Below are 246,178 nucleotides of genomic sequence, written 5' to 3'. Positions count from 1 at the left end.
ACAATAAACTTAACTTATTTAACAGGATTTTAAATGTTTAAATTAAATGAGAAAAATTATTATTTTGTGCTTTAAAAGTCAGTGGAAAGAATTTCAAGGGCATTCACTGGGCAGGAGTTGGGCAAGTAGCCCAACTCTCCACCAGCAGAGGTCCTTTACTTTCTGATGCGGTGAATCTGTCAGGATTCTTGAAAGGTTGCAAGTTCCGGGTTTAGGCGCATGTGCTTCGCATGCCTAAATCCGGAACTTGCGCGGCCTCGGCAGGCGCATACGCACCCCAGTAGGGTCCACAAATTCAGGGCTGATATGTATTGTATTATGGGCCTTTCTCAAAGAAAATGCTATATTGAAGGAAAAAAATATTTAACCTGTTGGTAGATCAATCTCAATGCTTTTAAGTATTTTTCTGACCTTGTATCACTGATGGAACAAATTTAAATTATGTATTTGTAGTACACAGTGTTACAACAGTAGATAAATGATGAGCATAAACTTCCTTCTGTAAATTGGTAATTGCAACAAATGAATGGTAATTTTTTTTTAAATTCCCAGAGCTCTTAGCGTGTAAACAAGTCACAGAAACCTGCTTCTTATTACTAAAAAAAACGAAGCATTGATACATGGCTGTCATAATGGGAGGAAAATTGCGGTCAGAGGCTTCCTTTGGACAAACGCCTCCAAGCCGAAATGTTTTTAACAAGAATACCTGGTGGTCACGGAGAAACCTACGATTGCAGTCAGAGGCCTTCATTTGCTGCGCAGCGTACGGGGAGATAACTTCCCCATACGTACGAAATGCTGGAATCATGTGGGCCTGGACCACCAATCATTAGGTAGTATTCTCATTGATAAAAATGGGAACTCCGTTTGTGCGAGTTCCCATTACTATCAATGGGAAAACCTTCCTAAAATAAGCACAGCGTAATTATAATTAAATATTTTGGAAAAAAAGTTGTTTTAATAGGGTTAAAAATAAACTTACCTTAATGGACAGGGTTTTTAACATATAAATGGATTAAATTTAATTTTTATGTTTTAAAACTCTTGTGCTGGCAAAAGTAAGCTATGAGCCTGCTTTTACCAGGCATAAAACTTTTGAAGGACATTCGCAGGGCAAAAGATGGGCAAATAGCCCGATCTCTCCCACGCGTATGTCATTCTCCCGGGGATGCAGAGGATCTGTCAAAAGAAATCTTGACAGATCGGAAAAGCTGGTTTTCGGCGCATGCACATCTTGCCCCAAAAACCGGCTTTTGCGAGGCCTCGCCGGGTCTGTGCGCATTTCGTACAGAGCCAGCAAGGCTGGAATTTTTGACCCACTCGATGGAGATTGCCACACAATACCTCTCGTAATTTTCTTTGTGCAACTTGTAGCTTTTACAAATATACAAACCAAGGTAAAGATTACAAAATTGATCTAGGGACCTAAAATAAAAACTGATAAGATCCCTGGGTATATTAGGAATATTAAGTATTTCTATAAATATATTCACGGGAAATTAGAAATGGTGGGATCATTCAAAGATTACAGCAGGGTTGTCCCAATATGTTGGCTACTCGCTACATAGGACTAATTAGGCTAAACAAAAAGTAATTGATACTCTTTAGGCATGTGACCTCGCTGCTTATTTGCATAGTATATGCATGTGTATTTGAATCTTTTTGTATGTTTTTTAAGATGAAAAGCAGAGCGCACAAGTGTTTAATTGTATGTGCTTTTGTCGAAATCTCGACCTCCGAAAAGAATGACTCCGACACTTACAGCTCCGGTAGAAGTTTCTTTAATTTACTTGCTCGCAAGGGGTAGGTTTCACTCAGTCAAGGGCTAAATGAACACCTCCGAAATGGTTCAGTTTAACAAGATATTTATACAGTAAAACCAAAGTTCTGGCCTCTGCCTGTGTATTGCTCTGTCTCACAGTCAGTGAATACAGATAAAGAGTTAATTACTATATCCTGGTCCTGACATGGTGTCCAGATATTTCCTTTTGTCAGGGTTATCAGAAAGCCAAACGGCCATTACTCCATGAGTCATAGGTAATGGGCTATCACCTGTCTTGTATTGTGTCAGGATTGTTTCAATTTCCTGGTCAGTTTATCTGTTTGCATCAAATGGATGAGGTCTCGGAAAGAGATAATGGCTAGAAGATAAGGGTGGGATGACATGGAACTCCTGTAGTGTAGACAATAGGAGAGCACCATGGGGGGTTACTTGTCTCAGCATGACTTGTCTCCTAGCTGTCTGATGGCCATCAGCCATCTCACAGCAGGTTTAGCTGTTTATGCAAGCTGACTGCTAAAATGCAGAAAGTTCTGGAAGGGCCAGGACTCCATTTTAATCAAAAGGCACACAAATACCGTATGGTATCAGCTTAGATAAAAATACTTTCCACATTCCCCCATTTTGTCCTTCACAAGGACAACTCAATCCATTCTGATCTTGTACAGTCTCTCCATTTCCATTTTCTTTAGTTTCATTACTCACTAGGCATATTATACCTTCAGGATTTCTTATTCTGGGAGTAATGCTTAGGAAGGGAGACTGATGGTTATTATCATAATTGGGCTGGTACCATCCCTGGAAGGCTGTGAGTTTATACCCTGCCGACCTCCATTCTGTTTGCTCCTTCGTTTCTGGCCCCTTAGTTAGTTTTGTCCTGTTTTGCACTGTCAACCATTCTACCATTTCTGATTCGTTAAAGGGGACAGATCTCAGGGGAATACCCCCCTGGAGTGGACAGGTACATGGGAACATATCCAACAACTCGACAAGTTTCTTTCTTGAGCATACCTATGACTCAGTGCCATAAATACGTTTACGTGCAATTCCCTTCGGTGGCGGGTCTGTACCCCTGGTGTAATCAATAATGTGAAGTAAAACCCTGTCAAGCCCAGCACCATCAGTCCCCATAGTCCATACAGTTCCTTATTCAGTCTTCCTTTTTCTGTTCCTCTGATTCCTTCGTCCCTTCCTCCTGGTCGGGTGCCCGTTTGCAATGGGATGCGTGGATCCATGTTGGTCTTTCCTTTACCTTGATTGCAGTATTGGTCGCCAGCAAGACCTGGTATGGTCCTTCGAATCTTGGCTGTAGACTGCTTTTCCTTTTAAAAATCTTGATGTAAACGAATTCCCCTGGCTCCAGGTTATGACACTTCCCTTCCGCTGGCTTGACTTGAGCTTCCTTTACCTGTGAATGAAAGCTGGAAATACATTTGGTTAGTGCAATACAATAATTCAACATATTTTCCTCCATTTTGTGGATGTCCATCTGTTTTGCAGTAAATGGTGCTGTAAAAGGTAGTCGTTGGGGACGTCCCATAACTATCTCATGCGGTGACAGGCCTGTTGTTCTGTTGGTTGCAGATCGCATTACCATCAAAGCTAAGGGCAGCAGTTCTGTCCATTTCAGTCCAGTATCATTGCATAGTTTTGCCAGCTTATTTTTAAGCATTCCACTATATCTTTCAACAAGTCCAGCTGATTGTGGATGATAACTGCAATTAAAACGTTGATTAATCTGTAAAGCTTTACACATTTCTCTTATAACAGTTCCCGTGAAATGTGACCCGTTAGCACTAGAAAGCTTAGCAGGGATTCCGAAGCGCGGTACAATTTCTTTTAACAAACATTTAGCAACAGTAGTGGCATCGGTCTTTTTACATGGAAAGGCTTCAATCCATCTAGAGAACACATCTACAATAACTAATACATACTTGAATCCCATACACATAGGTAATTCAATAAAATCCATTTGTAAATGTACAAAAGGCCCGACTGGATTTGGGTGGGAGGCAGATTCTACTTTTTCCGTCTTACCCGGATTCATTGTCTGACAGGTAACACAATTTTCACAGATTTGTTTTGCAATTGCCGAAATACCTGGTGCATACCAAGTTGCCAAAATATAATCTGCCAATCCCCCTTTGCCTGCATGTGTGAATGTATGAACACATCGGGCAATCCATGGAAGTAAGGATCTAGGGGCCACCACGCGGCCGTCATGGTGAACCCATATTCCTTCTGGATTTTTATAACATTGATCCTTCGTCCAGGTCACCACCTCCTCCGTACTGGCCTGTGTCTGAAAGGCCAGCACGTCATTAATAGTGGGTGGTGGGTCTGAGCAATTATTTTTCCTTAGTGGGAACAATGACACCTGCATCCCCCCTTTCGACAGAGCTGCTGACTTAGCTGCATTATCAGCTCTGGCATTCCCAAGTGCCACCTCATTCGACTGGCCTGTATGTGCTTGGCATTTGATAATGGCAAGTTTCAAAGGGCATTGAATGGCTCGCAGGAGATTTTCCACTTGTTCTGCATTTTTGATAGGGGTTCCTGAAGAAGTCAGGTACCCGCGAATCTTCCAAATTTGTCCATAGTCATGTGATACCCCAAAAGCATACCTGGAGTCAGTGTAGATATTAACTGTGTGTCCTTCAGCCAGAATACAGGCTCGAGTTAACGCAAACAATTCGGCTTATTGGGCTGAAAAGGAGTCTGGAAGAGAGGCTGTTTCGACAACATTAAACTGAGTTACAATTGCATAAGCCGCTCTAGGTTGGCCCCTATCATTTCGTAAGGCTGATCCGTCAACATAGTACACTAGCTCAGGGTTACACATTGGTACATCTGTTAGATTGATACGTGGTTTAGTCACTAATTCGGTTACCATTTCACATGAATGGGGTTCGCCGTCGTCTTCCGTGGGGAGTAGAGTGGCTGGATTTAAGGTAGTGCATCTTTTGATGATAAGATTCGGATTTGATAACAGTTCGACCTCGTATTTAGTGGTTCTTGCGGAGGTTAGGTGTTGGGTGGCACATTTAGTAAGTAAAATCTCGACAGAGTGTGGGATATACAAAATGGTCTGATGATTTAGAGTTATTGTCTGAGCCTGTTGCATAGCATAATAAGCTGCTGCCAACGAAGGAAGACATCCCGATAGTCCGCGTCCCACTGGGTCTAGTTGGGTACTGAAATATGCTACCGGTCGCTGCCTGTCCCCATGTAACTGAGTCAAAACAGATTGTGCAAAATCCGACTTGTGATGCACAAATAAGTTGAATAGCTTAGTGTAATCTGGTAATCCCAAGGCTGGTGCTGAAGTGAGGGACTGCTTAAGGTTCTGGAAAGCATTCCGGGATACTTCATTCCACAGCCTTTAAGCATTGTGAGAATATAGTAGATTCATTCACAGCTCGTAGGTCATGGACAAACCTCCATTTGTGTGGGCTTCTGAACTGGACAAATCTGTGTGTTACACGGACTTCTCATTTATGCTTATGGTGATTCACAGATCACAGAATGTAAAGTACTTGTTTTCTAATTTTATTAAAAGGCTTCCAAACCCAAGATTTTTCCAATACACCCAAAATGTTGATCAAGAGATCACCTGAAATATCTCAAAATCCCAATTCAACTATTGTACTGCCACTCTTTATCAAAAAAAATCCTCTTACTGAGCTAGAAGCTTTTGTACCAAGAATTTACACCAAGGACAATGAGAGTGCACTCCCCCAGCCTGCACCTCGAGAGACCCACAAAGGCTTTTTTAAAAAAAAAGGCATTACAACTTTTAACCACCGGGACCATGTCTCAACAAACCTATCCTTTGTGCATTTCCTAGCTCTGTAACCTCTCATCCGAATAAATCCACACCTGCGCTTCTAACTTAAAATGTCTTAAACTTCCCACATACAGGACAACACTATGAAGGGTTAAAAAAACTTCACTTTGTTTGAAAAAGTGGGTGGAGCTAAAACAAACAGGCAGTTCCACAACCTTTCCAAACAGGCTTCCAGACACAAGGAAAAAAGACAGAAGCACTCTCATTCAAAGACAAGACATTCACGCACTCTCATTGAAAGACAAGACATTCACAAGTCTCTCTCCATTCAATAAAGCTTTTTCTTTTGCTAGCTTCATTTTTTTTTGAATCCATAAGTCACTATCAGGTTCTCTTTTTTTTTTACATTTGATTTACTTCCTCTGTTAATTTTACATGGACTTGAAGAATCGGAACCCAGGCCTTTTCTATTACTTTCCTTTTTTTTTCTACCTGGATCTCTGTTTATAAGACACTCCTGGAGACAAGTTGTTCTCTCTAAATTAAATGAACCATCGGGTGGAAATGGCCTGTTTTCACCCTTAGTCCACTTTACCGTTTTTGTTTCGTTGGTCAATTGAAGACTGACCACAATTCTGGAGCATGACATAGGCTGGTGTGCCTTTTGTGGTGTTTTAACTTGCTCCGGCACCCATTCTGGATGATTAAGATTTTCCCACAGTTTCTGATCTCACAATCCTTTCGGCCAACCGAGTTCTCTACGCCCACTTCTCCTGGCCGTTACGTGGCCTGAAAAGGCTCTTAATTCGGGCTCAGTCTGGGTGTGTGAGATATGTTGGCACGAACCAATCGTAGTTGATCAATCAGTTACTGTTTCTTTTCCTAATCAATCCTTGTGTTTTTTTTTTTCGAATCACAACTTTCCCTAGTGACTCTTCCCGTTTCTCTAATGGCAATGACTCATAAAGGTATTGCACCCAACAGTAATACAAGGACAACAAACAATATTCCCGTGAGTACACAAATCATAACCTCTAAACAAATTCTCAGTCTGCGTTGTACGCCACTACAGACCGAGTCCTTAACTTATCCTAATAACAGCTGATAAAACTTAAGGTTCCGTACCCAAACTCTTTGATCGATTGCGCTCTTTTTTTTTTATTGTCTTATCACATAAGAACCCCTTCCGAATTAAAAACAATAAAAATCTTATCACATAAGAACCTTCGATCGATTAGCGCTTTCTTTTTTCTTTTTTTTTTAATAGTCTTATCACATAAGAACCCCTTCCGAATTAAAAACAATAAAAATCTTATCACATAAGAACCTGGAACCCTTTTCGATCGACTAGCGCTCCCTTACCTACTGAAACCTTCCCCGGGCTGTCTCGAGGTTTTTTCCAGAACCTGTTCTCTTCTGCTGGCGAGCTGAGAAAGAAATGGTTATAAAAAAAATACCTTTAACTTTTAAATGCCGAGTCTTGTAGATGCAGTACCTCAGCTGTGGACAACAGATTACATCTGCGATTCAACAGTGAAGAAACCTCTTGTGAGCAAAGGCTCACCTTGTTTGGCCACCGAAGCCTTTCACTGGAGAGGCACTATGCCTGTATCCGTTTTACTCACAGAACAGAGAGTATGCATCTCGGTGGAACCTCCAATCACTGTCGAAATCTCGACCTCCGAAAAGAATGACTCCGACACTTACAGCTCCGGTAGAAGTTTCTTTAATTTACTTGCTCGCAAGGGGTAGGTTTCACTCAGTCAAGGGCTAAATGAACACCTCCGAAATGGTTCAGTTTAACAAGATATTTATACAGTAAAACCAAAGTTCTGGCCTCTGCCTGTGTATTGCTCTGTCTCACAGTCAGTGAATACAGATAAAGAGTTAATTACTATATCCTGGTCCTGACATGGTGTCCAGATATTTCCTTTTGTCAGGGTTATCAGAAAGCCAAACGGCCATTACTCCATGAGTCATAGGTAATGGGCTATCACCTGTCTTGTATTGTGTCAGGATTGTTTCAATTTCCTGGTCAGTTTATCTGTTTGCATCAAATGGATGAGGTCTCGGAAAGAGATAATGGCTAGAAGATAAGGGTGGGGTGACATGGAACTCCTGTAGTGTAGACAATAGGAGAGCACCATGGGGGGTTACTTGTCTCAGCATGACTTGTCTCCTAGCTGTCTGATGGCCATCAGCCATCTCACAGCAGGTTTAGCTGTTTATGCAAGCTGACTGCTAAAATGCAGAAAGTTCTGGAAGGGCCAGGACTCCATTTTAATCAAAAGGCACACAAATACCGTATGGTATCACCTTAGATAAAAATACTTTCCACACTTTCCTCGATTACAGCTTATTGGTTATTTGTTAAGACATTTTAATGTGAAAATGTCAGACTTCAGCAATATTGTATGGAATCTGAATGATCACTCCAGGCCAACAGAAGAAAGCAAACCAAGCCAATAATGAGCAGCTCCAACAGGGCAAAAGGCAAGCAGCAATGTTCTGAATGGAGAGCAAAGGTGTGTCTGGCACATCTCATGAGAATTAACATTCGCAGCAATCACTCTGGAAGTCCAAAGTACCACTCCCAACTGCTGGACAAAAACTTGGAAGTTTCATTAAGATTTGCTGAGTCTGATAGCTTCAAGCCAGAATTCCAAACTTTGGTGAAAAAGACTGAAAGGTTTTTCACTGAATGGTGTTAGATGTTAAGTAAATATATACACACAAAGTATAATTACCTGTAATATATCATTATGTAAGATGCATTCGCACTAAATTTAGTGCATGTGGCTAAAACAGTATTGCTGTAGATTCCTGTGGTTTCTATTGGATAACACTGAATTACATTCAATTAAGTGACCAGGGCATAGCAAATATAGTACAGCTTTGTACCTCTCTGATCCGGCACCCTTGGGACTTGACCGGTGCCGGATCAGAGAATTTTCCGGACGATGGGGGGTCACGCCGACCTTAAACTTACCGGTTCCTGATGACAGCGCTCGGGCCCCTGAACACCTCCGCCACGCTCACGTCTCCCTCTCTTGTGGTGCTCGTTTGGCACTCCTTTTCTGGAGGCTGCTGCTGCCAATGACCCGGCCGCGTTCTGCGCATGCGCTGTGCAGAAGCCTACTGCGCAGCATTTTGTCGCTCAGAATCTTTACATTTTTTTTCAATCCTAGTGAACCGCACAGGATGTGACCACGACCGGGAATGATGCCGGACCAGGGATGTTTCTGGACTAGAGTCCCGGACGGGAGAGGTACAACCTGTACTATAAATACATTTTTCTCTGTGCTGCAGATGTAGATCATTGTTCATCTTCCCAGCATAGAAATTGAATTTCCAGAAATAGAAGTATCAGATAAGATGGTCACTGGTAGGCTGAGGATGATGAGGCACTTGATGGACTTTACACAAGCACTTAAAGAAATGGCTAGTAAAGTCGGTCACATCCTTGAGAAAATCATTATAGGTGGGAATTGTGCCTGAGAATTGGAAAGTAGCAAATATAACACCAATCCTTAAGGGGCATTGGGCAACTAGGGCAACCAGGCCTGTGAACCAAACATCTGCAGGAATTCTAAAAGGGGATAACAACCAGATAGTGGTTGTATGTTAAGAGGGGGCCAGCATAGATATATGGGAGAGAAGTCTTGATTAACAAATTGGGATTTCTTTGAAGAAATTTATAAACTTTGTTGGCAACTGTAACTGGATTTCTTGGCCTTCCTCATCTACATGATGCTGCTTGGAGATAGTATCCACAAACTTGGGGTCCATTTCCACATATACGTTGATGACATCCAGCTCTTGCTCTTCACCAGCTTTTTCAATCTGGTCCAACATCTAGTAATGGGTGAGACACAAATATCCTCTAGCGAACTATCAGGTGGACCAAAGTCATTGTCTTTAGTGCCCACCACATACTCTACCCTTGCCAATGACTCCAGCCAAAGTTTGAGGCTGAACAGACTTCACAACTTTGGTGTCCGATTTGACACTGAGCTGATCTTTTGACCTGCATATCTCGTCCATCACAATGATTGCGTATTTCCACAATTACTGTCATGGTCTCCCTCTACCCTACCTCAGCCCAGCTGCACTGAAACCATCAACCATACATTGTCATCTCCAGACTCGGTTAATCTAATACTCGACTGGCCAGGCTACCATCTTCTACGAACTTCATCTCATCCAAAACTACATATATCCTATCTCACAGTAAGTGCCATGTACCTATTACCCCTATTCTTGCTGATTGGCCCAAGTTTAAAATTCTCATCCTTGTGTTTAAATCTATTATTGGCCTTGCTTTTCTCTACCTCTGTAACTTCCTCCAGTTGTATAATCCTCGAACTCTCCCTGCCTGTGGCACATCTCTCATGAAGACCCTCCCTTTGCTTCACTATTGGTGGTTATGACTTTAGCTGCCTGGGCCCTAAGAGTTGGAGTTTCCTCACTAAAACCCACTCTTCTCCCCCTCTCCCACAAGCTCTCCATCTCCCTTGCCTCTCTTAAGACTAAAACCCCCCTCCTTGACCAAGCTTTTGCATTCTCATAATATCCCCTTGGATGGTATCCATTCTTGAAATACTTTGGAATATTTTTGCCTGTTAAAGGCTTTGTATAAATGCATGCTGTTGTTGAAGCATTGGCTATGAGAAGAAGTCAAAACCCTTCTGATTGTTTATTATGATGGTGAGATATTAGTAAGAAGTAAATAAATTGAACATATTCAAGATTATCACAAACACAAGAACCAGACGTCTCAAGCTTCAGCTCAGAAGAGGTAGTTTAGTCGAATCTACTTTCCACACAGGGTGATGATTGTGTGGAATTATCTGCTCGGGGAAGAGGTGGTGACAGGTAGTGTGGAACATTTAAGGGAGAATTGGATTGATATTTGAAGGAGTAGGTGATTGAAAGTCATCAATATTTGGAACAAGCCAGATGGATTGCATAGCCTTTTCAAGCCCTCGGCCTAAAGAACAGATGGTGGGTGGAGAAAGCACAAGAAATCCAGCAGATAGCCGACAACCATGATGTGCGAGGATTCTTTAGCACAATCTGCGGCCCAAGGCCCTACCCTACTGCTGGCCAAGAACAGTGACGTGCTCATCAAAGACAGAGGCAGTCAGTGGCCGTTGGAAGGAGCACTTCGAGGATCTCCTTAACCGAGACTCTGTCTTTGATGTGAGTGTCCTCAACTCCATCCCACAGCATGCCACCCGCCACCATCTCAGCGCAACCCCGGCACGAGGTTGAAAAGGCCATCTGACAACTGAAGAACAATGGCATCGGGAGCAGATGGAATCCCCGCCAAAGCACTAAAACATGGCGGAGAAGCACTACTGGCATGGATTCATGATCTCATCTCTCTTACCTGGAAGGAGGAGATCATGCCAGGAGATCTCAGAGGTGCTGTAATCATGACCGTCTTCAAGAAAGGTGACAAGTCTGACTGCGGTGACGACAGAGGAATCTCCCTGCTGTCGACCACTGGGAAAGTCATCGCAAGAATGCTCCTCAATCACCGCCTCTCTGTGGCTGAAGAGCTCCGCCCAGAGTCGCAATGCGGATTCCACCCACTAAGAGGCACAATGGACATGATCTTCACCATGCGGCAGATACAAGAGAAATGCAGGGAACAGCACCAATCCTTGTACATCGTCGCCTTTGACCTCACAAAAGCCTTCGACACTGTCAACCATAAGGGATTATGGAGTGTCCTCAGATTCAGCTGCCCCCAAAAGTTTGTCACCATACTCTGCCTGCTCCACGATAAGAACATAAGAAATAGGAGCAGGAGTAAGCCATTTGGCCCCTCGAGCCTGCTCTGCCATTTTATAAGATCATGGCTGATCTGATCATGGACTCAACTCCACTTCCCTGCCCGCTCCCCATAACCCGTTATTCCTGATTGCTCAAAAATCTGTATCTCCGCCTTAAATATATTTAATGACCCAGCCTTCACAGCTCTCTGGAGCAGAGAATTCCATAGATTTACAACCCTCTGAGAGAAGAAATTCCTCCTCATCTCAGTTTTAAATGGGCGGCCCCTTATTCTGAGACTATGTCCCCTAGTTTTAGTTTCCCCTATGAGTGGAAATATCCTCTCTGTATCCACTTTGTCGAGCCCTCCATTATCTTATATGTTTCGATAAGATCACACCTCATTCTTCTGAACTCCAATGAGTATAGGCCCAAGCTACTCAACAAATCTTCATAAGTCAAACCCCTCATCTCCTGAATCAACCTAGTGAACCTTCTCTGAACAGCCTCCAATGCAAGTATATCCTTCCTTAAATACAGAGACCAAAACTGTACGCAGCACTCTAGGTGTGGCCTCACCAATACCCTGTACAGTTGTAGCAGGATGTCGCTGCTTTTATACTCTATCCTGATGACATGCAAGCCGTGATCCTGACCAATAGATCCACCACAGACCCATTCCACGTTCAGACCCAGGTCAAGCAGGGCTGTATCATCGCACCAATGCTCTTCTCGATTTTCCTTGCTGCAATGCTCCATCTCACTCTCAGCAAGCTCCCCACTGAAGTGGAGCTAAATTACAAGAGAAGCGGGAATCTGTTAGACCTCCATCGCCTCCAGGCCAGATCCAAGGTCATCCCATCCTCCATCATCGAATTACAGTACGAAGACGACGCTTGCGTCTGCGCACACTTGGAGGCCGAACTCCAAGCCATTGTCAACACCTTCACCGAGGCGTACGAGAGCATAGGCCTTACACTAAACATCCGTAAGACAAAGGTCCTCTACCAACCTGCCCCCACCACACAGCACTGCCCCCTGGTTATCAAAATCCATGACGAGGCCTTGAACAACGTGGACCATTTTCAATACCTCACAAGCCTACTGTCAACAAGGGCAGACATCGACGACAAGGTTCAACATCGCCTTCAGTGTACCAGTGTTGCCTTCGGTCGTCTGAGGAAGAGAGTGTTTGAAGACCAGGACGTCAAACCCGGCACCAAGCTCATGGTCGATAGAGCAGTAGTGATAGCCGTCCACCTATATGGCTCAGAGACATGGACTATATACAGCAGGCACATCAAAACACTGGAGAAGTACCACCATCGCTGCCTCCACAAGGTCCTGCAAATCCACTGGCAGGAAAGGCGCACCAATGTCAGTGTTCTCGCTCAAGCCAATATTCCCAGCATCGAAGCAATGACCACGCTCAATCAACTCCGCTGGACGGGCCACAACACCCGCATGCCTGCCACGAGACTCCCAAAACAAGCACTCTACTCGGAGCTACGACATGGCAAGCGAGCCCCGGGTGGGCAGCGGAAACGCTTTAAGGACACCCTCAAAGCCTCCTTGAAAAAGTACAACATTCCCATCAACACCTGGGAATCCCTGGCCCAAGACCGCCCAAAATGGAGGAAAAGCATCCGAGAAGGCGCTGAACACCTCGAGTCTCTTCGCTGAGAGCAAGCTGAAGCCAAGCGTCAACAGCAGAAGGAGCCCACGGCAACCCAGGCACCACAACCTCCCATTCCTCCAAACATTGCCCTACCTGTGATAAAGACTGTAGGTCCCGCATTGGATTTTTCTGTCACCTGAGAGCTCATTTTTAGCGTAGAAGCAAGTCATCCTCGACTTGTATGGATAAGAGAGGAGCTGGGCCCTGATAGGATAAAGCAGACCCAATCACTGTACATGGAAAAAAAGTTCTAAACTTAAAATTACATTTCACACCAAGGCAACTGTCTTTCTCCTCATCCCCACACTCCAAACATCATATAAAAAATCTTTAATCTTGACCTAATGCACGCACATACATTTGACATGGCTTTTGTTACTTGATTTCACAAACTTCTGTCAACTCACCGCTACTTCCATAGCACAAAGCATCAGTGGTACTCCAACGTCGATTATTTTTTTTAAATCTTAATGGATTTAGAAAAAAATTTCATTGTTACTGGTAGAAGTGCTTCAAGTTTATTTTTATATTTTTCCCTCCAATTTCCTTGTCTCTTGAAGGCACCGAGTGCAGTTCCACATGCGCTACAAGGTCATTCAAGATGAGACAGAGGAGAAACTTATGGAAAGAGGGAGGAAAAAGTTGGAGACAGAGAGAAATGTATACATATGGAGAGAGGAGACAGTGGAAGGCCAACAGAAAACAGCTAACAGAAAGAAAATGGAATTGGAGAGAACCAGAGGCAGTTTCAGAAAAATGCATGGATTATCTTTTAGTTTGCCTGGGAATAATGCCAAGTGATATCATCTGGTAAGTAACTGCAAGTTTTGCTTTCAAGAATCTGACCTGCTGCTCTACTCAAAATAATGGCAAGTATCTTCAAGTGCCCATCTCCATGTGCATACTATATGGTGGTAAACCCCTGTAACTATTTTCCCAGATGCAGCCGAAATATTTTCATTCCCGCTTTCTGCTGGCTTTTTATTCTCTGGGGCTGGTACCGTTGCTCCTGGTATTTAACATTAAACAGAATAGCTCCAATTATTGTTATATCTGTGTTATTGATTATGTGTAACTCAGAACAATCTATTTTAAGTACAAGTTGTCTGAAGTTGTTTTCTAAATTGTTCTGCTCTGGTAATTTGTTTTACGGGAATTATAATTTATCCTTGGAATGCTATTATTTTTACTTTGACTCTAGAATTTGAAATGCCAGGTCTTTGCCAAGTTCGATGATCAGTCAGCCAGACCTGAATCTTATAAAACGATACTGATTGATGTCCAGCAGGGGATGATAGATTCTGCCGTTATCGGGGACAGCATTGCCTTTGGGAAACAACAGGCAAGTTCACTCTCCGCGAATGATGTGACGTTGTTGGGTGAACAGGCGAGCCTTGATCTGCACAGTGATTTAGCCACTTCTCTCTGCTGCTTTGAAAGACCGGTGTTCCACGTTACACTCTGGGGTACTGGAAAGATGTCCAGTAAGGTAGGGACTGATTGAGCTTTCTCACTCGAGCACCACTTAAAAGGAAAAATGTCACCATTTCCATTTCGCTACTCTGGAAGCGAGAGCCGCCCAGAACTGCAGTCCGTTTTGTATTTTGGGGAAATGTGTTTAAATCTGTTCATTGGTTGTGGCTTAAAACATAAATGTTATTTTTTTTAAAGCACCAGACAAATGAAGCTTTTGCTTTTAATGTAACGTAACCGCTTCTCTGTAAAGTTGATTTGCAATCTAATTAACTTGCATAGATTATTTTTTCTAAAACTAGGTGTGAGTTGGAGTAAATGACGAGGTGGAATAAGATACCTTCATTGGACTTGGGAAATGTTTGGGGATTTTACTTCTGCCAAGGTATCAATGTGAAATTAATTAGACCCTTGCTGTACATCCGAAGATCGAATGGTGACGTTTAAGTATTATAATTAAAACGAATAGATTTCCTTGTGTTTAGGAAATGACAGGGCTAAGCAAATATGACGGAGATTGATTTAATTTGTTAAAGTTCGAGGCGTTACACTAAGAATGACCTTTTGAGTGAGTTTCGGAAATGAACGAGCCCACATTCCGAGGCAGACAGCAGTGGCGGGCTATACTGGTGCCTCTAAGTTCTGGAAACAGCAACATAACTGGTGCAATTGGAAAGCAAAAAGCAAAACACTGCGGATGCTGGACATCTGAAATAAAAGCAGAAAATGCTGGAAACATTTCCTGTTTTCAGTAAATTTTAAATCAGGATTGGATCTGGAGTTTTTTCGTCCATCAGCGGTGGTATTTAAAAGCTAGCATGAAGTAAAAGCTAGCATGAAGTAAACTTTCCGCGGGAGGAGGACACTGGTCAGTATCGAGGAGTCAGTTCCCTCTGCACCGTGTTCGATGCTGAGGTTATTTAACCATTTCACCACCCGGGTGGCTGTGTCGCATGTGAAACCCAAGCATGTTTTTTTTTCCAAAACTGCATAGTTCTAAACTATATTCATTTTGGATCCTTTTCCCCAGGGTATGGGAATAAATGATTAATTGTGAATATCTCCCCATTTTCATTCAGTCAAGCGACTTTCTCCATATTCTCGTAAAAAATGGTAGAAATGTATTGACTGTGCTTCCCGCCCGCTCACGGCGTCTACTGGCCTGCAAACGTTTGGAATATAATATGCGATATATTCGGCTGGATTTTAACGCGAAGGAGCGCGGGTGTTTGTGACAACGCGTTGGGCTTGACTCCAAGCCACGTTAGGCTGCGTGCGAGCAATCCCCTCGGGAGAGGCGTGTTGCTGCTTAACGCCTGGAATTTGCTGTGGGGATTTTTTTTATTCGTTCAGGGATGTGGGCGTAGCAGGTAAGGCCAGCATTTATTACCCATCCCTAATTGCCCTTGAGAAGGTGGTGGTGAGCAGCCTTCTTGAACCGCTGCAGTTCGTGTGGTGAAGGTATTTGTTGTGTATCTGAAAAGCATGCACTCCCATGTTCTGCCACCAGGGAGCTCACCCTTGAAGTCCCAAGGGATCCCAGTATCCCTTGGGAGCACTGTATATAAGCTGGCCCCTAAGACCTGTTCCTCAATCTGGAGTGTCTTATTAAGGACAGGTCACTGTTACTTTAACCTCCCTGTGTGCAGCCTCATCTGTGTTAGGAACACAATAACTGCCGACGAGAATACGAATCCAACGCAAAAATGCAGCAAACTGTGGGCATTCTGGAGAAGTTCTCGGAGGGTGAGGACTGGGAAGCCTATGTGGAACGGCTAGACCAGTACTTTGTAGCCAACGAGCTGGACGGAGAAGGAAGCGCTGCAAAAAGGAGAGCGGTCCTCCTCACAGTCTGCGGGGCACCGACCTACAGCCTCATGAAGAATCTTCTGGCTCCAGTGAAACTCACAGATAAGTCGTATGAGGAGCTGTGTACACTGGTTCGGGAGCATCTTAACCTGAGGGAGAGTGTGCTGATGGCAAGGTATCGGTTCTACACATGCCAGCGATCTGAAGGCCAGGAAGTGGCAAGCTACGTCGCTGAGCTAAGGCGACTTGCAGGACAATGTGAGTTTGATGGCTACCTGGAGCAAATGCTCAGAGACTTTTTTGTACTGGGCATTGGCCACGAGACCATCCTACGAAAACTTTTGACTGTAAAGACACCGACCCTCAGTAAGGCCATTACGATAGCACAGGCGTTTCTGTCCACCAGTGATAACACCAAACAAATCTCTCAGCACACAAGTGCTAGCAATGTTCATAAATTAACTGGAACTGTGTTTGCGAGCAGAAATGTATAGGGCAGAACCCATGAGTCTGCAACTGCCAGCAGGCCTCAGGTGACCCAGATGACTCAGAGTCCCCAACAAAGGATGAATGCAAGGCAATTCACACCTTGTTGGCATTGTGGAGGCTTCCATTCAGCCTATTCATGCCGCTTCAAAGGATATGCTTGCAAGAGCTGTGGAACAATGGGGCACCTCCAACGAGTTAGCAAACAAGCTGCAAGCTCTGCAAAACCTGCTAACCACCGCGTGGCAGAGGAAGATCAGTCCATGGTGGATCAAAGCAATTTCGAGCCTCAGAGAGAGGAGGCAGATGCTGAAGTACATGGGGTGCACACATTTTCAACATAATGTCCACCTATAATGCTAAACATAAAATTGAATGGCTTACCCGTAGCCATGGAACTGGACACTGGCGCTAGCCAATCCATCATGAGTAAAAAGATGTTTGAGAGACTGTGGTGTAACAAGGCATTCAGACCAGCCCTGAGAGTCATTCACGCAAAACTGAGAACGTACACCAAAGAGCTTATCACTGTCCTAGGCAGCACCATGGTCAAGGTCACCTATGAGGGCACGGTGCACGAACTGCCACTCTGGATTGTCCTGGGCGATGGCCCCACACTGCTTGGAAGGAGCTGGCTGGGGAAAATCCATTGGAACTGGGATGACATCCGAGCGCGATCACATGTCGATGAGGCCTCATGTACCCAGGTTCTTAACAAATTTCCTTCCCTTTTTGAGCCAGGCATTGGAAACGTTTCCGGGACGAAGGTGCGGATCCACTTGGTCCCACGGGCACGACCCATTCACTACAAGGCGCGAGCGGTACCTCACATGATGAGGGAGAGAGTGGAAATCGAGCTGGACAGACTGCAGTGCGAGGGCATCATCTCCACAGTGGAATTCAGCGAGTGTGCCAGCCCGATTGTTCCAATACTCGAAAGTGATGGGCACGGTCAGGATTTGCGGCGATTATAAAGTAACTATTAATTGTTTCTCGCTACAGGACCAAGACCCGCTACCTAAGGCAGATGACCTATTTGCGACGCTGGCAGGAGTCAAGACGTTCACCAAGCTCGACCTGACTTCGGCCTACATGACGCAGGAGCTGGAGGAGTCTTCAAAGGGCCTCACCTGCATCAACACGCACAAGGGATTGTTCATCTACAACAGATGCCCATTTGAAATTCGGTCAGCTGCAGCGATCTTCCAGAGAAACATGGAGAGCCTACGCAAGTTGGTACCACACACGGTGGTCTTTCAGGACGACATATTGGTCACGGGTCGGGACACCGCTGAGCACCTACAAAACCTGGAGGAAGTCCTCCAGCGGCTGGATCATGTAGCGCTGCGGCTGATGAGGTCGAAATGCGTCTTCATGGCAACAGAAGTGGAGTTTTTGGGGAGAAAGATCGCGGCCGACGGCATTCGGCCCACAGACGCCAAGGCAGAGGCTATTAGGAATGTGCACAGGCCACAGAATGTCACGGAGCTGCGGTCATTCCTGGGAATCCTCAACTATTTTGGTAACTTCATACCAGGGTTAAGCACGCTTTTAGAGCCCCTACATGTGTTATTGCACAAAGGTGAGAATTGGGTATGGGGAAAAAAACCAAGAAATTGCTTTTGAGAAAGCAAGAAACATTTTATGCTCCAACAAGCTGCTTTTATTGTATAACCCCTGTAAAATTAACTTGTGCTAGCATGTGACGGGTCGTCGTACGGAGTCTGGTGCGTATTACAACAAACAAACGTTGTGGGGAAGTTGCAACCTGTTGCCTATGCTTCCAGGAGCTTGTCTAAGGCCGAGAGGGCATACAGCATGATTGAGAAAGAGGCATTAGCGTGTGTGTTCGGGTAAAGAAAATGCATCAGTACCTGTTTGGCCTCAAATTTGAACTGCAAACCGATCACAAGCCCCTCACATCCCTGTTCGCTGAAAACAAGGGGATAAATACTAATGTCTCAGCTCGCATACAAAGATGGGCACTCGCGCTATCAGCATATAACTATACCATCCGCCACAGACCATGCACCGAGAACTGTGCGGATGCTCTCAGTCAGGTACCATTGCCCATGGGGATGGAAATGGCGCATTCCGCAGACTTGTTGATGGTCATGGAAGCGTTGGAAAATGATAAATCACCTATCACGGCCCGCCAGATTAGGACTTGGACCAGCCAAGATCATCTGCTGTCCCAAGTAAAAAAACTGTGTACTGCATGGGAGCTGGGCCAGCATCCCCGTTGAAATGCAAGAGCCAATCAAGCGGTTTCAGCGGCGAAAGGACGAGCTGTCCATTCAGGCAGACTGCCTGTTGTGGGGTAACCGCATAGTGCTACCAAAAAAGAGCAGGGAGACGTTCATTCACCTGGAATTTTTTGAGGATGTTTCCAGTAGAGTGGACAAGGGAGAACCAGTTGATGTGGTATATTTGGACTTTCAGAAGGCTTTCGACAAGGTCCCACACAAGAGATTAATGTGCAAAGTTAAAGCACATGGGATTGGGGGTAGTGTGCTGACATGGATTGAGAACTGGTTGTCAGACAGGAAGCAAAGAGTAGGAGTAAATGGGGACTTTTCTGAATGGCAGGCAGTGACTAGTGGGGTACCGCAAGGTTCTGTGCTGGGGCCCCAGCTGTTTACACTGTACATTAATGATTTAGACGAGGGGATTAAATGTAGTATCTCCAAATTTGCGGATGACACTAAGTTGGGTGGCAGTGTGAGCTGCGAGGAGGATGCTATGAGGCTGCAGAGTGACTTGGATAGGTTAGGTGAGTGGGCAAATGCATGGCAGATGAAGTATAATGTGGATAAATGTGAGGTTATCCACTTTGGTGGTAAAAACAGAGAGACAGACTATTATCTGAATGGTGACAGATTAGGAAAAGGGGAGGTGCAACGAGACCTGGGTGTCATGGTACATCAGTCATTGAAGGTTGGCATGCAGGTACAGCAGGCGGTTAAGAAAGCAAATGTCATAGCGAGGGGATTTGAGTACAGGGGCAGGGAGGTGTTGCTAGAGTTGTACAGGGCTTTGGTGAGGCCACACCTGGAGTATTGTGTACAGTTTTGGTCTCCTAACTTGAGGAAGGACATTCTTGCTATTGAGGGAGTGCAGCGAAGGTTCACCAGACTGATTCCCGGGATGGCGGGACTGACCTATCAAGAAAGACTGGATCAACTGGGCTTGTATTCACTGGAGTTCAGAAGAATGAGAGGGGACCTCATAGAAACGTTTAAAATTCTGATGGGTTTAGACAGGTTAGATGCAGGAAGAATGTTCCCAATGTTGGGGAAGTCCAGAACCAGGGGTCACAGTCTAAGGATAAGGGGTAAGCCATTTAGGACCGAGATGAGGAGAAACTTCTTCACCCAGAGAGTGGTGAACCTGTGGAATTCTCTACCACAGAAAGTTGTTGAGGCCAATTCACTAAATATATTCAAAAAGGAGTTAGATGAAGTCCTTACTACTAGGGGGATCAAGGGGTATGGCGAGAAAGCAGGAATGGGGTACTGAAGTTGCATGTTCAGCCATGAACTCATTGAATGGTGGTGCAGGCTAGAAGGGCCGAATGGCCTACTCCTGCACCTATTTTCTATGTTTCTATGTTTCTATCTTGGATCTCCACAGCACACACCCGGGTATAGTAATGATGAAAGCGATAGCCAGATCCCACGTGTGGTGGCCCGGTATCGACTCTGACTTAGACTCCGGTGTACGGCAATGCAGCGTATGTGCTCAGTTGAGCAAGGTGCCCAGAGCAGCACCACTAAGTTCGTGGTCCTGGCCCTCCAGACCATGGTCGAGGATCCATGTCGACTATGTGGGCCCGTTTCTCGGTAAAATGATCCTGGTGGTGGTGGATGCTTTTTCAAAATGGATTGAATGTGAAATAATGTTGGGAAGCACCGCCACCGCCACCATTGAAAGCCTGAGGGCCATGTTTGCCACCCATGGTCTGCCTATCATACTGGTCAGTGACAACGGGCCATGTTTCACCAGTGCCGAATTTAAAGAATTCATGACCTGCAATGGGATCAAACATGTCACCTCGGCCCCATTTAAACCGGCCTCCAATGGGCAGGCAGAGCGGGCAGTACAAACAATCAAACAGAACTTTAAAAGAGTCACAGAAGGCTCACTCCAAACCCGCCTGTCCCGAGTACTGCTCAGCTACTGTACGAGACTCCACTCGCTCACAGGGGTGCCCCGGCTGAGCTACTCATGAAAAGGACACTTAAAACCAGACTCTCGCTGGTTCACCCCAACCTGCATGCTCAGGTAGAGAGCAGGCGGCAGCAACAAAATGTAAACGATGGTCACGCCACTGTGTCACGGGACTTTGTGGGGGGAGTGATGTTGTGTATCTGTAAAGCATGCATTCCCATGTTCCGCCACCAGGGAGCTCATCCCCTGAAGTTCCAAGGGATTCCAGCATCCCTTGGGCGTGCTGTATATAAGCCGGCCCCTTAGGCCTGTTCCTCACTCTGGAGTGTCTTATTAAAGACTGAGGTCACTGTTACTTTAACCTCCTTGTGTGCAGCCTCATCCGTGTTAGGAACACAATAGTACTCCCACAGTGCTGTTGAGGAATTTGACCCAGCCAGAATGAAGGAATAGCGATATATTTCCAATTCTGGATGATGTGTGACATGGAGGGGAACTTGGAGGTAATGGTGTTCCCATTGCGCCTGCTGCTCTTGACTTTCTAGGTGGTAGAGGTCGCGGGTTTGAGAGGTGCTGCTGAAGAAGCCATGGCGAGTTGCTGCAGTGCATCTTTTCGATGGTACACACTGCAGCCACGGTGCGCTGGTGGTGGAGGGAGTGAATGTTTAAGGTGGAGGATGGGGTGCCAATCAAGCGGGCTGCTTTGTCCTTAATGGTGTCGAGCTTCTTCAGTGTCGTTGGAGCTGCACTCATCCAGGCAAATGGAAAGTATTCCATCATACTCCTGACTTGTGCCTTGTAGATAGTGGGAAAGCTTTGTAAGGTCGGCAGGCGAGACACTTGTCACAGAATGCCCAGCCTCTGACCTTCTCTTGTAGCCACAGTATTTATGTGGCTGGTCCAGTTAAGTTTCTGGTCAATGGTGACCCCCAGGATGTTGATGGTAGGGGATTTGGCAATGGTAATGCCATTTGCCGTCATTCCACTTTTGAAAGTGATGGCAATTTCATGATTTGGCGCATGCAGAAATCCTGAAATTGCAGCCAGTCATTGACAGTTCTGAAATTTGTCCATTTTATTAAAAAATAAAACACTTTAAGAAACTTTACAAAAAAAAGTTTAAATTTTTTTTTTAAGTTTGTCCATCTTTATTTCAGGTATGCCTTTTCCTCACATGAGAGCCCCAATCTTATTTTTGTTCTCACTAACTATTTTAAAGAGTTAGAATTTTAAGAGCATACTCACTTCCTTGTTCACTGTCTGTGAGAATTCGGCCTTTTGATCAGCTGCTGAGACAGCAGTTCGCACAAGGGGATCCCCACTACAATCTGTTGATTTGAATTGAACGTTGTAAATTCCAAAGTTCTCGACACAGCGATTGCAAGATCCTTATGCAAAGCTTCCACTTCACTGCTGACCACAAATTCCCAGCCAATATATTAATTGTGCAATTAGAACGATATTGACATCGATTTTTCAGTTTGGTTCCATGGCTTTTCCAAGTTTCCTGGAACTTGCCAGTGAAAGCAAGGCGAGTAAATACTCTACTCACAGCTGCTTTCTTGCCTGCTAGCTCAAAGTACTTGTGCTGAGAGATTATTTACACACTTTGGAGGTGCCACCTACATGTTAGCGTTTTGGAGATCGGATCTGCACTTTGAAGCTCTGATCTATCAGATCAGCATGGGTGCCGCTTATGCTGTGTTACTTTGAACCTCAGATGAGGACTAAGGAGACCAGCATCAGCAGCATTAGCCGCAACATCATCATCATCATCATCACGGAATCGAGGAAGACTGAACAGTTCAATATGAGAACCACAGTCCCTGTCACAGGTGGGACAGATAGTCATTGAGGGAAGGGGTGGGTGGGACTGGTTTGCTGCAAGTTCTTTCCGCTGCCAGCACTTGATTTCTGCATGCTCTCGGCAACAAAACTCGAAGTGCTCAGCGCTCTCCCGGATGCACTTCCTCCACTTAGGGCGGTCTTTGGCCAGGGACTCCCAGGTGTCAGTGGGGATGTCGTCTTTTGTCAGGAAGGCTTTGAGGGTGTCCTTGTAACGTTTCCTCTGCCCATCTTTGGCTCGTTTGCTGTGAAGGAGTTCCACCTAAACACCAGCAACAGCCTATTGCTCCACAGGAGAGAGGGGATCAGCAGAGAGGTGCAGCTTGCAGGAGGCCATACCCGGATAATAGGGTCTACAGGCAGAGGATAAGCTTCCTCGCCGTGTTAGAACACCAGTGTCACAGGGTGCCCCATCAGGTGATGCCAGACATATGAAGGCTGTTGGAACAAAACCTGCTGCCCAGAGGATCTGATGGCCATGCTTTACCAATGGCTGTCAAAGTCACCACCGCCATCAATTTTTCTGCCTCTGGATCTTTGCAGGGCTCTGCCGGAGACATTAGTCGGTGGCACACAAACGCATAAGACAGGCAATACGGGAAAGTGGTGGAAAACGATAATATTTCTGTGCATCAAATAAAGAAAAGGCACTTAACAATACAAAATGTGTTTGACACCCATGAGCAACTGCAAATCTTTACTCTTCCTTTTCTGTGTTCTTCTACGTGGTGCAACTATGTGGCTTCAGCAGAGATAGAGGCAAGCTGCTCACGCCCCTGCTGTGACTGTTGAGATGCTCTTGGCTGATGACCTTTGGGTTTTGGAGCCCTTGAGGGCCCCATCAAAGGCTGCTCTACCTGCACCTGTGCAAGGGACGTGACGCAGCAAGTTGGGTACTGACTGAGGTGGGGTGGGTGGGGGCAACGGGTGAGATGTGGAAACGGTTTGAGCGGACCCCCCCACTTTCATGTCCCCTTTCGCTATCATCCCTCTCGTGGCCCAGCTGCACTTCCCTGCCACCACAGTGCTGGAGAACACCTTGCTGCAGTGCTGCAAGACCAATCCTATTTAAGGTGGCATCCAGAGTCTGCAAGCCTTTGTTGAAGGCCTACATGCACTCAAAGGATTACATACTACGTACAGCACAGAAAGGCCATTTGGCCCAACCAGTCCATGCCAGCGTTTATGCTCCACTCAAGCCTCCTCCAGTCTTTCCTCAGCTATCTCTATCAGCATAACCCTCTATTCCCTTCTCCCTCATATGGTTATCTAGCCTCCCCTTAAATGCATCTATACTATTCGCTTCAACCACTCCCTGTGGTAACAAGTTCCACATTCTCACCACTCTTTGGGTAAAGAAGTTTCTTCTGAATTCCCTATTTGATTACTTGGTGACTATCTTATATTAATGGCCTCTAGTTTTGCTCTTCCCCACAAGTTGAAATATTCTCTCTGTATTTACTCTATCAACACCTTTCATAATTGCAAAGACCTCTATTACGTCACTGCTCAGCCTCCATTTCTCACAAGAAAAGAGACCCAACCTATTAATCCTTCCTGATAGGCATACTCTCGCATTTCTATTATCCTTGATATCATTGCAAATGGCCTGTGACAGCATCCCACTTATACTTGAGGCCTACTCCTCAAATCGTTCTGCAATCATGTACAGTGTGCTTGGAATGCCTGTCAGTACATCGCACAATCTCTGCTGCTGCTCAATGATTATCCTCTTCATTGATGGCTCCCAGGATGCAGCATTTGTGTCCAGCTGAGCAGAGCTTGGAGAGTCCTGCGCCTTCCGATGTGGTCTCTCCACAGCTGTCCCTGACTCCACTATCTGCTTTTGTTCACTTGTGAAGTGCGAGTCACCAGATGTAACTGGTCCCACTGAAGTGCAAGTATCTGAACTGGTGCATGGTCTACATAAGTCCATCAGAGGGATTGAGCTCCTCTGAGGAGTCGGTGGCGGAGAACTTGACCGCCTCCTGTTGGATGTGTGAAGGCCCTGTGGGAGATAGAAGACATAAATGAGTACTATCAAGGGAAGAATGTTAGAAGTTATTATTATGGACATCATCATATTTCACTCGCTGTTGACATGAAGTCAACATGACTGAGTGCCATGTGGCTATCTGATATTGACTAGGTAGCTGGGACATTCCCATCTCGGACCAGGCATACCGAGACTCCGCTGATCTCAAGCGCCTCCTCCTCTGCAGTTATTAATTGTGGAAGACCAGCTCCAATTCTCTGCCTATCCCTGGTGTTCTCTGCCCACTTCTCCTGCAAGGAAGAAAGAAAAGACCTTTGCGTGAGAGTAATGGCATGTGTTCAGCTGATGGTTGGAGAGCACTTGTCGAGGATCACTATACGGGAGAGGCATGACATTGCATAATACTGAGGGCAAGTGTCAGTGGTGGATGGATAGGTGGGGATGTGAGGAAGTACATAGACAGAGAGGGATGGGTGCACCTGCAAGATAAGTATGTGTGAGGAGTGATGTGTAGGTTTGAGAAGGCAGAGTGAGTGGATTGGGGTGATACGCACATCTGGATATAGGTGAATGTGCCACTGCTCTTGCCTTTCCTGGTTAGGCTATTAACTCGCTTCCTGCATTTGACCAGGAATGTGGCATTAGCTAGGCAGAACCCTCAAATTCTCTGATGCTGGAATAGAGCTGCTACTATAGGAAATGGGGAAAGGTAAGTGATCCTATTTAGCATATTAAGGCATTCTTTCTACAGGAGAGCGGCAACCGTGGTAGCGGTACAACAATATGGTCAAAACTACTAGAGGCACCTGAAGAAATTAGTCCAGATAAAGCAATCCAGCAGTACCTTAGACCAAGTAGGTGGGTAAATTATGCATGTCTCAAAGTGTTTCTTTGCACACTGTTGCACTTGACTACTGCCCCATGCAAAGCATTGAGATTACACTACTGCCCTTTGAGTGCTTACTTCAGCATTCTCTACACTGAAACTGTCAGCACACTGACATCCTCATACACAAAAAAAAAACTTATTTTGATGAAATCCAGATGCATGTTCAGGTAATCACAAGCACAATGGGTTACAGCATCATCTCTTGAGTGTCACAGTTTGGGCTGACACTCTGCATTTCAACATTTCTATGTCTTGCAGGTCAAGGCACCACATAAGAAAAGAGAGCAGAGCACTGGAAAAGGACCACATAACATCAAATCCTTGAGTTTGTTCAAGAATTGCGCCGTAGAAATTCTTAGTGAATCAGGTAGACTGAAGTGGAAGGCCTTCTCGAAACTGAAGGCTAGTGCCATGGCTCCCATGTTTCATGCTGCTCGTTCACTTATATACTGAAAAACAGCACCATGGTACATGGTATATTGCCAAGTAGGTAAAATTTGAACGGGGGTCGTGCAACTCACTTCCTAATTTATGATCCTTTGCCTGTTTTTACCAGGCCTAAGGGTTTTGTGGGCTTTCGTTGGGCAGTAGTTGGGCAAATAGCCCAACTCTGCACTAGTGAAAGTGTTTTTGGTGCGCATGCGGAAGATCTGCCAAGGAGAAACTTGACAGATCGCAAGTTTTGGGTTTTCACGCATGCGCAGGGCATACGGAAACCCGGAACTTGCAGGGCCATTCTGAGGGCTAATGATGGCATAGACTGTGCATAAGCCATTATCGGCCCCACAAAATCCAGGTCATTAAATCAGAGAAAATGGTAAAACAATAAAATAATAGAAATTACAGAACAGGAGGCAGCCATTTGCACATTGTGCCTATGTTAGCAATAACACTTCAACTTGAACTTTGCACTCTTAATCCATTTTCAGTGCCAATTCTCATATCCTTTTCTACTCTTCCTTGTCAAATACATATCCAATTCCTTTTTAAATGACAATCTCTGCTTCAGTAGCTACTTGTGATAAAATATTCTGGGGGTGATCATCGACTTTCTGCTGAAACGGAGGTGAAGCCGTTGGAACGGCCACAGTGCCCGCCCATTGGTGTCGACATGAGGTCTGAGACACTTTGAGGCCAGGGCCTCACTCACTTGCCACCGTTGTGCATCTTGCCGGTTATGGGAAATGGGATATCATCTGGCTCGCACACTGAGCAGTCCGGCAGGTCAGGTGTGGGGGTAGGAGACAATCCCAGTGATATCGAAGGGGTTGGCAGTGGGCTAGATTTTTTGGGAGGGCCCAGGAGGTGCAACCCTCATGCTCCTGGGCTCACCAAAAAATATATATTTTCTGGGCCATTTGATAAGTGGCCTCCAGTGGCCCCCTAAAGGACCACTAGTTAGGCCAATCAATGTCTGGAGAAATAATCGGTGCATGCTTTGCCCATTTGGTCACCATAAGGTGGGATAAGGACGGGTTCAATTTGGCTCCATGGTGTAGGACCCTAATTTGAATATTTAAGCCGTATCTTGCCTGTTTCGTGTAGGCAGGCTGCTTGCTCATTTAAAGTCTCGACTAAAAATTGTATTGGGGGGAAGGGGGGGAAAGGGGGGGGTTGCTTCATCATCAATGGAGTAGCTGAGCTGCTCCTCCCTCCGAATATTCAATTGGTGGCGGCCCATTTTTCAGGCAAGAAACAGGCAACTAGCGGTTGAAAATTGCCCCCTCTGTGCTCTTAATATCTGCTTTCTGCTAATTTCTCCCTTCTTCATATTAATAGATTAAGCAATTGGGAAAAACTGTGGCAAATGGATTTCAGTGTAGGCAAATGAGAGGTCATCCACTTTGGACCTAAAAAGGATAGAACTTTCACCACTTTCTAAATGGTGAAAATCTAGAAATAGTGGAGGTCCAAAGAAACTTAGGTGTCTAGGTACATAGATCATTAAAATGTCATGGACAGGTACTGAAAATAATCCAAAAGGCTAATGGAATGCTGGCCTTTATATCTAGAGGACTAGAATACAAGGGGGTGGAAGTTATGCTGCAGCTATACAAAGCCCTGGTTAGGCCACACTTGAAATAGTGAGCACAGTTCTGGGCACCACACCTTAGGAAGGATATATTGGCCTCGGAGGGAGTGCAGCGTAGCTTTACCAGAATGATAACCGGACCTCAAGGGTTAAGGTACGAGGAGAGATTACACAAACTATATACCGTTATATTCCCTGGAATTTAGATGGTTAAGGGGTGATTAATCAAAGTTTAAAAGATATTAAGGGGAACTGATAGGGTATATAGAGAGAAACTATTTTCACTGGTTGGAGAGTCTAGGACTAGGGGGCATAGTCTAAAATTTAGAGCCAGGCCTTTCAGGAGCAAAGTTAGGAACCTGTACATGCAAAGGGTGGTAGAAGTTTGGAACTCTCTTTTGCAAACAGCAATTGATACTGGATCAGTTGTTAATTTTATATCTGATATTGATAGATTTTTGCAAACCAAAGGTGTTGAGGGATATGGGGCAGATGTGGGAAATGGAGTTAGGTCACAGAACCGCCATGATCTCATTGAATGACAGGCTCAAGGGGCTAAATGGCTTATTCTTGTTCCTCTGTTCCTTTATTCTAATGTTCTTGAATCTATGCCAAAAATAAAGAAATGTTACTTATAATCCGATGATTTTGCACAGGAAATTAAAGCAGAATTAATAAACATATTATAATTTTATATCTTCATACCGAGCCATTGTGAAACTGTGGAGGCCGTAGGAACAGGATACTTTGGACTTAACGTACTTTCTTTACTTAGGCAGTAGTTCGGTGTATCTTCAAACGTCGCAAAGAGGGTGAACTGACTCTAATACCAGGAGAGGTTATTACAGTTACCAATCAGGTAAATAATCTACAGCAATCAAAGAGCAAAATAATGTACATGATGAAATTATTATGATAAGTCAACATTTAGTTATGGACAATGGGTAACACCTATTTTACGTATTTTCTAGACATTTTTAAACATAGTTCCCAATTTTATTCCAAATGGTTACGGTCAGCTGGGGAAAAAAGAACTGTAACAATCCTCCGTGTGTACAATCACCACACGGCGATGTCTATGCCATTTTGCCTCAAGTGAGGCAAAGAGTCCTTTCACTGTATCTTTCCAGAGGGTCCGACCTCTTTGTTGTTATTTGCCATTTGCTGAGGTATGTAGCCTCATTGGTGACTGTTATTTTAACACTGTGAAACTAACTGATGTTGTCATATTAAGTTGATACTGAACTTGTCCAATGCTTGTGTTTATTCCATTGAACATGCACTGTAGAGTGTGCATGCTGTCAATCCTTGCTGCCCAGCAGCAATCTTCACAGTTCTTCCTTCCATGTGTTATCATGTGCTTGCTTGAGAGCTATGGAACAGTAGAAGACAGGTTTATTGAATTCCTGTGCTGATTTGAGTAGTTGGCATATAAGAAGTGATTCCATATTCCCAGCATGGAATCCATGCTCACAAGGAACATGGGCCAGATATAGGGCTACAGTATCGCAGCCCCAATGCTGCCTCTTGGAGTGCACAATTGCAGAATCATACCTATCATTTGTATTTGGCCTGTATTAGATTTGATGGGCCAAAACCCTGTTTGTTGTTCTGACATAACAGGGATAATTTTAACTTCACCCACCAGGAACGGCCAGATTTAGTTTGGCCATCTGTTTTACACCTCGCTTAAGCTTACTCTACATGGTCTTCAGTAGAGTGTGAAATCAGGTGGGGTGAAGAATGGGCAGCCGAACTGTGCCCATTTCCCGCCTGGCAGGTTAGATTAAAGTTGTCTCCAACATTTCTAGAGCTTGGTTGGTAAGATATCAGCAGTATGGATTGAACATCATGGATGCTGTGGACTTTGTTGTTTTTCTGCTATTTCAGTGACTGCTGCACTTCAGCCCCAATTGGTGGATAATCATGATCTGTTCCTTCTTAGTGCTTACAGTCGCATTTCTGACAGTTGTAGTTCTCTCTGGCTGATTGTTCCTGACTATATAAAAGCCCAATATTACAAGTTTTTGCAATCATCTAATCATTTTCTTCTTTTGAGTCAGAAATACTTATGAAATTCTTTAATTTGAAGGCTAGCTTGTCACCTCCATTTTAGCCTGTTTGCCTTCGCTGCCCTAGTGCTGTAGTACTGTGTAACTGTTTACAAGAATCATTTATTTGGCATGTTAGGCAATTAAAATGGACAATATCTCGTGTGTCTTCAAGTTGGTGCCTTTCAACATGGGCTCCACTTTACTTTTGACGAAAGCGCATCCTTCTCTATAACTCAAGACAACTCCACTCCTTTGAACCATATTGGTGTAAAAGCTTGCTTGTTTCCCTGATGTGCAATTTATGGATGCTGGTTCCTTTTAGCTGTTGCAAGTCTTTAAATGCTGCAACACCATATGATTTTCTGTCCTCCAACAGGTGAGATCCCAAAGAGAGATATTTCCCACCCATCATATTATAATTAGGCTGATTCCAAAAATTCACATGGGATCAATGCACTACAGGTCAGATAAGAAAGAAGAAAGACTTGCATTTATATAGCGCCATTCCTGACCATTGTAATTGGTGTAATTCACACATTGGGCAACTCCTGGTTGAACTTATGGTGAATTGGAAACTCTAGCTTCTAAAAATGAACTGTTGCCTAGTGTAGTAAATACTGACTACATTGTACTCAGAAAGCAATTAGATCAATGTACTCAATGAAGAGTAGAGACATATATGTTTGATTTAAAAAAATATATTTAAAAGATCAGATTAGACTTTTTAGCACCTAAAACATGAAGTGCATTGGAACAGCTACGTGACCATTGCCCAATCTTACATTCTTATGGTTTTAACCATTTAATAAGCACTTCCAGCTTAACCCACCAAAAATACACTGACAAGTTTCATCTTAACCACAACTTTCACAAGAGATATTTCATTTTAAAACACACTAATGTAGATGTATCATTTGCATACCTGGATTTTGCAGGGTTTTAGCTTTTGGTGATGAAATAAATTAAAAGAATGCAAATTGTCTATTTTCCAACAGTAGAAGCAGATTCAATTGGCCTAATGTCCTCCTTTCATGCCACATTTTCTTACATTTTCAGCTTAAGCTAATTCCCACCTTCAAGCCCACAATTAGCACTGTGCAGGCAACGCATGTCCAATCACCCGGACACAACTAGGAAGCAAATTTGGTCAGGTGCTATCCTTATTAAATGGGCAGGTTGTCAGCACTACTAGTGCTGTTGAGTTACAGGTAACCTAATGAGGGCAGAAATATCAGGCATCCCTGATGCTATTTAATGGCAGCCTGCACCTCTTAAAGTGGAGGTGCACTTTGGCTGCAGACAACTGTCACTGAAGGCAAAAGGGAAGCTGCAAGGGCCCCTGGTTCTCGGGCGCTGCCTTGGAGGTATTGGTGGAGGTGGTTGGCAGGACGAGGGATGTCCTCTTCCTGCCAGGCAGGAGGAAAGTCTCCAGGCAAGCTGCTTGGCTGCAGTGGGCTGAGCAGATCAGTAGCAGGAACATCGCTCTGGCTTCTGGCTGCAATTCCAGAAGAAGTTTAATGACCTGACCAGGCCATAGAATCATATAGCACAGAAGGAGGCAGTTCGGCCCATCATGCCGATGCAGGCTCTTTGAAAGAACTATCCAATTATTCCCACTCCCCTGCTCTTTCCCCATAGCCCTGCACATTTTTCCTTTTCCAAATCCCTTTTGAAAGTTACTATTCAATCTGCTTCCACCATCCTTTCAGGCTGTACATTCCAGATCACAGTCTGTTGCATAAAATAATTCTCATCTATCCTGAGTGTCCGGACCCTCAAGGGCCGGAGCTGTTCTAGGTCACCCACTACGGCCATCTCCAGTGCTCACAGTCAAATGATCCAGCATTCTTCCACCTCCAAGGCTGCAGCAACAGGGGAAGCACCTGATAATAGGAGCACTAGAATGAGCAGGCTAGACACTAAGGGATTGCACTAGAGTAATTTCATTTCAATATTAAAACAAATTGTTTAATGCAGAATGCACAAGATTTGAAGTAAAGAGGTTTTGTTTGCTTTGATGTTGGTCTTCATATTCTTACGGTATGCAAGAGGAACACCCATGAGGTAGTAGTGTTTGAGTGCATTCAAAGAGTGGGCGGAATGACTGGGTCAGATAGTCAGTGAGACTGTTGGTGTGCTGGGGTGAGGAAGGATTGTTCAAGAAAACCTCTCCCCAATAATTTGTTGCCTTACAGTACTGGCAGCTGGCAGCACTGCTCCACTTTGGTCTTCCTCATTATCCTCTGCATCCTTGTCCTCTTCTTCACCATCCTCTTCCACTTGTTCCTTCTGTTGCAGATCCAAGTTTTGGCCTGCATGGATGGCATAATTGTGGAGCATGCAGCAAACCACAACTAGCCTGGAGAATCACTCTGGGTCAGTGAGAGTTCTTGTTCTTGTGTGGCTGTTATTGCATTGGCAATCTGCATCCAAGCCAGGTCTCAGCCCGTGTCTCCAAGGAGCCAACCTGTAATCAATCTGGGTGGAAATGGGAGGGATTGAGGACTAGGGCAGTATGGATGCCTCACAACTATTGTTAGGAAACCAGGCACAGACCAGCATTATTTGCTGACTATGATCACACACCAGCGATACCTTCAAGGAATGGAACCCCTTCCAGTTATAAAACAGGACGCAATGGGTGCACGGTCAATTATGACCTATACCTGTGGAAATCCAACGAAGCGGGTAAATCCAAGAGCTCTCGTGTTCTGATCGGCAGCCTGTATGAGGCAGGTGATGTATTTATGTTTCCTTGTTGAGAGTATCTGTCACCTGCCTGATGGCAATGATGGAAGTTACCTGTTGCACCATTGAATGAGCCTGTGGTGTAGAATTTGAAGGCCATCGTAACTTCTCCAGCTGTGTGTGCCTTGGTGTTTAGGTCCAATTCCTGCTGCGATAGATGACATAGGTCAGTGACTGCTTGCCTACAGAAGTGCAGCCTCCTCATAAACTGCTCCTTTGTTATGTTCAGATATGACATTCAGTTCCAGAAGACTCACATCCTGTGAGGCCTTTTGTGCCCTTGGATACTTTGTGTGGCAGCCTCAATGGCAATTTCCAGCAACATTCCCATTTTCCCCAGTAGCTACTGTAGCCAATGAAGTAAAACAGAGCAGCTGCAGTCAAGAGTCAGTCTCCAACAGCTCTGTAGTATCAAACACTTCCCCAAACGCAACCAAAAGAGCCAAAAATTGGTTTCAAAACTCTCCAGAAGCCTAAAATGACTAATCAGAGACTTACCTTAATGGAGGTGAGGATCCCTTTAAGTTGCAGCCTGCTTCCTGAGTGTTTACACTATATTTTACTGGGCAGGCTTAAGAATGATCGAATCAAATGCTCGCAGGCATCACTTTCCAAAAGGATCCTAATACAAGCACAGGACCACCACCCTCCAGCATTCATTTCAGGCCACCGCCAGGGATACTTAAAGATCTCCTTAACCAATATGGCAGCTGCTGCATTTCATGCACAATTCTGGTGTGGGATGTCCCACAGTGAAATTGATAGTTTGAACAACCATTTAGTGGCTGAAAACTAGTGGCAAAATGCTGTCGAATTTCTACCCCAGAATCTTTATTTCAGGCATAGAATGTGGTTTAAAATAAATATCTACACTATTCAGATACAATTTGCACTTTAGAGGGTGGTGTTTCTTCAAAAGTATGCCCTCAATTTTAAAGAATAATACAAGGCACGACTACACATCTGATGCGATTGTTTCTTCAGGATAAAGACAATGGCTGGTACGAAGGTATCAACTCTAATGGAGAGCACGGACTGTTCCCAGGAAAATATGTTGAGGTAAGATGCAGGATAATTTAGCATCAATTATTATCGATTATAACTGAATGCAAAACTCAGTCAAGCAAGAAACCCCAATATACTTAATTGCTTCCAATTTGCCTTATCACCTGGAATTTCTGATCCAGGTTTTACATTTTCCCTAGTGAATCATGTTTCAATACTTTATAAATCTCATTGTCCATGTGTTGTTACAGTCCTGCAGAAGAGTAGCAAACATTGAAAGTTAAATCATTTGCACACATCATACCACAGGACTATTAGTTGTTTCATTATTAGCTAAGTTCTTTGGAAAAATTGGAAAACATATTTTTCAGCAGAAACAAGGTGCAGGTGAGAAAAATAATTATTGGAGGCATATCAATTTGTTAAGATGATTTTCCATAATTTTTAGCATAAGTTATTGTAAAAGAGACTTCATAAGTAATCTGTAGAACCACTTGACATTGCTTCACACACAGTATGATCTAAAATGAGGATAAAAGTGGGAACTGAGTCTCTGCTTGCCACTTCCCCCCAGCAATGAAGCTAAGACCAGTAACACAATGAGTAATTTCTGTTTCTGTAATTGTCTTTCAATTCATCTCTCTCTGTTTAATAATTGTAGCTTTCTTTCTCTGCAGGGCTTTGCCTCCCACATACTTTATCTCTGTCATCAGTATCTGTTTGCCACCAACTCTTTCTCATTCTCATCCTGTTTTCAAAACCCTCCATGACCTCACTCCTCCCTATCACTGTAATCTCCTCCAGCCCCACAATCCCCCGAGCTGTCTGCGCTCCTCTAGTTCTGGCCTCTTGAGCATCTCTGATTATAATCGCTCAACCATTGGTGGCGGTGCCTTCTGTTGCCTTGGCCCCAAGCTCTGGAACTTCCTGCCTAAACCTCTCTGTCTCGCTACCTCTCTTTCCTCCTTCAAGACACTCCTTAAAACATACCCCTTTGATCAAGCTTTTGGTCACCTGCACTAATTTCTACTTATGTAGCTCGGTGTCAAATTTTTTTATCTCATTATATTCCTATGAAGCGCCTTGGGACGTTTCACTACGTTAAAGGCGCTATATAAATACAAGTCATTGTTGTTGTCGTTGATGTCTCTCTCTTTCCTACTTAGTCTCACTGTCTCCTTTCTCTGCTGTTTATCTCCAACTTGTTCTCTCTTTCTCTTTCTCCAGCAGACATTCCTTTATTGGTTTATTCAAGTTCTATCCATTACCTTTTTTCTTAATGCCCAGGCACACACCCAGCTGGCAGCCAACCTATACTGAGTAAGATGTGGCTAAGCAAACTGGGCAGGAAGGTCTGCGGCTGGGAGGAAGTGGGGTGGCTGTTGAGTACAAGGCCCGAGGTTGGAGCCAGGAGGCAGCAGACTTGAAGCTGGAGCAGCAAAAAAGCAGAGGCTGAAGTTGGAGAATGGAGGAACCGGGGCCTGAGCTGCAGCTGGAAGGAGAAAACAGAATCGTTGAATCTGATTGGTCATTGGTAATCTTGTGACAAATAATACATTAACAATCACATAGGGCTGGATTTTACGAACCTCGGTGTATCTGTGGTGGGCGACGTCGGTGGCGGGTCCCAGCCCTACTGCTGGCTCCAGCCCACTGTGTAGAATGAATTGACCTTGATTGGGCTTGTTAATCCTGTTGTGTATTGCTCTGGTACATTAAATGTATGGTAAATACAATGGTGCACCACAGAGGACGCTGTGGTGGGAGACCTGAAAGTACCTGCACGAGGCAGTGTAAAAGGCTGCCCCCCACACCTGTGGAGCACTCTGCAGCTGTTCAATAAAGGACTAAGGTCACAGCAGTTAGATTAACACCAGACCGTGTGGAGTCAGTGATTTGTGTGCTACATACACCACATTGGCAACAAGGAAGCAGACGAATTCCACGCAACCATGGCTACTCTGGGCTCGCTAAAGGGTTTTACCGTGGGCAATGATTGGGAGGCCTTTACGGAAAGGCTCGAATACTACTTCACAGCAAACGTTCTGACGGAGGACACGAACACACTGAGAGAGAAGCGTAAGGCGATATTGCTTTCCAGTTGTGGCAATGAGGTTTACTGTCTTGTCAGGAATTTGCTGGCACCCGGGAGCGCCAGGGACAAGTCATATGAGGAGCTGATTGAACTCATTCGTGACCAGTTGAAACCGAAGAAGAGCATCCTCACGGCCAGATACAAATTTTACCATCACTGCAGACCCGAGGGCCAGGATATCACCAAATATGCTGTGGATCTCAGGAGACTCGCGCCGTCGTGTGATTTTGGGGCACACCTTGATGAGGCGCTGTGGGACGTTTTCATCATGGGGATCGGCGACGAGGGCCTCCTTCACGGAACCCACAGTCACCCTGACAAAGGCCATCACCATCAGCTGGGCATATATGACCTAGACGTGCAGCACCAAGCAAATGATCCACACAGTCTCGAACCCAGCAGGCACTGTCCACAGGATAGCGGCCACCATGGACAAAACTACAGAACGTGGCTCTGTCCAGGGCAGAGAGCACGGACCTCGGGGTCCTGGAACTCAGAGTCCGCTTAGGGGGGCCAATCAAGCAGCACCATGCTGGCGCTGCGGAGGAAGCCATGGGGCTCACCGGTGCAGGTTTGCGGAGTACACGTGCGATACCTGCCACAATAAAGGCCACCTTCAGCGCATGTGTAAAAGAAATTGGGCTCACCATGTGGCTGAGGAGATGGGGGATGATCCACTGTTCAGTGAGGAGCAGGCAGAAGAAGATGAGGTGTTGGGACTGTATACGTGCACCGACGATTCGCCCCCAGTGGTAATGGAAATAAAAATTGACGGAGTCCCAGTGAGTATGGCAGTGGATACGGGATCGGGTCTGTCGTTGATGAGTCAGAGAACTGTGGGGTAACCCGGCTGCACGACCCAAGCTGGTCCCGGTTAAGACAAAGCTGCGTACTTACACCAAGGAACTGATACCTGTTCTCGGCAGAGCGGATATACAGGTATCTCACGGGGGCGAGATGCATGGTTTACCTTTATGGGTCATTGCAGGCGATGGGCCAACGCTCCTCGGCAGAAGATGGATGGGAAAGGTCTGTGGGAGCTGGGAAGACTTCTTCACTCCCCCACAGACTGCTGCTCCCCAGGGGTCCAAAGGGCAGTGGCAACCGAGCTGGAGCTGCAGCAGCAGCCCAGAACTCCTGGCCCCAAGCAATCCTGCAGCCTCAGCCTCCACACAAGGCTACAGGCCCATTGCTGGGGTGCGGGCAGGCAGGGCGCTGCGGTCCATCGGTGGCCGGGGAACCCACGCAGCGGAACAAGCGGGTGGCGGTAGCGGCCACGATGGTGGCGGCCACGGAGGCAGCAGGAGAGGCAGCTACGGAGGTAGCGGGAGAGGCGGCCACGGCGGGGGCTGTAACGAAACGCCACGCCGAGTTTGAGAGCGCCAGCATTGAGTAAGTCCAGCATCAGCGCCAGAGGAAGTGGATCGTGGACAAATGCCTGAAACCTTTCCCCCAAAACACTGCAAAAATCCCTCTCCCTACCTTCTGTGTTTCCCTTTCCCTCCTTCCGTGTTTCTTCTTCTTCTTTCTAGGCCAGCTGAACACCTAAGATGGCGGCACCCTACGGAAGCTTTGTGGGAGCCACAAGATGGCGTCTTAAAAGGGAAATGCTCCCGGGCGTCTTAAAAGGGCTTCACACCACTGCGGTCCCCACATAAAGACTTTTGGACTTTCGTAAGGCTAGAGCAAGCCTAAGTGTGCCATGTGAATGTAGGATGATGGGTTTATGACAAGAAATAATATTTTAATGCTGGGTGGTCACTGTGTTTAAAATAATGGACATGAATTGCGAATTACAAGAAGAGTTAATATTTCAATGCTAAATGGTCACTGTGTTTAAATTCAGGGACGTGGATCCGCGACCAACATTACCAATGGGCTAATGTGTTTTTCGATTTAGGGGATTCTAGCAACGGCTTTTTGAACTGGGGGGGGCAGTGATGTGTATTGCTCTGGTACATTAAATGTATGATAAGTACAATGGTGCATCACAGAGGGCGCTGTGGTGGGAGACCTGGTAGTACCTGCACGAGGCAGTATAAAAGGCTGCCCACCACACCTGTGGAGGACTCTGGAGCTGTTCAATAAAGGACTACGGTCACAGCAGTTAGATCAACACCAGACCGTGTGGAGTCAGTGATTTGTGTGCTACATACATCACAAATCCCACCCAGCAAGGTTGCCAGCCCAATTAGAGGAAGTGGGTCTGGTGATGTCATTTCATCATCAGCCAGTTTCCTTAAAGGGACCATGGCCAACTTTAATTTGACATTGAGATGCTGCAAATACTGACAAGCGCTATACACAACTGCACCCAGGCTCTCCCATGACTCCCTCCATATGACCCCCTCCATAAGCATAAGAATCACGGCACACAGAGAGGTTCTCTTCCCTTCCAATGGGTGGAAGAGACCTCACTAGGAGACGAATGCAGCCTACTTGCACATTGCACAGGAGGGCACAGCAGGGATGTCGTCACGAGGACCAGGCTGCAGTGCCACAAATGTTTCAATGATCTCAGTAGATCACGAAATGTTAGTACAAAGTTATACTCAACCTCATCTTGCTGTGCCTCTCATCACATCCCCATCACTTTGCTTTCCCTATCCTACTCCTGCACAATTTTACTCACACCAACTTACCTTGCACCTCAACCCATTCCTTTCTGTGTCTACATTATCACATCCCCATCTCACTAGCCAACCCTCACACTTACCCTCATCCTAGTGCAATCATACCAACTAACCATACAAGGGTGGTAGGCACTTAGGTGTTTTATGCAATGTTAATGTAAAGTTTCTGTTAATGTGATGTCAAACATTGAAACTTTTATTCTCAACACTTTGCGTTCTTGGACAGATTTGAAAGTGACTAATACAATTGAAGTATATATAATGCGTCACAGCTTAAATTTTCAATTATACAACAGTGAACTGGATCTGCTAGTCTGGAAGGTTGCAGGCATTAGCTTTCAATTTCTCCTGTTGATACTGGTTTCATATGAGGAATTTAAGGCGGGTTTTGAAAGAGTGACACCAGACTCACCTCGGAGGTCCATCTCCCACACTTGTGCAATTTTAAAAATTTGTTCTGGGATGTGGACGTCGCTGGCAAGGCCAGCATTTATTTCCCATCCCTAACTACCCTATGAAAGGGATGTGTGCTGGTGAAGGAGGGAATTTATACTACCTTGTATTTATATAGTGAACTCCGGTCATCTCAAAGTGCTTTACAGCCAATTAAGGTTTTTTGAAGTGTAATCACTACTGTAATGTAGAATATGATGGCTCAGAGCTGTACTAATAACAGTATGGGTGTTGGTGCTCGCTGTTATTACAGGATAAATCTGACAGCAACTTCTGGCGTCCGCACATGCGCAGTTAAACATGGAAATCCTAAAGTTGCTGTCAGTGATACCTTGCTCCTCCACAGGGTGCGCTGCTGCAATCTTCGCAGATGGAATCTGAACAGAGATCACTGTAATGCTGTGAATTTAGACTAATTACCCACTATTCTCACTCTAAAGACTGCAGAAAAGGTTAGGGCGTGTACAATTGGAGTAGCTGAGTTTTAATAGCATAATAAGTGATAATTACTGCTGAACAACCTCTCTGGCCCTGAAAAACTAATTTTATAGGTGTGTAAAATTAATGTTGGAGATTAAAAAATTTTTAAACTGTTTTTCTGTTTTTCTCTTGTCTTTCCCTTAATCACATGTGTATGTTTCAATCTTTATTGCTGTTCCTGTACAATGGTTTAAATATAATATGTTTCCTGTTTTTTACTTCCTGCTTTGCAGTCTGCGTGTCTCAGTGAAAATTCCTCAATCTGATTGGTTGAAGAGCCTCCCTGCTGCTTGCTCTGCTCATAGATGCCTTGGATCCCCTGTAGAGGGCGCCATGTTGAATTAGATGCCCAAAAGCTCGAAATCTCCGCTGACAAGCTCACAAAAAGTCTTTTGGCAACTCGTCATCATCATCATAGGTGGTCCCTTGAACGAGGACGACTTGCTTCCACAAGAGTTCACAGATGTTTTAATGAAGGACACGATGTTCCAGTCCTGAACTCCAATTGAGGGGTTGGAAGATGCCTGTGCATGGATTTTTTTAATGTGTGGTGACCGTTGCACATCAGCCACCTCACGGGCTTGACAGAGCTAGGCCTTTATCCAGTAGCAGCGGCTAACCAGGATGACTGGAGACCTGCTCTGCTGCATGGACCTAGTGTGAGCACACATCAGTGTGAGCTGGCCCATGCTGCCCCTGGGCCCTTGGCTCCTCTGGGCCCCGTACCCTCAGTCGCCGCACCTTTGCCCATGATGTTCCAGGGCCCGGCGCTCCAGCTCTATTTATAGCACCGACCTGCGGTGGTGTCACACAGATCAGGTGGCCCACGATGTTTGGGCAACTATATGTTGGGCAACTATATGCGAGGTGAATGGCAAAAGCCGTTCCTTTGCTCCTCACAACAAAATCAAGGCCGTTATCATTTAATACTTTACATACCTCAATGAGGTCTCCTCTTTAACCTTCTTTCTGAACATAAGAACATAAGAATTAGGAACAGGAGTAGGCCATCTAGCCCCTCGAGCCTGCTCCGCCATTAAACAAATTTAAGATCTGGACTGTAGATCTTAAATTTTTCGAATTTGGTCTCATAGTTTATCAACTTTACAGATCCTTCTTATAGTTCTCCTCTTCAAGTTCTCCAGTGCATATATTACAAAGAATGTACAGCACCGAAACAGGCTATTTGGCCCAACTGGCCTATGGCAGTCTTTTTATGCTCCACACGAGCCTCCTCCCACCCCTCTTCACCTAACCCTAGCAGCATATCCTTCTATTCCTTTTTCCCTCATGTGCTTATCTAGGTTCCCCTTAAATGCATCTATACTGTTCAACTCAACTACTCTTTGTGGCAGTGAGTTCCACATTCTAACCACTCTCTGGGTAAAGAAGTTTCTCCTGAATTCCCGACTGGATTTATTGGTGACTGTCTTATATTTATGGCCTTGAGTTTTGGACTCCCACATAAGTGGAAGCGTCTTCTCTATGTATGTATTCCAAGCAAGATCTGACAATGGCATTATTAAGTCTCAGCATAAGCTCTTTGGACCTGTAACTCAATTATTCTGGCTGATTTTTAATTGCTTCTCCACATTGTCTTGACAATGAAAGTGACAAGTCTACTGTTACTCCCAGATCCTTGTCTTAGTCTTCCCATGCTAATTGTGTTCCCTTCATTATAAACCAACCTCTATCATTTTTTTCACTCGATACAGAATATTTTGTATTTGTCAATATTAAATTAAATTTGTCGTTGGTCTTCCCAATTGCATGACTGATCTAAATCCTTCTGCAAATTACTAACTATCCATAATGCTCTCCCTATTTTAGTGTTGTTTCCAAATGAAAGCTTACAATTGATTTCTTCATCCCAGTTAATTTATATAAACAATAGAGGCGCAAGCATGGATCCTTGTAGTATTCCACTTAACACCGCCATCCAGAATGACAAAACACCTCAAGACTACTCTCTGTTTCGTATTTCTATTCACTACCTTATCCAGTCCCGTGTTCTACCTGGATACAGATGGTTCCTAGTTTTGTTAATCATCTCACATGTGGGACCTTGTCAAAGGCTTTCTGAAAATTGAAATAAAGTATATTACAAGGAGTTCTGCTATCTACTTTTATTTTTAACATCCTCAAGTTGAGGAGATTTAGCAAGCATGATCGCCTCATCTCAATGTATGCTAGCTGTTTTTTTATTAAGCTATCGCTACAAAGTGCGTTCTCCAATCTTCATTATTTTACTTGCTATTGATGTTAGCCTAACGGGTCTATATTTGTCTTGATTTGTTTAATATACCTAAATTTATTATCTGTCTTATCTTATTTTCTTATTTCCTTTCAGCACCCTGCATGTTATCAATAGTTATGATTTGAATCTTTATCACTTTAATATTTAATTTAAAAGAGTGGCAATTCTACCTACTATATTATTCGCTAGTTGAATCTGCTTGTCAGGAATTTGGAGTGAATGAGGCCAGGATGTGGAATGAGGAGACTAGGGTGGGGCGGGGCGGAGAGGCAGCGGAGAAATCTGGAGCCGAGAGCCAATGGTGCAAAGTCTAGAACTGAGAGTTGGTGATGGCTTGGTCCAGGACCAGGAGCCAGTTGTGAATGGGGCCTAGAGAGTGGCAGCACTGAGGCCTGGAGCAGGGAGAGTGCTGTTGGGCAGAGGTCTGGCTGAAGAGGGAACAGAGTATTATCATGATGGCTGTATGCTATCGATTTTTGGAGTAAAATGTAATTGGTTCAGTCACAAAAAAGGACCAATCAGAAATGATAGTGTAGGAATGTTCTCGGATGTGATTTGATTTTGTTTCTGGGATCTGATTGGTTAAAAGGGCATAATGAAGGGACAATAATTCCCGGGACCTGTTTGATAGAAGTTCTGGAATCCGATTGTTCACAGGAGCACTACAATAATTTCAACAGTAATACATTCCTACATTTTTATGACCCAAAACATTTAAATGTACAGAGAGCTACATGCTCAATTATCAGAGGGTAGTTATGGTATTCAGTTTAAAAATGCTTGTTGTCACTTACATGGAACTGATTGGATTAGTTTTAGTATCCTCCAGTCATCTGAAAATTATAGTCATCCCAAACTAGAAATAAAAGCAAAATAATAATAAATAATCATTTGAAACCTTCTTTGATGTAATCTTCTAAAACTAGGACTGAAGAATCTGCAAAACATTGTATTGTTTATATTTTACACTGAAATGCTAACAACCATAACATTAACTGGAATTTCAATCCTATAATCATACCAATACAAAAGGAGGCCATTCGGCCCATCATGCCTCTGTTGGCTCTTTGAAAGGAAGAGGTCAATGCGCTATTATCACAAACCGCCTCAAGTCACTAGGCTGATGATGTTTACATTTGACAACCATTTTCTAAATATATTAATTTGGAGGTATTGTTCTTGTAGCTGTTTGTTCAATAATTAATATGATTAACATCTAAACGTCAGTGTTTTTAAAAACCATTCTATAGTTGCTGATGGACTCTGTGTCACATGCTGAGATTGAAGAAACTTGCGATGCTGACTCAAATTATGAAGAACCAGATGCAGTTGAGGTATGTGAGGTGCAAAAAACTAAATAAAGGGGGATGCTACTTAATTTCCAATTGCGATCAGGCAGATGTTAAATAGGCTTTCTTGCTGTATTACTGCAACACTTACAGGATTTACGTAGAGTAGGCACATCAACATAGTCTTTATGTACATATAGCTTTACTGCAGGTTACAAACCTTCCATGCCAGGTTGATGGCAACATTTTACAGGTATCTGTGATATTGCTTTGAACTGCTGCAGAATGATACCGTATATACAACAGGCATGCTCATACATACATGAGGCCGGGGCCATTAGAGGTACGGCGGCATATCACTGCAGGGAGCAGCGCGTGCTGTTGCAGGAAGGTGACGACTGATTGCAGTGTGGGCAGATACAGCAGGAGCGGCGAGGTCAGGGCGAAGGAGCAACAAGAGTACGTAGAGGGATGTGATTGGGGCCCAGAAGAGGCGAGGTCTCAGGGGCAGCACAGGCCAGCCCACACTGCGATATATGTGCGCACTAGGTCCATGCAGCAGAGCTGATCTCCAGTCGTCTTGGTTAATCCTTGCCACTCGACCAAGACCTGGCTCTGTCAAGCCCGTATGGTGGCTGGAGTGCAACGGCCCCCACACGTTAAAAAAAATCTACGCACAGGCCTCTTTCACCCTTCACGATGTAGTTTGGGATCCAGAATATTAGCCCTTCATTCAAACACCTGTGAACTCACCCCTTTTCGGCGTGGAAGCAAGTCATCCTCGTTTCGAGGGATTGCTTATGATGCTGATCATGCATACAACTGAAGCTGGTGTACCTGCTGTTTCTACTGGTTTACTTTAAAGTGAGCTGTGGAAAAATGTTGTGAACAGATTTTAATATTCATTGATTCGAAGTAAAGCAAATGAACCATTGCAGCCTTGGATTCATTTTGAACCAATCCAACTGCATTAAGAGGAAAGATTTGCTCTGACAATGAAACTGTAAGCCTTGCAGTGGTAAATACTGCCGTGGTGTCACAAACATTATCTTATCGGAGAATAAACTGAAATGTCAGCATAACTCCCTGAACATTTTATTTCTAGGTCTGAGTTACTTTGTTTCTTTCACGTTTTCTTTCCATATTATCAAACGATGTTTCTTTTTGTTTTTATTTCTCTAAATGATTCATGGCCCTTATGTTACTGTTGATCAGTGTCCTTGAACCCTGAACACATGCAGGTGCACAATGTGGTATTTTAACTCATTGTCTGAGGAGCTCCAAGGGTTATCAACTACGGGAATCTTTAACAAATGGAAACAAAAATTTCGCACCATTGACACATTAGCCATGAGATAGCCTTGCGTCTCTGTATAAGATGTTCACTGCTGCGAGAATCCTTTCATATTGTAAATAAAAACTGCCTGTTAAAGCAAATAAAATGAATTCCTGTCCCTCATCAGTCAGGATTTTTATTTATTCCTGGAACTCTCAAGGCCGGATTTTCGGTTGGAGGCTTCTTCATCATCATCACAGTTCCTCGGAATCGAGGAAGACTTGCTTCCACTCTAAAAGTGAGTCCTTAGGTGGCTGAACAGTCCAATATGAGAATCACAGTCCCTGTCACAGGCGGGACAGACAGTCGCTGAAGGAAAGAGAGGGCAGGACAGGTTTGCCGCACGCTCCTTCCGCTGCTTGTGCTTGATTTCTGAATGCTCTCAGCGATGAGACTCGAGGTGCTCAGCGCCCTCCCCAAAGCACTTCCTCCACTTAGAGCGGTCTTTGGCCAGGACGCTAATGGTGGCGGGGCATGTTGCGCCGGGAAATGGTTTTTATCGGTTCCCCCTTTAGCTGGTCTCTGAGCGTGGAGCGGAGCGCTAAGAGAGGCGTTCCACACCTCGCTTTGGGCGCTAGGCCAGGTGAGCAACTGAAAATCCGTTGCGAAAGAGCTGGTTTTGAAGCACCCTAAGAGAGGCCTCACTGCAAACAAAAAAATCGGGACACAAAACATAAGAATCAGAATGGCAGGCAGTGACTAGTGGGGTACAGCAAGGTTCAGTGCTGGGACCCCAGCTATTTACAATATACATTAATGATTTAGATGAAGGAATTGAATGTAATATCTCCAAGTTTGCAGATGACACTAAGCTGGGTGGCGGTGTGAGCTGTGAGTAGGATGCCAAGAGGCTGCAGGGTGACTTGGGCAGGTTAGGTGAGTGGGCAAATGCATGGCAGATGCAGCATAATATGGATAAATGTGAGGTTATCCACTTTGGTGGCAAAAACAAGAAGGCAGAATATTATCTGAATGGTGACAGATTAGGAAAAGGAGGTGCAATTTGACTTCGGTGTCATGGTACATCAGCCATTGAAAGTTGGCATGCAGGTACAGCAGGCGGTGAAGAAGGCAAATGGCATGTTGGCCTTCATAGCAAGAGGATTTGAGTATAGGAGCAGGGAGGTCTTACTGCAGTGGTACAGGGCCTTGGGGAGACCACACCTTGAACTCATTGAATGGCGGTGCAGGCTAGAAGGGCTGAATGGCCTGCTCCGACACCTATTTTCTATGTTTCTATGTTTCTATGAATATTGTGTACAGTTTTGGTCTCCTAATCTGAGGAAGAACATTCTTGCTATTGAGGGAGTGCAGCTAAGGTTCACCAGACTGATTCCCAGGATGGCAGGACTGACATATCAAGAAAGACTGGATTGACTAGGCTTATATTCACTGGAATTTAGAAGAATGAGAGGGGATCTCATAGAAGCATATAAAATTCTGACGGGATTGGACAGGTTAGATGCAGAAAGAATGTTCCCGATGTTGGGGAAGTCCAGAAGCAGGGATCACAGTCTAAGGATAAGGGGTAAGCCATTTAGGACTGAGATGAGGAGAAACTTCTTCACTCAGAGAATTCTGAACCCGTGAAATTCTGTACCACAGAAAGTTGTTGATACCAGTTCGTTAGATATATTCAAAAGGGAGTTAGATGTGGCCCTTACGGCTAAAGGGATCAAGGGATATGGAGAGAAAGCAGGAATGGGGTACTGAAGTTGCATGATCAGCCATGATCATATTGAATGGTGGTGCAGATTCAAAGGGCCGAATGGCCTACTCCTGCACCTATTTTCTATGTTTTTAAAACATTCCCACTATATTACTGATATAAAGATAAAATAAAACAAACAAAAAAACAATCACACTTACCTCATTCCTTCCCTCACCTCCACTGGGACCGCTCGGACCACCCGCTTTCACTGGCGGTCCCATTACGGGGGCGCTACGGGTGTCGCTCGAACCAGATTTCACAACACAGTTGAAACCGGGGGCGTTGCACACCGGCATGACGCTCCTGGGCGGTACTGCTCAGCGCCGCTGAAAAACCGGCACCAAATATCCCGGCGGGACACTGGAAGTTTGCCGCCCAGGTGGTAACCATTTCCAGAGCCATTACTGCCCCTCCCGGGGCGCTAACAAAGGTGGAATCACAATGAAAATCCAGCCCTCAATGTTTTAATGTAAGCATAGCCATTGTGATTAGTGTAAATCACTGCGGATTTCTTTGACCTTCGCTAAGTCAGTGATTTATGGCAATGCTTTTTTTCACTTAGTAACAGCCTTGTAAACATTCTTCTTTCAACAGCTCAGATCAAAGAAATCTAATAGCTATTCAGACACTTCTGGTATGTATCCCGCATTCTTATATTAATGACTTTCTTTTAATGCATTTTTATTTTCTCACTGGTGGAGTTATTTGTTGCTCAATCTATGCCCCCACGGAGACAAACTGTTTCTGATCCTCTACACTCAGCCTTTAGGAAAGTAATTTTGGGTAACTTGCAACAAATTACATTGTTATTGCATTCTTTTTTAAATTATTTGTTCCTGGGATGTGGGCATCGTTAGCAAGGCCTACATTTATTGCCCATCCCTATATCTTCATGTACAGAAACATATCTCGGAACACTTCACGGGGCAGTAGACAATTAGTTAACATTGAGCAGTAGGGAGAGTGAAAACACAATCAAAGGAAAGTCAATTGACGATGATTTTGAAGATAATGAGTGAAGTGATAACAGAGATGCTGAAGGACAGAATTTGCAAAGGGTAAGATGGCCGCTAGTGGTGGATTGGGGTGGGGGTTGGGGCTGCGGAGCAGGAAACAAGAGGTGGGCCAGTGTAAGATGAGTGGAGGGTGCATGCAGGAATATATTGATGGAGGAGCATTGAGAGTAAGACCATGGAGGGATCTGAAGGTGAGGATGAGAATCTTAAAAGTCAATTCTCTGGCTAATAGAACTTGACAAGATTGGAGGTGATAGGGCAATGTTTTCAATGCAGGTGAGAATGCAGTTTGTACTGCTATGAATGCCTTGCCATTTATGGACCATAGAATCGGGAAGGCTGGAAAGATGAGGACAGGAAAATTCCAGATGATAAAGGCATAGATTATAGTTTTGGTGGCAGAGTTGGACAAGTAGAAGCAGAGCTGAGAAAAACGGTCTTGGTTATGGATCAGATGTGGGGGAATAAGTTGAGCTTGAGGTTTAGCAAGACACCAAGGTCCAACACCACTAAGTCTTGATTTTGCTGATGTTTAGCTTCGGGAATTTTGGCTCATCCCGGTCTTAATATGGATAAGGAGCAGACAGAGTGGCAACAGTCCTAGGCCTGATGGAAGTGCAATAGAGCCGAGTGTTGTTAATATATCGTTCATTTCCATGATTGTAATCTCATTTTTGATGGTTCTCTTGCAAAATTTTAACTGCCAATTTTGTAATAAATATTAATCGATAGGTAACAGTTTTATTTCCCCATTAGTTTCTTCTTACCCCTCTTTTCATTCTGAAGAAGTTTATCTTTTACTGGGTAATAGTCCAAAGGGAGCTGGTTGCCTTCTCGTCCCTCACTCAAGTGGCCATTCTTCAGGTGTAAGTGTCAACAGGCTAATCAACATCATTCAGCCTGGTCCTGGCTTTACCTCGTGACCGCAAGCATGGACTTCGAATATGTGTCACAGAATAGCAATCCAGAGCAGGAATCCGAGCTGAGGAAATTGTAGCACCCCTACTGCTACCTTGGCCGATATCATCGAACTTCAACACAGACCATGAAGATCTATCTGAAGATCTTTCTGACCTGCTTCGCTCAGCTACTCACTGCCTTAACCAGCTGAACCACCACGAGCTGAAATACTGCTTTTGTGTGCAGATATTTGTATTGTGCAGCTATTTTGCAGGAACGAAGAATGATGTTCACTTCATTGAACCATAATTGATGAAAACAAAATTTTAATGTCACACTTTGAGTGTTGCACTATTTCACATGCAAATTTCTGGCCAGAGCTTTCTGTACCTGGGCGGGTCAGGTGCGGGCAGTCGCCTTGGTGGGTCACGACCCCGTTCTTCATTCAATCCCACTCTCGAGATCGACTTTCTATTAATGGTGCTTATTGAGGCAGCCCCACGTGTTAACCAGCCCTATTAAATAGTGTGGGTCTGATGACATAATCGGTGAGGTTTTCAGCCAGTTATTTAAAGGTACCATAGTCACATTGCATTTGAAGGTTCATTCAGCAGGTACTGCACTGCACTACACCATTGGTGTGTTGCAAAAAGTGGCAAACATGACAGGGGACTGTACCCAGGTTCTCAGATGACTCCCTCCATATGCTGGTGGAGGGTGTGAGAGCATGCAGGGAGGTTCTTTTCCCTTCCGATGGGCGGAAGTGAGCTCCTCAGCAGACCCATGGAGCCTGGCTGCAAATAGCAGAGGCGGTCAGCAGCAGGAATGCTGTCAGGAGGACCTGGGTGCAGTGCTGCAAACATTTCAATGATCTCATTAGATCAGGAAAGGTGAGAGCAAAGTTCATCCTGCTGTGCCTCTCATCACATCTCTATCACTCTGCCTTCCCAATCATGTTCCTGCACATCTTATTCACACCAACGTATCTTGCACATTGTCACATCACCATCTGTTTAACCACCCCTCACACTCACCTTCATCCTAATTGAAACAAGCCAACGAATAACCCACAAGAAGGCCTCTTGGCATTGCCACCCTATCAATCATAGTCTCCCTCTAAAGATGTAAGCCATCCATTCCTTATCCTCATTCCATCGCTCTTACTCAACCTTCACTTATTTCCCTCCCTGAAGGAGAAAAGAGTGCACAATAAGAGGAAGAGGGAGAGAACTGGAAGTGGCCCTTCATCATTGGCCTTAACAGCAGCAGAGGAGGTTGCCTTGGAAATCTCAGGAGTCGCAGAGCAGCTGGAGGTGGGAGATTGGGAGAGGAGGACATCTCAGCTCAGATGTGACAGAATTACATCTCATACAGGCACATGGCATACAGCAGGCACTCGTATGGGGACTGATGTCAACAGCCAGTGAATGGTCACCATCTGTGCAAATTCTTGATATGTCATATCTTACTCATCTCTTTACTGTCTCACGGGTCCGCCCTCCCACCCTACTGTCCAGGGGGAAGAGGAAGACGACTCCTCAGAGGAGCCTCCAGCCTCGCGACATAGAGTAGTGTTGTCGCCTGGTGTCTCACAACTCACAAGTGAGCAAGAGCAGATGGTGGAGACAAGGACAGCAGTGGAAACTCCTCACCAGAGGGCACAGGACTCTCCCAGCTCTGCTCAGCTGCATGTAGACGCTAAGCCTCGGGGGCCATCCAGAAAGCGAGCGATCCTGGAGGTGCAGGAAGCTTTGACAGGTTTTGTGACTGCGATGTCTGCAAATATGCAGAGAATGGAAGAATCCATCTCCAACATGAGCACCACTGTGTCACAGGCTATGCGACTTTAGCCTCTTCCATGGATAGGATGGAAGAGTTCAATGCATCACTCACAGGAGCACATGGTCTCTATGGACAATAGATGGCAGAGGCTCATAGACCTCCTGTCTAGGAGGGATTTCAACGTAGATGGGGGTCCTCCTGGCCCCACTGCTTTGCAGCAAGGTGCTCTCCAGCTCCCTCCTTGCAGGGAAGTGCATGTGTACCATGAGAGGGATGATGGCAACAGGAGACATGGAAGTGGGGGCTCCATTCAAAGCGTTCATACTTCTTCCTCATTGCCACCCGTCCACCGCCCCCCACCCCCCAGTCAGAGCCCTAGATGCCTCCACGGATTCTGCTGGCCCAGTCTGCCCCTATACAGATGCAGGAGGAGCAGACTTTGGTGGGGCCATCACAGATTCCAAAACCCAGAGGAAGTCCGCCAAAAGTGTCTAAGCAGTCACAGCAGGAAAGTGAGCCAGCTGCCTCTACCTCTGCTGAAGGCACAGGGGTAGCACTTCATAGAAACACACGTAAGAGAAAGATGAAGCACAAGTAGATGCACAAGGGTAGCCACTTGGTTGTTCCAATAAATGTTTGTGTAAAGTTTCTGCTCATGTGACGTCACAGATAAAAATATTTATTTTCACTTTCTGGTCTTGGACAAATTTGTGTGCAACTTTGGAAGTGGCTTAGTGAGTTGGGGTGCATGATGAGACATAACGTTACCTCCAGCAATGGTGGTCAGTGTGAAATGAATGGCTTTATGGTGTTGGCTGTGGGTTGGTGCGAACCTGGTGCAGCATGTGACAGCCATATGAATGTCGTGCCTGAAGTTAGGTTAAGAGATGGCCATGATGAGGCCATCCCTGGCCTCCCGGGCAGCAATGTGCTCGGGTGCTGGTGGGATCTGGACCACAGGTTCCTCCTGCTCCTCCTCTGCTGAAGCTACAGTCTTCCAGCTGATGCTCCTCCTCCGAAGAGGCTGTGCGCACTGTGCCTTGCTCCTCATGCAATGCTAATCCTTGCCGCTGCGCTATGTTGTGCAGGGCGCAGCAGACGACGACGATTCTGGAGACCCTGGCTAGTGCATACTTAAGGGCTCCTCCAGATCTGTCAAGCCATCTGAAGTGCATTTTCAACACTTCATGTTCTGTGGCACATCTGGTGAAAATGTGGCTTTCATCATATCTCTCCTCGGTACCATTGCTTGACCTCCTCAAGGATGTCATGAGCCATGTCTTCAGTGAATAGCCCTTGTCTCCAAGCAGCCAGCCAGAAAATCTATTTGGAAGAGCAAAGAGCTAAGGGAGGGTGGACTGGCGCAGCACGAAAGAGTCATGGTAGCTGCCAGGGAATTTGGTGCACACATGCATGATGATCTTTCTATGGTTGCAGACAAGCTGTACGTTGAGGGAGTGGAAGCTCTTGCGGTTGAAAAAGACTCCTGGATGATGATGTGGTGCCCTGATGGCCACACGTGTGCAGCCGATGACACCCTGCACCCGTGGGAAGCCAGCCAAAGTGGCAAAGCCCAGTGCCCGCTCTGTAACACTGGCTTCATCAGTGGCAAAGTTGATAGAATTGGCTGACTTGTCAAAGAAGGCATCGGTGACCTGTGTGATGCATCTGTGGGTGGCTGATTGCAAGATGCTGCAAATGTCTGCTGCAGATCCCTAGAAGGAGCCTGAGGTGAAGAAGTTGAGGGTGCTGGTGACTTTGACCACCGCTGGTAAGGCTTGTCCACCCGCTCCTCTGGGCTGCAGGTCTTGCTCCAGAAAGCTGCAAATGTCTGCGATGACCCAGCACGATAGCCTGAGCCTCCGTTGGCATTGCTGCTCAGTCATTCTCTGCCTGTATACCCTGTGTTGGGAGTGTCGCCTCTGGCCCGGTGCAACCCTGCGCTAATGTCCTCTGTCCTGTGCAGCATCATGTGGTTGAGGAGAAGGTTGGTGGTGCTGCTGGTGTGCCTGGTGCTGCTGGTGTTGGGGCTCATCGAGGTCAGATTCTGAGGACCATGGTGAGATAGTATAAACATCACCCATGCTTATGTAATAGATGGCAGGTCAAGCAGAGATGACAGAAACAATCTGTCGGTGTGATAGGTGATACCAATGAGCTGACATTGGATTCCTACTTGGCTGAAAAGACTTACAAGCTCCAGAAAGCTAAATCCGTGCTGACCATGCACTCAGCAACAGCATCTGCCTTAGGAAAGTGACCAGGTGGGAGTTTTTATTGTACTTTTCATGCTGCGCACTAATCAGCTGGATCATTAGCCACTCAACTTCCGCCTCAGTTTCACAGACGTGGTTCCCGGGCTGCATGATTCCCGTGCTCATCCAGGGAAATTTGAAGGGTAGGGTTAAAAAGAGGTTTAAGGATCTGGCAAGTAACTCATAATCTAAATTACCCAGGATGCCTCTGCCATTCAGGTCGCTGCCGCACTGGCAAATGCACGTGGGGGCAGTATGACGGCGGGTTCCCGACCCCCTCCAAGATTTTTCAAATTTCCCTCCCGACCCATCTCCAATCGTGCCTGCATGAACGCCAGAAAATTCCGGCCTCTGTCTCCCAATTAAAAAAGAACTCGGCCATTTCCAATCTATAAACCAAAAGAAAATACCCTTGATTAATCTCAGGATGCCACTAAAAGCAACATACCTCTAATTTATCTCAGGATGTTACAGCAATTGGACATTGTGGCCTTAAAGGAACAGATCACTTTGCACACAGCTAGCTGTCCCTGAGCATCAGAAGAATACATTGCGCACTCCAGTACATAGTCCTTGTAAAGCACGTATTTTCTGGCATGTAACAAATGCCATGGGAGATCTACTCATTTATACATACCTAATCCTGGATCATCTACCTTCACAGATTCCTTTGTGATTCATAATCTTGAGTCAGCTTTACACATTGTGGGTCATCTGAAATAAGGATAAAATGGTAACCAGATTCTCAGAAAGAAGTGTATACCAAACATGACCGTGTGAAACTCTATAGGCTAGCAGGGTTTGTAATGTTTCCTTTTGTGCCTGGTAAGTACTCAGGATTCCCACTAACTATAAGAATTCCAATGCTGGAAGGAAAATAGAATGCTCAGGTGCATAAGTCGATCTATAGAGTATGAGCCCTAAGAAGCAGTACATCATATTCTGAATAACACTGAGTATTATGCTCAATTCTTCTCATTATACATTAGTTTGTTTTGGTTGTGTACAAAATAGTGCACTTTGATTTAGTAATATACAGAGTAATACATAGTTACAATATGTCTGGCATATAATATACAAAACTTACATAAATAAAGTGGTATGGTGGCACACTGTGATGTCATAGGTGACATGAGACCTGGGTGTCATGGAACATCAGTCATTGAAAGTTGGCATGCAGGTACAGCAGGCGGTGAAGAAGGCAAATGGTATGTTGGCCTTCATAGCTAGGGAATTTGAGTATAGGAGCAGGGAGGTCTTACTGCAGTTGTACAGGGCCCTGGTGAGGCCTCACCTGGAATATTGTGTTCAGTTTTGGTCTCCTAATCTGAGGAAGGACGTTCTTGCTATTGAGGGAGTGCAGCGCAGGTTCACCAGACTGATTCCCGGGATGGCAGGACTGACATATGAGGAGAGACTGGATCGACTAGGCCTGTATTCACTGGAGCTTAGAAGGATGAGAGGAGATCTCATAGAAACATATAAAATTCTGACGGGACTGGACAGGTTAGATGCAGGAAGAATGTTCCCGATGTTGGGGAAGTCCAGAACCAGGGGTCACAGTCTAAGGATAAGGGATAAGCCATTTAGGACTGAGATGAGGCGAAACTTCTTCACTCAGAGAGTTGTTAACCTGTGGAATTCCCTACCGCAGAGAATTGTTGATGCCAGTTCATTGGATATATTCAAGCGGGAGTTAGATATGGCCCTTATGGCTCAGGGGATCAAGGGGTATGGAGAGAAAGCAGGAAAGGGGTACTGAGGTGAATGATCAGCCATGATCTTATTGAATGGTGGTGCAGGCTCAAAGGGCCGAATGGCCTACTCCTGCACCATTTTCTATGTTTCTATGTGTACTGCTGTGTTATTCTATGGAGTGGAAGTATGTAGGTTAGGGATAATAAATCCTGCCTGAAAAAATGTAAAGATTTCCTCAAAATGTTTTTTCATTGCTGTTCCTGGCGTATGATTGCATAAGCTCCTCTGTGACGAAACCTCTGCTGACCTTTGGTCCTGGCGATTAGCATTCTAACAAAAATCCCTGCTATCCAATGTTCAAATAGGGTACATTGCAGGAAGTGTGGCAGTGGCTGTATTTTCGACATTTTAAACTCTGCCTCTCTACCTCTCTCCTCCTTTAAGACACTCTTTAAAATGCTCTTTGACCGAGCTTTTGGTCACCTGTCATATCTCCTCTTGTGGCTCGGCGTCAAACTTTGTTTGACGGTTCTGCGATGTTTTACTATGTCCAGGGCGCTATATAAATGCTATTTTTGTTGGTGTTGTTTCACATGCGCCTGGTCACATTTGGCAGATATATTTTTATCTAGTCAGCCTGCTCTCCAGAAAAGCCAAGGAAGACCAAGAAATGGAGAGTGCTTCCTGAGCAATTTTCTGGCCTCGTCTGCCCCAGATATTCCAGAAAACCTAGCAGGAGGGATGCAGGAAAGTCTCGGCCAATAGGTTTTGAGACTGACCTGCGGTGATCTGTTTAGTTAGGTGGTGCACCATGACCGGTCCAAGTTTAAGTCATTTATACACGGCTGATAGTTTTCTTATTTATGTCCTGCCCGGGAACAATTTCGCAGAGAAGTCCTAAATCACTTTTTCTTTTTCACAATGAATGATTAAATCATGTGTAATTGAATAATTTCATATTGTCAAAGCAGGGACTAAAATAATGGTCTTGAACTTGGTATATAAATATACCTTCTACTATAATTTTCAAACTGCAGATTTCACAGCTCCTAAATGTATTCATTAGATTATCAGAGTTGCACCATATAATAGCATGAGTCATCCATGCCTTCAGAAGAGAAGATCTTGGAAAAGGACCGTATAAAGTTTGAGCCAAAGATATTTGAATATATCAATATGTACCTGAAAATATTTGCCATTCCCATACAGAATCAATTGACCAAGATTATGAGATGATATCCCCTGAGCCAGAGGACACACGAGGCAGTAACGAACAAACTTCTAAAAGGACATCCAGGTAAAAGGTCACTTCCAGCAGCTCATAACAGTCATGGCAAAATCAACTACTCAAACAGGCTGATGCTGGATTCATTTTGGTGATCAACTTGCAAGGGAGATTAAAAAAAAGGACAGAAAAGATCGTGTTTTTTTGCAGCAAGATATGTCACTCGTTCGATGCGGAGGGGCTGCCATTTTGTAAAATGCCCTCGTTTTTTTTGGAGCGGTGTACGGGACCGTCCCTCCCGTTTTCCCGCTTTCCGACTCCTGCAGGAAATTGCCCTGTGCAGAATTTCCCAGCAGGAGTGGCGCTGCCGGTCAGTGCCACTGACTGCTTTCCCCTGTGGGGAGCTGTCTGTGGCACCCTTAAAGGGGAGGTGGCACTGCCGGTGACTCCAATTTTATGTTTTATTGTCGGCCAACTGCCAGGTCGGGCCGACAATTATGCCCACGGGTTCGGCCGAGCCGCCAACAGGCAGCCTGGCACCAGCCGAAAGCCTCCCTGGTGGCCCGAACTTTAGTGGACCGAACTAAAAGAATTGCAGAGCTCACAGCGGCTCTCCCCTTTAACTGACGTTCAGTCATAATCCCACAGATGGTAGCTTCGCACCATTGGCTCCTCAGCCAAGCACATACACCAAATGTCTGAACCTGCGGTTCCTCTCGTACTGAGCAGGATTACTATTGCAACAACACATCATCAGTAGGGTAAACTAACCTGTCTCACGACGATCTAAACCCGTCACACTGATGTCATCAGTGACATGCTGACATCATCAGTGCGGCGCTGATGACTTGGAGTGACGGCTGCTCCGACTCGGCTCACATCCGCCCCGCTCTAAGAAAAAGAATAAAGAACTGAATTTCACCAGATTGTGGGCGGACAAAACACTTAAATAATGATAGGTGCACCCTGCTTGGGGTGGAGGGCAATTCTGGCCCCGTCATCTTTAATTGTTTTAAGAAAAACAGAATAACACACAATAGTATGAGAGATTTTCATGAAATTCTGAATAGGCCAAGTTTAAGCAGTTCATATCATTGGAAGTATTTTAGGATTGAGTGATAGATGTAAGTTACTCAGCGAGCTAGTACTAATGAATTTCCATTTGATTAACTTCTAGAGATAATGATCTTTGCAGTTACTGATACTCTGTCCTCTTCCTTGGCAAGTGATATAATGTAATCTTTAAATACCACAGGATGGGAAGTGATAGTTTTACAAGAATCTGCATTATTTATTGTTCGTGGAATACTGACAGTACCTTGAGTTTATTACAAAATGCCAGCCGAAGTTTGTTGCTCACTGGTTGTTACATTTACATGAATGTTATCTCCAAAAGTTGTTGATTATTCATATCCACAATCTTTCAAACTCTTCACTTTTTATGCCCCTTATCTCCGGCCTTGGCAAGACGTTCTTTTTTGTCACTGTGGTTTAGATGCATCATTGTATGTTATGATAAATACCTCATTGCCATTTGTGTCGAGGGCCTTTAAACTTACAAACACAACTTACTGCCCTGTTAAAATGTGTAGTCGGACATTCCATCAGCTTTGCAAACAGACAGCAGTAGCGAAATTAACCAATCAAGAGAGGATTTCATTGAATATAAATAGAAATAAATTTCAGTCTATGTTCATATAACTATAGTGGTTCTCATCCAGGGGGGAGAAATTGCGGCGTTAACCCGGGCGGGGCGGTAAATTTTGCGGCGGGAAATGGTTTGCGTCTCCAGCCACAAAATTCACCAGCTGGGCCCTGAGTGTGGAGCGGAGTGCTAAGGGAGGCGTTCTATGCCACTTATAGGGCGCTAGGCTGGCTGAGGAAATGAAAATCCCGAGGTAAATAGCTGGCCTCAGAGCGCCCTAAGGGAGACTGCCGTGAAAAATAAAATCTGAAAAGAAAACACCAAAAATATTCCCAATAAATTACTCACGCCACCACAACATAAATCGCAAAAGTAAAAAAATAAAACAACAATCATACTTGCCTCAGGTCGACATTACTTACCTCAGTGCGGCTGTTACAGCTTGGAACACCAGCTTCCACAGGCTTTCCCACTAGGGTGCTCAACGGGGCGCTACGGATCAGACGGCAACCAAATATCGAGCCAGTGTCACAACCAGGGGCATTGTACACCGGCTCGCCTCTTCCAGGTGTTAATGCTCCGCGCCTCCTTGAAACCGGCACCGAATGTCCCAGCGGGGCGCTGGAAGCTGTCCGCCTGCCCGGAAGAGCTTGTCGCCGCCATTGCCGCTCCTCCGGGGCGCTAACAGGGACGACAGAAGACCAAAAATCCAGCCCCTTGTGTTCAAACCCCACCATGGTCTCGCCCCTCCCTATCTCTGTAATCTCCTCCAGCCCTACAACCCTCTGAGATCTCTGCACTCCTCCAATTCTGGCCTCTTGTGCATCTCCGATTATAATTGCTCCACCATTGGCGGCCGTGCCTTCAGCTCTGGAATTCCCTCCCTAAACCTCTCCACCTCTCTCACTTCCTTTAAGTTGCTTCTTAAAACCGACCTGTTTGACCAAGCTTTTGACCACCTCTCCTAATATCTGTTTATGTGGCTCGGTGTCAAATTCTGTCTAATAATCCTCCTGTGAAGCGCCTTTGGACGTTTTTACTACATTAATGGTGCTTCTATAACTAAAAGGTGTTGTTGTTGTTGCTGTCCTGCAGTAACTGAGTAAACTTTAATCAGTCAATGTGCTGAAAGTGCCTTCCATTTGCAAACCTGCTAAAGTACTCCACTATGTATTTTACCATGGTTCCTAGGTACCTACTTGGCACAGGATGTAGCCACTTTTTTCTCAGACACCCTCAAGCATAGAGCACTCAGTAGTGAAAATTGTCACCTTAATTACACTCCGCACTGTGTCTGTGCCATGATAAAAAAATAGGAGTCAGAAACAACTTGTGGATCATTGTCCTCATTTTCTGTACTCGCCACTGTTATAATTAGTCAGCATTGTGCAGCGGTTTTCAGTTTGGTTCCTAATGAAAAATTCAGCATTTTTTCTGATATTTGTAGATTATATCATTTTACAAAAACAGAAGCAGAGCCCTTCATAGCAGGAAAGACTGCAAAGACAACCACAAAAATTCAACTAGCAGTAAGTAGAATTTAATCATTACATTTGTATTTTTAATTAGATACTAGATTCTGACATGCTTCAACTTTATTTGTCATACAAATCTTTCAGTTTGCGCAGACTAATGTTTGAGAAACAGTGCCAGATTATCCAACTGCTTGGGGACAGCGAGTACCAAGATGAGTTCAAAGGGGAAGTGCAGCTTATTTGTTCCTCGTTTGCCGATTCACAAAAAGGAGGATATCGTGGGCTGTAGCAAGAACTCGTATCCATCAAGAGTTCACATCAGTGAAAACTGGTTGCATTTTTGTTTCTTTTTTACGCTGTTACTTTTACTATTTTTAGTCACTTCTGGCTTTAGATAGTAGTCATCACCACCTAGCTTGTGGAAGTGTTGGTTAGCTATACCCCCCAAAAATATGAACCCCAAGCTCGCATATTCAAATGAACCCGCACCCGGAGATTAGGCCTCCTGACTGTGGCCTTGGCTGAGCACCTTGGGCACAATGCTGGCTCCCGCTCGTTTGGACCTAAGTTGAAATCTCCCTGTCCCATCGTTTTCAGTCCCTGCCATGAACTCCAAACCCTTAGCACTAATTCCATCATTTGTCACAGCCTCAGGCTGTGACAAACCTTGGCATCTTATTTGATTTGGACAGGGCTTCAAACCCTGACATCCTATCCAGCATCCAGATTGCTTTCTTACAGTTTATCCAGGCTTCTGTCACTTCTTGACCTCACTTCTCCAAATCCTCCGATTCACCACACTCCATCTGCCAGTTTGTTCAAAACGTTCACTCCTGTATCCTGTCCCACACTAAGTCCTGCTCACCCAACACTTCCATCCTCGCTAATCTGCACTGGCTCCCTGTCCCCCAAATGCATTGAATTTAAAATACTTTCAAAATCTCTCTATGGTCTTTCGCCAACCTACACCTGCAAGCTCTTTTTAAAAAATGTATTTATTCCTGGGATGTGGACATTGCTGGCAAGATCAGCATTTATTGCCCATCCCTAATTGCCCTTGAGAAGATGGTGGTGAGCCACCTTCTTGAACCGCTGCAGTCCGTGCGGTGAAGGTGCTCCCTCAGTGCTGTTGGGGAGGGAGTTCCAGGATTTTGATCCAGCGATGATGAAGGAACGGTGATATATTTCCAAGGCAGGATGGTGTGACTTGGAGGGGAACTTGGAGGTGATGGTGTTCTCATGTGGCAGCTGCCCTTGTCCTGCTAGGTGGTAGTGGTCTTGTGCTTGGGAGGTGCTGCCAAAGAAGTCTTGATGAGTTGCTGCAGTGCCTCTTATAGATGGTTTACACTGCAGACATGGTGCACCTGTGGTAGAGGGAGAGAATGCTTAAGGTGATGGATGGGGTGCCAATCAAGCAGGCTGCTCTGTCTTAGATAGTGCCGAGCTTCTTGAGTGTTGTTGGAGCTGCGCTCATCCAGGCAAGTAGAGATTATTCCATCAAACTCCTGACTTGTGCCTTGTTGATGGCAGAAAGGCTTTGGGGAGTCAGGAGGTAAGACATTCGCTGCCAAATACCCAGTCTTGGGTACCTGCTCTTGTAGCCACAGTTTTTATGCGGCTGGTTCAGTTAAATTTCTGGTCAGTGGTGACCCTCAGGATGTTGAAGTTGGGGGATTCAGCAGTGGTTATGCTGTTGAATGTCAGGGGGTGGTGGTTAGACTCTCGCTTGTTGGAGTTAGTCATTGCCTGGCACTTGTATGTTACTTGCCACTTATCAGCCCAAGCCTGAATGTTGTCCAGGTCTTGCTGCATGTGGGCATGAGCTGCTTCATTATCTGAGGAGTTGCGAATGGAACTGAACACTGTGCAATCATCAGTGAACATCCCCACTTCTGACCTTATGATGGATGGCAGGTCACTGATGAGCAGCTGAAGATGGTTGGGCCTAGGACACTGCCCTAAGGAAATCCTGCAATGATGTCCTGCAGCTGTGATGATTGACCTCCAACAACCACAATCACCCTCCTTTGTGCTAGGTATGACTCCATTAGTGGAGAGTTTCCCCCTGATTCCCATTGACTTGAATTTTACTAGGGCTCCTTGATGCCACACTCGGGCAAATGCTGCCTTGGTGTCAAGGGCAATCACTCTCACCTCACCTCTAGATTTCAGCTCTTTTGTTCAGGTTTGGACCAAGGCTGTAATGAGGTCTGGAGCTGAGTGGTCCTTCAGCCTAACATCCCCTCCTGTGCATTCCGACTACAGCCTTCTGTGCATCTCCCTCTTTACCGCAAGATTGATGGGAGAGCTTTCAGCTGTTTCACCCTTTGGATCGCTCTCCACTGTTCAAATCCTAATCAAAGCAGGAGGGAGTGATATGCAAAAGTGGGTGGGCAAGCGAGCCATGGCATCTTGCTGCCATGGGCATATGATAAATGTCAACTGTGGCTTGACACTTGGCTGCACCTTCTTGCAGACATGCTGCAACGCTGACCAAATGGGATGGCGCTATAGAATGGCACAGAGGAAACCCTCCTCACAAGCAGCTCAGGCAGCACCACCTCAACTTCCACAGCCATCAAAGAGGAGGCCTTTTGGTGAGCTGTACCTTCATTTGTCTGCAGACTAATGCCTGCGCCTACAGGTCCCTTTACCTCCATCCTGGCCTGCCACATCATAATCTCATGCTCCTTCATCCTTGGCAAAGGTTGCGGATGCATTGAGATGCCTTTTAGTGATCTCCAAATGCTTTCTAAATTTTTGTCCCCCCTCCTTGCGACACTCCCCTTTAAATGTCATCATCCTTTTAAATTTGACTTGCATGCAATTTTCCTCTCCTATCCGTGGTGTCATTCCTCGACCCATCTGAGTTTGAAGCTGAAGTGCTGAATAATGGTGCGAATTCGGTTAGACCAGAAATATGTAAATATATATATAATAACACCTTCTTCATCCTCGAGATGTTCCAAAGTGTTTCATAGCCAACTCATTGCTTTTGCCACTGTTATTTTGTAGGATCACGGACAGCAGTGAGCTGAATCACCAGTTAATTTGTTTTGATGGTGTTGGTTGAGAGATGAATGTTGACCATGACATTGGGAGAACTCCCTGCTTTTCTTTGGAAAAAATGCAGTGGGATTATTTTTTAATACTGCTGCAATCATGTTTGAAATTGACTCATGGGGTTGAAATCGATCTTTGGCGAAACTCGATACGGGGTCACAATGAACCAGCAGCCTGTTTTAAACCATGCCTGATTTTATTTACATGTTTTTGCTGAAGACCAATTGCACCAGTGGCTGGTGCAGGAAGAAGGAGGGGATTTCAATATGGCTTCATGCCAAGAAATCACCTTGGAGTGCTTCAGGTTCTCTCGAATTAAAGAGCACAGAGTTTATTTGATCAAGCGGCTGGCTACAGAGTAGGAGAATGTTGCTGTTTTATAATTTATAAATATCTATTTATTTAAACAAACAATGAGAATATCAGGAATAGGCACTTGGCCCCTCGAGTCTGCCCCCTCAATAAGATTATGGCTGATCTGATCATGAACTCCGCTCCACTTCCCTGCCCCCTCTCCGTAACCCTTTACTCTCTTATCGCTCAAAAATCTGTCTATCTCCACCTTAAATATATTCAATGACCCAGCCTCCACAGCTCTCTGGGCCAGAGAATTCCATAGATTTACAACCCTCTGAGAGAAGAAATTTCTCCTCATCTCAATTTTAAATGGCAGCCCGTTATTCTAAGACTATGTTCCCTAGATGATATTGCAATCAGGCAGTTCTAAAATTAAGGTAACTCCAGTATCAGAAGATTATGCTGAAGTATTCCTTTAAATTGCTAGCATTATGTAATGTTTCTAGCATGCTCATACAATAAATCATTCTGTTGCTTTGTAATTATATATATATATACATATTACATATATATATAGGTAATTTGTAATACAGTTGCAATAGTCTTAGCTCAGATATGCTGACTGTATGATTATTTTTATCTGAGATGAATTAAATTAACACTGTTTTATTTTATCTTAGTTCAATGAAAATGGCGCATCCTGGGTGTATCCAGTAGTACCACTGGAATGCACTGTAACTAATCCTCAGATGGAAACTAAATATTCAGGGATGAAGAAATACATTGCTTACCAAATTACACCTAATGTAAGTATCAGTGACATTTCATGCATTTGGATGGGTGTTAGGGCGCAAAATGAACTGGTAAAATCATTAGGCTAGAAATGTTTGTTGGTGGCAATAGTGGATGAATGCTTAGCATGTTTATTTTAAATGTTTACATCAGCATCAAAATAATGGACAGCAGAATATCATACAGACACCTTGAGTGTCCATCCATTATTATCACCCACAGTCATTCCTACACTATAATCTCACTCTCATCCTAAACACTATTCCCTATAACAGCGTTACAGAGCAGTGGAAAATGCTTCTAAATTCATGGCTATGTTTTGATATACCAATGACTAGATTAGGTTATTAATAATCTCCCCAAAAGTACTATAGCAGGCGAAGTAGGTGGTACAGTCTGTTAGAGTGTTAACATGTTATTGCAGACTGGTAGCAGACATGTTTGTGCCAAAGGTTCCTTAATTGCAGCTTTACCTTCAGGGTGGCCTGGTGGGGAGACAAAGACCACCTTGTAGCTCCTATAAAGACATTTGCAGAGGCCTGGAAAGAAATCTCAGCAAAGGTCTGGTATGTGACCCAGGAAGACAGAAGAAGAAGAAGGGAAAGGTTTTAAAAGAGAATAACAAAAATATAGGAATCTAGAATCATTGTCTCGACTACCCTTTAGACCTCTATGTAACTTAGTGACGAGCTACAGTCAGATATCTTTGATTTCTGGACAGTAGTTATAAATGTTTCATCCTCTTCAGATTTTTCCCAGATCAACAGATAGTGGAAAACTGCTTGGAACTTGCAGTCCATAGCACGAACTTACCATCAGATGGTCCTAAGTTCAAGTGCCAGGCTGGTGGAGGCAATGGGCTAGAATTTCCTAACAACCTGCCAGCGCCCGATTGCCGCCCAAAAGGCCGCTAAGATTCCCAAGAATATTGCCGGCGAAAACTTCCCCCCAAAAAAGAAAAAAATCCGTCCAGCAAAAAAATGGGCGTTGCACCCCGATTCTCGGCGAAAAAGTGGAATTTAGGGTCGATTGGGCAGTTCATAAAGAAAATGGTCGATAATTTAAAAATTCACTAAAAGTTTACCCGAGGCTGCGGGTTGGGCCTAGGAGGAGAAAAACACTAAAAATATATTTTTTTAAAACAGAACATTAAAAAATCATAATCATTCTCTGGACCCTTTTAACTTAAATCACCACAACAGAATTTTAAAATAAAGAGTAAAAAAGCAATTACTAACCTTTTTCTTGCAGAGCAACTCACCTACCGCCCAGCTCTGCTGATTCTCGTCGGCGGTTTTTTTATACTTACCTACGGGTTACCACTGAGCGAAATATCTCGCCAGGGCAATCTATGGACGATGCACGCCGGCAGTCTGCTCCCTAGCGGTACCTTGAAACTGCCGGTGTAACTCAGCTGGGCAATTTCTCGCCAACCCAGTTATCGCCAAAACAGTCAATACCGCCCAGAAACCAGGTGGTGAGCCACTGCAATTTCTAGTCCAATCTCTTTAATGTATAACCACAAAAATTCTGCTTTAATTCTGCTGAATTTGGTAATCAGGAAGAGGTCTTGCTGTACAAATGCCTAGGTTTGTTTTTCACATTTATTTCATATTTTGTCCTAAAATATTTTACTCTCGGACTGTTTTTAAAATTAAATTGTCTTTATTTTGTAGGACACATATGTATCAGTTTACCATCGATACAAACATTTCGACTGGCTGTTCTGTCGACTAATCGAGAAGTTTGGGTCAATAATCCCAATCCCTCTACTTCCAGAGAAAGACATTCCATGTAAGCATTGACTGAAATGCGTTGTGAGTGGATTATTTATCTTTTAATGTTGACTACCAACATCAACGTCCGTTGGTACTAAAACCAGAAAATGTTGTAGAAGTAGTAAGTTAACCAGGAAAAACATTATCACTCGGCAATTATGGCAATTTGTCAGTTGCTAGGTCTACTCGAACTCAGTATTCATATAGATTACATACACACCTAGAGACTGAAATTAACAAACCTGTGCCAATTTGATTGACTTTAGCTGGTTGAACTCTAATTGAGTGGAGGTAGTGCTTACTTAAGTTATTAGAATTTATAATCTTAAAGGGACGCAAATCCACCTTCGCAACAGAATTATACATTACGCATTAAATGAAATAATGCTCCTGTTATGAAACATATACTACCCAGCTTGTGATGAGCAACATCGTGGAAAATCCAATAGTGTGATTATAAAAAATGAATGTGTTGAATATTGCTTTTGAATAATGGACAATTTCTGAGCGCTGTAATTGAACTATGCGAACAATCGTCGTATAATTGATTTTAGGCGGCAGTGTGAAATGGATGATAGCTTATTGGCAGCCTATTCTATAATTCTATACCTTGCCCAATTTTCTATTCCACTGAAGTCAATGCAAAAGAAAATCGCGTGGGGTGTAAAACGGGCTGCCGGTTCACTCTCAACTGTTCAGCGAGACTAATTTCACCCCCAATACGACCACAAAGTCTCATCTGCCCCTGGTCGCTGGTAATCATGTGACCAATGCAAGAAATTTCATTACAATAACAACATTGCCTCAAACTGTCGTTTCTTTTGGCTACAAAAAAAAAACTCCCTTTAAAAACATGATATAGGTTAGACCTCTCTGGTCCGGGACGCTCTGGTCTGGAAACAACCGTAATTCAGCATTAGTTTGGCCTGAGGGAAAGGAGGGTTTATAAAAAAAAATACAGCACCAAACCAGCGCATTAATTAATAATTGTGTCTGGAAGATTTCTACATGGAGAAAGAGAGAGAGGCCCGAGTTTCGCAGCCTGTGAGTTTGAAATGCAATCTCTGAGTTTTGCAGTCTGAAGTTATCTGTGCCATCTCAGTGAGTGTTGCAATGTGTTATCTGTGCAATATGAGTGTGCAAGGCCCTGGCCGGGGGCAGTGCCATGTGTCTGTAACTTTAAATGGTGTTTCAGAAAACGGGCTTGGTTGCTGCTGTGGTGTACGTGTGGCGATTGGCTGGGAACAGCTGTCAATCAGTGAGTGTGTTCGGCAATTGCCGAGGGAGCCGCCGACAGACTGCCAGCACGCGTGCACACATAGGAGCCCGGGCGCTGTTGACAGCCTAACCTCCCGTGGTCTGGAAAATTCTCTGTTTCGGCATCGGTCAGGTCCAGAGAGTGCAGACCACAGAGGTCCAACCTATATTAGGGTGATAAACAGAAAATAAACTGAGATATATAAAACAAGCAAGTTTTTTTTTAAAAAGACCAGCATTTAATGCTCATTCCTAATTGCCCTTGAGAAGGTGGTGGTGAACCATCTTCTTGAATCGCTGCAGTCCTTGTGGTGAAGGTACTCCCACAGTGCTGACTTTGTCGTAGCGGTTTGGTACAATTGAGTGGCATGCTTGGCCATTTCAGAGAGCAATTAGGAGTCAACCACATTGCTGTGGGTCTGGAGTCACATGTAGGCCAGACCGGGTAAAGGACATTCGTGAACCAGTGGGTTTTTACAACAATCTGATAATTTCGTGGTCACCTAGCTTTTTAAAAAAACTTCCAGATTTGTTTAATTAACTGAATTTAAATTCCCCCAGCTGCTGTGGTGGGAGTTGAACTTACGTCTCTGGATCATTAGTCCAGGCCTCTGGATTACTAGTCTAGTAACATAACCACTATGCTACCATATTGTAATATAGTGTCAGCTGTGGCTCAGTGAGTAACACACTTGCCCCTGAGTTAGAAGGTTGGCTGACACTCCAGTGCAGTGCTGAGGGACACTGCACTGTTGGAGGTGTCGTCTTTCGGATGAAACATTTAACTGAGGCCCTGTCTGCTCTCTCAAGTGGATGTAAAAGATCCCTTGGCACTATTTCGAAGAAGAACAGGGAAGCTATCCCTGATGTCCTGGCCAATATTTATCCCTCAATCAACATAACAAAAATACAGATTAGCTGGTCATTATCACATTGCTGTTTCTGGGAGCTTGCTGGGTCTTCACATTGGAAGACACAAGAACCATGCCAAAAATTGCTGGTCGTGGGAATGTGGGAAGAGAGGACCTTGAGATAATCACTATCACTAGTGGGGTAGTCCCCTGGTCCTGATGAAATGCATCCCAGGGTATTAAAAGAGATGGCGGAAGTTATAGCAGATGCATTTGTTATAATCTACCAAATTTATCTGGACTCTGGGGAGGTACCAGCGGATTGGAAAGCAGCTAATGTAACGCCTCTGTTTAAAAAAGGGGGCAGACAAAAGGCAGGCAACTATAGGCCGGTTAGTTTAACATCTCTAGTGGGGAAAATGCTTGAAGCTATCATTAAGGAAGAAATAGCGGGACATCTAGATAGGAATAGTGCAATCAAGCAGACGCAACATGGATTCATGAAGGGGAAATCATGTTTAACTAATTTACTGGAATTCTTTGAGGATATAACGAGCATGGTGGATAGAGGTGTACCAACGGATGTGGTGTATTTAGATTTCCAAAAGGCATTCGATAAGGTGCCACACAAAAGGTTACTGCAGAAGATAAAGGTACGCGGAGTCAGAGGAAATGTATTAGCATGGATAGAGAATTGGCTGGCTAACAGAAAGCAGAGAGTCGGGATAAATAGGTCCTTTTCGGGTTGGAAATCGGTGGTTAGTGGTGTGCCACAGGGATCGGTGCTGAGACCACAACTGTTTACAATATACATAGATGACCTGGAAGAGAGTGTAGTGTAACAAAATTTGCAGATGACAGAAAGATTAGTGGGAAAGCGGGTTGTGTAGAGGACACAGAGAGGCTGCAAAGAGATTTAGATAGGTTAAGCGAATGGGCTAAGGTTTGGCAGATGGAATACAATGTCGAAAAATGTGAGGTCATCCACCTTGGGAAAAAAAACAGTAAAAGGGAATATTATTTGAATGGGGAGAAATTACAACATGCTGCGGTGCAGAGGGACCTGGGGGTCCTTGTGCATGAATCCCAAAAAGTTAGTTTGCAGGTGCAGCAGGTAATCAGGAAGGCGAATGGAATGTTGGCCTTCATTGTGAGAGGGATGGAGTACAAGAGCAGTGAGGTCCTGCTGCAACTGTACAGGGTATTGGTGAGGCCGCACCTGGAGTACTGCGTGCAGTTTTGGTCACCTTACTTAAGGAAGGATAAACTAGCTTTGGAGGGGGCACAGAGATGATTCACTGGGCTGATTCCGGAGATGAGGGGGTTATCTTATGATGATAGATTGAGTAGACTGGGTCTTTACTCGTTGGAGTTCAGAAGGATGAGGGGTGATCTTTTAGAAACATTTAAAATAATGAAAGGGATAGACAAGATAGAGGCAGAGAGGTTGTTTCCACTGGTCGGGGAGACTAGAACTAGGAAGCACAGCCTCAAAATACGGTAAGCCAATTTAAAACCGAGTTGAGAAGGAATTTCTTCTCCCAGAGGGTTGTGAATCTGTGGAATTCTCTGCCCAAGGAAGCAGTTGAGGCTAGTTCATTGAATGTATTCAAATCACAGATAGATAGATTTTTAACCAATAAGGGAATTAAGGGTTACGGGGAGCGGGCAGGTAAGTGGAGCTGAGTCCACGGCCAGATCAGCCATGATCTTGTTGAATGGCGGAGCAGGCTCGAGGGGTTAGATGGCCTACTCCTGTCCCTAATTCTTATGTTCTTATGTAAATTAGCTGCCGCATTTCCTACATTCATCATCATCATCATCACCATCATAGGCAGTCCCTCAGAATTGAGGAAGACTTGCGTCCACTCTTAAAATGAGTCCTTAGGTGGCTGAACAGTCCAATACGAGAGCCACAGTCCCTGTCACAGGTGGGACAGATAGTCATTGAAGGAAAAGGTGGGTGGGACTGGTTTGCCACACGCTCTTTTTGCTGCCTGCGCTTGATTTCTGTATGCCCTCGGCAATGAGACTCGAGGTGCTCAGCGTCCTCCCGGCTACACTTCCTCCACTTTGGCCAGGGACTCCCAGGTGTCGGTGGGGATGTTGCACTTTATCAGGGAGGCTTTGAGGGTGTCTTGTAACGTTTCCTCTGCCCACCTTTGGCTCATTTGCCGTAAAGGAGTTCCGAGTAGAGCACTTGCTTTGGGAGTCAGACAATGTGGCCTACGCAGCGGAGCTGATCAAGTGTGGTCAGAGCTTCAATGCTGGGGATGTTGGCTTGGTCAAGGATGCAAATGTTGGTACGTCTGTCCTCCCAGGGGATTTGTAGGATCTTGCGGAGACATCGTTGGTGGTATTTCTCCAGCTACTTGAGGTGTCTACTGTACATGGTCCATGTCTCTGAGCACAACAGTGACTACACTCCAAAAGTACCTAATTGACTAAAGTGCTTTGAGACGTTCGGTGGTCGTGAAAGGCGCTATATGAATCCAAGTCTTTCTTTCCTTTCTAAGTGAAAAATAGAATAACAGGAAATATATAAACATATATAATATAGTAAATACACTTTTAAAATATTTTTATCTATGAGCAACACCACAGTAAATCAATTAGTACTCTAAATCCTGTTACTAAATTTATAAGATACAGATTAAAGTTTAACATTTTAGAATTACAATTGAACTAGTTGGTCACTAGTGGCACTGCTCATAGGCAAAATAAAAAACATTTCTCTCTTCGCTTATCTCCTTCTCTATATCTTTATTTATTTTCCACCCTCTATCTATCTATCTTTCTCTCTCTTTTCCAGCTCTCACATTTTCTCTCATTGGCTCCTCTATATCTATCTGTTTCATTTCACCCTTTTTCTCATTCTTCTTACTTTTTATTTAAGAGAAATAAGTGGACGTCCCTGTTTAAATAAATCTCTTCCACCTTGCTGAGACCTGGTTAGTGTTGCTATGTCAGTGGTTGTGGGCAATTACTACAGAGGTTTTTGTGGCAAATGTGACACATATTCACATTTTACTTTATTTGATCTCACTTCTACATGCTTTCCAAATCAATCATGCTGGGGAAAGTCAAAATAGCAAAGGACAGCAGTCAAAGATAACCGTGCTGGACTGGATAAAGGCACATTTCAGTGAAATAATGAGAAATCTGGCCCAAATTAACTGGGCAGAGAAGTTTGCAAACAGATCGATGAATCAGCAGTGGGAAATCTTCAGATATGAGAAGGATAGAGTACAAAACTCCTATAAGGCAAGCATCAAAGAATTGAGTTCCATGTATAAATAGTTTAAATTAAACTGAAACTTAAAAGGAGGCACATGATTAAAAATAAAGGCTACTGATACCAAATCAAATCATGAGGAATATAGACAGTAGTGAGTGAGTCAGTGATGAGGGATCATCAATGTAAAATTGTCACTAAGAGGATGAGGAGAGAGATCAGGATAAATTTAATGCAGATGGTTGTTGGAGCATGGAGAGGGTGCCACAGGGAGCAGTTGTGGCTTTTAAAGGGAAAATTGGGTAAATAATTAAAGCAGAGGGCTTTATAGGGCTTATGGGTAGAGCATGGGGTTTGGGAATAGTTTTGGACTGCTCTAGCAAAGTACCAGTAAAAACACAAATGGCTGAATGGTCTCCTATGCTGTAAATGTCGATGTTGCTCTGGATCCTTATGTCATTAAGGAGGTCAGCACTTCCATCTGTCAAAAAGCCCTGCACTTGTATTTATCACAGTGCTTGTTTAATAATAGATGTTGTATATTATTAGCCTAAATGGTTCAATGGTGTAATGGTGAGCACTCTGGACTTTGAATCTAGCGATCCGAGTTCAAATCTTCAATTCACTAAATATATTCAAAAAGGAGTTAGATGTAGTCCTTACTACTAGGGGGATCATGGAGTATGGCGCGAAAGCAGGAATGGGGTACTGAAGTTGCATGTTCAGCCATGAACTCATTGAATGGCGGTGCAGGCTAGAAGGGCTGAATGGCCTACTCCTGCACCTATTTTCTATGTAAAGGTGAAAATATTGGCAGATATTAAAAACTTCCAAAAACCAAGGGGGTAAAATTCCGTCGATCCCCATTTGGGGGCGGTAACATCTACGAGGCGGGACGTTTTGCAGCAGGCGCGGAAGTCCCGCCCCATTTTCAAAATTGGGGGTACCTCCCCCGAGAGGAAGTGAAGCTCAAAAGAATGCGCTCCACCTCCTCTCTGGGGCGCAAACAGGCCGGACGGATTGGGAGCACAGCGCAGCGCTACGCACTGGGCCGTATAGCGCTGATATGTAGGAGGGGCTCTCCCCTTCATTAAAGGGGAGGACCCAAGCTGCCAACTCTGCGGGGTCCTACCTAGATCACCGGGGAGCGGTGGAATGCCGGGCTGTCCGATCGCGGCACGGACCTCATGTTCAAAGCGCTAACGGGGCATTTGGGAAAATGACAACATTTATTTAAAAGATGGCCGACACCTCCCCTTTGAGTAACACCCCACGAGTCTCCAGCCGCCCCTGGTCACGTCCCCTGAAGCTGTCGCTGTCATCATCTGGCACAACTTCAGGGAGCACGGGCCAATTTTTGTTCCGGGGAGAATACAGGGCGTTGCGCAGGGTGATGTCATCATCATTGCTGGCGGCGTGGGGTGTTACCGGTTACTGCCGCCATTAAACCCCCATGGAATTTAGTGGGAGTCATTAGCACCGCCGAGTCAGGGCAGAAAAGTTGTTTGTGCCCCCCGGGGGTGCTAACAGGAGGCACAAACGACCTCAATTTCTCCCCCCAAGTTTTAGTAATGCTACTCACTCTGCATGGGGTCGCCAAGCCCTGCCTGTTTTAATTCCCCCTGTTATCCAGTGTTGGTTTATTCAAGTAGAAAGCAGCAAACTATCTACATTGGGTTTCCAGAGACCAATTATAATCTGCCCGAGAATGGATTTTTTTTCCTCACTTATTTAAATCTGAGGGAAAGCTCTGCATAATTACTCTCTAACCCCAAACATGTTTCAACACAAATCCAGAATAATAATTGATTCCCTATTTTTTACCATCAACTACTGCCTGTTTCCCTGCTCAGACAAGTCTCACTCACAGCCTCAGCAATTTGGGGACCTTTGTTCTGCATAGCATTTATCATCTCAATGATTATCTACCTCAATAACCTCCCAAATCATCCCCAGCCAGATTATTTATCCAGCTTTTTTTGAAGGACAGAACACAGACACCTATCCACATAACCACAAACCTGTGCAATAATCAAATGACACTCATGAATTCAAATGAAACTCACCCCAAATATTTGGATGAATGTTATTTCTGTGATGATAATCCATGTCCACTGTGTGAAACCAGTGTTAGAAAATACAATGCAGCATTAATGCAGCTGAAGTTTTCTGCTCAGAAGTGAATGGTAGCATTCCTGCATTTGTAAAAATCCCCCCCAAACATTCCTAGAATACAAGAATAAATGAGATGAATAATGTAGTAAACAGTGAGGAGGATAGCAGCAAACCTCAGGAGGAAATAGGCAGACTCGTGAATTGGGCAGACAAACAGCAGATGAAATGTAATGCAGGGAAGTATGAAGTGATGCAGGAAGAATGAGGAGACGCAATATAAACTAAATGGTACAATTTTAACAAGGGTGCAGAGAGAGACCAGACAGACCTGGGGGATTATGTACACAAATCTTTGAAGGTGGCAGGTCGGCTTGATAAGGTTGTTTAAAAAAGCATACGGGATCCATGGCCTTTTGAATTGAGACATAGGGACCGAAATTGGCCATCGCCTGAAACGAGGTGCACCGACCATTTTCGATGCGTTCTGGCCACCACAATGCATGGGGCGGCCAAACCGTTGAAATTCAGCACTTTAGGGTTTTTTTGATCAGGGCGGAAGTGGCCTCATCATGGGGGCGGAAGTGAGAACGGGTCGGAGTGGCCGTCACTAGAGGGGCGGAAGTGGGACGTGGGCGGAGTGACCGACGCTGCAACGCATCAGCGCCAAGCTGATGATGTCATTGCTCTGGCGCGTCACAACGTTTCTCCCCTTCAGTTAATGGGGAGGGCCGCTTCTAACTTTGCAGCCACTTTAGTGGCAAACACTGGGCCACCAGGGAGGGTTTCGGACGTCCAAGAGGGGGTGCCAGGTTGCCTGTTGGCGGCCCGGCCAAACCTGCGGCCATAATTTTCGGCCCGACCTGGCAGTCAGCCGACAAAAAAAAATAACATGGCGTCACTGGCACTGCCACCTCCCCTTTAAGGATGGCCACGCCACCAAGCCACAGAGAATGCACCAACAAAAAGCTGCTATTGGCACCGACTGGCGGCGGGGCCACTCCCACGAGGCAATTCTGGGAAAGGGGCAGTTTCCTGAGGGTAGGGGTCCCCGCCAGTCAGTAAGGGGTCAGCGCATGTACGCTGCGGCGGGAAAATGGGCGGAGCGGTCCCCTACACCGCTCCAAAATGGAGCATGGGCAATTTTCAAAATGGCAGCCCCTCCAAGGCGACCTGGTGGCCATTCCACACTGACCTGTGGCAGCCACTTTCAGGCGGCCAGAGGCCTTATAGAAATGGGTAATTTTGGCCCCCTACAGTACAAAAGCAGGGAAATTATGCTAAACCTTTATAAATCATTAGTTAGGCCTCAGCTGGAATATGACCAATTTAAGAAGGATGTCCAATTCTTGGCACAACACTTTAGGAAGGATGTGAAGGAGATTTACAAGAATGGTACCAGGGATGTGGGACTTCAGTTATGTGGCAAGACTGGAAAGCTGGGTTTCTTCTCCTTAGACCGGAGAAGGTTAAGAGGAGAGGTCTTCAAAATTATGAGGGATTTTGATGGCGTAAACAGGGAGACACTGTTTCCACTGGCAGGAGGGTTGGTAACCAGAGGACACATATTTAAGGTGATTGGCAAAAGAAGCAGAGAGGAGATTATGAGAATTCTTTTCTTACACAGCGAGTTATGATGATCTGGAATGCACCATTTGAAAGATTGGTGGATGCAGACTCAATAGTAACTTTCAAAAGGGAACTGGATAAATACTTGAGGGGTAACATCTGCAGGGCTATGGGAAAAGATATAAAGAAGATACAAATTGGTTAGCTCTGTCAAAGGACTGGCACAGGCATGATGGGCTGAATGGCTTCCTCTTATGCTATATGCTGTATGATTCTCTGAGTCGATGAATAATTTATGACCTATCCATTGGCTCATTAAACTGTTAGTGCATGTTATACTTTTGAAAACTAAAAAAAAATTATTTTCAATCTGCAGGGCGGTTTGGTGATGAATTTGTGCAGAGTCGAATGAGTGGCTTGCAGGCCTGGATAAGCCGCATATCGCGTCACCCTATTATCTCCCAGAGTGAAATTTTTCAACACTTTATCAGAAGAAGGGACGAAAAGGTGAGCGAGTACTTAATACAAAATTTTAGAGGAAAAAAAATCACTGGTTAGGCCTCAGCTGGAGTATGTGTCCAAATCTTGTCACCACAATTTAGGAAAGATGTGAAGGCACAGAGGCGATTTACTAGAATGATACCAGGGATGCAGGACTTCAGTTATGTGGCAAGACTGGACAACAGAGTAAAAAAGCATCCTGAAGTAGCATGCTCTGCCTTGATTATTCAAAACAATGAAGGTCTGGACAGAGTAGATAGAGAGAAACTGTTCCCATTGGCAGAAGGTGGTTGGCTGAAGAACCAAAGGCGACATGAGGGAAAACTTTTTATGCAGCGAGTGGTTAGGATCTGGAATGCACTGCCTGAAAGGGTGGTGGAGGCAGATTCAATCGTGGCTTTCAAAAGGAAATAGATAAGTACCTAAAGGGAAAAAAATTGCAGGGCTACGGGGAAAGAGCGAAGGAGTGGGACTAGCTGAAATGCTCTTGCAGAGAGCCGGTACGGACTCGACGGGCCGAATGGCCTCCTTCTGTGCTGTAACCATTCTATGATTCTATGATATTTATCTTCATATTTACTCATTCCACAGGATTCACAGCTTTTCCAATTACTTTTCTGAAACTCCTGTGATAGTCTGAACTGGGATCACCAATGAAAGGTCAAACTAAAAGAGACTAACATACACATAAGTAGCGTAGGTGAAAGATGCTCAATTTTTAGAAGGTTAGAAAATGTGATTAGGAGGTGAACAAGGGCACTGTTGTGACCAATAGCATGTTAATGCTCAGTGCCATATTATGTTCTTATGTATGCGCACTCGGCCCGTGCAGCAGAGTTGGTCTCCAGTCGTCTTGGTTAACCCTTGCCACTGGACCAAGACCTGGCTCTGTCAAGCCCGTGTAGTGGTTGGTGTGTAACAGCCGCCCCACGTTAAAAAAATCCACGCACAGGCATCTTCCACCCTTCAACATGCAGTTCGGGATCTGGAATATTAGGTCCTTCATTGAAACATCTGTGAACTCATCCCTTTTTGGCGTGGAAGCAAATCATCCTCAATACGAGGGAATGCCTATGATGATGAGAGCTGGGACCCATAGAAGCTTCTGAATCCCACTCTGTGCTCAGTTCCCAATCCAAACTGTTTCAGCTCAGGGTTAGTGCAGTGATGACTGCAGTGTCTCCCAACAAAAAGGAGAGAAATTGGTTAAGTGGTCCATATTATTTCCACTCCCAATACTTGAATTTAAATGTGTGTGTGTGTGTGTAAGATCAGATGAGATCAGAAGATTACTCTGCATCTATCCTGTGCTGTATCTGACTGGCAAGTACTCGATTATGGCATTGGGTGCTAACAATGGGAAAGTATTCCACTCCCTTCATAAGCACAATTATTCACCACAAAGATATAAATGTGAGAGACCCAATAGCACCATTGAAACGTTTGCAGCAGCACGCTGTTTGGCATCATGCCCAGCTTGTGGCCACTGTATCTTCATTTGTATAGGTTTTTGCTTATTACTGCGCATTTTTCTGACTTTGAATGAATAAAGTTGTGACATGAATCTTTTCCAGGAATGGAAAACTGCTAAAAGAGCCGCAGAGAAAGACGAAGCTGTTGGAGGAATGATATTCTCTGAAATTATGCCATCATCGGAGTTTAGGCTGCTGGATGGGTACGTTTTTCTATACAGGTACAAACTATTGGGTCAGCAGTTAGTTACGACAACAATCAGTTCTAAAATTACCATTTTTCTGAAGGTTGAATAATAAGGATGAAAGCAAGCAGAGATTTTTTTTAAGTATGAATACATTGAACATCTCATGGTTTAGAACAGGGGTATGCAAAACATGTCTTCATGGGCGCCTCAGATGCATACCAGGGAGTCTCATGAGCCACGTATAGGGGGGAATTTTAACCCCATAAAATGGGAGCGTTGGGGTCAGGTGGGAGGTTAAAGTGTTCAAAATCTGAATCCCGACTCCATCCCGCCCACTTCCGGTTTAAACGGAGCCGTTGGGGGGTGGTTGGGGATGGGGGTGTGGGCAATCAACCCATTCCTAGGAAGTGGGTTGGTATTTTAAATATAATAATAAGGCTGGAAGCCTCAAATTTAACCTGCTTTGCAGGTTTTACTATGGCCGGCCAGAGAACCCAGGCCTCAAGAATACCAGCCTCAGGGAGCAATCCTTGTGGGCCATGAGGAGCAGAAGTGCTTCTTCCGACCTCCCCAAGCTCCCCCACCATCACCCCCACTCCAACAGCATCCACCCCCACCCCCCAATACAAAACACCCCCCACTTGAATTGGACCCTCTGAGGTCAGGGGTCGGAACTCCCAGGGTCAGGGATCAGACCCCCACCCCCGGGGTCAGGGCTAGTACCTACTTAGGATTGCGGCCTCTTGTCCAGCGTTTCCCCTCCCCCCACCCGACTGGAAGCCAGCCTGTCCATCAGACTGACGTCCGGGCGAGGAACCTATCGCTGATGTCACACGCATAGTGTGGAGTTTGTACGGGGAAACCCGACCTTTCCACGGTCTACCGGGTATACCCCTCCCCGACAGCCCCTCTCCCCCTCCCCCCCCCCGGCACCCGGCGCATTTCCAGGTAATAATTCTGGTCATAAAGTTTTAATAAATTACTGATTAAGTTGCATATAGCACAAGTTGCCGATTCTATCTCTGTCATGCGTGGAGGTCATTAATACTTTAGCACACAAATATGATGAGCTAAGAAAGTAAAGGTACCGTTAAGGTTTAAATATTGAATTTAAACAAAATTATAATTTGATATGTTGAAATGTTAAACGTGGTTGGTCAGCTCTTTATATTTCTTGATATATTTTCTTTCTTTCAATTGGCAGAGAAGGAACAGAAAAATATTTGACTTTTGCCAAATGCATGGGAGAAAGTATTAGAAATCTTCTAACAGTGACAGAGGAACACATGGCACGGTGCACTGGATGTACGTATATAGATGCTTGATAAAAGGGACTGTCTCATTTTGGAGATGGTCATTGCCTGGCACTTGAGTGGTGCCAATGTTACTTCCCACTTATCAACCCAAGCCTGAATATTGTCCTGGTCTTGCTTAATGCAGGCACGGACTGCTTCATTATCTGAGGAGTTGCGAATGGAACTGAACACTGTGCAGTCATCAGCGAACATCCCCACTTCTGACCCTAAGATGGAGGGTAGTATCCTCAATGCCGTTCACTACATCTGGCCAATCAGTAAAAATGACTTGGTTTTAAATTTCACCACAAGGATATTGGTGGTTAAACCTAATCTGTTCTCTTGCCAACATCTAATTCATGAACTCACTGTAGATTTAGATCAAATCACACTGCTATGAAATGAATACATATCCCTAAACCTTACGCCGTATCTTCTCCCTAACCCAGTACAAGTCTGGTCTCATCCAGAGTAGGATAGAAAATACGCTGTGGCAATTGAGAATCTATTAAATATTAAATACAGTGCGTGGAACACATTTTTCATTAAAAAATATTCATGTGAGTCTTACTCCAATGGGTAAATCCATTTATTGAATCTGTAATACCAGTTACACCTATAGATGGCACTGTAATGGCTTTCATTGTTGAGGCTCTCCATCACAGACTCACACATGCCTTGTGTCACACACTGTAGGTGGTATTTTATACTGAGAGTGTAACTATTTACTTTAATTTCTTATCAACTTCTTTGAGATGATATTGCAATGCTTTTCCCTGCTGCCAGACCAACTGATCCTGTTTTTTGTTATCTACCCACCTCCTTTCTGCGCTCTGGCCACCCTGCTCTGCTAAACAAAACTAAACTACTCCTCGCAATCTCTGACAGTAATTTTTCTCAAGCACATATATTTATTTTCTCTCCCAATTTATGGTTGTAATTCAGAGTTCAAGCTTTCTTTGCGTTCTATGCCATCGTTCTTCATCCACTTGCTAATCTCCCTCAGTGCCTGTAGCTGCCAGTAGAATTCCTCCATTGTTCAAACTGTTTACTTTTGTTTGCATTTTTTTTAGTCTCTGGTTTAACTTCACTTTCTTATGGCCGATGATTCTCGTCCTTCTGTGACGTTTGCCACTCCCCAGCCCTTGGTGTCTGTACGTGTCCTGTTCCACACTTCGGCTTGCTTCGGTACTCCCAGGATCTGCACTGCATAGCCCGTTGAATGCTATCAAATGGTTTTTCTGCCCCCCCCCTCCCCCTCCGCTACTCACTGCTGGCCAGCATTCTGTGCCACGACTAATTCCTCCATTGGCCATTTTGACCCATGGGGATCCAAGGCCAACTGCGAAAGTTCTCTACAGCTAAACTCACTGTCCCACACCTCGGTACAAGACTGGTGCCGGCCAAGCTTTAAGAACCATAGGACTCAAAATATCAACTGACTTGTGTTTTCTTGATGGATGCTATCTGACCTGTTGAGTGTTTCCAGCATTTTCTGATTTTATTTCAGATTTCCAGCATCTGTAGTATTTTGCTCTCTGGGCATCTTTTGCGACTGTCTTTTCCTCCTTTCAGTGACTCCCTAGTGTCCTCCACTATTCACCTTGCAACCTCACCACTGTCTGCCCACTATGTTCACTGGTTGCCTCCCGCTGCTCTACCCCACTGCTTCTGGCGACCACCCAGTCTTCCTCTGTCCATTCTTGGTGCTTTTTCCCGATACCATTGCCATCCCGAGTTTCAAGACAGTAGCAAAAGTAAGCGTTGGTCTCTTGGAGGCTGAGACAGGAGAAATTATAATGGGGAATAAGGAAATGGCAGAGACATTAAACAAATATTTTGTATCTGTCCTCAGAGTAGAAGACACAGAAAGCGTGCTAAAAATACTGAGGAACCAAGGGTCTAATGAGACCTAATGGAACTTAATGTAATTAATATCAATAGAGAACAAGTACTCGAGAAACAAATTGGACAAAAAGCCAACAAATCCTCTGGACCTGATGGTCAACATCCTCGGGTTCTAAAAGAGATTGCTGCAGAGATAGTGAATGCATTGGTTATGATCTTTCAAAATTCCCGAGATTCTAGAATGGTCCCTGCAGATTGGATTGTAGCAAATATAATCCCACTATTCAAGAAAGGAGGAAGAGAGAAAACAGGCAACTATAGACCAGTTAGCCTGACATCAGTCATCGGGAAAATGCTGGAATCCATTAATAAGGAGGTGTTAACAGGGTACTTAGAAAATCATGATTAGGCAGATTATGGTTTTATGATAGGGAAATCGTGTTTAACAAATTTATTCGTTTTTTTGAGGATGTAACTAATGGATAGATAAGGGGGTACCAGTAGTTGTAGAATATTTGGATTTCCAAAATGCATTCGATAAGATGCCACATAAGATGTTGTTACACAAGATAGGGGCTCATCTGGTTGGCGGTACTATAATAGCATGGATAGAGGATTGGTTAACAGACAGAAAACAGAGAGTAGGGATAAACGGGTCATTTTCCAGTTGGCAAACTGTAACTCGTGGATTGCTGGGGCCTCAGCTATTTACAATCTATTCATGTTAATGACTTAGATGAAGGGACCGAGTGTAATGTATCCAAGTCTCTTGACGATACAAAGCTAAATGGGACAGTAGCTATGAAGATGAAGAGGCTGCAAAGGGATATAGACAGGATAAGTGAGTGGGCAATAAGGTGGCAGATGGAGTATAATGGGGGAAATGTGAGGTTATTCACTTTGGTAGGAAGAATAGAAAAACAGAATATTTTAAATCTTTTAAGTGTTGGTGTTCAGAGAGATTTGGGTGCCTCATACAAGAATACAAAGTTAGCAAGCAGGTATAGCAAGCTATTAGGAAGGTAAATGGTATGTTGGCCTTTATTGCAAAGAAGTTGGAGTACAAAAGTAAGGAAGTCTTACTACAATTGTACAGGGCTTTGGTGAGACCACACCTGGAGTACTGTTCACAGTTTTGGCCTCCTTATCTAAGAAAGGATATACTTGCCTTAGAGGGTGTGCAACACAGGTACACTGGATTGATTCCTGGGATGAGAGGGTTGTCCTATGAGGCCTCAGTAAAAAAAACAGTAAAAGGGAATATTATTTGAATGGGGAGAAATTACAACATGCTGCGGTGCAGAGGGACCTGGGGGTCCTTGTGCATGAATCCCAAAAAGTTAGTTTGCAGGTGCAGCAGATAATCAGGAAGACGAATGGAATGTTGGCCTTCATTGCGAGAGGGATGGAGTACAAAAGCAGGGAGGTCCTGCTGCAACTGTATAGGGTATTGGTGAGGCCGCACCTGGAGTACTGCGTGCAGTTTTGGTCACCTTACTTAAGGAAGGATATACTGGCTTTGGAGGGGGTACAGAGACGATTCACTAGGTGATTCCGGAGATGAGGGGCTTACCTTATGATGATAGATTGAGTAAACTGGGTCTTTACTCCTTGGAGTTCAGAAGGATGAGGGGTGATCTTATAGAAACATTTAAAATAATGAAAGGGATAGACAAGATAGAGGCAGAGAGGTTGTTTCCACTGGTCGGAGAGACTAGAACTAGGGGGCACAGCCTCAAAATACGGGGGAGCCAATTTAAAACCGAGTTGAGAAGGAATTTCTTCTCCCAGAGGGTTGTGAATCTGTGGAATTCTCTGCCCAAGAAAGCAGTTGAGGCTAGCTCATTGAATGTATTCAAATCACAGATAGATAGATTTTTAACCAATAAGGGAATTAAGGATTACGGGGAGCGGGCGGGTAAGTGGAGCTGAGTCCACGGCCAGATCAGCCATGATCTTGTTGAATGGCGGAGCAGGCTCGAGGGGCTAGATGGCCTACTCCGTTCCTAATTCTTATGTTATGAGAGACTTGAGTAGAATGAGCCTATACTTTCTGGAGTTTAGAAGAATGAGAGAGGATCTCATTGAAACATATAAGATTCTGAGGGGCCTTGACAAGGTAGATGCTGAGAGATTGTTTCCCCTGGCTGGAGAGTCTAGAACTAGGAGGCACAGTCTCAGGATAAGGGGTTGGCTATTTAAGACTGAGATGAGGAGGAATTTCTTCATTCAGAGGGTTGTGAATCTTTAGAATTCTCTACCCCAAAAGGTGGCTGAGTCATTGAATATATTCAAGGTTGAGATAGATAGATTTTTGGACTCGAGGGGAATCATAGGATATGGGGATCGGGTGGGAAAGTGGAGTTGAGGTCGAAGATCAGCCATGATCTTATTGAATGGCGGAGCAGGCTCAAGGAACCGTATGGTCTTCTCATAGGAACATAGAAACATAGGAGCAGGAGTAGGTTATTGAGCCCCTCAAGCCTGTTCCACCATTCAATGAGATTATGGTTGATCAGTGACCTAGCTCCATATACCTGCCTTTGGCCCATATCCCTTAATAGCTTTAGTTAACAAAAAACCATCAATTTCCAATTTAAAATTAACAATTGATCTAGCAACATTTGCTGTTTGCGGAAGAGAGTTCCAAACTTCTACCACCCTTTGTGTGTGGAAGTGTTTGCTAACTTCACTCCTGAAAGGTCAGCTCTAATTTTTAGACCACGCCCCCCAGTCCTAGAATCCGAAAACAGCGGAAATAGTTTCTCTCTATCTACCCTATCTGTTCCCCTTAATATCCTGAAAACTTCGTTCAGATCACCCCTTACCCGTCTAAATTCGAGAGAATACAACCCTAATTTGTGTAATCTCTCCTCATAACTGGAGCCAGGGTATTATTCTGGTAAACCTATGCTGCACTCCCTCCAAAGCCAATATATATTTCCTAAGGTGTGGTGTCCAGAACTGCTCACAGTGCTCCAGTGGTCTAACCAGGGTTTTGTATAGCTGCAGCATAACTTCTGCCCCTTGTATTCTAGGCCTATTGATATAAAGGCCAGCATTCCATTAGCCTTTTAAATTATTTTTTTACCTGTTCATGACATTTTAATGATCTATGTACCTGGACCCCCAAATCTCTTTGGACCTCCACTGTTTTTAGCCTTTCACCATTTAGAAAGTACTCTGTTCTATCCTTATGGTCCAAAATGGATGACTTCATATTTCCCTACATTAAAATCCATTTGCCACAGTTTTGCCCATTCACTTAATCTGTCGATATCCCTTTGTAATGTTATGCTTTAATCGACACTGCCTACAATGTCGCCTATCATTGTGTCATCAGAACATTTGGATATGTGGCTTTCTATGCCATCATCTAGGTTGTTAATAAATATTGTGAATAGTTGAGGCCCCAACACAGATCCCTGCGGGACACCATAGTCACATCCTGCCAATTTGAGTACCTCCCCATTATCCTACTGCCTGTCTCCTGTCGCTGAGTTAATTTCCTAACCAGGGTCAGTAATTTGCCCTCAATTCTGTAGATGTCTCTTATGTGGAACTTTATCCAATGCTTCTGGAAGTCCATATAAATAACATCCATAAACATTTCCCTGTCCACTACATTAGTCACCTCCTCAAAAAATTTAATCAGGTTTGTCAGGTATGACCTACCTTTCAAAAATCCATACTCCTGCTCCTATTTCTTATGTTCTTATGTCCTGAGGTCATGATAGGCACTATAGAAATGCAAGTATTTCATATTTTCAACCACAATATATAATTATCAGACAGATGAACATGATGAAAAATTGGTTTCTTAGATATTGCCTTGCATTTTTGTCAGTTACTGTGCTTAGAATGACAGCCTTTACTAAGATGTATTTAGATTCCAATGTACATGTTCTGAATGTAATCACTTAGCAAAAAGATATATATTAAACGTTGGGAATTCCAATCATGCATATTTAATGACAGCTTTATATTAAGCATTGTTTAAATGTATTCGAATGTGGAAGAGTTGCCATAGGAGTTGTTAGTTCTACCGACTTTACAAGAAATCACTAGAACTATGCCAGATGTGTTGGAATTTTGTACTTATTGTTTGATTTTACTTTATCACTCCTGATAGATTGTCACTATCACCTCTTCTTGTGGCACTACTTCCAGTAACAGTTCAGGGATGGCATCATTTGGACAGGCTTGCTGTTAGTGTCCTTAAAACCAATACAAGTTTGATTCCAGAATTTCCAATATCAATACAGTAGGTCCCAGAGATCACAAATACAAACATAGACCATGCGCTGGAGAATGGGAGCCATGGAGTAGCATTGCATTAATCCCCTTCAATGAGAGACAAGGGTGCATTTTTTGTCTGCTTAACACCCTGTTCACATTGAGAAACCAGGTGGTAGGCAGACAATTTTTTTTTTTAATGCCTACCGCTCACTGGCCACCTAAGACCCACCCGGATTGATGTTTGAGCATGCCGTGAAATCGCTCGAAACAGGCTTGTTAAAATATTTATTCGACAGAAAGCATTCGACTACAGACCACTCCAAAACACTCAAAACAATTCCTTGCTTTCATGCTTTTCCTGGCCTCACAAGAATCTTTCCCATCCCTTGTCAATTGCTCAGTAGGTCTCCCGAGGTTGCCTCCCCCACCCTCATTAAAGGCTTGCTTCTGGCTCGGCTTTGTGGTGGAGCAGTCAGATTTTATCTCCACTCTACTCCACCCTGCTCCCCCTCCCCCCACAATCGGCAAGCTGCCTGTCGGTGCTCATTGAATGCTGGCAGCTCGCTGATTCTATTCTAATGAGGTCCAACCATAAAAATAGTTTGTTCCTTCTGGTTCCATCAGTCGAGACTCGGGGCCTTTTATATATGCAGACTATAGATAAACTCTCTGTGTAGTCATTGTATAGTTGCATAAGATGGAGACTTGTTACCTGATGTAATATCAATAAGGTTTACACTATGTTTATATACTATGCTGGCACCACTAGAGGGTGCAACTGGTGGAGACTGGAGTTTTCTGCCCTGTGGTAGAGGCTGTCCACCAGAGGGCACTGCGGTGGGAGACCTGAGGGTCACCGGCATAGGTGTGCAGGGCCCAGTATAAAAGCCTGCCCACTTTGCTTGTGCCTCACTCTGGAGTTTTGAATAAAGGACCAAGGTCACTACAGTTTGAGTACAACACCTTGCCTCGTGGAGTCATTCATAAGTGCATTACAGACATAACAACTGGCGACGAGAATACGGACTTTCACATGATTATGGCTACCTTTGGCACACTAAAAGACTCCACAGAGGGTGATGATTGGGACGCCTTCACAGAAAGGCTCGAGCAATATTTTGTGGCAAATGACCTGGCAGGGGAGACGGATACATTGGCGGAGAAGCGCAAGGCTGTACTGCTGACCAGTTGTGGACCCGAGGTCTACCGCCTCGTCAGGGACTTGCTGGCACTCACAAAGGCCAAGGATAAGACATACGATGAGCTGACTAAACTAATTCACGACCAACTAAAACCAAAACAAAGCATCCTTACGGCCAGGCACAAATTCTACACTCACCACAGACCTGAGAGCCAGGAGATTGCAAAATATGCTGCAACCTCAGGAGACTTGCGGCACCGTGTGATTTCGGCACGCACCTCAACAAAGCATTGCGAGACATCTTCATTATGGGAATTGGCCGTGAGCTATTATCTATTATCTGCCGACACCACAGTCAACCTGCAGAAGGCCATCAGCATCAGTCAGGCGTTCATGACCTCGACCTGCAGCGCCAAGCAAATTATTCATCCCGTGGACTCAAACCCGGCAAGTACTGTACACAGAATGGTGCCTTTCACAGGCAAGACTGTAGAACATGGCTCTGCCCAGGGCAGAGAGCACAGACCTCAGGGTTCCAGAACTCCGAGTCCATCGAGGGATGCTAACCGAGTAGCACCATGCTGGCGTGGCGGAAGAAACCATAGGGCTCACCAGTGTCAGTTTGCTGAGTACGTATGCTAAGCCTGTAACACGTAGGGCCACCTCCAGCATATGTGTAAAAGAAATACGACTCACCGTCTAGCAGAGGAGTTGGTAGATGACTTTGAATCCAGTATGATGATTTGGCCAGAGAGGCAGCTCAGCCCCAAGAAGAAGTATATAGCCTGTATACCTGCACCACCGATTGTCCTCCAGTGAAGATGGAAGTCGAGATAAACAGCGTTCCAGTCTTCATGGAAGTGGACACGGGAGCGAGCCAGTCAGTGATGAGCCAGGATGCCTTTGTGAGGCTATGGAACGAAAAACGACCCGATCTGGTTCCAGTACAGGAAAAGTTGCGCATCTACACCAAGGAGCTGATCCCAGTCCTTGGTCGTGCGGATGTAAGTTTAATCCATAATGGCGTGATGCACAAGTTACCTTTGTGGATTGTTGCAGGTGATGGTCCAACGCTACTTGGAAGAAGGTGGATTGGGAAGATCCAGTGGAAATGGGAAGACCTTTTCACTCCAGCAATTGATGTCCCCCGTGCTCAGAGGCAGAGCAAAACCTCACCTTCGCTTGGGCCAGGCACCAGAGAACAGACCAGCGCAGCACCTGAGGCACAGACCATCCATCACAACTGCGTGGCAATGATCCGACCGGAACGACCTAAAAGTACTTTCCCGGCTCCAGTGGCAGGACTCCTGGGGAGGAAGATCGAATTCACAGGCATCCTTCCAGCTTTTGAGGCAGAATCATGGGAGAAAGGATCAAGACAGTCGACCTCGAGGACAGAGGCAAGATGGCGTCCACGCTGCAGCGAGGTGCAGCATGGCTGAAAAAAAAGATGGCCGTGGCCATATCACGAGGTACAACGCTGAGGAACCAACACGTGGTGTCTAACAAAGGATTTGATTGGGGTAAAACCAGCAGGGTTCTCTTAAAGGAGACCTGCAACCAACTGAACGGAAAGAGATATTGTATGCATGGCAATCAATGTAACAAACCGATTAAGACTGTGAACAAAACATTGTTGCGAGATGTCGGTACCAATCCTAATGTAAAGAACAAAATGTTGTTGCGAGATGTCGGGAATAGAGTGTCCCCAAATGTAGCAAGCGAGTGAATTCGGGAGGGTAAAGGCGCTGATCCTGATGGCGTGCCCCAGGTGTCCCCACAAGTTATAGGCCAGCGACCTCAGGAGGGTGAAGGCACTGATCCTGATACTCCGCCCCAGGTCTATCCCATGCTGCAGGCACCCGATGGCGCGATTTGCCACGGACCTGGAAACGAAAACGGCGTCAATACGCGCAGTCGGCCGCCGTTGCCCACCACCCGGGTGGAGACGGTGCAGCCCCCAGACCCAGTCGCTACCTCGGCCATGTCCGGGAGCGAAAGGTTAGAACCAACGAATTCTCCAAACGGAACCTGGAACAGCCAGGTTCCCAACACCGTTAGAGAACAGGCAGAAAATTCTGCAGCCCAAAGGAGAACAAGGAGGCCACACACCTCTGTGGCTCTGCCCACCACTAGGCAACGGCAAAGGCCCTGAGTCCTGACTAGGTGAGTGAACCAAGCCCACCCCGCTAGCAGGGGGCACAGCGCCGCCATCAGACGACTAGGACCCCGTCCGGTTACTCTGGAACCTGTGTTCTCACATACCTGTACTGCTACCTCAGTACTTACCATGACTGAACCATGAATGCAATCTACCCAATCCTGATACATGACCGCAAAACGTAACGAATGTAAGTCACTGAACCAAGGTGTCACGATACAAACTGTAACTTCGCTTCTTTGTAATTGCACTGTGTCTGATCCTATATATTAATGTAACGGGCATGCTGCATGATCTTGCTGTGGGGGTGTGGGAGGAAATGGATGTGTGTAGCCATGGACACACACATGGATCACACCCAGAACCCACTGGAACCTCCACCGCATCATCGAACCATCCAAGCTGGTAACCACTACCCAACGTTGTGGCAAAAGGACTTGAGGGTTAACAGGGAGAGAGCCAAGCCAAAGCACAGCCAAGATGCAAGGGCTATTGGCACTTAAGTCTGGGGAGAGCTAAGCCAGAGCACATAATGCAAAGGTAATCGGCACAAAGGACTTGGGGGAGAGTGATGTTATATATGCAGACTATAGATATACTCTCTGTGTAGTCACTGTATAATTGCATAAGATGGAGACTTGTTACCTGATGTACTATCAATAAGATTTACACTGTGTATATACTATGCTGGCACCACTAGAGGGTGTAACTGGTGGAGACCAGGGTTTCCTGCCCCTGTAGCAGAGACTGTCTACCAGAGGGAACTGTGGTGGGAGGCCTGAGGGTCACTAGCATCGGTGTGCAGGGCGCAGTATAAAAGGCTGCTCACCATGCTTGTGCCTCACTCTGGAGTTATGAATGAAGGACCAAGGTCATTACAGTTTGAGTACAACACATTGCCTCGTGGATTACTGACATAACAGGGCCAATGAATACCATTTGCATCAGGCTGCTAAATCACTGGTAGTTTTAGTAAAGAATTTCCAATTGTTGTGCCAATTGCTAGATTCATAGGCAGTCCCTCGGAATCGAGGGCGACTTGCTTCCAGTCCTGAAGTGAGTTCTTTGGTGGCTGAACAGTCCAATATGAGAGCTATACACACTGTCACAGGTGGGACAGATAGTCGTTAAGGGAAGGGGTGGGTGGGACTGGTTTGCCGCACGCTCTTTCTGCTGCCTGTGCTTGATTTCTGCATGCTTTCAGCGTTGAGACTCGAGGTACTCACCGCCCTCTCGGATGCACTTCCTCTAATTACTATGGTCTTGGGCCAGGGACTCCCAGGTGTCAGTGGGGATGTCGCACTTTATCAGGGAGGCTTTGAGAGTGTCCTTGTAGCGTTTCTGCTGCCCACCTTTGGCCCATTTGCCGTGAAGGAGCTCCGAGTAGAGCATTTGCTTTGGGAGTCTCGTGTCTAGCATGCAAACTATGTGGTCTGCCCAGCGGAGCTGATCGAATGTGGTCAGTGCTTCAATGCTGTGGATGTTAACCTGGATGAGGACTCTGATGTTGGTGTGCCTGTCCTCCCAGGGGATTTGTACGATCTTGCGGAGAGATCGTTGGTGATATTTCTCCAGCAACTTGAGGTGTCTGCTGAATATGATCCATGTCTCTGATCTTTGTGGCAATTTTGAGGACCTGGTCTTCAAACACTCTTTTCCTCAAGCGGCCAAAGGTTGGACTGGCGTATTGGAGGCGGTGTTGGATCTCATCATCGATGCCTACTCTTGTTACATAAGAACATAAGAACATAAGAAATATGGCCCCTCGAGCCTGCTCTGCCATTCAATAAGATCATGGCTGCTCTGATCATGGACTCAGCTCCACTTCCTCACCCGCTGCCCATAACCCCTTATCTCCTTATCGTTTAAGAAACTGTCTATTTCTGTCTTAAATTTATTCAATGTCCCAGCTTCCACAGCTCTCTGAGGCAGTGTATTCCACAGATTTACAACCATCTGAGAGAAGAAATTCCCCCTCCTCTGTTTTCAGTGCGCGGCCCCTTATTCTAAGATCATGCCCTCTAGTTCTAGTCTCCCCTATCAGTGGATACATCCTCTCTGCATCCAACTTGTCAAGCCCCCTCAATCTTATACATTTCGATAAGATCACCTCTCATTCTTCTGAATTCCAATGAGTAGAGGCCCAACCTACTCAACCTTTCCACATAAGTCAACCCCCTCATCCCTGGAATCAACCTAGTGAACCTTCTCTGAACTGCCTCCAAAGCAAGTATATCCTTTCGTAAATATAGAAACCAAAACTGCATGCAGTATTCCAGGTGTGGCCTCACCAATACCCTGTATAGCTGTAGCAAGACTTCCCTGCTTTTATACTCCATCCACTTTGCAATAAAGGGCAAGATTTCATTGGCCTTCCTGATCACTTGCTGTACCTGCATATTATCCTTTTGTGTTTCATGCACAAATACCCCCAGGTCCCGCTATACTGCGTAACTTTGCAATCTCCCTCAATTTAAATAATAACTTGCTCTTTGATTTTTTTCTGCCACAGTGCATGACCTCACACTTTCCAACTTTATACTCCATCTGCCAAATTTTTGTCCACTCACGTAGCCTGTGTATGTCCTTTTGCAAATTTTTTGTGTCCTCCTCACACATTGCTTTTCCTCCCATCTTTGTATCGTCAGTAAACTTGGCTATGTTACACTCAGTCCCTTCTTCCAAGTCGTTAATGTTGATTGTAAATAGTTGGGATCCCAGCACTGATCCCTGCAGCACCCACTAGTTACTGGTTGCCAACCAGAGAATGAACCATTTATCCCGACTCTCTGTTCTCTGTTAGTTAGCCAATCCTCTATCCATGCTAATATATTACCCCCAACCCCATGAACTTTTATCTTGTGCAGTAACCTTTTATGTGGCACCTTGTCAAATGCCTTCTGGAAGTCCAAATACTCCACATCCCATGGTTCCCCTTTATCCACCCTGTTTGTTACATTCTCAAAGAACTCCAGCAAATTTGTCAAACATGACTTCCCCTTCATAAATCCATGCTGACTCTGCCTGACCGAATTTTGCTTATCCAAATGTCCTGCTACTGCTTCTTTAATAATGGACTCCAACATTTTCTCAACCACAGATGTTAGGCTAACTGGTCTATAGTTTCCTGCTTTTTGTCTGCCTTTTTAAAATGGGGGCATTACATTTGCAGTTTTCCAATCTGCTGGGACCTCCCCAGAATCCAGAGAATTTTGGTGAATTCCAACCAATGCATCCACAAGCCCTGCCGCTACTTCTCTTAAGACCCTAGGATGCAAGCCATCAGATCCAGGGGATTTATCTGCCTTTCGTCCCATTATCTTACTGAGTACCACCTCCTTAGTGATTGTGATTGTGTTACATTCCTCCCCCCCCTAAAATATTTGTTCAGAGTTTCTGCCACCTTCCTGTTCCCCATTACTAGTTCCCCGGTCTCATCCTGTAAGGGACCAACATTTACTTTAGCCACTCTTTTCCTTTTTATATACCTATAGAAACTCTTGCTATCTGCTTTTATATTTTGTGTTAGTTTACTTTCATAGTCTATCTTTCCTCACTTAATCATTTTTTTAGTTGTTCTTTGCTGGCCTTTAAAAGCTTCCCAGTCTTCTGTCCTCTCACTCATTTTGGCCACTTTGTATGCCCTTGTTTTTAATTGGATGCCTTCCTTTATTTCTTCATTTAGCCACAGATGGCTATCTTTTCTTTTACACCCTTTCCTCCTCACTGGGATATATTTTTCTTGAGGGTTGTGAAATATCTCCTTAAATGTACACCACTGTTCATCAACCATCCTACACTTTAATCTATTTTCCCAGTCTACTTTACCCAACTCTGCCCTCATACCTTCATAGTCTCTTTATTTAAGCTTAGTACGCTGGTTAGGGATCCAACTTTCTCACCCTCCATCTGAATTTGAAATTCAATCATGCTATGATCACTCATTCCGAGGGGATCCTTTACGAGGAGATTGTTTATTAATCCTGTCTCATTACATAGGACCAGATCTAAGATAGCTTGCCCCCTGGTTGGTTCCGTTACATACTGCTCAAGGAACCCGTCCCTTACGCATTCAATGAACTCCTCCTCAAGGCTACCCTGATTTGTCCAATCAATATGGAGGTTAAAATCACCCATGATTATTGTTGTTCCCTTTTTACAAGCTCCCACTATTTCCTGTTGATGGGAGGCTCCCGAGATATGGGAAGTGGTCCACGGTATCCAGAGCTGCACCGTGGATCTTGATGACTGTGGGGCAGTGCTGTGCGGTGAGGACAGGCTGGTGGAGGATCTTTGTCTTACGGATGTTTAGTGTAAGGCCCATGCTTTCGTACGGCTCAGTAAATACGTCAACTGTGTCCTGGAGTTCAGCCTCTGAATGTGCGCAGACGCAGGCATCGTCCGCGTACTGTAGCTCATCTCTCTCATCTGGAGGGAGGAGAGCGTGCCGGGGGATCTCAGAGATGCAGTAATCGTGAACTGTGGCAACTACAGAGGAATCTCCCTGCTATCAGCCACTGGGAAAGTCGTCGCTAGAGTCCTTCTCAACTGTCTTCTTCCCGTGGCCGAGGAGCTCCTCCCGGAGTCACAGTGCAGATTTCGTCCCCTACGGGACACAAGGGACATGATTGTTGCAGCGCGACAGCGACAGGAAAAATGCAGGGAACAGCGCCAGCCCTTATACATGGCCTTCTACGACCTTACAAAGGCCTTTGACACTGTCAACTGCGAGTGTCTATGGAACGTCCTCCTCCGTTTCGGATGCCCACAAAAGTTCATCACCATCCTCCGACTGTTCCACGACGACATGCAGATCATGATCCTTACCAACGGATCCATCACAGATCCAATCCATGTCTGGACCGGGGTCAAACAGGGCTGTGTCATCGCCCCAACCCTCTTCTCAATCTTTCTCGCCACCAAGCTCCACCTCACAGTCAACAAGCTCCCCGCTGGAGTGGAACTAAACTACAGAACCAGTGGGAACCTGTTCAACCTGCGCCGTCTCCAGGCCAGATCCAAGACCACCCCAACCTCTGTCGTCGAGCTACAGCACGCGGACGACGCCTGCGTCTGCGCACATACAGAGTTAGATTATAGTTCATGTAGCCACAGGTTCTAAAAGCTGCATACAGATATGGATACAATAGAAAAATACTGCAGATGCTAAAATCTGACATAAAAACAGAAAATGCTGGAAACACTCAGCAGGTCAGGCAGCCTTTGGAGAGAGAAACAGAGTTAACGTTTCAGGTTTGTGACCTTCGACGGAACTGGAAAAAGTTAGAGATGTAACAGATTTTAACCAGGTGCAGAGGCAGAGAAAGCAGGGAAGAAGGGTGGAGAGGAAAGAACAAAAGGGACGGTCTGGATAGGGTGGAGGCAGGAGTGATTCAATGCTGCAAATGGGAATGGCAGAATCATCAACAGCTGCCAAGTGAAAAAAATTGGGGCAGAGGTTATGGTCTGAAATTGTTGAACTCGATGTTGAGTCCAGAAGGCTGTAAAGTGTTTAATTGAAAGATGAACTGCTGTTCCTCGAGCTTACATTGAGCTTCATTGGAACAGTATAAGAGACCAAGGTCAGAGTGGGAGTGGAGCAGGGAATTAAAGTGACAGGTGACTGGAAGCTCAGGGTCACGCTTATGGACTGAACGGAGGTGTTCCACAGAGTGATCACCCAATCTGAGTTTGGTCTCCCCAATGTAGAGGAGATTGCATCGTGAGCAGTGAATACAGTATACTAAATTGTAAAAAATACAAGTAAATCACTGTTTCTCCTGCGAGGAGTGTTTGGGGTCCTGGGCAGTGGGAAGGGAGGAGGTAAAAGGGCAGGTGTTGCATCTCCTGCGCTTGCACGGGAAGGTGCCATGGGAAGGGGAGGGGGTGCTGGGGGTGACTGCGGAGTGGACCAGGGTGTCACGGAGGGAGCGGTCCCTTTGTAAAGCTGGAAGATGTGTTTGGTGGTGGCATCATGCTGGAGGTCAGAGTATAAACCAGGAAATAGTGGGGGCTTGTAAAAAAGGAACAGAAATAATCATGGATGATTTTAACCTCCATATTGATTTGACAAATCAAATTGGTCAGGGTAGCCTTGAGGAAGAGTTCATAGAGTGCATAAGGGATGGGTTCCTTGAGCAGTATGTAACGGAACCAACAAGGGGGCAGGCTACCTTAGATCTGGTCCTGTGTAATGAGACAGGATTACTAAACAATCTCCTAATAAAGGATCCCCTTGGAATGAGTGATCATAGCATGGTTGAATTTCAAATTCAGGTGAGGGCGAGAAAGTTGGATCTCAAACCAGCGTACTAAGCTTAAATAAAGGAGACTATGAATGTATGAGGGCAGAGTTGGCTAAAGTGGATTGGAAGAATAGATTAAAATATAGGATAGTTGATAAACAGTGGCGTACATTTAAGGAGATATTTCACAACTCTCAAGAAAAATATATTCCAGTGAGGAGGAAAGGGTGTAAAAGAAAAAATAGCCATCTGTGGCTAACTAAAGAAATAAAGGATGGTATCCAATTAATAACAAGGACATAGAAAGTGGCTAAAACTACTGGGAGGACAGAAGATTGGGAAGCTTTTAAGAGCTAGCAAAGAATGACTAAAAAAATGATTAAGAACAGGAAGATAGACTATGAAAGTAAACTAGCACAAAATATAAAAACAGATGGCAAAAGTTTCTATAGGTATATAAAAAGGTAAAGAGTGGCTAGAGTAAATGTTGGTCCCTTAGAAGACGAGACCAGGGAATTAGTAATGGGGAACATGGAGATGGCAAAAACTCTAAACAAATATTTTGTATCAGTCTTTACAGTAGAGGACACTTAAAAATATCCCAACAGTGGATAGTCAAGGAGTCAAGGGGCAGGGGCGGTGTGGGGGTGGGGCGGGGGAGGGAGGAACTTACCACAATCACTAAGGAGGTGGTACTCAGTAGGATAATGGGACTAAAGGTGGACAAATCCCCTGGACCTGATGGCTTGCATCCTAAGGTCTTATGAGAAGTAACGGCAGGGATAGTGGATGCATTAGTTGTAATTTACCAAAATTCCCTGGATTCTGGGGTGGTCCCAGCAGATTGGAAAACTACAAATGTAATGCCCCTATTTAAAAAAAGGAGGCAGACAAAAAGCAAGAAACTATAGACCAGTTAGCCTAACATCTATGGTTGGAGTGTGGGCAGATACAGCAGGAGCGGCGAGAGACTGTGGAGGGATGTGATCAGGACGCAGGAGAGGCGTGAGTTCGGGGCCAGGGGCCCAGGGGCAGCACGGGCCAGCCCACACTGCGATATGTGTGCGCACTAGGTCTATGCAGCAGAGCAGGTCCCCTGTCATCTTGGATACCCTTTGCCACTGGACCAAGACCTCGTTCTGTCAAGTCCATGTGGTGGCTGTTGTGCAACGACCACCACACGTTAAAAAAATCCACGCAAAGGCATCTTCCACCCTACAGGACCTGGCCTATTAGGTCCTTCATTGAAACACCTGTGAACTCATCCTTTTTTGGCATGGAAGCAAGTCATCCTCGTTTTGAGGGATGATGAGGTTGGGAAAATGTTGGAGTCCATTATTAAAGAAGCAGTAACAGGACATTTGGAAAAGCATGATTCAGTCAGGCAGAGTCAGCATGGATTTATGAAGGGGAAGTCATGTTTGACAAATTTGCTGGAATTCTTTGAGAATGTAACGAACAAGGTGGATAAAGAGGAACCAGTGGATGTGATGTATTTGGAATTCCAGAAGGCATTTGACAAGGTGCCACATAAAAGATTACTGCACAAGATAAAAGTTCATGGGGTTGGGGGTAATATATAAGCATGGATAAAGAATCAACTAACTAACAGAAAACAGAGAGTCAGGATAATGGTTCAATCTCGGGTTGGCAATCAGTAACTAGTGGGGTGCCGCAGGGATCAGTGCTTGGACCCCAACTATTTACAATCTATATTAACGACTTGGATGAAGGGACCGAATGTAACGTAGCCAAGTTTGCTGATAATACAAAGATGGAAGGAAAAGCAATGTGTGAGGAGGACACAAAAAACCTGCAAAAGGACATAGACAGGCTAAATGAGTGGGCAAAAATTTGGCAGATGGAGTGTGTTGTTGAAAAGTGTGAGGTCATGCACTTTGGCAGAAAAAAATCGAAGAGCAAGTTATTATTGAAATGGAGAAAAATTGCATAGTGCTGCAATATAGCGGGACCTGGGGGTCCTGGTGCATAAAACACAAAAGGTTAGTATGCAGGTACAGCAAGCGATCAGGAAGGCCAATGGAATCTTAGCCTTTATTGCAAAGGGGATGGAGTTTTAAAGCAGGGAAGTCTTGCTACAGTTATACAGGGTATTGGTGAGGCCACACCTGGAATACTGCGTACAGCTTTGGTTTCCATCTTTAAGAAAGGAAATACTTGCTTTGGAGGCAGTTCAGAGAAGGTTCACTAGGTTGATTCCAGGGATGAGGGGTTGACTTATGAGGAAAGTTGAGAAGATTGGGCCTCTACTCATTGGAATTCAGAAGAATGATATGTGATCTTATCATAGAAACATAGAAACATAGAAAATAGGTGCAGGAGCAGGCCATTCAGCCCTTCTAGCCTGCACCGCCATTCAATGAGTTCATGGCTGAACATGAAACTTCAGTACCCCCTTCCTGCTTTCTCGCCATACTCCTTGATCCCCCGAGTAGTAAGGACTTCATCTAACTCCCTTTTGAATATATTTAGTGAATTGGCCTCAACTACTTTCTGTGGTAGAGAATTCCACAGGTTCACCACTCTCTGGGTGAAGAAGTTTCTCCTCATCTCGGTCCGAAATGGCTTACCCCTTATCCTTAGACTGTGACCCCTGGTTCTGGACTTCCCCAACATTGGGAACATTCTTCCTGCATCCAACCTGTCCAAACCCGTCAGAATTTTAAACGTTTCTATGAGGTCCCCTCTCACTCTTCTGAACTCCAATGAATACAAGCCCAGTTGATCCAGTCTTTCTTGATAGGTCAGTCCCACTATCCCGGGAATCAGTCTGGTGAATTTTCGCTGCACTCCCTCAATAGCAAGAATGTCCTTCCTCAAGTTAGGAGACCAAAACTGTACACAATACTCCAGGTGTGGCCTCACCAAGGCCCTGTACAACTGTAGCAACACCTCCCTGCCCCTGTACTCAAATCCCCTCGCTATGAAGGCCAACATGCCATTTGCTTTCTTAACCGCCTGCTGTACTTGCATGCCAACCTTCAATGACTGATGTACCATGACACCCAGGTCTCATTGCACCTTCCCTTTTCCTAATCTGTCACCATTCAGATAATAGTCTGTCTCTCTGTTTTTACCACCAAAGTGGATAATCTCACATTTATCCACATTATACTTCATCTGCCACGCATTTGCCCACTCACCTAACCTATCCAAGTCACTCTGCAGCCTCATAGCATCCTCCTCGCAGCTCACACTGCCACCCAACTTAGTGTCATCCGCAAATTTAAGATACTACATTTAATCCCCTCGTCTAAATCATTAATGTACAATGTAAACAGCTGGGGCCCCAGCACAGAACCTTGTGGTACCCCACTAGTCACTGCCTGCCATTCTGAAAAGTACCCAATTACTCCTACTCTTTGCTTCCTGTCTGACAACCAGTTCTCAATCCACGTCAGCACACTACCCCCAATCCCATGTGCTTTAACTTTGCACATTAATCTCCTGTGTGGGACCTTGTCGAAAGCCTTCTGAAAGTCCAAATATACCACATCAACTGGTTCTCCTTTGTCCACTTTACTGGAAACATCCTCAAAAAATTCCAGAAGATTTGTCAAGCATGATTTCCCTTTCACAAATCCATGCTGACTTGGACCTATCATGTCACCATTTTCCAAATGTGATGCTATGACATCCTTAATAATTGATTCCATCATTTTACCCACTACTGAGGTCAGGCTGACCGGTCTATAATTCCCTGCTTTCTCTCTCCCTCCTTTTTTAATAAAGTGGGGTTACATTGGCTACCCTCCACTCCATAGGAACTGATCCAGAGTCAATGGAATGTTGGAAAATGACTGTCAATGCATCCGCTATTTTCAAGGCCACCTCCTTAAGTACTCTGGGATGCAGTCCATCAGGCCCTGGGGATTTATCGGCCTTCAATCCCATCAATTTCCCCAATACAATTTCCCGACTAATAAAGATTTCCCTCAGTTCCTCCTACTTACTAGACACTCTGACCCCTTTTATATCCGGAAGGTTGTTTGTGTCCTCCTTAGTGAATACTGAACCAAAGTACTTGTTCAATTGGTCTGCCATTTCTTTGTTCCCCGTTATGACTTCCCCTGATTCTGACTGCAGGGGACCTACGTTTGTCTTTACTAACCTTTTTCTCTTTACATACCTATAGAAACTTTTGCAATCCGCCTTAATATTCCCTGCAAGCTTCTTCTTGTACTCCATTTTCCCTGCTCTAATCAAACCCTTTGTCCTCCTCTGCTGAGTTCTAAATTTCTCCCAGTCCCCAGGTTCGCTGCTATTTCTGGCCAATTTGTATGCCACTTCCTTGGCTTTAATACTATCCCTGATTTCCCTAGATAGCCACGGTTGAGCCACCTTCCCTTTTTTATTTTTATGCCAGACAGGAATGTACAATTGTTGTAATTCATCCATGCGGTCTCTAAATGTCTGCCATTGCCCATCCACAGTCAATCCCTTAAGTATCATTCGCCAATCTATCTTAGCCAATTCACGCCTCATACCTTCAAAGTTACCCTTCTTTAAGTTCTGGATCATGGTCTCTGAATTAACTGTTTCATTCTCCATCCTAATGCAGAATTCCACCATATTATGGTCACTCTTCCCCAAGGGGCCTCGCACAATGAGATTGCTAATTAATCCTCTCTCATTACACAACACCCAGTCTAAGATGGCCTCCCCCCTAGTTGGTTCCTCGACATATTGGTCTAGAAAACCATCCCTTATGCACTCCAGGAAATCCTCCTCCACCGTATTGCTTCCAGTTTGGCTAGCCCAATCTATGTGCATATTAAAGTCACCCATTATAACTGCTGCACCTTTATTGCATGCACTCCTAATTTCCTATCGAAACGTATAAGATTATTATTGTGTCCTTAGATGCTCCAGTAGTGACTCCACGAGGCAATGTGTTGTACTTAGTCCTTTATTAGTTAACTCCAGAGTGAGGATCACACCTGGTGGCCTGCCTTTTATACTAGGCCAGGCACACCTGTACAGATAACCTACAAGTCTCCCACTGCTGTGCCCTCTGGTGGCGCACCTTGTGATGGTACCATGTAGGATACATGACATCACTCCCCCCTGAGCCTTTAGTGCAAATCATCTCTGCATTGACTGTGCTCTGGGCGTAGCTCTATGTGGGCTCTGTCTGGGTGACCCTTGGCAGGTCACTTTAATCTTGGGTGAGTGGTCGGTGCAGTAGCGTGCTGGTGATTGCTGTTTGTGTGTGTGTGTCCCTGACCACTCCATTCTCCCCCCCCCCCCCCCCCGCCCCCCCCACATTGATTATGGCAGGGGCTCCTAGCATTCATGTAAATTCAAGTTCAGATAAGTGGGTTTTGCATTATTTTTGTGGTTCCGTGGTACGACAAGTACATTCGATGCCTTATCGATGCAGTGACCGGTGCATGAGAATAAGCTAGTTTCGGAGCTGCTGGGTTGTGTCCCTGCAGTCTGGTGGCAGCTCAGTGCCCGATGCTGGCAGTGGGAACCTGGTTGGCTCGCGTAGCCTGCTCTTGGGGCTGTTGCCGTGGTCCCTAGCGTCGGGCCAGTTCACAGATGCCTGTGACCTCCCTGTCCTTTCTTTACGCCCTGGGTCGCTGCTGCTCCTTGAGGAGTTGTTGTCTAGCAGTGCAAAGGGAACTGCTGACTCGCTGGTCTGAGTATCGTTTGGTTTGGGATCCTGGTTGGTGCCTGTTTCCTTTGGGAGAACTGTGGCGGGTGACCCTACATCTACGGGTATGGCCTTGGTGATGATGGGGTCTGGTGACTGCGCCTTAATGCAGTCTGCTTCTTCAGGCTCATGGCAGTTGGTGCCATCGGATGCCTGAGAGGTGGAACCAATCAGGGGCAGGGTATCGATACCGGTGCCGTTACCCTGCTGAGGTCGCTTGCTCTGCAGCTCGTGTGTATTGGCTGCTTGTGGCCACACTCCATGGTGCACGACTCTGGTCCCCAGGACACTGCCTACAGCATTGGGTAGCTCGCTGGACCTGTGTGCTCCCGATGGGTGCCTGCCCGCTGCATTGGCTGCGTGCAGTTGAAATCATACATCGCACAACTTTTCATTACTTATGCTGGACACACTGTGGGTCCAAATGCGATCGCGTGACTTTTTCTCGCTGGTTGTATGAAACATAGAAACATAGAAAATAGGTGCAGGAGTAGGCCATTCGGCCCTTCGAGCCTGCACCGCCATTCAATGAGTTCATGGCTGAACATGCAACCTCAGTACCCCATTCCTGCTTTCTCGCCATACCCCTTGATCCCCATAGAACAGTTCAGATCATCAATTACACATTTTACATAATCGCCCGATTTTTCCTCGCTGGTTGCATATATATAATTCAGATTATCATTTGCACAAATTTACATGATCAATTACACTTTTTCCCTCTGACTTACAATTACTGTTACATTGCTTAAGTGTGTGGAACTGTTCCTTTAATTGTGGTGGGTTGCCAGCTTTCTTTAAGAGAGCCTTGCTTGCTTTACCCCAATCCGCTTCTCCATTTGGTGCCATGTGTTGCTCCATCAGCACTGCACCTCGTGCTCTGGCCACGGCCATCTTTGTCTTCAGCGCCTCACCTCGTGGTTTGGGCGCCATCTTTCCTCCATCCACGATGTCGACTGCGGTGATCCTCTTCTCCCTGAGTTCTGCCTCTGAAGCTGGGAAGTCACCTTTGGATCTGATTTTCTTCCTCCGGAGTCCTGCCACTGGAGCCTGGAAGGTGTGTTCGGGTCGTCTCAGCTGGATCAACTCCACGCAGTAGTGCTGAGCAGTCTGTGTCTCGGGTGCCGTGCTGGTCTGCTCTCCAGTGCCGGGTCCACCCTCAGGTGAGGGCATGCTTTGCCTCTGAGTGCAGGGGGCTTTGATCGCTGGAGGGGTGAAATCTTCCCATTTCCAATGGATCTTCTCCATCTACCTTCTGCTGAGCAGCGTTGGTCCATTATCTGCAACAATCCACAGAGGTAACTTCTGTACCGTGCCATCATGGAGTACCTTTACATTTACGCTACCAACAACTGGGATAATTTCATCAGTGTAGGGTGCGCAGCTTTGCCTGAACCGGGACCAACTTGGGTCGTTCAGCTTGATTGTCCCATAGCCTCTCAAAGGCACCTTGATTCATCACTGATTGGCTCACCCCCCGTGTCCACTTCCATGAAGACTAGAACGCCCTCTATCTCGACTTCTATCTTCAGCGGGGAACACTCGATGGTGCAGGTAAACATGCTATGTACCTCCCCGTGGGACTGGGCTGCCTCTCTACCTATTGATTCATAATCCGCGCTGGATTCCTGGCCACCTGCAGACTCTTCATCGACACAGTGAGTCATGTTTCTCTTACACATTCACTGGAGGTGGCCCTTTGTGCTGCAGTCTTTGCATACATAGTCTTTAAAATGGCACTGGTGATTCCCTCCACAATGCCAGCATGGAGCTACTCGATTAGCCCCCCTCGGCGGACTCTGAGTTAAGGGACTCGGTGGGCCTGTTCTCTCTTCCCTGAGAGGGATCATGCTCTACAGTCCAGCCTCTAAACGGCGCCACTCTGTGCACAGTACTTGCCGGGTTTGAGTCCTGAGTTCCAATGACGAAAATGTCCCGCAGCGCTTCCTTGAGTTGCCAGTCTCCTGAGATCTGCGGCGTACTTCGCGACTTCCTGGCCTTCGGGCCGTCGATGGGTGTAGAACCGGTGTCTGGCTGTGAGGATGCTCTCCTTGGGCGTGAGTTGCTCGTGGATCAGGGTTACGAGCTCCTTGTACAACTTGGTCATTGTCTTCGCTGATGCCAGCAAGTCCCTGACAAGGCCATAGACGGTGGGCCCACAACTGATTAGCAAGATAGCTCGGTGCTTATCAGCCAGTATGGCCGGGTCATCTCCTGCAGGTCGTTCGCTGTGAAGAAATATTCTAGCCTCTCCACAAAAGCGTCCCAATCATCACCATCGGCTAACTGCTGCAACGTACCAAGGGTCGCCATTTCCGTGTGAAAGTTCTAATCTCGTCGCCAATTGTTATGTCCTTGGATGCTCTCGTAATGACTCCACGAGACAATGTGTTGTACTTGAACTGTAGTGACCTTAGTCCTTTATTTGTTAACTTCAGAGTGAGGATCACACCTGGTGGTCTGCCTTTTATACTAGGCCAGGCACACCTGTACAGGTAACCTACAAGTCTCCCACTGCTGTGCCCTCTGGTGACACACCTTGTGATAGTACCAACAGTAGCCATGTAGGATACATGACAATTATGAGGGGGCTTGACAAGGTAGATACAGAGAGGATGTTTCCACTAATAGGGGAGACTAGAACTAGGGGGCATAATCTTAGAATAAGGGGCTGCCGCCCATTTAAAACTGAGCTGAAGAGGAATTTCTTCTCTCGTGGGTCGTAAATTTGTAGAATTCGCTGCCTCAGAGAGCTGTGGAAGCTGGGTCATTGAATAAATTTAAGACCGAGATAGACAGTTTCTTAACCGATAAGGGCATAAGGGGTTATGGGGAGCGGGCAGGGAAGTGGACCTGAGTCCATGATCGGATCAGCCATGATCGTATTAAATAGCGGAGCAGGCTCGAGGGACCGGATGGCCTTCTCTTGCTCCTATTTCTTATATTCTTAAATGGCGGAGGATGATCCGTTGAATGTGGAGGCTGGTGGGGTGAAAGGTGAGGACAAGGTATGAATACCTGGATTAACCAAGGAACAGATAAAATCAAATCCAAATATTTGAATTTATGAAAACTGGTAAAATGGTGATATTCCCTCGGCGTTCTTGCAGCATGGTTTGAATTGTGTTAAAATGTATTTTATCATGTCATTTTTAAACCTTTTTTTTCAGCAATGAAGTCAGAATATGTCAAAATAGGAAGAGCTTTCTCCGATTTCTCAGCATCATTTGATAAAAGCACCTACCATGGTAAAGTACATTGTTTGGTTTTGCTTTTAACTTATCTCATTAATAGGCCCAAGGATCTAATGTCAGCAATTTTAGTACTTTATTTAGAAATGTAAGATTTAGCCTCTGCCTTATCTTATATTGATACATCGATCATAGTAAAAAAGCAAGTGGTACGAGTCCATATAATTAAATGTAGACAACTTGCTGGACGAACCTTGGATGCCTTGACTTTGATCCCCGAGTCTTTCAAGCTGCCCGAAAGACTGTCGAATACATTACTACTTCTACTTTGGTCATGTAACCATAGCATCATGTGTTACTCTCTTTGAAGATGACTGAAACTTGTTTTATCCACTTTTGCAGTACAATCATTAGAGGCTAGAAAATGCCCCGCGCCCCCAAGGGCGCTAACCTTCCGGGGCCGGTAGTACTTCCTGCGCCCGGCACGGAAGTCCCGCCCCCAACACAGAATTGGGCCGTATGCCCATCAAAGGATGCGGAGCATTGTCTCTGGTGCTCGGTTTTCTATGAGGGACACTCCCGGGGCGGTGACGCCGTGCTGCATCCAGCGCCACGCAGAGCAGGCTTGTGCTACAACACCCCTCCGCTTCCATTAAAGGGGAGGGCTGCTGCGCACTCTGCAGGCCCTTTGGTGGCCGCCACTGGACCAATAGGGACACAATCGACCGGGCCGCCATTGTACAGCCCTGCACTCTGTCTTGGGTCGCCATCGTCGAGCTGATGCAAGAGTCGGCTGACAAAAAAAGATGGCGGCCTGGGGAGCTAAAGTTCTCCCTCGGTGGCGGATATCCACTCGCTTCACGACCCGCATTGCTGCCACTGACATCCACTCGTGCCAGCCTCTAAGCCCGCGGGGCAATTTCTCCCGTGGGGCGGAAGGGGTCGGTGTGAATGGCGATGAGATCACCACTGGGTTGCGCACCCCTCAAATCTCCGGTGCAATTTCCCGGGAGGCGGTAGCGACCCTCTCCCTGGGCAAAAACGTCATTGCGCCCGGTTAGTGCCCGCCAGAGGTGCTAACGGGGCTATAAAAAGGGGCAACTTCACCCCCTAGGTCTCATCCCTTATCTCTATAAGTTTTCTCTGTTCATCACTTTCCATTATGCTACAGCTGTAGCCTATCTATCCTGGGTAGCAATTGTTTGACTTTTACCCTTAGCTATAACTTGTTGGCTATGTTTTTGCTTTCTATCTTATTTCACCCAGCCTGGATTGCTCAAAGATGTAGCAATCCATGCTGAATGCAGCAAGCTCTGTGTATTCACTTTGGCGAATTTAATTTATCCATGATGGCCCTTTGTTTAGTATCCAAGTTTCAGAGTAGTTTATGTATGGAATAATGTAAACACTGAGTACTCTAGCCACCCCAAGCATGTTGTGTCGAGATACCAATGAATGAGGCCTCTTGATACAACCTGTTTTCATAGAACCAAGGTTTCTAGTGAGAAAGAGGAATTAAAGGAAATTATTATTAGTAACAAAATAGTGCTGGAGAAACTAATGGGACTGAAGGCAGATAAATTGCCAGGGCAAGATGATCTGCATTCTAGAGTACTAACAGAGGTAGCCATGGAAATAGATGCATTGGTTGTCATCTTCCAAAATTCTATAGATTATGGAACAGTTTCTGCAGATTGGAGGGTGGCGAATGTAACCCCACTATTTAAAAAAGGAGAAGGAGGGAGCGAGAAAACAGAGAACTACAGACTGGTTAGCCTGACATCAGTAGTAGGGAAAATGCTAAAGGATGTGATAACAGCACACTTGGATAATATCAATGGGATTAAACAAAGTCAACACGGATTTATGAAAGGAAAATCATGTTTGACAAACCTTCTGAAGTTTTTTGAGGATGTAACTTATAGAATAGATAAGGAAGAACCAGTGTGTTATGTCTGTGAACCTCACCTGTGTGTAAGACTTGCCACTAGAGGGCACACCTGTGGGAGACCTATGGGTCACCTATGTACCCAGGTGCAAGCAGGTCTAAAAGGCAGTCCACCACGCTGCTGCCTCACTTTGGAGTTCTATTAAAGAGACCAAGGTCATAATGGGGTTGAGCTTACAACACAGTCTCGTGGAGTTATTCGGAACTTAACAACTGGCGACGAGTTACAGATCACGAACTTTCACGCGGAAATGGCTGTCGTTGGTATTCTTGAGAGATTTGCTGAGGATGATGATTGGGAAGCCTTCGTTGAGCGCTTCAACCAGTACTTTGTGGCCAACGAATTAGACATGGCTGAAACAGAGATCAAGCGCAGGGCGATTCTCCTCACCGTATGTGGGTCATCGGTATGTGGCCTCCTTAAAAATTTGCTGGCACCAGTCAAACTAACGGACAAATCTTACGCAGAACTGTGTACGCTGGCTAAGCCAAAGGAGAGCATCCTGATGGCCAGGTACTGCTTTTACACGCACCGTCGCTCCGAAGGCCAGAACATGGTGAGTTTTGTCGCCGACCTAAGACGCCTTGCGGGGCAGTGCGTCTTTGCAGGATCCTTGGGGGAAATGTTGCGGGACTTTTTCGTGTTTGGAATTGGCCACGAGGTCATCCTTCATAAACTGCTATCTGCCGAATCCCTGGATCTGAGCAGGGCCATCACGATAGCCCAGGCCTTCACATCCACGACACGAAACAGATATCTTCACAGAATCAAAGCTCACCGGCAAGTACTGTGCTTAAAATAATGCCTTCAGCAGGCAGGACTGTACATGGTAGGGCCCACACGACCGCAGAGGCCAGACCCAGGGTGACTCAGTGGCTGCTGGGGAGTGCTAATGTGAATCCATTAACACCTGCTGGTGCTGCGGGGGCAGTCACAGAGCCCATCAGTGTCGATTCAAGCATTACGTGTGCAAGGGCTGTGGAACAATGGGGCACCTCCAGCGAATGTGCAAGTGACCTCGGACTCACCATGTGGCAAAGTCAGCAGAAAGCGACCGATGCAGCGTGGATCATGCTGAATGAGCAGGAGAGGCAACTCAACCGGAGGATGAGGAGGAAGAGTATGGGGTACACACTTTCACCACCAAAAGCCCTCCGATAATGTTAAAAGTCAAACTTAACGGCATTCCAGACTCCATGGAATTGGACACGGGGGCAAGTCACTCGATTATGAGCCAGAATATTTTTGAGAAACTGTGGAGTAACAAGGCACAGAGGCCAAAACTGAGCCCGATCCACACTACACTGCACACTTACACCAAAGAACTCATACTTGTTATCGGCCGTGCGGCAGTGAAAGTATCGTTTGACGGAAGGGTGCATGATTTACCACTATGGATTGTACCAGGCGCTGTTCGGCAGGAGCTGGCCAGGCAAGATCCGATGGAACTGGGACGACATCAAAGCACTATACTCAGTGGATGATGCCCCGTGCGCCCAGGTGCTAAACAAATTCCCGACGTTATTTGAGCCAGGCATCGGCTACTTCACAGGCGCCAAAGTGCAGATCCATCTTGTTCCTGGGGCATGGCCCGTTCATCACAAGGCCTAAGCAGTCCCATATATGATGCGAGAGACAGACTTCAACGAGAAGGAATCATATCGCCAGTCAAGTTCACCGAGTGGGCCAGTCGAATCGTGCCGGTACTAAAGAGCGATGGGACGGTCAGAATCTGTGGGAACTACAAGGTGACGATCAACCGAGTCTTGTTACAGGACCAGTACCCGCTACCCAAAGTGGAGGACTTATTCGAAACGCTAGCGGGGGAAAGTTGTTCACCAAGCTAGAACTAACCTCCGCTTACATGACACAGGAGCTGGCTGAACCGTCAAAGAAGTTGACGTGCATCAACACGCACAAAGGACTGGTCGTGTACCACAGATGCCCCTTTGGGATTCGCTCGGCAGCGGCCATCTTCCAGAGGAACATGGAGAGTTTGCTGAAATCGGTTCCATGCACAGAGGTGTTCCAAGACGACATCTTGATCACTGGCCGCAACACCAGCAAACAATTGCACAGCCTGGAATAGGTTCTAAAGTGACTGGACAGAGGGGACTCAGGCTGAAATGCTCCAAGTGTGTTTTCCTGGTGCCAGAGGTCAAATTTCTGGGGAGAAAGATTGCGGCGGACGGCATCAGACCTACGGACTCCAAAACGGAGGCCATCAAGAATGCACCCAGACCACAGAATGTGACGAAACTGCGTTCGTTCCTGGGACTCCTCAACTACTTTGGAAACTTTCTACCGGGGTTGAGCACTTTGCTGGAACCCTTGTATTTACTGCTACGCAAGGGTGATGACTAGGTTTGGGGTAAATCTCAAGAGACAGCCTTTAACAAGGCCAGAAACCTGCTATGCTCTAACAAGTTACTTCTATTGTATGACCCATGTAAATGTTTAGTAATATCATGTGATGCGTCGTCATACGGGGTCGGTTGTGTGTTACAGCAAGCAAATGTGTCCAGCAAACTGCAACCGGTTGCGTATGTGTCCAGAAGTTTATCCAAGGCTAAAAGAGCCTACAGTATGGTTGAGAAAGAAGCGTTGGCTTGTGCATACGGGGTTAAAAAAATGCACCAATATCTATTTGGTCTCCGGTTTGAGCTTGAAACCGACCACAAACCGCTTACTTCACTGCTCTCAGAAAGCAAAGGTATCAAACACCAATGTGTCGTCCCGCATCCAAAGATGGGCACTAACATTGTCTGCATACGACTATGTAATCCGCCACAGACCAGGCACAGAGAACTGCGCTGACGCCCTCAGTCGGTTGCCATTGCCTACCACCGGGGTGGAAATGGCGAAACCCGCAGACTTGCTTCTTATGGATGCTTTTGAGAGCGAGGGGTCACCCATCACTGCTTGCCAGATCAGGACCTGGACCAGCCAAGAAACATAGAAACATAGAAAATAGGTGCAGGAGTAGGCTATTCAGCCTTTCGAGCTTGCACCGCCATTCAATAAGATCATGGCTGATCATTCCTTCAGTACCCCTTTCCTGCTTTCTCTCCATACCCCTTGATCCCCTTAACCGTAAGGGCCATATCTAACTCCCTCTTGAATATATCCAGTGAACTGGCATCAACAACTCTCTGCGGCAGGGAATTCCACAGGTTAACAACACTCTTGAGTGAAGAAGTTTCTCTTCATCTCAGTCCTAAATGGCCTACCCCTTATCCTAAGACGATGTCCCCTGGTTCTGGACTTCCCCAACATCGGGAACATTCTTCCCACATCTATCCTGTCCAGTCCCATCAGAATCTTATGAGATCCCCTCTCATCCTTCTAAACTCCAGTGTATAAAGACCCAGTTGATCCAGTCTCTCCTCATATGACAGCCCAGCCATCCCTGGAATCAGTCTGGTGAACCTTCGCTGCACTCCCTCAATAGCAAGAACGTCCTTCCTCAGACTAAGAGACCAAAACTGAACACAATATTCCAGGTGAGACCTCACTAAGGCCCTGTACAGCTGCATTAAGACCTCCTTGCTTCTATATTCAAATCCCCTAGCTATGAAGGCCAACATGCCATTTGCCTTCTTTACTGCCTGCTGTACCTGCGTGCCCACTTTCAGTGACTGATGAACCATGACACCCAGGTCTCATTGCACCTCCCCTTTTCCTAGTCTGCCGTCATTCAGATAATATTCTGCCTTCGTGGTTTTGCCCCCAAAATGGATAACCTCACATTTATCCACATTATACTGCATCTGCCATGTCTTTGCCTACTCACCTAACCTGTCCAAGTCACCCTGCAGCCTCTTAGCATCCTCCTCACAGCTCACACCGCCACCCAGTTCGTGTCATCCACAAACTTGGAGATATTACACTCTATTCCTTCATCTAAATTGTTAATGTACATTGTAAAGAGCTGGGGTCCCAGCACTGTGCCCTGAGGCACCCCACTAGTCACTGCCTGCCATTCTGAAAAGGACCCGTTTATCCCCACTCTCTGCTTCCTGTCTGCCAACCAGTTCCCTATCCACGTCAGTATATTACCCCCAATACCATGTGCTTTGATTTTGCACACCAATCTCTTGTGTGGGACCTTGAAAAAAGCCTTTTGAAAGTCCAAACACACCAAGAACCCTTTTTATCACGAGTAAAAAAATGCATCCTCAATGGAGCTGGTCGGGGTTCCCAGGGAAATGCAAGATGAAATTAATCGACGCAAGGACGAATTGTCAGTCCAGTTGGATTGCCTCCTCTGGGGGAATCATGTGATTTTGCCCAAAAAGGGCAGGGAAACGTTTATATGCGACCTACACAGTACCCACCCAGGCATAGTCATGATGAAGGCTATCGCCAGGTCACACGTCTGGTGGCCCGGCATTGACTCTGAATTAGAGTCAATTAGTACACCAATGCAACACTTGCTCACAGCTGAGCAACGTGCCCAGAGAGGCCCCCCTGAGCCTGTGGTCATGGCCCTCCAAACCATGGTCCAGGGTCCACGTAGATTTCGCTGGCCCTTTTCTAGGAATGATGTTTCTAGTAGCAGTGGACGCTTACTCAAAATGGATTGAATGTATAATAATGTCATCATGTACGTCCACTGCCACCATTGAAAGCCTCAGGGCCATGTTCACCACCTATGGTTTGCCCGACGTCCTTGTCAGGGACAATGGACCATGTTTCACCAGCTCGGAATTCAACGAGTTCATGACCGACAATGGCATCAAGCATGTCTGGTCTGCCCCATTTAAGCCCGCATTCAATGGCCAAGTGGAACAGGCAGTCCAAACAATCAAGCAAAGCTTGAGACGCGTAACGGACGGCTCCTTGCAGACCCGGTTATCCAGGGTCCTGCTCAGTTACTGGACGCGCCCCCACTCGCTCACCGGGGATCCTCCTGCAGAGTTGTTAATGAAGAGAGCACTAAAAACCAGGCTCTCCTTAGTCCACCCGGATCTCAGTGATTCATAGAAACCCGGTGGCACAGGCATAATGTGTCCCATGATCGCGCGGCAGCCTCGCGTGACATTGAAGTCAATGATCCGGTGTTTGTTCTAAATTACGGTCACGGTCCCAAGTGGATTGCTGGCACTGTCTTAACCAAGGAGGGGAATAGAGTGTTTGTTGTGAAATTGTAGAATGGGCAAACGTGCAGAAAGCACCTGGATCAGACCAAACTGCGATTCACGGACTACCAAGAACAGTTTGAAGAAGACCCTACCATCTATAATCCACCAACACACACCCAACCAACAATTGACCTCGCTGTCAACCACGAGGATGAACCCACCTTGCCCGACGTTCCGATCGGACCAGCCAAGTTGCCGGGCAGCGATGATCCGACCAACCCACCCATGCCAGGATTTCAACTCAGGCGATCGACCCGGGAACGCAGACCGCCAGATCGCCTCAACCTGTAAATAACTTGTACTTAAGACTTTGGGGGAAATTGATGTTATGTATGTGAACCTCACCTGTGTGTAAGACTTGCCACTAGGGGGCACACCTGTGGGAGACGTATGGGTCACCTGTGTACCCTGGTGCAAGCAAGTATAAAAGGCACTCCACCACGCTGCTGCCTCACTTTGGAGTTATATTAAAGAAACCAAGCTTACAACACAGTCTCGTGGAGTTATTCTGAACTTAACACAGTGGGTGTAGTGTGTTTGGATTTTTAGAAGGCCTTTGATAAAGTCTCACAAAAGAGGTTAGTGTGCAAAATTAAAGCACATAGGATTGGGGGTAATGTATTGGCATGGATTGAAAATTGGTTAACTGACGGGAAATAGAGAGTAGGAATAAACAGGTCTTTTTTGGGGTAGCGGGCAGTGACTAATGGGGTACCACAGGGATCAGCGCTTGGGCCCCAGCTATTCACAATATATATATAAATGATTTGGATGAGGGAACCAAATGTAATATTTCCAAGTTTGCTGACGACACAAAACTAGGTGGGGTTGTGAGGAGGATGCAAAGATGCTGCAAGGCGATTTACGTAGGTTGAGTGAATAGGCAAAGACATGGCAGATGCAGTACAATGTGGATAAATGTGAAGTTATCCACGTTGGTAGGAAAACCATAAGGACAAAGTATTATTTAAATGGTGATGGCTTGGGAAGTGTCGATGTACAGAGGGACCTGGGTGTCCTTGTACACCAGTCATTGAAAGCAAATATGCAGGTGCAGCAAGCAGTTAGGAAGGCAAATGGTATGTTGACCTTCATTGCAAGACGATTTGAGTACAGGAGCAAGGATGTCTAACTACAGTTATACAGGGCCTTGGTGAGACTGCACCTGGAGTATTGTGTGCAGTTTTGGTCTCCTTACCTAAGAAAGGATACACTTGCCATAGAGGGAGTGCAGCGAAGGTTCACCAGACTGATTCCTGGGATGGCAGGACTGTCGTATGAGGAGAGATTGGTTCGACTCGGCCTGTATTCACTAGAGTTTAGAAGAATGAGAGGGGATCTCATTGAAATGTATAAAATTCTGACTGGGTTGCTTGGAATGGATATGGGGAGGATGTTTTCCTGGTTGGGAAGTCTAGAACAAGGGGTCACAGTTGCAGGATACGGGATAGGAAATTTAAGACCGAGATGAGGAGAAATTATTTCACCCAGAGGATGGTGAACCTGTGGAATTCTCTACCACAGAAGGCTGTGGAGGCCAAGTCACTGAATATATTTAAGAGGGAGATAGACAGATTTCTAGAAACAAAAGGCATCAAGGGGTATGGAGAAAAAACGGGAATATGGTGTTGAGATAGAGGATCAGCCATGATCATATTGAATGGCGGTGCAGACTCGAAGGGCCGAATGGCCTATTACTGCTCCTATTTTCTATGTTTCTATGTCTCTGTTTCTATTGGCACATACAGTAGATCATCCAGTGTAATTTTATTGATTGAAATAGATCCAGCTCAGTTGGAACTTTCACAACATAATAAAGGAAAATTAGTCATTGAGAAAATTACACTGAATAATGGGCCAAATTTTGCTGTAGAATTAATGGTAAGGCTAACAGTGCTCAACATTTTTTACATGGAAGTCTGACAGCAACTTCAGGCGACCACACATGCGCAATTAAACGTGGAAATCCGGAAGTTGCTGTCCGACATGCAACATTCCTCTAAAGGCTTTGCGAAAACAGCATCTTGCTGCCTAGCTCCCCATTCAGATACATTGAGCAGCATGAAGTTGCACTACTTACCTCATAGAAATGAACTAAACTCGCCAGAAAAAGTTAGAGCTGGTCCATTCCAGTGTAAGTACCCTTTTAACTATATGGTAAGTCTTAATTACTGCCAAATAACATGTGTGTAGTCCCATTTAAGAACATAAGAAATAGGAGCAGGAGTAGGCCATACGGCCCCTCGAGCCTGCTCCGCCATTTAATAAGATCATGGCTGATCATCAACCTCAACTCCACTTTCCCACCTGATCCCCATATCCCTTGATTCCCCTAGACTTCAAAAATCTATCTATCTCAGCCTTGTTGGCCTTCATAGCAAGGGGATTTGAGTACAGGGGCAGGGAGGTGTTGCTACAGTTGTACAGGGCATTGGTGAGGCCACACCTGGAGTATTGTGTACAGTTTTGGTCTCCTAACCTGAGGAAGGACATTCTTGCTATTGAGGGAGTGCAGCGAAGGTTCACCAGACTGATTCCCGGGATGGCGGGACTGACCTATCAAGAAAGACTGGATCAACTGGGCTTGTATTCACTGGAGTTCAGAAGAATGAGAGGGGACCTCATAGAAACATATAAAATTCTGACAGGGTTAGACAGGTTAGATGCAGGAAGAATGTTCCCAATGTTGGGGAAGTCCAGAACCAGGGGTCACAGTCTAAGGATAAGGGGTAAGCCATTTAGGACCGAGATGCGGAGGAACTTCTTCACCCAGAGAGTGGTGAACCTGTGGAATTCTCTACCACAGAAAGTTGTTGAGGCCAATTCACTAAATATATTCAAAAAGGAGTTAGATGAAGTCCTTACTGCTAGGGGGATCAAGGGGTATGGCGAGAAAGCAGGAATGGGGTACTGAAGTTGAATGTTCAGCCATGAACTCATTGAATGGCGGTGCAGGCTAGAAGGGCCGAATGGCCTACTCCTGCACCTATTTTCTATGTTTCTATGTTGAATATATTCAGAGACTCAGCATCCACAGCCCTCTAGGGCAGAGAATTCCAAAGATTCACAACCCTCTGAATGAAGAAATTCCTCCTCGTCTCTGTCTTAAATGGTCTCCCAGATCAAAATCCAGCCTCATAATTTTGCAACAGCCAATGTCTGATTTCAAAAGCATCCGCATGACCAGTACTGGGTGGTTTTAGGTTTATGGGCAGTTATGACACAGTGTCATGTAATAACATTGAGCTCAGCAACAATGGTAATTTATATCATTATTGACCTCTTTCTGCTGCTCACCTAGATGATTCCAATTTGAACACAGTCAGGTGGTTGTAAAGATGCTGGCTCAGGTGCAGATCTAGGAGGGCAACCTGAAAAGCACAAATATAAAGAGAGGAATCCTAAAACCTCTTTTTCTGGGTTGAATTCACATATCAGCTAGCAGTGAAAGAATCCTAGCATACATTTATGGTGCAACTTTGCTGCTGCAAAACAAAACAGTACAAATCCAGAGTTAGGAGAGAAGTGGTGCAGGAGCAGGTGATCTCATGTCACTTGGGATTGGTGCCACTTGGAGTGCAACTCCAACAGGGTGTCACATAAGGTTTATGAAATGTCCCAAGCAGATCCCTCAGACCTCGGTGTACGTTTTAAGCCGACCTGCAATTGATTGAAATGTTTACAGAGTGCGGACACAGCTATCCATGCTCTCTGTGCCGCATGTGAACTATACATGTATAGAGCTACCTCATAGCCTGGAGATTGAAGTTCTAGCCAGGTAAATGAGATCTTGCCTGACCGGAACCAATATTACAACTACAGGATTTTGTATACTTGCAGCACTAAAGAACAGTGCTGCCGAATGCTATATTACAGATGCCAAAGTGAGTTGTCATAGCAGCATAATAATCCAGATTAAACTTTTAATTATTTTTCAAAGGGAAAGGCTCAATTGGAAATGCATTATCATTTGTTGGAAAAACGTATGATGACATTGGGAATCTTTATTTTGATCAGGTAAAGTGGGATAATTAAATGCAATTATTTGAAAACATTTGATCGTGATTTTATTAATTCTTCATTCATATTTAACTTTGCTGTTTTGTAAAATTAATGATTTCATAAATATATAATAGCACTTTAAGAAATACCTGGTATGTTTCTTGTTTGTCTTGTAGCCAAAGAAAGATGTTCATTGCTTGATTGAGATCAGTAAAGAGTACAAAGGGCTGCTGACCTGTTTGCCTGACATTATAAACATCCTCAAGGTTAGTTACAGATTGAATTTGCTCTGAATTGCTAAACTAGTGCACTTACTGAGGACAACCACGGTGGCTAATAATTTATATAGTTACTAAGGTATAATTGCAGCGCAGTTTCCAGCAGGGATTGCCAGACAGCCATCGATTGCAGGAACCCTCACGAGGCAGAGATTCTCAAGGCCAATTGTAGTGCCACAAAATCTGTGTAAGAGTAAACTGGAGACTCAGTGAACCTATTTTTCTCATGAGAAGGGCAAAGAGTGCTTTGGTCTTGTCTTTCTTCAATGACAGCAATTTTACATTGAACCTTACTATTCGGGTTGCTACTTATGAAATGCTCTCCTACTAGTTCTCAATTCAGTTATTTGTCACACTTCGTTCCCCGAAACTAAATCAAGCAATGGTTCTTTCGTAGTTGGGCCATAAATAAGCACATGTTGAGGAATTTTCCAATTAAATAAGGAGTAGCGTATTCCTTTACTCTCAATAAATATACATTATAAAATCATACAGGATGCTTAAGGGCTTTTAAGTAAATCCTACATTATCAATTTTAAGAGAATGTTAACTCAGCAAATCTCGGAGAAAGTGGCCAATTCCACCTACCTTCATTTACAAGAAGCTGGGCGCTGGAACTGACAGACATTCTTTGGGGCGGGGTTTCGGCAGAAGGCCTCCCTGCCCCATTTTCCTTTACACACTTCCTGAAATCAGGCGGGTTTCGCCTGTAAAATCTAGGCCAGAGTGTTACAGCGAAGGTTTACTGTATCAATTAAATCTTAAATTGAATGAAGCCACTGAACTACAGAAGACTCACAAATTAGATTGTGAAAATAGAAATTAAAATTTATTTTTAAAATGAGTTTTGCTTTGCATTATATGTCAGTTATATTTTTCTTGATAGCTTCTTTTTAATAGCCTTGCTTTCTAAAGTAACTTTCTGAGTGCCATTTATTTTCACTCCCTCCCATGTGGTTGAAATTGTGCTAAATTGTGTGATATTATTACATTAATAAATTTGTTAGTAATATCACACAGCATCAAGTTAATCTATTAGTCCCATGATTCTCTGAATTTTTCATTCTACTGCTAATCATTGCTGTCTTGACAGTATACTTCTTCACCCTAATACTTTGAGCTCTGTACTACATCAGTAGGATACATTGTACAAATTAGTAAGCCGTTTACATTTGCTCACCAAAAATGTATTCAAATGGAATGCATTACACTGTTTCATTTTGGATACTATTATCCACATTCTTTTCATGAAAATTAAATAAAGATATTGAATCATAAATGAGCAATAGGAGATTAAAACTTGATAGTACTGTAAAGCTAACTCCTCCAGCGCAAAAGTTGTAAAAGGAAACCATACACGGTTTATCGGTCGCTTTCCCTGCACATAGTTTTGCGTATACCTCGTTACTACATTGCATCAAAACACGTTCGGGCCACAGTAACAGGGTTTGGCCATAAACAAAAGTCAGTGCCATGTTGGCGCAAAGGATTCCCAATCTGATCTTTAGTTCGGACACTTCTGAAGGAATCAAAAATGTAGCAGTCTTGAATACACAAATAATGTGAGCTATTAAGTAAAAGCACGTTGTTGAAAAGATTCCCTTTTCTTCAGAATGCCACAGCATACACAGCAAAATAAAAGAAAATGTTAGTTTCATTCCATATATGGATTTTGGCGTGATAATAACCAGTCCCTGTCGCATAATCCATTGTCTGGTGTGATGATGGTCCATCCAGTACAATAAAGAAGCCAAGCATATGCATACAGTTGAGGCTACTATAAAGTGAAAGTCAGACAGCCAAGTTGGAGTGGGTTTAAAATGATACTGGCCAGGTTGCAACAGCATACCCATCTCAATAATACCGATAATTTGGACAACAGCCCCTGTAGTGAATGCTACAGCAAGACTGAAAATGCCCATTTCTGTGAAATGAGACAGATGACGACATTGGTCCTTACTAACACCAGTCTCCAGGAAGAGAATAATGCTGTTCATTGTAATGCACAATACAGCACAGAAAAGACAGAACACTGTCCATTCAAAGTCAGCTGGACCTTTCAGGGTGATGAGGGAAAAACAGGCAAAACTGAACAGTAGTTCCAACCAACGCAGAACAAGAATCCTCTTCCTTGGAACATCCATACTCGAACCCGAATGGTTAAAAAAAAGAGTCAGGCTTTAAAATAAAATTTTAAGTGACTTTAAACTCACTCAGTTGTACTTCACTTTAAAGCTTGCAGAATCCGAAGCAAAATCCTCTTGCCCACACACAGCTGGAATTTCCTCGCCTACTGCTGGTGCTGACTGCTCGTAAACTGAATAAATATAAACCTGGCACCAAGTGATGCTGCTTTTATTGGCTTATTTGATAATGACCTTTCATTCAAGATAGCTGCATATGGATATCCTAGAAATGAAAGTGGGATAATTGTATTACGCTATCACTTTCATACCAACTGAACTGAATTCACCCTTGAATAATAATTAACACCCTCCCCAAGCTAATGTCCCTAAAGGTCACAAATGTGTGGCCATTTTGGTTGAAATATTAATATGTTTGGTTTAAAATGTAAGATCTAAAGAATATTCTAAATACAAAAGTTGAGATTTTTTGACAAAATAGCGATTGCTATTTCGCTACAGTAGACTTCCTTTACACTGTTGAAGTATGTGCTCAGCTGTTTAAAATCATGAAGGATTTAGGTGGAGTAAATAAAGAGAAAATGTTTCCAGTGGCTGAAGGTTTGATAACGAGAGGGCACAGATTTAAGATGATTGGCAAAAGAACCAGAGGCGACATGCAGAAAAACTTTTTTACGCAATGAGTGGTTAGGATTTGGAATGCACTGCCTGATAGGGTGGTGATACAGATTCAATAGTAGCCTTCAAAAGAGAATTGGATAAATACTTGAAGGAGAAAAAAATTACAGGGATATAGAGAAAGAGTGCAGTAGTGGGAATAACTGGATTGCTCTTCGAAAGAACCGGCACAGACTCGATAGGACGAATTGCCTCCGTCTGTGCTATACTATCCAAGATTCAGGGTGCTTGTGCATTTTTGAAGACATACTGGCCTACAAATTCAGGCATGCCCATTTTTGGGCAAGAAGAAGGCACAAAGAACGGTCCCTGCATCTGAATGGTAAGGTCACAGGTGCCCCTGATATTGGGCCCCATTTACATCGAGCTGGCGATTGAAGATCGGCTGCTGCCGGCATTGCAGCGGCTCTCCGGTAACCGAGGAAGGGAGGGCGACTGAGAAGAAGAGGCAACTGGATTGGGGGATTGGGAGATAGCAGGGACAATCAACGGCTGGGGAGTGCAGCGGCAGAGAGTGATGGGGGTAGCGCCAGTTGGCAGTGGCCCATGCTCTTTGAATGTGGGGTCCTGGCTCCACATTCAAGTAGGTATTTAAAAGGAAACTTACCTTGTTGGTTGCGGCCTTGTACACCATCCCTTTAAGGGCCATCTGTTAGGCTGCATGGAAATCTGGTTTGCCTGAGCATAGCTGGCACTGGCACTGGCACTGGCTGCCTCAGTGTAAACCAATCTTGCAGTGGGGGAACCAAACAGGCATTAGGTCCCCTTATTTGCATTGCAAAAGGCCTGTTTGTTTCAGTCATGCCGATATTTTGGCCTTTACCAATATGGTGATTTTCTGGATCTTAATTAACATGCGCCTCCAACCTGTCATATGGGAGGCTTATTGGAAAAATGGGGTCCTGCACAGTCAAACTTCTAGGCCACTAATATTGTCAGGCTTCAGATTTCAGTCAAAATTCATGCACACCTATTTTTTATTTTACTTGCTTTACATTTCACAATGGATTGTATTTTTAATAGCTCGATAATATTTAACACCTTTTTCAGATAGAAAAAGGTTCTAGTTCCATTTTCAGAATAAAGTTCTATTATGTTCGCCTTGAGGCAAAAAGACATCGAGTGACACTAGTATATTTTGCCATGCAACAAACGAGGTTCATATTGTGGACTGGATTTACCTCTGAGGCAGGTTCGCTGCTGAAGGAGCTTGCTGTGTGACCCCGACTTACTTTCCTGGGTTGGCTCCTGGCAGGATGTCTACTGCAGTGCAAGAGGAGGAGAAGCATCATTTATAGGGGGTAGAAGACCAGCCTGGAATATTTCCATTGGGTCTCAGACTTGGCCGATGTCTTTCTACAGTGAGCGGTTCAGATGTGAGGAGAGGAAGTGGTACCCACTACTGCCCCCTCTGCCTCTAAAAGAGGCATCAACGGGCCTTCTACAATCACCCCAGGGTCTACCACCATCCCTTTCGTGTCATCTTAAAAATCATTACTACCCGACTTTAATCCATACAATTATTGTTTTCTATTTGTAAGTACCGCAATTTTTAGCCTTTTGCCAACAATGCCAATTAAGGGATTTTTTTTTGACATCCTAAACAGATTCTACCACATGTTGTAGATTTGTTTTAATTGAAAAAAATATTTTGCAATTGTGTCTTTTCAGGGAGCAATAGAAAAGGCTCATGAATATGAAAAGCTAGCTCAAGCCAATAAAGTCACATTGAAAGAAAAAGAAGCTGTAGTTTTCAAAGCTGGAATCGTATCATCAGCTATACAGGGTATGAGCTCTTTCAAATCTTCTAGGTTTTCCTGACCTTTAACTTTTAAGGGGCAATTTTAATCCCCTCCTTAGCCTGGCAGAATGGAGTGGGCGGGGCGGGGGGTTAAAATGGTGGGGGGTTTGCGCTGAGTTCCCGTCCCTTACCATTTTTTACTTACCTGAATTGAGGCACAGGAAGGCTGCCCACCCTACAGGTGCGTGTCCAAATTTAAATTGATGTCATCGGGATGGGCACACCATTTTAACCACGGGCCCTACGATGAAAACTGGCGGCAGCAGGAATCTCAGGAGGCCTAGGTAAGTGACTTTTAAGTTATTTTTAAAATATTTCTTGTGGGCCAGGAGGAGCAGGAGTGCTTCTCCTCGCTCTACAAGGATACCTTGGGCCTCTCCTGCTTGCTGCACACCTCCTCAAATCCTTGCCTACCTTGCTGGGGGACCATTTCTGTGGGTCCCCAGCAGCGGCCTGACTCCCCACAAATTTTGACTGCCATCCGCCGGCAGTGACCTCAATCCCGCTGGCTTCGGGCGGGAGTCAGTTTCAGGTCAGGTCTGAGGTGCTCCAGGGAAATGGGCGGGCCAGATGGTTCACCACCTGCTTTGCCGAGTTTGCCCCCACCGCCCCCCCACCGACTTCCGCACATCCGATTCTCGCCCAGAGTTAAAATCGGTCCTGTAGAAGCAGCTGCGAAAGCACTCATGACATTGCAACAGAGTCCCCAGTCATCCTTAACTAATAATGCATTTCCATAAGACACCTCCAGACAATTGGATCCTTCCCGTCCTCTTCCAAAGGTTCACTTTTCTCGGGTCTTTAGACCTATTTTAACTCATTAACCGTAGTAGTGAGATTTGCCTTTGGCAGAATGCTCTGATTTTTCTCTGCTACATTGGGGATTCCACTGTTTTATTTTGAAATAGATGAGAATAGACCTAAAAGGAGTTATTGAGCCCAAAACCTTCTTGTGGCAATTGAATAAACACATACAGATAAAATTATAAAATGCCCCAGATTAATGAATATCTCTGCTAATGTTAATTCAAATCATTCCCACTGTCCACAGCAGGAATTTTCCCAGCAATCCCACTGATGAAGACAGCAATTATTACTATTCAACATATTCTGCTTGTAATTATAGCGATCAATAATCTCTTTTAAGGACCTAACCTTGTCCTTTAGCCTCCGTATACAAAAATACTGCACAACTAGAAAGAAGAGATTGTTTATATAAGCACTTGCATTTTCTAAGTGATGAACCCTGAGAGACTCGCATTTAGAAATGAAAAATTCTTACTAAATAGCTCTATTTGAGAATTTTCAGCTCAATAACTGCATTTGTTTGTTTTTGTGATTGCAGCTGAAATCAATCATTTTAACAATGAGCTGACTACTGACTACAAAGAAACAGTTCAACATTTTCTCTATGAACAGGTTCAGATGTATAACAAGGTAAATATTTCACAATCTTCACTGAGAGGGTTGTGAATTTTTGGAATTATCTACCCCAAAGGGCTGAGGATGCTGAATCATTATAGTCAAGTCTGAGATAGATAGATGTTTGGACTCTAGGGGAATCAAGCGATATGGGGATCGGACAGGAAAGTGGAGTTGAGGTTGAAGATCAGCCATGAGGGCCTGTCTGGCCTACTCCTGCTTCTAATTGTTATGTTCTTATTAATCCATATGGCTACCCTACAGTCCTAATGAACAATATTAATCTTTATTTATCTCCATTTAAACTGATTAAAATATTCTTCTGTCTTCATAAAAATAAATAACAGCCTTTATACACTGGAGTTTAGAAGGATGAGAGGGGATCTCATAGAAATATATCAGATTCTGACGGGACTGGACAGGTTAGATGCGGGAAGAATGTTCCCGATGTTGGGGAAGTCCAGAACCAGGGGACATAGTCTTAGGCTAACGGGCAGGCCATTTAGGACTGAGTTGAGGAGAAACTTCTTCACTCAGAGAGTTATTAACCTATGGAATTCCCTGCCGCAGAGAGTTGTTGATGCCAGTTCATTGGATATATTCAAGAGGGAGTTAGATATGGCCCTTGCGGCTAAAAGGATCAAGGGGTATGGAGAGAAAGCAGGAAAGGGGTACTGAAGGAATGATCAGCCATGATCTTATTGAATGGTGGTGCAGGCTCGAGGGGCCGGATGGCCTACTCCTGCACCTATTTTCTATGTTTCTATGTCTTTTTTTTTTACAAACCTAATTCTTGGAACAGAGCCATTCTGGATATTGCAAGTTGCAATGTAGTAGATTGTATATTTTTGCTTCAACAAAGATTTATACAACTCAGTTTTGAGATGCTACATAGTACAACTATGTCAAAAATGTTTTGCAATGACCATAGAAAAATCTTCAAGTTTGACATGAGCTTAGATTCAGAGACACCTTGGACCAGGAGCTAGGTATATAAAGTTAAAACGGGTTAACTTCAGAGAAACGGGGAAACAATTTAAGCAAAATTATTGGGGTGGTTGTTCAACAAAATTTCAGTTCAACTCAGCCACCATCTTGATTCTGTGAGTTGGAAGGACAATACCTACAGAATGATAAGTTGTCAACCTGAAGTTAGAGCAGTGCACCTTGAGGAAAAATTAGAAGGGCTACTGGTAGTTCATCTAGAGTAAACAACAGTAGAAAATAATAATGCATGTGAGGATAGCCTCAAAGGAAGCAAAATAATGTTCTTCAGTGTTAACTTAAAAAAAGGGGACTTCACCAAGAAAAATGAGGATCAAATAAGTCACGGACCATTTGCCATGAAAATAATGATGCTACTTTCATAAGTAACTAGGAATATGTTGAAAACAAAAATGACTGGTACAAAAGAGAGAAGTTGCACCTGAACAACGAAGGAACTCTGGGCTAGAAATTCAGTTTTTGTTGTTATTTGGTTTTTAACATTATTTTTGGGAAAAAAGTAAGAATAAAAATTTCGCCATTTTTTTAAGGAGGTAAAATTGGCATAAAAATATGCCTGTCGATAAAATTCGGCGGTGCACGAGGATTCGCGGTGGAAATCACGATCTCACCAACTTTCGTCCTAGGCTTATCAACGCCAAAAATACAGGCCCTGGGAGGGGAGAAAACACAAAAAAAATTTAGCAAAAATAGAAAAATAAAAAATCAGAAAACACGTAAGTAATGAATCGCTGAAAAAGAATTAAAAAATAAAAACTTCAACTTACCTTTTTTGTAGGTCTTCCTACTTACCAACGTTTCTGAGGCTGCAACGCCTGCTTTTCTTGTGTTGTTTTTTTCACCCGAGTATGGCTTCACCGAACGGCCAAAATTAAGCAGTGTGTTTTTTTTCTCGTTGCATCTTAGCGATCCGCTTTTTGGTGATATTTCGAAACCGCCATTCTTAAACTTTGGGGAATTTTGTGAGCAATTTTAACACGAAAAAATCGTGTTAAAACGTGCGTTCGGCTGGCGAATTTCTAGCCCTCTGAGACTTGCAAGGAACATTGAGGCAGCTATCAAGGATTGTTTGAACTAGATGGGTAAAGAAAGAAAGATAAGGGAGGATGGGGAGGAAATTGGATGCCAGAAGAAACTGCTTGCAGAGTGGAAGGTATTCAACATGTGTATGAATACATAAACTCACTCAATATCGCACTAAGCAATTTATTTCCCACAAGGGTTACTTTATTCATTGATTTACCTATTGTATAATTTATTCGTCACAGAACTGCCAACAATTTTGTGTCAGCTATGGCTCAGTGGGTAGCACTCTCGCCTCTGAGTCAGAAGGTTGTGTGTTCGAGTCCCACTCCAGGGACTTGAGCACAAAAATCTAGGCCAGCACTCCAGTGCAGTGCTGAGGGAACGTTGCATTGTCGGAGGTACCATCTTTCGGATGAGACGTTAAACCGAGGCCCCATCTGCTCTCTCAAGTGGACGTAAAAGATCCCTTGGCAATATTTTGAAGAAGAGCAGGGGAGTTATCCTTTGTCCTGGCCAATACTTATCTCTCAATCAACATAACAAAAGCAGATTATCTGGTCAACATCACATTGCTGTTTGTGGGAGCTTGCTTGTGCGCAAATTGGCTGGCACGTTTCCCACATTACAACAGTGACTACACTGCAATGCGGACAGGTACAGCAGGAAGGGCGAAGGAGTGGCAAGAGCTTGTTGATGGAAGTGACTGGGGCCCAGGAGAGGCGTGAGTTTGGGGCTCAGAAGAGACGAGGGCCCAGGGGCCCACACTGCGATATGTGTGCGGCACTAGGTCCGTGCAGCAGAGCTGGTCCCCAGTCGTTTTGGGTAATCTTTGCCAACCAAGACCTGGCTCTGTCAAGCCCGTGTGATGGCTGGTGTGCAACAGCCACCACACGTTAAAAAAATCCATGCACAGGCATCTTCCACCCTTCAAGATGTAGTTCAGGATCTGGAATATTAGGTACTTCATTGAAACACCTGTGAACTCATTCCTTTTTGGCGTGGAAGCAAGTCATCCTCGTTTCGAGGACTGCCTATGATGATGATGACACTCTAAAAGTAAGCCATGCTGTAAAGTGCTTTGAGACATCTGGTGGTTGTGAAAGGCGCTATATAAATCCAAGTCTTTTCTTTCTCTCTATCCTTTCTGTCTGTCTGTCTGTCTCTCTCCCTTTTTTCTTTTCTTTCCTTTTCTTTCCTTTCCACACAGTTGCTAGAACTCCCTCACACATGATACTTCAGAAGTAGTATAATTTGGGGTATGATAGGCTGGTGGTTATGGTTTTGAACTAGCAGTATAGAGGTTGCGAGCTCAAATCTCACCATGGCAAGTTGTGCAGTTGAACTTAAAAAAAAAACCTAGTCCTTTGTGGCCTGCAGCAGAAAAATACAATACAATATAAACTGCCAGATTGTCATAAAAACCCAACTGGTTCACTAATGTCCTTCAGGGAACCTACCTGCTGTCCCTACTGGTCTGGTATCCATGTGACTCCAGTCCCAAACTAAATGGTCAACCTTTGATGCCCTCAAGGCAACTAGGGATAGTCAATAAATATTACCTTGCCAGTCTCACTAAAGTCCTAAGGTCAAGTTCAAAAATAAAATAATGTGCAAGCCTAAAGTTTTGTGTATGTAACTTGTTGACACTAAAAATAATACAGTACTGATAAGCCAAAAAGGAACTAAATGAGAAATATATCCATTTATGGTGGCTAGAAGGAAAGCTTTCTGCCAACACTCATGAAATTAATCATCTTATTGTAACGAACTCAGTGACTACATTTCAAAAGTACTTCATTTGTTATGAAATGTTTGGCAATATCCTGCAGTCCATGTAAATACTATATAAATACAAATTCATTCTTTCTTTAATTCATAATGAGGTTTTTGCAGTATTAGGCAAAAAAACCTGACAAAAAGTGATGGAAGCTGTTTCACAAACACCTGGCCGGTACTGAAATGTCTTCTGCATTTAAAATAACCCACAGCGGAATGCAAATGTATTTTATGCAATAATAAAATAAAATAATATTCAGCATTCAGTCCCATGCAATAAAAAGGAAAAGCTGGCAATCGGAAGTAAATAACGAAAATGCTGGCAAGACACACATCTGTAAAGAGAAAGGACCAAGTTATGGCATTTTGTGTTGTGCATCCTTCAGCAGTCCCCATACTCATCAATTACATTCAGTACTCAGTGGCTTGTTACTGAGTATCATTTTGTGTGAGTGTGAGAGAGAGAGAGTGAGAAGGATTTTTCCCCCCAGTGTAAATAAACATGAAATATTTTAACATTTCAGAACATCCAACATTTTGAACAGTTAAATGAGCAAGGTTACCAGGGCCTTATTTTTTTTTGAAAAAGACAAATACTTAGAGAACAGCTCAATTTAAGTTTTGGTGAACAATGGGGGGCTGAGCCAAACCTCAGCTGCCTCACTCATCTCCATAGATATGCTGAAAATTAAATCATTTAAAAAAATCACAACAAACAAGTGTTAAACTGAACAATTGTGAATGCCTAAAATGGGACTAAATTGGTAGGAAAGGTATCCGTGAAGAACCAAACCAAAAAAAAGCAAACTATTAGCAAGTTGGAGAGAGGCAATCAATAAAATGAATTACAATGTTTTATCAAAATGCTTTCAATTGCCATTGTTTGCTAGTGACATGAGATGTGTGCTAAAACAACATTTCTAACATAATACTTAAACAAAATCAATAAACTTATCCACTGAGTTACCTTTTCTGTGATTCCAATCTCTGTAATAATTCTTCTCTCCAAATCTCTGGCTCTCTATGGGGCTTGGGGTTGAGTTCAGCATTTACATGATCTTCCTGACTAACAGAGGGTCATTCAGATAGTGTACCAGTCATCATAGGCAGTGCCTCAAAATCAAGGAAGACTTGCTTCCACTCTAAAAATGAGTTCTTGGGTGACTGAACAGTCCAATACGGGAATTACAGTCTCTGTCACAGGTGGGACACACAGTCGCTGAAGGAAAGGGTGGGTGGTGTTACATATGTGACTTGTATTTACTCTGTACAGCCACAAGAGGGCTCATTCCCCGGAGTCCCAAGGGATCCCATAATCCCTTGGGAGCACAGGTATTTAAGAAGGCTTCACAGATTAGAGAGGCACTCTGGAGACTTGCAATAAAAGACTAAGGTCACACTTTACTTTGCGCTCAGTGTTCAGTCTGACTCTCTCTCCATACAAAACAACTGGCGATGAGATACAGATAGCATACCCAAAAATGCAGAGAACAGTGGGCAACCTGGAGAAATTTTCAGAGGGAGATGATTGGGAAACATTTGTGGAGCGACTCGACCAATACTTCGTGACCAACGAGCTAGATGGGGAAGAGAGCGCTGCCAAACGTAGAGCGATCCTCCTCACCATCTGTGGGGCACCAACGTACGGCCTCGTGAAGAATCTGCTCACTCCAGCGAAACCCACGGAGAAATCATACGACGATTTTTGCACACTGGTCCGAGAGCATTTGAACCCGAAGGAAAGCGTTCTGATGGCGAGATACCGGTTCTACACCTACAAAAGGTCTAAAGGCCAGAAAGTGGCGAGTTATGTCACTGAGCTGAGACGCCTTGCAGGACATTGAGAATTTGAAGGACATTTGGAGCACGTGCTCAGAGACTTTTTCGTACTTGGCATTGGCCACGAAACCATACTTCACAAGCTTTTGACTGTAGAGACCCCAACCTTGGGAAAGGCCATAGCAATAGTCCAGGTGTTCATAAAAACATAGAAACATAGAAAATAGGTGCAGGAGTAGGCCATTCGGCCCTTCTAGCCTGCACCGCCATTCAATGAGTTCATGGCTGAACATGCAACTTCAGTACCCCATTCCTGCTTTCTCGCCATACCCCTTGATCCCCCTAGTAGTAAGGACTTCATCTAACTCCTTCTTGAATATATTTAGTGAATTGGCCTCAACAACTTTCTGTGGTAGAGAATTCCACAGGTTCACCACTCTCTGGGTGAAGACGTTTCTCCTCATCTCGGTCCTAAATGGCTTAGTCCTTATCCTTAGACTGTGACCCCTGGTTCTGGACTTCCCCATTGCCACCAGTGACAATACTAAGCAAATCTCTGAGAACACAAGTGCTGCTACACGTACTGTGAACAAAGTGATGTTTTTGAATCATAACGTACAGGGCAGGTCACACATACCTGCAGCAACACGTCCGCAGATGTCTCAGAGTCCACCATCAAGGGTGATGAATGCAATGCAAGATAGTAAGGGGAAAAAGTCACTGGTGGGCGTAGTTTATAGGCCCCCAAATAATAACTTCACAGTGGGGCGGACAATAATCAAGGGAATAATGGAGGCATGTGAAAAAGGAACGGCAGTAATCATGGGGGATTTTAACCTACATATCGATTGGTCAAATGAAATCGCACTGGGTAGCCTTGAGGAGGAATTCATAGAATGCATACGGGATTGTTTCTTAGAACAGTATGTTACAGAACCTACAAGGGAGCAAGCTATCTTAGATCTGGTCCTGTGTAATGAGACAGGAATAATAAACGATCTCCCAGTAAAAGATCCTCTCGGAATGAGTGATCACAGTATGGTTGAATTTGTAATACAGATTGAGGGTGAGGAAGTAGTGTCTCAAACGAGCGTACTATGCTGAAACAAAGGGGACTACAGTGGGATGACGGCAGAGTTGGCTAAAGTAGACTGGGAACACAGACTAAACGGTGGCACAATTGAAGAACAGTGGAGGACTTTTAAGGAGCTCTTTCATAGTGCTCAACAAAAATATATTCCAGTGAAAAAGAAAGGCGGTAAGAGAAGGGATAACCAGCTGTGGATAACCAAGGAAATAAAGGAGAGTATCAAATTACAAACCAATGCGTATAAGATGGCCAAGGTTAGTGGGAAACTAGAAGATTGGGAAAATTTTAAACGACAGCAAAGAATGACTAAGAAAGCAATAAAGAAAGGAAAGATAGATTACGAAAGTAAACTTGTGCAAAACATAAAAACAGATAGTAAAAGCTTTTACCGATATATAAAGCGGAAAAGAGTGACTAAAGTAAATGTTGGCCCCTTAGAAGATGAGAAGGGGGATTTAATAATGGGAAATGTGGAAATGGCTGAGACCTTAAACAATTATTTTGCTTCGGTCTTCACAGTGGAAGACACAAAAACCATGCCAAAAATTGCTGGTCAAGGGAATGTGGGAAGGGAGGACCTTGAGATAATCACTATCACTAGGTGGGTAGTGCTGGACAGGCTAATGGGACTCAAGGTAGACAAGTCCCCTGGTCCTGATGAAATGTATCCCAGCCTATTAAAAGTGATGGCGGAAGTTATAGCAGATGCTTTCGTTATAATCTACCAAAATTCTCTGGACTCTGGGGAGGTACCAGCGGATTGGAAAGCAGCTAATGTAACGCCTCTGTTTAAAAAAGGGGGCAGACAAAAGGCAGGTAACTATAGGCCGGTTAGTTTAACATCTGTAGTGGGGAAAATACTTGAAGCTATCATTAAGGAAGAAATAGCAGGACATCTAGATAGGAATAGTGCAATCAAGCAGACGCGACATGGATTCATGAAGGGGAAATCATGTTTAACTAATTTACTGGAATTCTTTGAGGATATAACGAGCGTGGTGGATAGAGGTGTACCAATGGATGTGGTGTATTTAGATTTCCAAAAGGCATTCGATAAGGTGCCACACAAAAGGTTACTGCAGAAGATAAAGGTACGCGGAGTCAGAGGAAATGTATTAGCATGGATTGAGAATTGGCTGGCTAACAGAAAGCAGAGAGTCGGGATAAATGGGTCATTTTCGGGTTGGAAATCGGTGGTTAGTGGTGTGCCACAGGGATCGGTGCTGGGACCACAACTGTTTACAATATATATATAGATGACCTGGAAGAGGGGACAGAGTGTAGTGTAACAAAATTTGCAGATGACACAAAGATTAGTGGGAAAGCGGGTTGTGTAGAGGACACAGAGAGGCTGCAAAGAGATTTAGATAGGTTAAGCGAATGGGCTAAGGATTGGCAGATGGAATACAATGTCGAAAAATGTGAGGTATTCTACCTTGGAAAAAAAAACAGTAAAAGGGAATATTATTTGAATGGGGAGAAATTACAACACGCTGCGGTGCAGAGGGACCTGGGGGTCCTTGTGCGTGAATCCCAAAAAGTTAGTTTGCAGGTGCAGCAGGTAATCAGGAAGGCGAATGGAATGTTGGCCTTCATTGCGAGAGGGATGGAGTACAAAAGCAGGGAGGTCCTGTTGCAACTGTACAGGGTAATGGTGAGGCCGCACCTGGAGTACTCTGTGCAGTTTTGGTCACATTACTTAAGGAAGGATATACTAGCTTTGGAGTGGGTATAGAGACGATTCACTAGGCTGATACCGGAGATGAGGGGGTTACCTTATGATGATAGATTGAGTAGACTGGGTCTTTACTCGTTGGAGTTCAGATGAGGGGTGATCTTATTGAAACAGTTAAAATAATGAAAGTGTTAGACAAGATGGAGGCAGAGAGATTGTTTCCACTGGTCGGGGAGACTAGAATGAGAGGGCACAGCCTTAAAATACCGGGGAGCCAATTTAAAACCGAGTTGAGAAGGAATTTCTTCTTCCAGAGGGTTGTGAATCTGTGGAATTCTCTGCCCAAGGAAGCAGTTGAGGCTAGCACAATGAATGTATTCAAATCACAGATAGATAGATTTTTAACCAATAAGGGAATTAAGGGTTATGAGGAGAGGGTGGGTAATTGGAGCTGAGTCCACGGCCAGATCAGCCATGATCTTGTTGAATGGCGGTGCAGGCTCCAGGGGCTAGATGGCCTACTCCTGTTCCTAATTCTTATGTTCTTATGTTCTTAACACCTTGTTGGCGCTGCGGGGGTGATCATCGTTTCCATTCATGCTAATTCAAAGGATACATTTGCAAGGGCTGTGGAACAATGGGACACCTCCAACAAGTGTGCAGGTGAACTGCTAAGCCTGTTAAACCTGCAAACCACCACGTTGCAGAGGAGGATAGATTCACGAAGGATGACTATGAACCAGAGCCTCAGATAGAGGAGGCAGAGGTACATGGGGTGTACACATTCACCACGAATTGTCCCCCGATAATACTGAATGTTGAACTAAATGGACTCCCGGTGTCACTGGAGCTGGACACGAGCACGAGCCAGCCCATCATGGGCAAAATGACTTTGGAAATGTTGTGGTGCAACAAGGCCTCAAGGCCAGTCTTAACTCCAGTTCGCACAAGACTAAAAACTTACACTAAAGAACTGATTCCTGTAATCGGCAGTGCTACCGTAAAGGACTCCTACAATGGAACGGTGCACAAGCTACCACTCTGGGTGATATCGGGCGATGGTCCCACGCTGCTCGGCAGGAGCTGGCTGGGAAAGATACGCTGGAACTGGGATGACGTCCGAGCTCTATCGCCCGCTGACGACACTTCGTGTGCCCAAGTCTTAAACAAATTTCTTTTCGCTGTTCGAACCAGGCATCGTGAAATTCCAAGGATTAAAAGTACAGATCCACCTAATTCCGGGGGCGCGACCCATCCATCACAAGGCGAGAGCAGTACCGTACATGATGAGAGAAAGGATAGAGATTGAGCTAGACCGGCTACAACGAGAGGGCATCATTTCACTGATTGAGATCAGCGAGTGGGCCAGTCCTATTGTCCCAGTCCTCAAGGAAGATGCCACCGTCAGAATCTATGGCGATTTAAAAAGTAACTATCAATCGTTTCTCCCTGCAGGACCAATACCCACTACCAAAAGCTGATGACCTCTTTGCAGTGCTGTTGGGAGGAAAGACATTCACGAAGCTGGATCTGACTTCAGCCTACATGACGCAGGAACTGGAGGAATCATCGAAGGCCCTCACCTGCATCAACACGCATAAAGGTCTTTCTGTTTATAACAGATGCCCGTTTGGAATCCGATCAGCGGCGGCGATATTCCAGAGAAACATGGAAAGTTTATTGATGTCGGTCCCGCACACCATGGTCTTCCAAGACGACATCTTGTTCACAGGTTGGAACACATTCGAGCATCTGCAGAACCTCGAGGAGGTTCATTGTTTACTCAACCGCATGGGGCTCAGGTTAAAATGCTCAAAGTGCGTTTTCCTGGTGCGTGAAGTGGAGTTCTTGGAAAGGAGAATTGCGGCTGATGGCATCAGGCCCACCAACGTGAAGACGGAGCCAATCGAGAATGCACTGAGGCCACAGAACGTGATGGAGCTGCGGTCGTTTCTGGGACTCGTGAACTTCTTACCGGGTCTCTACACCCTGCTAGAACCATTACATGTCTTACTATGAAAAGGGGGCGAATGGGTTTGGGGCTTTGGTTCGGTATTCACTAAGGAGAACACAAACAACCTTCCGGATATAAAAGGGGTCAGAGGGTCTAGTAAGGGGGAGGAACTGAGGGAAATCCTTATTAGTCGGGAAATTGTGTTGGGGAAATTGATGGGATTGAAGGCCGATAAATCCCCAGGGCCTGATGGTCTGCATTCCAGAGTACTTAAGGAGGTGGCCTTGGAAATAGCGGATGCATTGACAGTCATTTTCCAACATTCCATTGACTCTGGATCAGTTCCTATGGAGTGGAGGGTAGCCACTGTAACCCCACTTTTTAAAAAAAGGAGTGAGAGAGAAAACAGGGAATTATAGACCGGTCAGCCTGACATCGGTAGTGGGTAAAATGATGGAATCAATTATTAAGGATGTCATAGCAGCGCATTTGGAAAGAGATGACATGATAGGTCCAAGTCAGCATGGATTTGTGAAAGGGAAATCATGCTTGACAAATCTTATGGAATTTTTTGAGGATGTTTCCAGTAGAGTGGACAAGGGAGAACCAGTTGATGTGGTGTATTTGGACTTTCAGAAGGCTTTCGAAAAGGTCCCACACAAGAGATTAATGTGCAAAGGATTGGGGGTAGTGTGCTGATGTGGATTGAGAACTGGTTGGCAGACAGGAAGCATGGGAGTAGGAGTAAATGGGTACTTTTCAGAATGGCAGGCAGTGACTAGTGTGGTACTGCAAGGTTCTGTGCTGGGGCCCCAGCTGTTTACATTGTACATTAATGATTTAGACGAGGGGATTAAATGTAGTATCTCCAAATTTGCGGATGACACTAAGTTGGGTGGCAGTGTGAGCTGCGAGGAGGATGCTATGATGCTACAGAGTGACTTGGATAGGTTAGGTGAGTGGGCAAATGCATGGCAGATGAAGTATAATGTGGATAAATGTGAGGTTATCCACTTTGGTGGTAAAAACAGAGAGACAGACTATTATCTGAATGGTGACAGATTAGGAAAAGGGGAGGTGCAACGAGACCTGGGTGTCATGGTACATCAGTCATTGAAGGTTGGCATGCAGGTACTGCAGGCGGTTAAGAAAGCAAATGGCATGTTGGCCTTCATAGCGAGGGGATTTGAGTACAGGGGCAGGGAGGTGTTACTACAGTTGTACAGGGCCTTGGTGAGGCCACACCTGGAGTATTGTGTACAGTTTTGGTCTCCTAACTTGAGGAAGGACATTCTTGCTATTGAGGGAGCGCAGCGAAGATTCACCAGACTGATTCCCGGGATAGTGGGACTGACATATCAAGAAAGATTGGATCAACTGGGCTTGTATTCACTGGAGTTCAGAAGAAAGAGAGGGGATCTCATCGAAACATTTAAAATTCTGATGGGTTTAGACAGGTTGGATGCAGGAAGAATGTTCCCAATGTTGGGGAAGTCCAGAACCAGGGGTCACAGTCTAAGGATAAGGGGTAAGCCATTTAGAACCGAGATGAGGAGAAACTTCTTCACCCAGAGAGTGGTGAACCTGTGGAATTCTCTACCACAGAAAGTTGTTGAGGCCAATTCACTAAATATATTCAAAAAGGAGTTAGATGTAGTCCTTACTACTAGGGGGATCAAGGGTTATGGTGAGAAAGCAGGAATGGGGTACTGAAGTTGCATGTTCAGCCATGAACTCATTGAATGGCGGTGCAGGCTCAAAGGACCGAATGGCCTACTCCTGCAACTATTTTCTATGTTTCTATGTAAAAGCCAAGAAAATGCCTTTGTAAAAGTGAGAAAATTGTTATGCTCAAACACATTGCTTCTGTTGTATGATCCATGTAAGCGTTTGGTACGAGCATATGATGCGCCGTCATATGGCGTCGGGTGTGTATTGCAACAAGCTAATGATTTCGGGAAACTGCTACCTGTTGCTTATGCATCCAGGAGTCTGTCTAAGGCCAAGAGAGCCTATAGCATGATTGAAAAAGAAGCGTTAGCGTTTGTCTATGGGGTAAAGAAAATGCATCAATACCTGTTTGGGCTAAAATTCGAATTGGAAACTGACCATAAACCACTTATATCCCTGTTTTCCGAGAGTAAAGGGATAAATACCAACGCACCGGCCCGCATCCAGAGATGGGCGCTCACGTTGTCTGCATACAACTTCTCCATCCGCCACAGACCAGGCACAGAAAACTGCGCCGATTCTCTCAGTAGGCTGTCATTGCCCACCATGAGGGTGGAAATGGCGCAGCCCGCAGATCTAGCCATGGTTATGGAAGCATTTGAGAGTGAGCAATCACCCGTCACTGCCCAGCAGATCAAAACCTGGACAAGCCAGGACCCCTTATTATCTCTAGTCAAAAGCTGTGTGCTTCACGGGAGCTGGTCCAATGTCCCAGTGTAAATGCATGAAGAGATAAAACTGTTCCAACGGTGCAAAGATGAAATGTCTATCCAGGCAGACTGCCTTCTGTGGGGCAATCGAGTAGTGGTCCCCAAGAAGGGCAGAGACACCTTCATCAATGACTTCCACAGTACCCACCCAGGCATCGTAATGATGAAAGCGATAGCCAGATCCCACGTGTGGTGGCCCGGTATCGATGCGGTCTTAAGAGTCCTGCGTTCATAGATATAATATATGCTCGCAGTTAAGCAATGTACCCAGGGAGGCGCCGCTAAGTTTGTGGTCTTGGCCCTCCAAACCTAGGGTACATGTCGACTATGCAGACCCGTTCTGGGGTAAAATGTTCCTTGTGGTTGTAGACACGTACTCCAAGTAAATTGAATGTGAGATAATGTCGGCTAGCATGTCCGCTGCCACCACTGAAAGCCTGCGGGCCATGTTTGCCACACACGTCTTACCCGATGTCCTGGTGAGCGACAACGGGTCATATTTCAAAGAATTCATGACCCGTAACGGGATCAAACATGTCATATCTGCCCGTTTTAAACCAGTGTCCAATGGTCAGGCAGAGAGAGCAGTGCAAACCATCAAGCAAGGCTTAAAGAAGGTAACTGAAGGCTCACTGCAGACTCGCCTATTCCTGCTTAGCTACCGCACGAGACCACACTCACTCACTGGGATCCCACCTGCTGAACTGCTCATGAAAAGAGCACTTAAGATAAGGCTCTCGTTAGTTCACCCTGATCTACATGAACAGGTAGAGTCCAGGCGGCTTCAACAACGTGCATACCATTTTAGCGCAAATGTGTCACGTGAGATTGAAATCCATGATCCTGTATTTGTATTAAATTATGGACAAGGTCCCCAGTGGCTTTCCAGCACTGTCATAGCCAAAGAGGGGAGCAGGGTGTTTTGGGTCAAACTTTCAAATGGACTCATTCACCGGAAACACTTGGACCAAATCAAACTCAGATTCACGGACTACCCTAAGCAGCCCACCTTGGACCCTACCTTTTCTGATCCCCCAACATACACACCAGTGGCAACCGGCACCACGGTTGACCACGAAGCAGAACCCATCATCCACAGCAGCCCTGCAGGGCCCAATGCACCAGGCAGCCCAGCAAGAACAGCTGCACAGCAGCCCAGCGAGGGTCCAACAAATGATTCAACAACACCAGCTTTCACACCGAGACGATCAACCAGGGCAAGAAGGGCCCCAGATCGACTCACGATGTAAATAGTTACACTATTGACTTGGGGGGGGGGGGAATGTTGTTTATATGTATTCTTGTATTTACTCTGTACAGCCATCAGAGGTCTCATTTCCCAGAGTCCCAAGGGATCCCATAATCCCTTGGGAGCACAGGTATTTAAGAAGGCTTCGCAGGTTGGAGAGACACTCTGGAGACCTGCAATAAAAGACTAAGGTCACACTTTACTTTGAGCTCACAGTGTTCAGTCTGAGTCTTTCTCCATACACAACATGTGGGGAGTCTAGTTTGCCGCACGTTCCTTCCGTTGTCTGCGCTTGCTTTCTGTATGCTCTCGACGACGAGGCTCGAGGTGCTCAGTGCCTTCCCGGATGTTCTTCCTCCACTTGAGGTGGTGTTTGGCCAGGGACTCCCAGGTGTGGGTGGAGATGTTGCACTTTAACAATGAGGCTTTGAGAATGTCCTTGAAACATTTCCTCTCCTCACCTGAGGCTCGCTTGCCATGTAGGAGTTCCGAGTAGAGCGCTTACTTTGGGAGTCGTGTGTCATGCATACGGACAGTGTGGCCCGCCCAACAGAGCTGGTCGAGTGTGGTCAGTGCTTCGATGCTGGGGATGTTGGCCTGATTGAGAACACTGACGTTGGTGTGCACTGCTCTACTGGACTATAAGTCGCAGAATGCAGCTTAAGGCTGGCACCTTCTTTTCAAACAGGGGGATTGCTTACAAATCGAAAACTGTTCCATGCTGTGTCAATAATTTTTTTTAAATCAGATACAAATACCTCTAACTCTTTTTGAAAGTATACATCAGAAGCAATTTATGATTCACAAAATGTGCCAGGGCTTCCTTCTTGTGAATACTGACATCTGTCTGCTTCACAGTTAGCAAAGGACAAAGGGCTAGAATTTCCAAATAATCCGCCAGTGCCAGATTGCCACCCAAAATACTACTAAGATTCTCAAATTATTGCTGGCAAAAAATTCCATTAAAAAAAAAAGAAAAAAATCCACCCAGTGGTAAAAAATGGTCCTTACACCCGATTCTCAGCGAAAAAATGGCATCTTGGGCTGATTGGGCAGTTCTTTAAAAAAAAATGGACGATAATTACTAAAATTTACACCGAGGCTGCAGATTGGGCCTAGGAGGAGAAAAACACAAAAAAAAATGTTTTAAAACAGAAAATAAAAAAATCAGGAAAACATTCTCAGGACCCTTTTCACTTAAATCACTGCAAGAGAATTTAAAAATAATTATTAAAAACCTATTAACTTACCTTTTTTTGCAGGGCTTCTCACCTACAGCCCAACGCCCTTCTCGTGGGTCAATGCTAAGCCAAAAATCGGGTGATGGCGGTCTATAGATGATGCACGTTGGCAGTCCGCTCCCCAGCGGTACTTCAAAACCGCCGGCGGAACTCAGCTGTGGAAAATTTCGTCGACCCGGTTCTCACCCAAAACGCCAATATCGCTGAGAAACCGGGCGGCGATGCAATGGAAATTCTAGCCCAAAGACACCAAATAAATAAATCAGTAAAGTAGCACTTTTTTGAGATATATCGAAAAAGTGGGAGATACGCAGATCAGAGGAAAGGAGAAACGTGAAGAGCAAAAAGTGTACAAGAAAAGTAAACAGAAATAAATAGACAACAAAAGTATGAGCGACATAGAAAGAGAGAGGGGGTTAGCCAGAAAGAGTGGGAGACGAAAACAAAATACAGACAGGAAGAATTAGTGCAGTCACAGTCACAGGAAGTCAGTTTTATTTTCAAATTTTTATCCTTTAGCAAAGCAACAGGAGATTCACAAGTAATATATCGGCCCTGTGACAATATATGCACAGCGTACGCTGTCATAAGCCCTTGTAAAAGGCCCTGCAGATTCTTGGTTTCCGCATGCGCTGTGCATGAATGTAAGTATGTATCGCTTTGACAGATCATCCACCCGTGACCTAAAACACTTTCGCTGGCGCAGAGTTGGAAATTTGCCCAACTACTGCTCAGCAAATGCTTTTGCCAGCATAAGGGTTAAAATAAACATTAAATTAAAATTAAAAAAATTAAAAACAAACACCTAAAATTAGTTTCTGTAAATTTTGGCCCAGATTAAAATGTTTAAAATTATTTTTCAAAAAATTACATTTTTATTTTAAATGCTTCATTAAAAGGACTTTTAATTAATTTATAAAATGAGAACATTTAGTTTTATTTCAGCTGTGTAAATTATTTATTTATTTGGGAATTCCTTATATGCTAATGGGGATTCCGTAAATAAAATCTCCAAAGGCATAATAGGAATCTTCCTTTCTGATTGGAGGACCTGGCCCACGTGATCCCAGGGACACTTCCGAAGCGCCTGTGGATCTTTACGCAGACGTTCACCTGCAGGCCCAGGACCCGGAGACTCCGAAGCCCGGGAGCCAGCAGGAAGGTTCAGACTGTTTTGGGATCGAGGAGTCCTCCGGAGGTACGCCTCCGATCGTAAATTCCGGCCCATAAATTTCTAATCTGAAATCTTTTTCTTTTTCAGATAACAGATAAGCTGAGGGAAGCATATGCTCGTTTTGAATTCTAATGGTGCCCATCGAACCCTTTGGACTCCTTGGAAAATGCATTTCTTGTAATTTGATATGTGCATTTTCTATTAAAGCCCTCTTAATATTTTAGTTCCAATTATTATTCCTTATGTTATCTATTTTAATACTGGTTGGATTGTTTGCAGAATCGACACTTGCTCCAATTATTATTCATTTATCTTCTTTATTTTAATACTGATTGAATTTTTGCAGTATTGACAAAATATTTCCAGATAAATAAATCTAAGTTTTCTAAGGCTCTTTGTTGAAAGTTCAACTTTCATCGTCTTCATCGCTGGATCAAAATCCTGGCCCTCCCGCCCTAACAGCACTGTGGGAGTACCTTCAGCACACGGACTGCAGTGGTTCAAGAAGGTGGCTCACCACGGGCAATTAGGGATGGGCAATAAATGCTGGCCTATCCAACGCCGCCCAAGTCCCGTGAAAGACTTAAAGAAAAGGGACCAAGCAATTCCCACAATGAGGGAAGCAAAAACAAAAGATTCCACGCCACTTTCCCACACCTGCAAATAGCTAGTTACAGAAATAAGTGGGAGGGGAAATACAAAGAAAGTTTGTGTTGACAGAACTCTGTTGTGGTACACAGATTCTTCATAAGTGCTCCCAAACCTAATTCTGATGCCCACGATATCTGCAATAGGCTTACATTTTGTACCTTCCCTATCTTCTATGATGTCAATTTTTAAATTTTTTATATTTAGCCTAGCTTGGAACTTCCTAAAGAAATATATTTTAGGTTGTTCCTGTAGATAGATCAAATTGAAATCAAGCGTAAACCTATATTCATAACATAGCAGAAATGTCAAAGCATCCTGGTGTTGCTTTCATTGTAAATGATCCCATTGTATACTCGATGAAACACTGGGTGGTAAGGGGAATCACTTTAACATCAATTATGGAGACGTTACTGAAAAAGATAGCGGGCTTCTCCATTGGAAAGGAGGGGGAAAATAGTGGGCAATTCCCGAGGATGCTACCATACAACTCTTAACACTTTGTTACATAGCAGCACAGGCACAGCCCAAAGGGTGCATGCACACAACGATTGTAGAACCAGTGCAGAGTGACTTCATATAGCATCAGGGCTCCAAGCTGAGACCTGAAGCAAAGAGGAGTAAGGAGAGAAAGCAGTCTCATTCTGCTTCTGAGTCACTTTGGAACTTGATAACCAATGTCCCTTGTAAGCTGCACTGACACCTGCGTGTTCTGCCTTCCCCAATGCGCGGCCCATTCAAATATTTGCGCAGGCGCGGTATCTACAATGTAAAAGCCGGTGAGCGGCTTGTGCAGAACCTTGCAGATGTCTGCTTGGTCGTGCAGCTTAGCAGAAACATTGTTGATAACCAATTTATACTCCACAAGTTTAGCATTAGTGGGAAACCAAATATCCTACTTCCCTCTTTATTTGGGGAACTAGGTCACGTGGGAGACTTACTGAAGGAGGAACAAAACCACTAAAATGCTTGTGTGTAGGGGGAGAAAAATGGTAATTTTAAAGAAGACAATGAATACAAATTTAGAAATATTTTTATTATTATTATTAAATATGTTGCTTTGAATACTCACCACTTGTTTGTACTTAACTGTAAATATTTTAATAATTGATGTTTTGAATGTTTTCTGTTACTGGTTTCAGTTATGTTTTGTTGATCCTAGAAGAGTAAGATGGAAAATATAATTGTTTGTGCTTTGAGCATCATTAGTAAAGTTTTATATTTTTATTACAGTAGTTTTGTTATTACAATGTGCTTCAGGAAAAATCTGTAATTTCTCAGCTTTATTTTAGATTATTATGTTCCATGACATTCAGACCTGAGGAACTTCCTATTCAATATTCTGATTGCTTACCACAAAACTAGAGTGTTGTCATATTGATGTTGACCTTCTTGTTTTACCATACATATCCTTTTCACACATTATCTATGGAATCTATGCTTAATTCAAATTTTACTATACATAAGCTGCAGAACTGATTTAAACTTATGACAAAACAATCACTGATCATAAACATTTCTGTATGGTATTTTTATAAACTTAAGGCTGGACTTCCCCCTACCTCGGCAGGTCAGTGGCAGGAGAGGTCGGTGGCGGGTCCCGGCCTCGCTGCCGGCTCCAGCCTGCTGTCCAAAAGACGCGTCATCATCCGGTTTCCTTAAAGGGACCATGCACAAATTTATTTTGACATTTGTGCCGTCAATGTTCGACAGCATTGAGCTGCTGCAAACACTGACAATCACTGCACAGAGGTGCAGGGCTGCACCCAAACTCTCCCATGACTCCTTCATGTGCAGGGAGTATCCCTTCTTTTTCATTGGGTGGAAGAGACCTCCCCAGGACACCAACGCAGCCTGGTTGCACATTGCACAGGAGGACACAATCAGGGATGTCATCAGGAGGACCTGGCTGCAGTGGCGCAGACCTTTCAATGATCTCAGTAGATCACGAAATGTTACTGCAAAGCCACACTCAACCTCATCCTGCTGTGCCATTCATCACATCCCCATCACTCTGCCTTCCCTACCCTACTCCTGCAATCCTTACTCACATCAACTTACCTTGCACCTCCACCATCCCTCTCTCTACATCATTACTTCCCCATCTCACTAGCCACCCCTCACACTCATCCTCATCCTTGTGCAATCATACCAACTAACAACACACAAGGGTAGGCACTTGAGTGTTTTCGCCAATGTTCATGAAAAGTTTCTCTTAATGTGGAGTCAAACATTGAAATCTTTATTTTCAACGCTTTGCATTCTTGGACAGATTGCACTTTTGGAAGTGGCTTAGTGAGTTGTAGTGAATGGTGAGACATAAGGATACGCCCCGCAATTGTCATGACTGTGAAAGGAATGGCTTGGGCACTGCGGGGATGCTTTATGGTGTTGGTGTGGGGTGGTATCAACCTGGCAGCTAGGGTGGACAGCATCAAGTAAAGTAAATCTGGCCATGGTGTCCGGGGCAGCAATGTGGTTGGGTGCTGATGCCCTCTGTCCTGTGCAGCATCAGTTGATTGCAGAGAAGGTTGGTGTTGTTGGTGCTGCTGGTGTTGGGGCTGATCATGGTGGGATTCTGAGGACCAAGGTAAGATCATTTTAAGGGCACCGATGCTGATGCAATAGATGGCAAGTGAACTTGAGGTGACAAGCAATCTGTCAATGGTGAGAGAGGTTGTTCCAATGAGGTGACACTAGATAGAGAGTTTGCTCCAAACACTTGCAAGCTGCATAAGGCTCAACCTCTCTTCCAAATGCAGTAAGCAACAGTTTCTGAACTTGGAAAGTGAACTGCTGGGAGATAGGAGCTTTTATAGCACATTTGCAGCTGTCAAGTAATGAGATGATTCCATGGCCATACAACTCCCGCCCTGCTTACCAGACGTGATCCCCGAACAGCATGGACCCCATGGCCAACCTTGTAAACTCTGAAGGTGAGCTGAAAATAGTTGTTAATCCTCTGCAATTGCCTTCCACGACACTGCGTGTCGGGTCTGCTCATCGCTGACAGACCCGACATTTGGGAAAGGCACGTGATGGGTCCTGACCAGCTGTCAAAAAATACATTTTCCCACTCAACCCGCCACTGATCGCGCCCGCTGACTCCCCGTAAAATTCTCCCCTTCCATTTTTGCAATTACAGAACAGCCATTACAATAATCAAGGAGAAAACAAACGAAGCAAAAGCACAATAAAGGAAAATTTTTAAAAACCATCAACATTAAACTATATACAAGATAGCAACTTTGCAACACTAATACACTTACGTACAAATTTATTACAGTCAGATACTCAAAACAAGCTCAAAGTCAATAAGTTCAAACAATCATTGAAACTAAACAAGAGTTGTTGTGACAAAAGTCTTGACAAGGATTAAGGTTCTTCTGTCCACCCAATTCAATGGGATAATTACAGACCCTTCCACAACCCAGGTAAAGTCTGGAAACAGATTCTAGAATCCACTATGAACCAAACTAACACTACCCACACTCCCATTGTGTGTAATAAATTAAAAAGAGCAACTGTAAGCAAATTAATATATCTGAGTTGGATGGAGAAAATATATAATTCTCTCTAATTAAGCTACCTGCTGTTATCACTCCTCATAAACCATGTGAGATGGCATCACCATTGTCTACTTCCAGAGAGCTGGAAAGAAACAGTAAGTTTTTACTTCACACCGATGCTAACATTGTGGGATACAATCTGGAGGCAGGGCCCAATCTGGCTCTGGAGCAAAGCATAGTGCGACTCTCTCCTATATGGGCTTTCCAGATAATATTTCCACGGCTCTAAGCATATAATTCTAAAGGAGAAATTTTCATGGCTGGGATAATTTTGCTTCTCACAAAATCTCACTCTCTACTGCAATAAATAAAGTCAGGAGTTGTACAGCCTCTTTTCCAAAAGCTATACCTAACAACAGTGATACTAGAATCAGATGGACTTGCCAGCCATTCTCTGTCCTGTATTTTGTCCACTTCCCTTCCCGCTAGAAACACCAAGCACTGAACTTCTAATGCTCCCTCTTTTCTGATAACTTTGACACCTAGACCTCTCCATCTTCCTTCCAATAGTATCCACAAAGACCAGCTCTTGCCTTCTCTTTCCTCTTGATAAGAAAGCAAATGGCATGTTGGCCTTCATAGCGAGGGGATTTGAGTACAGGGGCAGGGAGCTGTTGCTACAGTTGTACAGGGCTTTGGTGAGGCCACACCTGGAGTATTGTGTACAGTTTTGGTCTCCTAACTTGAGGAAGGACATTCTTGCTATTGAGGGAGTGCAGCGAAGGTTCACCAGACTGATTCCCGGGATGGTGGGACTGACCTATCAAGAAAGACTGGATCAACTGGGCTTGTATTCACTGGCGTTCAGAAGAATGAGAGGGGATCTCATAGAAACGTTTAAAATTCTGATGGGTTTAGACAGGTTAGATGCAGGAAGAATGTTCCCAATGTTGGGGAAGTCCAGAACCAGGGGTCACAGTCTAAGGATAAGGGGTAAGCCATTTAGGACCGAGATGAGGAGAAACTTCTTCACCCAGAGAGTGGTGAACCTGTGGAATTCTCAACCACAGAAAGTTGTTGAGGCCAATTCACTAAATATATTCAAAAGGGAGTTAGATGAAGTCCTTACTACTAAGGGGATCAAGGGGTATGGCGAGAAAGCAGGAAGGGGGTACTGAAGTTGCATGTTCAGCCATGAACTCATTGAATGGCGGTGCAGGCTCGAAGGGCCGAATGGCCTATTCCTGCACCTATTTTCTATGTTTCTATGTTTCTATAAGAGCCCCAACCTCTAGGCACCATTGGTCTTTGTATCTTGCTCTGCTCCAATCTCTGCTGCTTCGCTCATTGATCGGCTCTGGTGCTCCACTTCTAGCTGTTGTTAAGCCCGGTGTTATCCTAAGCTCCTAGATCTGGTCTTGCACTGTATTCCCAGGCTTTTCCACCTCTTATCTCACTGCTGCCCCCTGGGCTTGCTGCTCCCTCACCTCTCCACCAGTACTCCCCACAATCATAATTTTCCAATGAAAAATTGAAAATGGGAATTGAGTTAATTGACTGTATCGATTTCTTCTTTTGTGGCTCGGTGTCAAATTTATTTGTTTTGTCTTGTAACACTCCTGTGAAGTGCCTTGGGATGTTTTACTATGTTAAAGGTGCTATATATATACACAAGTTTTTGTAGGATGACCAGAAAAAGGGATAATCCAGGAAATTTTAGGCCAATTAGTCTTTCCTCCATTATGTGTAAACTTCTACTGTGAGGCAAAATTAATGAACAGGTAGAAAAGCACAAAGATTGATATTAAAGAATGCAGTTTGTTGCTGATGCAAATTAGCATGGCAAACTATGAGGAAGAATCTAGAGAACTGCAGGAGGACTTAAGTTGAGACAGTGTGCAAATTTTAGAAATTGTTTTTACCTGGATTAATTGCAAGATGTTTGTCAGTTTTCCTGTTTAAGTTCTAATGTACTTGTTTGTAATGTTTAGTTTTTCTTGAACTAAAATGTTGAAGAAGGAGGTAAATTGGTCGTAATATACATAATGGCACTGTAGACAAAGACAAGGAAGTGATGGTTGAATTTGTACAAAACATTGTCCAAGGTTGGAACATTTTGTACAGCGATACTATAAATAAGATGTTACAGTTATGAAGAAAGGTTAATAAAGAATACTTAGAACATAGAATGCTTTATTATAGGTGAATATTGAGGCAGAGACTAATGGCCCAAAACATGGGCTGCGATATCGCCTACCGAAACGGGCGACATTGGTTGTGGGTTCCGACACTGCTCCTGTTTCCATACTGGCTTCCCACACGTCTTTCCTCTGATTGGGCTTGTTAACCCCGCCCAGCGCGGTTCACAGCCAATTAAAAGGAAGCAGGTCATTTGATAGGCGGAAGAGACCTCCCAGGAGACCAAAGCAATCTGGTTCCATTGTGTATCTGTAAAGCATGCACTCCCATGTTCTGCCACCAGGGGGGGGGGGGGCGCATCCCCTGAAGTCCCAAGGGATCCCAGTATCCCTTGGGAGCACTGTATATAAGCCGGCCCCTAAGGCTTGTTCCTGATTCTGGAGTGTCTTAATAAAGACTGAGGTCACTGTTACTTTAACATCCCTGTGTGCAGCCTCATCTGTGTTAGGTTCACAATAACTGGCGAAGAGTATACGAATCCAACGCAAAGATGCAGCAAACTGTGGACATCCTGGAAAAGTTCTCGGAGGATGAGGACTGGGAAGCCTATGTCGAACGGCTAGACCAGTACTTTGTAGCCAACAAGCTGGACGGAGAAGGAAGCGCTGCAAAAAGGAGAGAGGTCCTCCTCACGGTCTGCGGGGCACCGACCGACAGGCTCTCGAAGAATCTTCTGGCTCCAGTGAAACCCACAGATAAGTCGTATGAGGAGCTGTGTACACTGTTTCGGGAGCATCTTAACCCGAGGGAAAGAATGCTGATGGCGAGGTATCGGTTCTACACGTGCTAGCGATCTGAAGGTCATGAAGTGGCGAGCTAGGTCGTCGAGCTAAGGTGACTTGCAGGACAATGTGAGTTTGATGATTACCTGGAGCAGATGCTCAGAGACTTTTTTGTACTGGGCATTGGCCATGAGACCAGACTATGAAAACTATTGACTGCATAGACACCGATCCTCAGTAAGGCCATTGCAATAGCACAGGCGTTTATGTCCACCAGTGATAACACCAAACAAATCTCTCAGCACACAAGTGCTAGCAATGTTCATAAATTAACTGGAACTGTGTTTGTGAGCAGAAATGTACAGGGCAGAAACCACGAGTCTGCAACTGCCAGCAGGCCTCAGGTGACCCAGATGACTCAGAGTCCGCAACAAAGGATGAATGCAAGGCAATTCACACCTTGTTGGCGTTGTGGAGGCTTCCATTCAGCCTATTCATGCCACTTCAAAGGGTATGTTTGCAAGAGCTGTGGAACAATGGGGCACCTCCAACGAGCTTGCAGATGAGCTGCAAGCTCTGCGAAACCTGCTAACCACCACGTGGCAGAGGAAGATCAGTCCATGGTGGATCAAAGCAATTTCGAGCCTCAGAGAGAGGAGGCAGATGCTGAAGTACATAGGGTGCACACATTTTCGACGAAATGTCCACCCATAATGCTAAATGTAAAATTGAATGGCTTACCCGTAGCCATGGAACTGGACACTGGCGCTAGCCAATCCATCATGAGTAAAAAGATGTTTGAGAGACTGTGGTGCAACAAGGCACTCAGACCAGCCCTGAGCCCCATCCACATGAAACTGAGAATGTACACCAAAGAGTTCATCACTATCCTGGGCAGCGCCATGGTCAAGGTCACCTACGAGGGCACGGTGCACGAACTGCCACTCTGGATTGTCCTGGGCGATGGCCCCACACTGCTTGAAAAGGAGCTGGCTGGGCAAAATCCGCTGGAACTGGGATGACATCCGAGCACTATCACATGTCGATGAGGCCTCATGTACCCAGGTTCTTAACAAGTTTCCTTCCCTTTTTGAGCCAGGCATTGGAAACTTTTCTGGGGCAAAGGTGCGGATGCACTTGGTCCCAGAGGCATGACCCAGTCACCACAAGGCACGAGCGGTGCCTCACATGATGAGGGAGAGAGTGGAAATCGAGCTGGACAGGCTGCAACGCGAGGGCATCATCTCCCCAGTGGAATTCAGTGAGTGGGCCAGCCCGATTGTTCCAGTACTCAAAAGTGATGGCACAGTCAGGATTTGCGGCGACTATAAGGTAACCATTAATCGTTTCTCGCTACAGGACCAATACCCACTACCTAAGGCAGATGACCTATTTGCGACGCTAGCAGGAGGCAAGACGTTCACCAAGCTCGACCTGACTTCGGCCTACATGACGCAGGAGCTGGAGGAATCATCGAAGGGCCTCACCTGCATCAACATGCACAAGGGACTGTTCATCTACAACAGATGCCCGTTTGGAATTCGGTCGGCTACAGCGATCTTCCAGAGAAACATGGAGAGCCTACTCAAGTTGGTACCACGCATGGTGGTTTTTCAGGACGACATATTGATCACGGGTCGGGACACCGTTAAGCACCTATAAAACCTGGAGGAGGTCCTCCAGCGACTGGATCGCGTAGGGCTGCAGCTGAAGAGGTCGAAATGCGTCTTCATGGCAACAGAAGTGGAGTTTTTGGGGAGAAAGATCACGGTGGATGGCATTCGGCCCACAGACACCAAGACAGAGGCTATCAGGAACGCACCCAGGCCACAGAATGTCACGGAGCTGCGGTCATTCCTGGGACTTCTCAACTATTTTGGTAACTTCCTACCGGGTTTAAGCACCCTCTTAGAGCCCCTACATGTGTTATTGTGTAAAGATGAGAACTGGGTATGGGGAAAAAAAGAAAGTAATTGCTTTTGAGAAAGCCAGAAATATTTTATGCTCCAACAAACTGCTTGTATTGTATAACCCATGTAAAAGACTTGTGCTAGCATATGATGCATCGTCGTACAGAGTCGGATGTGTATTACAACAAGCTAACGTTGCGGGGAAGTTGCAACCTGTTGCCTATGCCTCCAGGAGCTTGTCTAAGGCTGAGAGGACCTACAGCATGATTGAGAAAGAAGCATTAGCATCGGGGCAAAGAAAATGCATCAGTACCTGTTTGGCCTCAAATTTGAGCTGGAAACTGATCACAAGCCCTTCATATCGCTGATCGCTGAAAACAAGGGGATAAATACTAATGCCTCAGCCCGCATACAAAGGTGGGCACTTGCACTATCAGCATATAACTATACCATCCGCCACAGGCCAGGCACCTAGAACTGTGCGGATGCTCTTAGTCGGCTACCATTGCCCACCACAGGGGTGGAAATGGCGCAGCCTGCAAACTTGTTGATGGTGGCACAGCCCGCAGACTTGTTGATGGTCATGGAAGCGTTTGAAAATGATAAATCACCTGTCACAGCCCACCAGATTAGGACTTGGACCAGCCAAGATCCTCTGCTGTCCCTCGTAAAAAACTGTGTACTTCATGGGAGCTGGGCCAGCATCCCCGTTGAAATGCAAGAGCTAATCAAGCTGTTCCAGCGGCGAAAGGACGAGCTGCCCGTTGTGGGGTAACCGTGTAGTGCTACCCAAAAAGGGCAGGGAGACGTTCATCTCGGATCTCCACAGCACACACCCGGATATAGTAATGATGAAAGCGATAGCCAGATCCCACGTGTGGTGGCCCGGTATCGACTCTGACTTAGAGTCCTGGGTGTGCCAATGCAGCGTGTGTGCTCAGTTGAGCAACGTGCCCAGAGCAGCACCACTAAATTTGTGGTCCTGGCCCTCCAGACCATGGTCGAGGATCCATGTCGACTATGTGGGCCCGTTTCTCGGTAAAATGTTCCTGGTGGTGGTGGATGCTTTTTCAAAATGGATTGAATGTGAAATAATGTCGGGAAGCACCGCCACCACCACCATTGAAAGCCTGAGGGCCATGTTTGCCACCCACGGCCTGCCTGACATACTGGTCAGTGACAACGGGCCATGTTTCACCAGTGCCGAATTTAAAGAATTCACGACCCGCAATGGGATCAAACATGTCACCTCGGCCCCGTTTAAACCAGCCTCCAATGGGTAGGCAGAGCGGGCAGTACAAACAATCAAACAGAGCCTCAAACGATTCACAGAAGGCTCACTCCAAACCCGCCTGTCCCGAGTACTGCTCAGCTACCGCACGAGACCCTAGTCGCTCACAAGGGTGCCCCCGGCTGAGCTACTCATGAAAAGGACACTTAAAACCAGACTCTCGCTGGTTCACCCAACCGGCATGATCAGGTAGAGAGCAGGCGGCAGCAACAAAATGTAAACGATGGTCGCGCCACTGTGTCACGGGAAATTAATCTGAATGACCCTGTGTATGTGCTAAACTATGGGCATGGTCCCAAAGGATCTCGGGCACGGTGATAGCTAAAAAACGGAGTAGGGTGTTTGTCGTCAAACTCGACAATGGACAAATTTGCAGAAAGCACCTGGACCAAATGAGGCTGCAGTTCACAGATTGCCCTGAACAACCCATAGCAGACACCACCTTTTTTGAGCCCACAACACGCACCCAAAGGATCAACGACACCACCCCGGAGCAGGAAATTGAACCCATCTTGCCCAACAGCCCAGCAAGGCCAGACTCACGCCAGCCCAGCGGGGGCACAGCCAACACACCAGAACAGACATTTGTACCGAGGCGGTCCACCAGGGAAAGAAAGGCTCCCGACCGTCTCACCTTGTAAATAGTTTTCACTTTGACTTTGGGGGGCAGTGATGTTGTAGCTGTAAAGCATTCACTCCCATGTTCCGCCACCAGGGAGCGCATCCCCTGAAGTCCCAACGGATCCCAGTAACACTTGGGAGCACTGCATATAAGCCAGCCCCTAAGGCCTGTTCATCACTCTGGAGTGTCTTAATAAAGACTGAGGTCACTGTTACTTTTACCTCCCTGTGTGCAGTCTCATCTGTGTTAGGAACACAATAGGTGCACATGGCACAGGAGGGCACAAGCAGGAATGTCATCAGGAGGACCTGGCTGCAGTGGCGCAAACCTTTCAATGATCTCAGTGGATCACGAAATGTTACTGCAAAGCCACACTCAACCTCATCCTGCTGTGCCATTCTTCACAGCCCCATCAATCTGACTTCCCTACCCTATTCCTGCATATTCTTACTCACACCAACTTATCTTGCACCTCCACCCATCCCCCTCTATCTATGTTATCACATCCCCATCTCACTAGCCACTCCTCACACTCACCTTCATTCGAATGCAATCATATCAACTAACAACACACAAGGGAATGTACTTGGGTGTTTTCACCAATGTTCATGTAAAGTTTCTGTTAATGTGTTGTCAAACATTGAAATCTTTATTTTCAACACTTTGTCTTCTTGGACAGATTTGTGTGCATCTTTGGAAGTGGCTTAGGGAGTTGCAGTGAATGATGAGACATAACGGTGCCCCCCGTAATGCTGATGATTGTGAAAGGAATGGCTTGGGCATTGTAGCTTTATGGTGTTGGTGTGGGGTGCTGCAAACCTGCCGCATCATGTGGCAGCCAGGATGTACAGCGTCAAGTGAAGTACATCTGGCCATGATGAAGCCATCCCTGTCATCCAGGGCAGCGATGTGGTCAGGTGTTGATGCCCTGTGTCCTGTGCAGCATCAGTTGATTGAGGAGAAGGTTGGTCGTGTTGGTGTTGCTGCTGTTGGGGATGATCGTGGTGGGATTCCGAAGACCAAGGTGAGATAGTTTCAAGGGCACTGATGCTATTTTAATAGATGGCAGGTGAACTTGAGATGACAGAAGCAATCTGTCAGTGGTGAGAGAAGTTGTTCCAATGAGATCACTGGATAGAGAGATTGCTCCAAACACTTGCAACCTGCATAAAGCTCAATCTGATTTCCAAATACAGTAAGCAAGAGCTTCTGATCTTGCAAAGTGAACAGCTGTGATGTTATGTCTATAGTGTACTTATGAATGACTCCTCAAGGCAATGTGTTGTACTTGAACTGTAGTGACCTTGGTCTTTTATTCCAAACTCCAGAGTGCTGTGCAAGCATGGTGTGCAGCCTTATATATAGGGCCCTGCCAGCAGGGCAAGAAAGCCCTGTTCTCCACCAGTTACACCCTCTAGTGGTGCCAGCATGTATGTACACAGTGTGAACCTTATTGATAGTGCATCAGGTAAACAAGTCTCCATCTTTTACAATCTCACAGTGACTACACATAGAGTATATCCATAGTCAGCATGTACAACATGTGAGATGAGAGTTTTTATAGCATATTTGCAGCTGCTAAGTAAAGAAGTGAATTCATGCTGACACAGCTCCTGATGTTCGTACCTAATGTGATCCTTGAGCGGCGGGAATTTCATGGGAAACCTGGTAAAATGGTAAGTTCAGCACAAAATCATCTTTAATAGGCTCTTAACAAGGTCTTTATCACCTAAATTGCCTCCCCCGCCGCTGCGTTTCAGGTCTGTTCAACATTGACCGACCCAACATCTGGGAAAGCAGTCCCAATCCGCTGTCAATCATTTTAAATTTAACAGCTGACCCGCCACCAATCCTGTCCTCTGAGTGCCGGAAAAATTCCATGGTCACGGTGTTTAAGTCACATTGTTCAATTCTGGAAAAATCCAAAGAGTTAATGCTGGGAACTCTGGAAAATTCAGAAAGCACACAGAACAAGGGACCTTTGTAACTAGCAGCTATTTCCAATAAATGGGTTTGAGATGGGTAGTCCTAGACTAGTCAAGATCACAAGCTTATAGAGAATGGATGGATATTGATGTTTGGGTAAGAAAAGGAGTACCTGGAAGTGACCCAGAGGCCACTTTTATACAGCGCTCTCTGGCTTTTTAGTATTTAAAGTCACGAAAGTTTTAATCAGCTAATGAGCAAGCCTGATCTTCATAAAATAATTAAAATTTGCTCATTACAAGTTCTGAACGTGCATCTGTTTAAAGTAAAGTAATTAGTGCATCTTTGAGAATATATGAGTCGCCTTCTTTGGTCAGGCATCAAATAGATGAGAAAGGAGTCTTACTTTGTGAAAGGAAGTGTTTACGAACATACAAAGATGGACAGGAAAAGACCCTTTGACTCATCAAGCCTGTTCCACACAATTGTGATACCTCATAAATCGCAAGATATAGACTCTCCACCCCACCTAAAACAATGTGAGCTCCCGGGAGAGGTGAAAAACCAGATAAAAACCCAGGCCAATTTGGGGAAAAAAAATATGGGAAATTCATCTCAGCGATTAAAACTAGTGTAGGAGATCATGCTGGCCCTGATAGTTCTCTACAGTTCTTCTGCAAGAGGTGATCTCTGCCCTAGGCAGAAACAGGTCCTGCTCGAAGGAATTCAGCAAATCGGCATCCTTCGCATGAACCATAGCCTGTTCCAGAAGTCAACTATTATCTGGGAACCACCTCCTGACATCCAACCTAGACATGATTGTATACAACTTAAAATTGTGATCCTTGGTCCTTCCTAACCTATTTAATTGGAACAAACTGTCAACTTGAACATAATCTATTCCCTTCATCATCTTATACACATTTATAAATTTAATCACTCCCAAGTCTACGCTTCTCTATAGCATAGAGTCCCAGCTGGATTAGCCTTTCTTGATAACTAAGATGCTTTAAACTGGGAATTAATCTAGTGGCGCTCCCCTGCCCCCATTTCTAAAGCCCAAAAGTGGACTCAGTATTCTAACTCAGGCCTGACCAAAGTCTTTTACAAGGACAAAATAGAATGCTTTGTCTTCTAATCAATTGTCCTATAAATGCACCCCAATACTCTATTCGTTCTAGCTAATACTTCATGGCATTCTTCATGAACCTTTAGAGCACTAGAATGCCCAGATCTCTCTCTTTCTCACCTGCTTTAATAGTTTTCTCTGAAAGCTGTATGTATGTTCAGCATTCACCTTACCCACATGCATAGCACTGCACTTTTCCAAGTTAAACATAATTTATCAGTCATGAGCCCATCCCCTTACACATCAAGACCTGCCTGAAGCCATTGAGCATCGTCTACAGCTTAAACACTCTCCCAAATCGTCGGCAAATTTGCAGATCGTGCCCGCAACACTTACATGGGAAGATTGTGCTTTTGATGCCCTAGGAAGCTGAAGAAGTCTGGGAAAGGTTCAGAAGGTTAAAGGAGAACTGAGAGGTTAAGAAGCAGGTCCTCTAGCCCTAGAATATGTTAAGAGCAAAAGTGGAAAGTTTCTGAAGTCTAGTCAGTTGGAGGCAAACACTTAAAGGGCATCATTTTGTTATGTGACAGTTCAAATCTCTCAGAATAGTGAGCCAGAAATTAGAACTGAACCATTGTCCAAAGTATGATAAGTATGGACAAGCTTGGATATACCAGGACAAAGGTAGATGACAGAAGAGGGAAGGAATACCACGGTTATAGACAGATTAAACCCATATGTGTTCCAAAGATTTGCCTACACTACTCCAGCTGATTCAAGGAAAAATATTGTTAAAAGTTATTAGCTTATCAGATATATGCTGAAATAGACTTTAAATGTAGCTGGCTATACTTTTTATTCAAAACTGTTAACCTGTTAAACTTGTACAAGAAATCTATCGATTAAATAGCCATGCTGACTTTACATTAATTTTAAATAGAGTGCAACTCTTCCGCAGTAAGCAGAATCTAGCTGGTGCTGAGTTTCTGTGATATATTTAAATGATTGTTTCTGCCTGTAAAGATTCAAAATTCTGCCAGTTAGTAAGAACTGGCCAAGTACATTATATACTCCCCAATCCTTCATCTTATGATGGTATTAATCATGTTATCATAGGTACGTTAAAAATGGGGAAACCCACGCAGCAACTACAAGAAAAATGCAGGGAACAGCACCAACCCTTGTACATGGCCTTCTTTGACCTCACAAAGATCTTTGACACTCTTATGTATGTACTTTTGGGATGACTAGCCACTAGATGGCGTCACTGTTGGAGGCCATTGGGCTGCACGCACGTAAAAGGCCAGCGAAAGCATAGGCCTTACACGAAACATCTGTAAGACAAAGGTCCTCCACCAACCTGACCCCACCACACAGCACTACCCCCAGTCATCAAAGTCCATGACGCGGCCTTGGACAACGTGGACTATTTTCCATACCTCGGGAGCCTACTATCAGCAAGGGCAGACATCGATGACGAAGTCCAACACCATCTCCAGTGTGCCACTGCAGCCTTCGGTCACCTGAGGCAGAGAGTGTTTGAAGGCCAGGACCTCAAATCTGGCACCAAGCTTATGGTCTATAGGTCCTATATGGTTCAAAGACATGGACTATATATAACAGACACCTCAAAGCTCTGCAGAAGTACCACCAGCGCTGCCTCCACAAGATCCTGCAAATCCACTGGGAGGATAGACGCACCAACATCAGTGTTATCAGGCCAACATCCCCAGTATTGAAGCACTGACCATGCTCGATCAGCACCGTTGGGCAGGCCACACCGTCCGCATGCCCAACATGAGACTCCCTAAGCAAGCGCCCTACTCGGAACTCCGACACGGCAAGCGAGCCCCAAGTGGGCAGAGGAAACTGTTAAGTATGTAATAAAGGTTCAAACTGAGTACTGTTTAACTAAGCAAGGTACAACCCTGCTTTGCTTTATTTAGGCCCAAAAGTGTCTGACTCACAAAATGGCTGGCCCTTTATACCAGAGCAGCACCATGTGCATGCTGCTAAGTGACCTCCAACAATGACACCATCTGATGGCTACAAACAGCATGTACATACATGACAGTATCCTCCTCTGAGATCTTATCACAGTCTTTCACAGGTTGAGATGGTCCGGTGCTTTACGCTCCCGGGTTGACCGTCTAAGTTCGATTCTATCTTTGGGTGAATGTGCGGAGTCTGTTGTGGCAGTGGCCATGTCAGGAATTGCAAGTCCATTTTTATTGAACAAGTCCGTGATGGAAATTCCGGGTTCACTGATGAACCTTGAGTCCACTGAAGGCTGCTGGTAGGTAGCTTGGTCGTCGACAGTTTCTTCGTCCGACTGCTCTGGCTCGTCTGTGTGCCTCAGCTTTGTTTTGATCCATGTGTTTCCTGCAAGTTTGCCCATTCTTGAGCTTAATAAATATTCTATTGCCCTCCTTGGCCATCACCGTTCCAACGATCCATTTGGGACCCTGACCATAACACATACAGGATCATTAACAGAAATCTCGCGTGACACAGTTATGCGAACGTGGTACCCTTGTTGACTCTGTCTTCTGTATTCAACATGATTACTTAAATCTGGGCGTACAAGAGATAACTTGGTCTTAAGACCTCTTTTCATCATGAGTTCAGCAGGCGAGACCCATGTGAGTGTGTGGGGTCTTGTCCTGTAACTCAGCAGGACAAGCGGGTCTGCAGTGACACTTGGGTTACTCTCCTCATGCTTTGCTTGATAATTTGTACTGCACGTTCTGTTTGCCCGTTGGAAGCAGGCTTGAATGCTGCTGAACTTACATGTTTTATGCTGTTAAGTTTTACAAACTCCTGAAACTCCTGACTGGTGAAGCACAACCCATTGTCACTCACCACTATGTCCGGCAGACCATGTTTCACGAATATGACATTGAGATTCTCTATGGTTGCCATGGACGTACTGGATGACATGATTATGCATTCTATCCACTTCAAATAAGTATTCACCACCACTAAAAACATCTTGGCCAGGAAAGGACCTGCAAAATCTACATGGATCCTGGACCAAGGTTTGGATGGCCATGACCACAGACTCAGTGGCGATTCCGCTGGTGCTTTGCTGAGCTGCATGCAGGTGTTGCACTGATGCACGCATGCTTCCAGCTCAGAATCAATTCCTGGCCACCATATGTGGGACCTGGCGATGGCCTTCATCATCATTATGCCAGGATGTGTGCTGTGTAACTCACGCACAAACTTCTCTCTCCCTTTCTTAGGCATTACAACTCGATTGCCTCACAATATGCAATCTGCTTGAATAGACAGTTCATCCTTGTGAGGAATGTACGGTTTGGCCTCCTCACACATTTGCATAGGTATGGCAGACCAATCCTCTTTGAGGATGCAACCCTTTAAAACCGATAATATTAGGTCCTGGCTGGTCCAGGTCTTAACTTGTTGAGCCGTGACAGGGATACCTTCACTCTCAAAAGCATCCATGATTCACATTAAATCTGCCAGTTGTGGCGTTTCCACCTCCAGTGTGGGCAACGGCAACCAGCTCAAAGCATTGGCACAATTCTCTGTGCCAGGTCTGTGGCGAATGACATAATCATAGGCAGATAATGTCAGCGCCCACCTTTGGATGCGGGATGAAGCGCTGGTATTGATACCTTTGCTCTCGGAAATCAATGAAATGAGTGGCTTTTGATCGGTCTCTAATTCGAACCTCAGACCGAACTGGTATTGATGCATACTGTAGGCTCTTTCTGCTTTAGACAAACTTTAGGATGCATATGCGACAGGTTGAAGTTTCCCCAACTCATTGGCTTGTTGTAACACGCAACCAATTCCATATGACGATGCATCACAGGCCAAAACTAAATGTTTACATGGGCCATAATGTACCAGCAGCTTGTTCGAGCAAAGCAGATTGGTGGCTTTCTCGAAAGGTCTGTCTTGTAATGCACCCCACACTCAGTTGTTGCCTTTTCTCAATAGCATGTGCAGTGGTTCAAGTAAGTGCTCAATTTAGGTAGGAAGTTACCAAAGTAGTTGAGTAGACCCAGGAACAAACACAGCTCCGTCACGTTCTGCGGCTTGCGTGCATGCCATCAGCGGCGATTTTCCTCCCGAGGAATTCGACCTCCGGTGCCATGAAGACGTACTTCGAGCGTTTAAGCCTGAGTCCCACTCTGTCCAAACGCAGTAGAACCTCTTCCAGGTTGTTCAGATGTTCCTTGGAGTCACGGCCAGTGATCAGGATGTCATCTTGGAAGACGACGGTTCTGGGAACTGACTCTAGTAGACTTTCTATATTCCTCTGGAATATTGCTGCAGCCGAGCGAATTTCAAACAAGCACCTGTGGTAAATAAACAGTCCTTTATGCGTGTTGATGCACGTAAGTCTCTTCAACATCTCAACCAACTCCTGCGTCATATAGGCCAACGTGAACGACTTCCCTCCAGCTAGAGTCACAAACAAGTCATCAGCCTTCGGTAATGGGTACTGATCTTGTTTCGAAACCCTGTTGATCCTGTAGCCTTATAGTCTCCACAGATTCTGACCGTGCCATCACTTTTCAGCACAGGAACAATGGGACTGGCCCATTCATTAAATTCGGCTGGTGATATGATCCCTTCATGCTGGACCTTCTCCCTCATCATATACGGCACTGCCCGAGCTTTATGATGGACGGGTCTTGCAAGGGAGTCCACGTGGATCTGCACCTTGGCTCCCGTGAAGTTGCCGATACCTGGTTCAAACAGCAAGGGGAACTTGCTCAATACTTGGGCACATGTATCTTCCTCCGACGACAACGCCTTTATGTCGTTCCAATCGCATCTGATTTTCTCCAACCAGTTTCTGCTGAGCAGCGTTGGGCCATTGCCTGGAACAATCCACAGCGGTAACTCATGAACCGCACCGTTATACGACGCATTAATTTTTGCTCTGCCAATCACCTTTATCAGTTCTTTGGTGTACGTGCGCAGCTTGGCGTTAACAGGGCTCAGCCTGGGCCTCACAGTCTTAGTATCCCACAGCTTATTAAATGCCCTCTCGTTTATGATTGATTGACTCGCCCCCGTGTCCAGTTCCATCGATACTGGGATCCCGTTAAACTTCACATTAATCAAAATTTATTTACTCCTGGTTATGTCCATACACTTCCTCCTTTGGCATCTCGGATTGCGTATTCAGATCCGCGCTAGTCTGACTCTCATCCTCCACGTGGTGTGTTGCAGCTCGCTTGCTCATCTGCGGACACTTGTGCTGGAGATGCTCCACTCTCGGACAGCCTTTGCAACTATATTGCTTAAATCGCCACTGTTGGTGCTGATGATTTCCCCCACAATGCCAACACGAAGAAGTTGGATACATTCCCTCTGGCGGATTTTGGGCAGCCACAGGTTTCACGAATGCAGCAGGATAGGCCCTGCCATGTGCTGCTCTGCTGAACGATGAATTATTCGTGAATGCAGTCGTATAGGCCCTGCCATGTGCCACTCTGCCGAACGCCGAATCAATTGTATTTACAGTACTTGCCGAGGTTCGGTTCTTCGATATTTGCTTTAAACTCCTGTCTGTCGTCATACATGATTGAGCGATCTGGATGGCCCTTTTTAAATCCAACTTCTCCACTGCCAGAAGTTTGTGCAGGATCACCTCGTGGTTGACACCGATAACAAAGAAGTCCCGCAGCATGTCTGCCAACACTGTCCCGAACTTGCACAGTCCCGCTAGATGTCTCAGGTCGGCAACGAATTCCGCTGCGCTCTGGCCCTCTGATTGAACGTGTGTATAAAACCTGTATCTCAAGATGATGATACCGTCGTCTGGCTTGAGGTGCTCCCGTACCTATGTACACAACTCCTCATACGTTTTCTCTGTTGGATCACTAGGTATGAGTAGATTCTTTATCAGACCGTAGATCTTTGAACCGCACACAGTGAGGAACACGGCTCTGTGCCGATCTGCATCGTCGACCCCCTTCATTTTGTTGGCCACGAAGTACTGGTTTAAATGGCTCACAAAGTCTGCCCAATCTTCTCCCTCCACGAATCGCTCTAAAAATCCAATCGTACACATTTTGCAAACAAAGATTCTTGTATTCTCATCGCCAAATGTTATGTATGCAATAAAGGTTCAAACTGAGTACTGTTTAACTAAGCAAGGTACAACTTTGCTCTGCTTTATTTAGGCCCAATAGTGTCTGACTTACAAAATGGCTGGCCTTTTATACCAGAGCAGCACCATGTGTGTTCTGCTCAGTGGCCTCCAACAATGACACCATCAGGTGGCTACAAACAGCATGTACACACATGACAGAAACTTTTCAGGGACACCCTCAAAGCCTCCTTGATGAAGTGCGACATCCCCACTGGCACCTGGCCCAAGATTGTCCAAAGTGGAGGAAGAGCTTCCGGGAGAGCATTGAGCACTTCGAGTTTCGTCGCTCAGAGCATGTGGAAATCAAGCGCAGGTAGAGGAAGGAATGTGCGGCAAACCAGACTCCCCACCCATCCTTTCCTTCAACCACTGTCTGCCCCACCTGTGACAGTGACTTTAATGTCCACATTGGACTGTACAGTCACCTGAGAACTCACTTTTAGAGTGGAAGCAAGTCTTCCTCGATTTCAAGGGCTGCCTTTAATGATGATGACGATGATGTTAAAAATGTGATGGTAGTACACGTCAGACTTTATGTTTGATGACAGCAGCTAGAGGAAATCGGCTAATTTACTCAGTGATGTGATGCAATATACTGTAGGTTCAATTTGCGTAACTTTGAACTTTTCTTAATATACTTTTGATTTTTTTAAATATATGTTCAATGGGGTAATGTAAGACAGTTTAAGTAAGATAAAGCTCAGGCATTTAATAAACCTTCAGGATAGAAATTGGCCTCCTCTGCATCCCCTGTCAGTGCCTCCGGGGGGGCAATAACGAGGCGCTACTGGCTCTGTGACCAGGCGCGGCAAGAGTACCGATGTCCGCAAAATTGCCGTGGAGGTTTGCGTGGCAGTAACCCCTGCCACCACAATCTCCTGCACCCCGGGATCATGACATCATCCGGCAGCGCAGTGCCCTGGTAGCACCCCAGATCCGAACTTCGGTTCCGCCCCCTGCAGCATCGCCGGCCGTCAACACCGGCAGCAGCGGGAGGCTTTGTAAGGGAGGCTGGCCCCTTGGGGAGCGGTTTTTAAAGTTAAGGCCGCTTGTGTTAATAAATTTGTTTTTACCCCTTGGGTTATTGTTTTAACCTGTTCCTGTGCCGCGATTGATCAGCCCTACACTCTGTCATGAATCGTGGCTAGCATTGGCGAGGAGGGACATTGTTTCCATGCAGAACCTGCAGCAACAGCCCTTCCCTTCAAGGGAGGGAGGAGGCTCAGATCCTGGCAGCACTGCACTGGACATTGGGCAGTGCTGCACCACTACCGCCCCTCTTGCCTTCTTTAGAACTCTAAGCAAAGTTGTGATGCTTGATTTAGCGCACCACTTCCTTCCTGGAGCACTAAACCAGAAGTTCACGGCAGCTTCACTTGCGTAGCGTCTGGCGATACCTTTGCGCTATCACAAATGGGGTGCTATGCAATTTCTCTTCCTAAATGTGGAAAGTAGATCTCCAAACTTAAGTTTTAATGCAAAATTGAGGGAAAAGAGGTTAAAGATTCATCCGATACCCTTTCACCAGCACTCCTTACATTGTGTACAAATTTACCATTCACAACATTCTGACAAGGCATACTCCCATTTAAAAGGGAATTGTATAAGCAATGGAAAATGAATATAATAGAATATGAGAAAAGAGCAGGGAAATGGACTTTAGAGTAGGTATCTCCAGCTGAAGAGTTGGTAACATCCAAGGCTTGCTGGCCTGAATCTATTAAGTTTTCACTAATCCCTACCAACCCTCTTACTACTTCCTACCCACCCGAACTGCTCACGGTCATCAACGCACCCGCTTACTTAATACGTGCAAGCCCCTGGACTCACTCCCTCATGTTTCCATTTCCCAGACTTCTCATCCCCTCCCACCCTGGCCCTATACCAGCAGGTTTAACAAAGGTGAGGCAGAAACTGATTACATCAATAAAGGATTAGCAGGCGAGAGCAGAATCAACCAGCTGATTTTTCATTTTTTATTTTTCCCCCTCCACTTTGCTAAGTTCCGTTATGTTTAAGATAATTATTGGCCAGGTATTTGTGGTTGTAATGACAGCAAAACTACCAGCATTCTCTGTCATTACTGTGTTAAACTGACAGCAACTTCCGGCATAGTTAAACTTGGAAAGTTGCAGTGATACCCGGCTCCTTCACAGGGTGCGCTGTTGCAGTCTTCGCAGATGTAATCGACACAAAATAAGTGATTTGATGCGAACTTCAACTTTTCACACACTATTCTCGCTGTACAAACCCTTGAAAAAGTTTACTTTGTTGAACGAGATGTTACTGAGTTTTTAATGGCATGCAAAGTCATAATTACTGCTGATCAACCTCTCTAGCCCTGAAAACTAATTTTATAAGTGTGGAATGTCATTCCCAACATTCGATGATAAAAAATTTTTAAATAATAAAAAATAATGTTTTTTTTTAAGATTGTTTAATGATATTTCATCTTTTATCTTAATCCCATATGTATGTCCCAATCTTTATTTTGCTTTATTTTATTTTCCTGGACACCACAGATCCCCTGTAGATGGCGTCAGATAGAAAGTCACATCGGAATCGATGAAATCAATGCCACAGAGTCCGCTAAATCTTTGTGGGCAGCTGTCTTCGAGGTCAGCAGTGAGTGTCATCGCTTCGCTGCTGACTGCAAAATCTGGGCCAATGAATATGTTTTTATTTAAAAATTCATTTTTTATATATAGCAACAAAAAAAATTGCATTTATACCAACACCGATAAATCAAATGTTTTATTGAGAGGATGCTAATAATTCTGAACTATAGGTTTGGATAGAGTAATTAAACTCCTGAAATGGCTCACCATTGTGCCAATGCATCCAAATTTGTAGATCACATTTTAAAATCTGTTCAGTGTCTATTAGGACATTTTCAACAAAACAGAGTTCAACATGTTCATGTAAAACAAAAAATGTGAAAATGTTAACATTAAAATACATCCTCATAGCTTAACTAGCTTCCTGCATCTTTTACTCGTCCTTTCTCTCACATCCATCAATACACAAGACTGCTTGCTCCACCTTCAGTCAAGGTCAAGTAATACAGCAAGAGAAAGTTTAATCCATAGATTTTTTCATTGGTTCCTTGAGGTTCACAAGGTTAGCAAATTTGTATCTGTCTCTCATCAGATTTTTGCCTTTTATGACTTACTAACACATCTGTGATAATAGTACTATTTTTATTTGGATAACTGGCATGATTTTTCAGAATTTAGGATAGGTAGCCCTCAACAGTGTAATCATTTGTCTCTCCCACAGAGAAAGGTTTTGAGACCTCTTGTCTAAATCACGAGGGAAGGTTTCCCCTGTTTACTATTCATAGCAAAACCTCAAAGAACATCTTTACAATTTAGCTAAAAATAGCTAACACAGGAATTCTTCCTTGCATCTCCCCACTATATGAAGAGTTTATTTGTGAATACTCATTTTTCAACTGAAAGTAAACTTATATGGTCACTAGTAAATGACCCAAGGCATTATCCCTGGTCAGTAAATTAATATAAAAGGGTAGAGTTTCTGCTCATTTACGCAATCCGGGCAGAATTGGCCGAATCAGAGCAAACAATTGTGGAATTTAAAGGTTAGTGAGTTGCGCCCACAATTAAAGCTGGTTCAACATTCAACTTGCCCGGATCAGGCCCCGCCCACAAATGGCCAATAATTATTAATAAGACACAGGTGGTAATTCTAGCTTTCAAAATTCAACTTGTTTGATTCTTATTTGAAAAAAAAATTAATAACGACGCTTGTATGGTACCTTAGTGGTTACGATATTGGACTAGCAACCCAGAGATTGTGAGTTTAAGTTCTACCAAGAATTCAATAAATCTGGCAAATTGTGCAAATAGCACCAGAAAATGACCATGAAAGCTCAACTGGTTCACCAATAGCCTTCAGAAAAAGAGCGTGCTGTCCCAACCAGTCGAACCTACATGGCTGACTCCACGACACAATGCTTAATTTCTAAGATTTCACGAAATGCTTTTGAACTCTATTAATTTTGAGGAGTAACTTATAAGTGAGAACACCCAACCTCTAACAATAGCATGGAAACAGAGTAGTGCGAATGTGTTAAATGCAACAAGTTCTGCAGTGCCCTAACTTGGGAAAGGGTATTTCTGGGAAAGTTATTGGCCCAGTGTGGTGCTTTAGTTAAACAAAAAAGGCAAAGAAGGTAGCAGTTCTGCAACATAAGTATTTTCTCTTAGAATCTGTTCATAGGGCAAGGAGGATCAGAAATTGGATGAAAAATATTAATAGCACAGCACCACTTCCTGAATATCATGTAGCAGTTGGAGGCCGGGGGCCCAAAGCTCCTCTTTTGATGGTGCATGCTGCTTCAGTTATATTGCTGGTTTACTGCCGATAGCGGCTATAACATCAGCAAAAATTGACAGTATAAACACAGATTATCTTTAAATTCTGATGTCAAATCTCTGAAAAATATATTGTTGTAATATAACAGTTAGCTAAGCACGGAAACTGGCAGTGTAAGGCAGAAATTTCAAAGAAAAAGAAAAGGTGATATATAAATGGACTTATGGAATATGAACATAGGAACAGGAGTAGGCTATTTAGCCCCTTAAGTCTGTTCTGAATAGCCTAATGCATTCTCAAGGAAACAAAACTGACACTCTCAAGCATCGTTGAGACCACATTAGCACTATCTTATCTGCTTTGATCACAAAAAATATAAAGAGGGAGTTAAAAGAATTTAGAGAAAGTGTCCAACAGTGAATCGATACTTTCCATCTGAGGAAGCAAAGTATATTCTCCTGAGGAGGAATGATCATGGTTAATCAATAAAGAGGATATATATTGTGCAAAATCAGGATCAGACACAGCTATAAGCTAAAGATATCATAAGCTCAATTTAATTTAAGAATAAAAGTATCAGCTTGGATATTCTTGGTGCACCTCTTCATTGGTCTGAGCCAATCTGTTCTTCTAAGATGGAGTGGAATACTCCGGAGGCTGAAATGGGCTGAAGATTAAAAAAATACTCTTTGGCTCCCACTGGAGCCACTTTGACTATAGAAGATAATTGATCTTCTCTGGGTTTGATTATCTTGCTGTAGTGAAGTTAGGGGCCTTTAGAAGTCCTCAAAAAGACCCAAGCCAGGTCTTATCTGCATGTATTTCATTGAGGCCTTTTAAGGATGTAATGGAAGGAGTTTCCCAGGGAAGCCTGGGAACTTCCCCCAACATGTCCCTTTGGGTGGGTGGAAGCTCTGTCCATGGTCCTTCCACTGTGATGTAAGGGTCTGGTCCAAATGGGGCAGAATCTCAGTGGAGCTGAAATACGGCTGATATTCTGGGGCCCCCACTGAGCTTAAATGGTATTTACATCCTCCTTAGCCTTTAAATTTTGTAGCCAGCACATATAGCATTCAAGTCAGATTGATTCTTTATTCAGAAAGAATTATTCAGTGTAGTTTCGGAACAGAAACAATGAAAAATGAGTAGAACAGGACCTGGATGATAGAGACAGTTGGATGGATTAAGAGGCTTTATGGCCGTTTTTTATGATCCTATGTTCTGATGGATGAGCAATTGAATTGGATAAAATTGGATGAAATACCATTCTTTCCATCCCACCACCAACCCCCTGTCCACAAAAAAAATCTTCCTCAATAGGTAATCTTGGACTGAGAAATCCTGTCTATTCTGCAGGGAAACAGATATTCCTCTCCCAGGGAAATGGATGTCCTCGCCACAAAATCCTATTACACCACCATAAAAATACACACTACGAACTGCCACAAAATAATCACAGAGACTGAAAATAACAGTCCACTACAAAGTGAATAGCACTAGTACATCATTTTAAAAATTACATGACCAGTTATTCTCCCTTAGCTGCCAACAACAGAAAACTTTGAATATTAAATCGTTTATTTTCTAAAAAAGACATTTCTTTGCTCATCGAGGTAAGGAATATCGGTGCTAAAAGAATTAATTTTTCCCACTTTTTGTAATTCATGTCAGCATCAAGCGCTCTCAAATTATGTATAACAAACCAGATATATAGAATCAGAGAATGATACAGCACAGTAGGAGGCCATTGTGCCAGCTCTTTGAGAATTAGTCCCATTATCTAGCAAACTTTTCCCCTTCAAGTATTTATTCAATTTCCTTTTGAAAGTTATTATTGAAACTGCTTCCACCACCCTTTCAACAGTGAATTCCAGATCATAACAACTCTCTGCATAAAAAAAAATTCTCCTCATGTCACCTCTGGTTCTTTTGCCAATTATCTTAAATCTGTGTCTTCTGGTTACCGACCCTTCTAGCACTGGAAAAAATTTCTCCATATTTACTCTATCAAAACCCTTCATAATATTGAACACCTCTATTAAATCTCCCTGTCACCTTCACTGCTCTGCCCAACACGAGATTTCCGAAGCAAGCGCTCTATTCAGAACTTCTACATGGCGAGCGAGCCCCAGGTGGGCAGAGGAAACGTTTCAAGGACACTCTCAAAGCCTCCTTGATAAAGTGCAACATCCCCACTGGCATCTGGGAATCCCTGGCCCAAGATTGTCCAAAGTGGAGGAAGAGCATCCGGGAGGGTACTGAGCACATCGAGTTTCGTCGCCGAGAGCATTCAGAAATCAAGTGCAGACAGTGGAAGGAGTGTGTGGCAAACCAGGCTCCCCACCCACCCTTTACTTCAACCACTATCTGCCCCACCTGTGACAGAGACTGTAATTCCCGCATTGGACTGTACAGTCACCTGAGAACTCACTTTTAGAGTGTATAAAATTTATAATCTCTGGATTTAATTGACAGCATGACTGATTCTTTTAAAACAATTTGGAATAGTTTATTAAACACACACATCTATCAGCAGTCGTCAGCTATCCTACGGATCGACTTAGTTACAACAGATACAATGATGTTACAATAAAAACGATATACTTTACTTCCCTCTGGAAAAGCACATGGCCTGCTTCTTTGTCTGTAGAGGGAGGACCTGCTTTTGCCATGTCATGCTATGCCATGAAAAGAGCGAGAGAGCAATCTTTGGCTTGAATTTTTATATCTCTTAAGGCCATTGTTTCTCAGGAAGCCTCAGGATTGGATCTTGGTTCCAGTGCCGTCCCTGATTGGCTTCTCCTCATACATGTGTCTGTCTGGACGGCTGGTGCCATCCCTTGATTAGGTTAATGGCTTTCCAATTAACATCTTTTCTAGTTTAGTGAGTTTCAAAGCCATGGAGACATGAACTTGGAGAAGGTATCCATTTTGTTTCTTCAAACTGCAGCCTTCCCATACAATCTATACTTTCAACATTTATACATATGCATAATCAATTTTGTCATCACTAAACACTTTTATTCTTACAAACGCCCCACCTTGAGGGGGAGATTTCCTTAATGACTCTTCATATGGTTTATCTCCTCAGGGCTCACACATCATAAACATTGAGGGGGTTCTGATAGCTCTGCTGTTTATGTTTCTGTGAGATGGATGACCGCTGTAAAATGGGTTTTAAACTTAGAGAGAGAGAGAGAAAAGTGCATGGCCTGACTCGGTCCCCAGCTCATAAGGTGTATGCCACATGTAGGGGATTTACTATAATACAACCTTCAGTGCACCGTGGCTTCTCGAAGCACATTGATGATTGATGATGTTCGTGAGTCATGCTGCAGCTCCCACTTCTCCATCTTCCCTCGGCTTCGGTCGTGGCCAATATCGTCCTGACAATCGTGAGGATCCGTCACATGGTCTGCGGGAAACAAGATCAGTGCAATATTTACTCTTTGGCAGTTTTTACCGGTTTATGTGAAAGGGAAACGCCCTTTTCCTCCGGTAACTGAATCAAATAAACCACGAGGTTCAATCGGTCTATAATCTTATGCGGTCCCCACCACCTGGGCTCAAAGGCAGCTTCTTTTTCCCATAATTTGGAATCATTACAGAGTCTCCCACCTCATATTCAAAGGGACATACTTTCTTGTCAAAGTACCTTTTAATTTATCTTTTTGACTTCCCCAATTTGGTGGCCACAAATCGATTGATTGATCTGATCAGTGTGATCTACCACTTGTTCCAGCCACTTGGAACTACGTGGTTTCATTGTCAGGGGACTCATCCCTGTTAGTGTTAGCTGGCCTGGTGTTCTCATGAGCCTCCCTGTCATGGCCTGCTATGGGGAGACCCTGTTGTTCTATGAGGTGTGGACCTCATTGCCATTAAGCACATTGGCAGCATGTTAGCCCATTGAGTGGGGTGGTCCACGCACAATTTTTTTAACATTAACTTGAGGGTCCTGTTCCCCCTTTCGACCCCTCCGGACGACTGGGGGTGGTGAGCAATATGTAATTTGTGTTTTATCCCCAACATTTCCTGCAGGTGGGTAAAAATTTTACTGGTAAAGTGTGAACCTTGATCGCTGTCCACTTGTACTGGTACTCCCCACCTACAAAACAAATGATTCAATAGTGTTTTGGCTGCTGTGATTGCAGTGTTAGAGCGGCAGGGGAATGCTTCGATCCATTTAGTGAATTTATCCACCACCACTATGGCATGCTGAAAATTGCCTTGCACCCGTGGAAGTGGCCCAATGAAGTCTATCTGGAGGTGAGTCCATAGCCCTTGAGGTGGGGCTGCGTTTTGAAGCAAGGCTCAGTTAGTGCACGCAGGAGGATTGTGCTGCAGGCACGGTAGGCATTGTGCCACGTTGATTGTCAGAGGTGGGAGTTCGTGGCGTTGAGGAAGAGTGACCATAATATGGTGGAATTCTACATTAGGATGGAGAAGGAAACAGTTAATTCAGAGACCATGGTCCAGAACTTAAAGAAGGGTAACTTTGAAGGTATGAGGAGTGAATTGGCTAGGATAGATTGCCGAATGATACTGAAGGGGTTGACAGTGGATGGGCAATGGCAGACATTTAGAGACCGCATGGATAAACTACAACAATTGTACATCCCTGACTGGCGTAAAAATAAAAAAGGGAAGGTGGCTCAACCGTGGCTATCAAGGGAAATCAGGGATAGTATTAAAGCCAAGGAAGTGGCATAAAAATTGGCCAGAAATAGCAGCGAATCCGGGGACTGGGAGAAATTTAGAACTCAGCAGAGGAGGACAAAGGGTTTGATTAGGGCAGGGAAAATGGAGTACGAGAGGAAGCTTGCAGGGAACATTAAAATGGACTGCAAAAGCTTCTATAGATATGTAAAGAGAAAAAGGTTAGTAAAGACAAACGTAGGTCCCCTGCAGTCAGAATCAGGGGAAGTCATAACTGGGAACAAAGAAATGGCAGACCAATTGAACAGGTACTTTGGTTCAGTATTCACTAAGGAGGACACAAACAACTTTCTGGATATAAAAGGGGTCAGAGGGTCTAGTAAGAAGGAGGAACTGAGGGAAGTCCTTATTAGTCTGGAAATTGTGTTGGGGAAATTGATGGGATTGAAGGCCGATAAATCCCCAGGGCCTGATGGACTGCATCCCAGAGTACTTAAGGAGGTGGCCTTGGAAATAGCGGATGCATTGACAGTCATTTTCCAACATTCCATTGACTCTGGATCAGTTCCTATGGAGTGGAGGGTAGCCAATGTAACCCCACTTTTTAAAAAAGGAGGGAAAGAGAAAACAGGGAATTTTAGACCGGTCAGCCTGACATCGGTAGTGGGTAAAATGATGGAATCAATTATTAAGGATGTCAGAGCAGCGCTTTTGGAAAGAGGTGACATGATAAGTCTAAGTCAGCATGGATTTGTGAAAGGGAAATCATGCTTGACAAATCTTCTGGAATTTTTTGAGGATGTTTCCAGTAGAGTGGAAAAGGGAGAACCAGTTGATGTGGTGTATTTGGACTTTCAGAAGGCTTTCGACGAGGTCCCACACAAGAGATTAATATGCAAAGTTAAAGCACATGGGATTGGGGGTAGTGTGCTGACGTGGATTGAGAACTGGTTGTCAGACAGGAAGCAAAGAGTAGGAGTAAATGGGTACTTTTCAGAATGGCAGGCAGTGACTAGTAGGGTACCACAAGGTTCTGTGCTGGGGCCCCAGCTGTTTACATTGTACATTAATGATTTAGACGAGGGGATTAAATGTAGTATCTCCAAATTTGCGGATGACACTAAGTTGGGTGGCAGTGTGAGCTGCGAGGAGGATGCTATGAGGCTGGAGAGTGACTTGGATAGGTTAGGTGAGTGGGCAAATGTATGGCAGATGAAGTATAATGTGGATAAATGTGAGGTTATCCACTTTGGTGGTAAAAACAGAGAGACAGACTATTATCTGAATGGTGACAGATTAGGAAAAGGGGGCTGCAACGAGACCTGGGTGTCATGGTACATCAGTCAATGAAGGTTGACATGCAGGTACAGCAGGCGGTTAAGAAGGCAAATGGCATGTTGGCCTTCATAGCGAGGGGATTTGAGTACAGGGGCAGGGATGTGTTACTACAGCTGTACAGGGCCTTGGTGAGGCCACACCTGGAGTATTGTGTACAGTTCTGGTCACCTAACTTGAAGAAGGACATTCTTGCTATTGAGGGAGTGCAGCGAAGGTTCATCAGACTGATTCCCGGGATGGCGGGACTGACATATCAAGAAAGACTGGATCAACTGGCTTGTATTCACTGGAGTTCAGAAGAATGAGAGGGGATGAGAGAAGAAACGTTTAAAATTCTGACAGGTTTAGACAGGTTAGATGCAGGAAGAATGTTCCCAATGTTGGGGAAGTCCAGAACCAGGGGTCACATTCTAAGGATAAGGGGTAAGCCATTTAGGACCGAGATGAGGAGAAACTTCTTCACCCAGAGAGTGGTGAACCTGTGGAATTCTCTACCACAGAAAGTTGTTGAGACCAATTCACTAAATATATTCAAAAAGGAGTTAGATGTAGTCCTTACTACTTGGGGGATCAAGGGGTATGGCGAGAAAGCAGGAATCGGGTACTGAAGTTGCATGTTCAGCCATGAACTCATTGAATGGCGGTGCAGGCTCGAAGGGCCGAATGGCCTACTCCTGCACCTATTTTCTATGTTTCTATGTTTCATGGCAGGCCACCAAGCTGTGGATGCTACCTTATAGAAGGTTACCTGACCCACCTCTGGGCAGGCGTTTGGCTTTCTTTTGAACGTCAGCAGCTGCTCATCTGAGTCAGGGGCAGTGGCTAGTCTGGTATTGGGAGCCCAGGCTGTTGGTGGAGGAAGGGCTCTGCCTTCCTCGTGCCAGGTGTTTACAACAGCATATGACCAGTATTGCTGCTGCAGGGATTTTAAATCTAGGTGATCTGTTGGGGAGGCCTTGCTAACAGCATTGCAGGGCTCAACAACTATATCCTCTATCTCCCCATCAATCGCAGCATCCTTGGCTGCTCTGTCTGCTCTGGAATTTCCCTCACTATGTGGACCCCCTTTTCTATGGGCTGCAACCTTTCCTATGAAGCAGTGCTGGGATCTCTGTTTAAGGTATGATGAGCAGGCGTAACCAGGGCCCATGGACGAGGGCCTTATCGTCTATTGTACGATAGTCATTTTTGTGGTATAGGACAAGGACAGCATGGTGTTTATAGCATAGGCACTATCGGACCAACTATTCATGGGTCTATCTGAGGTTTCCTTCACAGCGGTTAGAAGTGCGGTGATTTCTGCATATTGTGAAGATTGCCTGTTGCATCTTCGTTGGATGGTTCTTTCTGGCAATACCACAGCATACCCAGTGTGATGGGATCCTTCAATGTGATATGAGGACCCACCGATATAGACATCTGGGGCACCCTGTATGGGCTCTTTCTACACAGGATCGGTCTCAAAGTTAATCGGGGTAACGAACATTCATGCGGGTCCCCCTCATCGATCAGAAATTGTGGCAGCAATGTGGTGGGTTTGAAAATGGTATCAATATCTCTTTTCATAAATTCCAATGTCCATTTGCTGAGGTGCTGCGAGGAAATTAGTGAATCTCCAGGTTTCATCAGTAGTTTCAGAGGTGTGTGTCCGCTGTGCAGGATTGTAGCCTGTAACCCAGTAATAAAGGTAAGGTGATGTACCGACCAGGAGACGGCCAGTAGGTGGCGCTCGCATGCGGTATACGTCTTTTCTGCCCCCTGCAGGATTCGAGACGTATATGCAATGGGCTGTAGTCAATCAGCTCGCATTTGGCACAGAACTGCAATGAGGAATTGTTCTGTGGCCCCGACCTCCAAATGGAAGGGCTGCGTAGGATCAGGAGGGATCAGACATGTGGCCTGTATTACTGCAGTTTTTAATTTAGCTATGGACTGGGTGTGAGCATCAGTCCATGCCAGGCGTATGTCATCACCCTGCAGTTTTATTAAACCATACAGAGGCTTTGCACACTCTGCAAAGTCTGGGATAAAGTTCCCCTGGTACCCCACGAAATCCAAGAATGATCGTAGGGCTGTTTTGGAAGTGGGTAATGGCAGGCGCTGTATTATCTCCACCTTGTGAGAGTTGGGGGATGATTCCTCTGGAGAAATGGACACTCCTAGAAAGGTGACCCATTTCTTTTACTAATTGAGCCTTACAGGGATTCACCTTTCATCCCACCTGAGCCAACAATGTCAAAAGTTTGTTAAAAAGGGACAGTTGCCCCTCCATGCTGTCGGTTGCCAGCAATAGGTCATCTATGTACTGCAGCAAGCAGGTAGGGCGGGAAAAGTCAATTAAAATTGCAGCCATTCTTTTGTGGAATATCGTGGGGGCATTGTGGAACCCCTGAGGCAAGCATGTCCAGGTGTAACTCTGGTCCTCAAATGTGAATGCAAATTTGTACTGGTCTTCCCTCTTAACAGGGATACTCCAGAATCCATTGGCGATGTCGAGCGTCGAGAAGTACTTGGAACCAGCAGGAATTTGAGATAATATGGTGGGAGTTTCTCTTACTACCAGTGAGCAGGCTGGTGTTAAAGAATTTAACTTTCTGTAATCAATAGCCAGTCGCCAGCTGCTCTCAGGCTTTTTAACCAGCCATGGGGTGAATTGGTCGTGAAAGTGCCTATCCTAAGAACACCCTGCTCGACTAGGGATTTTATGGTGTCTCAGATGTAAGGGTGACTCTCCCTTGGGATGGGGTACTGTTTAGTGAATGAGTGGAGGGGTCCCTCAATAGATTCCTCGCCTGCCATTTTTCCACAGCCATGCTTGCATGTGGCAAACACCGCTAGGTGTTCCTGAATTAGTTTTGCCACAGCTTCATTTTTGCTCCCCAGAAGGTCATACTTAGATGGCTTTTTAATAGCAAAAGCCGAGTGCGCATCTGAAATTTCTATCACTCCTGCCTTATCTCTCAATTCCATCCAAACACAGTCCTGATTATAATCTATCACCGTGCCATACTAATCCAACACATCAGTCCCTACAATTCCCCTTCCATCGAGGGATGGTCATCAACATCGGCGCTGGGACCTTACAGATGAGGCCTCCCAACTGAAGTTCAGTGGCCTTCCCTGTATACGCGGTGGTTGTATCACCGTTAAATTCTTTAAGGGTCATACAACCCTTGCCCGCCTCTGCATGGCGTTCAGGATATGGGGTATGGATGATGGTAATGGCTGAGCCAGTATTGATAAGTATAATCTGTTGCCTGCCCCCTTTTAAAACAACAAAGACTACTGGTCTCCTGCTACCATCACGTCAGGATCCCAGTTCCGACCAATCTTTGGGGGCCGAACCTTGATAGAGTCGATCCTTGAATGGGTCTCTCCAATGAGTGTGCATCGGCGATTGTGTGTAAATGATTTTGCATCCTCCCCGTGGCAATTTGGGTTTGTATGAGGGTTATCAACTGGTCCAATCGTTGATCTGTCCCAGAGGGCTTGGATTTGTCCTTCTTTAGAAGGGTTACTAACTGAGCCAATTGTTGTTCCATCCCAGAGGGTTTATCGTTTGTCCCTCGGGAGGTATTGATGCGTTGCATCATGGTTGGGGTTGCTGCAATCTTTTGCTAGGTGGCCTACCTTCTTACAATTAAAGCACTGTCCCTGAAAGGAGTAGTTTCGAGATCCCTCCACCATTGACACTGGTTTATTTGCAGTGGGTGGTGACTTCACCTTTAACTGGTCTTTTACCATCTCCCAGGCTATTTGAGCGCTGGTCTCTATATCTGTCCACTGATTGGTGGGCCTCATGGCTATGCCCAGGGTGATTTTAACTAAAGAGTGAAGTTGGGTCAGGAACATTGATTTAAACTATTCCTGATTCTTTCCTACTGTAGCATTTGCGGGCGCCTGGTTCTGGGTATGTTGATAGATATCATATAGGCGATTACTGAAGGCTCTAGGGGTATCTTCTGGGTGCTGCTTGGTCTGATTAAGCACAGACACTAAGTTCAAGTTTTGAATCCCTAAATGGTTTAGGATCTTGGTCATGAGTGCATCGGCCGATGTGCCAGGCTGGAGGACTGCGTCTGGCAGATTATCTTTTAGGGAAGTGGAACAGACCAAGAGGAGGACTCGTGTTAAATCTCTCTCTTCCAACCCCTCCTGAAATTTGCCCACATCCTATTAACTTCCAGTGGGTCGTCCCCATCATTAATGGGCCCCAATTCGTGGCTACACGCCATGGCGTCAGTACCAGATATGGGCCATGAATCGGTATGATTACTGGTGATGCGACCATGCGTATTACTTCATAAAGAAATGGTTACTACGGCTATGATTGGCTCTTGTGTCTCCAAGGTATCCCATCCTACACCACCACCCTGGGAATTATACTGACTGCCTTCCTCTTCCCAATCTGTCTCCTCCTTGTCCCCTTCTGCTGTCTCTGTTATGGCTCCCTGTGTTACTGCGGATACCAGGGCCTTCTGCTCCCCTAACTTACTTTTCAACCTCACTATATCTAGTTGGCACTGGGAGTGATCTGCCTCCCTAGGTGGTTTCTTAATTACTTCCCTTAATGCTCCCCGAGCATCTTCTATCTCTTGCTGGAGCCCCAAGTTTTCCAATTTATATTTTTTAACTCTAATTTGTTTTCATTTGCTTCAACGATGTCTGCTGTGGCATTTAAATTTGAGAGGCTTTGTTGTTGTAGCAACGAAGCTGCCTGTTCGGCCCCTCTTTCTAATTGCCAATACTGTGGTTTAATTGACCAATTTCTTGCCTTAAATGCTGTATTTCTCCCTCTTTTAACTGCTTCACAAGTTAGAGGCCTTCTTCCTTTTGTTGTTTTATACCTTGAATCTCTTTTTCTTTAGTTGAATCTCTTTTACTTGCAATTCTTTTAAATCCTGTATCTCTTTTACCCTTTGTTCTTTCATATTCTGAATCTCTTTTACTTGTAGTTCTTTTAAATCTCGGATTGCTTTGGCGTCCTGCCTCATTAATTCCTCATCTCTCCGGGCACAATAAAATGCGCTGAATGCCAAGAGACCATTTGCCCGTTTTGGTCTTAGCTCTCCTTGATCTACTTTCTCCTGAATAAATGCCACGAGCTCCCCAAAGGATGTTGGCCCTTACGGAAGTACGGTGCCTGTGCCTGTAACTCTTCTATGTCCTTTATGGATACCGTTTTAGACAACTTCTCCTGATAAACTATCTCAACATTTCTTTTTGTTGGCTTTCTGTTCATGACCAATCCCTTCATCCTGTGTCTTTTGAATTTAACTACTGGTGGGTCCTCACTTAAACAGCTCCAACTATCGAGATGACTGCTCCTTAAGCTGCAACTCTCCCGATTTGTTTAACCGTTTATAGTTTACACTTTGCAACACAGGTTAGAATCGCAACTCCCGAAATTTCCAATTGTTCAAAAGAATCATCAAAAGCTGTCTCGCCAGATCCCGAACGAGCCCCCAATTTGTAAGATTTCTAAATCTTTGGCATTAAATTGACAGCAAGACTGATTCTTTTAGAACAATTTGGAATAGTTTATTAAACACACACACATGCACATTTATCAGCAGTCGTCAGCTATCCTACAGATCGACTTCGTTACAACAGATACAATGATGTTACAATAAAAATGGTACACTTTACTTCCCTCTGGAAAAGCACACATCCTGCTTCTTTGTCTGTAGAGGGAGTACCTGCTTTTGCCATGTGCCAAGGAGAAGAGAGAGAGAGCAATCTTTGGCTTGAGTTTTTATATCTCTTAAGGCCATAGTTTCTCAGGAAGCCTCAGGATTGGATCTTAGTTCCAGGGCCGTTCCTGATTGGCTTCTCCTCATACATGTGTCTGTCTGGAGGGCTGGTGCCATCCCTTGATTAGGTTAATGGCTTTCCAATTAACATCTTTTCTACTTTGGTGAGTTTCAAAGCCATGGAGACATGAAAGAGAAGGTATCCATTTTGTCTCTTCAAACTGCAGCCTTCCCATATAATCTACACTTTCAACATTTATACATACACATAATCAATTTTGTCATCATTAAACACTTTTATTCTTACAAGTGGAAGAAAGTCTTCCTTGATTTCGAGGGACTGCCTATGATGATGAAAGAGAACAACCCCAGCATTTTGGTCTTTCCATATAACTGAAGTCCCTCATCCCTGGTACCATTATAATCAACCTCCTCAGTACCCTTTCCACAGCCTTGCCATCCTTCCTAAAGTGTGGTGCCCAGAATTAGCTACAATACTTTGGCTAGGGCCTAACCAGTGTTTAATAAAGATTTTGCATAATTTCCTTGCTTCTAATAAGAATTAGGAGCTGGAGTAGGCCATAAAACCCTTGGGGCCTGCAATAAGATCATGGCTGATTGTCGACCTCAACTCCACTTTCTCGTCTGATCCTCATATCCCTTGATTTACTTAGAATCATGGGGCTGGATTTTTGGCTCATTTGCACCCCATTTAGCACCTAGGCAAGGCACAAAAATGATTTTTTTGGGCATGAAACGGGGCGCACAAGATTTTATGCTCGGGCGGAATTTTCGCCAATAGTTTTGCTGCGGTGCTAAAACTTAGCGCCCCACCACTGTTTTGACCATTTGGATGATGTACATCGTCGTGCATTGCTGTTCTAGCACCCCAAGCATTTCACCTGATTTAGCATCCGCCCGGGAACCCACCAAGAAAAAACAGTCAGACCCAGGTCATACCAGGCGCTAACGGCACCATCTTGAAAATGGAGGAGAAAGTCACAGTTGTGAGTGATTAAAAGCATTGGGAGAAGAGCACTGCATTACTGCATACTTTTAGTTGTGAAGTTTATGTGAGTTTCTAGTTTGTTTTAAAGGACATTTAAGGACATTTTAAAAGATGGAGCCATGCAATGTCGGGAGTCAAAAATCCTGACTACTATATTCATATGGCATCGAGCTGGAAGAAGGCTTATTGATGGTCATTTTCAGCGTAATCGAAGAGGTCACAGACGTATGGGGAGAAGACCCTAACCCCCACGAATTTACAGGGAACATCACTCCTACCTCCAGCTCTCTGAGGCACAGTGCATTAGAAGGCTGCGCTTCTGAAAAGAGATGGTCACAGAGATATGCCAGCTCATACAGGCAGACCGACAGCCTACCAGCGGCAACAGGACTGCACTGCCCGTCGAGATGAAGGTGACCGCAGCACTTGCCTTCTATGCCTCCGGATCCTTTCAGGCATCAGCGGGGGACATATGCTCCATCTTGCAGCATGCTACACATTGCTGCATTCGCCAGGTGACTAATGCACCACATGATGCAGGATGGACTTCATAAACTTCCCAATGACCAAGGAGAGCCAAAGTGAGGGGACTGAAGGTTTTGGATGATTTTCTGGCTTCCCTAAGGTTCAGGGTGCCCTTGACTGCACACACAATGCCCTGCGAGCACCTTTACAAAATCTAGAGGTTTACCAAAACCGAACATATAGATCGTCTGCGACCATACTCAGCAGATAATGACAGTCAATATCCAGGAAGCATCCATGATGCTTTCATCTTGTATGAGAGCAGTGTCTCACACATGTTCCAGCATCAACCACAAGGCCAGAGCTGGATGTTTGAGGACAAAGGTTGCGGCCTCGTCATCTGGCTCATGGCCCCCCTCCGGAACCCTCAGACAGAAGCCGAGCATCGCTATAATGAGAGCCATGCAGCCACACACAACATCGTCAAACAGACAATTAGAGTGCTCAAGCAGCACTTCCAATGCCATCATGAGGAGACAGGAATTGCCAACGGGGATTGCAGGACCACCTCAGGAGACAAGGGGGGTGGGTGGAGGAGGAGGAGGTGGAACATGAAAAAGAGGAGCCCAGCAAGGAACCCATGCCACCACCACCACCACAACCACAGGGGAGGCATCGTGTAAATTTTGCTGCTTCACAAGCCTTATGTTGACAGTTCATAATTGAACGCTTTGCTTGAAGAATGAATGGCACGTTTGAGCATTGCCTGGCCACTCTATCCCACCATATTGACTATTCCCCCTCTTACTCTGCAAATGGGACACAACACAGGAATGGTTAAGGTAAACAAAATAACTTATTAAACATTGTAAACTTTGTCAACTTTGTAAACTTAATTGTGAAACTTTAATAAAATAACATAAATTATCTGCACCCAGCCGTGTGATTATTCAACACCATCATTGTAGGCAGTCCCTCGGGTCGAGGATAGAAACATAGACATAGAAACATAGAAAATAGGTGCAGGAGTAGGCCACTCAGCCCTTCTAGCCTGCACCACCATTCAATGAGTTCATGGCTGAACATGCAACTTCAGTACCCCCTTCCTGCTTTCTCGCCATACCCCTTGATCCCCCTAGTAGTAAGGACTTCATCTAACTCCCTTTTGAATATATTTAGTGAATTGGCCTCAACTACTTTCTGTGGTAGAGAATTCCACAGGTTCACCACTCTCTGGGTGAAGAAGTTTCTCCTCATCTCGGTCCGAAATGGCTTACCCCTTATCCTTAGACTGTGACCCCTGGTTCTGGACTTCCCCAACATTGGGAACATTCTTCCTGCATCTAACCTGTCTAAACCCGTCAGAATTTTAAACGTTTCTACGAGGTCCCCTCTCATTCTTCTGAACTCCAGTGAATACAAGCCCAGTTGATCGAGTCTTTCTTGATAGGTCAGTCCCACCATCCCGGGAATCAGTCTGGTGAATCTTCGCTGCACTCCCTCAATAGCAAGAATGTCCTTCCTCAAGTTAGGAGACCAAAACTGTACACAATACTCCAGGTGTGGCCTCACCAAGGCCCTGTACCACTGTAGCAACACCTCCCTGCCCCTGTACTCAAATCCCCTCGCTATGAAGGCCAACATGCCATTTGCTTTCTTAACCGCCTGCTGTACCTGCATGCCAACCTTCAATGACTGATGTACCATGACACCCAGGTCTCGTTGCACCTCCCCTTTTCCTAATCTGTCACCATTCAGATAATAGTCTGTCTCTCTGTTTTTACCACCAAAGTGGATAACCTCACATTTATCCACATTATACTTCATCTGCCATGCATTTGCCCACTCACCTAACCTATCCAAGTCACTCTGCAGCCTCATAGCATCCTCCTCGCAGCTCACACTGCCACCCAACTTAGTGTCATCCGCAAATTTGGAGATACTACATTTAATCCCCTCGTCTAAATCATTAATGTACAATGTAAACAGCTGGGAGCCCCAGCACAGAACCTTGCGGTACCCCACTAGTCACTGCCTGCCATTCTGAAAAGTACACATTTACTCCTACTCTTTGCTTCCTGTCTGACAACCAGTTCTCAATCCACGTCAGCACACTACCCCCAATCCCATGTGCTTTAACTTTGCACATTAATCTCTTGTGTGGGACTTTGTCGAAAGCCTTCTGAAAGTCCAAATATACCACATCAACTGGTTCTCCCTTGTCCACTCTACTGGAAACATCCTCAAAAAATTCCAGAAGATTTGTCAAGCATGATTTCCCTTTCACAAATCCATGCTGACTTGGACCTATCATGTCACCTCTTTCCAAATGCGCTGCTATGACATCCTTAATAATTGATTCCATCATTTTACCCACTACTGAGGTCAGGCTGACCGGTCTATAATTCCCTGTTTTCTCTCTCCCTCCTTTTTTAAAAAGTGGGGTTACATTGGCTACCCTCCACTCGATAGGAACTGATCCAGAGTCAATGGAATGTTGGAAAATGACTGTCAATGCATCCGCTATTTCCAAGGCCACCTCCTTAAGTACTCTGGGATGCAGTCCATCAGGCCCTGGGGATTTATCGGCCTTCAATCCCATCAATTTCCCCAACACAATTTCCAGACTAATAAAGATTTCCCTCAGTTCCTCCTCCTTACTAGACCCTCTGACCCCTTTTATATCCGGAAGGTTGTTTGTGTCCTCCTTAGTGAATACCGAACCAAAGTACTTGTTCAATTGGTCTGCCATTTCTTTGTTCCCCGTTATGACTTCCCCTGATTCTGACTGCAGGGGACCTACGTTTGTCTTTACTAACCTTTTTCTCTTTACATATCTTTAGAAACTTTTGCAATCCGCCTTAATGTTCCCTGCAAGCTTCCTCTCGTACTCCATTTTCCCTGCCCTAATCAAACCCTTTGTCCTCCTCTGCTGAGTTCTAAATTTCTCCCAGTCCCCGGGTTCGATGCTATTTCTGGTCAATTTGTATGCCACTTCCTTGGCTTTAATACTATCCCTGATTTCCCTTGATAGCCACGGTTGAGCCACCTTCCCTTTTTTATTTTTACGCCAGACAGGAATGTACAATTGTTGTAGTTCATCCATGCGGTCTCTAAATGTCTGCCATTGCCCATCCACAGTCAACCCCTTAAGTATCATTCGCCAATCTATCCTAGCCAATTCATGCCTCATACCTTCAAAGTTACCCTTCTTTAAGTTCTGGACCATGGTCTCTGAATTAACTGTTTCATTCTCCATCCTAATGCAGAATTCCACCATATTATGGTCACTCTTCCCCAAGGGGCCTCGCACAATGGGATTGCTAATTAATCCTCTCTCATTACACAACACCCAGTCTAAGATGGCCTCCCCCCTAGTTGGTTCCTCGACATATTGGTCTAGAAAACCATCCCTTATGCACTCCAGGAAATCCTCCTCCACCGTATTGCTTCCAGTTTGGCTAGGCCAATGTATGTGCATATTAAAGTCACCCATGATAACAGCTGCATCTTTATTGCATGCACCCCTAATTTCCTGTTTGATGCCCTCCCCAACATCACTACTACTGTTTGGAGGTCTGTACACAACTCCCACTAACGTTTTTTGCCCTTTGGTGTTCTGCAGCTCTACCCATATAGATTCCACATCATCCAAGCTAATGTCTTTCCTAACTATTGCATTAATCTCCTCTTTAACCAGCAATGCTACCCCACCTCCTTTTCCTTTTATTCTATCCTTCCTGAATATTGAATACCCCTGGATGTTGAGTTCCCAGCCCTGATCATCCTGGAGCCACGTCTCCGTAATCCCAATCACATCATATTTGTTAACATCTATTTGCACAGTTAATTCATCCACCTTATTGCGGATACTCCTTGCATTAAGACACAAAGCCTTCAGGCTTGTTTTTTTAACACCCTTTGTCCTTTTAGAATTTTGCTGTACAGTGGCCCTTTTTGTTCTTTGCTTTGGGTTTCTCTGCCCTCCACTTTTCCTCATCTCCTTTCTGTCTTTTGCTTTTGCCTCCTTTTTGTTTCCCTCTGTCTCCCTGCATTGGTTCCCATCCCCCTGCCATATTAGTTTAACTGATTTGCTTCCACACTGAAAATGAGTACTCAGGTGACTGATGAGCTCATTTTAATGGTAGAAGATGCCTGTGTGTGAATTAGTTTAATGAGGGGTGGCCGTTGCACACCAGCCACCACACGGACTTGACGCATAAGGTCTTGGTCCAGTGCAAGGGGATCCAAAATGACTGGAGACCAGGTTCCATCGCATGGGCCAATTCATACACACAAACTCAAACATACGCCTACTGTCCTCCTTCCTTCCTCCTTCCACAGGACCTCTCTCTACGTGGAATTCATAGGACGCAATGCGAGCCTTCTCTTGGTCTTGCCCACGCTATCCCACCTATAGGCTCCGCCCTCTCTGCTCCTCCGTGTCTCATCCATCCTCTCCTCTCCACTTCTGATCTCCGGACCTCACAGGTCCCGACCTCCTAACCTCGCCGGTCCCGACCTCCTGACCTCGCCGGTCCAGACCTCCGGACCTCGCTGGTCCCTCCCTCCGCTCCTTGTCGATCCCGTCCTCCATTCCTCCCCGATTCCGACCTTCACTCTGTGCCGCATCTGACGTCTGCTCCTCGCCACTTTGGACCTCTGCTCCTCGCCACTTCCGATCTCCGCTCCTTGTCACTCCCGACCTCCACTCCTCGCTGCTTCCGACCTCCGCGTTGTTGATTGTCAACAACAACAACATTATCAACAACATAATAGGATGCATCCAGCATCAACAACATAATGCAGCAATCCCTGCCACACTTTTTTACCACTGACTTTTGACCCCAGTGCCCTTAGCCCCCTCCCTTGCTTGCTGCTCCTTAACCCAAGTGATACCAAGATGATGTGCAGCAACGTTGTCAAAGCACTGCTGTGTTGGGGGAGAGACAATGGAGATGCCGCCTGGGGACACACTGAACCAGCTCGTGGTGTGGAAAGCCCGGCTTCTGACTGGCCAGCCTCTTCATCGGTGTCGCCAGTCACAGATGGTTTGGGTGTGACAGTGGGGAATGCAGAGAGTATGGCGGGTAGGTTTATGGATTGCATCACCTGCCTAAGCTGAAGCAGAGCTTGTGCCTGTGATGCGCCATATTCCACAAGGGTTCGCGCCACACTCTCCAGGAGTCCACTTGTAAAGACCTTACTCTACAGTATGAAACCACACGAGGCACATTCTGGGGACAAGGTCACTCTGTGTCCTTGACTCTTTATTCACAGGACTCCAAGGATGATGACCCTGCGTGGGACCTCCCTTTTTATACCTGTGTGATCAGGTAAGGAGTGTCTCCCACAAGTTCATCCCTTGTGGTCAAGGTGTGCATCTAGGTTGAGTGTGTACAGTAATACAGTGGTGTTACATTGTGGTTACATACATGGCACCACTGTCACTGCTGGAGGCCACCAGTCTTGTGTGGGCATTGATGGCCTTGCAGCTTTCACGGCTCGCACCGACAATCTGCGCCCCTACCTCCGTAATAGTCGCAGTGAGACTCTCGATGGTCGTGGGAATCCTACTCAAGACATCAAGGAACTGACGACTTACCTGGATGCTCTCCCTGGACATTCCCACCATGTCCAGTTCCACGTCTGCCTGTCTGTCAGCAGACCAACTTTCCCGACTCACCCTCCGGAGAGATGGCATATGGCATTCGACCTCAGAATTGTGGTGCTGCACATCACTGGTCCCAGGAATCTCGGAGTTGCCAAACACTGAGAAAGTTACATCGTCATCCTCAGATGAGGTGAGTGCCAGTGGTAAAAGAGGAGTGGTTTGCATCTACGCTGGAGTCGACTGATCAGTATCCTCCTCCTCCTCTTTTTTGTTCTCCTTCAGACGATGGCATGACGTGGAATGTTGCCTTGAGGGATGCAGCGTCTGTGGCTGGTCATCTGGAAGTAGAAAGCAACAGATGAGTAGTTAGCAGCAGGGGAGAAGGCAGGGTGACACGAGGAAGGTCGCATACACAGGCTCATTTGAAGGACCGCCGCTATTCCATTATGTCTATTCCAGCGACACTGCATGACATTGCCCCAACCCAGCCCAGGGAGTGTGCAGGACATTGCCCCAACCCTAGTCCACATACACTGCATCACATTGCCCCAACCCAGCCCAGGAAGCGTGCAAGACTTACCCTCAGTTTCCAAGTGGGGGTCAGTGCTCCCAGTGGCAGTTGCCCGACCTGAGACGCCGATGAGGCCTGCCACTCACTCCTCGATGCCGGTGAGTGGCAGGGTCTGAGGCGGACCGCCACTTGTCCACGCCGATTATGTGACTTCTTGGCCTACAAAGATGAAAATGGAAATGATTACAAGAGGGTCATCTGCTCTTGTGGCACAGATAGCCACCAAAGCACTTATACCATACTGTCTGAATGTAATATAGTCCTCTGTTTAATGGCCTTGGAAGTTGCATGTAGTTCAGCAGGAGGACATCAAAGTGCGGAGACATCATCTGAGATCTCAGAAAGCAATCTTAATAATGTGTAAAGATCATTCATGGCAAAAAGGATGTCAAACTAAGCCTACCTATATGTCATGCATTTTAGGAGGCAACCCACAGAGTGCTGAGAGGCACCAAATGCATGGGAACAAATAGTGTGTCAGATTTATAATTGACGAAATGAAGGAGTGCATGAATTAAAATTGTACTCAAACTAACGACCCTTGAAAGATCATTGAATTTCTTTCGGCACTGTGTGCCACTCCTGACCACAGTGTCTGAGGCAGAGACCTCCTCAGCTATTTCCCTCTAAATGCGCTTATAAATGGATGGCAGTGGTCTAGATCCACCCCATGATGTAACTCCCACAGAGATTTGGGTTAGAGAATTCCAAAGATTCACAACCCACTGAGTGAAGAAAATCCTCCTCATCTCAGTCTTAAATGGCTGACCCCTTATCCTGATACTGTGCTAGACTCTGCAGTCAGGGGAACAATCTCCCAGCATCTACGCTATCAATCCCCCTCAGTATCTTATATGTTTCAATGCGATCACCTCTCATTCATCTAAACTCTATAGAGTATAGGCTTGATCTGCTCAATCTCTCCTCATATGACAACCCTCTCATCCCAGGGATCAATCTAGTGAACCTTTCTTGCACTACCTCTAAGGTAAGTATTTCCTGCCTCAGATAAAGGAACCAAAACTGTGCAGTACTCCAGATGTGATCTCACCAAAACCCTGTACCATTGTAGTAAAACTTGCTTACTCTTGTACTCCAACCCCGTTTCAAAAAAGGCCAACATAACATTTGCTTTCCTCATTGCTTGCTGTACCTGCACACTAACTTTCTGTGTTTCCTGTACTTGGACACCCAAATCTCTCTGAACACCAACATTCAAAAGTTTCTCACCATTTAAAAAATATTTTGTTTTTCTATTCTTCCTATTAAAGTGGATAACCTTACATTTCCCCACATTATACTCCATTTGCCACCTTCTTGCCCACTCACTTAACTTATCTATATCACTTTACAGAATCTTTGTGTCAGTCTCCCAACTTACTTTCCTAGCCCGTTTTGTATTGTCAGCAAATTTGGATATATTGCATTTGGTCCCTTCATCTAAGTCATTAATATAGATTGTAAATAGCTGAGGCCCAAGCTTCACCTTGAGACACCCCACTAGTTAACTTCCTGCCCACCGTAAAAGTACCTATTTATCCCGACTCTCTTTTCTGTCCGTTAACCAATCCTCTATCCATGCTAATATATTACCCCCAACCCCACGAGCCCTTATCTTGCGTATCAACCTTTTATGTGGCAACTTATTGAATGCCTTTTTGAAATCCAAATATACTACATCCACTGGTTCCCCTTTATCTACCCTGCGAGTTACAACCTCAAAAACTCAAATAAATTTGTTAAACACAATTTCCCCTTCATAAAACCATATTATGATTTTCTAAGTGCCCTATTACCACTTTCTTGATAATGGATTCCAAGATTTTCCCAATGACTGATGCCTGGATAACTGGCCTGCAGTTCCCCATTTTCTCTGTCCCTCCTTTCTTGAATAGCAGGGTTACATTTACTAGCTTCCAATCCAATGGGACCATTCTAGAATCTATCGAATTTTGGAAGATCACATCCAATGTATGCACTATTTCTGCAGCCACCTTTTTTAGAACCTCAGGAAGACAAAACAGGTGGACATGATATTGGATGATGAGATTAGAAATGAGATTAACTGCATTTAAAATAGAAAGTTGATAAATATTAAATAAACTAATCAAACTCAAGGAGGATAAATCACTGTTCTGGACCGATTATATCCGCAGATTTTAAAAGAATCTCGGGAAGAGATAACAGAGGCATTACTACACATATTTAATAATTCGTTAGAACAACGTGTAGTGCCAGAGGACTGGTGGATAGCTAATGTAATACCTATATTTAAGAGGCGGTTTAGAACATGTCCAGGGAACTATAGACCAGTTAGCTTAACATCAGTGGAAGGAAAAATAATGGAATCACTACTAAAGGAGAAAATAGAAGAATGTCTAGAAACAAAAAATATAATAATGAATAGCCACCATGGATTCAAAAGGGAAAATCTTGTTTGACCAACCTTATTGAATTATTTGAATAGGTAACAGAGAGGCACTCTCCACTCTCTGAACTGTGACAGTTTGAACTGTCCATGCCTCTGTTTATAAAGCCTTATCAACTTCAAAGATTTGTGTACATACACCTCCCGGTCTCTCTGTTCCTGCACCCCCTTTAAAATTGTACCATTTATCTTACATTATCTTTGTAAGGGGAGCTTGGGGTGTGGCTTCGAATCCACACTCCCCTGAGGTTCTGTACGTGCGATTTATGAGGATGGGTGAGTAATGAGGCACCAGACACAGTGGGTAAGAGTGCAAAATGGCTAATGTTGTTTATTTAGAATAGTAAACACAAAGATAGAGGGCATAGGAAGAGGTCATAAATAGCAGTAATGGCACAATCTCACTCAACAATACGAAAAATTCTCGCAACAGGGAAGGGGAAGATAAGAGGTTGAAACATTCCACCCACACATAACCCCACCTCCCACTTCCACCCTTCTTACCAATTTCTATCCTAAATTGAGTCTGTGAGGGGGTTTGGGCTCTACTCACAATCCTATCAACTCCGGGGTTCTGGGGGCACTTATTTCAACTCGGGGTCCATCTGGAGTTGGTTTTATGTTGTTGGTCGGTTCGGTTTTCTACCTCGATGTTGCGTCGGTTTCTTCTCTTTGCCTCTCGGTTGGCTCCTAAGCAAAAAGCTGCTGGAGTTAAGCACACCTTCCCCAGAGCGAGGGCCCTGTGAAGAGCTGACTCAACTCCCCTTTAACTCAACTCAACCACAACGAAAACTGACTCCCACCTTCTTAACTCAACTCTACAACTCAAAATGCAAAAGCTGACTCCAACCTCCAAACTCCAACTTCCAACCCCCAACCACCTTGTGTGTTTTTGCAGCTTTTTCTTCATCTTTGCGCCAAAACTGCATGCCATTGTCTTGGGTCTTCCTTGAATAAAATGGGGTGTGAATGGCAGTTCGATGTGTATCGATCTGTCTGGAATGGGAGATTAGCCACACCTCCTGTATCCTGTCGCTCACTGATGGGGTGAATGAAGATGATTGTTCACTATCTCAACAGAGGTGCCACTCTGTCTGGGCTGGCCAAAATGATTGCATCAGACCTGTGGGCTTTTGTTTAATTATTCAAACTGATACCCTTTGTGTTGCCTTGTGTATTACTGGGGAGATTTGCCTGGACATGTTGCCTCTTCTGTGAGGGTTTTACATGGAAAGCTGGCGAAATTTCCTTTTCAAATATAAAGTTGCCTTGTATCCATTTTCCTGGAAGAACCGAATGTACACTCTTCCCCCTTACGGTAGCTGGCTCATCCCCCGTCCAGTTCCGTGCCCCTGCAACACTGTCTGTTACTGTACAGGGTGGCCAGAGTCCCATCATCCTCTGCGGTTTGCATGCAGTTGGTCATTTTAAACATGGCATCTTCCCATTCTCCCTGCCACATGTCTCCGTGGTTGGTCTTGCAGAACCTTACATTGTCTCTCATTCTTCCTACCAAAATGCATCATTTCTCATTTCTCTGCGTAAAATTACATCTGCCATGTGTCTGCCCATTTCACAAATCTATATCCTCCTGAAGACTGTTACAATCCTTTTCACTGTTTACTACATTTCTGAGTTTCGTTTCATCTGCCAACTTTGAAATTCTGCCCTGTATACCGAACCTTGGGTCATTAATATATATCAAAACGAGCAGTGTTCGGAATACCGACCCTGGGGGAAACACTACTGTACACTTCTCTCCAGTCTGAAAAATCACCCATTTACCACTGCTCTCTGCTTTCTGTCTCTTAGTCAATTTCAGATCCACACCGCCGCTGCCCCTTTAATCCCATGGGCTGCAATTGATGATGAAGCTTTCTTCCAGGGTGCTCTCTTTTTCCAAGGGCCATAATTCCATGCCACATCCTCAATTCCTTGGGACTGCTCTCACAAATCCTTTGTAAGACTTATTTCTAATATGTGAATTGTAGCATCGCCACTGTGGTTAGCTGGAACCATATGACCATAAATTAATGTATGTGTCACAAACCTTGTACTCCTGTGTAACATTATGAATTCTTCTAGTCTTGTCAGCGTGACATTTTGCTATACTAGAAAATTACTGTAGGCATGTGAGATTTTATTAAGGTGACTATTATGTTGTCGTACTGCTATGCATTTTTCCTAAACTATGAAATTATTATCAGTAAAACTCTTCCTTTTATCAAGGTGAAATGGCAGCTTTGTTAAAGTTGTGATGTCTATGCGACTATTTGATAGTAACCTAATATCCTGACTCATCTCTGTTTCAGTTGTGTAGAAAGAGGATGTATAACCAGATAATCTTTGTATATGGAGTGACACAGGGGGAACATACTGTTCCCTGTAAAAAAAAACAATAATTCACAATTAAAGAAAAATCTACCAATTCTGCGACCCATTAAAAACTTAAAGACAGCAAACTAAAAATAAAATTTATGGCTTGGAGTTTCCACTCGATTGCGCTGTTTTTTTCAACGCAATTCTCCCGATATCGGTGCAAAAGATTGCGGAATTTTAAGAGCAAATTGCGTTCAGTGCCATTCGCGTTTCCATGATCTTTTATGCTAGTTTATAAAACATCGCACTGGAAGCAGCCCCGCCCACAAAACTGGCCATGCTCCCAGGGTGAATTATTCACCATTGGGAGTATCCGCTAATCGCATTCAGTTGCAGGCCTTTGGGGAGGCTCCAAAAATTAAGCTGGAACTTTTGGCCACAGGGACACTAACAAGCAGGTTTTCAAAGATTTAGAATTATTTTTAATTTATTAAAGAACTGACTAATATACCCCAATCTAACTAGAAAATAGTTTAATAAATATTTAACGTCATTTTTAGTCATTTAAAATTGGGTTACTCACAGGTGGTGAATTGACACTAATTAAAATGCTTATTTTTTGTGATATACCCATTTTCAGCTGTATTATTCAAACTTTACTAAGTTACTACTCTTAAATATACCAAGGAATATTTTTTTAAAGCAATTAAAAAAAAAAGAAATGACGTTTTAAGATACTGCCCGATTGTACTGGTTCATAGCAGATTTTGTGTTCAGCAATATGCAATTGCATTTGAGCAGAAACTTGGGGGGGAAAAAACACTTTGAAAAATAGGCGCAATTTGCGTCGGAATCGCCAATTGCGCCCAAAGCAGAAACTCTGCCCCTACATGTTTACAGTTTGTATGGTTAAAGCAAAAATGATTTGGTGTAAATGTGGGTAACCCAGCTGCTGACTGTTAGAACAGAACTGCCTCGCTGACTGTCAGGTACGAGAAGATAGCATGCTGAAACCACGATATTTTTGTTCCTGAAAATTCAGGCATCTATAACTTTCTGTATTTGTTCAATAAAGGAATTACACTAAATTGTTGTATTATGAGTTTGATTATCAGGTGTCCTAAACCATAGGACAGCCAGCACTTACCATTTTTTCTGACTTCCCCATACATTGCCACATGTTAGCTCCCTTCTAACTTCCCCATGCTCATGCAGCTCCTGTCTTTCCTTTACCCAAATATATCCGTACAGTTCTTGTCTCTCCTTACTTCCTCAAACAAGGTCATCTACTTACTCCTTCCTTTTTCTAAAAGCGATGACACAATTCTCCCCCCCATCCTTCTTTCCACAAATGTGACCACACACTTCCCCTTCCGTTTCCTTTCACAAAAAAGGCTACATACGGCACTCATTCCCATTCCCAAACATGGCCATACACTGCCCCTCCTTCTCCAAATGCAGCCACGTGCTTTACGTTTTTAACAGAAAATCATAAAGCAGGTGGTCGGTTCACTTGAATAAATAAATATAGTTATTTAATTAGGCCAAGTGAGTGGGGAAAAATTTGGCAGATGGAGTATAATGTGGGAAAATGTGATGTTATCTACTTTGGTAGGAAAAATAAAAAAACAAATTATTATTTAAATTGGGTGAGATTACAAAATGCTGTGGTAGAGAGCGATCTAGGGTTCTTGCACATGAAACTCAAAACGTTAGTAATGTATGGAGAAAGAGTCAGACTGAACACTGTGAGCTCAAAGTGTGACCGTAGTCTTTTATTGCAGGTCTCCAGCATGCCTCTCCAACCTGTGAGGCCTCCTTAAATACCTGTGCTCTGAAGGGATTATGGGATCCCTTGGGACTCCAGGAGATGAGCCCTCTGATGGCTGTACAGAGTAAATACAAGTTTACATATATAACAACACTCCCTCCAGAATCAATAGTGTAACTATTTACAATGTGAGTCGATCTGGGGCCCTTCTTGCCCTGGTTGATCGTCTCAGTGTGAAAGCTGGTATTGTTGGATCATTTGTTGGGCCCTTGCTGGACTGCTATGCAGCTGGCCTTGTGGGCTGCCTGGTGTGTTGGGTCTTGCAGAGTTGCTGTGGATGATGGGTTCTGCTTTGTGGTCAACCGTGGCGCTGGTTGACACTGGTGTGTATGTTGGGGGATCAAAAAAGGTAGGGTCTAAGGTGGGTTGCTCAGGATAGTCCGTGAATCTGAGTTTTATTTGGTCTAAGTGTTTCTGGTGAATGAGTCCATTTGAAAGTTTGACCCGAAACACCCTGCTCCCCTCTTTGGCCACGACAGTGCCGGGAAGCCACTTGGGATCTTGTCCATAATTCAGTACAAATACAGGATCATTGATTTCAATCTCGCGTGACACATTTGCGCTATCATGGTATGTACTTTGTTGAAGCCGCCTGCTCCCTACCTGTTCATGTAGATCAGGGTGAACTAATGAGAGCCTTGTCTTAAGTGCTCTTTCCATGAGCAGTTCAGCAGGTGGGATCCCAGTGAGCGAGTGGGATCTTGTGCGGGAGCTAAGCATGACTCGGGATAGGCGAGTCTGCAGTGAGCCTTCAGTTACCCTCTTCAAGCCTTGCTTGATGGTTTGCACTGCTCTCTCTGCCTGACCATTGGGACGCTGGTTTAAACGGGGCAGATGTGACATGTTTGATCCCATTACGGGTCATGAATTCTTTGAACTCAGCACTGGTAAAACATGGGCTGTTGTCGCTCACCAGGACATCGGGTAGGCCGTATGTGGCAAACATGGCCCGCAGGCTTTCAGTAGTGGCAGCGGACGTGCTAGCCAACATTATCTCACATTCAATCCACTTGGAGTACGCGTCTACAACCACAAGGAACATTTTACCCAAGAACGGGCCTGCATAATTGACGTGTACCCTAGACCACGGTTTGGAGGGCCAAGACCATAAACTTAGCGGCGCCTCCCTGGGTACATTGCTTAACTGCGATCATGTATTACATCTGTGAACGCAGGACTCTAAGTCCGCATCGATACCGGGCCACCACACGTGGGATCTAGCTATTGCTTTCATCATTATGATGCCTGGGTGGGTACTGTGGAGGTCATTGATGAAGGATCTTGGTGACGTCCCTCTTCGCTCTCCTGCTCCAGCATGTGCTGCTCCCTGGAGTGGTGCCACACTGCTCCTTCCGCTCCACAGCCTGCTCCAATGGTGCTCGCAGGCCGGAGGCCGCCCAGCCTGCCGGGTCAGGCCACCACGCCGCTCTCTCCGCTCCCCAGCCCACCCTTCAAGATTTAGTTCGGACCTGGAATTTTAGGTCCTTCATTGAAACACCTATGAACTTGTTGATGTGGAAGGAAGTCATCCTCAATTCGAGGGACTGTCTATGATGATGATGATGAAGGTGTCTCTGCCTTCTTGGGAACCACTACACGATTGTCCCAAAGAAGGCAGTCTGTCTGTATAGACATTTCAGCTTTGCGCCGCTGGAATGGATTTCTCTCTTCCTGCATTTCCACTGGGACACTGGACCAGCTCCTGTGAAGCACACAGCTTTTGAGGGATAATAAGGGGTCGTGGCTCATCCAGGTTTTGATCTACCAGGCAGTGATGGGTGATTGCTCACTCTCAAATGCTTCCATAATCATGGCTAAATCTGCGGGCTGCAGCATTTCCACCCCGGTGGTGGGAAAAGGCAGCCTATTGAGAGCATCGGCGCAGTTTTCTGTGCCTGGTCTGTGGCGGATGGTGTTGTTGTATGCAGACAACGTGAGCACCCATCTCTGGATGCGGGCCGATGTATTGGTATTTGTCCCTTTGCTCTCGGAAAACAGGGATATGAGTGGCATATGGTCAGTTTCCAATTCGAATTTTAGCCCAAACAGGTATTGATGCATTTTCTTTACCCCATAGGCTCACACTAACGCTTCTTTTTCAATCATGCTGTAGGCTCTCTCAGCCGTAGACAGACTCCTGGATGCATAAGCAACTGGTTGCAGTTTGTTGCAATACACACCCGACGCCATACGACGATGCATCACATGCCAGTACCAAACACTTACATGGATCATACAACACAAGCAATTTGTTTGAGCATAACAATTTCCTCGCTTTTACAAAGGCATTTTCTTGGCTTTTGCCCCAAACCCATTTGTCCCCTTTTAGTAGTAAGACATGCAGTGGTTCTAACAATGTGCTGAGACCCGGTAAGAAGTTACCAAAGTAGTTCAGGAGTCCCAGAAACGACCGCAGCTCCGTCACATTCTGTGGCCTCGATGCGTTCTTGATTGCCTCCGTCTTCACGTTCGTGGGCCTGATGATGTCCGCCGCAATCCTCCTTCCCAAGAACTCCACTTCAGGCGCCAGGAAAACGCATTTCGAGCATTTTAACTTGAGCCCTCCGCAGTCGAGTCAACTAAGAACCTCCTCCAGGTTCTGCAGATGCTCGACTATGATCTGACCTGTGACCAAGATGTCGTCCTGGAAGACCACGGTGTGCGGGACCGACTTCAGTAAGCTTTCCATGTTTCTCTGGAATATCGCCGCCGCTGATCAAATTCCAAACGGGCATCTGTTATAAATAAAAAGACCTTTGTGCGTGTTGATGCAAGTGATGCCCTTCGATGATTCCTCTAGTTCCTGCGTCATGTAGGCTGAAGTCAGATCCAGCTTCATGAACATCTTTCATCCTGCCAGCATTGCAAAGAGGTCATCGGTCTTTGGTAGTGGGTATTGGTCCTGCAGGGAGAAACGATTGCTAGTTACTTTGTAATTGCCACAGATTCTGATGGTGCCGTCTCCCTTGAGGACAGGAATGATCGGGCTGGCCCACTCGTTGAACTCAATCGATGAAATGATGTCCTCTCTCCCCTTTCTCTCACCATGTACTGTACTGCTCTCGCCTTGTGATGGATGGGTCGCACCTCCGTAATTAGGTGGATCTTCACTTTTGCTCCTTGGAATTTCCCAATGCCTGGTTCGAATAGCGAAGGGAACTTGTTTAAGACCTGGCACACAAAGTGTCATCAGCGGGCGATAGCGCTCGGACGTCGTCCCAGTTCCAGTGTATCTTTCTCAGCCAGCTCCTGCTGAGTAGCGTGTGACCATCGCCCGGTACCACCCAGAGTGGTAGCTTGTGCACCGTAGGAGACCTTTATGGTAGCACTGCCGATTACGGGAATCAGTTCCTTCGTGTAAGTTCTTAGTTGCGTACGAATTGGAGTTAATACTGGCCTTGAGGCCTTGTTGCACCACAATCTTTCGAAAGTCTTTATGCCGTGATGGACTGGCTCGCGCCCATGTCCAGCTCCATTGACACCGAGAGTCCATTTAGTTCAACATTCAGCAATATCGGGGGACAATTCGTGGTGAATGTGTGCACCCCATGTACCTCTGCCTCCTCGGTCTGAGGCTCCGGTTCGTCGTGATCCTCCATGGATCTGTCCTCCTCTGCAACATGGTGGTTTGCAGGTTTAACAGGATTAGCAGCTTGCCTGTACATACTTTGGAGGTGTCCCATTGTTCCATAGCCCTTGCAACATACTCTTTGAATCGGCATGAATGGAAATGATGATCACCCCCGCAACGCCAACAAGGTGTTAATGGCCTTGCATTCATCACCCTTGATGGTGGACTCTGAGACATCTGCGGACATGCAGCTGCAGGCATGTGTGACCTGCCCTGTACGTTGCGATTCGAAAACAACATCACCTTGTTTACAGTACTTGTAGCAGCACTTGTGTGCTGAGAGATTTGCTTAGTATTGTTACTGGTGGCAATGAACGCCTGGGCTATTGCTATGGCCTTACTCAAGGTTAGGGTCTCTACAATCAAAAGTTTGCGAAGTATGGTTTTGTGGCCAATGCCAAGTATGAAAAAGTCTCTGAGCATGTGCTCCAAATGTCCTTCAAATTCGCAATGTCTTAGCTCGGCGACATAACTCGCCACTTCCTGGCCTTCAGACCTTTTGTAGGTGTAGAAATGGTACCTCGCCATCAGAACGCTTTCCATGGGTTCAAATGCTCTCAGACCAGTGTGCACAAATCATCGTATGATTTCTCCGTGGGTTTCGCTGGAGTGAGCAGATTCTTCATGAGGCCATACGTTGGTGCCCCACAGACGGTGAGGAGGATCGCCCTTCGTTTGGCTGCGTTCTCTTCTCCATCTAGCTCGTTGGCCACGAAGTATTGGTCAAGTCGCTCCACAAAAGTTTCCCAATCATCTCCCACCGAGAATTTTTCCAGGATGCCCACTGTTCTCTGCATCTTTGAGTTCGCTATCTGTATCTCATCGCCAGTTATGTATGGAGAAAGAGTCAGACCGAACACTGTGAGCTCAAAGTAAAGTGTGACCTTAGTCTTTTATTGCAGGTCTGCAGCGTGCCTCTCCAACCTGTGACTTAAACTCCTGTGCTCCCAAGGGATTATGGGATCCCTTGGGACTCCAGGGGATGAACCCTCTGGTGGCTGTACAGAGTAAATACAAGTTTACATATATAACAGTTAGCATGCAGGTACAGCAAGTAATTAGGGGAGCAAGTGGAATGTTACGAACATACGAACAATGACGGACAGGTAAAGACTGTCTGGTAAATCAGGCCTGTCCCAAATGTTGGCCTTTATTGCAAGGGAGATGGAGTATAGAAGTAAGGAAGTCCTGCTACAACTGTACAGAGCGTTGGTGAGACCACACCTGGAGTACTGCGTACAGCATTGGTCTCATAGAAACATAGAAAAGAGGTGCAGCAGTAGGCCATTTGGCCTTTCGAGCCTGCACCGCCATTCAATAAGATCATGGTTGATCATTCCCTCAGTACCCCTTTCCTGCTTTCTCTCCATACCCCTTGATCCCCTTATCCGTAAGGGCCATATCTAACTCCCTCTTGAATATATCCAATGAACTGGCATCAACAACTCTCTGCGGCAGGGAATTCCACAGGTTAAGGAGGGATATACTTGATTTGGAGGCATTTCAGAGAAGGTTCAGTAGGTTGATTCCTGAGATAAAAGGGTGTCGTAGTGCCGTATGAAGAAAGGTTGAGCAGGTTGGGCCTATACTCATTGGAGCTTAGAAGAATGAGAGGTGATCTTATTAAATGTGTAAGATTCTGAGGGGACTTGACAAGATAGATGCAGAGAGGATGTTTCCTCTCGTGGTGGAATCTAGAACTAGGGGGCATAGTCTCAGAATAAGGGGTTGCCCATTTAAAACTGAGATGAGGAGGAATTTCTTCTCTCAGAGGGTCGTGAATCTTTGAAATTCTCAACCCCAGAGAGCTGTGGAGGCTGGGTCATTGAATATATTTACGATGGAGATAGACAGATTTTTGAAGGATAAAGGAGTCAAGGGTTATGGGGAGAGGGCAGGGAAGTGGAGTTAAGGCCAAGATCAGATCAGCCATGATCTTATTGAATGGCAGAGCAAGCTCGAGGGGCCAGATGGCGTACATCTGCTCCTATGTTTTATATTCTTATGTTCTTAATTGTTGATTGATTTTACGCAGCCCTACTTTATTAATTTATTTTTGGTGCATGAACCTCTGGAAACTAATGCCGCGGTGAGGGCAAAGTTTTGTGGATGAAGAAGCTTTGGCTCAATGCCAGTGGCATTGATTGATTGAGAACAGATTTGGCTTTAAGCACTCATGAAATCTGTCGCTCATGCCACGTAGGGCATTCAGTCTGCTGGTAAATTCGAGTGAATCATGAAATGAAAGCTGCTTTTATACAATGTGAGAGCCACGCGAGCACTTCAGTTCCTGACCCATAGTCAATTGCAAACTAAAGATAAATCGCCCAGAATTTCGAAGGCTGGTGGCTGGCAAGGTCTGCTTTTTAAGTACAGTTGACTGTCAGTAATCCCTTAAATTCCTATTATTTGTTATCATTCTCATCTTAACTTTACCTGACCATTTAACACAGTCGTTCAGGCAAACAGGGTAGAGGTTACATTTTTCACCTAATTGTAGCTGCTTTACATTGCCTTTAGAGGGATGTTTGTGCCAATGCTTTTCCGATATGTGGGTCTTGTGCATCCGATGGCAACCTCAATGCAAATTTGCCAGATTTGCTTAAATCAGCTGCCAGGAAGAGCAGCTGTATTTTTACTGTCTCTTCCTAGTAGCTGGTTATAATGAATTTGGCCAATTTACAGTCGGATTGCTGTCTTGTCAATTTAAAGCAGCTTCTGGAACATAGTGATGCATGGAAATGTATCTGCCTTATGTATATAAAATCATAATCCAAAGTTTCCATCTCGATTTGGGAAAATGCTTGTGGAGACAGAGAAGTATCATGTGGTAAATCCCAAAAGCAGTTACAATTCCTGGATCTTGCTATTGTTTACTTAGATACTGAGCAGGAGATCAAGAAGTCCATTTAAGGAAGTGACAGGTGATGCTGAACCTGACAGAATATGTGGCATAAAAATACAAAAGCGTGACAAAGCAATTTTAGTGATTTATATATTATACCCACACACTTCCCCTACCCCCACCCGTTAAATGTCAGTGTTCCATATTAATCTCCCACTCAAGGAGCAACAGTGCCACAATTGTAGGATGTGCTGTTATAAATGGCTTCTTTTTAAAAAAACGAGCAAGGTGAAAAGGATGTCCTTCAAACTCTTGGCAGAAAATAAATCTTGAAAACCCACTCATAGAAACATAGAAAATAGGTGTAGGAGTAGGCCATCCGGCCCTTCGAGCCTGCACCACCATTCAATAAGATCATGGCTGATCATTCCTTCAGTACCCCATTCCTGCTTTCTCTCCATACCCCTTGATCCCTTTAGCCACAAGGGCCATATCTAACTCCCTCTTGAATATATCCAATGAACTGACATCAACAACTCTCTGCGGTAGGGAATTCCACAGGTTAACAACTCACTGAGTGAAGAAGTTTCTCCTCATCTCAGTCCTAAATGGCTTACCCCTTATCCTAAGACTATGTCCCCTGGTCCTGGACTTCCCCAACATCGGAAACACTCTTCTTGCATCTAACCTGTCCCGTCCCGTCAGAATTTTATGTGTTTCTGTGAGATTCCCTCTCATCCTTCTAAACTCCAGTGAATACAGGCCCAGTCGATCCACTCCTGCCATTGTGTGAGCCACAGCTCAGTTAATAGCACTCTTGTTTCCAAGTCTGAAAGTTGTGGGTTTGAGTCCCACTCCAGGGACTTGAGCACAAAAATCTAGGCTAACACTCGAGTGCAGTGCTGAGGGAGCACTGCACTCTCCGAGGTGCTGTCTTTTGGATGAGATGTTAAACCGAGGCCCCGTCTGCTCTCTCAGGTGGACGTAAAAGATCTCATGGAACTATCTGGAAGAAGAGTGGAGAAGTTATCCCCGGTGTCCTGGCCAATATTTTTCCCACATCAACATCACAAAAAAATGATCTGGCCAATATTGCTGTTTGTGGGAGCTTGCTGCACGCAAGTTGACAAGGCGCTTCCTTCATTAAAACAGTGACTACACTCTCAAAAAATTGGCTGTAAAGCACTTTGGGTTGTCCTGAGTTTGTGAAAAGCGTTATATAAATGCATACTAGGTCTGTGCAGCACAGCTGATCTCTAGTTGTCTTGGTTAATCCTTGCCAGTCGAACGAGACCTAGCTCTGTCAAGCCCATATGCCACCACACGTTCAAAAAAATCCACACACAGGCATCTTCCACCTTGAAGATGTAGCTCGGGATTTGGAATATTAGATCCTTCATTGAAACACCTCAGTACGAGGAACCGCCTAAGAAGGATAAATGCAAGCCTTTCTTTCAACTTCTCACTAGTATTGCACAAACTGCAGAAAACAATCCCTGAATCTGCGCCTGACCGGAAGCTGACAAGGGATGACCACCTGCCCATTGTGACCTGCCGCAGCTGGGGTGACGCTACAGAGGGAGGCGGAGCGGCAGGGCATGATTGACAACCATTGGGATGGGTATCCAGGAAGTGACGCCACAGAATAGGGCGGGGGGGGAAAGTCGAGCGTGATTGACAACCGCCCGGATGGGTTTCCAGGAAGTGATGCGTCGGGTGACGGAAAAGAAGCGGAGTTCGCTGCGGTGTTTTCAGCAGAGGAACAGAGCAGAGAGAGAGAGAGAGCAGGAGGAGGTGCCGCCGCCAGCACCAGCACCAGCACCAGCACCAGCAAAGGGTTCGGGAGACGCCTTCACAACATCAGTCTCAGGTTTGTGATTGAGAGCAGGATATTTACAGTCTCAGCAGCCTGTGGGAGATCCCCTGCAAACCCCGCTGAGAATGGACCTCCTTCCGCTGTGTGACGGGTTGCAGCGGCCGGATATTATTTGCTGTCCTTATCATTGCTTGCTCTGTTGATGGCTGGTGGGGTTTTACTTCTTCTTTCGACCTGACAGGCCGGCAACAGCAAACCCAATCCAAGGTGGCCGCTTTTAGTCATCCATCCCACTCACCCACCCGTGCTCTCCTTAAGGCATTTGTTTTGTTGGATTATAGGTGATTACCTGCTCATAATTACCCTTCCAGATGCATTTCTATTAACTACGTATTGGCAACTGTGATCTGTCCTTGTGTTGAAAGGGAGAATGGGATTCCGCGATGATTGATTTTTTTAAAAGAACTGTTAATATTTAATGTGTACGACGTTTTAATGAAGGGAGGGGAGAGAACGTGACTTGTTTAAAGATCGTTTTTGCTGCAAGACGAAACCGAAGCGGAAAATGATAATGTGTTCATTCGGCTGCTTAAGTGAATGAAAACTTGACCTTAAAAAAATGTAATGTGGTTCTGATGACCTCCTGTTCATAGTCAGATCTGCTGTCTCTGTCGATAGGGTATTGGAGAAGATGGCATTCAGTAAAGGATATCGTATCTATCACAAACTGGATCCACCGCCCAGTCCTTACAGTGTGATAGTAGAAACCCGAAACCGAGAGGACTGTCTGATGTTTGAATCTGGAGCTGTGGCTGTTCTCTGTAAGTAATAGATGCAGCTTCGATTTCAGGCGATTTCACGTATCAGTGGAATTTTTGCCACCCAGGGAATAGGGTTCAGCAATATCTTGATTACTTGTCATTTTTCTGGTAACTGTACTATTCTGATATCAACATTGAAGTTGTCCTCTAGAATTTCATGAGAGTTTTGTTTTATAGCGATTTAACATTCAGAATTCCTCTACCCTCCCAGCAGTAAGATAATGTTTTAAAAATTAATATCAGTAGTTGCATTTACAATTATTTCTTTCCTTTAGAACATGTCTTCCTTGCCAGTGATATTGCTGTTGGTAAATAAACTGCTGGGACTAGAAAATAATTTATATTTCAGACAATACTTTTTTTTAAATGCAAATCTATATACACATACTGAAGGAAGCAATAACCATTTGTATTCTACCCTTTACCCTATATTGTATTGGGCTAGGTATCACCTTCAGTTGAAGTGGATAGTCTGATCATCTTGCTTGCTTCTGATATTGTTGCCCTTTTAAGATGTATGTGAACATCCTGGGCTAATTTCCTCCAATATTCTGTAGCTGCAGTCTGTTAGTGGCACATAGTCTTGGTGGCATAGCTGAGACTGGGAGCTTGAGACATGGGGAAACTGTGGATGAAAATCTGTGGCTTACTAGTTAGAAGCATTGCAGTGCTGTTGTTGCCTTCTATAAACAAACTCTCTAATGCAGGCTTTATAAAAGGATTGGAAGGTAGTGCCGCTTGCTGCTGGCGCAGCCTTGATCAAGAGAGTGCAGGGAATACACAGCAGGTCCATTGGCTTTCCGTGACTGATGGACACTGCAAGGTACAGAGTGTCTGATTGACAGAAACAACAATATTATGATATAGAATTAAAATCTAATTAACTATAAAATTCTATGTCTAAATTCTATTGGTAATGCCTCCTTAAGAGGGGGTGCTTGTAGAGTTGTCATTCGGTTGGTGACACTGGGACAACCAACTTTGTTTATTAGAAATATGCCTCTAAAGAAAATACTGATGGAGAATTCATATTTTGGATAGTGATCCTTTGTTTCGTTGAAATCTCAATCCAAAGCATGGAACTACCTCTTCTCTCTTCAGTGTATATTCAGAATTTCCTGTGTTTATTTCAGAATTCTAGCATTTGCAGTTGTTTTTAATTGCTGCTTGAATGTGTATAGTTGTTTGTTGGCTGTACTGATACAGCATGCCATATGAGCATGCTGCGTGGTAGGGAAAACATTATTGGATGAAGGACAATAACTCGCTGGTTCTTTTATATCAAAGTTGTGAAAATTAGTTTGTATTTATGAAACAGAACCTAATGGTGTTCTGAGTTGGCACACTGGAAGGTAACTTCAGTTTTATGATTGGAAGGATTCCCTAAATTAATCATGCTTCTGGTTTTGCACTTTTTTCCTTTTTTGAGTGAGCTGCTCAATATTTGCTACTTTATGTTAGGATTATATTTTGATTGGTAGAACAGCATAAATGACTTGCTTCATGTAGACATGGTTTCAGTTCTGCATTGTTATTCTAACTGACACTTTTGTTATTCTTTTGATCCTGAGTGGGACTGGGGGAATGTTTTGGGGTGGGGAAGGAACTGGGGAAATGGAATGGATTCAGGTAAAACTGTTTTTACTTGACTCATCCCACAGTAAACGTCTCTCCAGCAGCACTGCGGTTGTAAAGAGCCAATGACTCATCCCTGATTCAACCTGGATCTGAGGGGGGAATAAAAATAATAATTGTAACTGGGTAGTCTGGTGAGTTAGAAAGAAAGAAAGACTTGCATTTGTATAGAGCATTTCACGACCACCGGACATCCCAAATCACTTTACTGTAGAGGACAGTAACAATATTCCGACAGTGGATAGTCTAGGGGCTATAGCGGGGGAGGAACTTAACACCATCACTAAGGAGGTGGTACTCAGTAAAATAATGGGACTAAAGGCGGATAAATCCCCTGGACCTGATGGCTTGCATCCTAGAGTCTTAAGAGAAGTAGCGGCAGGGATTGTGGATGCATTGGTTGTAATTTACCAAAATCCCTTGGATCCTGGGGTGGTCCCAGCAGATTGGAAATGTAATCCCCCTATTTAAAAAAAAAAAGGAGGCAGACAAAAAGCAGAAAACCTATACACCAGTTAGCCTAACATCTGTGGTTGGTAAAATGTTGGAGTCCATTATTAAAGAAGCAGTAGCAGGACATTTGGAAAAGCAAAATTCGGTCAGGCAAAGTCAGCATGGATTTATGAAGGGGAAGTCATGTTTGACAAATTTACTGGAATTCTTTGAGGATGTAACGAACAGGGTGAATAAAGAGGAACCAATGGATGTGGTGTATTTGGACTTCCAGAAGGCATTTGACAAGGTGCCACATAAAAGGTTACTGCACAAGATAAAAGTTCACGGGGTTGGGGATAATATATTAACAGGGATAGAGGATTGGCTAACTAACAGAGTCGGGATAAATGGTTCATTCTCTGGTTGGTAACCAGTAACTAGTGGGGTGCCACAGGGATCAATGCTGGGGCCCCAACTATTTACAACCTATATTAATGACTTGGAGGAAGGGACTGAGTGTAACATAGCCAAGTTTGCTGATGATACAAAGATGGGAGGAAAAGCAATGTGTGAGGAGGACCCACAAAATCTGCAAAAGGACATAGACAGGCTAAGTGAGTGGGCAAAAATTTGGCAGATGGAGTATAATGTTGGAAAGTGTGAAGTCATGCACTTTGGCAGAAAAAAAATCAAAGAGCAAGTTGTTATTTAAATGGAGAAAAATTGCAAAGTGCCGCAGTACAACGGGACCTGGGGTACTTGTGCATGAAACACAAAAGGATAGTATGCAGGTACAGCAAGTGATCAGGAAGGCCAATGGTATCTTGGCCTTTATTGCAAAGAGGATGGAGTGTAAAAGCAGGGAAGTCTTGGTGAGGCCACACATGGAATACTGCATGCAGTTTTGGTTTTCATATTTATGAAAGGATATACTTGTTTTGGAGGCAGTTCAGAGAAGGTTCACTTGGTTGATTCTGGAGATGAGGGGGTTGACTTATGAGGAACGGTTGAGTGGGTTGGGCCTCGACTCATTGGAATTCAGAAGAATGAGTGGTGATCTTATCGAAATGTATAAGATTATGAGGGGGCTTGATAAGGTGGATGCAGAGAGGCTGTTTCCATTGATTTGGGGGGGGGGGTGGGGGAGACTAGAACTAGAGGGTATGATCTTAGAATAAGGGGCCACCCATTTAAAACAGAGATGAGGAGAAATTTCTTCTTTCAGAGGGTTGTAAATCTCTGGAATTTGCTGCCTGAGAGCTGTGGAAGCTGGGACATTGAATAAATTTAAGACAGAAATAGACAGTTTCTTGAAAGATAAGTGATTTATGGAGAGCGGGCAGGGAAGTGGAGCTGAGTCCATGATCAGATCAACCATGATCTTATTGTATGGCGGAGCAGGCTCGAGGGGCTGTATGGCCTACTCCTGTTCCTATTTCTTATGTTCTAAGTCTTCTTTGAAGTGTAGTCAACAAAAAAAAATAGATATCTGGTCATAATCACTTTGCATGTGCACAAATTGGCTGCCGTGTTCCATACATCACAACAGTGACTACACTCCAAAAGAACTTTGGCTGTAAAGCACTTTGTCGTCTAGTGGTCGTGAAAGGCGCTATATAAATCCAAGTCTTTATTTTAATGTAAAAAACATGACAGTCAATTTCCGCACAGCAAGCTCCCACAAACAGCAATGTGATAATGACCAGATAATCTGTTTTAATGATGTTGTGCAATCTGGAGATTTCAATTCGTCCATGTAAATGTGTGATGTCTGCTTATAATGTGACTTTGGATAAGCTGATACAGACAGACCATTAGGATTTGTAGGTCTTGAGGAAGAGCTATTTTGAGTTTGGTGTTAAGGCAGATTACTGGTGGTTAAGCAAGAAATATTTCCTAATATGTAGTCATTACAGTCATCTAGCTCAATTCTGCAACACTTGATGTGTGAGCCGCTGGTGAACAAAGATTGAGCGGGTACATCTCCGGGTGGGGTGAGGCCCAATCAAAGGTCTAGTTGTATACTATCTCTAAATCCGTTAGGATAATAGGATATTACCTAACTAATATTAGCCCAGTCAATTTTTCTCTGCTAATGCTCCTGTGGAACGCGTGGGATATTTTGCTACGTTAAAGGCGCTATATAAATGCAAGCGGCTGTTGTGAGTCAGAAGCTGGGTGGGGGAGACTCCTAGGGTTTGGTGTAGTTGTTAAATTCCACCCCCACCTCGCTCTGGTCGTCTTGGCCCTATTGAATGAGGATGTGAGTTGGGGGCTGGTGGGGAGAGGGACCTTGCAGTTTCACCACAGCCATGTGTGTCAGGAGGGATGAGGTCAGGGCGGGGGAGCGGCAAGAGTTCGTAGAGGGATGTGATCGGGGCCTAGGAGAGGTGTGAGTTTGGAGCCCAGAAGAGGTGTGGGCCCCAAGGGCAGCACAGGCCAGCCCACACTGCGATATGTGTGCGCACTAGGACCGTGCAGCAGAGCTGGTCTCCAGTCGTCCTGGTTAACCCTTGCCAGGGCTTAGAGGTTGCAGAGGAGATGTACTAGAATGGTACCAAGGATGAAAGACTTTAGTCTCGCTAAGTCACGTAACTGGAGAAACAGGTTGCTCTCCTTTTAGAGCAGAGAGCGTTGAGGGGAGATATAAGAGGCATTCAGATTCTGGAAGGATTTTGACAGTTTCTTTGTATTTACTCTCTAGTGACAGAAGGGTCAGTAACCAGAGGACACAGATTTAAGGTGATTGGCAAAAGAACCAGAGGCAGCATGCAGAAACAATTCTTTTACATAGAAAGTTATGATCTGAAAGGGTGTTGGAAGCAGTTTTAATAATTTATGAAAAGGGAGTTGGTAAATACTTGAAAAGAAAACATTTGCTGGGCTATGGGGAAAGATATAAAGAAGATACTAATTGGATAACTCTTTGGATTGACGCTGTAGGAAAAGGATGCTGATCTCTAGATTAACTGCCCTATTCCTCAGCTTGTTGCTGATGCTCACTGAGCAGAAATTGACATTGTTTCTGCCTGAAGCAAAATGGGGGCATAGCTCTGGGCACAGTCTGAGAACGCGTGTTTTCAAATCACATTTGTCGGTTTTCACAATGTGGACAAGTCTTCAATTTGGAAATACTTTACTATACAGCATATTCTTGCTTTTCCCTTCATAGAATCATACAGCACAGAAGGAGGTAATTCGGATAATCGTGCCTGTGCCCACTCTTTTTAAGGAGATATCCAATTAGTTTCACTCCTCTCCAGGCTTTTCCCTCTTTCACTTCTATAGACCTAAAATTGTAATACATGTAACTGTCTGTCTTTGCTATAACAAGTTTTGTAATAATGCAGCTCGGCTTATCAGAGTGAGAAAAAATACCAAGATTTGTTTTAATATTTTATGAAGTTACTATGTTGTACTTAATTGCCTCTCTACTGGAACCATGGGACTTTTGAAGAAATTCATCATCTGGGACCAGTTCGTAACAATGGAAAGATACATTTCTGATAGCAACAAATGTTTTGGGGAGAACTTAGTCTTTGCCTTATCAGGGATTGAATGTACTTAATGCTGACACTAGTACAAAGATTACATTTATTCTGTTCCTTTGCACAGTCTTTGTATGAACAAAAATATAAAAGGAAGCTATTGTTTCTACAATAGTGCCAATTGTTTAAAAAAAATGTGTAATATTTGAAAAGGATGCAGACTCTGAATGTAGTTGTCATCCACCTTCACCGCTGGCTGAAGCAACCTGTTATCTTGCACCCACGCATATAAAATCTGCATCTTTCATCTCGTCAAAAAAAATCCATTTAACACTGTTCTGTTTCTAACTTAGTTATTCATCATTGCCCAAAGAGTGAGTTTTGTGCTTGTGTTCACTTCCACTCGTAAGGTCATTTAAAAAGAAAGCTTCAGCCACTCACTGAGCCATGACATTTCTATTTAATAACAGAATACACTCGTATGGAATTGATCCTTTGCATTTCTTTCTGGCAAATTAAATATGTAATTACTCTTGCTGCAATTTTGTATACTGTTGTAATTCCACTAAGTAATCTGCTTCAAATATAAGAATCATTCTTACAAATAAAAAAAAATACAAGGTTTTTACAATTAATAATGTTGTCAGAACCCGGAAATTCAACAACTGTCTATCTCATCAAGTTGTCACATGTTCAGCTATGTAATTTGCCAGGTCTCACTAAAATCACCTGGTATTGCATGTCCTTTATCTTGCAGGATATTTAAACAACACCACAGTCAAGAAAAATAACTATTGATAAACAAATTATACAAGGAGGAGGGGAGGGTCAGTGAATTTAGGGCTATAATCTAATTGTGAAGTTCAGATGAGAAATGTAGACAATTTTTTTCTGATACAATTGCTGCCATGTAATTCACTGAATGGTATCTAATATCCGCTATTTCTGCTAACCGAGTGATTTTATCAGCTAACATTTGAAAGAACACAATGTGTCTCATTTATTACCCCATTCTGAATAATGTCTCTAAAACAGAGTGCATTGGAATAGACGGAAATAATATCTGGAACCGAATCACATACAAATAAATTATTTAAAGTGTTCATGTATGCTTCAGAAAGATTATTGTAGGTAGGGTCTGTTGAGTTTATGCAAAAGATTGTAGATGACATGATTAGAGAATGAAAATATTTGTGTCTTGGTTCTTTTATATAAAAATAAATAAATAAAAATGTTATCCCAAGAACTGCAGTATGTAGCTCCTGGCGATCTCCTCTTGGGCAGAGGCCTGTCTTAAATTGGGTATTACAGGAGATGCTGAAATAACCTGTGGTAATTTCCAACCTATTATAGGTGTTATACCTAATGAAATTCAGTAATTAAAAAAAAAAAGTATTCTGGGCTCTTCAGCTTCTCAAGAAAAAGGTGACTCTTCATATGCACTTGGTTGGTACAATTGGATTGAGTTCTGGTCATTGAATTTGAATATAGGAGTCAAGGCAGTAGTGTGTGCTCATGTCGAGCTCTTACTTACATTGTTGGCTCATAGCCATGCATCACCACTACATGTTAACTCTCCTCTGAGTCAGAAGATTGTGGGTTCAAGTGCCACTCCAGAGACGTGAGCACAATAATCAAGGCTGATAGTGCAGTGCTGAGGGGATACTGTTGGAGGTGCCTTCTTTCAGATGAGATGTTAAACCGAGGACCCCGTCTGCTCTCTCATGGACATAATGGATCCCGTCGCACTATTTCAAAGAAGAGCGAGAGTTATCCCCAGTGTCCTGGCCAATATTTATCCTCAATCAACATAATAACAGATTATCAGGTCATTATCACATTGCTGTTTGTGGGAGCTTGCTGTGCGCAAATTGGCTGTCACATTTCTCACATTACAACAGTGACTACACTTCAAAAAAAGTACCTAATTGGTTGTAAAGCACTTTGGGACATCTGGTGGGCGTGAAGATGCTATATAAATACAATTCGCCTTTTCCCCTGTTGTGGCAGAATAACACTTTATTTTATGATTTCAGTTTGTGTTGGGAATTTTGATTCTTGTACTTTCCGTTGCAGCTGAAATGATTAAATAGTACCTACTCACTTGGTTCATTGCTTTATTCTTGGAGCAATCCTATTCCCTAATCGGCATGTTCATCTTTTTCACTTGTGGTTTTAGAATGTGATGAATGATGCATCAGTTTGTGTTTTTATTTTGCAGCTTTTCCCCCATCCCCTGTCCCTTGGAAGATTCTGACTAATACTGGGGTATGATTCTGCTCATTTTCCTGCAGGGCTATTGGATAGTGATCAGGGTGTTTACCCTACCCCTCCAACCCAGAGCAGTTAAGGAATCCCACACCACCTACACTGAAATCAAATATCTTGGCACAGACCAAGAATGAAACCTGGGGCTTTCTTGGTTTGTATTGCCCAGTGTGACAGTGCATTTGAATTGGCATAATTAATTTAACAACAAATCTACCTACAGTGCTAAAAACCGCCTGTGAAATGCTGGCAGTTTGAAAACTGAATCCATGGTGGGGTTAATTTGTATTAGGATGGATTTGTTGCATTTTCATAGTCAATTAAAGGCTGTTTTCCACAGCACTCATTGCATATAGAAAGTCATGGGGTACATTACAAGTTGGTAGACAGGGTACATTTTTTTTAAGGGAAGAAAATGTAATTATGATATCACAGAAAAAATAAAAATGGCTTAATGAATTTCATTTTTTTAATTACCATATTGCAAGTAAATGCACCCTTGTTCTTCCTTTACTTAACTTTTGTGTATGCAACTCATTGTAAATGTAGGTTTTTCGCTTTCCTGCGTTAGATGTTGGGTAAGAGGTAGTATTTGGGCCAATGAAAGAAAGGATTCAAATAGCAGACCAATGTATTTTGGGAAGAACTTATGATGAGAGCTGGTTAATATTTAAATAGACCAAAATGTCTGTAGATTATTGGTTGAACACTTAATGTTTAACTAGAGTGTTTGTACCATTGTTGAGAACGGCCCTGCCCTTCAAAATTTTTCTACAACACCCACTATCCTATAGAACATTTGTCAAGTAATTCAGTCTTGGCCACAACCTCAAATGTCAGTACTATTTTCACTGGCTGCATAACTGAGTGGGGGGAAAAGGTCAGATTTTGCATGGGAGGAAAAGAGTTTTGGGAACTTTTTACATGCAAGTTTGGCTTGGCTGATAGTACTTGCCTCTAAGACAGAAGGTTATGCATTCAAGCCATTCTCCAGGACTTGGCTGCATAATGTAGGATGGCATATCATTGCAGTACTGGGGGAATGTTAGTGTCAGATTGTGCCAGCTGCCAGATGAGACATATGCCTGTTCAGATGGACATACACAATCCTTTGAACTATTTGAAAAAGGGAAGAGTTCTCTTCAGGTACTGGCCAAATTCTACCCTCAATCACTACCACCATACACAGCAATTGGTAATTCACCTCATTTGCTGCTTGGGATCTTGCTGTGCACAGAATGCCTGCAGCGTTTGCCTATATAATAATGACTGCACTCAAAGTATTGAATTGGTTATGAAACACTGAGACATTGAGAATGTGATGAAGTGCTACATAAGTGCAATTTCTTTCTCTTATTGTATATTAAGTATCATAATTGTGTACAGTCAGACAACTGGTGGGTGTTTGGATTACAAAAATGGTTTGGATAAACTACATTGGGGTATCAATTTCTCTTGCTCCAGCACCTTGGTTTTATATCATAGAATCATAGAAATTTACGGCATGGAAGGAGGCCATTTCGGCCCATGTCCATGCCGGCCGACAAACAACTATTCAGCCGAATCCCACTTTCCAGCTTTTGGTCCGTAGCCCTGCAGGTCACAGCACTATAAGTGCACATCCAAGCACCCCTTAAATGTGGAGGCTTTCTACCTCTACCATCCTTTCAGGCAATGAGCCCTGCACCCCCACCACTCTCTGGGTGAAGAAATTTCTCCTCATATCTCCTCTAAACCTCTTACCAATTACTTTAAATCGATGTACTCTGATTATTGACCCCTCTACCAAGGGAAATAGGTCCTTCCTATCTACTCTATCTAGATGCCTCAATTTTATACACCTCAATAAGGTCACCTCTCAGCCTCCTCTATTCCAAGGAAAACAAACCCAGCCCACTTAATCTTTCCTCATAGCTAAAATTTTCCAGACCAGGCAACATCCTTGTAAAGCTCCTCTGTACCCTCTCCAGTGCAATCGCATCTTTCCTGTAATGAGGTGATCAGAACTGCACATACTACTCTAGAGGTGGTCTGACTAGTGTTTTATAGAGTTGAAGCATAACCTCCTTGCTCTTGTATTCCATGCCTCGACTAATAAAGGCAAGTATTCCTTATGCCTTCTTCACCACCTTATCTACCTGGTCTGCACTCTTCAGGGATATGTGGACCTGTACTCCAAGGTCTTTACATGTTTCAGTGTCGTACCATTTAATGTATATTCCCTTGCCTTGTTAGTCCTCCCCAAATGCATTACCACACACTTCTCCAGATTGAATTCCATTTGCTATTGTTTTGCTCACCTGATCAGTTCATATCATCCTCTAGTATGCAGCTTTCTTCTTCATTATCAACCACACAGCCTACTTTTGTATCAGCTGCAAACTTCTTAATCATACCTCCTACATTCAAGTCCAAATCATTGATATATACCACAAAAAGCAAGGACCTGCAGAATCCCACTGGAAACATCCTTCCAGTCACAAAAACACCTATCAACCATTACCCTTTACTTCCTGCCTCAGCCAATTTTGGATTCAACTTGCTGCTTTGCCCTGGGTCCCATGGGCTTTTACTTTCATAACCAGTCTGCCATGTGGGACCTTATCAAAAGCCTTGCTAAAATCCATACAAACCACATCAAACTCACAACCCTCATTGACCCTCCGTGTTACCTCTTCAAAAAATTCAATCAGACACGATCTCCACTTTACAAATCCATGCCGGCTGTCCTTGATTGATCCATGTCTTTTTAAATGAAGGTTTATCCTGTCCCTCAGAATTTTTTTGACTGGCCTGTAATTACTCGGCCTATACTTTTTGCCCTTTTTTAAACAACGGTACAACATTAGCCGTCCTCTGGCCCCACACCTGTAGCCAGAGAGGATTGGAAAATGATGGTCAGAGCCTCTGCTATTTCCTCCTTTGCTTCTCTTAACAGCCTGGGATACATTTAATCCGGGCCTGGGGATTTATCCACTTTCAAAGCAGCTAAGCCCATTAATACTTCCTCTCTCTCTTTGTTTATTTCATCTAATATTTCTGAAGCTAATGGTTAATTCTGTCTATAAGAGACAGTGTTGCAGGTATAAAAATTGTGAAAAGATTGCCACAGATAGAAGCAATGCTTGAGGCTGGTATCCTGGGCTTCATGATGTTCTCAGTATATAGTTCAGTGGGAGTACTTGGAAAGAGTGACCAGCACAAAGTGTGTGGAATTCAGCATTTTCATTGAGACACATAGGCATGATGCACAACCACCAGTGCGGCTGGAGATGAAGTTACTGTTGACCTATTTTAAATTCGCAAGGCAGTGCTTCGCAGCAAAGTTTGCCATAACATTCGTGTTTTTATTTTTTAAAAAAACAAGAGCTATGGCAAACATAATTTATAGAATGATGGGGGCCGAAATTCATCACCTCACTGCCCACTGCCGCCGACATTCCTTGTCAAGATCCGCCTAGTGCCACTTTGGAGGTGGCCTGGTGCGGGCGAGAGGAGAGAGCCGATGGGAAATGTCCGTTGATGTCAGCGGACAGCCGAGTGGTGCAACTGAGCGCCCAGATTGCTGCGGGTGGGACTCTGAGGCAGAACGGGGTTGGACGAGGCTGGTCGGTCGCTGATGGTAAGTCTGAAGAACCTGAAAAAAAGTAAGTGAATATTTATTTTAAAAAAAAATTTCAACAGCGACTTACCTGCATGGGGTCGCCTGAAGGTCTTTGGCTAGTTTTAAACATTTTTATTGGTGTTTTTTTCCAGGTCTTCGACCCTCCGTGGGCCCGACTCCATCCTCAGCGGTACTTTGGTGGCAGCGCCTCTGCCACTGAGAATGAGACCTCCCGCCTGCTGCCGCCCAGATTGGCGGCGTACATCGTCCATTTGCTGCCCGCCAACCTTCGAGGGACCTCGGCCATGAATATCCCGTCCAAAGTACCGTCCGGTACCTTGGCGGCACTTGAGTGAGCGGAGGCCTTGATGAAAATCGGCCCCATAGAAACTTGTAGCACAGAAGGAGGCCATTTAGCTCGTCATGCCTGAGATGGCTCTTTGAAAGAGCAGCTGTGCATAGTTCCCCATCCTTGCTTTATTCACTAGGTTGATTCTGGAGATGAAGGGGTTGACTTATGAAGATAGGTTGGGCATATACTCATTGGAGTTCAGAAGAATGCGAGGTGATCTTATTGAAACATATAAGATAATGAGGGGGCTCGACAAGATAGATGTAGAAAGGATATTTCCACTTCTAGGGGAATCTAGAACTAGGGGGCATAGTTTCAGAATAAGGGGTCGCCCATTCAAAACTGAGATGAGGAGAAATTTCTTCTAAGGGTTGTAAATCTGTGGAATTCTCTTCCCCAGAGAGCTGTGGAGGCTGGGTCATCAAGAATATTTAAGGTGGAGATAGACAAATTTTTGAGCGATAAGGGAATAAAGGGTTATGGGGAGCGGGCAGGGAAATGGAGCTGATTCCATGATCAGATCAGTCGTCATATGGCCTACTCCTGCTCCTATTTCTCATGTCTGTAATCTTGTAAGTTCCTCTTCCTTCTCATCCTCACGTACCTTTCCAACTCTTAGCTATTTATGGAATCTGCTTCCACCAGCTTTTCAGATAGAACGTTCAAGGTTGTGACAACTCTTGTATGGAAAAAAAATTCTCCTCATCTCCCCGCCAGATCTTTGGCAATGATTTTAAATCTATAAATTCTGGTTATTCACCCACTCGACAGAGGAAATAGTTTTTTTTTCTCTCTCTACTCGATCAACCTTTCAACAGGTTGTCAAACAAAATGTAGAGTTGGTAATATCAAACCATGACTCATCAGACAATGAGTACATTTTACGTGAATAGAATAAATGTGTGAAATTGGCAACTCTAACTAGACTGCATTTTTTCTCTGTCACTTTAACTGCAAAATTTGCTTGCAACTTCCTGATCAAAGAAGCCAGCTGCCTCACTCATTCTACATATTAATGACAATGGACCTTCATCCAAATCTGTTAAAATTGTAGATTTGACACATGTAGCAGCTTAGGCTACAAGTAGTTTCTGTCATTCTTTGAAAACTGAGCAATTTCAGAAGCCCTGTAGTACCTTGTCAAGTGACTGGTGAGAGTTTGAGATATGCTTTCAAATTCTGAAGGGACTAGATAACATGGACCTTGACTATCTATTTCACCTTGTCTAGAACTTAATTGAATTTTTCAAGGAGGTAACCAGGATGGCTGTTGAGGGCCAAGCGTATGCTGTGTATATGAATTTTAGCAAAGCTGGTCACGAAAGTAAAAGCTCATGATCCAGGGCAAGTTGGATCCAAAATTGGCTCAGAGGCAGGAAGCAAAGGGTAATGGTTGATGGGTGTCTTTGTGACTGGAAGGATGTTTCCAGTGGGGTTCCGCAGGGCTCAGTATGAGGTCACTTGATTTTTGTGATGTACATCAATGATCTAGACTTGAATATAGGGGGTATGATTAAGAAGTTTGCAGATGATGCTAAAATCTGATGTGTGGTTGATAATGAAGAAGAAAGCTGTGGACTGCAGGAAGATATCAATCAACTGGTCAGGTGGGCAGAACAGTGGCCAATGGAATTTAATCCAGAGAAGTGTGAGGTAATGCATTTGGGAAGGGCTAACAAGGAAAGGGAATACACATTAAATGGTAGGATGCTGAAGTGTAGAGAAACAAAGGGACCTTAGAGTGCATGTCCACAGATCTCTGAACGTAGCAGGCCAGGTAGATCAGGTGGTGAAGAAGGCCTACGGAATACTTGCCTTTATTAGCCGAGGCATGGAATACAAGGGCAGGGATGGGGGTGGGGGTTAAGCTTGAACTGAATAAAACACTGGTTAGGTCACTGAGTACTGCGTACAGTTCTGGTCACCGCATTACAGGAAGGATGTGATTGCACTGGAGAGGGTACAGAGGAGATTTATGAGGATATTGCTGCAAGTGGAGAATCTTGGCTATGAGGACAGATTGGATAGGCTGAATTTGTTTTCCTTGGAACAGAGGAGGCTGAGGGAGACCTCATTGAGGTATATAAAATTGAGGGGCCTAGATATAGTGAATAGAAAGGGCCTATTTCCCTTAGCAGAGGGGTCAACAACTAATTAAAGTAATTAGTAGAATGTTTAGAGAGGATTTTAGGGGAAATTTCTTCACGCAGAGGGTTGTGGGTGTCTGGAACTCACTGCCTGAAAGGGTGGTAGAGGCAGAAACCTTCACCACGTTTTTAAAAAAAAAAGTACTTGGATGTGTACTTGAAGTGCCGTAACTTGTAGGGTTACGGATCTAGAGCTGGAAAGTGGGATTAGGTTGGATAGCCTCTTGTTGACTGGCAAGAACATGATGGGCCGAAATGGCCTCCTTTCGTGCTGTAAACCTCTGATTCTATGAACAGTCGCAGCAAAGGATGCGTTCTGCACTTGATGGGGCGGGGAAACATAATTTCACTGAGCGAGTGAAAAATCTATAGAACAGGTTCCTTAGGGAGTTGGTGGAAGCAGAAAGTGTTGATTCATTCAAATGCCAATTAGATAAATCTCTTCAGAAAATGTGCTTTGGGATGCAGTATGTTAATAGTGAGTCATGATAGGTGGTAAATGCAACGTGCTTGTGAGGAACAGGTTTTTTTGGACCTGTGGTTTCCGAAGCTTTCTACCATTGGGCATTTTCCTTGCCTCACGTGTGGGCCTGTTGCTGACTAATTGATGGAGATTGATTGCCAGGATTAGTCAGCAATTCCATTATTGTGTTAGAAGGCTGGTAGAATGGTAGAAGGCAAACTAGATGCACCTTGATTTTTTTTTGTCTAGCAGTTCCTGTGTCTGGAAATGCAGTTTTAGTAGTCCATTGATCTTGCCCAGGCCTGCAGCTGCCTCATCCAATGTAACAATTACATAACAAAATATACTATACTGTCTTTGCATAAGGCCTTGGTTAACCTTCGTTTGGAATACTGTGTCCAATTTTGGGCCCCTCACATGATGGGTGATAAAGAGGCATTGGAAAAGGTTCAGAAGAGAGCCACTGGATTGATACCCAATTTAAAAGCGAGAGTTAGGACAAATATCACCGACTCCGCCCCCCCCCCACCCTAGCGCAATTCCCACTAGCCCTATTCTGTGCATGCGTCCTCTCCTCTCCTCTCCTCTCCTCTCCTCTCCTCTCCTCTCCTCTCCTCTCCTCTCCTCTCCTCTCCTCTCCTCTCCTCTCCTCTCCTCTCCTCTCCTCTCCTCTCCTCCTCCCTCCCCCCCTGTCCCCTGATGCCCGTACCATAACCGGCTTCACTTGTTGCCTCCGATCCGTCAGCAGCCCTGGGACCCTGGTGAGGAGAGCGAGAGACGGGCCGGCGGGAAGCGTGGGGGGAGGGGAGCGAGAGCCTGGGATCAGAGGGGAGAGAGGGAACTCCAAGAAGACTGATCACGTTCTTCCAACCCCCCTGGTGCATGCAAGCTCGGTGCATGTGTTGCAAGGGATATCGTTGGGGTGGATGAAATCCAGAAGTCAGGACACTATCACAATTCACTTCATACCCAATAAACATGTTAACAATCTGTACACAGTCTATTGGAGGAGTGGGGGGGTGGCGAGGTCTTGCACTTGGGTAAGGGACTTTGGCTGGGGGAGTGATGCACTTGCGTTGGGGTATGGGTCTTCAGCTGGCGGAGGGATGCACTTACACTAGGGTAATGGACTTCGGCTGGAACTTGGTGGCATTTGGGGCGATCTATCCTCTCTGGCTTAAGTCAAAATGGATCGAATTCCAAATTGGAAAGTCAGTCAGAACTTGGGCTGGGCCATCCAGTTACACATTCCAGAGGAACTTTAGGATGTGACTTAGCCTTCAAGGGGACCAATTAGCAATAGGTCATGTGAAAATGGAGAGCCAATCAGAGAAACGGCTGCCTTTCAGTTAGTACAATTGACGCAGCCTTTTTTTAGTGCGCGGTCCCTTTAAGTGGCTATGTGGGCCATTCAAATTTTTGTGCATGCATGGTTTCTCCCATATAAATGAGTGGCCTGCGCGGGCATGCAGTCGTGCAGCTTAGCGGGAATGTTGGTGTAGAAACGTGGCACAAAGTTTATTCATTAAATCAAAAATGAATGAGTGTGCTGAAAAGTGACTAATACTGGCAGCAGTGTGTTGAAACATCTCTGTAAAGTCTCCAACATTTTCAATCGAAGTGTGAGCTGAACTTAATCCAGTTTTCATGGAATATTGATAATAAAGAATAAACACGATTTAAGAAATCCTGAATATGGCAGTTTGACCTTGAATTTGTGGGTCATCTTCCAAGAACCGATACTGCTGTTTTACGGTGAGGCTGTTATCAGGGCAAAGCAATGAAAATGTTGCAGGAGATAATCTGGACCAGTAATCTGTCCTGTTGGATTATTTCTGTTACACCATCTAAAATGTTAAAGGCTGTTGACTGAATGTTTCAGCACCAGTTTCTCCCAAAACCATTTTGTCAAAAATGGATCTTAATTGTACAACCTTTGTGACCATTATTACTTAAAAGTACTGTAACTGAAATGATTTTAAGTTTAAACCAGGGAGGAGGGAGGAGGGAGGGGGAGGGGTTCAGGAAAGGATAAATTCAAAAGCAGTAAGAGAAATGTCAAGGCTGTGGAGCAGAGTAGTCCAAGAGGACTGGAACCAGTTCCAGTGCCCCAACTGCTGTTCTGGGTGGCACAATGATTGAAAATAGGACTTTCTGGTTTGTGTGGCTCCATACGGTATTACCAACACACTCTCTAAATGTCAGGGGATTGTTTAAATGTTAAATTAACAGACTTGTAATTTTCAGGATCCTGCTTCTCACCTTTCTTAAAAATTTGAGAAGCTATTTTCCAATCAACTAGTATTAGTTCTATATTTAACTGACACATTTCTCCCATAGATCCACCACCATTATCCTTAATTGATATATTTGGCTACATTTCAAATCATGTGTTTTTTAAATTGATTTTACAGGGCTTTAAGTGACCTTTTTTGGTTTAAACGCACCATGATCTGAATGTATCAAAGCATGTTCCATATACCTAAATCAGTTTGCAGTTGATTAAGTAAAAGAAAAGATAGCCATCCATGGCTAACTAAAGAAATAAAGGATGGTATCCAATTTACAAGCAAAGGCATACAAAGTGGGCCAAAACTACTGGGTGGTCAGAAGATTGGGAAGCTTTTAAAAGCCAGCAAAGAATGACTAAAAAAATGATGAAGGAAGGGAAGATAGACTATGAAAATAAACTAGCACAAAATATAAAAGCAGATAAGAGTTTCTACAGGTATACAAGAAGGAAAAGAGTGGCTAAAGTAAATGTTGGTCCCTTAGAGGATGAAACCGGGGAATTAGTGATGGGGAACATGGAGATGGCAGAAACTCTGAACAAATATTTTGTATCAGTCTTTACGGTAAAAGGCACTAAAACTATCCCAACAGTGGATAGTCAAGGGGCTATAGGGGGGAGGAACTTACCACAATCACAATCACTCAGGAGGTGGTACTCAGTAAGATAATGGGACTAAAGGCGGATAAATCCCCTGGACCTGATGGCTTGAATCCTAGGGACTTAAGAGAAGTAGTGGCGGGGATAGTGGATGCATTGGTTGTAATTTACCAAAATTCCCTGGCTGCTGGGGAGGCCCCAGCAGATTGGAAAACTGCAAATATTCAACAATGGTACTAATTCTGAGTGAATCAGTTTTAAATTGTTGAAAACGGATTAGTACAGATCAGTAGCAGATCTGACTGTTTTACTTGTTCTGTAGGTAGATCAAATAATACCACCGCATCAGCATAGATCGTATTTTCTGTGTTCATGTTTTGCAAATATGGGGCCCAAGTTTCGAGCCGCGCCTAGAACGGCGCAGTCCTGACCTGGACGTCCGTTTTTCGCGCCACAAAGTGCGCCTAAAAAAAAAAAAAAAACGACTCCAGATTCTCCACCTCCCTGCAGGTCCTCTGGCCCTCGGCGCAGCGCAGCAGGAGCTGTAGAGGGCGGAGCCAGGTCCCTGCGTCGAAAACAGTGCCGGGACCTCTGCACATGCGCGCGACAGTGGGCGCGCATGTGCAGGAGCTCCAGGCACCCGACACTGTGTGGGAGGGGCCGAAGCACGCAGCCCCTAGCCCTGGCTGAATGGCCTCACTGGGGCTGCATGAATAAGGCTCCTCCCACGGCCAGCTCCTGCTTCCTCCCGACCCGACTCGACTCACGCTTCCCGCCTCTGGACCGGACCTGACACCCGCTCCTCTTTTCCCCCCCCCCCCCCCCAATCTCCTTCCTTCCCCCCCCCCCAATCTCCTTCCTTCCCCCCCCCCCCCCCCCCCAGAAACACAGACACTGACAGACAGAGAATGAGAGACACACATACAGACAGACAGAGAGATAGAGACACACATACAGACAGACTGAGGGGGGCATCCCAGCACGCTGTTGGAGGGCTCCCGGTGCTGCAGTCAGTAAGTAGAAAATCTTTTATTTTTTGATTTAAAAAAAAATTATTTCTTATTAATTTTTTTTGATTGATTTATTGGTGTATTTATCATTTATTATTGATGATGGCTCTTTATTTGTAAAACTGAAGTGTTTAATGTTTGTAAACTTCCCTTTAAACACCCCCTCCCCCCCACCATTCCCGACGCCTGATTTGTAACCTATGCCTGATTTTCTGAAGTGTAGACAAGGTTTTTTCGAGCGTACAAAAATCTTCACTTACTCCATTCTAAGTTAGTTTGGAGTAAGTTTTCACTGACGAAACTTTGAAAACAGGCGTAAGTGGCCGGACACGCCCCCTTTTGAAAATTCTGTTCCAAAGTGAAACTGTTCTAACTGACTAGAACTGGAGCAAACTAAATGACGAGAATTCCGATTTCTAAGATACTCCGTTCTACACCAGTTGCTCCTAAAAATCAGGAGCAAATCATGTGGAAACTTGGGGCCATGATGTGGCAGTTGGAAAGCACTGTCTTAGTCTTTACAGGAACAGATAAGCATAATTGAAACATTAAATATAAGATTTATTTACTTTATTAAAATCCCCAACCAAACATTTAAATTTTGTTTCAGGCAGCAACTTTTCTTCCTTCGGTCTGGTCAGGTTTCAGAGAAGGAAAGACATTGGTGGGGTGGGGGTGGGGGGAGGGGAGGAGTAGGAGACTTTAAGATTCGTTCCTTTTTATAATCTAAGTAAATGAGTGTTTCCTCCTTACTTGGGCTTTGTATAGCAAGTCATTGAAAAAGGCAAAACACGTGGAGGGATTCAACTGTGTGCTTTTTTTTTTGTTGCTTAAAGCAGAGAATGAGATCCTAAAATCCATCTGCATTTCCCGAATAATGGTGGAATGCTCCTTAAAGAATTGTTTCTGGCAATCTGAGAAAATTCCCATTTACAACCTTGGAAATCTTCTGCTTTCAAAGTTGCAAGGAGGCAGGAGTTCTCACGACCAGGGATATGTTTGAAGAGGAGAAAGTATGCTCCCTGTCGGAACTAAATACATGTTATGGGTTGACTTCGGGATGTATGTGGGGTGTAAGGGTAGGGAAATCTTCCTGTAAACAGATGCTTGATGAGTTTGAGAAATTAAATCCAAACAATAAAAATCCGCCTTTGTCAAAGATGTACGCGCTCTTGGTTGCCTAGGAAAATAAAGTAGCTGAGCTGTCCTGTCCTAAGGAACTTTAAACTATTGAGTATTTTTTTCTTTAATCCTGGAGTACACATATGGCTCTCGTGAAGTCACTATACAGTTTTACACATGCTGGAAGCCTATTTCTCTACCTGAACATTCATTCTTGAGGATCTTTTGCAATCCAGTAATGCCTGACATTTATCGTATTATCAATTTGTATTCTCTGATATGTAATTATTTGGAAGATTTGAGCAGAATAAACCTGCTGTTTGTAGCACTGAAAAATTAAAGAGCAGCCAGATGAGTATTTCATTGAAATAGGCAAGTTATCAGCAGTTTCTGTTACTGCTGTTAGTTGCTTTTATCATTGAATAGGTGTATTATCTGTGACAAGCAAGCTGTTGGATAACCAAAATCCAATTATTACATGTTCAGCCAAGAATAATTAAATTTTTCTACAGCACAGTGTGAAGTCCAGATACTGGAGTGTCTGAACAATTCCATCAGAAAAACATGCATGTTTGGTTTGATTTGATGCAGCATTGAATTTTGTAATGCAAATTTTTATACTGGTGAAAAATTCAAATCTGTGAACTGGAAACCAATACATGATGGCGCACTGAAGATGTTTCCTCTTGCCAATTACACATTTTCACAAGAGTTGGGGTGAAAATTAAAAGAAGAATAACATGCATGTCCCAAAATGATTTACAACCACTTAAATACTTTTGAAGTGTAGTTACTATTGTAATGTAGGAAACGTGACCGCCAATTTGCATTTAGTAAGGTCCCACAAACAGCAATAACAATCTGTTTCGGGGTTTTGGTTGAGTGATAAATGTTGGTCAGGGAGAACTCCCCTGTTCTTCAAGTAGTGCCCTAGGATTTTTAAAATTCAGATTAACCTATCAACGTAAAGACGGCACCTCTGAAAGTACTGCACTGATGTTCCAGCCTAGATTATTTGCTTAAATCTCTGGAGTAGGGCTGACTCGGACTAAATGAGCTAAGACTAACGCCTAAAATTTAATGAGGTAGTCTTGATGAAAGGTACCCTTGGGTATCCTGCTTTTTCTGGACAGCCCTTCTCCATACTTTCAGTTGGGATGGATGAAAAATTGCAAATATTAGGACTGACCTTTTCAGTATGAAAAATGGCATTTCTTATTCAGCCAGTGGCTCAGTTGGTAGCACTCTCACCTCTGAGTCACAAAGTTCTGGGTTCAAGTCCCACTCCAGAGACTTGAGCGCAAAAATCTAGTCTGACATTCCAGTACAGTACGGAGGAGTGTTGCACTGTGGGAGATACCGTCTTTCGGTTGAGATGTTAAACTGAAGTCCTGTCTGTCTGCCCTCTCGGGTGGACGTAAAAGATCCCATGGCACTATTTTGAAGAAGAGTGTGGGAGTTATCCCCAGTGTCCTGGTCAATATTTATCCCTCAAATCAACATCACTAAAATAGATTATCTGGTCATTATCACATTGCTGTTTGTGGGAACTAGCTGTGTGCAAAATATATTTTATATATGGCTGTAAGCACTTTGGGACATCCGGTGGTTGTGAAAAGCACTACATAAAGGCAAGTCTTTTTTATTCATTTCTCTTGAGACATCTTCAGAATCAACAAAGGTTAGAGAATGTGAGGCTAGCTGTTGCTCTGGCAACCTCCTCTTTCTCATCTGTGTGTTATTCCTTGGTGATCTCATTCTCAAGTATGGGGTGAGCTTCTGAATGTATGCTGATGTCCTACCTCTCCACTACCACTTGGAACCGCACAACCACCTCTGTGCTGCTTGTCATAGATGAGTCAGAATTTCCTCCAACTGAATATGAAGAATGCAGCCATTGTTTTTGGTCCCACTATAAAACTTCACCCACTTGCCACTGAGTTCATCCCCCTCCCCAGCAACTTGCTCAGGCTGAACCAAGCCATCTGATGCATCTGGGTCTTGTCTGACCTAGAGCTGAGCTTCAAATCCCCCATCATATCCATCACTTAGACTGCTTACTTTCTCCTCTACAATATCACCTACCTCATCTCCGCTACTACTGAAGCCCTTAACTATGCCTTTGTCATCTCAAGACTTGATTTCTCGAATTCTGTCTTATCCTCCATCCTGCATAAGCACCAGCTTGTTCAAAACTAAGCCTCTTGTGTCTGGTCCTGTACTCCGTTTCATTTGTTCATTACTTCCATTAAATCCCTCCATACCTCACCCTATTCTGTCTCTCTCTTTTCTCCCTGGGATCCTTCAACTCTGTTTTTGTGCACCAACCCCTCCACCCCCAACACCTTTAGCTGCTCCACTGTTGGTAGCAGACCCTTCAGCTGCCTTCGCTTTACTCTCGAACCTTCTGCTTAACCACCCCCAGCCTATCCACCTCTTTATTTAAAAAAAACCTTCTCATTTCGACCGAGCTTTTAATCACCTTTCTAACTCTCATACTTTGACTTGATGCCCAGTCCTTCATTCATTTTATCTATATTTTTATTTTATTTCTCCCCTTTTAAGTGCTTTGTCACATTTTCTCTGTTAAAGGGTGCTATGTGCATGCAAATTATTTTTGCTTTTAAAGATAATATCATTGATGCCTTGAACATTTGGTGTTCGCCTTTTACTATTTTCTTTGCTTTAAACTTTTGTTTTGTTTCATACAGCATCAGCAGAGAAAGAGGCCATCAAAAACATGTACAGCAAACTACTAGACGCATATGGCCTTTTGGGAGTTTTGAGGTTGAATCTTGGTAAGTAACCTGTGACTTTCATTGTGTATAGAATTTTAGTTATAACTAATGTTAAGATTATTATTTAAGGTTATCTTTAACAAATATGAAAATTGAGTAAACCATACTGCTCATCAATCATCTACAATATTTGCAGTACTCTTTTCAAAACTTAGGTTACCTGTTATTTATTTTTGCTGTTCATTAATGTGCGACTGTCCTTAATCTGAGGATTTATGTCTTAACTTGACGTGTGATTAGAGTTTTATTTTACTGTCAGTGCTTAATGACAGCCTTCTACAACTAAATTCCCTGTAAACAGCCATAGACAATATGCTCTTGGGAATGTCTGAAGCTAAATTGAATGATTCAAAGCATGATCCTGTCCAAAAAAACCCGTTGCATAACCTTTTCATTTATTAAAAAAAAAATTCTTCCCATCTCCTCTGCTGAAGGGATTGACCCCCTTGCTGGGATATGCTTCCATAGGCACCAGGCGCTATATCTTGTTCAAGTGGCCATTCTTCACATGGGAGCTTAAATAGTCTACCAGCATTTAACGTTGAGTCACCACTACAAAAAACAATCCTATCCTAACCCAATTTCCACATGTATGGTTCCAGCAGGGGTCACTAATTAGCGATCAGGAACATTGCCAATTTCTCCTACTGCAGGGGAGCAGAGGTCAATCATAGCACCCCCACTGCTTGCTGAAATTGGCTGTTAGCACAGACCAGGAATACAGCCGACAGTTTTCATAATTTGTGTGACTCAACTACCTGTGCCATACCAGCTGAGTCATCAGATGAAGCAGCGTCTTTTTAAAATTATATTTTTGGGAAAGAATGTTTGGAATATTTACAAAATGATTCACTTCTCTACTGCTCTGTCATAATTTTAACAAAGTACGCAGTTGAATGCTTAATGCACTATTTAGCACTCGGATGACTGCCAGTTTTGGCAGTGGCCAAACTGAATACCAAGGTTGGTTTAGCAACTGGAGATTGCAAAGTCTTGTTTTTGAAGTTTCTTACACAATTTTTTTTTTAAACTTATGCATCATAATTTGCACACTTTAAACCTTGCAAGCTGTGAAAATGCTTATGTATTAAATTGTCTAATATTACTATACAGTAACATAGAATCATACAGCCAGCACAGAAGGAGGCCATTATGCCCATTGTGCTCATTCTAGCTCTTTGAAAGAGCTATCCAATTAGTATCACTCCCCTGGTCTTTCCCCATAGCCCTGCAATTAATTTTCCCTTTCGAGTATTTATCCAATTGCCTTTTGAAAGTTACCATTGAATCTGCTTCCACAACCCTTTCAGGCAGTGCATTCCAGATCATTAGTCTTTATTTTTTCACTGAATTTATTTCACTTGTAACTTTTTTCTTTTAGCATAATCTTTTTCCAAACTAAATACATGGCAGTATTAAGAATTGTGGTCCAAAATTTGTAGTATAAATCAGCACAATATTGTAATTACTTTTTTGGTTATATTTTATGAATCCACTCTACAGCCACTCCTGGTCCTGCTAGAATGCTGCTAGTATGTTTCATTCAAATTAGGCCACTAATTATGTAACCTATACTGGGGAAAAAATACTGATACTGTTGAACAGCAAGGAACAATCAGAATTCTTAAATGTTCTCTTACTCACACTGGTCTTCTGACATTTTTTGTGGGAACTTTGTGTTTGTGTTTGTCATAGTGAATGATATTAGTCTTGGGGATTGAAACACTTTCTATTTCAAGTACCCAGTCTTAGCAGCAACTACTCCTAGATCAGGTATAACATGGCCGAATACAGCTCCCTCTATCTGCCACAACAATATACTTCAACCTCACCCTGGAAAGAATACCCCAGCCTTGAACGATGCATCATTTTTCCATTTGCCATAATGCCATGTCTGAACGAAATGAACAAATAATATTGAATTTAGGCCAGTTTTTTTTTGGTGTGGTCTCATAACCACTGGATTGAGATTTCCAAAACTTAATTCAAATAGGACCGTTATAATGGCAGACAAGGAGAACTTTCATCCCAGGCTCGAGGGGCTAATTGGCCAACTCCTGATCCTGTGTTCATCACTCTGGACTGAGTTTGGAACCAGATCTTGAAGTGAAATGCAAATGTCTAACTAATTGCACCACCAGGTATCCTCAATGAAGCCTTTAGTGCAGCTAATTCCAATTGTCTGCCAACTCGAGTGTATGTCTCTCTTACAGGTGACAACATGTTGCGTTATCTTGTGCTAGTAACTGGCTGTATGTCGGTGGGAAAGATACAAGATTCTGAAGTCTTCAGAGTCACCTCTACTGAATTTGTTTCTCTTCGAAATGAGTCTTCAGATGAGGAACGTATCTCCGAAGTACGGAAGGTATTGAATTCTGGGAGCTTCTATTTTGCTTGGTCTTCCAGTGGTGTCAGCTTGGACTTGAGCCTGAATGCCCATTGTAGAATGCAGGAGCATACAACTGACAACCGTTTTTTTTGGTGAGTCGGAAGTTATGTTAATGCCTAGAATTGAAGCAATACATTATATTAAAGGTTGGTCTATAATGCTGAAATGTTCTTAATTTAAAAAAATAGAAATTATAACATACTTTGTTTGCCACAAAAAATTAGTATGAATGTTGCTTTTACTAATTGAACACTCGGCTGTTTAAAACCTGTAATTTTCAAGGCATATGTTTCCAATGGAAATTCTGAGTGATGTGAATCTTAAGTCTTCTAAATAGCTAGATAACTGTGAAACCAATTTATTATTCTATAAACAAGGTGTATTCTATTAGTTTTCAGATGTTTGTTTCAAAATAGCTTTTTAGAATTTGGTGTTCTGTTTTGATATGAGATGTATAACTCCTGTCAAAAAAAAGTTCATTATTCTTTTTTTATGCCCCATAGGAACCAGTCATTACACTTGCACCTGAAACATTATGATGTGAATTGTGATGAGTGGGTACTGAGACTCATGTGTGGAGGAGTGGAGATCAGGACCATCTATGCTGCTCACAAACAAGCAAAAGCTTGCTTGATTTCACGTCTGAGCTGTGAAAGAGCGGGGACCAGATTCAACGTGCGAGGAGCAAATGATGATGGACAAGTAGCTAACTTTGTTGAAACGGAACAGGTATAATATTTTGAGTCAGCCCCATTTTTTAACCGTCCTTATTTGATATGTATTGTTACAATAGTTACACAGAAATCAAGTAATCATATCAGATATTTTAGTATTGTTGTTAGCAGCTGTAATCAAAATTCTGTGCTTTCCAGTTTTTCATCAGAACTCTTTAAAACTATGGATATTAAAATATGAAAATAATCTGATTGATTTATATAAATTGTTGCAACAGCTAAAAGTTAAGAGCAGAAGCCAAAGGATTGGGATTGAAAATGATCATGTTCCACTGCATGATTTCAGTGCTGTTCTGTGTCATGACCATTTACCCTCCATTGTGGTGTGCTGTTTTTTTCCTGGTGCTAACATTGTCTGACTGCAGCTGTTGAGCTTACTGTTCTTGCTTTCCCCTACCATTCATCCCCTTCTGCCTTTTCCCTGCATTGCAAATACGATAAACTATTTTACAGGAAAACCTTGCCACTCAATGACCTTCTCTCTTGCAGCCAGATATGTAGTCAAAACTGCAGGGATAGGATTTCTCTGGCTCACATGATAGTATGCACTGGGTTATTTTGCATAGATTACATAGAATTTACAGCACAGAAGCAAGCCATTTGGTGCAAATGGTCTAGGTCAGTGTTTATGCTCCACACAATCCTCCTCCCACCCTACTTCATCTAACCCTTCACTAAATTGATTCCTGGGATGAGAGGGCTATCCTATGAGAAGAGATTGAGTAGAATGGGCCTATATTTTCTGGAGCTTAGTAAAATGAGAGGTGATCTCATTGAAATGTATACAATTCTTAGAGGGCTTGACGGGTAGATGCTGAGAGGCTGATCCACTGCTGGTGAGTCTAGAACTAGGGATGTCTCAGGATAAGGGGTCGGCCATTTAGGACAGCGATGAGGAGGAATTTCTTCACTCAGAGGGTTGTGAATCTTTGGAATTCACTTGCCCAGAGGGCTGTGGATGCTTAGTTGATGAGTATATTCAAGACTGGGATAGGTAGATTTTTGGACACTAAGGGATATGGGAATAGGGCAGGAAGTTGGAGTTGATGTACAAGTCATGATCTTAGTGAATGGTGGAGCAGACTTGAGGGGTCGTATGGCCTAATTGTGCTCCTCCTCTTCTTGCTTGTGCTCTTAACTCTATCAACATAACCTTCTATTCCTTTCTCTCATATGTTTAACTAGCTTCCCCTTAAATGCATCAATGCTATTCGTTTCAACTATTCCTTGTGGTACCGAGTATCATATTTTCAGCACTGAGTAAAGCAGTTTTTCCTAAACTCCTTATTGGATATATTAGTGACTGTCTTTTATTAATGGCTCCTAGTTTTGGATTCCCCCACAAGTGGAAACATCTTCTCTACCTCAACATAATGTTAAAGACCTCCTATTAAGTCACCCCTCAGCCTTCTCCTTTTCTGGAGAAAAGAACCCAGCCTGTTCAGCCTTTCCTGATATTTATATCTCTGTTCTGGTATCATCCTTGTGAATCTTTTTTGCACTTTCTCCAATGCCTCTATATCCTTAATCTTGAGATCAGGAACTCCAACCTCTGCAGTGCATGGCTGAGTGGTCTGTATCCCATTTTCCCCATCTCCTGTTGTGTTCCCAGCAATACAAACAAGTACATGATGACTATATAAGGAAGAGAAGGCAGAAACAGATCATCATAGAATCATAAAAAATTATGATAGAAGAAGGCCTTTCGGCCCATCATGCCCGTGTCGGTCGAAAAAGAGCTACCCAGTCTAATCCCACCTTCCAGCACCAGGTCCGTAGCCCTGTAGATCACAGCTTTTTAAGTTCATATTCAAATACTTTATAAATGTAATGGGGCTTTCTGCCTTTACTACCCTTTCAGGCAGTGAGTTCCAGACTCTGGGGGTGAACATTTTTCCTTATCTCCCCTCTCATTCTTTTACCGACTACTATAAATCTACGTCCCTGGTTATTGAACCCTCTGCTAAGGGAAATGATTCCTTCCTATCCGCTCTATCTAGGCCCCTCATAATTTTATACATCTCAATTAAATCTCCTCTCAGCCTCCTCTGTTCCAAAGAAAACAACCCCAACCTGTCTAATCTTTCCTTAAAGCAAAATTTTCCTGTCCTGGCAACATCCTTGTAAATCTCCTCTGTACCCTCTCTAGTGCAATCACATCTTTCCTGTAATGTGGTCACAAGAACTATACACAGTACTCCAGCTGTGGCCTAACTAGTGCTGTATACAATTCAAGCATAACTTCCTTGCTCTTGTATTCTATTCTCGGCTAATAAAGGAAACCATTCCTTATGCCTGTTTATCTACTATATCAACCTGTCCTGATACCTTTAAGGATCTGTGGACATGCTCTCCAAGGTCCCTCTGTTCCTCCGCACCTCTCAGTTTCCTCCCATTTATTGTGTATTCCCTTGTCTTGTTGCCCCTCCACAAATGTATTACCTCACACTTTTCTGGATTGAATTCCATTTTCCACTTTTCTGCCCAACTGACCAGTTCATCGATATCTTCCTGCAGTCTAAAGCTTTCCTCCTCACTGTCAACCACATGGCCAATGTTTGTATCATCTACAAATTTCTTTATCATGCCCTCTACATTCAAGTCTAAATTATGAATATATACTACAAAAAGCAAAGGACCGAGTACAGAGTCCTGTGGAACCCCACTGGAAACAGCCTTCCAGTCGCAAAAATGTCCGTCAACCATTATCCTTTGCTTCCTGCACTGAGCCAACTTTGGATCCAATTTGCTACTCTTCCCTTGGATCCCATGGGCTTTTACTTTTTTAATCACCCTACCAAATGGGACCATGTCAAAAGCCTTGCTAAAATCCATGTAGATTACATTAAACGCACTGCCCTCATCGACCCCCCTTGTGACCACCTCAAAATTAAATCAAGTTAGTCAGACACAACCTTCCCATAACAAATCCATGCTGGCTGTCCTTGATTAATCTGTGTATTTCTAAATAAAGGTTTATACTGTCCCTCAGAATTGATTCCAATAATTTGTCCACCACTGAGGTTAAACTAACTGGCCTGTAATTACTTGATTTATCCCTTCCTCCCTTTTTAAACTATGGTGCAAGGTTAGCAGTTCTCCAATCCTCTGGCACCACTCCTGCAGCCAGGGAGTATTGGAAAATAATCATAGCTTCTGCAATTTCCTCCCTTTTAATAGCTTAGGATATATTTCATCCAGCCCTGGTGATTTATCTACTTTCAAAGATGCTAAACCACTTAATACTTCGCCTCTCACTATGTTTATCCTATCCAATATTTCACTCTCTTCCTCCTTAACTTCAACGTCTGCATCGTCCTCCTCTTTTGTGAAGACAGCCGCAAAGTATTCATTAAGTACCTTACCCATATTCTCTGCTTCCCCACACACATTACCATTTTGGTCCTTAATAGGCTTACTCTTTCTTTAGTTATCCTCTTGTTCTTTATATAATTATAAAACATCTTTGGGTTTTCTTTGATTATACTTGCCAATATTTTTTCATGCCCTCTCTTTGCTTTCCTAATTTCCTACTTAATTTCACCCCAACACTTTCTTTATTCTTCTAGCTTTTATGCAGTATTGAGCTCTCGATATCTGATATAAGCTTTGCTTTTTTTGCCTTCTCTTGCCCTGTATGCACCTAGTCATCCAGGGGGCTCTAAGTTTGGCAGTTCTACCCTTTTACTTTGTGGAAACACGTTTACCCTGAACTCCATGTAAATCCTTCTTGAATGCCTCCCACTGCTCTGACACTGATTTACCTTCAAGTAGCTGTTTCCAGTCCACTTTTATAAAATCACTTCTCAAATGTAGTAAAATTGGCATTCCCCCAATTTAGAACCTTTATGCCTATTTTATCTTTGTCATCCATAATTATGCAAAAACAAACTGAATTATGATCACTACCACAAAATGCTTTCCCACTGATACTTCTTTCACCTGCCCAGCTTCGTTCCCTAAAACTAAATCTAGAACTTCCATCCCTCTTGATTTCACCATAAGATGTGGACATTTCTATCTAACGGCATCAAAAGCATATTTAAATTTAAATTTGTTTCTGTTTTCTGTTCTTTCTCGTCGTCCTATGCTCATTATTAATTGTATTGAGAATAAGAATAAAAGCATATGAAGAATAGAAAGTTAGTGGTGTGCTTAAACTACCATCCACTTCAATATAGTAATGCAATTCCTTTATTTTTTCACAGGTGATATTCTTGGATGATTGTGTGTCGTCTTTTATCCAGATCCGAGGTTCTATCCCATTGTTCTGGGAGCAACCAGGTCTTCAGGTCGGTCTTTTAAAATGATGTGGCAGGGTGCATAATTTATCTAGAAACATAGAAAATAGGTGCAGGAGTAGCCATTCGGCCCTTCGAGCCTGCATCACCATTCAATAAGATCATGGCTGATCATTCCCTCAGTACTCCTTTCCTGCTTTCTCTCCATACCCCTTGATCCCCTTAGCCGTAAGGGCCATATCTAACTCCCTCTTGAATATATCCAATGAACTGGCATTAACAATTCTCTCTCTGCGGCAGGGAATTCCACAGGTTAACAACTCTCAGAGTGAAGAAGTTTCTCCTCAACTCAGTCCTAAATGGCCTACCCCTTATCCTAAGACTGTGTCCCCTAATTCTGGGCTTCCCCAACATCGGGAACATTCTACCCGCATCGAACCTGTCCCATCCCATCAGAATCTTATATGTTTCCATGAGATCCCCTTTCATCCTTCTAAACTCCAATGTATAAAGGCCCAGTTGATCCAGTCTCTCATCATATGTCAGTCCAGCCATCCCGGGAATCAGTCTGGTGAACCTTCACTGCACTCCCTCAATAGCAAGAACGTCCTTCCTCAGATTAGGAGACCAAAACTGAACACAATATTCCAGGTGAGGCCTCACCAGGGCCCTGTACAACTGCAGTAAGACCTCCCTGCTCCTATACTCAAATCCCCTAGCTATGAAGGCCAACATATGATTTGCCACCTTCACTGCCTGCTGTACCTGTATGCCAACTTTCAATGACTGATGAACCATGACACCCAGGTCTTGTTGCACATCCCCTTTTCCTAATCTGCTGCCATTCAGATAATATTCTGTCTTCGCGTTTTTGCCCCCAAAGTGGATAACCTCACATTTATCCACATTATACTGCATCTGCCATGCACTTGACCACTCACCTAACCTATCCAAGTCACCCTGCAGCCTCTTAGCATCCCCTTCGCAGCTCACACCCCCACCCAATTTAGTGTCATCTGCAAACTTGGAGATGTTACACTCAATTCCTTCATCCAAATCATTGATGTATATTGTAAAGAGCTGGGGTCCCAGCACTGAGCCCTGCAGCACCCCACTAGTCACTGTCTGCCATTCTGAAAAGGACTTGTTTATCCCGACTCTTTGCTTCCTGTCTGCCAACCAGTTCCCTATCCATATCAGTATATTACCCCCAATACCATGTGCTTTGATTTTGCACACCAATCTCTTGTGTGGGACCTTATCAAAAGCCTTTTGAAAGTCCAAATACACCACATCCACTGGTTCTCCCTTGTCCACTCTACTAGTTGCATCCTCAAAAAATTCCAGAAGATTTGTCAAGCATGATTTCCCCTTCATAAATCCATGCTGACTTGGACTGATCCTGTCACTGCTTTCGAAATGAACTGCTATTTCATCCTTAATAATTGATCCCAACATTTTCCCCACTACTGATGTTGGGCTAGCCGGTCCATAATTACCCACTTTCTCTCTCCCTCTCTTTTTTTAAAAAGTGGTACATCAGCTACCCTCCAGTCCATAGGAACTGATCCAGAGTCGATAGACTGTTGGAAAATGATCACCAATGCATCCACTATTTCTAGGGCCACTTCCTTAAGTACTCTGGGATGCAGACTATCAGGCCCCGGGGATTTATCGGCCTTCAATCCCATCAATTTCCCTAACACAATTTCCCATTTTATAAGGATATTCTTCAGTTCCTCCTTTTCACTAAACCTTCAGTCCCCTAGTACTTCCGGAAGGTTATTTGTGTCTTCCTTCGTGAAGACAAAGTATTTGTTCAATTGGTCTGTCATTTCTTTGTTCCCCATTATAAATTCACCTGAATCTGACTGCAAGGGACCTATGTTTATCTTCACTAATCTTTTTCTCTTCACATATCTATCGAAGCTTTTGCAGTCAGTTTTTATGTTCCTGGCAAGCTTCCTCTCGTACTCTATTTTCCCCCTCTTAATTAAACCCTTTGTCTTCCTCTGCTGAATTCTAAATTTCTCCCAGTCGTCAGGTTTGCTGTTTTTTCTGGTCAATTTATATGCCTCTTTCTTGGATTTAACACTATCCTTAATTTCCCTTGTTAGCCACGGTTGAGCCACCTTCCCCGTTTTATTTTTACTCCAGACAGGGATGTACAATTGCTGAAGTTCATCCATGTGATCTTTAAATGTTTGCCTTTGCCTAACCATCGTCAACCCTTTAAGTATCAATTGCCAGTCTATTTAGCCAATTCGCGCCTCAAACCATCGAAGTTACCTTTCCTTAAGTTCAGGACCCTAGTTTCTGAATTAACTGTCACTTCCATCTTAATCAAGAATTCTACCATGTTATGGTCACTCTTCCCCAAGGGGCCTTGCACAGTAAGATTGCTAATTAGTCCTTTCTCATTACACATCACCCAGTCTAGGATGGCCAGCCCTCTAGTTGGTTCCTCGACATATTGGTCTCGAAAACCATCCCTAACACACTCCAGGAAATCCTCCTCCACCGCATTGCTACCAGTTTGGTTAGCCCAATCAATATAGATTGAAGTCACCCATGATAAGTGCTGTACCTTTATTGCATGCATCCCTAATTTCTTGTTTGATGCTATCCCCAACCTTACTACTACTGTTTGGTGGTCTGTACACAACTCCCACCAGCGTTTTCTGCCCTTTGGTATTCCGTAGCTCCACCCATACCAATTCCACATCATCCAAGCTAATGTCCTTTCTTACTATTGCATTAATTTCCTCTTTAACCAGCAATGCCACCCTGCCTCCTTTTCCTTTCTGTCTATCCTTCCTAAATGTTGAATACCCCTGGATGTTGAGTTCCCAGCCTTGGTCACCCTGGAGCCATGTCTCCGTGATACCAATTACATCATACCCGTTAACTGCTTAGCTATTACAATAAGGCATAGAATGTTTTATTTTTTTTTAAACTTTCCCCAGAATTAGATTGTTAAAGTGTGGTTATCTGCTTTTATTATAATATGTGACATGTGCTTTATAAAAGAATGACATTTTGTCCCAAAATAATTAACTGAGGCAATATGTAACTTTGTTATGGAATCTTTCTGTCCTCTGCCCTAAAGTTCAGAGGGCATTTTGGTTTAGCTGTCAATGTTGGATTGTAACTTGTCTTGATAGATCTACTTTCATTCCCCTATTTGTAGATTACTGACATTACCTGGCTAGAATTAAAAATACCATGGCGAGGTAATTTATTATTCAGATGACAAAAGCTAATTTTGCTAATGGTCAGTCCATGATGCCATAGTCTTTGTAAATATGCGTTACTATAGAAACAGATAGATGGGATTAGATTCCAAATAATGGATGTGTGCTTGCGTGAGTTAGCAACGCCCACTCCAAGGACAGGTTTACACCTCATCCCAATAAAAATGTGATTTTTTTTATTTTTCAGTTTTTCTCTCCTTGTCTCCTAAAGGCATTGTCTTCACTGGGTTACAGTTTCATGGGCATTGGTCACTCATCAGTGCCTCATGTGAGCCTTGTCTATGAATGCTGGCAGGCTATCTGACTGTTTAAAGCATCCTAGCCAGACATGATCTTGCCTCTCTGTTTCCACACAGCAACTCATCTGGCAGAGTGGGTATTTTGCACTCGAGTGGGAACCCCTGGCTGATTTATTTTTCTCCCATCTTGAACCCCAAGGACACTGTCTAATCATACCACCCCTGCTGCTGCCCCAGCTGACAATCACTTCATTCAACATTGACCTGGGATTGAAATTCTGAACCATTGGCACTGCTTGCGGGAATGAATATCGATAAACAATGACATTGTGGAATATGGATGTAACCGTTCGCTTACACTGCATAATGTTAAATGTGATTCGCTCTGAAGAAACTCTGTGCATACTACAGACATCTCTCAATGCTGCTATTGCAGCTGGCCTACTCCCATATCAGCATGCAAACCTGCGGAGGGGGGCGGCAGGGATGTCAGGGATAATGACTGTTCTTAAAATATCGAGCTGCAATCCATCACTGCAATATTTAGCTTGATGAAGGGCTGCTGAAGCATATCAGGATTGAGATTAGGGTCATGGAGTGCCAAGCAAACTTGGCTACTTGACATCTAGATTTCAAAGCAAATAAATGTGCTCTTTTACTGCCAGCCTCTCCTGTCTTTAGTGAATTTAAGAAAGTACTTAGCTAAACAATATCTGTTTAATTCTCTCCATTTTAAATGTTTATTTTTTTCTTGCTTCAACCATTTTTTTCATATGTTTTTAGTTGTTTCCTTATAATATATATTTCAGTTTAACAATCCTTCAAATTCTTGTGGTTATAGGTTGGGTCCCATCGTGTACGAATGTCCAGGGGATTTGAAGCCAATGCACCTGCTTTCGACCGGTATTGAAGCTGCTTTTAGCAGTGATTGCTATTTTTATTGAGCTGTAGTAACTGATTATCTTTTTGTGAAAAAGTTGCTTGCATTAGAGATTTACATTAAATATTAATCTCTCAGATCTCCATTTCCCAAAATACTACTTTTTTTTTGAATTTTTATAGACACTATAGAACACTGAAAAAGTTATATGGGAAGCAAACTATAATCAATTTGCTTGGCGTGAAAGAAGGAGAGCACATGCTCAGTAAAGCCTTCCAAGTAAGTAACTAGACTTGACTATATAAGAATACGTTTCTCATTACGCCAATTTTCAGGAAATCCGACTTCGTATGGTGCCTCAGTTCAATATTTTTGAAATGAAGCAGGCGAACTTGACTTTTTAAAAAAAAAAAAATTACATTTGTGCTACTTAACTTGACTATTCCAGCACACTCCTGGCTGGCCTCCCGCATTCTACCCTTCTAGAGATGATCCAGATCTCGGCTAACCGTGTCCTGCTCGCACCAAGTCCCGCTTACCCCTGTGCTCGCTGACCTATATTGGCTCCTGGTTAAGCAATGCCTCGATTTCAAAATTCTTATCCTTGTTTTCAATTCCCTCCATGGCCTCGCCCCTCCCTATCTCTGCCCCACCAGCCCTACTACCCCCCCCCTCCCTGAAATGTCTGCGCTTCTCTAATTCTTCCCACTTGAGCATCCCTGATTTATAATCGCTCAACCATTGGTGGCCGTGCCTTCTGTTGTCCAGGCCCTAAGCTCTAGAATTCCCCGCCTAAACCGCTCTGCTTCTCTGCCTCTTCGCCTCTTCTTCCTCCAAGACGCCTTTTGGTCACCTGCCCTAATTTCTTATGTGGCTTGGTGTCAAATTTTTTGTGTCAATACTCCTGTGAAGCGTCTTGGGACATTTCATTATGTTAAAGGTTCTATGTAAATAAAAATTGTTGTTAAATAACTGCATTTTATATGGCTGTTTTAAATTGGGAATAATCACCTCCGGCTTTATTTGTGTCATGCATTTAATCTGTGTCTATGCTTGCTTTCAAAGCCATTGTGAGAAAAATGCTCCTTTTGTTGTTCTAGTAAAATATTTATTTCTCTCCTGCAATCTTTCTGGTTTTTGCAAGTGAGATTGTCGATTTGTAGGGCTAGAAATTGCTTAGCGACCCGTTTGAGGCGATAACTTAAAAGTATCGCTGGATGCTACACATTTGATTCTGCTGGAAACTTCATGTTTTCTGCTGGAACTTCCGCTTTGGTGCTCCAAGGGGGAAGTGGAGCGATAAATCCAATGCTACCACTTCCCTTAGAGCGCTTAAGTGAGTGAGAGTGGCGGTAGTGGCAGGGCGCTGCATAATGTTCCATGCAGCGATGGTGGTTTTACAGACTCCTTGCCTCCCTTAAAGGGAGGGGCCAATGTTGCAGTCATTGAAGCCTAAGGCTGTGTATATTTGTCGACAACACCTGCGATACGTGCATAGCAGCCCCAAGCACTGAGTGCAGGGCTGAGCAATCATGGGTTTCGAAGAAATCAAAATGCAACACACTGGGGACAGAATTACATTTTGGCCTACCTGACCACCATTGCCTTTAATTAGCTCTCCCTAAGCAGCCAGATGAGGTGACAACACCTCCTGCAGCTGCCGTTATTGATGCCCGGTGATGCTGCAGGGAGCAGAAGTGAATTTTACAGCCAGGGCGCTACACACCAGATGGCGTCATAATCTCCAGGGCGCAAGAAATGGAAGTAGTAAGTTTTAGCGCCAGCCCGCCAGTTAGCAGATCTCAGTTGGGACAACAGTAGGTCGTGGTGTGGTTGGTATCCGTGTCCCTGGTTAGATAGCAGCCAGGGTTCCAACTCCTTGGGTATAAATGCAGCTTCGGCGGTAGTGCAGAACTGGCGATAGAAAATCGATAGCCCGCTTTACACTCCTCGTGATTTTCCATTGAAGTTAACGGAGAAGGAGATTGAGCAGTGTGCAGAACGTGCTGCTTGGGGGCTATCGCCCATTTTACGCTGTTGCCCAAGACTAATTTATACACCTTGGTCACTATCGTGTGGGAAGTCCATGCATGTGGAAGTCAGGTGAGGGTGCAGCTTTGCTCAGCCATGATGTCCTGCACATTGCACCAATCTGCTGACGCTCACTGTCTGACCTCACACAGGAGATAGAGATATTTAGGCAAGGTATTGAGAAGCAACTTGTACCCAGGCAAGAATTGAGTGCTTAGCGGAGGGGAGGAAACAAAAAAGGAGGAAGACGATCCTATCCTCGACTTTGGCCAGATCTTACTGAAATTATCAGCGCCCTCAACTGTTGATTTCCCTTAGGATTATAATTTTCTGGTGTTAAGTAACTGCCAACCTCAAAAAAAGAATGTATTATCTGAGGTTTATTTCTTTATGCTAGAGTCACTTGAAGGCTTCTGAACATGCTGCAGATGTTCCCATGGTGAACTTTGACTACCACCAGCAGGTAAAGGGTGGAAAGGCGGAGAGACTTGTAAGTGTGCTGAAACCCAAACTGGAAAAATTTGTAGAGGAATGTGGCTTCTTTTACTGTGATTCCAATGGTGTTCAGAGGTAAGCTGATGTTTCTATTAAAGTTTGGGTGGAAATGTGGAAATGGCTGAGACCCTAAACAATTATTTTGCTTCAGTCTTCACAGTGGAACACACAAAAACCATGCCAAAAATTGCTGGTCACAGGAATGTGGGAAGGGAGGACCTTGAGACAATCACTATCACTAGGGGGGGGCGGGGGAAGTGCTGGACAGGCTAATGGGACTCAAGGTAGACAAGTCCCCTGGTCCTGATGAAATGCATCCCAGGGTATTAAAAGAGATGGCGGAAGTTATAGCAGATGCATTCGTTATAATCTACCAAAATTCTCTGGACTCTGGGGAGGTACCAGCGGATTGTAAAGCAGCTAATGTAACGCCTCTGTTTAAAAAAAAAAAAAAAAGGGGCCAGACAAAAGACAGGTAACTACAGGCCGGTTAGTTTAACATCTGTAGTGAGAAAATGCTTGAAGCTATCATTAAGGAAGAAATAGCGGGACATCTAGTTAGGAATAGTGCAATCAAGCAGACGCAACATGGATTCATGAAGGGGAAATCATGTTTAACTAATTTACTGGAATTCTTTGAGGATATAACGAGCATGGTGGATAGAGGTGTACCGATGGATGTGGTGTATTTAGATTTCCAAAAGGCATTCGATAAGGTGCCACACAAAAGGTTACTGCAGAAGATAAAGGTTCGCGGAGTCAGAGGAAATGTATTAGCATGGATCGAGAATTGGCTGGCTAACAGAAAGCAGAGAGTCGGGATAAATGGGTCCTTTTCGGGTTGGAAATCGGTGGTTAGTGGTGTGCCACAGGGATCACTGCTGGGACCACAACTGTTTACAATATACATAGATGACCTGGAAGAGGGGACTGAGTGTAGTGTAACAAAATTTGCAGGTGACAAAGATTAGTGGGAAAGCGGGTTGTGTAGAGGACACAGAGGCTGCAAAGAGATTTAGATAAGTTAAGCGAATGGGCTAAGGTTTGGCAGATGGAATACAATGTTGGAAAATGTGAGGTCATCCACCTGGGGGGGGGGAAGGTGGAAAAAAAAAAACAATAAAAGGGAATATTATTTGAATGGGGAGAAATTACAACATGCTGCGGTGCAGAGGGACCTGGGGGTCCTTGTGCATGAACTCTTTTGGGATCCTTGTGCATGAATCCCAAAAAGTTAGTTTGCAGGTGCAGCAGGTAATCAGGAAGGCGAATGGAATGTTGGCCTTCATTGCAAGAGGGATGGAGTACAAAAGCAGGGAGGTCCTGCTGCAACTGTATAGGATATTGGTGAAGCCGCACCTGGAGTACTGCGTGCAGTTTTGGTCACCTTACTTAAGGAAGGATATACTAGCTTTGGAGGGGGTACAGAGACGATTCACTAGGCTGATTCCGGAGATGAGGGGTTACCTTCTGGTGATAGATTGAGTAGACTGGGTCTTTACTCGTTGGAGTTCAGAAGGATGAGGGGTGATCTTATAGAACCATTTAAAATAATGAAAGGGATAGACAAGATAGAGGCAGAGAGGTTGTTTCCACTGGTCAGGGAGATTAGAACTAGGGGGCACAGCCTCAAAACACGGGGGAGTCAATTTAAAACCAAGTTGAGAAGGAATTTCTTGTCCCAGAGGGTTGTGAATCTGTGGAATTCTCTGCCCAAGGAAGCAGTTGAGGCTAGCTCATTGAATGTATTCAAGTCACAGATAGATAGATTTTTAACCAATAAGGGAATTAAGGGTTACGGGGAGCGGGCGGGTAAGTGGAGCTGAGTCCACGGCCAGAATCAGCCATGATCTTGTTGAATGGCGGAGCAGGCTCGAGGGGGCTAGATGGCCTACTCCTGTTCCTAATTATGTTCTTATGTTAATGTGTCTATAGGAAGATAATATGGCAGTTTTATTTGAGCATGGATATTTTTCCACAGGTGCCAAACTGGTACCATCCGAACCAACTGTCTTGATTGCCTTGACCGAACGAATAGTGTGCAGGCCTTCTTTGGGCTGGAGGTATGTTCGAGTTGCAGTTATTTATTAGTCGAATGTATTACATTAAATAAGTGTAAACTGCCAGCTTTCTTGATCTCTGGACAGCAAAGACCCCATTTCAAACCAACAGAAACTGTTACGTAAAATATGTATGTGAGAAAGTCTTAATGGTCTTCTATTCTTTCACTGCTAGATATAAAAAGTTGCTAAAATGCCTGCAAAAGGGAAGTTTGAATTTTATTTAGTAAAGTTTACTATTTTCATGTTTGAATCTATTATTGACAGTAAAGAATCCATGATCCTGCAGAAAGTGTCATTATCAGACCCTTGCACAGTTTTTATATGACCTGGAACTTTGTGCAGATATATGTCTGAAAATGCAAAACACTCTCCTTCATTATAATTTATTAATTGTATTAACTTTTATTAAGTCTTACACTGTGGGTTATTCACCTAAATCTTGCTGTCATAAATGTAGTATTTTATGATGTGCTGTAAATGTGAGTAAGGAAGAAGTAAACATTTGAAGGCCTTGGGATTGTGTTACAGCCAACCTATACCCTTATCTTGGATGACTGCTTTGGATAGCTAAGATAGCTTATAATGGTAAAACCTTCTAGTGTTCGTGCTTAATTCTGAACTGGTAATGTATAGTTCAACCCTTAACTGAATTTTGATTGGTTATACCCTCCTAAACTTCCCCCGCCCCAACAGATGATTTACAAGCAGCTAGACATTCTGGGACTAGCTGAGAAGCAGCAGATGGTCACAAGGTTTCAAGAAGTCTTCCGTTCCATGTGGTCAATGTGTGGTGACTCGATCAGTAAAATTTATGCCGGAACAGGAGCACTGGAAGGAAAAGCTAAGGTACAGCATGATTTGTTGCATATGTTGCTGGAAAATCTGATTAAATCGTGCCAGTATTGATTTGTACAGTGGACTCTTGCAGTTATTCTGCATATAGCTCTAGGTACGCTGTACCAAGTTGCTTTTTACATTCCCATTAAACATTTTAAGTATTTTTTCTTTTCAAAATGTCTATATTCTACAACAGCAGTGTGAATTTATATAGTGCCTTTAATGGTCCCAAGGCACTTCAGAGGTGTAATCAGACAGAAATGGTCGCCAAGTCAAAGGAGGAGCCGTTAGGAGAACTGACTAAAAGCTTGGTCAAAGAGTTGTGCTTTAAGGCGGGTCTTAAAGCAGGAGAGGGAGTCGGAGAGGCAGAAAGGCTTTTAGAGAATTTCCATTGTTTCCATTTCCTAGCATCTGTCTATATTAAAAATCATATGGCACTCATCTGCCCATCTAAATCTATATAGATCCCTTTCCATTTAGTTTCTCATCCATGTCACTTGAACCCCCATCATTCCCATTCCCTCCCCCTCACCCCAAGTTGGTGTCGGCTACAACCTTGGAAAACTTTGTTGATGCCTGCAGCTCAATCATTTGTTTATACTGTAGTCAGCAATGGCTCCGATTCCTATGTGATCCCTTGCCATATCGATGCAACTCTTGTTCATAGCCAAACTTTTCATTCTTTGGTTTAGCCAATTTTCATTCTACGTCAAGCATGCCTTTCTACCTTGTGGACTAATCATTTGTGTGGTATGGTATTAAAAGCTATTGAAGTTAACAGCATAAAAGGAGGAAGTTCGATCCATCTTGTCTATGTTGGCTGTTTGCTAGAACAATTCAAAAGAAAGACTTGCATTTATATAGCACATTTCATGACCTCAGGATGTCCTGACATCCCAAAGCACTTTACAGCCAATGAAGTATAGTTATTTCAGATGCTTGACTTTTCTTTTAATATTTCCTGCTATCCTTTCGGATAGAAAGCTATAATCCCCTTTCTATCTCTACAAAGTAATCTGTATTCTTGTATATTTGCCTATCTTATGCCATTGTTGAGTTGGATTTCTGTGATATCATAGTCTCTCCCTCCAGCAAGGGCTTCCAAAATTAACGCAGTGTACAAAACTGTACATTATCGTTAAGATTTCTCTTGAAGCAGAACCTTGAGATTTGTCTTCATTTTAGATGCAAGATGCAACTCTCGTCATTGATGGTTGCTTTTAGCTGCACTGCGTAACAAAAGATATAACTATGTAGGCTATTCAGTAACATTGATCTACTTTTCTTTCCCTAATTATTGCTTTCTTTGGGTGTTGTCCTAATGGTGAGTGAAATATACCAAAAGCTTCATAGAAAATTGACCTACTTTACCTTGTATTTGTATAGCTTATTTTCACATCTAAATATCTTAGTGTTTCATGCAATGAACTGCTCTACAGAACAGAGAATATTGTGACAACATCAATACTGGGTGTATTGATGAAGTTGTGAAGTTAAATAATGACTTTCATTATTCACCGTAATGAAACTGCCTTTTTTTCTCTAGGGTGGAAAGCTTAAGGATGGAGCTCGCTCAGTGACCAGAACCATTCAGAATAATTTCTTTGACAGCTCCAAGCAGGAGGCTATTGACATCTTACTACTTGGTAATACCTTGAACAGTGACTTGGCAGATAAAGCTCGAGCTCTTCTAACGACAAGCACGTTACATGGTAAGATAATGGCTGTTTCTATAAATGGTATAGTCAGTGTCAAATAATTTCAGTCTATTTGCTGATGTGCCTTGTATGGCAGTCGACTTGTCAACTGATGAATAACTAAGACTGTGCTCAAACTTGAAAGTCAGTTTAAATCTTCAAAGCAGCTTTTGGTTCACAAATGTTTTTGTTAGGAAAATTATGAAAATTATGTTTTGACTTTAAGACTTGCATTTATTTAAGAAATACAAGAAACCGCATTTATTGTGTAGAGACGCCCTGATTTCTTGTTTCTGCAAGTGATTGTGATTGCAAATACCATTAGCTTTTGATTGAGCTTCTAGATGAGTGTCATGTGGAACTTTGTCAGGGAGCTGAAAATAAGCGAAGTTTTCCTGCCAGAGAAGACTAGTCTTGACCACAATTTGGAAAAGATCTAGGGCATGGATGACTGAGAATAAGTCTCAAATTTACAGAATTTGTCAATGTTTTAATTGCCATTATCCATTTTAATAGAATATTCCATAGAATAGAAAATGTGTCTTTCCTTGCTGTTCCATAATAAGAAAGACTTGCATTTATATAGTGCCTTTCATGACTACCGGATGTCTCAAAGCACTTTAACAGCCAATGAATCACTTTTTTCATTTTCAATAAACCATTCATTTTATTTCCTCTCCTGTGCACACTCGGATCATGGGGATGAATAATCCTGCACCAAAGCCTTTAACAAGACGATGCACAAGAGGGACCTAAAATGACTTTTGCTCAAATATTTATTTCCTGTCTTTAAATGGAAAATATCCTGATCTAAATTGCACTAACATGGAAAGACCATGCCTTTGCTTTCATTTCTCGTACCTAGTCCAAGTGGTGGTTATTCTAAATATAAGTAAGAAAAGAAAGGCTTGCATTTATACAGTCCCTTACTGTGCCCCTCAGAGCCATCTTCAAGCACTTCACATTTACACAAGTGTGATGGGAATGGTATTGTGTGCAAACAATACAGTGCATGACCAGTTTGCCTGTTTTTGGTGGTATTGAGGGAAGAATGTCCAACAGGACATCAGGAGAACTTCCTATTCACCCTTGAGTAGTCCCATGGGATCATTAATGACCTTCTGAACCACTGTAATGGGCAGATAGGATCTCGGTTTAACATCTTAACCAAAGGATGGCACCTTGAGCAGTATAGCACTAAGATTGTTGGGGAAAATCTATACTAAGCAGATAGCATGACTTGAGGACTGACCAATTTTACAGCCCAAATTAAACCTACCTAGGCCAAGGTATGGGCCTTTGGACATTCAAGGAACCCTTTTACCATTGGGCATGGATGAGATATAGCATCCGATATTATGTACAGTCCATTAACTCACTGACTAACAGACTAAAAATTAAAAATTTGTGCTAATTTCGAAGTGAAATGATCCAAAAACGGGAGTAAATCAACAGATTTGATAGATTACAGTACTTTATACCATCTGTTCCAAAACAATTAAAGCTCATAAACCGTGGTACTCTTCAGTAACTGTGTCCCTGATGAAAACCTTTTATGTAAGAAATAAACTCAAAGTCCCTTATTTCTTAACATCCCAAATAGTGGCACACCAAAGTAGAACAAAACTGAATATCTCTCCCAATTGATGTCCAAGCTGGCATAATGAAAAATCACCTACATAATTAACCATTCTGGTTCACTTTGCATCAGGTTGCATTGGCAGATCTGTCAACAGGTCAGATTTTTTTTTGGTAGAGCTATGCTTCATCTAGCCCACTTAGCCACAGTATTTCCATGGTGCATTACTAATAACATGGAGGCCCCGACCTGCAAGGGAACATCAGCAGCAGGTCGGGGCCATAAAAGGGGCGCTGGCCATGGGCAGCATGGAGGCGTACCACTGCAAGGTACAGCACGAGCTGGTGCAGGAGGACGACGGCTGTGAGGAGTGATGTCATCAAGATCCAGGTCGGTAATTGGAGCGTGGGCAGATACAGCAGGAGCAGCGAGGTCGGGGCGAAGGAGTGGCGAGAGATTGTTGAGAGACGTGATCAGGGGCAGCACGGGCCATCCCACACTGCGATAAGTATGCGCACTAGGTCCATGCAGCAGAGCTGGTCTCCGGTCGTCTTGGGTAATCCTTGCCACTGGACTAAGACCTAGCTCTGTCAAGCCCGTGTGGTGGCTGGTGTGCAAAGGCCACCCCACGTTAAAAAAAATTCACGCACAGGCATCTTCCACCCTTCAGGATGTAGTTCGGGTCCTTCATTGAAACACCTGTGAACTCGTCCTTTTTTTGGCGTGGAAGCAAGTCATCCTCGTTTCGAGGGACCGCCTATGACTAATAACGGTGAATCCTATTTGTTGACAAAGACCTGTCTAGTTCTTTAGATTTTCTGTTCACCACCTTGTACTGATAATCTGCTCCACATACATGTTTTTATTAAGAAACTAAGATGCTATAGAGCCAATGAAGCACCTTTTGATATGTAGCCACTGTTGCAATGCTGAAAACATGGCAGCCAATTTGCTCACGGCAGAGATCGTTGAAATAAATGAATGACCAGATCATCAATTTTAACTGTTGGCCAGAACACCAGGAGAGCTCCCTGCTCTTCGAATAGTGCCATGAAATATTTTAAGTCAACCTGAGAGGGCAGACAGGGCCTCGTTTTAACACCTTATCCTAAAAGGTAACACCTCTGAGTGCAAATCGGCACTACCCACTAGGTAGATCAGGCAAGTATAGATCAGATCCATTAATGCGTGATGAGCGAGATGGTGCAGGAGACAGTGTTTCAGATTCCTAGGACATTGGGACCAGTTCTGGGACGGAGTGAGCTGTTGAGGAGGGATGGACTTCATCTGCAATGAAGGGGTACCAGTGTGCTTGCAGAAATAATAAATAAGGCAGTGGGGTAGATTTAAGCAAGTATGGCAGGGGGAGGGATGAGCAGAACAGACTTTCGGATAGTTAACAAACCCACAAGAGGTAATGCAATATTGGGTTTAGTTTTAATGAGGGAACAATAGGTAAAGTAGAAGTAAGGGAACCAACCTTGCTTGGTGACCATAATGTAGTGACAATCTGGGTAGACATTTGAGGGTATAATACCTCAATGGAGGGAAGCCAATTTAAAAAAAAAAAAATTATGTAGCTACAAATTCCTATAAAAATATGTAAAGTAGGTATTCCGATCTAAATCAGGACAGATCCTCTGGGTACTTCACAAGCGATATGCTTAGCAAACACAGCTTTTTTTGGGCACAAAGTTTTATCACATTCCCAAGAACTAAGCATGCAAAATGTAGAAAACGGGGGCCAGAAAGTAGCCTTTTACCCAGCTACTGCCTCTACCACCCGGCAGTGATTATAGATCACTACTATCTACAGTACTGGCAGAAACTCCCAACGGTTTTTGGGTATTGGGATCACATCTTGTGAGAAGCTATGTTCATCCAACTTTTAAGGAGGAGATTTTATTGGACAATTGGAGAATGCACAGAGATGCTGTCTGCAAGGCTATAGAAAAGTGCTAACTCGTGCTGGAAAATGGTTTAATGGGTGCTAATTGCCATCTGATACCAGTGGCCAGTCTTCTTGTGAACGTAGGCATTGAATGTTCACAGGTTATTTAACCATGGTGGGAACTTTTGGTATGAAAATGTCAGTTTAGCACTACAAGTTGAACCTCCCTTATCCGTAACCATCCCTCGTTTGGAACCATTCCCAGCCGCTGGGTGGCACATGCGTATAATGCAGCCGGTGAAAAATATCAATGAAAAATAAATTTACCCAACTTCGGAGTCAACACCTTCGGGGCCCGATGGCCCGCCGACACCTCGGTTTGTATACCGTTGGAAACACGTGACCTCCCCATATCCGGAAATATCCCTCATTTGGAACATGCCAGGTCCCGAGGGTTCCGGATAAAGGAGGTTCAACCTGTGCCTTCACCAACCAAGCAATCGGGAAAGTTGTACTTCACACTTCCTCATCTTTTCATTGGAAAACAGTATCACTTGGTTGATTTGCACAGAGCTTTAGATATTTATGTAATTAACCATGAATTTTACTCCTTGGCTAGTTGTTTGGTTTTCCATAGTTTTCTATAAGAAATGCAAATTGTCAAACTCAGATTAGTAAATTGGATCTTTCTGGTAGTGCAGGGCCACCAGTGAAGTTAGGACCCTCTTTACTTATGCAGCAGCCTTTTATGGAGCAATGTGCAGAGAGTTCCTCTTGAGGCTTTCTGTGAGCCAAGCTTCTGGAGCAGGTGGCCTGCTTCTCCAAGATATTGTCACCTTGAGCCATGAGATTAAAAACAAGTATTTTGGCACAGCCATACTCAAGCCAGATGGATCTCACAGATCCTTGGGGTTCCACTGCCAAATTTGACACTATTTTTGTCTGCTCATATTTTGATGTAGAAGCTGAATGAATAAGCAAACATGGTTCAATTCTTACCATAGATAATCTCTTTCTTAGAAATTTTTTTTCCTTAAAAGTGGAGGCCGTTATGAAGTGATTGAATTTCTTGTGTATGAGTCTGGGTCTCTTCATTTGAAGTAGAAAAATTTGAGGAGATCTGATAGGTGTTCAAAATTGAGAGTTTGATGAGGTAAACAGAAAAATATTTCTAATGGTCAAGGCACAAATATGATTTTTTTTTACGCAGAGGGTTGTTAAGGCATGGAAATCCCTACCAGAAATAGTGCTAGGAGTAGAATCCATTATAGCTTTTAAAGCGTAAGTGGATGACTATTTAAAAGAAAAAATTAAAAGGGATGGGGAAAGCGCAGCAGAATGTGACTAAATTGCTGACTCTTTCAGAGAGTGTTGGGGCAAGTGGTTTTCTTATGTGCTATAAAATCCAATGTGTGTGGGGGTTAAATCCCCTTAAAACATTTTTTAAAGATTTGCAGTGGGTAACAGTTTCCATATTTAAAAAAAAAATAATTTCTGGGATGTGGGCGTCGCTGGCAAGTCCAGCATTTATTGCCCATCCTTAATTGCTCTTGAGAAGGTGCAGAGTGCCGTTGAATGTTCCAGGATTTCAACCCAGCAACGATGAAGGAATGGCGATATATTTCCAAATTGGGATGGTGTGCAACTTGGAGGTGAACTTTCAGGTGAAGGTGTTCCCATGCTCCTGCTAGCCTTGTCCTTCTAGGTGGTGGAAGTCGCAGGTTTGAGAGGTGCTGGCGAAGAAGTCAGTTGCTGCAGTGCATTTTGTAGATGGTACACACAATGTGTGCCAGTGGTGGAGGGAGTGAATGTTTAAGGTGGTGGATGGGGTGCCGATCAGGCGGGCTACTTTGTCCTGGATGGTGTCCAGCTTCTTGTGTTGTTGGAGCTGCACTCATCTAGGCAAGTGGAGAATATTCCATCACACTCCTGACTTGTGCCGTGTAGATGGTGAGACACTTGCCACAGAATACCCAGCCTCTGACCTGTTCTTGTTGCCACAGTATTTATGTGGCTGGTCCAGTTAAGATTCTGGTGATTGGTGACCCCCAGGATGTTGATGTAGGATTCGGTGATGGTAATGCCATTGAAAGTCGAGGGGCAGTGGTCAGGCTCTCGCTTGTTAGAGAGAGTCATTTCCTGGCACTTCTATTCCCATAAGTGCTATTTTCAGGAGGAAAAAAAATTCAAATGTGTCTTCTAAATATTGAATGTACATTTGAACTTTCTGTCAAATGTTCACCAGATTTCTGGAGATTTGTAATGCAGAATTTAAAAATACAATGACAGAAATGCATTTCCAAGAATTAAGAAGTTTATTCTCCATTTGATATGGAAAATTGTTGCTGAATCTTTAATGGCTCAGAAGATCTGGATGGTGGAAACTAGGTACATTGCTCTTCTTAAAAAGGGAGGAAGGGCTACCAGGAAGTACCATTTTAATGGTCAATAATGTTTTAACGTTTTTTTTCTTAGTTACTTTACAAGGTTCCACGTAATTCGGTGTCAACTTGGCTCAATTGATGCTAGTCTCCTCTCCGAGACACACAGTTTTAGCTCCACTACGGACTCGAGCACACAATCTAGGCTGAGGCTTCATGTAGTGCAGTGGGAGGCTGTGTTGTTGGAAGTGCTTTCTTTGGGATGAGTTGTTAATCCGAGACGCTGACTGCATGCTCAAGTGGATTAAAAAGATCCCAAGACACCACTCATTAATTTCCTGTTTGCGCGGACTTGCGTGCAAATTAATCAGTGTCTGTCTACATAGCCACAGCGACTGCACTGCATGAAAAGTAATCCTTGCCTATAAAGCACTTTAGGATGTCCTGAAAACATGAAACACTATAAAAATGCACATTCTTCTGTCTTGCCTGCTCGGTAGATGTAGTAGGTAGGACAAAACTATAGTTGCTCACAGCATCTTTTATAGAAATGGAATTGCTAATACTGGGGCTTGAGTATTTCACTTGCACTGTTAACAGATTTTCATGTGTGTGTATTTTATTTTTACTTTTGATCATTCATGTTTGGCTCCCATATATATTGAAGGATCAGTTCCGACTGCAACAACAAATAGTTAACAATTACAACCAGAAAACCTCATCAACTTTCGTGATATTACAAAAAAAAAAGTGTTTTGTTGAAATGCTTTTGAAACAGCAGTACCAGTTCAACTTTGAATCATTCTGGTCAGTGCTGCACACGTTCAGTGAGAATTCTTGATCACGCGAATTACAAGAGAGAAATTCTGCTCCGTATGCAGCATAGTTCAGTAGGGCAAGTCAGCAAGGACTCCCACTCCGTATTGATGTGCAGCAATTCCTGCTGGTTGGGTGAACATCAGGTGCAAAATTATTGTGGTCAGCTGTGATTTTCCCTTCATTCAAAGTTTGCTCCAGCTTGCTGTTGAGCCACGCAGATGAATAATGGCCACTTGGGCGAGTTAATGGAGGTTGCCCAGCATCTGCAGATGTCCTAGCACACAGTCAAAGTCAACATCTTCAGGAAAGGAGGGAGTAGAGAATGTTGGGGAGAAAATTAGAAGGGAAAAAAAATCTCTCTCTCTCTTTTTTTTTGGATCTTTTAACTGAAGTTTGAGGATAAGGTCCCATTAGGGACTAAAAATTGCCCTCCCAGCCTTGGATTAGTAATTTGATCCCTTTTGTTTGTGCCGGGTAATAATTCGGGTTAATGTTCTATAGATACTGGATCGTCTGCTTTTTGATAAGGATTTAGCAAGAAATTGCACTTGTTTTTCAATGCCCAGCTTACTGGAAAATTATTTTTTAAATGTTTGTTTCTAATTTTACCCTGAATTTTAAATCAGCTTGAACTGTTCCTTAAATACTTTTGTGGTCTGTTCCTGTTGTCTTTTCCTGTTCCCTTTAATCTTGTTCTATCATTTGTATTGGAATCACAGTATATCTTGGTGTAACTTATATCTGTGAAAACCTTGCAAGATCATCATTTCATGAATAGACACTGTCCCCTGATTCCTGCTTCCACTGGCAACTCCTCATCATAGGCAGTCCCTTGAAATGAGGATGACTTGCTTCCACGCCAAAAAGAGGATGAGTTCACAGGTGTTTCAATGAAGGACCCGAACTACATCCTGAAGGGTGGAAGATGTCTGTGCATGAATTTTTTTAACGTGGGGTGGCCGTTGCACACCAGCCACCACACGGGCTTAACAGAGCTAGGTCTTGGTCCAGTGGCAAAGATGGCAACTATACTGGACCGAAGGATTACAATGGCATTCAAAGACCATGCTGAAACTGGTTTCCTAATTTTAACACTGTGCAAAAGTTTACTGAAATAAAACCATTTGCAATATGATCCAAGACTATCTGAAAACTTTGCTCTGCATGCAGTTAAGATAGAACAATATTTTAATTAGTGATTTTACAATAATTAATGTCACATAAAAATATGTGCAGATTAGTGCAAGGAGGAAATAAGTTGCACCACGTATTCAAATTGCATTTTTCTAGCAATTTTTTTGTACTGCATGATGAGATTTCTTTTACTTGTGAAAGAGCTTCCTGTGCTTAAATGTGTTTAATGCTTTTTCTTCTTCTCCTCTTGCTGCGGTTGCAGTTCCAGAATTGACACTTCAATCAGGTATAGTGCTTTGCCTAAAACCTTCTGAAATAACAGCAAAAATCTGCCACTTAAAAAAAAATTAGCCATCTTTTTATTAATTACTTGTCATTTTCAAAAGGAACCACATCTTTAAGTATATATAATTCTGTATACATGACTTATTAGCTTTAAGATGAACCTTTGTGTTTTTCAAGATGTGAGAAAAAAGTAAACAATTGTTTATAGCATAACAGTCAGTATATCTGATCTATTGCAATAAATGTGCTTGCTGTAGGGCACTAAAACATCATCCATTTATATTTAAATGCATTACATTTACATTAGAATACAAGCCTCACTCAAACACTGCCAAACAAATTATGTTGTAATAAATATAACTTTTTAAAATAGCTGCATATTCAAGTGCAAAAATTGGATCTTAAGGTTGCAGTGAAGATGCTAATTTGATATTTGTCAATTAACACCTGTGATAGCTTACTGGACTTTTCACATTTCTCCTGAGATTTTGGACACTTTGCCTTCAAAACTAGTTTCAACTTGGTTTCTATTCAGGCAAAGGCTGCAGTAATTTAAAGAGAACATATATTTTGCTGCTTTCTCAGTCTTCTACCATAAAGGGAGTTAAATTCATGATGTATCCATCACATATTGAAAGCATACATTTTGTGTAGAACTTTCCCCTCTTTTCCAACACCAACGTGGAATACCAAATTCTTGTGCAATGACCAGGGCCACTAGGACATTGTAGAATCTGCAAAAGTTGTCTCATCAGCAAAAATCATCTTGCTCAACTCACTCCTTACTCCTAATGATAGCTTCTACCTGTTGCGGTTCTGAGGACACAAACTGCAGGAATTCTTGATCTTGTGATTCACGCGCGTTTATGGGGGGTGCGGGAGCTGTGTGCACTAGGGAGTGGTGTGGAGAGAGAGAAGTGGCAGTATGAACTGAAGGAGGAGCAGAAGGAGAATGCCATTGAGAACTGGAAGGAGAGGAAGAAGCAAAGATTTGCCAGTGTGTACTGGGTGGGGGAGGAGGAGAAAATTTGCAATATGGTGGTGGGGGGGAGAGAGCGAGGGGAGGGGAGAGTGTGTGAAAAAGAGTGAGTATGAGCTGAGGAAAGGAGAAAAAAAGTAGCTTTGTGAACTGGGATGGATGCAGGGATAATAAATGAATTAATGATCAGATTAAATAATTCAGAGTACCAGTACTACTCAAAATAGCTTGCAAATTATTCAGAAGAAATTATGGAAATCCCTGTAATATTTGCCAAAGATTGCTTCAAGTGGTAGAGGCATAACCTGAATGGGAGCAGTGAATTGAGGCGAGAGTTTCTAATCAAAAATGTCACTGGAAAGGAACTTCATTATGGCAAATAAAAGGGAAGTTTTATGCAAAATGCTTGATTCTAGGCGACTTCTCATCTGCTATTCTGATTTAAACAGAAGAGTAACTCAGAGACATGATAAGTGTAACACTTCTCCCTTTATAACCTTTTGGATTATGGGGCAATTTAATAGGTTATATTTCCCTATAAAATGAGTTGGAGTCTTAACTGTACAGATTTAATTGTGTTCATACAATGCTTTGCATCTAGAATGCTGATAAGTTCACATTTGGATTCAAGAAGTCAATGGTAGTGTAATAATTAGTGCACTGAAATCATTTAACGTGCTTTGTAATGTATAATTCACTAAATCTGCTGCTGATCTGGTCACAGGACATGAGTCTAACAAAGAATTTAAAAGAGAAAACATGAAATTCACTGGATTTCCAATCGGATGGTTTGAACCATCTAATTGGTTGTTTATAGAGATGTAAATTTTCTAAAACTCTAATAGTCATTGTACAAGAATTTTAGGTTGGCTTTGTGTCAAAATATATTTAATTATCTTTTGGAATTATAAAATGGGCTGATTCTGTGGAGAATGCCATAATTATAGATTATTGTGTGTAGGGGTTATGCTGCTGATGAACATAGGAACATACGAACATAGGAACATAGGAAATAGGAGCAGGAGTAGGCCATACGGCTCCTCGAGCCTACTCCGCTATTTAATAAGATCATGGCTGATCTGATCATGGATTCAGCTCCATTTCCCTGCCCACTCCCCATAACCCCTTATCCCTTATCATTTAAGAAACTGTCTATTTCTGTCTTAAATTTATTCAATGTCCCAGCTTCCACAGCTCTCTGAGGCAGCGAATTCACAGATTCACAACCCTCAGAAGCAATTTCTCCTCATCTCTATTTTAAATGGGCGGCCCCTTATTCTAAGTTCATGCCCTCTAGTTCTAATCTCCCCCGTCAGTGGAAACATCCACTTTGTCAAGCCCCCTCATAATCTTATACGTTTCGTTAAGATTACCTCTCATTCTTCTGAATTCCAATGAGTAGAGGCCCAACCTACTCAACCTTTCCTCCCAAGTCAACCCCCTCATCTCTGGAATCAACCTAGTGAACCTTTCTCTGAACTGCCTCCAAAGCATGTATATCCTTTCGTAAATATGGAAACCAAAACTGCATGCAGTATTCCAGGTGTGGCCTCACCAATACCTTGTATAGCTGTAGCAAGACTTCCCTGCTTTTATACTCCATCCCCATTACAATAAAGACCAAGATACCATTGGCCTTCCTGATCATTTGCTGTACCTGCATACTATCCTTTTGTGTTTCATTCATAAGTACCCCCAGGTCCCGCTGTACTGCGGCACTTTGCAATCTTTCTCCATTTAAATAATAACTTGCGCTTCGATTTTTTTTTTCTGCCAAAGTGCATGACCTCACACTTTCCAACATTATACTCTATCTGCCAAATTTTTGCCCACTCACTTAGCTTGTCTGTCCTTTTGCAGATTTTGTGTCCTCCTCACACATTGGTTGTATTTAGAATTAAATATTCCTGTCACCTACTGATAGAATTTACAAAGCGGTGTACATCAAAAGACCTGGAGGCCGATTTTAACTCCAGGTGGGGGCCTGCAGCATGAGGCCTGGGAGATTTTAATACTGGGCCTCATTTGTATAGGCCCTG

The 246,178-nt window shown here is 44.2% G+C and overlaps 2 protein-coding genes across 9 annotated transcripts in view; both read left to right on the top strand.

The window, feature by feature from the left end:
• Positions 1–14,374: 14,374 nt before the first annotated feature.
• LOC139276178 (sorting nexin-9-like) lies at positions 14,375–136,401 on the top strand. Its single transcript, XM_070893762.1, has 18 exons — positions 14,375–14,515; positions 28,502–28,585; positions 33,513–33,587; positions 42,702–42,785; positions 46,382–46,421; positions 54,648–54,735; positions 57,756–57,837; positions 61,824–61,949; positions 63,612–63,729; positions 73,114–73,244; positions 74,813–74,913; positions 76,103–76,203; positions 100,678–100,755; positions 111,732–111,808; positions 111,970–112,059; positions 116,565–116,679; positions 118,040–118,131; positions 134,614–136,401. The coding sequence occupies exons 1-18, from the start codon at positions 14,504–14,506 to the stop codon at positions 134,656–134,658; spliced, it is 1,539 nt and encodes a 512-aa protein (XP_070749863.1). The 5' UTR covers positions 14,375–14,503; the 3' UTR covers positions 134,659–136,401.
• A 56,688-nt stretch (positions 136,402–193,089) lies between these two features.
• Positions 193,090–246,178, top strand: part of synj1 (synaptojanin 1) — a 131,514-nt gene continuing 78,425 nt past the window's right edge. For 4 of the 8 annotated variants that reach the window (XM_070893757.1, XM_070893756.1, XM_070893753.1 and 1 more), the window contains exons 1-13: positions 193,090–193,232; positions 193,857–193,999; positions 216,125–216,211; positions 218,425–218,692; positions 219,104–219,329; positions 223,543–223,626; positions 227,910–227,971; positions 228,131–228,227; positions 230,377–230,549; positions 232,456–232,537; positions 233,231–233,383; positions 234,921–235,086; positions 243,138–243,161. In XM_070893757.1, the coding sequence (XP_070749858.1) occupies positions 193,870–193,999; positions 216,125–216,211; positions 218,425–218,692; positions 219,104–219,329; positions 223,543–223,626; positions 227,910–227,971; positions 228,131–228,227; positions 230,377–230,549; positions 232,456–232,537; positions 233,231–233,383; positions 234,921–235,086; positions 243,138–243,161 (1,552 nt within the window). In that variant the 5' untranslated portion in view covers positions 193,090–193,232; positions 193,857–193,869. Of the gene's footprint in view, positions 193,233–193,429; positions 193,520–193,831; positions 194,000–216,124; positions 216,212–218,424; positions 218,693–219,103; positions 219,330–223,542; positions 223,627–227,909; positions 227,972–228,130; positions 228,228–230,376; positions 230,550–232,455; positions 232,538–233,230; positions 233,384–234,920; positions 235,087–243,137; positions 243,162–246,178 lie in introns of those variants that run through there. The other 4 variants (XM_070893758.1, XM_070893754.1, XM_070893751.1 and 1 more) reach the window with 3 other exon arrangements.

The sequence above is a fragment of the Pristiophorus japonicus genome, chromosome 11, assembly GCF_044704955.1.
Source record: "Pristiophorus japonicus isolate sPriJap1 chromosome 11, sPriJap1.hap1, whole genome shotgun sequence".
NCBI classification, from domain to species: Eukaryota; Metazoa; Chordata; class Chondrichthyes; family Pristiophoridae; genus Pristiophorus; species Pristiophorus japonicus.
This window is presented reverse-complemented; position numbering and strand designations above follow the sequence as displayed.

Excerpts from the sequence above, each read along its gene's own strand:
- LOC139276178 (XM_070893762.1), top strand. Across the intron at positions 57,838-61,823 it reads CCACAAAAATTCAACTAGCA|TTCAATGAAAATGGCGCATC; the intron begins GTAAGTAGAATT and ends ATTTTATCTTAG. Across the intron at positions 116,680-118,039 it reads CGTATCATCAGCTATACAGG|CTGAAATCAATCATTTTAAC; the intron begins GTATGAGCTCTT and ends TTGTGATTGCAG.